Source organism: Phocoena phocoena, chromosome 8, assembly GCF_963924675.1.
Source record: "Phocoena phocoena chromosome 8, mPhoPho1.1, whole genome shotgun sequence".
Classification (NCBI taxonomy): domain Eukaryota; kingdom Metazoa; phylum Chordata; class Mammalia; order Artiodactyla; family Phocoenidae; genus Phocoena; species Phocoena phocoena.
In genome coordinates, this window is record NC_089226.1 from 71095890 (window position 1) to 71349153 (window position 253264).

General features: G+C 46.9%; 1 protein-coding gene across 2 annotated transcripts; it reads right to left on the minus strand.

Moving 5' to 3' along the window:
• Positions 1 to 17239: 17239 nt before the first annotated feature.
• On the minus strand, positions 17240 to 227051 carry PLEKHA7 (pleckstrin homology domain containing A7). 2 transcript variants are annotated; one of them, XM_065882149.1, is made up of 27 exons: positions 226969 to 227051; positions 226776 to 226852; positions 226624 to 226681; positions 100726 to 100809; positions 86991 to 87102; positions 86121 to 86222; positions 83441 to 83513; positions 81940 to 82040; positions 77827 to 78002; positions 64386 to 64856; positions 55209 to 55731; positions 54374 to 54460; positions 51689 to 51742; positions 41673 to 41741; positions 41417 to 41497; positions 40322 to 40471; positions 39655 to 39756; positions 34280 to 34388; positions 33888 to 34111; positions 29883 to 30071; positions 29673 to 29790; positions 27726 to 27829; positions 26954 to 27154; positions 23975 to 24133; positions 21641 to 21774; positions 20733 to 20875; positions 17240 to 17262 (listed from the first exon to the last, which is right to left on the minus strand). In XM_065882149.1, the coding sequence occupies exons 1-27, from the start codon at positions 227049 to 227051 to the stop codon at positions 17240 to 17242; spliced, it is 3807 nt and encodes a 1268-aa protein (XP_065738221.1). The 2 variants fall into 2 exon arrangements, with proteins under 2 accessions (XP_065738221.1, XP_065738220.1); XM_065882148.1 differs by having other exon boundaries at positions 29883 to 30074.
• Positions 227052 to 253264: the final 26213 nt, after the last annotated feature.

A 253264-nucleotide genomic window follows, 5' to 3' on the forward strand; every position in this document is an offset into this window, starting at 1 on the left:
ATCTGTTTTCACCAGTTCCATAAGCCCTGTCTAGATTTTTAAGTGATCTGTCAATTCAGTGTCACTGTTGTCAGTATCCCAAATAACCCTCCCCAGTGTCATAACCTTTCTGGAAAATACAGCCCTAGATGTATCCAATTTCCTATGGATTATTTCTGGAGAAAGGCCACCAACTGTACAAATCAATATTATTAAGTGTTAATTAACAACACTGCATGTTATCCTTACTGTTACCTGTCATCGACTCTTTTCCTGTTCTTAACTGTTGAAAACCTCTCCTCAAACTTGTGACCCTGTCTTTTCTCCTTCACTCACAACATGTCCTTGCTTTCTGGCTTACATTAAAGAGATTTTATCAGGCAGAAATTCCCTGAACTTCCACCTAAATTGACACCTGTGGAGAAGTGCTCCAATGCTCTAGGTGACATCCCAGCTCTACTAACTTAGTGATAAACTCAGTGACCTTGGGCATAATTAAATCTGAGTCTCCTATCCTCATCTGTAAAATGAGAATATCAGTAGCAACCACGTTGAATGGTTATTGTGAGAATTAGTTGAAACAGTTAAAAAGTTTAAGCACACATAAAAAAACAGCTCAGTAAATGTCAACTACTGTTAACCCTTTGCATCATCTTGTGAACCTAGTACTTTTGATTATCTTGTTTTAGGAGTCTTCAACCTCTCCCTTAGTCTGTTGATCCTTTTTTTGTCAACATTTCTCCCCAAGTCCCTAGATATTTCACATATTTTAAAAAAGATTTTTCCTAGATACCATACACTTCAGCTATAATCCTATCTCCACATTTTCAATATTCAGTTTTAATAACATTTCTATTACTGTCTGCTTCAGTACCATCCCCTTCCCCCTCAATCCACTCCAGTATAGCTTCTACCCAACTTTTTTTTTATTGTTTCTTTTAGCTGTGTTGGGTCTTCATTGCCGTATGCAGGCTTTCTCTAGTTGTGGTGCGCGGCCTTCTCATTGCGGTGGCTCCTCTTGTTGTGGAGCATGGGCTCTAGGCGCTCGGGCTCAGTAGTTGTGGCTCGTGGGCTCTAGAGCGCAGGCTCAGCAGTTGTGGCACACAGACTTAGCTGCTCCATGGCATGTGGGATCTTCCCGGACCAGGGCTCGAACCCGTGTCCCTTGCATGGCAGGTGGATTCTTAACCACTGTGCCACCAGGGAAGCCCTACCCAACTTTAATACAGCTGTATTGAAAACTACTTTGATCAAATCAACAATTCTTATTTTCCTAAACCATATTTTTTAATTCACTCCTTGCTTGACCTGATAGCATTGCTTGGCATTGTTAGCCAGTAGTCTTCAAATGAATACACACTCCTGGGATACATGAAGGGGTTCAACAGAATCAATTTCCCAAAACTGTACATTCATATGTACTTGTTCTAAATTGATCTCTGAAAACTACTACTCCTTTCACTGTAACCCTTCACCCGTTAGAAAAAAGAAATACCTCTCATCCATCCCAAAACTCACTGTGTTTACCCTAAGGAGTAAAGCCTCCAAACAAAGGGACAATTTGAAACGTTGGTGTTAAGGTCTGAATGACTCCTTTTGCAAGTCAGGTAGTTTCCAGTTACATGCCCTCAATAAAATTGGTAGAGAACTGGATTGTCAGCTGATTCATTAGACATACAATTTGAAGAAAGATCACTATGATATTTGGCCTAAATTCCAAGAGTTCAGAGGATTAAGTGATGTTTCTAAAATCTATTACTGACTTCATGTGAGCAAGGTTTCTCAGTGCTTTCATCTATAAAAATAGAAAATAGAAATTTTCTCCTCTAGAAGCTCCAATTATGTGCATGTTACATCTCCTATCTCCGTGTCATTTTTATTTTTATGTTTTCTCATCGTGATTGAGCACTGTATACTCTATCATTCCAATTTTGTATTCATTTTTATGATTATTATGTAATTTTTTCCCTTGAATTCTGCCAGCTCATGTTTCTTCTGTTTCCTCATATCCTCTTGTATTTCTGATGTCGGCACTTTACCGAGATGTTAAGATATTAAGGTTGTCATGAGATCTTTGATTATAGTTTTCAACTATCTGTTGAGGCAACATTTTTCTGGTGAGTGCTCTTCACCTGCCATGTATTTTTTTTGGATCCTTTTCTATTTTAATATCCTCCTCCAAACCCTGTGCCAGTTCTTTTTTATTGCTTGGTCAACTGCAAACATTTTCTCAGCACCTGCTATGTGCCAGGCACTGTTCTAACCACTGGGAATACAGCAGTAAACAAAACCAGTCCCTCCTTTAATGAAGCTTACACTCTGGTGGAGGGGAGACAAACAATAAACAAATATATATCATTTGTTATAAATATTAAGAAAACAAGGTAAAGGGATGCAATGAATAATAAAGCTAGGGGCAGCAGAGGCTTGTGAGATGAGTTCAAAGAGAGAGCAGGAATAAGATCATTAAAGTTGTGACATGAACTTTGGATTTTATGCTAAGGAGAGTGAGAAGACATTGGAGAGTTTTTATTAGAGTGACATGATCTAACAAAGCTTAGGCAGCTGTAGGGAGTCAACTAGAAAAATGAAGAGCACAATTATGAAATTATTGCAAGATTCTAGGTGAGCACAGGGGCTCGGACTAGGGTAGTCATAGTAGAAGTAATGAGAACTAGATTCTAGATTGGATGTAGTATATGAGAGGAGTCAGAAATGAGCTCTTAGAAGAAAGGAATTTCTGTTTACCTGGATGGGGAAACAGATGACTCTTTAAATGAAGTTCTTCCCAGGTGTTGCAGGGTTTTCATGAAGGGGAAAGGTCAAGCTGGCAGAAAAATTTATCATGGTCCAGAGTTATGTGTGTGAACCATTGTAGCCCTGCCAGTGAAGATCAGATGCCGAATGGCTTTTCACATCGCAGGGGCCTGCTTCCCTGCTGCTCTAACAGACCTGTCTCACAAATAGCCTCACGTTTAAGAAGACACTAGCTAGGTTTCAGATCCTGCAGAGGCAAGCATACCCCCTGTACTCTGCTTTGACATTTACTACTTTTTCAACTCTTTCACCCATTTTAGAGTTAAGAGTTTCAGATGTCTCCTAGTTTCCTTGAAGCTGGAGTCAACTTCCTTTTCTCATTCTCCTTATTGCTTCTGGGTGATTTTCAAGAGAAGAGAGGACTTAACTCTTCTGTCTCCAAACTTGGAAGTACACATTAACTTTCAATACCCAAATTACTATGCCTTGAACCCCTACTCATTTGATTTCTGAACTTCAGCTGCTTACCCCACTCTCAGAAAGCATTCCACAATTACTACAGGCCTGAGAAAAAGCAAAGGAATACCTCCCATATGCTCCCCACAAGATATGCCACCCACAGTTACCCAACAATGCCTTCCCTCTTCTCCCCAACTCCCAAAACCTGCCCTCAAAGCTGGCCTCAAGTAGCCTAACTTGCACTACTGAAAATGGTGCCTCTTGTGCCGTTACCAGTACCGAGATGTTGCCTCCTAAGGCTTTTTCATATGGAGACACTTTACCTGCTGGTCTTTTCAATTTATGTGAAGCCATTTCCTAAAAGACTGTTATATTAGAAATAAGATCAGTCCTGAAAACAGGCTCACAGTTAGTTAATGTAGTAAATACGAAATTTAGCTTTGAGCTTCCAAACAGCCAAAGTCAAAGGTGCACACGCCTATGTCTCTAGTAAACCGGTGATGTGCTTTCTTTCACAAAGCAGGCCATTGGTATTAAGTTTCAAGTGGGTCTTTCTCGTCTGGAGTACCATCCTTTGACCAATGGTTGTCAACCAGGAGGGGTTTTGCCCCACCAGGGAACATTTGGCAATATCGAGATATTTTTGCTTGTCACAACTGGGAGGTGCTACTGATATGTACAGGATAGAGGCCAGGTATGCTGCTAAATATGCTGCCATGCACAGGACAGACCTTCACAACAAAGAATTATTTTGCCCAAAATATCAGTAGTGTTGAGATTGAGAAACCCTGCCTTTAGACCCAGGTAAGATGGGCTCCTGCCTTGGGGCCTGTGTGTTAGAGGGTCCTGCATATCACAAATAGATTTTTATCAAAGAGCATGTGGGTACCTCAGTCACTCAGAATTTGCCACTGAGGACTAGCATAATGCAGCCTATAACCTTAAATATTTAACCTTGTAACCAGGAAAATCCTCCACGCCTTTTGCCCTATGCCCTTGAAGCAAAAGGTGGCCATGTCCCAATTCCATGAAGGTTTGTGGGTTATGTCAGAGACAGACACTGCTGCTTAGTACAGGGAAATTCGAGTGGCAAAAGCATTTCAATAAGAGAAATGCTAGTTGATTTGTCAAATCCTTTTCACATGGATGTAATGGATTCTTGCATAATAAGATATTGTTTCCTAGGAACGGACAAAGAGAGTAAAAAGGGCTAGAATTCATATAATTGGAGTCCCTGAAAGAGAAAAGAGAGAGTATGGAGAAAAGCAATTTTCAAAGAGATAAAGGTTAAGAATCTTCCAAAACTGACAAAAGATACCTACACATTTGAGATCTACAAATGCTAAGCTGGATAAAGACAAAATCACATCTAGGCATACAACAGTGAAAGAGCTGTGACCCAAAGAAAAGAAGAAAACAAGTACAGACAGAAAAAAGGACACAATAACTTTAAGGGTGCAAGAATAAGACATTTAACTTCTCAATGTGAGCCAAAGAAGCCCGAAGACAATGTAATGATATCCTCAAAGCACTGAAAAAAATAATCACCAATTTACAATCCTATCCCAGTGAAAATATCCTTCACGAATAAAGGTGAAGAAATCCGTAGTGGCCAACCCACATAGGGCTTCTAGTCATTGAAAGGGAAGCACACGCAATGAGTCCCACATTCCACCCAGATTTCTCCCTGAGGTCATTTTTCAACCACAGTAAAGCGAACAAGCACAAACAGGTGGCAGACTCGCTGGGTGGAAGAAACAGACAAGCATACAGGGTTGACAAGAGATTGCAATTTGGAGGGAAGAGTACCAGAGGTGAGAGAGCTGTAGAGCCCCCAAATCTACATAAAGATACTCCCCTGGGTCCTTGACTGACTCCTAAGCTGTACACAAACATCGTGAGACTAGGACAGTCTATCAAAAAACAGCTCAGGCTCTCACAGCCAACAGCTTTTGGAATGGACAATTCACTTCAGGAGGAAAAGTGATACCAAATGTTGACCTCATGCTTCCTATTTTTCCTCTGGATCTTGGCTCCATAAATTTTCACAGCTTTAATAGCTCTCCATTGCCTTCAAATATGTATTTTCAAAAATATTTTAGCCTCCTTTTCCATTTGTTCTCAGTAGGAAAGTTGGTTCAAAGCATCCTTGTCTACCATTGCTAGAAGCAGAATTCTTTTCTTTTTTTCTATAAAATATTTTGGAGAGAAATATTTAAAGGTTTAAATAAATGGATTTATCATATTCATAGATTAGGACACTCATATTGTAGAGATGTAATTCTCTCCAAAGTAATCTACATGCAATGTAGTCTCAATAGAAGAAAAAATCCAATGGAGGATGGGGAGTAAAACTTGACATGTTTGTTCTAAAATTTAAGGAAAGGCAAAGAACAAAAATAGCCAGGATAGTTGCGAAAAATAAGAACAAGAGAGACACACTGCTTTTCTGTGTGTCAACACTCACTATAAAGCTCCACTAATTAAAATAGTGTGATATTGGCACAATGACAAACAATGGAACAGAAAAAGAGATTCATACATATACAGATACTCGATTATGACAAAATGGCACTGTACAGCAGTGGGAAGGAAATGATAGATTCTTCAATAAGTTGCGCATCTATGTGGAAAACTGAAACCTGATGCCCACTTCACACCTTACTTAAAAACCAGTTCCAGGTAGATTGTAGATCTGTGAAAGGCAAAGCAAGAAAGCTCCTAGAAAATACCAGAGGAGACGATTTTTATGACTTAAGTACAGGAAGACTTTTTGAACAAGTTGCAAATAACCACAAACTACAAAGGAAAAGACTTAAACACTTCCTTACCTTAAAATTAGTAATATCTATTCATTGAAAGTCACTGTGAAAAGGCAAGCCCAGATGGGAAAAGACATTTACAAGGCATATCATCTGTAAGAGGCTATGTGTCAGATATTCCTTGTGCTCCACTGCACATCCTCTTGGCACCTATTTTATTCTAGATATTACTGCAGTAGGATCTCATTTTAGCCACACCTCTCACGTGATGCCCCAGGGCTTCTTAGCTGCCCCAGTGTGGGCTTCCTATGGGAATCAGTCACACATGTGGGATCTGGAGATGTGAAGGATTTAACACCTCATGGGGAGCCCTTGGTCAAGGGGGGGCCCTAAGCTAGAAGATAAATGCTCTTCTCTTTTATAACACAGGTGGATAATTTTGAGGAACATTTTACATGGCTCTCCAGAAGGTCCCAATGAGAATGAGCCCAAGTTTCCCACAACAGTGACCAACTTGAGAAGGCGTGCTTCTATTGGTTTCCCCTCCTTTCCTTTCTACTTCTGTTCCTTGGATCATTTCCCAAATTAACTCTCTGCCTGCAAGCCCTTGCCTCAGGCTCTGCTTTCTAGGGGTAGCCCAGGCTAAGACAGGCTTACATCTAGAACCCCTACAAATCAACAAGGAAAAGATGTATAACCCAACGGAATAATGATAAGAGTCCTGACAGGTACTTCACAAAGAAGGAAATCCAAAGGGTCCACAAACTTGAAATGGTGCTCAATACCAATAATATCAGGAAGATGCTAACAAACCTAATTCATACACATTGAAAATGGCAACAATAAAAAAAAGTCTTGTTGAGTACATTAATTATCTATTGCCATGTAACAAATCACCCCCAAAACTTAACAACTTAAAACAATAAACATTTATCTCGGTTTCCATGAATCAGGAATCTGGGCTCTGCTGGGTGCCTCTGGCTGAAGGTCTCTCACAAGGTTGTAATCAAGGTGTCAGAGAGGGCTACAATCATCTCAGGGGTTAATTGGAGGCTGGGAGGACCCATTTCCAAGCTCATTCACGTGAGTTCTCAGGTCCTCACTGGCTGCTGGTCAGAGACATCTGTTCCTTGCCCTGTGGGCCTCCCCACAGGTTAGCTCACAACATGGCCTTCACAGTAAACAAGTGAGAAAACAGAGGATGCCCAAGACAGAAGCTATAGTCTCTCTGTAACCTCATCTTGAGAGTGACATCCTGAACTTTGCTGTACAGAACACAACATTGTAAAGCAACTAGACTCCAATAAAAAAGAAAAAGAAAGCGACATCCTGTTATGTTCTGTCATCCTATTCATTAGAAGGGAATTGCTAGCTCCAGCCCACGCTTAGGGGGAGGGGCTTACAGAGGGTGTGAATGCAAGGAGGCGGGGATCACTGTCTCAGAGGCTGTCACCACAACGAGGATGTGAAGCAACTCACGTGTTCATGGTAGGAGTATAAATTAGTACTACTTTGGAAAACAGTTTGGCATTTTCTACCTAAGTTGAAGATATGCTTACCTTATAACCTAGCAACTCTACACCTAGGTACACACCAAAAGAAATATGAGTGCACGTGGATCAAGAGATATGTTTAAAAATGTACATAGCAGCATTATTTGTAATAACTTCAAACTGGAAACATCCAAATGTCCTTTAACAGAATGGATAGATACTCCTCGAATATTCCTACAGTGAATACTATACAACAGCAAAATGAATGAAACAGTTACATGGATGAATATCATAAACAATGTTCAGTGAAAAAAAGCCTGTCACAAAGGAATGCATTATTATTCCATTCTATTATTCCATTTGTACACATTTCAGAGAACAAATAAAACTAAGAGTATCTGATGATGCCTGATTAGATAGAAAAACGATAAAGAAAAAGCAAGTAAGGGACTTCCCTGCTGGCGCAGTGGTTAAGAATCCGCCTGCCAATGCACGAGACATGGGTTCGAGCCCTGTCCAGGAAGATCCCACATGCCACGGAGCAACTAAGCCCATGCGCCACAACTGCTGAAGCCCGCGCACCTAGAGCCCACGCTCCGCAACTAGAGAAGCCACCGCAATGAGAAGCCCGTGCACCGCAACGAAGAGTAGCCCCCGCTCGCCGCAACTAGAGAAAACCCAGGCGCAGCAACGAAGACCCAACGCCACCATTAATTAATTAATTAATTAATTATTTTTTAAAACGCAAGTAAGTAGTAACAACAAAAGTCAGAAGGGTGGTTATCCTTCGTGGGAGAGGGAGGGCCTACTGAGCAGGAAGGGGCACCAGCAGGGCTTCCTGCATCCTAGCAAACTTGTATTTCTTGACCAAGGTGGTGACTGCAGAGATGTTTGTTTTCTGGTCATTTACTGAGCTGTGTGCTGTTATTTTATATACCTTCTACATGTATGTTACGTTTTACCATAAAGAAAGCTTTCACAAAACTACACACATACCCACATCCTATTATCCAATTGCACACAAAAGGGGGCCCAGCAGAGGGCCTGGCCTGAGGTAAGCGCTCAGTGTATGTGAGCCAGTATCCACTTCCGGGACCCCTCCGGGTGGGAAATCCTGTCTGCCCCCTCTCTTTGACCATGCCAGGCCCTGGGAGGAAAGAAAGGCAACAGGGCTGTGCCTCCTGGAAGCCCCGCCATTTGCAGCAGGGTTTGGCCTGGAGGGGCCAAGGCCCCTCTACCCGTTAGAGGGCCCAATCTTCTCCCATGTTCCCAGCAGGAGGCAGGAGTGGGGCTGGCTGGGGGGACCTCGGACCAGGGGTCAGGGACCAGGAGCCCTTTAGGAGCAGTCACTGGAGCTCAGCTCTAAGACAACCCGCCTGTCCCACGAGACTTCAGCGAGAAGACGCAAAAACCCTCTCTAACCACCCCCCCGCCGCCCCCAAACACACACACACAGGACTTCAATGAAAAGGTCAAGGGAATTTTCCTCCCCTGTAAGTGGAACGAATCTTTCTTGGGCCCAGAAAGAATTATTTATCAGGTGTTCATGGCATTCCGAGTGCCTTTACAGGGCCTGGCTGTGCTCTGAGGCACAATAGACAACTTTCTTCCTGAAAGCTCGGTTTACAGGCCAGCTTCAAAGCCCATGTCCTCAGGGCAGGGCACGAGGCTCCAGTGTGGGAACTGACATCAAAGGCGCCCGCAGCACAGGTTGATCTGATGTCGGGTGGACAGCCGCAGGGCTGCCAGGGGAGGCCCCAGAGGACTCGCCTGTCCTCAGCCCCTGGAGAATTCAGGGAGGTAGCCTGGTGGTGGCACGGCCCCGCGAGCCCAAACTTCAAAAGCCCTGGGCCATTGCTTTACTTGCTGCAGGCAACTGTCTAAAATGGCAGACGGATGGTGGAGGGCAGAAGACTGGGGTGGGCGATAGCAGCTGGCCCCAAACCCATTTATCCTGCCGAGCTGGGGAGAGGAGACAGGCTTTAAATGTGGAAGGACTGCCTGGAGGCTTGCTGTTCGTAAGGATCATACATGAGGGCAAACCAGCACGGTGACCACTGGCTGGGTGTCCCTGCCAGGGATGGCGCTTAAGGATGATCTCCTTTAGTCCTCACATCACCCATGTAAGGTAGGTGCCGTTATTCCCATCTTTCAGAGAAGGAAACTAAAGCTTAGGGAGGTTCAGTGACTTGCCTAAGGTCAGAGTTAATAAGGGTGGATTTGCATTCCACAACTCCTGCTCTTACCTACTACTCAAGGAACTTAAAAATAGGGTACTAGGGATGCTCTCTGGGGGCTAGAGTATAAAAAGTGCAACAGAGCAGAGAGAGGCAAAACCATCTGAAAAAGAGAGAAGGCTTCCTGGGCAACAGCCCTTGACTTCTTTCATTCTCTCATTCATTCAAGAATTATTTCTCTTAGCAAGCTCATACTCTTGTGAGGGAGACAGGCAATAAACAAGTAAACAAAGAATGAGAATGTGGTATGTGTTAAATAATTATGACTTAAATGTAGGTAAATGAGGACTTATACGCCATATTTTTTCTAGTGCTTCCTATGGGGCCAGGAACCATGCTTAGCATTTTCTTTTTTAAAAAAATAAAAAATTCTTTCTCTTTCTCTTTCTCTTTCTTTCCTTCCTTCCTTCCTCCCTCCCTCCCTCCCTTCTTCTTTCTTTCATTCTTTCTGCTGCGCCAGGTCTCCTTTCTATGGGGTCAATCTCCTAAAAAGGGACTGGCCAGCCATGGTCACAGAGAAAGGGGGCACCTGAGGGTCAGTGCCATCTCATTCTATCCTGAGAGAGGAAGCCCTGGTCTGGAAATGTGGGGCCCAGGTCTGTGGAATGGGGGCATCCTGCAGTGGAGGTGGGACCTCGGGCTGCTCAGGGACACCAGGATTCTTCAAGACTGGTCCCGAGACTGCCAGGCCACCTTCCAAGAAAGACTTGGCCCCTGGAGCAACAGGGGTGGGGGCAGGGCGTATGGCAGTGAACACAGTAGCTTGGCAGTTGGGCTCTCACTCGGTTTCCTCCAGGTGTCTCCTGAGCCCAGTCACTGTGAACGTAGCCCTGAGAGACAGCCCTGCTCTTGGTGGTGACAAATCCAGTTTCTGAGCTGCAAAGCCCAGGGACCAATGGCCGGGTTAAGTGAGCTGAAGTAATGCCCCTTCATGGGATCCCCAGGCTGTCAAATCATGGCCATGGGCGCAGCTTACCTTCGCTGGGCTGGGCACCTCCTGCTCACCAGGCACTGTGTTAGGCGCTTCCCTGTGGGTCTCTCTTCATGCTGTCCATGAGCTCTCTGTCCTCACCACAGGCAATGCTCTTTCAAGTGATCCAGAATCCAGGCCCACAGGACTGTCTTCCCCCACCATCTCCTCTTCCCAGGGTAACAGCAGCCAATGCAGTGGTTAAAGGCTCTCTGGAGTCAGATACAAGCTCCAGCTTCAACTCAGTCTCTGACTAGTCATGGAACCAACATGCCTCAGTTTTCTCACATGTAGTACAGGGATAATGATACCTACAACCTGGGTAGGCTAGATTGTGCAACAGTAGAAAATAAAGCCTAAAGTCCCAGGGGATGAATACATCAAAGTTTATTTCTCACTCATGCAAAGTGAGCCGTGGGCCTCAGGGCCTCTGCTGGGTAGTCCCCTTCCAAGTGAAGATTTAGGACCAGTTGGCTCGCATCCTGTGGTTATTCCGTCCAGAATATGTGGCTCCCAGGTGTCCACTACAGGGGAAGAGAAAGCTGGGGCGACTGCACTGGCTGTTAAATGCTTCAGTGGCTGTAGAATGAGGAAGGAGTCCTGTGGTCGACAGTCTCCAAGACGGCCGCCGTCCATCCCCTCCGTCAGCACGTGCACGCCACTCCACCCATCAAGGGGTAGAATCTATTTCCCTCCCCTTTAAGCGGGCTGGCCTGTGCCTGGCCTTGGTCAAGAGAATGTGGAGGAAGTCACCCTGTGCCAATTCCAGATCTACACTTCAAAAGACCTGGCAGCTTTGCAGCCCTTGGAAGCCAGCTCAGGTAAAAAGTCCAACTACCCTGAGACCTTCACACTGTAAGACGGAGCAGCCACGTGGGGAGGCCGTGTGGAAAGACGGAGATGCCCAGCCAGCTCCCAGCTCCCCAAGCCATCCCAGCTGGGGTGCCAGACATGTGAGTGAGGAAACCACCCTGGACACCCCAGTCCCCCCTCACCACATGGAGCAGAAGACCTGCCCAGCTGAGCCCAGCCCAGGTTGCAGTATCATAAGAAATAACAAATTGTTATTTGGGGTGAGGGAGGAGGAAACATAGAGAACGTGTCTGAGCCCCACAGACAGGGGACCTGAGCAGAAGCTTGAAGAAGTGGCTCTCCCCAGGGCTCTGGGTGAACCAGAGCGCACAAAACCTGCTCTGGGACCCAAGAGACACAGAATTAAGGAGCACAAGTTCTCCTACGCGCATGCGGACTGCGGCCTGGACTTGGCCAGGGAGGACTCGCGGTGGGACACACTCATCAGGCACTTCGAGGGTCTGCAGCGCCGGGAGAGGGCTGTGAGCTGGGCAGGGACGGTCCCCCTGGGGCGCAGGCAGTGGCTTCATGGCTTGACGACATCCGGGAGCTGCAAGTGGAAGAACTGCAGCTTGAGAGGCCAGTGGTGAGCTCACGTAAGATATGCCTGGGGACCCCAGAAATGACTGGGGAGACATGGGCACAGGACCTGGACCCTCATTGTGAGCAGAAGCGGGCAGCGGCCATGAAACCTGAGTTTTTACTGTCAGTGGAACTTCACTGGTGTCCACTGGGTAGTGCGGCCTCAGGAAACACAGATAACAGCAGGAAGGCCCGAAAGTGACAGCCAAAAATACTAATTTCAGAGTGTACGTGAGACACCCTTGTGGGCTCCCACAAGAGGTAGAAGGAATCTGAATGGGGCTGGTGTCCCCAGTTGTGGGCAGAGAAGACTGGGTATCTTCTACCATTTGTTACTGCGATTCTGACCCCGTTTTGACCTTCCCAGGCCAATCTTCTAGGCTGGAGATTTGGCAAGGACACTGAAAGGATTTTGCTGAGATGCCCAAGTCCTGGGTTCTTCCAGCACAGGACCTGGTTTTCCAGCTCCTCCCTGGGATGACTCTGCCTCTGATCTCGAATTCTGGGTCTAGAAAGGAGGTGCTTTCTAGATCCAAGAGGCCTCCGGAGGCAAACAGACCCTTGGAACTCACTCAAAGGCGGCGGCTGTGTGCCTTCAGTGGGCCAGGAGAGGCCCCTTGTGTGGAGGGAAAATGCGACTCCGGATGCTTTCAAGGGCCCAGGCCAGGATGGCAAGAGGGACCACAGCTGTGGCCCACACGATCAGCAGAACGTCCTAAGACATCAAATCAGTCGAGGATTGGGATGCAGCTCAGGGCTCAGCAGGAAAGCACCTGCAATTGTTAAGTGATGTCAAGGGCTGAGGACAGTGGCAGCTTCTTTTCTGACTCTGTGACCTCAGCCAAGGGGCTGTGCCTCTTACTCCTTCTCAGTTCTAAAACACAGTGTAAGAGAAAGCGAGTGGCTGAGTAAGGAGTCCCTCATTCCCAAGGACAAAACCCTCGCCCATCAGAAGGGGCCCCTAGCAAGTACTTCTCAGCTCTCCACATAAAAGCCTTTGAGAGGGCTTCCCTGGTGGCGCAGTGGTTGAGAGTCCGCCTGCCGATGCAGGGGACGTGGGTTCGTGCCCCGGTCCGGGAAGATCCCACATGCCGTGGAGCGGCTGGGCCCGTGAGCCATGGCCGCTGAGCCTGCGCGTCCGGAGCCTGTGCTCCGCAACGGGAGAGGCCACAACAGTGAGAGGCCCACTACCGCAAAAAAAAAAAAAAAAAAAAAAAAAAAGCCTTTGAGAAGCTCAGCTGGGAAACCTCTTCCCTGTCTCCTAAGCTGTCCCCAGTGAGCTCAGAGAGATCCTTTTAGGGGTCTGTGTGTGCTGCTCCGCAGGCTCGGCCTCTCTCCCCAAAGCTTAGCCCTCCCTGGGCTGGCCTGCACCCTCCAACCACGACCCGCACCCTCCGCCGTGTGGGCACGTCCACCCCACGGGTGCCCTCGCTCCGTCCTCATATGCATTTAACATCCCTTGTTGGGCTGTGGCAGAGAATACTCAACAGACTCGTATTAAAAATGCCCTTTAAAATTCAAAAGCTTTGAACTAAAGAAATACCTCGAGAAGTTTTCATGGAAAGTTCAGTTCCGCTGGTTCAATTCACTACACTTAGATGCACCTTTTCAAATAATAGGAAAAAAATGTAACAAGGTCAGACCCAATCAATATGCTTGTTCAAACAGAATTGCGGGGACTGTGATGTGTGCACATTTTGTACTCTGCCTTTGTACCCTGCCACTCGCTCTGAAGAAAGGTTTCTTTGCTCGGAGAGCAATGAAAGTGGTCGCCTTTGGAGTGGAGATGGCAAAGCAATGGCGTTTACCGGGCCGGGAGGGGCTGCCATTTTTCACATCCCCCCCAGCCTCGTCTCTTTGTTCTTTTCGTAACGGCACGCAACCCACATGGGCAAAGCCCCTCGTGTGCCCCGGTGTCTGATGCTGAATCGGAAGCAGAGGGCTCCCAGCATTTGCCTGCCTCATCTCAGAGATGTGATCTGTGGGTTAGACAAAGAATCCGCTGCTTCTTTCCCGCCCTTGGTGCGAACACAAAAGGATTTGCCGTAGAGTTCTGCACCGGAGCTGGGGGAAACTCCCAAAGCCTAAAATGGGCTCGTCCAGCTGAGTCAGGGTCCACATCCACTCCACCCCCCATGCCTTCTATCCCCAAGCTGACCTTGGGCAGACGGAGGTTTCCCTGGCCTTAGGCTGCAACCTACAACAGCCAGGAGAATTCTAGAACCCAGCTTAAGTGAAGGTGGCCAAGGGGTCAGAGGGAGAAGGGACTAGTTGCGGATCCCATCCCCCCAGCCAGACACAAATGTGGGCAGAAAAGTGAATGAAAGGGAGCAAACAAAAGGCCTGCTTTCAACACCCGCATCAGTCTGGGCACATCTGCCTCACGTGCACTCACAAATGTACACATCTCAACTTCAATCATTTAAACAACACCCTGGACATGTTGAGAATCTGGGCAGTTCAGAAGGGTCAAGTGGGCATTAGGAAAAGATTATTCCCAACCCCTGTTAATACTAGATCCTAGAACGTTCTTGTTGGTTCTTGCTAAAATAAGATAGACATACTGGGCTCGAGCGGGACCTGGGTTAGAGTTAAAGTCAGGAATGGATGTCAGCAGGGGTGCAGAAGCATACTCACGGCCCCTCTGCTGACTGCAATCCCAGCGTTTCAAACTCTGCTCAGGCCCCGTGGGTCCCGGTAAAGAAGCAAAGCCGGAATCATTGGGCCACGTGGGGTTTCCCAGCGGCCCCCCCACCTGGAGGGTCCCTGGTCAGCCGGTCCTTCCGCAGATGGCATCTTACCTCAGGTAACGAGTCCTTTCCAGGGGGCGGAGAAGGGGGCCGGGCCACGCGCCTGCTCACACGTGACATAGCCGGAGGGTGCCTTTTCCAGCTCACGCGTGCTCTCCATGAAGTCTGAGGTGAGGGCCTGTCACACTCTCTGTTTGAAATTTGGGCCACGATTCTTACAGAACAGGCTACCCCTCCTCCCGGCAGGAGTCACCCTGTGGGGCTGGGGGGCCTCCTGTACCTTTTTTCTTGCCTTGTACTCAGTTATGGACAAACCCTCCTCCCCACCGCCCCTGCCTCCCTTTCATAGGTCATGGAGATAGCTCCAAGTAATGCTTAAAACCAGAGAGTATTTTTCATTTTAAAATTCAAAAGGAGAGCAGTAGCTAAAAAAGCAGCAGCATTCCCTCTTCGGAATGCCTTGGTATCTATTTTCTCCAGTTTAACTAGTTGGAAAGTCACTCTAAACTGAGGGCGCCCTTCTTGGCAACAGAGAAAAACTGCCATAGCAACAAACTTGGAAGCGCACGCATCCCTAAACTGAACTGGCCTCCTGCCTTCTGTTTTAAGCACATATCACAAGTCAAAACGAATTAAACACAAGTCCAGTTTGCAATGGTCCGTCACTAACCCGCCTCATTGGAACGAGCTGGAGGCGTGTGGGCTGGAAGAGGGCCTGCGGAGTCCCTCCCTTTGTCTGGGATTGCAGACCGCCTGCCAAACCAGCCCCGCACAGGAGTCCACAGCCCGGCGGCCCCTCAGCCGGGCGGGGGCGAGGTGGGGGGCCATCCTGAGCGGCTGCTGAAGCCCAGCCAAAGGCCCAAGTGCGCAGGCCTTCCTCCCTCAGGCCTCCAGAGTCAATCACGTGTCACGGAATTGTCATCAGGAGAGACTTCATAGGTGAACACCGCAGGATCCAGAGCTGACACTGGGGGTTTTCCAATGAAACGGAAAAAAACCTAACACAGGCCACTCAGGAGAATATAGGCAGCAAAAAGCAGGAAGCATATCAGGTTAATAGTTTAATCTGTACATCACATTTTTTTTTTTTTTGCAAACCATTACAGTTTTATTTAAATTAACTTTTTCTTGCAAAATAGTCATTTCATTTTTTCCAACAAAATCTTATAAAGGCAAAAATAAAATCTTATTTTGGCAAATGTCATGAAGTTGATACTGGCAGCATATGGAGTTAGTTAAAAATAGACGGCAACTTCTAAATATATTCAAGATTATTTTTCTGACCATAGTCAAAGACAAATTTTCATTTAAAGTGTGGCTCCACCCAATGGAGTTGTTTTTTGTTTTTTTCCAACTTCATTTTCCGAATGCAGAATATCATGACTTACATAAAGGGCCACAAACACTGCGCCTGGCTTAACGGCGCCCTCCCCGTTTTAGGCTGGAAGCCAAGTCATAGTCCTGTCATCATGGCCCTGCTGGCCATGAGGGAGGGTAGGGGCCCGCTGCCTGCCCACCTGCCACCTGACCCAAGTCCTGGGTAGGCTGACCTGTGTTCTCAGGGGCCAGCCGCAACGAGCCCAGGATACCTATTACAGCCTAGTGCGGACTCGGGGAGTTGCAGGTAGATGCCACCCAGTGTGACGTTTATTGCTTATGATACAAATCAAAGGTGTTTCTTCTCACCTTGTCTGTATTTCAAAGTGTTTTTTTTTTTTTTTAATTACAGCGAACTGTTTTTGTTTTTTTTTGAAGAGCCCTTTGCTGAGAGAACCTCATGGGCAGGTTGGGAACCAATGTTCTTGGACACACCTTTCGGCCTAAGCCAGACCCAAGGCCGAGGCTCCATGTGCCAGCTCGGTGGAGTTTCACCCTACAGAGCTGGTCATCAGGCCAGGTCAGGGTCAGCTGATCACTGCCCTGGACAACACACCAATGAGCCCAACGCTGGAATCCACTGGAAGTACATCTCCAATCCAACCTCACCTGAGTTCAGCAGATGCTGGACTGGCCTCTGCTCACCCTGCCCTTCGGCTCCCACCCATACCCACCACCCAAACGGTACCTGGATCTGTATGTGCAGCTCCAAAATCCTGCATCCTCACCTTCTCAGCCACTCGGCCCTTGAGGTGAACATTATAAAATACAGCCTGATTCTAAAATACAGAGTCAGTATTTTACAGTGTGCATTAAAAGTGCCTTTGTCACATGTAAAAAGGAGTCTGAACTAAAACAAGCGTGGGTGTTAGGCCCTAGCCCTGTGGTGAATGCCCCACAGCTGGTGGTGCTCTGTCCTCCAGCCTGAACCCCGGCCCAGCTGGAAGGGGAAGAAGGATCAATCTTCTCGGAGGAAACTGGTTCCACTGGCCCCTGGCTCCAGACTTCTCTGCACGCTGGATCACGGGTCAGTCACTGCCTGGGCTGGCAAAAAGCACAGGAGACAGTGAGAGGCTGGCAGGACCCCAGCCCACGTCTGGGGAGCAGGCGGTGGGCGTGTCTGTGCACACGTGACAGGGAACGGCAGGCTGACAAGACAGAGAACAGCAGAGCAGGGGGCTGGGGCAATGCGGCCGCTGCTGGGGGACCCTCGGCTTCGAGGACTAACGGGCGTCCCACCTTTCCTCTACCCTCACCACTTCTAGGAAGTTTGCCAGACACATGCTGGCCCCTAGACTGGGTCCCTGCTCTGATAGGGCAGAAGGCCTGAGCAAAGAGGACTCTGGGGTCCAGTTCTGGCCCTGCCCTTCATTTGCTGAGGGACTCTGGGTAACTCTCTCAGCCTTCATGGGCCTCGTTTTCTTAATCTAAAAACAGGGTGACTGTACCAATCTCCTAATGAGGGTGCCGGAAGGGTACAAGGAAATGTGTGTGTGCTCTGAAAAGAGCATTAGAGGCCTATCTCGTGACCACAGGGGCACTAAAAGCAGAGAGCAACAGAGCCTCTCCTCTGCCTCTCTGTGGCCTGGGGTGGTGTCACCACACTCGGATCTCCAGGAGAAAACCATACACCATCCCGTGGCCCCAGAAGACCCTGCAGCCTTTACAAAAGACCTGGCTGGAGCATTCCCTGGGGTTCCTCAGTCACGAGGTCCCTACTTCACACCTCCCGAGAGCCTGGCCCAACGGGCCGACTTCCTCCTGCCACCCTCAGGACAGCGAAGCGCCCAGGCGGGTGGACACTTGCCCAAGACCATACCTCCGTCCCAACCACACACCGCCATCCCTCACTGCACTCCCTTCTCCAAACATCTAGAGCCCCCAGGGGTGGCCCAGGTGGCCCAATGGAGGTGGCCCAGGTGGGCCCAGGGTGGCGATGGAGAACAGAGGCTCTGAACTCGCACAGAAGGGGTTCGAACCCTGGCTCTGACACAGCCGCAACTCCTTGGCCAAGTCCCTCAGGGTCTCTCAGCTGTACTTCCTCATCTGTAAAACGGGGTGAATATCTCCATTGGGTTGTTGTCAAAGGAGACTGTCAGCGCAATGCCTGGCACGGAGTAGGCGCTCAGCAACGTTAACCGTACGTGTGCACGGAGGGATGAGAGGGGAAGCCCTACACAGTCGTACGAAGTGGAACATCAGGGAAAGGGCTGCTGAGACTCCTGATCCGCCCTCCCCGTCCAGGTGAGGCGACAGCCAAGAACTCAGAACAACAGCCTGGACTTGGCCCCAGCCTCCCGACTCCTGGTCCAGCACCCCTCCCTACTCCCACGCTGCCTCCTCTCACCAGTAAATGCCCACATGGGGAGGACTCAGAAGGGGTGGTGCTGGAATGTTCTGCAGGGGTGAGGGCCACCACCCCGGGCAGCCTCTTCCTGAAGCTTCCCTTGTGGCTGGAATGAGCCCCCACCCCTCACAGGGCCCGTGTTCTCATCTGCAAAACTGGTTTTTCTAGGCTTCCAGTTCTTCAATTTCTTTGGTCAAAGCCCTGACGGGGAGAGGCCATGATCTAATTCGTCCTTCCCAGCCACCGCCCCTCCTTCCCAAGCTGGTCCCCTGGGGCACTGGGCCGCCTGCAGGAAGGACAGCGGGGCGGGAAGGGGCGCAGCTCTGCCTCCTGAGATTTCAGGGAGCAAGGGGGCTTGGATCACACAGTCTCTACTGTACCGGAGACGCTGAACATTGAGTTCCTAAAAATCATCAGCCCCCAACCTGCCTACCGGTCCAGGAGGGGTCTCCCCAGCGGCCGCTTTGCCCATGGAAGGAAGCGTCAGCAGGTGGCACTGCAATCATCTCAGCAGCAGAGGGGAGGGGACATGCTCAGCGCCAGGTGAGGGGCCACGCCAGGAGGGGGGCTCTTACTTGGAAGGTGTTAGACAAAGGTGTAGTGGAGTCCGTTGCTTAAGGGGGGGTAAGGTGGCACCGTCCTGGAGGACAGGGGGGCTTTAGGCGGGAGGAGGGCCAGATGCTGCGCTAGACGGGCAGACAGGAATTAAGTGGTGCGTTAGGTTCCTCGTCTGCTCCTGCAGCACCAGACGCCCTGAGCGGCAGGGCCGGGGTGCCATGGGCCCCGCTGCCCACCACTAACGGCCTGGGCTTGCGGGGGCATATCCATGGGGCCTGGCGGGGGTCTGGCCTGCAGTTCCCAGAAATGTCTCTGAACTGGAGAGAGGGAGCAAGAGTGAGCAAAGACTGCAGCAAAGGTGGCCACCGAGCAGGGACATGACTGCGGGTGTCAGGTCTGGGGCACACTCGCCTGCTGGTGGTTAAGGAAGCCGAGGACAGTAGGTCCACATAGGTAGAGCAAGCACAGGCCAGAGAGGAGGGCACTTTATGGCAGGGAAGGTGCCCCTGCTAGAGCCCTGGACATGGGAAGGAATTCAAAATCGCCACGATGGGCTCAGGGAGCCCCAGGATCATTACGAGGAGGGGCCCGGGAACGCCGTCTGCTGTCTCCCCAAGGGAGACCCCCTCTCAGCCCACGCACATGTCCTCAGGGGAGTCAGAACAGCAGGGACTTCAGCGACTCTGTATGGGATCCGAGCTGGGAGACAGAGAACAGGCTGCCCCTTGTCCTCGGTCATACCCATGGTTCTGCTTCCCAGGGCCAGCCATTTCAAGGTCCAGCAGGCCCCACCCGTGGTCACTTCTAGACCCTTTGGCCAGGGCTGGAGGACTGGTGGGGACTGTGACCCCACTTCAGGCTCTATGACCACCCCTCTCACACCTGGCCAAGGGCACCACCTAGACATGCAGTGGCGGCTGCATCTGGGGAGAAACAGCACTAGGTGAACTGTGAGAGCTCACACAGCGGGGGCACATGTGGGTGGGGAGAGGAGCCAGGAGTCTCCTTCCTGGCCCGCGCGCACACGCGCACACACACACACACACACACACACACACACACACACACACACACACCCTCCCATCCCATGGTCCTATTTTTTTCCCCCTGGACAGCAAAGTCCCACTTCCCAAGTCCTGCTTTCTGGCACAGGTCACTCTGATAGGTGAACAGTGACTTTGATTTGGGAACCAAAGCATGGACCCCAGGGATGGTTAGAGGGGCCCCATTCTGCCTTGTCCCGGCAAGAAATCCAAGCACCCAAAGGCTTTCCTGCCCCTTCTTCGTGAGGCCAGAAACCTTAGCCCTAACCCCTTAGCTCAGGAGAACAGGAAAAACCTGTTCTCAACCCACAACCTCAGAGAAAGCGGAACAGCAGTACCACTCCGAAGATTTAAGAATGAGCTACACACCCTCTCCCGGGACACTCCTGAGCCCCAGTCCCCCTCGCAAGCCCTGCAGTGCGCCTGGGACAGGGGAACATACCACTGTCCCTCAACTAGCGAGCCTGACGCCTGCTTTTCCACTGACCCCGACAGGCCATGCCAGGCCCTGAGCCCAAGGAGCAGGGGGTGTGGCCCAGCCTCAGAGGCTGTCCCCAGGGCCTCACCTGCCACCTGCTTGCTGCGCTGGGAGGCCTCTGAGGCCAGGGCGTAGGAGATGTTGATGATGCGCTCCTGCGCCTGCAGCTGCGAGTCCAGGTCGGCCACGCCGTCCCGGTCCTGGCCGGACACCGGCTGCAGGTTGCACATGCTGTGGGAGAGCCAGAAAGCAGGCTGTGGGCCTCGCCACCCCCAGGCACCTGCCTCAGGAGAGCAGGGTCTCCCTGGCCGGAGGATCTCACCCTTCTGGGGGCATCAGATAAAAATGGTGCACCTTCTCTCCAGACAAAGGTGCACATGCTTCTCCCCAAACACCTAGTCACAGCTTTGTTCTTCCTTTGGTGGATCCCAGACCTCAAGATAAGAGTTCCAGCTCTAAGCTCCTATTAAATCCAGACGGGAAAAGGCTAACCGCTCTCTGAAAGGGAGGCCCTCAAATACCCAGTTTACGTTTCTGAGGCTACCATCCTGGCCTCCAGGGATGTGGGCAAGGCCTCTGGCACCTCAGGACAAGGCTCGGCCCCTGGCTGTGGTCTGGGGGTCTGTGTGAGGGAACATGGGCCCTAAGGCTGGGAGGGCCGTCCTTGGGGCCTATCTCCAACTGTGTCCACTTCACCACCACACTTGGCTCCACTCCCCACGCTTGCCAGGGCCATGGGACCCAGATTTGGGGCCAAGGGCCTAGTATGGCCCTCTGAGTGCTTTAGACCTCCCGGATGACCTGGGCAAGCTCCCTCGCTGATCTGCGGGTGACGTGCTAAGAGCCGGCCTGTTCCGTACCATGAGCAGCGCTGGTCTGAGACGGGGGCCTGACAAGACACACTCCCCGGCCAGCCCAGCCCAGGGCCCATTCAGCTGAGACACCCCTGAGGTCGGCCTAGTGGGTCGTCAGGGCTCAGGCAGCAGGAGGGCTGACCTGGACCGGGTAAGAATGTTACGGATCTTCTCGGCCTTGCGGTACCGCGCCTGCAGCTCCTCCAGGCTGGGCGGGTCTTCAGGATCCAGCTCCACGTAACGCTCGGGGATGGAGACCTTCTCTGGTTTGGAGAGCTGAGGAAAGGTGGTGGGAGGCACAGATGTTGGGTTTGGGACCTGCTCCCCCCATCCTGTCCCCCGCCATGAGGCACGCGGAGGAGCCCGCAGACTTCAGTAACTTGCTAAGATCACAGTGGCAGTTCACTGTGCAGTCCCAATCTGAATCTGGGTCTGACTCCAAAGCCCGTGTGCTATCTACCGTACCAGGCAACCTCCTACAGGCCAAGGGAAGGGAAGGGGGAAGGCGAAATAACTAGACCAGTAAGCCCTGAGGATACAAATGATCACCCTAAAAGCTACCCTTGATGTGATCTGACCTCTCCAGCCACACTGACCCACCTCGGCCCCTACCCTTTCCTCTGCCTGGGATTCTCCTTCCTTGGGCTCCATGGCCTCTTTCTCATCCTCCCAACCTCACCTCCAGAAAGCTTCCCTGACCCTCCTTCTCCCATCCACCCACCCCTGCCACTCCCTCCCATTTCCTGTTTGTTTCTCCACTGTCTAGAGCAGGGACTTGGTACTTAGCAGCCCTTCAGCAAACACTCCTTGGATGGGTGTCTGGGTGGCTGGGTGGAGGGATGAAAGAAAGTGATAGTGCTTTCTGCCCCTACAAAAGACCCAGACAGGAGGCAGCCACATTGAATCTACTGCTCTCAAGAGGAAAATGACCCCAGCTCCTCCCCTCACCAGTGTCTCACACAAACCCAACAGCAACCTCAGCTTGGTGAACCTTTACGTGGGCCAAGAGCGCTAAAGGCAACTTTTGCACACACCTCAGGGAATTTTTTTCTTCCTTGAACTACATTAAAATGGGGTTGATTGAAACTTCCAAAAACAAGCTAAATCCAATCCCAGGGCAAATCTGGACTTGAATTTAAGCCCATGCAGACCTTTCATTCTGGTGAAAGATGGCAAGAAATAAGCTCTTTTCTGTTATTTCCCATGAGGGCAGATGCCCAGGAAGGAAGCAGATTACATTGTAGCAGGAGGGATTTAGGTTAGAGATAAGGAAGAACTTTTTCCCCTGGCTGGCAGGCCAATTAGGACACCGCAAAATGCACTTCCATTGCCAAGGCAGTGTGTAGAAGCTTCTTTTGTGGACCTGAGAAAGCACGGACCTTTGGCTGTTTCAGAGGTGCCAAAGGGAAAAGGTCTGAAGGCAGGGGACCAACCTCGTTAAACCCTGGAGCCCCTGCTGATCCCAGAACCCAGCGCCTCCACAGGCGTCAGTTTGCCCCCCATCCTGTCTGATCTATCCTTCATGTGGTGAGAGCATTTCGTCTCATGCAGTTTCAGCCCAGGCCGAGTCCTCATACAAATGTGTTGGGATATCTGTGGGCCACTGTGCACTTCATCCAACAGAGCCATCATTCAGCAAATATTTACAGAGCATCTACTGTGTGCCAGGCCTGGTGCTGGGTGCACAAAGGTGAACCAAACAGCCAAAGACACTGCTCTACAGAGCTTACAAATGGCACAACATAGGCCACAGGAGACCACCCTATGTCTTGAAGACCCTAAGTGTGCCACGCTCTGACTCCCTTTCTCTTCCCTTGGGTAAGAGACGGTCCTGACTGCGGTTACTTGCTTTTCTGGGCCTGCCCGGCCATGATGCGTTTGAGCCACCAGAGGGCGAAAGAACCCAGACCAGACCTATCCAGGTCTCCTAGCCTCTGCCACAGCTGGGTATTTCACCTGTGATTTCTAAACCTGCCCTGCCTTTTCCCCAAGTCTGATTGCCCAAATTGGCCTGACTGGCCAGATGCAAGACCAACCCCTGGTTTTCCAGGGAACATATGCTAACGGTAACAACTACCTCATCACATGCCTACTATGTGCCAGGCCCTGTGCTCACAGCTTTCTGATCATTGCTAATCGTTCGGGCGATGTGCTGAGTCCCCTAACCCTGCCCACAACCCACATTACTGCTGAGGAAACTGAGGCACAGAGAAGTTAAATGACTTGCCACAAATTACAAAGAGAGACAGCTCTGAACCTGCATCAAAATGTCTGGTCGCCTCTTACTACCTCCAGGTGCTGTTCATCCATCCTCCCGGGCCACACTGAAACGGAGCCTGTCCTTATTCAGGGCAACAACCCAACCCCCCACCCCCCCCCACCACCCCCCCGCTCCATGCCCCTGGGAGGGTTGGTCAGGCTGGCGTCTGAAGGCTGGGTCTCCTGGGGGCAGCGTGAAGGAAGCCCCTGCCCTCACCTCTCTGCTGATGTCCACGTCATAGTCTTGTGGTTCCAGGTCCAACTCAGTGACAGGCATAGCCTGCACCTTCAGCCAGCCATTCTCCTCCTTGTCCTTTCTGTCCCCTTGTACGGCCCGTTCCAGCAGCTGCAGGTCAAAGTCCTGCTCGCGCTTCCACTGGTAACAGAACAAGAGGGTGAAATGTAGTCACTTCCTGGCTATCCCTTTTGGGTAGGTCTTGCAGGCACTGGGGTCCTTGGGAAGATGGGCCTGTGACTCATTAGGGAAAAGCTGTGTGACCATGGACCTCAACCTCATCCCTAAAACAAGGCAGCAGCTATCCTGTGACACGGATGGTCTCTGCTGTGTTCTGAAACTCTGTGACACAGAGAACAAGGCCTCTGCCCCTTTGATACAGCCGGACTCCAGACTGCTGATTTCTCTCTGATATGGGCCCCAAAGTGTCCAAACCTCCCGGGCACGGGTCTAAGATCCACGACTTCAGACTCACAAGGGTCCCCAGGGATACAGGAGGCTCCCAGGTCCAAGAAGGTGACCCTAAAACAGAAGCTGGGACAGAGCTCAAGAGAAGGGGTTTGCCGCTTCTGTTGCATGACAGATCACAGAAGCCCTTCTGGTTCGGGAGCCATATGTTGTTCCAGCTCAGAAACAATGGGCGAAACAAACCCTCTGAGGCCCTGGTAAGCAAGTGGAATAGCCAAGAGCCTCTCCAGTGGGCAGTCCCAGTAGGACACAGTTAAGGGTGGGGAATAATGCCCCCACGGTGGGACTGGGGAGGTGCAAGCAGGAGCAGCTTGCGGCCAGGGAGGCTGATAAGCTGCTGCGTATCACGCAGCTATTTGGGGCAGATGTTTTAAGTTAGAAAAACCCAACACATGTAAAATTTAAATGCTAAATCAAATGCAACAATTCCGACTCTGTAACAAGCAGGCTTCACAGAGGGAAACTCTAACCCAGCCACTTTAAGATCCCAGCACAACGGTTTGGCTCCGCCGCGGCCTTCCTAATCACCTGTGGCCTGCATCCCCACAGGCCTCGACGCTGAGCAGGTTGTTGAGAGGAGGGAATGGGCCCAAAGCCTCCCTTTTCTTGAGCAGAAGCCAAGCAGACGCTTCTCCATCCCAGGTTGCCTTCTCCTTCCCACCCCACCCGCCTCACAGAGCCCCAAGTGGTCACTGTTGTCTTTAATGCCCCCTCAAGCCCGCACTCACCCAAGCCCCAAACCCACGGCCGTAGCAGCACATTTCACCCATTCGTGCACAAGCTCTCCATACTGACTCTACGTCAACGTAATCGCTTTTAGGTGATGGTTTCCAATTAAAGTGTAAAAGGATTAGGCAGTTGAAGATTCAGGGATGAAAAATTAATTTCATGATTCACAAAGAAAACACACATTTTCTTACACGCTCACCAGTGCCCCAAAGAGAGACAAGACCTCACATAAACCCAGCCTGATTGTTTCCACAAACAGAAAAAGTTCACTGGACTCTACAATGTAACCTGGGGAAGAACCACGCCAATCCATTATCATTAAGCAACACGTTTATTGGCGCTGAGGCAGAGACTTACACAAGTCTTTTTTCTTAAAAAGAAAAATTACAAGGTATTCAAGTTACGATTTTTAGATCATTTTTCTACATTTGAGACATCAGGTTGTGAAAAGTCAGTTTTACCTCATATGACACTTACTTATAAAGTTTAAAAGTTACTGGCTTTGCAGCTTTTCAGGATATGAGTATCCTGGGTCTTACCCCTTTGGTGTCTGAGCTAACAGCTGCACAGAGGCCCTCTGAATACAGATCATAATGTATCTTGCTACCCGTTCAAGTTATTAAATACTAGAAACACAAAAAGTTTTCCATAAGAAATTGTGCCGATGGGGCCGGAGGAATTAAAACTGAACCACCTCAGACTTGGCAGAATTTATTCCAACATGCAATCTCTGAAGTCTGTGTCTACTGTCCAGATGTGAGGCATGGACTTTGATAAATTCATCATGCCCAGACCTCTGACAATGACCACGGCCCTCAGGCAGTGGGGCTGGCTCAAACTTGTGGGGCAGCTTTTGGGATAAGGGAATTATGAGTCAGTAAGCCTGCATAAAGGGGGCGGCAGAAAGGTGAGTCACACATGGGAGTGCTCACTAGGCTACGGAGAGAAGAGCTGCTATTATAAGCCTGGTAACAAGAGCACAGGCCAGTTAGAGAATGGTTGATGCAAATTAGAAGCGTCTGTAGACACAATCAGGCAGGATTAGAGAGGCAATGAGCGGTAACGCTAAAAGCAAAAGAGCTTGTGCAATGAATTAGGGGAAGAGCAGTCAGGCTAGAGGTCTAGGGAAACATTTGATTTCAAACAACAGGGAAAAGTCAAATGGAATGTTTCCAAAAGGGACCTAAGGCGACTGTGGGAAGGGTGCAGTGCCTGGAAGCACCACCAGGGGGCAGCAGATGCCCCGGCTCTCCTGGGGCATGGGGAGGCCCGTCAGCACCGTGGTGGTGGGAGAGCCCCAGTCCTCAGAGGTGAGGGCCACCACCCTCTGCTCAGCTGCCCCACAGGGCACCCGCTTGGAGGTCTGGGAGGCTGGTTGGCTTGCACTCCTCCTCCTCAAATCATAGCACCACCTTTCTCCTCCACTCCTCGAACCCTGTACTTCCCAAGTCCTTGGTTCAGCTGAGAGACTCCAAATGCTTAAAAAGGCCTCCCTCTAGCTCGACTGCAGAACTGACTGTGGACATTCTCTCTGGCTCCTGGGCTCCTGCAGTGACATCCTCGTTCCTGCTCTAGTTCCAGGGCGCCCTCTGACCAAGTCACGCATGCGTCCCGGCTTGTGGACACACAGCCCGTGGGGGTGTTCTCTGAGCCATCCAGGTCGACAGCCCACTCCCTCGGCGCTGAGAAGTGCTTGTGTCTGGGGGACTCGGGGAAGCTCTGCTCCCTGTCCCAGCCCCGCCTGCCTGGACCCTCCTAACATACTGAGCCGAGGTCTCCAGGGAGCGGTTGGCCGAGATAGCGGGACGAGGGCAGACCCGTCCTCTCTCCTTGGCTCAGCGTCCTCTTGCGCTCCCGGACCAGCGCCTTCTGGTGCCGCTTCATGCGCTCGAGCTGCTCCTCCGCGCTCATCTTGCCCCGCTGGTGGTCCCCTGAGTACAGGCGCTCCAAGGCACTCCTGGGTCTCTGAGGGGCAGGAGGGACAGACAGGGCAGCTGGGCTGGGAACACAGAGGGCAGCCGCCCTGCTGGCTTCATCCCCGTCCTTCTTTCTCTCTGTCTCTGTCTCTCTCCCTCTCACACACACACACACACACACACACACACACACACACACACACTCTCTCTCTCTCCAGTTGGGCTCCTCCTGGCCACTGAGAAGCACCTCCTCTAAGCACATTCGTGGACATGATACCACTGGCCCTCACGGGCTCTCTGGGCAGCACCCAATTCTGCAGATGCAGACACTGAGGCCCAGGCCTGTCCAGTTGAGCAGAAGCACGTCATGGGCCACAACTCAGGGTGTGACTCACTGGGCGAGACTGGGGAGAAAGGTGGGAGCCCCTTGGGAAATGGGGAGGGCAGTGTGATGCCCTTCTTGGTGGGCAGTGGTGAAGCCATCACGAGCACATGGTGACAGGGAATCTGAGCTTGGGAGGGGTCACCTGACAGGATCCCAGTTACCGTCTACCTCGGAGCCCTTCCCTCTGTGCGTGAGGGAGCGGTGAGCCCCTCAGGAACTTCTCAAGGCCACTCACAGGGTAGGTCACCTTGCTGCTTTCGGCATCTAGACCCCTCCGAAGCGTGACGTAGGGAGCAATGGTGGACGACTGCTGGAGCCTTGACGTGGACCCTGAGAGCCCTTAGTGAGGAAAGAGAAATGCAAGTGGATTTGTGGTGAGGAGGGCAGGCCACCAGCCCCTTCTTGATCAACTCTCACTCCCGTGAGGGGACCACGAGGACCCAGCCAACAACCCACACTTCTTCCTCCCCAGGGCCCGGAAGAGCAAGGCCCCAGGTAGGGAATGAGGGGCCAGCCCATGGGTGCCCTCTGTCCCCTAAGGAAGATCTGGGGACTACCCTCGTCTTCCCTCACATGCAGAAGACCTGGGCTGCTTGGCAGGAGGAAAGGATGCAGGGCGAGGAATGCCCTGCATCACTTCCTCCTGATGAACTCCTATGCATCCTGTGTGACCCAACTTGGATGCCTGTCTGTGAGAAGCCTTTTCAAATGCTCCAGGCAGAATCAGTTATTCCCTGTATTCTTCAGTATATTCACTGGTTACTGCACTGACCACAGTGTCAACATGCCTGTCTACAAATTCAACAATGCCTGGTTGAATGAATAAATGACTGAATGAATAAATGAAGAATGGAAAGAAGAAGGCACCAGGCACTTACTGAGTACTTACTATATAACAGGCAGGCATCATGCCAGGTATTTCATATAGATTTTGTCCCGCTGGCCCTACAAAGTAGCATTATGTAACCACTGTGGAGGTACGCAATCTAAAGCCCAGAGAGGTGAAGCAACTTGTCCAAGGTCACACGGAGCCTCAGCCCGTGCTTTCTCCACTAGCAACATTCTTAGCAAGGCTGGTCCCTGACATCTGGAAACGGGCATCACACTGAGGACTCCACCAGCATTTAGCACGTAGGAAAAAGAATGATAAATGTCCTGCAATGCCCAGAGACTCCTGAGCGACAAAGAACTGTCCTGCCCACAGGCCACTAACACTGCCATTGATGAACACCTCTAGGCTGTAATGAAAGAAGGGAAAAGGGTCCCCAGGCACAGTGCCAAGGGCTGCTGTGGCCCAACTCAGCAAAAGCCAGTCCCCTCCAGGGACCAGCTCAGGACACAGCAAGCCTACACAGCATCGTGGGCTGGGAGTCACATAACCCCATAGGAGTCCAAATCATGGCGGTGTGGCCTCCTGTTTCCACATCCTGTCAAGGGGGAAAAGCGCCTGACCTCCCACCAAATGAGGGAGTGTGGTCAACCTGCTCTGGGGTTCCAGATGGCCTCCTTTTAAAAGGACTTCAGAAAGAGGATCTGGCTATGGAGAAAAATAGGACATGGGTGAGCCTAATGGCCTAAATCTGTTCCCACCCCCATCTCAAAGGGATAGGGGAGGAGAGTGAGAAGACCCAACTGAGGAGAAAGGTGTGTTTGTTTAAATAAAGGACTCATTGAGTCTTAGAGTGACACAGAAGAGGAGAAAAGCCTCTGGAAGGCATGAGATGGGATGGCCAAGCTGACGACAATCACCCAACATCCCAGCCTGCAGGGTGGGATTCTGGCTCTATCACTTATTGGTTAATTGGCAAGTTGTTTCATTTCTCTGGGCCTTGGTTTTCTTATCTCTAAAATGGGGATAACAATAGTACTACCCTCACGGGATTATCCTCAATCTTAACTAAGTGAATATAATAAAGTGCTTAAAGCAGCACTGGGCTTTATAGTAACTGCTATTATCATTGTTCCTGGGGGAAGATGTAATAAAAGAGGATGAGAATCAGGATATGAGCCAGAGGCAGAACGGACAGGACCTCCCTACAGCCCAGAGTCGGCTGACAGCTGCTACCCAGGCTGAGGCCCCACGCTGCAGGCAGAAGGGTGTGAGGACCGGGTAGGGCTGGGGAGCAGTGGTGTGGCAGTGGCGGGGAGGCCCAGGAGGACTCCATGGAAAATCTCGCCTTACCTCTGCCTGGCAACGTCTGGTACCTGCTCTCAGAGCCCACGAGTCCCAGGGAGGGAGGGGCCACGTCCCCGCTGAAGGTCGCCAGCTCAGGCTCACTGACGTATGACCGGAGTTCCACCTGTGGGCAGAGTCTGAGGCCGTCACACCTGCCCCGCTGCCGTCCCTCTCCCCACACACAGAGGGGCAACCCCAGGGGTCCCCCCTGCTCACCCTCGAGTCCCCGTTCACACACTGCCCCTGCTCCCGGTCTCGTTTCCTCTCGTCCGACTGCCGCTTGAGGCCCCTCACTGAAGTGTGCCGGATGATGGTGGCCTCCCTCGGTAGAGGTGGCACGGCCGGGGGCTGGTCCTCCGGGCTGTAGAGCTCAGGGAGCGGGGGCCTGGGAGGTGCCTCGTCTTCCTGCTCAGAAACAAAACCAGAACCAGTGCCCGGTGAGAGGATGCTCAGTGGCACCATCATAGTGGTGGCCCAAAGGGAAGGAGCAGGACACCTTGGGTCTGCGGGGAGTGACCACTTCAGCCCAAAGATGCCAACGTTTCCCCTGGTTGAGCTGTGAGGTCGGGAGATGTCTCTGCTCCAACCCCATCCTTCCCTTTGATTCACACATCTTCCATTTTTCAAAGTGTCATCTACACACAATGCAGAACTCAGGACACGGGTCCACGCTCTCATTCCACTGGCTCGGAGTGTACCATCAGGGCAGGCAGGCTGGTAACTCTGTGTTTACCTGTATGTTTATGACAGCACCCCACCACCGCCACCCCATCCCACCATGCTCAGACAGAGCCAGCCCGCGGTCCCTGCACCGTCTCTGGATCCTTCAGCAGGCTGGGGATCTGAGCAAGGACCATCTACATCCTCCTGCCCTTTCTATCAGAAATGCACATGGTTACAAAATATTTCCTCCTTCCTGACTCAGGCACAGAATAGGCAGTCAGGATGGGTGACTCACTGCCTTCTCCACAGCCCACTCCCTGGGCTGGGATGAATGTAACTATTTTCCTTGAACCCCCCCCTGTCCACAATGCTCTCCGAGGGCTGTGGCCTCTCTACAGACCGACAGCCTGGCCCCTGACTGCCGTGGACACCCACTCCTGGCACAAATGACCATCCAGACTCCTTCCTCCTAACCACCCCCTTTCTTAGCCTCATTTTGCTTTGTTTTTCAGAGTTCAGGAAAGGGTGCTGTAAGCTTGTTTTGCAAAAGTTTATCAGCACTCTTCTAAAGCAACACATTTCATTATCGTGTGAAGTTTAAGCTGCCGAGCTAAGATACCCAGAGGCTGAGCATCAGTGGTTTCCAAACCCTGACAAGATCTTGGAATCACCAATTTCTAAAAAAGCCCCCCAGAAAGATAAACGCAAACCATTGATTGCCTTTGATTGAAGGGAATAGAATGTCTGAAGACACAGGGTGGAAGGGAGACGCTTTATTACATATTTTTTTATATCCTTTGATTTTGTACCCTTTCAGAGTATTGTTTAATAAAAAAAAAAGACATTAAATTTAAGAAAAGCCAAATAAAAATGAAAGAACTGGGCTTCCCTGGTGGCACAGTGGTTGAGGGTCCGCCTGCTGATGCAGGGGACACGGGTTCGTGCCCCGGACTGGGAAGATCCCACATGCCGCGGAGAGGCTGGGCCCGTGAGCCATGGCCGCTGAGCCTGCGCGTCCGGAGCCCGTGCTCCAAAATGGGAGAGGCCGCAACAGTAAGAGGTCCGCGTACCACAAAAAAAAAAAAAACAACAAAAAAAACAACTATAGCTACATGCAACAATATGGGTGAATCTCACAAACATACTGTTGAAAGGATGCAAGATATGAAAGAATAAACACAGTATTATATATGGGCAAAATAGAAGTGTTTTGGATGCAAATATAGGTAGTGAAACAAAACAAAACAAAAAAGCAAGGAAATTATCAAAAAAGTCAAGATAGTGGTTACCTCTGGGAGAAAGAGAAAGGGCCTACACTGGGAAGGGACCCACAGGCCCAAGGGCTTCTGATTGCTGGCAAAGTCCTATTTCTTAGAGTCACAGACGTAGAGAATAAATGTAAGGATACCATGGGGGAAAGGGGTGGGGTGGGAGGAATTGGGAGACTGGGACCGACACATATACGTTATTGATACTATGCATAAAATAGACAACTGATGGGAACATACTGTATAGCACAGGGAACTCTACCTAACGCACTGTGGTAACCTAATGGGAGGGAAGTCCCAAAGGGAGGGGATATCTGTATATGTATGGCTGATTCATTTTGTTGTGCAGTGGAGGATAACAACATTGTAAAACAACCATCCTCTAATAAAAATTAATTTTAAAAAAAGTCCTATTTCTTGGTCTGAGTGTTGGTATGAAATGGGTAGTCTCTTTATTATTATTTACTAAATTATATATCCATGTTTTTTTGTTTGTTTGTTTTTTGCGGTACGCGGGCCTCTCACTGTTGTGGCCTCTCCCGTTGCGGAGCACAGGCTCCGGACGTGCAGGCTCAGCGGCCATGGCTCACGGGCCCAGCCGCTCCGCGGCATGTGGGATCCTCCCAGACCGGGGCACGAACCCGTGTCCCCTGCATTGGCAGGCGGACTCTCAACCACTGTGCCACCAGGGAAGCCCAATCTCCATGTTTTATGTCAATTTCAGGATGGATATCACTGTTTCACAAAAATAAATATAAAACAAGCAACCAACAATAAAAATGGTAAAACTGGTGAACATATATACAACTAGAAGGAGGGGAGAGAAGACCCACCCACCTTGGTGACCCTGATGCTCAACCAAGTTGAAAAGCCCTGCTTCCAAGCCACAGCAACCAAGCTATGAAGAGGAGCCTCTGTTTTCATCTATTTCAAGCTGCTTGTTCTGCACAAGGGGAAACTGAGGATGCCCAGAGAGGGTATGGGCCTTGCCTGAAGACCCAGAGACAGACAAGGGCTGGAATCCAGGCAGTCCTGCTCACAGGCCTTTTTCCCTTTGCTCCTCGTCCCAGGGGGCAGGCATCTTGCATTATATTAGCACCTGTCTGTCCCAGCCATTCCTGCTATTTGTTTTGCTATTTTCTACCTCCTGTTTTGTGGCTGGTGCTCCATGACTCTTATATCTGGGAGTGGGAAGGAAATCTCAAGATAAAGAAGTTCACAATGACCCTGGTTCCCTGCACCATTTCTTCCAGCTCTGGGCTCTAGACCATGGCTGGAAGCAGGTGAACGGTGAAGACCAGGTATAGGAACTCGTGTGAACTGTGCACTGATCTTGTCAGACGTCCTAAGCATACATGGCGCCCAGGCAAAGCTCCTTCAAGCCCTTGTTGGCGAAAACCTAGAGGTCTCCATTCCAAGGTCCCCTCTGCTATAGCTTCCCTGTCACTTGGACCAGCCCCCTCATGTTTTCCAGCCAAGGCTGGCCTGCCCTGAAAACATGAGCTATCACAGTACTTGACCACATCTTTTATTTCCTTAGAGTCTTCTGTGCTCCCAGACTCAGCCAAGGGCTTGGCCCCTCCTCTCTATGCCAGGCAAGCCAAGGTGTTGGCCCAGGCAACCACATGGGCCACATACCTAACCTGAGGACCAGGGCTCAATGTCCAGCTACATGTCAGATGGCACAAAGAATGGTCAGGAGATGTGGATTGGATTCACTAACTAATATGGAGACCTCATGCAAATTTTAACAGCTTGGGTCTCAGTTCTCTTACCTGTGGGATGGAGATGCTGCCCTTCCTGTCTATACTCCAGGAGGTTGCTGTGAAGACCACGTGTATCCTCACCACCCAGCACAGTCCTCAGCTGCAGGTGGAGGTAAGGATGCTCTTTCTGCTAAGACGAGCTCACGGCCCAAACCGCAGGTTTGCACGGAGCCCTGCGTGGGCCAGCCACACACTTCTCTGCACGATGCAGATCACACATTCTACCCTACTCAGTGCAGTCACTGCCTCTTGCCAGGCTTCAGTTTTCCCAGCTGCAAAATGGGAGAGTGGGCTAGATCGCCTTAAGGGCCCTTCCAGTTCTGGGAGACTGAGCACAACGGCAGGAGCCCCTACCTCTCCTTAACCGCTCATGGCTCAGGAACCCCTCAGGACTCTAGCTGGTCCGTCTCCCCAAGCTTCCCTAAAAGCTTCTCTCCCAAGAGAAGCGGACCTGAGGACAGAGAAGGACAATCGTCTGCCAGAGAGGAAACGACAGCGCCCAGCTCCTGGTCATCAATACTCACAACTTTGGGCTTCGTCTTGGTTGGTGACTGAAGGGGAGACATCACCTTCCTCAGCTGGGGCAGGTGAGGTCGGTACGGCACGTAGGTTTGCAGCTGGGGGAAGAGTCGAACCTCCAGAGGGGTCCGCGTGGGGCTGGTGGGCGGGCTGGGCAGCAGGGACGGCTTGATCTCAGAAGAGATTGAAGGCACAGGCGGGTAAGGAAACAAAGGCACTGTTTTCCTCTCTGAGGGGTGTGGAGAGAAGCAAAGGGTGCAATGAAACAAAGACCCTCTTCCTCAGAGGACGAGGGGAGTGACTTAGGCCATGAAGGCCCGACCTCCCCAGGGGCCATCCCCCAGGCTCCAGGCGCTGGCCTCCACCACCCCCACCCCCAGGAAGATGGCCCGCTCACCCGGATTTTTGACCGATTCCACCAGGATTCTGAAGTTCTCTTTATTTGCACTCAGGCCTGCAATGACATCTTCGATCCTCCAGAGATCCTTCTGTATCTGCGATTTCTCCTGAGGAAGAGGAGGCAGTGGGTTCACTTCCTTCTTAGCTCCTCACCAGAAGTTTCTTCTTAGGACTTCTGCTGTCATTCAGACAGAGCCCCTCACCGTGGGGGGCAGTATACCCTTTGGAAACCCCACCAGGTCTACAGCCAAGCCTGCTTCATGGCTTCCTGGGCAAGTGCAGACGTGAAAGACACCCAAGGTCCAGGGGAGAAGTTTCAGAGAAGCTCTCACAGTCTACCTTTCCTGTTTCCACCTCACTTAAAAATCGACTCCCTTAAATACTGTATGATTCCACTTATATGAGGTTATCTAAAGTAGCCAAATTCAGAGACAGAAAAATAGAAGGGTGGTTGCCAGAGGCTGGGACGAGGGGGAACAGGGATTGTTTCGTTAATGGGTACAGAGCTCCACTTTTGGCTGGGGGGAGGGGGGAATGAAGATTGTTGTTTAATGTGTACAGAGTTGCAGTTTTTCAAGATAAAAAACATTTCTGGAGATTGGCTGTACAACAATGTGAATCCACTTAACAGGACCAAACTGTACACTTAAAAATGGTTAGGTAAGTTTTTATGCTACATATATTTTACAATTCAAAAAAAGACTGTCTTAGGCAACCACGGCAGAAGGGAAGAGAAGGCAAGGACTAGAGGTTACACCATCCCTAGAACATAAAGAGCCTCTTTTTGAAGACAGAGCTGAATCTTGGGATGTGGGATTTAGTATAAGGGGCAGTGGATATTATTTGGCAGTAAAAAGGAATGAAGTACTATGTCTGCTACCACATGGATGAACCTTGGAAACGTGATGCTAAGTGAAAGAAGCCGGACACAAAGTGCCACATCCTGTATAATTTCATTCATAGGAACCGTCCAGAATAGATTAAGTCCATAAAGACGGGAAGTAGATTAGTCGTTGGCTAGCGCAGGGGTAGAAAGTTGGGGTTGGGGTGGGGAGTGACTGTAAATGGGTACCGGGTTGCTTTGGGGGCTTGATGGAAATGTTACACAACTGACTGGGGGGATGGTTACCCAACTCTGTGAATGTGCTAAAAAAAAAAAAAAAAAAAAAAATCAGTGAATTACATACTTTAAAATAGTGAATTTTAGGGGCTTCCCTGGTGGCGCAGCGGTTGAGAGTCTGCCTGCCGATGCAGGGGACACGGGTTCGTGCCCCGGTCAGGGAGGATCCCACATGCTTCGGAGTGGCTGGGCCCGTGGGCCACGGCCGCTGGGCCTGCGCGTCCGGAGCCTGTGCTCCGCAACAGGAGAGGCCACAAGAGTGAGAGGCCCGCATACCGAAAAAAAAAAAAAAAAATTATAAAAAAAAAAAAAAAAAAAAAAAAAATAGTGAATTTTATGGTATGTGAATTACATGATAAAGCTGTTATTTTTTTTTTAAAGTACGATGGGAAAAAAGGCAGGCTATACAACCATGTGCAAGCTCTGAGAAGCTACACCCAAACCACCAGGGAAGAGGCCCTAGAAAGAGGTGAGCAAGGTCTGCTGTGATTAAAGGGTCGTGGGCACCTTTTAATCGAGTTGTGTAAACATCAGATATGGTATTCTTTTTAAAAAAATTATCATGGTCCCACCCCATGGACTTGAAAAGGAAGGCTCCACACCCCTATCTCCTTTCCAGGTACATCGCTGGCCTCAATTGGAAGAGTTCTCACGTGTGTGATATTTATGGACCACTGCTCCTGGATACATCCCCACAGGGCTGGGCAGTGAGCAGGTTCTCAATACATGTACGCTGAATAAATAAAGGACCAATCACATAAAATTCCCTGATCAAATACTACCTAACAGGCATAACAACAGACGTCTGAAGCCTCCCTCCTAAGGGGAGCTCACACTCTCATACTCTCTCCACCCTTCCAACGCCAGTGCACATCCTCAGGGCTGATAAGCAAATAACAGGCTTAATGCTCAGCTCCCCACTAAAGAAGGAGTGTCCTAAAACAGACATGTTACTGAGCTAACAGGATTCTCTCTAGAGCTGAGGTCCCCAAGCAGAGTGTTTGGGAACAGGTGAAGAAGGACCATGGGGTTAAGATCATCTCTCCCTCTCTCTCTCTTTCCTCCCCTGGCAGTCTACCTGGCGTACTTCTACCTGTCAGTTCACAATCCTGCCCCCATTTTGCCTGTCACCTCAACGTGTAAGAGAAGAGCAGAGAGAAGCAGAGGCCAGAGAACTTCAATCCAAGGACGATGGAATTTCAGAACTTAACGACAAGGTGAAGGAAGCTTTTGGGGAACACGAGAGTGGGGTTTCATACCTGTATCCTCACATCACACCGAGCAGGAAGGCTCCAATGTACTACATTCAGCGAAGGCTTGAACTCACTGTCCAGATGTAGGGACACCTACACGTAGCCTCACCTCTCACTGACTCTCAGGGTTACCTGGAAGTTCTCTTACCCTCTGGTTTCCCTGCTTGGGTGGCCATGAGGATCTTCATAAATAAAGCTACTCATCTTTACTCAAAAGGCTATGGGTTTTCTCACAGCCAACCCTGGCTAAAGAGGGGTGAGTTTCCAAGCCCCACTGCTGAGAATTTGCATATGGGGCTGCAAGCCTATCTCCAGCGTCAATGATTTATTCAGGACTCTAACAGCTTGCCTGGCCTAGAATTACACCAAAGCAGTTAGCACAGAGCCGGCTCAAAGAAAGGCTTTGTGAGCTTCCCGGGTCATTGTGGCACTCAGGGAAAGCATGAGCAATGCCACTAGGCTAGGTGGAAATCAAGCTGCAGGGACCAGGCTTCAGACTGGCCTACCTCCTAGTGACTTATTGGGCTAAGTTCTCTAGGAAGTCCGTGACAAGACCTATACGTGGCACCCATTTGTTTTTTGGAGGGAAAAAAGGATCCTGGGCCTGCTGTATGTTACATTACCACGAAGTAAGGCACAGTAGAAATACAAATAGCCAATAATCATAAAAAAAGATGTTTAACCTACTAGTAATTAAATGAACGCAAATAAAAACATGATGTCCTTTTTCAGCACGCAGACTGGCAAAAACTAAGAAGACCGATAACATCAAGTGTTGGCAAGGATGTGGGTAAACAGGTTCAGTACTCTCATGCACTATGGGTGGGAGGGCAAATGAGTGCAGCCTTTTAGAGGGTGATTTGGCGGTATCTGCCAACATTTAAGATGTACACTCAAGTCAACCCAACAAGTCCACTCCTAGGAGCCTATCTTAGATAAATGCTCATAAACAAGCTCTAAAGGCAGTTACATAGATGCTCACTGTGATACGATTTATGAAAGCAAAACACTGCAAATAACTTAAATGCCCATCAGAAGAGGAATGGCTAAATAAAGTATGGGATATCCACACACTATGAAATCTGTAGCATCAAGACCAACAATGTCTAATACAATTTCTGAGATCATGTAAATCTTCCATAATCTGTGCTGTCCAATACAGAAAGCCACTAGCCACATGAAATAATTCTGGTGTGGCTAAGGAATATATTTTTAATTTAGTTAATTTTAATTAATTTATGTTTAAATTTAAATAGCTACCATACAGGGCAGCATAAACTTGGCGGTATCTTTCTTGGAAAGATTTCCATTACATACAGTTATGACAAAAAAAGCAAGTTACCAAACAATGTGTAAGTATGATTCCTGTTTAAGTAAGCCCAACTCCCTCCCCCAAATAAATTATATGATACTATGTACGTGCATACGTTTGGAAATGCACAGAAAATGGTCTGGAAGGCAACACTGCAAACCGATGGCACTGATTACATGCTGGGAAGGTGAGGGACTGGGCAGAGAAGGGAAGGAGGGAGGAGGAGCTTGTGTGTCCTGTTTTAGTTTTACTTCTCATTGTTTGGACTTTCCAGGGAGATGCATTTATGTGTTTTCTGTGTAATTAAAGAAACATAAGGAATGAAAAGCTAAAAAAAAAATTATGGCTGAAATTAATGTGGATGGTTGAAGTCCAAGAAGATAAGTCTAATCAGACCGAACAGTTCAAGGAACTAGTAACTAGAAACAATTGTTTAAAGGACTTTGCCAACAATATTCACCTATTTATTTTCAAGCCACTATGCTAAATACTGGGGATACAAAAAGAAGAGGAAAATGTTAGCTCAAATGAAGGGAAATTATGGGAAAAACCCAACAGCCACAGGAGACAGACAAGTTCTGCGTGACCTCACAGGCCAACCCTGAACTACAGGCAAGGGTCTCCTCCACGTGCTCCTAGACCAGGTTCTCTGGGACCAGCTCTAAAGCGCTGAGTGGAGGTGAGTGGAAGCATAGCAGGGCCTGGGAAAAGCCTCCTAGTCCACAAACCTAAACCTCCTCCTGAATTCCTTCAGTTTTCTGGGGCGATGCTGATGTGAAGAGAGTCAACACATTCATTAAGTCACTTGAATGAAGAGGCTTGGCTAGAACTAGTTCATCAATTAGCAAGCCTGGCCCCCAGACTGGTCCAACTGGCTGCCTTGTACACAAGAACCCTCAGTTAATGCTTGCTGAATTCAAATAAATAGAATTTATGTCAGGGTCCTGAAAGAAGAGATACAGATCTGAAGTTAGGTTCAAAAGCAGGCTATTTTCCATTTTCAAAACTTTGAGTGTGGGGGAGAAGCCTGGTTGGGCACCCAATGGGGGAACACTGGCAGCTGGAGGACCCAACCTGGAAGAAGGAAAACCACACAGGGCCTTTCTTCCTCTCAGCTTTGGAGGCAGAGGTAGCTATCAACGGGGCAGCCTGGTTTTAGGGCAGAGAAGGCAGGGCTCTAAGGCTGCCTTTCCTGAGTGAGGCAGGGGCCACAGCAATGGGTATCACCCCACCTGGCCTGAATTCACACTACTGATCAGGTGAAGGCTTGATAACATCTATCCTCAGGAGTCCGGGAGGGAAGGAGGCGGGGCTTCCTGCTGCTAAGTGAGTAGCTAGGAACCCAAGGCAGGGCCAAGAACCAGGAACACGGATCACCCTCAAGTATCTGCAAGGTTAGGTCACTACTGTCTCCCCTTGGGGCTGTTTCCCCAAATGATCAGTAGTAAAACCCTTAGAAAAATGCCCAGGAGCTTGTCTTTGAGAGCAAAGAGGCAGGGGGAGCTGAGGCGAGGCTTCTCACGACAGCCTGGCTGGGGCAAGGGTTCCCCAAGGGAGCTCTTGGGGTGGTGAGCAGGCTGAGTCCAGGTGCAAAAAGAGAAGGCCCCTGAGTAGGGCTAACATCCCCCACAGGTGAAGACTCCAAGAAGAAATCAGAGCTCAGAAGGGATGAAGAACCCTTGGGTCACCTGGAAAAAAAAGGCTCTTCTGTGTTGCTCCTGCAGGGTCTGCTTCAGCTGCTCCACATCTCTCTCTAACTTCAGGTATTCATTCCAGGCATTTTCCATCTCCTGTTGGCCAAGGAAATGCTTCTGATTCTTCGTTATGCCACGCCCACCCCTCAGAAGGCCCCATGAGCACCTGTGCTCCTGACCACTGCTGACCCGACAGGGGAAGAGGGAAGGGGAGCCTGGTGGGTCTCAGGCAGGCCTGGGGAGAGAGACAGGCCACCTGCACCGTCCCCTCTCCCACCCTTGGGAATGCTTTGGTTCCCAGCTCTGGCAGAAAGGGCCTGTACCACATCAGACAGACAAATAAAAGAGTGGAAATTCTGACGTCTCAGAGTTAACTGTGCACAGATCAGGGGAACAGTCTTGCAGGCTGCTCTCAAACATCTGACCCCTTGGGTGTCGCTGTAGCCACCCAGGAGTCACTGGCAGAAAGCACCTTAAGGCACCGGTAGAGACAAGGTAAGCTACTGTTAGGAGGCAGCCTGGAGGCGTTCTCCTATGCCAAGACTCTCGCCCCCGGCCACCAACTCCACTACAGCTTGGGAGGTGAGAAAAGCAGCCCCCTGGCCAGCCCATGCTGGGGAGGGCAGGGGAGCGTCTGCCACCCTCCACACCATCTACGCACAGTGGACTCTCTGGAGAGCTCTGCCCGGATGTGGACAAGGTCCTCCTGCAGCAGCCTCTGCTGGTAGGCAATCTTCTCCAGGTGCTGGGGCTGGTCTCGGTACTGCTCCATCTGTCTGTGCAACACCTCCAGCACGGATTCCAGCTGATCCTGCACCAGACAGACCGGGGCCAAAGAGCAAGAGAATGGCAGAACATTCCCAGGAGGCCGTCCCCTCCAACCCCGCCCCGCCACGCCAGGAACTAAGCAAACCTGCTGGATCTAACCGAGGCTGAAGGGGCCAGGGGCCAGGGGCCAGGGGCCAGCACCCAGCACCCAGCTAGGGGCCTGAGAGTCAAGGCCTCTGATTCCAGCTCTGACTCTGCTGGGTGGCCTCCTGGGACAAATCACCTAACAGCTCTGTGCCTGTTTCCTCATCTATAAACTGGGCATTAGGCCATCCACTCCTTAGGGGATAAACTATGAGGCTAAATCAAAGAACAGATGGAAAACTCTCTAAGCACTTGAATAAAAAGGCCATGTTATTTATACACCTTGAGCGTCACAAATATAATGCCTTGTTAAAATGCGGAAAAGAAAAAATTCACACAAGTGTCTAAGAGACCAAACATCAGTGGCTACCAGCCTATTCCTCCCCTCCCAACCAGACTTGCTTCCCCTATGGCCCAGATCCTTAGAGGAAAGGAGCTTTAGGAAGTGAGAGCCTCTGCCCTGCTATGACTCTGGCCACTTTCTCCAAGGCAGCCCCCGCTTCCCTGGGGTTCAGGAGCCTGGGGTCATCACTGCAAGCCAGTGGAGCCGTCCTCTCCCAGGCTCACCTCACAGGGCTTCCAGGGAGAGGTGGGGGTGGCCCAGAGCAGAATTAAGGTCAGGGAGGTAGTACTTGGAATAAGTAGGCTGAGGTCTCCCTGTAAGGTTTCCTCTGGGTTCAGACAGAAACCCCACAAGAAATACCCTTTAAATTCAAAGACATTGTTCTGGATAAACAGACATCTGTTGTCCAGTACTAACATGAGAGTCCAGTCTATACTGAGGAAACACAGGATGACAAAACCCCTGCCACCCAGCCCAAGACTACGCAAAACCGATACATACTTTGTTCTCCTTAAGGGCTCGTATCTTGTCTTCCAAGTCCTGGAGGATCCTGTCTTGTTCACAGAAGATGCTCAGTTTAACCTGTGAACAAGAACAGGTTGGAGAGGGCCTGGGATGATGAGAAAAGGCCATGGCCTTGGAGCATGATCCAAAAGCCTTTGGCTACAGATCCATCCAAACCCTGCCTGAAGCTGCCCACCCTGGGTCTGGAGGCAGCAGGCAGGTGAGGGGTCAGCCCGTTACTCTGCTCACTCACGTCAATGTCACTCTCGGCAATCTTCACTGGCCTCAGACTTCGGTCCTTGAGAAGATCCCGGCCTGTCATCTGGGAGGTGAACAATTTAAAGGAGGTTTAACCACGGGGTTTGGAATCAGAAGCCAAGAAGGAAAGTTACCCCTACAACGGACAGGTGTGGAAGTCTCGTCAGTGGCAGGTAGGGTCACGGCACGGAAAGGGCAAAAACTTGGGCAATACCTGCTTTATTTTTATGCTTATTTCATTTCAGGGAAAAAAGAAAACCTTTTTGAGATCTTTTAGTAGTACTTGTAAATTTCTCAAATTGAAGAAAACACAGACTTTCAAGTTACAGTATCATCAACTGTAAAGGCTTAAATTTGCCCCAAGTGAGTTCAGTATGAATCGTGGAAGATTCGCCACTGATAAGAGAGTTTTGCTACTAAACCTGGGGTTAAACATAATTAACATAAGTCCACGACCCCGCCCAGTGCAATAGGATGGGTGGACCAAGAAGAACTAGCAAATCCCTTGGGCATCGTTGAGCCTTACTTCAAGGAAGTCTGCACAGCCCACCTCCCCATGACTAAGATCAGCCTTCCTCACTCTTCTGCTATTTGGGAAGAGGATCTGGCCAAGAGAAGAAAACTGGATTGCTCCTGGCTGAGGTTTTCAACTGATCCCTGAATGGCTGTACTTGCAATACAAGTTACGAGCTACCCTGTCCTCTCAAGAAAGGAAACCACAAAGCAGTCGACAAAAATCACCCAAACTTAGAAGCCAGTGGAATTTCACAACATTTGCCATCTTTCCCTAGACCCAGCGTGGGCGACACGTTGCCCATCTCTCACTGACACCTTCACGAAGTTAAACACTTAATGCTTTTAGTCCGTGTTTTCATTTCCTCCAAATCTCCTTCTTCGTCAAAAACTGTGCAGGGGCAGGGGAACCGTTTTCACAGATGTACCCCCATGGCCAAACCATGGTCAGGGATGGCCAGTTCAAACGTGCCCCTTGTAGGGGAGGCCGTCTGGCTGAACTCCATTTTGCAAATCTGCCCAGAGAAATGGAGGATGGAGCTAGCCATAGCAGAGTCACTATGCAAAGGGTTCCAGTATGGAGGGACACACAGCTGCTGGAGAAATGGTCCTCGCTTTCTCCCTACTCCATTTAGTTTGTGAGTGTGAATCAGAAGCAGAGATATATTAGCAAACATTCCCCTCAAAACTCAAGCCGACCATGTGCCCAAATCCAAAGGTCAAGGGAGAAGCCCTCTCCACGCCTTGAGCTGAAGGCTGAGCCTGGTCTGCAGACCTGCCCCCACTCATTCCCCTGCTCCCTTTGGTGGCACAGTAGAGGACAGGGACCACAGTCTTCTTTATCTTGGTAAAGTCAGCCCCGAACAGAAGGCCTGGCACACTGGAATGCACTCGGCAAATTGCTTATTGCCTCACAGGTAGGTGAAAGGGAAATACATGTAGGTCAGTCCTAGAAAAAGTAGAACTCCAGCCAAATTCTGCTCTTCAAACTGGCAAAGTATGTGTACATACAACCATACACACAGTCACAGAACACACTGACCACAGCAACAATCCACAAAAAATGCTGGCTCCTGCAAGGGTAGGGGGCGCAGTGTGGGAAGCGAGGAAGGGGAATTAATCCTGGTGAACCACCAACACCAGGCAGGTGTTGAATTTCCCAGGCAGGACTTGGGACCCTAGCAGGTAGCGGTTGGGGCGTCTCCACTCTGTGTCACAGTCCTTTGCCAAAGTGAGGGGCCGTAAGCTTGTCTACTCTCCAAGGGGCTGACCCTTGCCTCGCTTCCTAGGAAGAAATCATTTTCAAATTGAGATAATTCTCTGGGGACTTCTCCTGTTAGCAAAACTCTTCCCTTTATGTCACTGAAGCTTCTTCCAGGTGATATGTTTTTGATACTGAAATAGCTAGGCAGAGAGTCTAACTGAGCAACGCCTCATTTATCCAGCACCATCAGGCGAGGAATGAGGTATTTCTGCACAAAAAGCGCACTTTCAGAAAGCTGTCCTTTAAACTTTTTGATGGAAAGCTTTCTAAAAGTATGTCCTTTACTACCTTCACAGAACACTGAATATAAATTCAACCTTTTGGGGGATGGATCAGAGTCATTACAAAAATCAGTAATATAGAATTCCTTAGGAGTTCGTGATTAGGACTGTTTGCCTATCTAGCTAAATGCTCCCCAATTTCTGCGCTTTCATTTCCATTTCAGATTGACTTATAATGTTTCTTCTCTCTCTCAGGATATGAGCACTCCCTCTTTCCTAAGAAGTAACTTTGTCTTTGTCCCCTTTTAATGTGCTGCTTTTAAGGTGCTATGAATTAGGAGTTCAAATGACTGAGCCTACGAGGATTAGAAACTCAGCAGAAGGGACACACTTGCTGCTCTTCCCTGTCTCCCTCCCTCCATCTGGGTTTGGTACCCATCAAGGGACATCCTCCCACCCCTTGCGTCTGCCACTATTATGGGCCTTAGTAGATGATCTGTTGTCTCCCCTCACTTGACAATAACCTAATTAGGAGGGACTGTGGGGACTGTGATGTATTTTCTCTGTACCCTCAAAGCCCAGCCCAGGGCCCGGCGTGAGAAGCGTTTGCTTAGTGAGTCTGTGAATGTGACAAAACGAGGTAAGCTGGCTGTGCTCAGGGCCTGAGACCTCTTTCTGTGGAGTAAAGGTCACAGGGTTTAGAGCAGGGGCTTCGTGACAGTGTTTACACAACTCACAGGCCCTTGAAGCTTCTGAATTTAGCTTTGTTCCAGAGAGCTGAGGCTTCTAAGAAACAGCCACAAACAGTATATTACATCTCATTTTCCTTTTAAAATTGCACATTTGTGATAGCAATGTTTAAATCCATTCAAAACATCAACTATGGGTCCCTAGCAGCTCTGTCACCAGAAAAAGTGAAAGTTAGTGGGCACTCATCCATTTGAAAGAGCCTCCACATCGGAAAGCAATTAAAGGCCTCCCAGGCATCTTACTCCCCTCCAGCACACCCCAAGACACCTATATGCAGGGCTCAAGATGACTGGACACAGCTCCTGCTTTCCAACCTGCAGCCTCCCTTGGAATGCTATAAAAGCTGGCCACGTTTCAGGCACTACCTCTGCATCTCTCAAAGGGTGGATGGTGGGGAGGTGGGCGTTTTGTTCTAGTCCAGCTCCAGAATGTTTTCAAACATCAACACCCTGCCCTGAAGAAGAGCCACCCTAATCCCAGGGCCACGGTGGAATCTCAGGACACCCCAGCTCCTCCAAGGTGCCCAGGAACTGCTGCTCCCTCCCAAGGAACCCAGGCTCTAGGGCAGCCCTCACCATGAAGGCAGACGAGCGAGAATGGGGACACAACACAAGCTGGTGGCAAGCTAGGCAAGCCCCACCCACCCCCCCGCCCCCAATGGCAGCACAAAAGATGGAGTCACAAAACACTACGGATGAGAGGCTCAGCCTGGTGCACCAGCCAAAACGCTGAGGGAGCTTCAATAGACAGAAAATAAACCGAAATGACTCGCGGGAAGCCTGGAGGCGGTCAGGAGAGCCCCTGGTGAAGCAAGTGATGGAGTCGGCACTGAGCCAGAAGCAATGGAATGGCCCCGCCTGGAGATACAGATCAGATCATCTTACGCTTCTCCTGGGCCGACAGCCCTGTGCTGACTTCTTCAGCACTTTGTAAAGCACGTTGATCAAAGGTTCATTATTTTTTATCTGTTCCAAACAAAAAGGCAAATACAACAAATCGTAACAGGTAAGACATCAAATGACATTTGAAGGAGCCAGAATTTGGGGAACTGGCAAGGGGAAACCTTAAGGAGGATGTGCGTCGTGCAGTTCAAATGAGTGTGTCTCAGTCTGGTTATGCGGCTTCCCAGCCGGTGGACCTTTCCAGACTTCAGTTCCCTCATCCGTAAATGGCGGACCATAAGAGCTGCCTGAAGGACCTTCGTGCAGGCTAGTTTACGTGAGAGTGCTGATTCCAGTGCCCATGTCCTTCCTGGTTCTGCCACAGAAGGCAAGAGGGGACTGCTTCTTCCCCTCTCCTCCCCCCATCACATACTGTAAGATACTGAATCTGTAGTTTAGAGTGGAGCCATGCATTAGTCTCAGCCCCACCCACCTTTGGTCCCTCAGACCCTCGCCTCCACACCTAAACCACTATGTCTTACCCATGATGCCAAATGCTTCCTGCTCCTTTGAGAAGGAACCGTCCCCACCCACTAAGACACTGGACCTCAACCCTGCCTCCACCACCGAGATCACCCAGGACCTTTAAAAGACTGATGCCTGAGTCCCACTCCAAGAAAACTTGGATGTAATTGGCCTGGGGTGGGGCCTAGGCACTGGGATTCTTTAAAAGCCCTCCTGGGTGAGTCTGATGTGCAGCCAGGAGTGGGAATCACTCCACTGAAAAATGGTTCTCACACTTGAGCATGCTTCAGAATCATCTGGAGGGCTGTGAATATACACACTTGCTGGGCCCCACCTCCAAAGGTTCTCACTGGGCAGCTCTGAGGTGGGAGCCAAGACTGCTCATTTCTAACAGAGCCCCAGGAATTGCTGACACTGTTCATCTAGGATCACACTTCGAGGACCACTGCTTTTAAACCATGTTTCTCAGCCATACCTACACATTAGAACACCTAGGGAGTGTCTTTCTTAAAGAGTAATACCTGGGTATTACCAATTAAATCAAAGTCTCTAAGGGGTAAGACCCAAGCATCCATATTCACTGCTCTAGTTCATGACCAGCGTTAACAATCTCTCTTCAGAATAAAAGACCTCTGCTTACTGTACACAAGAATCACCCCAGAGCTTGATTTTAAAAACACAGAATTCTGGGCATCATTTCCAGTGGTTCTAATTCAACAGAACCCTCCAGATCTGCAATTTCTTTTTTTTTTTTTGCGGTACGCGGGCCTCTAACTGTTGTGGCCTCTCCCGTTGCGGAGCACAGGCTCCGGACACGCAGGCTCAGCGGCCATGGCTCACGGGCCCAGCCTCTCCGCGGCATGTGGGTTCTTCCCGGACCGGGGCACGAACCCGTGTCCCCTGCATCCGCACGCGGACTCTCAACCACTGCGCCACCAGGGAAGCCCCAGATCTGCAATTTGATATCAAGCTCCCAGATCATTCTGAGATAGATGGTGTTCCAGACCATGACTTAAGAACTCTGCTCCAGAATCTAACTGGAAACAGACTCTGAACAGAGAAGCCTAGATCTCAGGCTCTGTCAGGAAAAGTCCAAAGGCCAGGCACCTGGAGCCACTGATGACGTTCCTCACTAGGGACAATCTGCTCCACCTAAAAGGCACCACCTGTGTAGTTGCAGGTGCCCTTCCCCCACCTCACTTTACCAGCTGTGCTTCCCAGATGCATAAAAACAATTCAAGCCGTAAACAACAGCGAAACTTCACACCCCCTTTTCAGACCTGGCTCCGGTGTAGGGTTCTGAAGAGCAGAACATTAATGCCAGAAATACAACTCAGCGAATGCAACTTCAGGGCAGATGAGGTACATGGCACACGGAAGAAAGGAGGCAGGTGTGAAGTTGGTCACAGGGTTCGAATCTCAGCTGCATACCTTTGCAGAAGTTACCTCCCTGATACACGGGTTCCTGATTAGTAAGGTGGGGATAATAATTCTTATTTGCTCAAAGGTGCCGAGAGGATTAAGTGAGATAATGAACAACGGGTGCCCCACAACTGCCAGGCAAGGACAGATGCTCAATCGGCGTGAAACCCTTTCCACCCTGGCACTGCCAAGTAAAATGCCAGGAAAGTAAGCATTTCCAAAGAGGACACCAACACAGAGCATCTTCTAAGAGAGTGGAGTCTGCTTTTATTTGCTCATTCGGCACCCCAGCAGGAATGCTCACTTCAGGAGACCAAGCTCCATAACATGTGGGCAAACACCACCAAGGGGTTCTGGAACCCAAGCATCAGCTGAAGGAGGTGGAGGGGACATGGGCTCTGGATCCTTAAGTCTGCGGCCTTTGGGACAGGGACGCGGGGGACCCTGTGCCAACCTGGTGGGGGCAGGGAGACCATCCTTCTCCAGAGAGGCTTACCTCTCCCCACAAGGACCCAGGAGGGACCTCTCACAAGAAGCTGGTCACAGCGGGGCTGTGCTCGGCGCCATCTCCATGACCAGGCTGGGCTACACTGCCCATTCAGTTGTGTCTTCCGAGGCCCTCGTCTCAGGGACCCCACTGGGCTCGCGGCAGCTCATCTTGTCTAGCACGTCACAGGATCTCAAGAGTCAACGGGCCTGAGGGTTTTCCTGATCCAGTCACATCCCACTCAGTGCTCACCTGGCCTCAGCTGTGCCGCAGTGATGGGGAGGTCACTGTGACCTGTGGTGGCCCTTTTAGATAAGTCTTTCTTCTACTCAGCTAAAACCTGTCTACTTGTAGCTGTGATCCACTTGTTTTAATCGCCCCTCAGAGCCACGGAAGACACATGGTAACGTTTTAAAGCTTTATAGACTGTCTCTATGTCTTGCCTGCATTGCCCCTTCCTCCTTCAACCGACCACACTGTAGCTGTGCTGCCTGCTGCTGTGTTTCTTGTTTCTGCCCAGTCTGCTTTCCATTAGGGAATCCCCCACCCTTCACTCCACAGGGAGGCTCGGCTGGGATGAAGCCAACCTGAGTGTGCAAGTGGCCACGTTTCTTCCCTGGCCGTGTGGAAAGTAGAACAGTTGGTGGCATGGCCTGAGCTCCTGGAACACAAGCCCTGGCTACGTGAACCAGTATATTCCCCTTGTGGCTCAGCAGGCTGATCTGGGTTTCGGATACCTGCCAACAAAAGCATCCCGCCTAATACACTCCTCAGCCACAGTTCTTGCAGCCCCTCATCACCTCTCCTTTGATTCCAGCCCTTCCCTTGTCTGGATCCTGAAGTGAAACGTCCATCTGGGAACTCTACACCCCAGCTGGGTCTGAGTAGAGCAGGCCCACTGCCTCCCTGATTTGGAGGGAAGCCTGTCTCTTGGAGGGAGGCCAAGGTGATGTCAGCCTTTCTGAATGATGACTCACACACAACACAAACCCCAGCATCTTTTCCCACCCATGTTGCTGGTAAGCCAAGTGTCTCTCACCTGCTGGTGCTGTTATTGGGGGACTGGTTCTCTAAGAGGAGCTTAGCAACTGAAGTAGCAGCTATAAGACCAGGGAAATTCTGGTATCAACACAGCTGTTTTTCAAGATAAACAGCGACAACTTCCAATCACTAGTTAATGATTTGGTCACATACGGCTCCTAGTTGGTGAAACACCCCAAGGATGCAACCTTGTCTCTATCACAGCATAAATATTTCCTGGCAGAAAGACCCCAGTTCAGCTCCACAAAAAACTTAATACCTTTGGGTTCACAGTAGTAGAAGCAGCATCGTAAGAGCGGCTGGGAGGCAGGGTGATTAAGAGCACCAGCTTCAGAGTCAGCGCTGCTCCCAAGTACTGGCTCCCCCGTAACTACTAACATGGCTTTGGGAGAGTCATTTACTTCTTTGAGCCTCAGTCAGTGAAAAAAAGATAACACCACCTCCCTTATAGGGCTACTGCCGCGGGTACATAATTTAACAGAAGTAAAACATGGTGACTGACACACATTTTGCCCTCTTTGGTTATTCCGCTTCTGTTGGCGGTCAGGACACAGACTCCTGGCTCTACTCTGCTATCCTATGCCTCAGTTTTTCTCTCTCCCTAAATCCCTTTTATTGAGCTCAAGTTCTATAATCTTTAAATAAAACCAAGCTGAGCTGGATCTTCTCTCCGGGACCACCTGTGAGGTTGGCTCTCTCACACCAACGGGAATCAGAAGACACCTATTTCCTCCTATTTCCTGTCGCTCTGGCTCAGGCACTTTATGAAGTCCCCTCGCACCGTGCACCAAGCACTCTGAAGAGTGTTTTCTGGTACACCTGTGCTGCTGTGAGCCACGCCTCTCCCACAGGCCTAGGTACATCGGGGATGCTCTACAAATACTTCTGTGTCACCTGCATGGCCCTGGGCATGGTGAGGCCAGGGAACAGGGACATGGTGGTACACAGGGCAGGTGGAGGCCGGGGGCTGCTCCAGGTCAGATGGGGGAGGTGGGCATGGTGGAAGGACCTACCCGGTTCAGAGCGCAGGAGGGAGGGCTGGGCTGCATATCTGGCCCACACCACCACGTCTGGGCACTGAGCCCTGACTACCACACTCACTCACTCATGCTCTACGTGACCTGAATACCACGTAAGCTAGAAAACGTCCTGGTTTGGAGAGAACCCTCCTTGTTTTGCTCATGTCTGAAAGCCAAGCCTGACTTTTCTTCACTGCACCTTCCTTCCTAAAGCCTAGAAAGACTCCGGAACCTGGACAATCTGTCCCCACTTTTCCAGCCACACCACCCTCACCCTGGCTCTCCCTGGCTCCCACAGTTCCCTTCCCTTTAACGTCAACCAACCTAAAGCCTTGGCTCTGCAAGGCTCTGGACACACGCCACCTCCTTCCCAGCACTGCAGCCACAGTCATCTTCACTATCTCAGCTCTGAGCACTGGGCCAGACAAATCTTTATACGCTCATTGCAAAAAAGTCTGTGTTATTTCAGGATGCTTTCTTTCCCCGACCCAGAACATCTGGAAGTTTCTCAAGGCCAGAGAGCCTCGATTTTTCTCTTCCATCCCCCCTAGCTTCTCCAGAGCTGGATACAGCACAAGTGCTCATTACCAGATACATTAAGTTAACTGAGGGATTCCTAACCAAAGGTGTTGATCTTGCCTCAGAGGGGGGAGGCCCCTCCTCTGCTGCCTTAGGACCTAATGTTCATACCCCTGCTTCTACAAGGCTGTATGATAATCCCCAAGTTAAAAATATCTCAAGCCAGGTACACTGGGGACCGAGGGAGGCATGTCCCCCGCCGCAGTCACCTGGGTGTCCTCCCGCAGGGCCCTCTGCCCGCCCTCTCACACCCGCAGTTAATTAAAGGTCACGTTCCTTCAGTCTTAAGTCATGGCTCAGGCATAAGAAGTGCTTTTCACAGTGGGAGCTTTCAGAGAGCTGTGGGAACAGAACAGTAGCAGCTCTCTTCCAGGCAGAATGCCTCTCGCTTCTCTAGCAGCTTTCCCAGCTCTGTCTGTGCTGTGGAGGCTGATTTAGAGCCTGAACGTCATCACCTACAGGGTGGGGCCCGACGTTCATCTCCTAAACACGGATGGGAGGGATGGGCGACTCCGGTACCCCTCAGAGCCACGTGATTCCATGTGGCACTTGCTCCCCCCACTACAAAACCAGACAATCCACAAAACTGCTTGTGCCTGAAAACACACATCAGCGGCACCCTGTGAACCAAACCCATCCCAGCCCCACTGGAGGCTCTGAAGAAGCAACTGGTTATCATATGGAGGAACCTTGTGCTTCTAACCAAGGACAGGAAGAAAGCAAGATCTCGTGCCCTCATTCTGCAAGCCAGAGACCTTACAGCAGAATTCACAAGAAACTGAGAAGAGCCCAGAGTCTGAGGCTACAAGAAATAAGACTCTTCTAAAAGGTACAAACTTCCAGTTATAAAATAAATAAATCATGAGGATGGAATGTACAGCATAGTGACTACAGTTAACAATACTGTACTGCATATTTGAATGCTGCTAAGAGTAGATCTTAAAAGTGCTCATCATAAGGAAAAAAAGAATTCGTAACCAAGAATGGTGATGGATGTTAATTAGATTTGTGATCATCTCCCAATAGATACAAATATCATTATGTCGTACACCCGGAACTAATACAATGTTATATGTCAATTAGATTCAATTTAAAAATGAAATTTCCAAAGGCCACAGCAACCAAAGAAAAAAATCAAAAACCCCAAAACAAAAAATCCCCCTTCTGATTCAGACAGGAGACATCTTCATTTGAAACCCAGATTTGTTAAGACCTGCAAGGCCTTTGGCTTTGGGGCTGGTCTCCAATGAGGCTGACACTCTCAGAAAGGTAAGTGTCCCAGGACAGCAAGACCCCTGAGGCCACTCACCTTTAGGTCCAGGTACTCCAGGTCTTTCTTCAGCTGGAGGTAGGTATCGTCAGCCTTCAAATGAAGCAGAGAGAGAAAAAAGCCAGTGATGAACACCAAAGGTGTCCACAACTCGGCTTCACGTGTGACCCATTTACACCTGTGCAGCTTCGGGGACAAGAGACCACAGCAGACCAACACATCCAGGCCACAGAGGAAGCACAAATGTCTCGCTGCAGCTCAGAGCTCTCTCAGCACAGTGGATCTCACAGGTCTACCATGTGGGGAAAGCCAGCTTGTTCCCACCATTGGCTGGGGACAGTTTGATGAGGAGGAGGGAGACAGCACACATCCCACCAGAGGACCAGGCCAGCAGAGCAGCTGAGGCGGAGGCAAGCTCCTGAGACAGAACGAGAGAGGTCTACCTGGAAGAGGACATGCCACGCTCCAAACCTTTGCACTGGGCCACTTCACACGCATGAAGGAAAATGACCCCCTGATGGGTGCGGATGGATGCCTGGAAGAGGCATGGAGATGACCTAGGTGACCCGAGGAGGTTCCCTTCTGACCTTGGGTTCTAGAACGATAAGCACCAGGAGCTGCAGAAAGTTTCCTGGAAGTTTTGGCTCCGTTTGCTGAGCATGGAGCCAAGGTGGCTGGGTCAGGAGCTAGATAAGGAAGGTCCAGGCAGACCTGTCTGCTTGTGTCATCTCTGACAGTCTGTTGAGTTCTTCAGTATAATTACCAGAAACAGTGAGAATAAAGAAAAGACTCTTTGATTTCCTAGAACTTGTGCTTCCTATGTAATGGATCACAGAAGCTAACTGTGAGGGAGAGGGGCTACAAAAGCTTAAGAAGAACAGTCCGGGCACTTTCTCAGCCAACTAAGAGGCCTCTCAGCAAGCCAAAGCAAGCCAGGGCTAGGAAGGTGGTCCGAGTTTAGAGCGCTGATGTAAAACAAACAAAAATAAATAATGCAAAACGTTCAGGCAGTGCTTTTAAGCATGAGAAGGCCTGAAGGAGCACTGCCAGGGACACCAGTGGTTTGCAAGATCTTATTTCTGTCCCTAAACTGTCTCCTTACCCATCCCTACTTCCTCAATCAGCCCAGTCCTGCAGTAAGAGGGACAGAGCAATGTTACTAAAAATCACCCAAATTCACAAATTAGGATTTTTGCATGTGCTCCCTTATATTCATTTTTCCAAATACATTTCCTGTATCTCTCAGGTCCCACTAAAATAGGACAGGTAAGGATAGTGACAATTCCCTCAACCTCCTCATCTGTCCTCTGCCTACTTCTGTGCAGCTCGGGGGACCAGGCTCGTGTGGGCCAGCATCTTCTTTAAGATGCTCGGGATGCCCAGGAGAACGACTGTCTGGCTACTCCTCGAGGAGCTTGCCTGCAACCCCTCATGTCTTGGAAACAGTTTAGAACACTGTGCCAGACAGGACCTGGAATCTGGCTCCAGCCTGCAGGCCACTAGCTGAGGGATCCTGGGCAAGTCACTTTCCCACCTGTCCTCCCTAACCTCTCCCAGGCTACTGTGAAATTCACTGAGACAAGGGGTGTGAAGATGCTCTGACAGTCAGCAGGGCACTATCCAGATGAGAGGGCACCATGCCTTCTCCCTCCAGGCTGACACACACCTCTCAGCATCCCAAGGAGGACCCAAGGTGGCAACAAGGATGACAGCTAGCACAGCCCTTGGACGTGACCACACACCAGCCTGGCAGTCATTACTCACAGGCAGAGAAGCCACAGTTCAGGTCCCTCACACCACATGCAGCCTCCTCCCCAGCAACAGGGGCGTGGGCCCCACGATGGCTGCACAGTGTCTGGCAGTAGCATCCAGTAGCAAACAGGCAGGAACAAGGGAGAGAGCCAGACAGCAGGACAGACTAGAGCACGGGCACGAGGGAGCACAGGCCAGCATGTCACTCCCCTGTCCCCGGGGCGGCCCCCAGCCCTGAGAGAGCCCACCGGCGCTGACCTGGCAGCTGGGAAAGGTCAGCTCGTGCTGCAGTAACTGGCTGATGGCGAAATTTCGCACCCTGGCCAACTTGGCCTGGTGCCGCCGTAACCGGGTGAGAAGCAGTGAGAGCTCCTCCAGCTGCAGGTGTGTAGACACATCATGAGGAAATTAGGCACCGCAGGAGCACGACGCTGTAATTACTCTTCACCCCGGTGCCGGCACAGCATTGATACGACACCATTAGGTAATTATTGCATTAATTCTGTCATTAGGACAAGTAAAGGCACTGGCAGAAAAGGGGCTGCAGGAAGTAGTTTTTATCAGGAAACAGCCACCAGCAGTGCAACCTCACCCAGACTTAAGTTTTGAAGACAGTGAACTAATCAAAGCAAAGACCAGGAAGAAAGGAGAGGAGCTAACCGGAGAAAAAGGCAGGTGGCTGGAAAATGCTGCAGACAAAATGCTGCCCAAAAGAGAATAAACACCACAGTCGCCTCCACTTCCCCCGCCACCCCCACCCCCACCCCCACCCCCTGCTCTTCCGCTGACCTCAGGAGGTCCCAATGCCAGCGGGATGGGCCTGAGCAAGTCATTCGACCTCTGAGTCTCAGTTTCCTCATCTCTAAAATGGGGATTGCATCTGACTGGCTCAGGGGAGAACTCTGATGAGATTAGCCCTTTGAAAGCTGGATAAGATCAGTCGCCTGGAGGGGGAGAGGAGGTGCTGCTTACCGATTTTCCATGTAAACTGGGAGCACTGACAGTGTGGGTCATGTAACCCATGGAGGGCATGGAGCGTCGGTCCAGATGAGAGGAGTTCTGCAGAAGGGGAGACATGGTCACACCGAGAGCAGGGCGTGGAGGGGGGCGGGGGCCAGAGCCTCTGCCACTCACTATCAGGGCAGCCAAGCACATGGCGTGGCACCTCTCTCAGCCTCTTCATCCGTCAAATTGGGATACACATCTTTCTCACCAGGTTATGACAATGACAAACTGTGAGAGCCCCTCTGGATTTAAAACTTAAGTCAGGTTATTATAAATAACTGAACTAGTTAAACACAGACATCTTTCCCTGCCTTCCAAGCTGCAAGGAAGCAGACTTCTAGTTGTGTGACCCTGTGCAAGTAACTTCATCCCTTAATGCCTAAGAGTTCTCACGTGTGAAATGGGCATACGGGTATCCCCTGCTTTACAGAAGTTCGCTTTATGCCACTTTGATTTTACAAAAGACCCACCTTTAGCACCTGATAACCGAAATCCAAAGGGGATTTTCACTTTCACAGAAAATGTAATTGCTTCTTCGCTTTATGCCACTTTGGCTTACTAAAGGTTTCACAGTAACACTCTACCTTCAGATAGCGGGGGAAACCTGAAATAATAGCACCTACCTCATAGGGGTGTTGTAAGAATTAAAGCCTTTAGCGCTACACCCGGCGCTAAAGTACAGTACTACGTAAGTGTTACCTATCATTTTCCTACATTGCTCAAGTTTGTGTTCAAACCATGTGAGGCTCCTAACGCCCTAATGCTGGGCCCCAGCAGCCTGGCAGGGCGTCCGGAGTCTCACCTTGGTGGTGTGGCCCCATGTCTTCCTGGGAGAACCGCTCAGTGAGATGTCCACACTCCTCCTCCGGTCCGGTGGCCTCACAGTGACCCTCTCTGCTGGCGTGTGTGGCCGCCGGGGTGGGAAGGACCTCAGGGTTCCCGGGGGAGGGATGTCCGAGGGAGATGGAGGCACAGAGATGGAGCGGGGCACCTCTAGCATGCTCCTGCTTCGGCCCTGGTCGGTGAACTCTGGGGAACCGGCACAGATGGGCGCCGTGGGGCTGCCGTGCCGGAACTGCTGGCGTTGCTGCCACTCGTAGAGCTGCCACACGGTGCCATCCCGGTGTGCCCGGCGCTCCTCACTCGACATCTTCAGGTGGCTGGCTCGGTCCTGCGCGTACTTGTAGTCACTCGGCAGGTTGCGGGGAGGGGGTGAAGAGCCTCCTGAGGGGTGTCGGCTGCTCCTGGGAAGAGTCTGGTAGTTTTCTGGGAAGGACAGGGATTGGCTGGGACCGTGGCGAGGAAGGGTCTGGTCCAGGGGCAGGCTGAGGAGAAAGGAGAACACAGGTAAGAGGACCAGCAAGGGGTCTGCTGGGCTTCTGGAAACACAGCTAGGCAAAGCCACAAAGCCAGGCACGTGAGAGAGCCCTGTATGAACCCCAAAGAACAATCAACGCAGACACCCAGGACTTCAGTCACTTCTTCCCTTTGCAGAGGATTCCTAAACCACCTTATCCATCAACGTTGGAGGGTCAACCCCCCTACCAGGCCGACTTGGCTGCCCCACTTCAAGTGCAGCGTGATTAAACCTGCCTCTCCCTCTTGCCATCAGTCAGCTTTTCCATCAGGCGTGCATATCTCTAGGAGATGCCTCGTGATTCTCCCGGTCACCAAGATGTTCCCCAGCACCAAGCCCCGGAGGTTCTTAAAGGAAGTGGCTGGCATCAGTTCCTTTCTTTCCCTATTACTTTAATCCAGATCCTGATTAACTACCTCCACCCGGACAACTCTGAGACCTTCCTAACTAGTTTCCATGCTGTACAGAGTCAACTGCTTGGATATAATCACTCCTGTGCTTCAAAACCATCAATGGCTCCCTAATGCTTATGAAATAAAATCTAACCCCTTTCTCCTGATACTCTCAGCTCTCTAGCACCTGACCTCAACCCACCTTCCCTTCCTGCTGTTTTCTCACTGCTCCTCCTACCCGGGCCAGGATCAAACTGGGGCAAGTTGGCCGTCAAGGGTCCAACATTTAAGGAGGCACCCCCCTCTCAGGTGTACCCCTGCACTTGCTGGAGCCTGAGTGTGAGGGCCTCACCCTAATCTTGCCTGGCCTCCTACACACTTGGACAACTTTCTGCAGTAGAAAAAGCAGAGGAAGTCTGACCTAGGGTTGAATCCACTGGCTGTGTGACCTTAGGCAGCTTACCTGACTGCTCTGAGCCTCAGCTTCCTTACCTATAACATGAGGACAGAGCTACCTCCCTCCTAAGGCTGCCCTGAAGAATACATGAGACAGGAAGAGAACACAGGCTCCTTGCCTGACACACAGGCAGTACCTTCACCAGTGGGTGCTCCCTTCCCACTTCTCTCTCCTTACTCTCATAATACTGTTCCTCCTTCCCCTACCTGTATGGGCTCACCTTACCCTATCACCAAATCTCACTCATTCTCCAGGACACTGTCCCATGCCTCTTCCACAGAGGCCTTCTGCAATGCCACAGCCCTCAGGGTTCCTGCCCTGCTCTGACCTAGTTACTGTATAGTCTGTAACTTTTCCAAGGTCCTGTATTGATGTAACCTTTTCCTACCCGTAAGCTGTCTCTTCCCCAGACAAGCTGTAAATCCTTGCTGCACAGCAACTGTGTCTTACACTCTGCGGTGTTGTCCGCGGCCTGAGAAAGTGCTGACACATGACCAGCCCTTCAACAAATACTCCAGCACACAAAAGCCGGATAGGATGGTGAAAACTACTACCGACCAGCCATCTTATTTTCTGAAAGAAAAATTCAGCAAGGGCCAACTACAGTTTTATTAAGCTTTAAAAGTCTAACCTGAGAGGCAGCAGGATGTAAAACGGACAGGTTCTGGAGCCAGGCCTGGGCTGGAATCCTGACTCTGCCTTTACCTATCAACTTTATCTAACAAATCTTTATACAGCGGCGCTCACCAGACCTTGTTCTAAGCTCGAAGTGTAGTCCAGCAGCATCAGCACCACCTGGGAGCTTGTCAGAAATGCAGGTTATCAGGCCCCACCTGAAATCAGGAACCCTGGAGGTGGGGCCCAGCCACCTGTGGTTTAACAAGCCCTCCAGGCGGTTGATGTTTGAGAAGTGCTGTTCTAATTGTTTTTTAACTCATTGTATCACTCTCCTTACTGTAAAATGGGGCTACTAAGAACCATTTAATAGATTGTTGTGAGGGTTAAAAGTAGTTGTCATTCAAAAAATGGGGGCTTTCTTCTCCTTTTTTATCGTTATCTTTGCAATTACGGGAAGTAATTTTAAGATCTCTTCAGCTTGCCCAGCTTGTCTCCTTGCCACCAGGTGGCAGGGTTTGCTATGGATTTCCCAGAGTCAGAGGGGAATGTGTCTCTGAGGAAGGGGCAGTGCCTGAACCCTCAAACAGCAGTGGTGGCACTGGCAGAAACCAGGCTGGGGGCTTCCCCCGGGGAGTTCATGACTTTACTAACCATTGCTCATTCTGCCTGAAGCAAAATGCAAACGAGGCAAAGCACGTCCCCAAAGACCCCAGTGCAATGGTGAGTCCTGGTGCCAGAGGCCAAACCACAGTAACCAACGGATGGTGGAGGGAGGGACACAGGAGGTAGGGTTGTAAGACGAGGTAAAGGTCACCCTGGAGCAGGCAGGAACGCGCAGAGCAGCTCTGTCCTAAGAGCAGATCCATTTGCTGGCCCCCAACCCCAGCTTTATCCAAAAGAAGGCTCGAGGTCTCCTGCCCTCAAATCCCGCTGTGCCACGGGGGGGCTCCCTTTCCAAAAGGCACCTATATATTCTGATGTAGCCCCTATAAAATGGTCATATCGAAACGTGAAATCAAGTTTTATAACCAATTACTTACGCAGCAGGCAGTCCTTACCTGAGCTTCCACATCGGTTGTGCAGGACCTTCCATGTTTTACTCTGTTCCTCGTGGTAATGTTTGCATCCCTGACTCAACACCCACCCCTGCCATTATATTTTACAAGTATGCATTACTTTAAACACCGGGGAAAAAATGGAAGGCTAGAATTTCGAAACAACCTCATAGAATGTGGTAAGATTCTAAGGGTGTATCAGTCTGTCCTTGCAAACCATCATTCTAAAGGAGTTTTAAAAAGTGAAATATAATATACATCTCCAAGCACTAAAAGAACAATTAGAAATAATTCCCTATGTGGTCTAGAGCCGAGAATATGAGATCATATTACAGTTCAAATAACCCTCCTTCCAATTTAGCACAGTCTCAATCATACACGGAGCGGGGATATCCCTCTTCTGTACTATCAACAGGAGGTTCCTTTATTGAACAGCCAGAACTACTTATTACTTGACTGTGAGAAATTACAAACACACCTTTAAGGAAAAAAAAAAGATAACTCTGATATGCAATATGCTACAAGTGAACGATCCGACGTGGAGCACTCGGCTTACGCAGAGGCTGACGGCTTTCTTCTCAAAGGGTCGTCTTCAAGCCCTCACGTTTACTTTTCAGCCCCCTGAGAACTATTTCTATCATTAGACTGAGATTCCTCTTACTGAGTGCTCAGTGACCTCCAAGGCCAACAAACTGTTTTCATTTGGACCTAATGTCTCCCTGCCCCTTAGATAAGAAGGGCTCGAACTCCCCCCTCACATCCTAGGGACAGTCCGACGCCTTCCCCAACCACCTCTTATCTCCTTGCAGTTGACTTCTCATCCTTTAGCTCCCCATGTGCCCCCAGCCCTCATTATGTGTAGCAGAATAACGTAGGTCTGTGGGCTGCCAGAGTTATGTAGAGACATTTCACAACCACAACTTATGACTTACATAACTTACAACTTATACCAGCGGTACGGCTTTGCAAAGTCCTTTCTGCACCCCTGCCACGAAGGGTTTCTCAATGGCCATGCCTTCCTTCTGGTTCCCTTTGGCCTTCCCCTCGCATTACTCTGCCTCCTGACTTAACTTCAAAATTCTAGTTCTATTAAGAAGGTCTACTCATCTAAGCCCATCAAGAAGCTCAGTGGAACCAAAGGCCTCTGCTACTGAGCATGAGACTAGCAGAGAGACCCTGACCTTCCAGATTCTCCTTCCGTGGTACCCAGCCTCCTTAGAAGGCACCACATCCAGGGAGCAGTCTCCTGCTGCCCACTGGACTCCTTCCGAATGAAACTTCCCTCACCACACTCCGGTTTTCCTCCTCCATCTTCTGCTAGACTTCTTTATGCAGACTCTGCTTTTGCCCACCCCCTTGGACTGGAGATCCTCAGGGTTCTGCCTTTGGCCCTCTGCTATTGTTCTAAGCTAGTTATTCTCAACCCTGATTACATGTTAGAATCACCAGGGGTAGGGGGCGGTTTTGAAAACTCCTGATGTCCAGGCTGAAATTCGGATCATCAGAATCAGATTTTCCAGCATGGGACCCAGGCCTCAGTAAATGTCAAACCTCTCTCATATACTGGTATCACCTGGAGAGCTTTTAAAACAGACTGATGCCCTCACCTTGCCCCAGACCAAATAAGGCAAAATCTCTTGAGCAGGGTCTCAAATGACCAAATTGTGCGGCCACGATTAAGAACCACTGCTCTAAGCATTCAACCCTCAGTGATCTTGACTACTGCCAGGGCATCAGTTACCACCTCCAGGGCAATGACTTCCAAATCTCTCCCTAAGCTGAACCCACATTCGCTATAACCTACGGCTTATCTCCACCTGGCCACTCCACAGGTACCACATTCCCCTTCAAGCTCATTTCTTTCTCCCATGCTCACACCTTGTGCACAGCGCTACATGCACCTATTAACCAAGTCAAACTTGAATGTTAACCTCAACTCCACCTGTGGCCCTCCTCACCTTCCAGCCGTGGATGAATCAGTTTCCCAAGCCCTATACCTACCCAATCTCAACGTCTATGTATCCTATCCATCCCCTCCTCACAATCCTCACCATCTTTACCGCTTTTGTTTAGGTCTTCTTCACCTCCTACCCAAAATATGACCGCCTCATACTTGGTCATGTTCTTTCCAGACTCTTCTCCATTTAACCATCTTCTCTATGGTCACCAGAGCAAGCAGTTAACCTAAAACAGTAGTTTTCAGAGATGATGTGGGGTGGGGAAACAGGGACACTTTTGGTGGGGTATAAACTCAAACAGCATTGTTGAAGGTCAATTTTGTAATATCAATCAAAATTAAAATCACATATATCCTTCGACCTAGTTATTCCACTTCAAGTAATTTGTTCTTCAAGTATACCTGCACTTGTTTGCAAAGACAATTAAGCACGGATATTCACTGCAGCATAGTTTGTAATAGCAAATGTTTATAACCAACCTAATTATCCATCAATAGGGAAATGGTATAAAGATCACTGTAGATGCATACAATGCCAATACTCTGCACCATTTCAAACTAATAATATGTCTATATGTGCTGATACAGATAGCCAAGATATCTTAAAATATCTATCGATAAATTTATTGATATGTTAAGTGGAACAAAGCAAGGTGAAGAACATGGATTTTTGTTTTGTTTTTAACATAGTGGTTGGTCTTTGGGGAGTAGATCTAGGTTTCTGAAATAAAATGAGGACACTCATTTTTCAGTATTTACCCATTGGTCTTATTTGGATTTTTTACCTTCTAAGTAGATTACTGATTATTTGAGGGTACTGAACAAAGAGAGATTTACACATTTAGCTATGAATTTGGTGGTGAATTAGTAATGGGTACAGAGAAAACTAAGCAAGCTATAAGCATGAAAATTATCAATACCAGAAAATAAAAAACTGTACCACAAATGAAATTTAATTATTGTATACTACATGGCCCAGCTGTGAATATTTATACTTCACATTATGTAATAATGTAAAAACTGACTAGTGATCTAAACAAAAATTATGCTATAACTATATTATGAAGCTGGGATAAGGGTAAGTGTGTCTTTGGAAAGGAAAGGTAGAGGGGGGGAATAAGAGACTTGAATCTTTATCACCTAGAGTAGAATGTTGATAGCTAACTAAAACTGAAAACTCAAGAAACAGCAGTATAAGTTACCTTATTTGGAAATATAGAGATAAATACATAAAACTACTAAAAGAATTGGAAGTGGTTGCCTCAAAGGTGGTGGAATCAGGAATAGGGATGGATGGGGTCATACTACTTAAATTCTTAAAACTATATACAGGTATTACTTTAATAAAAATAAGTTTTTTAAACAAGGGGTAATTAAAACTGCCATTCTGGGCTTCCCTGGTGGCGCAGTGGTTGAGAGTCCGCCTGCCAATGCAGGGGACGTGGGTTCGTGCCCCGGTCCGGGAAGATCCCACATGCCGTGGAGCGGCTGGGCCCGTGAGCCATGGCCGCTGGGCCTGCGCGTCCAGAGCCTGTGCTCCGCAACGGGAGAGGCCACAACAGTGAGAGGCCCACGTACCGCACACACACACAAAAAACCTGCCGTTCTCATTTTGGGTGGGGTACATCAGAATAGCCTGGGAAATTTATTTCTTCACCATATTCATGGACCTGCTGTGTGAGAACTGAGATGAGGTAAGGAATATCTATCTAGTCTGAAAAATCTCCTGAGGCCTCTTCCCTGCCGACACCCTTCAAACCACCCTCCTAAATATTAGACACTATCATGCCATGCTCCTGTTTTAAGTCCATCAATGGCTTTCATGGGCCTTCAAGATTAAATCCAGACTCTTCAGTAGGAAATACAGGCTTATCAGGGCCAAACCCATGCCCTTTCTATCTGCTTCTATTTCTGGTTTCTCCTGCTTTTACCTGCCCTTGTCAGCCCCATACCGACTTCAGTTCCTAAGAGTTGCTATCAATGCATATAAAAGGAAACAGCTAACTTATCACGAGTAGCTTCTCTCTGACACACTGTCTCCTCTACTGGATCCCCCTTCTGTTGCTAACATCCAAGTTGGGATACCACTTGTGCACTGATTGCTCCCAATCAGCATGTCCAACCAAATGTCAAACCTCCACGCCACAATCCATATCCAAGTGCCTAACCTAACACCTCCCTCACTGGATAGTTAATAGGTTTCTCAAACTTAAAAGTCCCCAAAATGGAAACCCCGATTTGCCCCCAAAACTTGTTCCTAAGCCTTCCCCATCTCAGCAACCACCCGGTTGTTAAGTCAAAATTTAAGGGGTCATCCTTGTTCCTCTTCCCTTTCTCTCATCCTGCACATCCAATTCACTGACAAGCTTTTCTGTTTCAATCTCCAAAATGTACCTCAAATCTATTTCTTTCTATTTCCATTGGCACCATGCTGGACTACTGCAACAGCCTCTTCCCTAGGCTCTTCTTTGTGAATCAGATCACATCATTTACCTGTTTAAAACCTTCCAGTGGCTCTCCTTATTGCTTTTTCAAATAAAATCCAAATTCCTTACCTTGGACTATGAGGACCTGCACGATACCAACCCCTGACAGCTTTCCAATCTCACTCAGCAGTAAGGTCACTTAGAACTACCTCCTAGGAGGTCTACCTAGCCCAGCACCAAGAATAGCAGCTTCCCTCCTCTGTGTCCTTGGGCAGTAGCTATTTTCAATAAAACACAAAATCTGATCAAACAGAACTGACACCTGGTCTGTCCCAGGAGGGAATGGGAAGGTATCTTAGCTACAACACAAAGGGCCTTCCTTCTCCTAGTCTGACCCACAACAATGTCTACCAACTGCTTAGGGAGTTTCCATTAACTCCCAGTGAGTTCTCCACCATCTAACCTCACAACAGCCCACCTGGACCAGATTAAAGAAGTTACACAACCCACACATGCATACAACACCCACATATTCACAACAGCCCCACCCACCTAAAAAGAGGCCTAGCCTATTCCCCTTGGAGCACCACCACCTCCAGACCCCATAGTGGAAAGTGTGGGCCTCACAGCATGGAGAATGGAGAGCAGCACTTTAAAGCATGTGTATCAGGCCTGTGGCAGACTTGGCCTGAGCTCTGACACATTCACTGTGGCCCCTCCAGCCCTTGGCGGGTTTTCTGAATGCACCACGACTTTGCTATCTCGTCTCCAGTCTGGGGTTTGTTTTAGAAGCCTGAGGATGGGGCTTCCCTGGTGGCACAGTGGTTGGGAGTCCGCCTGCCGATGCGGGGGACACAGGTTCATGCCCTGGTCTGGGAGGATCCCACATGCTGCGGAGCGGCTGGGCCCGTGAGCCGTGGCCACTGAGCCTGCGCGTCCGGAGCCTGTGCTCCACAGCGGGAGAGACTACAGCAGGGAGAGAGGCACGCGTACCGCAAAAATAAATAAATAAATAGAAGCCTGAGGATGGCGAGGGGGATTTGCTGTCTTCAAAGTGAAGACAACACACAGTGGCTTCTAAGGACAATGTGGAAGCTGAGTGACCCTGAATTCTTCACATTCATAAATGTGTCCTAATTAATCTAAAATTATAATAAAAAACAGATAGTGTTTTGCAAATAGCAAGAGATGCATTCCCTCTAAATAATTAAAACCACTTCTTGAAGGAATGGGTATAATAAAGCTTAATGTCAACAGTGCCTGAGCACTTCTCTACGTGCCTGGAATTAAAAACGGATCTGTATTTACTCTAGCTGCTATAAATATTTCCCGGATGCAGAGAAGTAGCTAAGTAAGAGGAGAAGATCAGTTACTGTCTACATGCCGACAGTCTCAAGGCATGCTCCCTGGGGAATGGGAAACCCCTACCCCGATATAATCTCGTGTGTACTTGGGAGGCTCACGGACTGAGTCTAAACTCTGCCTTTGCCGCTTATCTGTGTGCCCTGGGCAGGTTCCCATACTTCTCCAAGCCCCAATTTCTTTGTTTATAAATTGAGGCTATCACCCCTCCTTGCAAGGCTGTTGCAGGGATTTATGGAGATAACAGAGGTAGAGTTCAAGGCCGGCATGTACCAGCATGTGCTGGGTAAGTGATAGCTACTCTTATGACATTTTTATGCTCATTAGCGGCAGCGATCCTGAGTCCACTACTGACCTCCTGCCGTCCACCTTCTGGGTCTTTGCCCACTGCTCCACGTGCGCCAGGCTGCTCTTCCTCTGGCTGTGCTTCTCAGCGTTGGTCCTGGAAGGAAAGACCCGCTGGTACCCGCCAGTCCCGTTCTGCTCTCCTGGGCCAGATGTGCCAGGCAGCACACCATTCCTCTCTGCCCTTTGGGGCTGGGCCTGCTGGCCTCTCGGGCCACAGGGTAAATCCACGAACAAGGCTTCCTCTTCGGTGGGTGAGTATGGGGACCTGGCCTTGCTCCTGTCCCGCTTGCCCTCCAGTGGGTCCCTCTGGGAGCGGTACCGGTCTTCCTCCTGCTCCCGCCTCTCGAATCCAAAGGAATCCTCGTGTTTGCGATGAGAACAATCCCTTGCATGTCCGGGTCCCATGCGGCCACATTCTCGACAGGACTCTGTGTGGTTGGCCTGGGGCACCGCCTGCCGCTCCACCTTCTCCATGTCCCTGCAATGACAGCAGCACGTTCAGCCCCATCCAGACTGGAACCCCCAAGCCAAGACTCCCCAAAGGATACACTTTATACTCCAGTTACCTCCAAGCCTTTGCATGGGCTCTTCCCTCTGCCTGGAGCTCCTTTCATACCTATCCCCTTACTCTGCTGGCCTAACTTCTACTCCTCTGGGATCTGGCTTAAATGTCACCTCCTCCAGGAAGCTACCACACACACACACACACACACACACACACACACACACACACACACACTCACTCTAGATCAGGATCTCAGCCGGCCCCACTATCACACTAATCACACTGGACCAAGTAGACTATGAGCTCCTTCAGGCCAGAGGCCCAGCTGCCCATTCACCGTATGCCCAGAACTTCCATGAAATAATGGTACAGAGTAGGAGCTCTATAAATACCCATGAACAAATAAACGGTACATGTGGTATTCTCATGCCTTTCCCTTTTGCTGTTTGTCCACTTGTCTGTCTGGGGCAGGTCAGCTTGGCTAGAAGGCTCCTGAGCCCAGGGTCTCTCCCACTGGCATCCAGCACAGCCCAAAGTACAATTAGCTGCATAATTAACATTCTTCCAAGATGGTGGGTAGAGAATTGGCACAGCAATCTCTTTGTATGACTACTTGTCTATTTTGTCGGGGAACTGCTCAAACAGGAATGCAAGAACACTGACCTGACCACAATTCTCTGAAGTATTATTAGTCAGATTTCAGAGATAAGGAAATGGAGGCACAGAGAAGATAAATGATTTGCCCAAGACCATACTGCTGGGAAAGAGAGACACCAGGGCTTAATCCCAGGCAGACTGCAGAGCCCATGTGCTGTAGCCACTGCTCTCTACTGCCTCTCCAAATGCATGTCCATGATTTGCACACATGCAGACCTGGAAACTGCAAAGGAGAATGGGGTGGGGGTGACAGGGGAGGACGTGAACCGAGGCTAAAGAGCTTCTGGGGCATAGAGAAGGGCAGGTTTCTTTCATTGCCCATCTCGCACTGGAAGCTGCCTTTCTCCCCACCTCCTTGGGTCCTAGTTATGTCTGCCTCCTCATTACTTGATACCAGAGAGACAGCAGCAGCAGCTCCATAAGCTTAGCAGAGTTTAGACTGGGGAGGCAGGGGAACCCACTCCAGCCTAGCTCAGAGGGACCAGAAAAATTACCAGGGAACCTTGAATGGGCAGCTGGTCGACTTGTGCTCCTTGGTAAAAAGGTCCTGGTCTAGACATCCATCACTCCTTGAAATGGCCAAGCCTGAGGGTTCTCCATTTCAACAGGAGAACGAACAATGGAAATGCTGCTGCATTTACATCTTGGTGGCCGGACCTCAGGAGTCCCTGCAACATATCTCAGAACCTCAGCTACCAATAATCAGCACTGATTCAGGGCAGATCAACAGTCAGGGAGCTGGTTAAAACATCAGTGTAAAGTGAAAATACAAACCCTAACACAGGTCTGCTTCTTAGTGTGTGCAGGCTGAACTGTTGGCCTTAACTTAGGCATGGAAACTGAGAAAAGCAATCTCACATCTCATGTCCATGTACTCATGACTTCTCCATGAAAACCCAAAGCTTTGTTGGGGGGGGGAAGAAAAAGCTTGTTTGGACCTCCTTCTATCCATCACTTGGGAACATCTTCCCCCCCATCTCCCACCCCTTCTTCTAACAGTGTTTCAATTTTCATTTGGGGATCACCCTCCCCCACACTCAGTCCTTGTGGTTTAAAAGGTGCTGCTGACTCTACAAGTCCCTGCGGAGCTGAGGCTCCAAAGTCTCAGTGACTGGCTCAGAGGCTGACACATCACCCAATCCAGGCCAATCAGAGTTAGCTCTAGGACTCTGGTTGGAGCTGGTCTTGAGCTGCTACGACTACATGGGAAGCAGGTACTTGAGAGTGAAACCAACACCAGGAAAAGCAGACGGAGAGAAATAGAATCTTAAAGACTTGGCCTGAACTCCTGGATTTAGCCATACCTAAACCAGATATATCCTTGGACTTTTTGGTTGTGCATCAATATATTCTGTTTCTCACTTAAGCTAGTCTGAGTTTGGTCTCTATTACTTATAGCAGAAGGAGTCCTATTACATCATTTTATAATGACGTATTTAGATGGTGATCTCCAAGGACCTAAAGTCCATTCCTAAAGTCCAGTGATTCTATAAGCTCAAGTAGTAGGAACATATGGGAAATATTCAGGGACCTGCACTTTAAGAAAAAGCAATTCTTATCGTAAGTTTTTAAAGGGACAACTCTGTTCCACAATGTACACATTACAGGTTTTAACTTTGCCTTTCTTTTCTTCCTTTAATCCTCCCTCCCATCACCACATCAGTGTAACCCCAGCCTTCAAGTCATCTAAGTTGGCCTTTATCTTCTCTACTGTTTCTCAAATTCAGGAAACCACCCCTTAGTGGTGTGCTTAGGCTGCTGTCTAGAAGATTAAAGCTCTGGCTGCCCTCTGGGTCACACCCCAGCCAAGATACTGAAGCTTTATAACCTGCTTACTCCAGTTGTGAGACCAAAGTAACTGTACCTCCTTGTTATTCCCACCACAAAGATAAACAGCCCCTTCTCGTAAAAGCCATGTAGTAAAACGAATATGCACCTAAATGGATGACATTAGAATTGAAGGGAAAAGAGGGTTTCTTCAATCGACAGATGAATGGATAAAGAAGATGTGGTACATATATACAATGAAATGTTACTTAGCCATTAAAAAGAATGAAATAATGCCATTTGCAGCAACATGGGTGGACCTGGAGGTTAGCATACTAAGTGAAGTAATTCAGAAAAAGAAAGACAAATACCATATAATATCACTGATATGTAGAATCTAAAATATGACACAAATGAACTTATCTATGAAACAGACCCACAGATATAGAGAACAGACTTATGGTTGCAGGGGGTGGGGAGGTGTGGGGATGGATTGGGAGTTTGGGATTAGCAGATGCAAACTATTATATATAGAATGGATAAGCAACAAGGTCCTACTGTATAGCATAGGGAACTATATTCAATATCCTGTGATAAACCAGAATGGAAAAGAATATGAAAATGAATGTATATATAACTGAGTCACTTTGCTGTACAGCAGAAATTAACACAACATTGTAAACCAACTATACTTCAATAAAATAAATTTTAAAATAAAATAAAATAAAATAAGAGGATGTCCTCAACTTCAGAACCCGGGGGTTGTGGGTACTATGTCTTAGCCGAACCAACTGTAACGGGGATTTCTCTTCCTTTACCAATCAACTTCCATGTATTTATTGAGAACCTACATATCCCCACTGGTACAGGCACTAGGGGATATAAGAAAGTAGTAGAGAAAATAGCCTCTGCTGTCAAACCCAGACAATCCTAAAGCCTGATTTAATCATGGTAACCACATTTAATACTGTTCTCATAAGCTGGCCCCAAATCATGGAGTTGGCCAGTCTTTTCTAACCTTGGAATTAACTTATAACTACAAATATTAGTCCCTACTGTGTGTGTACATATGAGTGTACATACTCCGATACATGCCAACACGTCCTGAATATAAAGTTGATTGAGAAAGATAAACCCTTTTCTCAGATTGACACCAGCATTTACTGCAAAACAAACTTTTAGAGGATGGAGAAAAGAATGGCTGTCTGCTTGCTACCTGGCAGCTTTCTAGGCCCTAATACTCGGGGTTATGAACAGCTTCTATTTCCACAGCTGCTGGGACTCACCTCAGATAAGATGCCTTTGTGTCCAAAACGTTCAGGCTCTGGCTGCAGGTAAGAAAGGTGAAGGGAATGTTCCCAACTCCCCCACCTTACCTGACAAACATCTAACTTAGTAAGTTACAGGATTTAAGGCAAAAGTGTTTTTTGGTCTTCTCCCCATCTCCTTGCGTTCCCGCCAGTGTAACACATGACTTCTCAAATCAGGAGATCCATCACAATAGATTTGCAATGCTCAGTTTAGCACAGTGGTGGGAAAGAATGAAGTATTCCTTGGCTTTCAGTGACGGTGTCATTCAGAGAAGTTGGCCATGCAGGGCACAGATGTTCAGCTAAGATGACACAAGCCTTTCTTGTGCAGGTCATTACTATCGTTGTGAGCACCTGCAATCAGTGACTATTCAAAAACACAGGGAATTCCTGACATTTGGTGACCATTTTGGCTACATGTGTCACTTCTCAAGCTTGAGAAACCCAGAGTGCATAGGATTAGAGCCAGTCAGACCTGGATTCAAGAGCTGGCTCCAGCCCATAGAAGCTGGGTGACCTTGGGCAAGTCCCTAACCTCTCTGGTCTGAGGTTCCTCATCTGCAAAATGGGGACAACGCCCACCTCCTTGGGTCGTTTTGAGGATTAAAGGAGACAATGCACAGAAAGAGCACAACACCAGGGCTGGCACATAGCATGTCCTCAAATACAAATGTACTGGCTTCTGATATCTATTCCCTCCTTCTTCCTTGCCCCAGTTTCTTCAAAGTGGCAATGTACCCAACAAAAAACTTACGTTTACTAACCTCCCTTGGAGCTGACGGTGTAACATAAATCTGGCCAATAAGATGTGCACAGAAATTGCTGGATGGGTTTCCAGGAAAGCCTTTAAAAGAAGGAATGCTTAGGTCTCTTAGCTAACCCTTCCCTTCATCCTGCCTGGAATTTAGACTCTATGCTGGATTGCAAGGTGACAAAAATGAGGATGAAAGCCACCTGCCAAAGTCTGGGTAGAAAGTGAGAAAGAGCCTGGGTCCCTGATAGCATCATGGAGCTACTACATTAGCCCAAATTAACTGACTCTAGATCCCTGCTAGTGAGAAAACTAAAACTCAATTTGATTACGCCACCCTAAGTTGGGTTGTTCTATTACTGGCAACCAAATGCAATCCCTAACTGATACAAGGGGCTGAGCCCATCATTAGCAGGGACTGGGCCACCCCATCTTCAGCACATCACAGCAATGCTTTATGTCTGCTTAGAGAAAATCCTTGTTTTCCCCTGCAAGTGGGAAGAGCACCTATCTCAGACTGAGGATACTTCTATCTTTTTCCTGTCCTTCACAAGAACTTGGAAGTAAACAGATCATACCAAGCAGTTGTACACTGAATATTATTTTATTCTGCCTCCAAACCCTTTATCTCACCAGGAAATAAGGCACAATATTTACTTCTATCTTAATGTTAAACACACACACCCCTGAAATCTCATTCAAAGACTTGGGTGAGAAAAGGAACGACAGCCTGTAGGAGCTTGGCTGGACCTTGGTCCTGTTGGCAGACACAGCCTTCCTGTTGCAATCCCACTGGAGGATCCCTCCCTACTCACCATACCTAAATGACCAAACTAATAGCCCAAGAACAAGGGTCAGGCCACTGATAATCCTTAGAGAGTTTGGTCTGAGCCAGGTGAAGGGCAGAAGTTCCTGAGCACTGACCCTAAGGCTCAGGAGGACAGTGGGCTCAAAAGCTAGAACCCACCCTGAGCACAGTCCATAGACTTGTATAAAAGGCTGAAGAGGATGGGCCCAAAGTCTCTAGGAAGCATGAAGGCAGGCTTGCTCAGTTGAATTAGTTCCTAGATTTGAGGAAGGAAATGGCTGGAGAGAAATGGAGACAGGAATCGGTTTCTACTTTTCCCCAGAGTTAAATAGGGCAGTTCCCCTGGGATGCGGGAAGATAACTTGCTGCCTTTCACGCTCTGCTCTAAATAAACAAGAAGAGGGCCTGTCCTCCCCCAGAGAAGAGTGAGACTGAAGGATAAATGAAACACCAGACTCCCACCTGAGGCCATCACTTGCCTCAGCAGAGTGGCTATCGGCAAAGTCCCCTGCGGGGTTTTAAGGACCTGACAAACCAGACGAAGAAGAAAGGAAAGATATATAATGGCTGCCAGGTCTCCTCACTTTGCTCATTCCTGCCCGGAGAATCCTTCCCTCTTCCTTCTAGCTGCGTAAGTAACGCTCAACTGTCACAGCCCAACCTGGGCCAGTCTGGAGTTCTGGCACGCACCATGCTCACTCACTTCCCATCTCTCTACGGCAGTTACAGTCTGGGTCATTCCTTTTCTGTGGCCAATGCTTGGTTATTATATGCTGCGTCCTACTGTGTGCCAGGAACCTGACACAGTCCATCTCTAATCCCTACAACAATCTTGCAAGGTCAGTACTGTCAAGCCCAGAGAGGCTGAGGGCAGTCACGTGAGCACCAGATTACTTACAATACATTGTCTCTACTGAAAGATAGGGACTGTGGTGAGCACATACTAACTGCAAAAGTAAGTTAAGCTATAAGCACTTCAAATATATTACCTCTTCTTATCATTGCACAAAGCTAGAGATATTATTGTTTCATTATAGGTAATGAACGTGAAACTCAGAGAGCTTAAGCAACTTGCTCTGAATCATGCAACCAGTGACAAAATTCCATCTGATCCAACTCCAAAGCCCCGCACCTGGGCTGAAAACATGTCTATAAATTACTTCTGTCAAGGGTCCAAGGGGCTTGTCCAACCTCAGGCGTTGTCCTGCCACACTTTAACCAAAGTGATCAGAGTTTGGAAGGCCAAAGATTCCATGCTCTGAGAAGAGTGCAGATAGCCAGAAACGTGTGGGCCACTTCTGAGCAGGCTGAGTCCCCACAATCAATCCCACAGCAGTGCTCAGACTGCTCTCAGACACCACAAGTCCTTATCTGAACATCTTACAGGTAGAAGTTTTGTTCATCCATCCAACCACCCACGAACCCAGCCAGCCAAACACCTACACACCCATCCATTAACTGAATGCTTACTATGTGCCAGGACTATTCTCATTTTCAAGGAGCGTACAGTCTAGCAGGGTGACAGTGAGAAAGCAGGCCAACATAACTCTAACATGAAAGTTCTATGCATAAGGAACGAAAGAGTGCTATAAGCAGAGGCATCTGACACACTGAGGGTCAAAGAAGGAAGAAATATGCATAGGCTAGGACCTGAAGGCTGTGCTGAATCGTCCTAATAAGGGTGAGGGCCAGGGGAGCAGACGAGCAAGGCCCAGAGGGATCCTGGGCCTCACGGTATGGACCTCCATCTACCTGCCAGAGCTCATCACAGTCTCTTCTCCCCCCAGCTCGCTTTGATTGGCCACAACTCCCTAGCTTTCCGTTCCTTGAATAAACCAAGCTCATTCCTGCCTCAGGGCATTTGTAAGTGCCATACCTTCTGCCCAGAACACTCTTCTTCGAAGTTTTACATATGCAACTTTCTTGCATCAATCAGGCCTCACCTCCACACATTCCCCATATGGAGGCCTCCCCTGACCACCCAAACAAAAGTGGCTGCTCCCTGCCCCTTAGTCCCTCCCCATCTCATCACTCCATTTTACTGCCTTCATGCACAGATCATGATAGAAAATCATCTTGCTGATTTGTTTGCCTGTATACGGTCTCTCTCCCCCTCACCCACCCAAGAATGCACGGGACTTCGCCTCTCTATTGAAGACTGCTGCATTTCTCAGTATACTTAACAGTGTCTGACGCACAATATGCCCTCAATAAATAACTGTAGAGTTAAAGACTAAGTGGACAAAAGTACAGACAAACGCACCCAATTCAATAATTTGAGTATGGTTGGGGCTGAGAGGCTAAGGAATAGCATAACGTGAGCCAAAGGCACCTGCAGGGACCAGACTCAGGCAGGGATCAAAAGCCCTAATAAGGAGATTGGATTTTATGCCAAAGGTGACTAGGCTATAAGTTCCTTCAGTCCCAAGACAGGACTATAGTTACACCACAGACCAGAGAGGTTTGGAAACTGATAAAAAGAGATAAGTTGTCTTCCGATAGGCCCTCCTATCTGAACTGCTTGTCAGTTTTGTGAACTGTAACGACATGCTGACCTCCTTGCTTAGTGCTTTAGCTTACTGGAAAGAACAAGACATCCTTAGACAAGAGAAGAATAACCAGTTCAACAGCGGGGAACTCAGAAGACAAATGTCAAGGAGGCTGTAGAGAATCAAAAACCAGAATCCAAAGTCTGGTAAGTGGAAGAACATGGAAACAGGGGAGAAGAAATTATGGACAGAAAGAGGTAGAGGGCAGGCTCTGGCAGCAGTGCTTGGTGCTCCTTACAGCATAGGGCTGGGGTCTCAAGAATACTTGTCTATCAAGAGACCCTTGAGCCTGTGTAGGAAACAAGAGGACAAAGGGAGGAGGTGCAGCAACGGTGCTCAGCACCCTCTGTGGTTAGAGGACATAGGAAGGGGCTGGAGGAGGAGAGCGGCGAGGGGCAGGCTGAGGGACAGCGCTGTAGGGAGCCTGGATCGCTGAGCCACAACTCACACTGCTAGGGGATGGGCACATCCTGGCAAGGGAGAGAGTATGATTTGCTCACAGGAGATTCATCTTCAATGTAATCCAGAGGATTAACGATGAAACTGGAAGGGTGCAAAGGAAAAAGACCCAATGACATTGTTAAACCAAACCCTATGGAAGCTAGCACATCTGAGATGGAGTATCAACTATGTCTTAGGCAATGTGCGAAGTAAGCACTTTATACACTCATTTAATTTAATCTTTGCAAAAATCCGATAACTTAGAAAAACTGAGGTTGAAAAAGCATACCTAAATTGCACAAGTGACACAGCTAGAAAGTAGTAAAGCTGGGATTTAAACCCCGGTCTACCCAACTTCAGAGACTAAACTCTGGGAGGAGTTAGTACTTAAGGCAAAAGAAATTGATACAGTAGGAAGTGGCCTGGATATTGGTTGCTTACATCTCGTTTACCACATCCCATCAAGTCATTTCTCCTTCCTCTGCCCATAACCCTAGCATTACTTGGGAATCCACCCCTACCTGGCTCTCAGTCCCCATGGTCTAGTTCTCAGAAGTGAAGTATGTATCCCAGGTCTGTGCCAATCAGTACATGCATTCCCTAGCCACAGTATGTGATTTTGGGAATCAATGTGACCTAAGCCTGTCTAATCAGAATAAGACCTCTGGATAAGACTCTGGCTCTTTCCTGCTGAACTTAACTTGGACAACACAAGTCTGGGGCTACTGCAGCTACCTAGCCACCAGGTCCCAGATATGCCAGGGACCTCCACATGGAGTTTAAGAATGAATCCAGCCCAGGCAGGCAGAGCCTGAGAGAATTACTTGAAATGATACTGTCTGAGCCTTGAACCCAACTGTTTCTAAAGCTAGAAGCTATCCTGAACTTTTCATTGACATGAATCAATAAATTCCTCCCCTTTTAAGGTAAATTTGCATTTTCTTCTACCTGCAGTCAGAAGTCCTAATGCACCACATTCATAAAGAAAGCATTTGCCTGTATGAATAAGGATAGAAGCTTTTGGGTGAGAAACAAGGAGGGAGAGAACAAAAAGCTATGGTTGGGGCCACCCACGTAACAGAGATGGAGGTTTTGCAAAGCAGATCACCAAAGTGGAGGAGAGGCAAGATGTAGTCCTGCATGATGAATACTTCTAACTAACCAAATGTCTGACCATCTTATTCTGGTAAAACAGAACATTTAATAAGTCTGAATTTCCTTGGCTGATAATTTCATCTCTCAGAAAATTAAGAGGAAATGTTATTCTGCTTTTCATCTGTGTCAGAAGGTATAACAAGTTTGTTTTTTTTCAAATGGGGAAAAAACCTTGGGCAAAGATGATTATGGGATTTTAAGAGTTTATTAAGAGCATAGTAAGAACACATTTAAAAGTTCAGGAAAAAGCTAGGGACAATACAAATGGCCTGAGATCTGGAAGGCAGCCCAGTGGAGAAGGGAAGGAACCCCTCTAAAACCAAAATCTGATAGTTAATTACAAAATCTTCAGGTAGGAAAAAGTAAAAAAACAACAACAACAAAAAATACTAATCTCAGCTAGCAAGTTCATCCTGAATGGTTCAAGGCAGACATCACTTATCAATCACAGCACTTTTTCCTATTAAGCCTGATCTCATTCTCAAGTTATCGCTGACCAAGTGCCCTCGTCAGGCACGAAGAACCGAGCAAACCTGGGACACAAGAATGAACCCATTTAATGTTGCTGGTAGAAAGAAACCAATGTAAAAACACAGGGAGCTCTCAGGGCTCACGTTATAAAAGGACACAGGAAATGCATCAAGCAGAGATAAAATACAAATCCAGTGGAATGGGCCTACATGCATGACTACAGAAATGGTAAAGTCTAGAAGGACTGAGGTTTGTTTATTTAAAGCAAAGTAAAATAAAACAATATTTTCTAAGAATTAAAATAAAGAAGGGGAGAACTTTACAAAAAATATGAGACATAGGTATCTCTGCTTGGGAAGATGACCACAGCACAAATAAAGTTGAATTCTTCAACTTCTGGATTTAGTTCCTTATCTTCATCAAGATGAATGAACTTCATCATGAATGAGAGAACAACCTTGGTTAAGAGAGACTGAAAGACCAAGGTGGGGAGGAAGATGGAAAAGGCCCAGCTGTTAGCACGCCAGGGCCCTAAGGGCACTCGGAGATGGGCTCAAGAAACCTCTCAGGTGATCTCTGAGGAATCCAAGAGAACAGGGAAAATGCCAGAATATTACAGACTAAATAATAAGACTGGAGAGCCTATAACCAACCTCTGCAATAGGCTAAACTGCATTCCTAACTGGGCAGATATCAGCACATGTAGGAAAGGAAGCACCGAGGAAAAGCAAGCAACTCGGTAGAAAAATGGGCAGAGAATAGGTACCAGCAATTCAGTGCAGAGGAAATACAAGTGGTCAATAAATATAAAAGGTCCCTACCATCATGAAAATACACATTCAAATAACCAGATACCATTTATCTACACAGCAGCTCAGCAAAAATGAAAAAGATTGATAATATCAACTGTTGGCAAAGATGTGGGGAAATGAGCGCTCTCACTAGTGGAATATACAGCTTTCTTTAAAGGGCAGTTTGGTGGTATTGATTAAAATTAAAAATGCATTGTATATTGACCTAGCAATCTGAAAGCCTCACACACGCAGAGGCTTGTAGAAAGTTTTTCATTACACAACTACCTACAACAGTAAAAGAGGACAAAAAATAAACTATCCAAGATATGGCACATGCTTAAATACATTATGGTACCTCTACCTTATGAAGTATCATATAACGGTAGCCCACGTACACTGATACAGAATGATTTTCAAGATCAATATCATTCATGCTATTAAAAAAAAAGCACAAAAACCCCCTCTATATTTATATAAGCACATATATGAATAGAAAATAGTTTAAAAGGATCCCTGTTAACTTGGTAACAGAGGTAACCCTGGGAAGGTGACCAAGGATATTTCTCTTTGCTTTCTGAATTTTTTTTAATTGTTCATTTTTCTTGCCTTTATTGTGCTGATTTTTTTTTTCTTTAGGCTGTGCCACGTGGCATGTGGGATCTTAGTTCCCTGACCAGGGATCAAACCTGCGGCCCCTGCATTGGCAGTGTGGAGTCTTAACCACTGGACCGCCAGGGAATGTCTTCACTTATTGTATGTATGTACGTATGTATGTATAAATAAATAAATTAAAAAAAAAGAATGAACAACAAAAACTAGGAAACAGTGAGCATGTACACTAGGAGTAAGTTGTGTCAAACCTTCCCAGTTTCCTTCTCCTAGGATGAAGGTGGAAATGCCAATGTCACTCTGAACAGAGTACCTGCAGGTTAATGGCACAGGCTTTCATATCATCATTATGGACACAACAGAAAAATTCAGGCTGGATGACAATGCTAAGAAGCAGAGGCAAACCTGACTGAATACCTGTAGTTAAGAGTTACTGATTCAGGGCCCATGGGGAAACCTCCAGGACAGTCTTTTGGTCCTGGTTCTGTTCAACGTATTCATTCATTCTTCCTATCTCTCACTTACTCAACAGACACTTGAGAGCTTACTATATGTCAGGTGTGCAGAATATACAAAGATGATTCCCACCTGAAGCCTAGGATACTGAAAAATAGACAGAAAAAAGAAACAAACCCAGCATGACAAATGCTCGACTGAGTTGCTAGGAAGCTCCAAGAATAGAGCCTGACCCCAACCTGGCCTCTTGAGGGAGGTCACTATCTATATCAAAGGTCTGATCGTCTCAGGAAAGATACCATGAAGCTAGGAAGTACCACTAACACCAAAAATCGCATACACATGAGTTGGAAAAGGTGGACAATATAAAAACATCCATGTGAAACCCATTTGCAGTTACTGAAGAATCTTGTCTTTAGGTTGCTGGAGAACACTAGTCTTGTTTTGAGGCCTCACTAACAGACCTTTGTCAAAGAGGCCTCTAAGCAGAGCAAGGTGTCCAGAGAGTGAAGAACGGGGCTCATGTCAGATGAGGACTGGCTAAAGGCACCCTGACTTTCCAGGACTACCCCACCTTCTCCAAGCCCATGACTCCACTCATGTTTCTCCTCTGCTTTCTCACAGGGAATCACCCACAGTCAACAGACTCAGGAACTTCAAGATCCCTGATGGTACCCTGGTTGGCCCACTCGAGGGAAGAGGCAGCTGGAAGACAGCTCCCAAGTCAGCTCCCAACAACAAGGTGGGCCGTCGGTGGCATGTTTCCAGTTTGCAAGATCTTTCTTGTCTGTCTGCTCCCTCCTCCCCAATCTTAGCTCCAAGGTTTTCCCTTCCACCACACACAAGAGAAGAAAGACTGAGAAACATACAACCAGGTACCAAGGCTGTGTATCCCAGGCAGTCATTTCACCCTCCCAGCCCTTCCTGTTTCTCTGTTTAATGAGGACAGTGGACTAGATAATTCCTAGGGGACCTTCCAGCTCTGCCTGCAGCATGTGCTGGCCCTGTAAACAGTCTCCTCCTGGACGAAGTCACCATTTAAAAGGACTCCAAAGAGAGGGCAACGCTTAATAAGAGTGAGTGAACGGTGGAATTCTGGGCATCCAAGAGTTCTTATTTGGGTTCCCCCACCTGTGTAGGAAGTGCTCTGGCAGGGACCCTCCATGGGGACTGACCTCTTCAGTGACGATCGAGATAGCACCTGTGCAGCCTGGTTCATGGCCCTGACCCAAGCGTTCATGTCCTCCTGGGTGTCGGCACTGAAGTAGTAGGTCCTCATGCCTGACTGCTCGGCCTGAGAGCCCCTGGTGGAGCTATTATAGATGAGTGCTCGCATCCCCATGTGCACGGCCTGGAGGGAGAAGACGGAAACCCAGGTCAGAGAGGTTAGTGCGCGTCTCACTTCCAGAAGCAAAAACCAGAAACGCCCCGGCCAGGTTCTCCCTTCTTCCAGACTAAAAGCTCATGCACCACCCAGCTTATTTCCACACCTGGAAAAAACGTCACAGGCTGGATTCCCTTTCCTTGGTGAAGTCAGGCCTAGGAACAGCTGTGTCCATTCCCTGCAGCAAAAGCCCCGCAGCTGTACCTGTTTCCTACTTATCTTACTCCCACTTAGGGAGGGGCACACAGTCAATTCAAGGTTTATTTGAGAAAGAGATTTTTTAAAAACCCCTCATTCCATAGAAGCAGACTCTCGGGAGTCCCTGTTTTGGTTCTTCTGAAGCACCTGCTGACTGGAATTGATTCAAAAATCAGCTGCTCAACAGCAGGCAGCTCGGTGCAGATATTCACTCTGCTTCCTGCTTGGGCATGAAACATGATGTACGCCCATCAAGGAAGCTGCTCTTTTGTCTCACCAAAGAGGCAACACGAAGTTCAGCTGAGCAGTCTAACACTTGACTGAAGACCCTGGCACACCTACTATACGTCAAGAAGCATCAAGGTGCTTTCACATGTTCCACAGGTACTGGGAAAAGCAACTGCAATGGACTACGAACAAGAGGTTTTCCCTCTTGTGCTCTGATAAGCAACATCCTTTAAATTGGCAAGGAAAAAACTCACCAAATCCACATAGGAAAAGGATGTGGAAATAGGAAGATTTACAGAGTGCCTACTATGTGTCTCTTAGGTACTTCCATGACTTTAATCTCATTTTAATCCTAACAGCCTTATAAGGAAGGAACAGAATCTCTTTTACAGATGTGCTAAGTGAAGCTCTGAGAAGTTAAGTAACTATCCTAGATTTCCACGCTTGATCACAATTCTTCACAGCACCTATTACCTGGTATTCTTTATTTTACATGCTTGTTTATCATCTGTCTCTTCCCTGTAGAATAGAAACTCGATGAGAGCAGGGACTCTATCTTGTTCACTACTATATCCCCAGGAACAGTGCCTGGTACACAGTAGGTGCCCAATAAATAAATAAATATATATTTAAAATACTATATATATATTATATATTATTATATATATTAAATATAAATATATAATAAAAATATATAATAAAATATAGATATATATTATATATTATTATATATATTAATATATTTATTTTTTTTGCAGTACGTGGGCCTCTCACTGCTGTGGCCTCTCCCGTTGCGGAGCACAGGCTCCGGACGCGCAGGCTCAGCAGCCATGGCTCACGGGCCCAGCCGCTCCGCGGCCTGTGGGATCTTCCCGGACCGGGGCACGAACCCGTCTCCCCTGCATCAGCAGGCAGACTCTCAACCACTGCGCCACCAGGGAAGCCCAATAAATATTTTTTGAATGAATGAAAAGTTGGAGGCAGGATTCACACCTAGGAATGTCTGACTCTGAGTCCAAGCTTCTCTGTTCAGTGCTCTCAGGCTCTATCCAGAAATGAGTCTGATACAGATCACTAGTCTGATAATCTGGATCCAGAATGACAGACAGACGCCATGCAAGGACCAGTAAGAGAAAGCAAAATGAGAGAACTAAGCAGAATCTGGAAAATGACATGTTTCTAAAATCACCAATGGTCATGGATAAAACCTCTCAGATGAACTGTCAGCATTCACTTCTCCACTCACATGCCTAACATCCAGGTCCAAAAATGATATTAAACACGGGCCTGCTTGTGACATTCACATATCTGAATCCAGCCAGCCCAGTGCCAAGGGAGTCCAGGCAAACTCGGCCTGCAGCTAAGGGTTCCACAGCGGGTTCTGGGGCAGGCATTTACTTGAGTAAGCTAAGGTGATTCAGTGAACAATCACTGACTTACAGAGGACTAAACATGAAACAGAAGTAAGCCTGAACCGACCTTAACTTGGGAAGTATAAGGAGTGTCATTCACCACAACTCCTACTACAAATGACTGCTCCATGTTATCTGTTTGCAGAATGGGACTAGCCCCATCTACCCTGGCAGAACTAGCTGATGGTTAGTTTTCCTGTAGAAAGCTCTGAATGCGTAATCAACCATTTATAGTGCAGTGATACCAGACCTGTGGATGTTCAGAAGAAAAGTACCTAACCCGAGGACTTAAGGAAGGCTTCCTGGAGGAGGTGGCCCCTGAGCAGACACCTAAAGGACAAGTAAGTAAGAGTTGGGGAACGCTTCAGGGCATTCCAGGCTGTGATTAAAGCTCAAGGGGGTGGGGGTGGGGGGGAACGATGGCTCCTAAAGGCCACCGAGAGCCCTGCTTGGCTCGTCCTGCAGACCTAGCGGAGCCTCAGGGTGCATCTAGCACCCTGGCTCCCTGACAATGCCTAGGAGCTGCCTGGCTGAGGGTACAGTTGGAGAAGACAGACAAGAGAGGACCACATAGCCCTTTAGGCTCTGCCTATGTACCACTACAGATACTCTGAACAATCTCAGGCAAGGTACCCTAGCAACAGTCAGAGAATTTCAGCTCTGCAAACTGAGAAGAATTGACATCAGAGGCAAGCATAAGGCCCAGGACAGAAAATACTGCACACTCCTCAGTGTGCCCAAGAACATGGATCCTGAACTGTCCCAGGGCCCATCCTCAGGTTCCTAAAAGAATGACACTGCAACCCAAAGGGAAGGGAAGCCTTTCACACTCAGGAAACCACAGCCCTGTCTGGAGAACCACCTGAACATCACCCATTCTGTCTGCAATAGCTTTTCTCCCTTCTCAGACCCTGAAGACCCCAATCATCCCCCCAAACATGCATGCCTTCTGTCTCCCAGAAAAAATATTTAGGGAACACTCTTGGTGAAGCCTATTAAAAAAAAAAAGAATGTATGACACGTAAAAGATGTTTTCCTAGAATGTATTTTCACACCTCCCAACAAAGTGTTAAGATGAACTATATATAGTTATTATAATCAGTTACTCTGAGGATATCCCAAATGCTGTCGCCCCCCCCCCCCCACATTCACATGCAACAGCGCTATCCCAATTGTTTGCCCAGTAGCAACACTAAACCCTAGAAAGGAAGGTTTTTCTGAGGAAGGCTTTCAGGCTGCAAAAGACCAGTGTGACACCCATCGAACAAAATGTTTTCAGAGCCAACAATAAGCAAGAGAGGCTCTGAACAATTTAATAGAACAGTATTCCTAAAATGATAACAATAAACATTAACTGAAACCACCTCCCACCTCCTGCAATGTGTATATGGGTGGCCAGAGTAAGACATGGAAGAAAAGCAGAGAAGAAGAGAAAGAAATTGTCCTCCCTCCCTGTAATGCAACTGAAAGGGGACAGAGTTCAGGGTGGAGACCTGCCTCCATCATCTTCCAACTTTGGGACTGTGGGCAAGTTCTTTCAGCTCTCTGATCCTCGTGTTCCTACTCTATAAAATGAAGCTAATGATCCTGACCTCACAGGCTCCCCACAAGCACCAAATGAGGTAACATGGATAAAAGTAGCTCTCAGTCACAAAAGGTTTTACAGAAATAAGGCAATACCATATCACGCAACATGAAGTGAAGGAGGATCCAGAATCTTCAACCCACAGCAACTCTGGAGTCACTGGGGACAGTGACAGTGGTAAGAAAGCATGAGAAGGGCCGTGCTGATACTTGTCACAGAAATAGCGACAGGAAAAGAGGGGTCTAAAAACTTAAGCAAGACTGGGGGACTCAAAAGCTAAGATACAAATGAAAGTACTGTGATGTGACATTATTCTTGTTTAAAGAATTTATAACTTTGTTAACATGAGTCTGAAACGCTCAACCTCTTAACTTCTTCCCCAACCCCCAACAGAAACAACTGCTTTTGTGAAGCCATTTTGGGGAACACAACATTTCTTAGGATGGAACTGCTGCACTGGAGGAGTGGGGGTGGGCAGTACCTTAAAGGAATACTTGCGACTTATGCGATCCTCGGGGGCCACTGTTGAGATGACGTAGCTGGGCAGAGGGATGCTCCCAAGGACCACTTCTTCTCGGCTGTCTTTGAACGGAAATACAAATCAGAATAACCTTCTGTGGCACCTTCCTTGGGCTGGTCCATCCCACTGCCCTAGTTCAAGGCTCCTTATCTCTCCCAGGATGACAGCAATCACGGATCGCCCATTCAGGTGCTCTGGGGACCTTTGTGCTAGTGCTGGAACTACACAGGTGAATCAGACAGGGCCCTCTCCCCGAGGAGGGGGACAGGCATGTAAACACGCTCAGCTCGACCTGCTAACTCCTGAAACACAGAGGCATACCAAGTGCTGCGGGAACACACAGACAGGAGTGGCACACAGCCTGGGGAAGTGGAGAAGGCTTCAGAAGGTGATGTTTAAACTTTTGTAAAGGATGGGGAAGGGAATTCTGGGTGGTACACACCTCATAGGCAATGTTAGAGCAGGTGTGAAATATCCTACCTTTTATGTCTATTCTCTTCCTCCCCCAAACCGTCTTCGTTACCAGGGGTAACTTCCTAATGATAGAATTGGTCCCACTGCTCTCCCACCCAAAGGCACTTGCTGACTGCCCACTGGATACAGAATGAAGCCCAACTTCCTCTGTCTAGTGTCACAGCCCTTTTGCATTTGGGCTCTTACCCACCTCCTGAGCCTGATCTCCTAGTGTGTGCTCCATGCAAGACTCACTCTGGCTTTGCAGGTCTGTCATTCCACTTTCTTCTGCTTCTAGAACTTTAATCAAGTTGTTTCTTCTGCCTAAATGCCCATCTTCCCCCTACACGTGGGCAAAACTCAACCCATCCTAAAAAGCCCAACTCGAGCCCTAATTCTTCTGAGGAGCCTGCCCAAGTTCTCCAAGATGGAATTGGCTTCTTGTTCCTCTTGAACTGCCTAAGCACTTTGGATGTCTTCCAAAACCTAGTCTTGTCTTAAAATTAGGCTATCTCTTCCTCCATATTTTGAGCCTTACTTTCTTCTCACCTTTGCACAGCCCCTAATCCTATGTACTGGGCTCCAGAAATGTTCATATGGCCAATTTAATTCACCAGTTGCCCATCCAGTAACAGGGGATAAATCCAGATAAGAGGTTACAAAATATAATGTTCACCTATACTTCCCATCTCTCCAGACTGAATCAAAGGTGTGCCTGTGCCCCAAGTGGGGCAGAAGCTGGAAAACCTCCAGATCTTGAGACCTTAAGTAGAAGGCAAACCAGATTCTATTATTTTAACTCAACAAATGGCACTTCCAGTGCTGGGACTGGTAAAAATGAAATCACCAACCATGCACATATATAAAAGTGAACACTTTGGCAGGTCAACAGGTGATCGATTAGCTCAGGCCACTGATCCATTCACTGGATTTGAGAAGACCACCATTTGCATGACCTCACCACCCCCTCTGGCACAAAGACCCGTTGGTGGCCTGAGCCTCAGCTCACCTTTATAGTAAAACAAGCAATAATCAGCAAGCACAAACCACCTCCTCTTCCACAGCCTCATCCCAGAACTGTCCTGCAAAGCAAAGGAAACTAATCAGGGCAATATCTGAGCATACTGTTCCCCCTCCCCAGTCATGTACAACCTGATTCTGGAACCGAGACTTGCCCATATTCACTCTTTCTTTCAATAAATTAATACTTTTTTTTTGTTGTTGTTGTTGTTTTGCGGTACGCGGGCCTCTCACTGTTGTGGCCTCTCCCGTTGCGGAACACAGGCTCCGGACGCGCAGGCTCAGCGGCCATGGCTCATGGGCCCAGCCGCTCCACGGCATGTGGGATCTTCCCGGACCGGGGCACGAACCTGTGTCCCCTGCATTGGCAGGTGGACTCTTAACCACTGCGCCACCAGGGAAGCCCGAAATAAATTAATAAGTTTTTACTGCATAGCCATTCTTTGAATAGGACATTAAAATTTAGATCCAATGATGGTTTATCCCCAGAAGTTTTGTTTCCTATAAACAGACTAGTGTATCATAAGCATCCCCCTTTTAGAAAGGAAGATATGAATTCAAAAATACAGTTCTTGGGCTTCCCTGGCAGTCCAGTGGTTAAGATTCCATGCTTCCACTAAAAGGGGCGTGGGTTCGATCCCTGGTTGGGGAACTCCCACATGTCGTGCAGTGTGGCCAAAAAAACCCCAAAATACAGTTCATCCATTAAGAAAAAAATCAGTTTTTAACAAAAGGGAAGTTATTTATTTATTCCTTCCGTCCTTCATTCATTCACTGATTCAGGTGCTAGACTGTAAAATACCTTCACTTATACTGATTAGAAAATTGGTTTACATAGTATGAAACAAAGAGTTTAAGTTAGCTAATTAATCAATGAGGCAAAGTTCTCATTTGACTAAGTTCAGTTATCTACCACAAAGGACTGATTTTGCTGTGTTTTTCCTTCCTTTCAACAGAAAAAGACCTGGATTTTCTTGTGAAAATTTTTAAAAAATATGGCTAGGGTAGGAAAATAGTAGTTTTAGGGTCACTTTTCTCCCAGACCTAGGAAAATTCCAGGGCCATTTTTAGCTGTTAAAATTGTCTTCCTTCTGCAAAAGTTTTTGACAGGCTTAAATTTTTTAAAGTTTTATTCATTCTCCACTTGCTAAAGTTAAAAACTTGCTAAGCTCCTGCATTTCTTGGTTTTATCTCCTGCATTAACCAGATGGTCTGGCATACGATACTTGCTTTGTCTGAAAAGCTCTTCTCCATCCTTCCACATCTGCTTCAAATGTCATCTCCTCTGGAAAGCCTTTCAGGACTCCCCCAAGCATAGCTACATTCTCTCTGCTGTGTGCCCACAGCACTGTACACAGACCTTGGTTACAGCTACAGCCAAGGAGCCGAGGGGCCTGGGCCAGGGGATGTCTGTTGGGGAGAAGGATTATTTACAATACCTCCCCTCTACCTCCACATTTCAAAGGAGCATCCTTTTGTTTAACGGAGACGGGGATGCAAGTGGAAAAAGTCAGAGGGTTAGATTATTCAGGTAAGAAAAGAGAATGAGAACAGAGCTGTGAGGGAAGAGGGAATCATTAAGAGAGGGTGGTGTCAGAGGAGTACCGGCCAGAAGAGGCTGGAGAGCTGTGGGAGATTTCAAGGGGACATTTAGGAATTTATTCTGTGTGGTGTGAAAGGTAATGTCTTCCTCTGTTTTCCCACAAAGCCTTTAGTAAAAATGTACATCATTGCTCTCAGAATTTGTGTTTTTTTGGATAACATGCTATGTGAGAAACTGTGCTGGGTGATGACGTGACACGTGAGAGGCGTTTCTATGTTTCCCCCTGCAGACTATGACAGGAGTCCCTCAAGGGCGGGAACCACATGTTACTCATCTCTCTGTCGTTGCTGCGAGAGCACTTAGAACACGGCAGGCACTTGGTGGGTGGGTGGGTAGATGAATGGATGCATGGCAAGAAGAGAAGGGAGGAGGCAAAAGGAACGTGTTCTCTGACCCTGGGAGCTCACAGCCTATCCAAGGCCAGAGGACCAGAGGCAGAACAACTGCCTCTGGTGAAGTTGTGGTGAAGCTAGAGATGAAGGATGGCCCGTGGGAGAAGGAGCTGGTGATGGTGCTGAAGTTTCTAACCTGGGTGCCTGGGAAAATGGTGGTACCTCCACCAATATCCAGAAGAAAGAGTTCAGGGGAAAAAGACAGGTAAGGGGTGAGGAGACAATGAGCTGAGTTTGGCTGATTTGGAACCTGAGGTGCTAGGATGCCAGGTGTGTGTGTTAGACTGGGGGAAAGGAAAGGATGGGATTTTTCAGGCAAATGATAACAAAGGCTCTTTCACATCAGGAAGGCAAGTGCTGGCAGAGGATTGGCGGTAAGGCTGGATTCATACTGACCCACCCACACTTGGGCCCAAGTCCCAGGACAGCCAAGAGCACTGGGAACCAAAGCGGTTAAGTGTTTGGGGAAGGAAACTGCAGCCACTGAGCAGACTGCCGACTCACAAAAACGAATAGCAAGTCGCTTAGCACAGCGGGCAGAATCTACTGGCCTCAGACAAACTCAGGAACAGAAAGCTTATTAAGAGCCTGTTCCCAGTTCCCGGGGGTCAGGGTAAGGAAGGAATTCAGCAAGAACTACCTCCCTGCCACCCCTCCCTCCTCAGTCTCCTCACCTGCTTGTGCAACCAGCCCCTCACCACCACCGGAACATTGGGGTTCCTCCGAATGGCTTGGTCCCTCTTCCCAAAGCTGTGGACTTTACTGGACTTTATGATCTAGGAAAGAGCAGACTTGAACTCTAGCAGCAAGGGGGATTTGGGGAGGCCCAAGAAGCATCTGCATGATAGGAGGGCTGTAGGCTCCCTGTGCCGTCATCTATGCAGCAGTGCCCTCTGATCAAGAGAACAGCAAGAAGACAGAGAAGGGGCGTGCACACGGCCGCAGCATCCTAGTTAAAAGGTGGGTGCAAGAGCTAGCAAGCTTCCTGTTTGGGTCACAGAGGATAAAAAACGTAAAGGGATTTTTCAATCAACTTTCACCAGCAGCTTCTGGCCCTAATATGTCCTATGGCTTTCTGGAGCAATGCTACACTCTGGTCACAGAATTTGCCAATTTCCAGATATTTACCCCTCCCATCTGGTTTACTCCTCAGCACCCTCCCCTTCTCTGCAATGCTGGTTCTCTTCCCTGCTCCTCAGTCAGTGCTTCCATATCGTGGGCACAGAAGCCTCTGGGCCCTTCTGTTGTGAATCTCACCACGCGGTCTTTGACACAAATGTGAACAGAGGTGTGGCCCTCCAAAGACACGACAGGAAAATGAAGAATGCGGCGAAGGCCGTAGATGTCAGTCCTGGTTCTGTCAGCAATCACCTGTTTTCTTGGACATGTGACATAACCCCAACTGGCCACAATTTCCTATCTGTCATCTGGGGAGAATACTTATTACATGTCTCCCTCACAAAACTATGGTGAAGATCAAACGGGTTTCTGGCTACAAAGGGGCCTGGCAAAATGCAGAAGAGGGGAAATGGCCAGGAGCTCACCTTGGGGCCAGGCTTGGCCTCCACGGTAGAAGTGGTCCCGGCCGTGGATGTTTCACTGACCATGCTGGACGGTCTTTGGTTTCTCTCTTGCTTCGACATATGTGGATTTGGCCTGTGGGGAGACAGAAGGGAATCCAGTGATTAAGTGGCCAGGCCGCAGTGGGAAGTGGAATCTGAGATTTATTTCAGGTTAGAACTGGTTGATGGACCTTAAACAGCCCAGGACAGATCTTCTAGACACCACCTAACTCCAGATTGCTGTTAGAGGGCCACGACACCCAGCCTACCCACGTGCTTCAGGGAATCAAGAGCATGACAGATGGGCAATCTCCACAGCCTGACACTCCACGAAGGGGCCAGGTCACTGCTGCCTGCTGTCTCAAGGTCCCCACCTTTATTTTCTTACTCGGGTGTTTGTGGCAACTGCCCCATCAGATGGGCACACACGGTTTACCCCACTCTTCACGGCAAAAGCAATCCACACTCCTTACACACACACACACACACACACACACACACACACACACCTCCATTTCCCCTGGCTCCCAAAAGAAGCTGTTTCTAATTAGTAACAAGAAACCACTTACGCTCACATCCACACCCCCAGATATACAGAATCGCTTACATAAATGCCAGTGGGGCTTGCCTCCCAAAATAGATTACTCAACAAAGAGTCTTATTCTAGAAACACTCCATTAGCCCCAAAATAGAGCCATTGAAAATATTAACCCCTTGTGCCATGCGTGGAGAGCACGAAGAAATGAAGCACGCCTGCGTTCCCAGTGAAGTTCCCCTTGATGTGTCCCCATCAGCATCCAGCAACATCACGCGTCCCACCAAGAAGGTCCACCTGCCGGGAGGGCCAGCACCCTGGGAACATCATGGTATAGCACTTAAGAGCCATCACAGAGAACCCTTCTTACCTGCCTCCACGGAGCCCCAGCATTTGCCAGAGTCTTTCAAAGCAGCAGCGGCAGCAGAATGACTCCACACAATCCAATCCCTATCCTTAAACAGCTCAACGCTTGATTCCCAGACCCTGCTAACTCTAGGATCCTTAAGCCTTCCTCAAAGTGTAAGTCCCAGCATTCTATGGCTGGGTTGTCTGCTGCTCTGATGGACAACAGGACCCGGGGAGCTGCAGTAAACTGAGGCTTTTGGCTTGAGGAGTGGAGAAAATCCGATTTGGAGGCCTGGGCCAGGGCCCTGAGTAGATGGAGATGGAGGATCCAGGCAAGACACAGCTGAGGAAGACACGCTCTGGATGTCTGTTCGCCAGGCTCACTTTTACACGGGTGCTACAAGGGAAAATCCTAGTTTCCACCCTGGAGACACGCTGCTCCCTTCAAAACCACTGCTGCTCAAAGGATAAGTGATCCTTCCCACACCCCAAGACAGAGACCTGACACCCTGTACCATTAGGGAAGTCCTTCGCGGAAGTAGCTGTGACCCCTGTGCTCTCTGAGCTGTGCCAGCAGCAGGACCACTGCAGCGGGCACCAGCTTTCCAAGCGGCTGGGCCCTGCCGGATGCTTGGCAGCTGGAGGTGCAAGTCCCACCAGGCAGAAAGATCACTGGCTCCTTGTCAGCTCAGGCACTCACTCCAGATTCCCCGCCCCCGGCCTCCATCCCAGCCAGACTTTTGTTACTGCTCCCCACTCAGAGAACGTCACCACACTTAGAGTCCGCTCAGTGTTGGCCGAAGCTGTGTCCAGCACAGGTAATCGCCAACCGGGGGTGGGAAGGGGCTCTGAGAGGCTGCCTTGTCCAGCCCCTGCCTCCAGACAGAACTATGCCCGAAACGTCTTCCTGGAACCTGGGCTTGCCTGACTTCAGATTTACAGAGGTTGAGACAAGGAAGAAGAGTTCTCAGGTTATCTCAGTCACGGCAGCTGTATCTCTAAGCCAAAATTCAGGACACAAAGTCCAACAGTAAGAAAGGTTTGTTTGGGATTTTATCAAGTTTAATTGGCTCCCATTTAAGACACTGAGATGACGGTTATTACAGAATACTTGAGAAATATAAGAAAAAAGCTAAAATGAAAGAAAAAAATCATCATAGTCCTGTTACCCACAGAAAAGTCATTTTTAATACTTGGTATATTTACTTTCATTCTTTTTTATATGCCTGTGTTTTTTTGGGGGGGGATGTGTGCTTTTTTGTTTGTATATAATTGTGATCATACTGTGTTTACGATTTGGCATGTTGAATTTTAAACTTATTGTAATATAAACATCTTCTCCTTTCTTCTTTTCTTTTTTTTTTTTTTGTGGTACGTGGGCCTCTCACTGTCGTGGTCTCTCCCGTTGTGGACCACAGACGTGCAGGCTCAGCGGCCATGGTTCACGGGCCTAGCCGCTCTGCGGCATGTGGGATCTTCCCGGACCGGGGCACGAACCCGTGTCCCCTGCATCAGCAGGTGGACCCTCAACCACTGCACCACCAGGGAAGCCCTTCTTCTTCTTTTTTTAAAAAAATATTTATTTATTTATTTGGCTGCACCAGGTCTTAGTTGCAGCATGTGGGATCTTTGGTTGCAGCACACGGGCCCTTAGGTGCGGCATGGGGGATCTAGTACGCTGACCAGTGATTGAACCGGGGCCCCCTGCATTGGGAGCATACAGTCTTACCCACTGGACCACCAGGGAAGTCCCTCTACTTTCTTTTAAACTCATCCATGTCATTTTAAATGACTGCATCACATTCCATCAACTAGATATGCCATCACTACTCTGTGAGACAAAGAAGAGACTATCTGGATTTGTGATTGCTCAGGAAATCCGGGACAGATGCCCACCACTTTTGCCATTTCTGCATCTTACAATCTTGAGCTCTAACTGTAGTCATTTTCCTGTATTCTAACCCCATGTCCCCTCCCTACACTAGCTTCTGGGATGCTGGCTGGCCGGGGAGCTCCTCCAGCCACAAGTGCAGGAAGAAAGATGACTTCCTTGCAGCCTTGGGTAGGTGAGGAAAGAAGATACGACTACCACCTGGAGAGCCAGGTATGAACAGATTTCAGCTGGAAAAGGACTGTTTGTGACCCCAACACTGAACATTAGTGAGGGATGGGACAGGGGTGGCGGGGTGAGGACAGGGACAAACACATGAAGACAACTTCGTTCTCCATGACTATAGAGACCTCTGCTCAGCAACATCCAGAGACTGAAGTCCAAACTAAATTTGCCCCAGAGAGGGGACCATGTCATCTCTACAAACAGGGAGAGTGTCTTCACCAGGACTCCCCACTCAAGCAAAAGACTCAACCATTACCTAGCAGTCCCTGACCTGACTCTTTGAAAGAACAAGGTGCACACAGCTACCCACCTGGCCAAGTAACAAGATCTGCATTCAGAGGATGTTCCTCTGAATCTCTTCAGCATGGGCCATGGTCTCTTAGGTCCCTCCAAGGGTGACTATCACTTCTGGAAATCACTAGAAATTATCTGGAATTTCAACTGGTTTAAAACAAAAAAAAAAAAACCCAAAAAACGATGGTGGTCACGCTTGGGACACCATTTGGTATTCAAAAACGAGGATATGAAAAATGTCTCAAAAACAGTTTTCTCACTTGGCTGAAAAGGTGGCTCTGATGGAAACTGCTAGAGGTCGTTGACCACATTATTTTGAGCAGTGGGAACATCAGTGGAGCGTGTGTGTAGCCTCCTGAAGAGACAACTCTGAAAGGAGCAACAATCACTTGGATGTGGGCATTCTGGCACATCTGCTCCAGCCAGTTACGTCTTACAGGCGTGTTCCCCACTTAAAAGTCTGACAGGGCAGACACTGATTTGTCCTCAACTCCCCAGACTCCTGACAGGTCTTACTCAAGAACAGCGCCCTCCCCCAGAGAAGAGAAGAAGAGCCTGTGGCCCTGAGCTGAGCAGCTGTGAAGGTGGTTCGGTCCCCGCAGCATGCCCTCAGGCACATGAGTCACACAGATGCCGGCAGAGGCGACAAAAAAACCGCACACACGAGGGGAAGGCAGACTCTTAGTGTCATTCAATAAAATCTATTACCTTAAAAGCCTGTTTGCCAGGTTTCTGTGCTATCCTGAATCCCAAAGTACAGTGGGATGATTTGAACAAAGACTTCTCTTTCCTTGACTTGGGCTACATGAATGCTGATTATTTGCCGGAGGGGTGTGGGCTGAAGTTCAAAACAGTGAGCTAGAGTTTTAACTCAATTGCCTCCCCTCTGAAAAGAACAAAAGAAGTTAGAACCACACAAAAATCAGTCTGGAGAAGCCCAGGAGGAAAGTGACCTTCATTCTACTCTGAACTTCCTCAAGGATGTGTCAGGTGAACCTGCGCAGGAAGTCATTTTCTCTGTCCCTCAATTTACCCATCTACAAAAGGAGCTGCTTCTGCCTCCTACATTTCCAGGAGCAAATGCATATAACACTGTCAGACGTAGTAAGAGAGAGAAGTTACAAATTCAGAAGCCACTCCTTTCTGCTGGGTCTGAATTTAGGTGAGTTTGGTTAATGGGCTCCTCAGTTGCCTCTCAGTCAACATCAGGAACTGGAGCAGACTGAAGCGGCGGCACAGCAAGACCCTATTGCTGTTGCAACAGGTAGGTCGCCAGGCCAAGTATCACCAACCCTTAGGGACGGGTACACAAGGTCCAGCAAGCCCAGGGACCAGGCTGTATTTGTCCAGCACCTGCTGTGTCAGGCACTTTGCCTGCATTATCTCACTTACCCTTGCAAAGCCAGTTTTACCTTCTCCATTTTGTCAAAGAGGAAACTGAGGCTCAGAGAGATTAATGACTTGCCCGAGAGAGAAGCTGGACTCTAAAACCTAGGCTTCGCCACAGAGATACCATCCCACGGCAAGTCCCAAGGTCTGGCGGAAACAGGCTTTTGCTCTTCTCAACCCCAAGAGCAACCCCCAAACCAAGAAGATCCTGGGGTGGTGGAAAGACCACGAGCCCAGAATAACAGGATCTCAACAAAGCTCTGCAGCTTACTGACTCTCCAAGAGTCACGTCACTATTCTGGGCCTCAATTTCCATTTTTGCAAAATGAGGTGAAAAGAACTCTCGTCTCACAAGGTGGTTATGTAGACTGAAATGACGCTTCGAAAACCACGAAGCACTGCACTCAACGAAAAGCACTGTTTGTCCCTGTTACCAGTGGAGACTCCAGAATTTAAATCTCAGGTATACTTTATTTTTATTTCTAAGGCACTTCTCTCCAGAAAGCTGAAGGTACCAGACCATTAACTTCTGAACAGCAATCATTTCCTATAAACAGTCCTATAAACACCTTCGCTGGGGCTTCTTTAACGTGTTAATAACCCTGTGGCTACGGGGTTGGCCTCCCTTTCTTTCTCCAGGAGAAAGATAATGTCAAGAGTCTTCAAGGCTATGATGGGAGGTTAGGAAGCTATGAGAAATCAGGAATCTCTTACGAAGAAGACATCATTAGATGACATCTGTGTCCCATTAATTCCTAGAAAAATAGGCACCCCGGGCTTCCCTGGTGGCACAGTGGTTGAGAATCTGCCTGCCAATGCAGGGGACACGGGTTTGAGCCCTGGTCCAGGAAGATCCCACATGCCGCGGAGCAACTAGGCCCATGAGCCACAACTACTGAGCCTGCGCGTCTGGAGCCTGTGCTCCGCAACAAGAGAGGCCGCGATAGTGAGAGGCCCACGCACCGCGATGAAGAGTGGCCCCCGCTTGCCACAACTAGAGAACGCCCTCGCACAGAAACGAAGACCCAACACAGCCAAAAATAATTAATTAATTTTTTTTTTTAAAAAGCCAAGCATTTGAAGCCCTTTTTGAAAAAAAAAAGAAAGAAAGAAAAATAGGCACCCCAATTCATGCTCTCTCCTCAAGGATTCTACATGGAGAACTCAGCTGAGATTACTGGGTGCATGAGAACAGGCACACTCACAAACCACCAGCACAACCAGCAGTTTTTAAGCCGCTCACACCCCAGGAATAAAACAAAGTTCTTGTCCCAAACAGGCAGACATCTCCACACCCCGTCTTCCCAGAGAAAGAGACACACAGACGGACCACCAGCACTCCCTGTACACACTCCCAACACCCCAGGGAAGGCTGTCTGACAGGGGTTTTCATTCAGCGACTGTGGCCTCATTACTCAGCTAAGGCTTCCTGCATTCCTTCCCCTTCACCCCCAGCTCCTCTCTTGAACACAAGCTCCCATTCCTCCCCCTACTCCACACCACTTCGGGGGCTCGAAACCAGCCCAAAAGGCAGCCCTCACCCGACACAGCAACAACCCAGCGAGCTTCGAGGGCTCCTCTCTCCCACCTTCAAACCCAAGCACTGTCCTGAACTTGGCCTGAGTCCCGCTCTGCCGTATGAGCCTGGTCCAGTCTCTTCTGTTGTCCAGGCTCCATGTCTCTGTCTATGCCGAGGGAGAACCAGACTTTGACCTCTACTGTCCTCTTCACCTTTGTTCTGCTGTTTCAGAGATGCTACAATTCTAACCCCAGCCTTTGGCAAGCCCTTTTCTAAGCAAATCTGCTCCTCCTGGATAACCAGGCAGCCACTTTACACATTAGGAAATAGCCTTTTCTAATGGAGATCTGGGTACTTCCAAGATCGAGAGGAGGTAAAAGAAGAGGACAAGGAGGGCAGTCACAGGAAGACAAAATCACTGTGCGAGCAGCAGCCTCCCTTCCACACACAGCAAAGCCACCACTGCAGCATCTACCTCAGCACAGACAGCCGGAGACGTGGTTGCCGTGCGGCAACGACTGCATCCCCAGTGCCAATGCGCCTCGAAACATCAACATCAAAAGCCAGGCCAACACCCAGGTGTCTGAATGAACTAAGGACACCATCATCACCTCTTCCCTTACCTGTGATTGTCACCAACACCGTCTCTTAGACCAGGAAGGAAAACTGAACAGTCAAGTTTCTGCATCTGCTTGCCAGGTGTTCCCATTTTTCCTCATTTTTCTGCTGCCATGGCAACCAAATGCAACAGGCAAAGCTAGCCCAAGACTGCCAGTCTGGAAAGACAAGGTGCTGGCTGTATCAGCCACAGACAGCAACACATCAGCCTCACAGCCCGGGGCTCGGCAGAGGAGCTACAGGACAGACTCCTTCTCTGAGCTCAGAGTTGTAGCGCACCCCCTCTGCCAACCTGGGCTCTTAATCTCTCACTGCGAGCTTTCACCGACTTGAAACTGCAGGAAGAATGGGAGACAGCCATCTCTAGCAGCAGGAGATACCCCGCCCCCAGGCATAATCAGCATATGCCTTGGAGAGTCTTGCCCTGCAACCTGCAGAGTGAACCCCCAAAGAGGTCAAAGGTCAGGAAGGTAAGTCTAACCTTCAGCAAGATAGTATCTTTTAAAGTCTTATCCTCCAAACACCACTCATGAAATTCTAAGCAATTCCAACTGTGGTTTTTTTCTAAGCAGTCCAATGAGAAAACGAAGGGCTGCTCAGACCTCAATGGAAGGAACAAGCTAAACTTCCTAGGTTGCCCAGAAAGACAGGCCAGGCAAGGGTCCTCTCCCCTAGTTAGGAAACTCCAAGGTGATCTTGGGGGCCTTAGAGCTGGCTTCTGAGCAGAGCAGGCTTCTGAACTTCCAGAGCGCGTACTCTCTCAACCAGGCCCCACCTCGTCATCAAATGTTTAACAGAGCCTGGGGATCAGTGTACACAGCCTGCTGTCAGTCAGCTGCCAGCCTCACGGCTCCGGAATGCTTCTCTCCTCTTCCCCAAGAGCTGCAGAGGCGTCTGTCAGTGGCTTCCTGGGCATCCCAGCACTGAGGAGTAAATGCTCCTGGGCACGGCACCAACCACCAAAACCACAGCCTGGGAGTTCTCTGTGCCAAGGCTTCCGCCGTTATGAGGGCCCCTGGGTGTGGTCCTTTAAGCCACAAGCTCCCAATTCAAGAAAATCACTGAGAATCAGGAAAGAGGCCTTCAGAAGAGACCAAATGACCCAATCACTGTAACTGAAGCCCTGTAAAAAGGCTTGAGGATGTTTTCTGGAGAAGAGACTACCGGGGAAGCTGGCTCCTTTCAAGCAAGCATGAAGTTATTAGATCAAATTTCATTACTGCAAATACAATTACAATTAAAATTTCTAAGTAGCAGTAGCCTACTTAGTCAACACATTAACGCCTAAGTACAGCCAAGGAAGGGGAATGTCTCCTGAAGACACTGAAATGAGAGGCAGTAGGTGTAGTAGTTAGAGGCATAGCATCTGCAGCCAGACTACTTGGTTTCAAATCCTAACTCTGCCACTTATTAGCTGTGTGACTTCTGGCAAGACTCTTAACCTCTCTGTGCCTCAGTAGCCATGATAATAACGTTATCTTCCTCAAAGGACTGTTGTGGAAATTAATATATGGAAAGCACTTAGAAAAAGTACCTGACAATAAATCATAAGGACTCTAAGTATTAGCTATACAAATAATAATAATATCGATATTATTATTAGTGGAAAAAGCCAACTCTTATTCTAAGAAGTAGATTACTTCATTTAATGTTAAAGATGAAATTCTAGATCTTGAAACAAGGGATGACAGAAAATCTCCTTCCTAGAAAATTAGAGACTGAGCTGAAATTTGCCTGCCTTTTACTTTTACTCATTGATCTGATGCCTGCCTTTGGCAGCCACGTGATAAACATACCCCACTTCCACCTGCCAGCCCTTCTTGAAGACTTACAGCACATCCTCCTTCATCTTCTCTCCTAAAGACTAAACATGATCGGCCATAGGACAGGGTTTCCAGACCCCTTTTCATAAGGGGATTCCCCTCCTCAGGGATATCTCAATTGCTCAACATCCCTCTTGAAACTTAGTACCCAGATCAGAGCGTCTGGGGCTTGGCATGTCCCTGGGGCTCCATAAACTCAGAATGAATTAATGAAGTAGTCCACAAACACCATGGTATACCAGAACTATTCTCCCCCTTTCTCTACACATTATATTTTTATTAATGCAGCCTGGGCTTATATCAGCTCTTCCAAGAGGGATTTCCACATGCCCGTTGGCTTGGGTATGCAGGGGTCTCCCCTGGGAGTCAAGGCTGCAGGACCTGTTGACTGATACCCACCTGCCTTGGGGGTTCTAACAAAGAACTCAGTAGCATAACAGAAAAGGTGAAATGAAAAAACAAACGCTAGTCATGCAACAGAAGATGCTCGTCAGCGACAGTCTCAAAAGGTCCTGCTTCCCTTAATAAATCTGCACTGTGGGTTATTAAGTGTAGTCATTAGTGTTGACCAACAAATATTTCTGATTTCCTCCCCAGATGCCTGGTAGAAAAGCACTTCCCTGCCCCCTTGGAGTTAGGAGTGGTCATGTGACTCGCTTTAGCCAATGAGATGTGAGTGAAAGAGCCGGTGCACAATTCACCAAGTTTCCCTTTTCTGGCCTTTGGCAATCATGGAAGCACAGAGATGCAGGTCCTTCAGTAAAGGTGACAGAGCTGAACCCCTCAGGGGACCTATGATGGACACATGGGGCAAAAGTGAGAACCTTAATTGTTCTAAGTCACTGAGATTTTATTTGTCGTTGTTATTACCAGGGCAGACCCTAGACTATCCTGACTGAACCTGTATTACTGAAACAGAAACTAGAACATTCAGAGTTTATGTCCTCTAGATCCACCAGATCACAGCTTTCACATTATTTCTCTTCTCCATGCTTCTAATCAGTAAGATGGGAAACAATCTTTTGATGGGCATGCACCTGGTACACCGAACAGCTCAGGTGAGCCCCACCTGCCAGCAGTGCGGGAGATGGGTTATCTGTTCACATCAGTAACGCTCTAAAGGAAGTCACCATGGAGAATTTTTTTTTTCTCCTCACAGGATAAGGAATCCCAAGATTATCTGACTAAAATCCATCTGAGATTACCACTGCAGCCCAAAGAATGATGGGTTATCTGGAGGAGACTTAAGGATAAATAGAAGAATCTGGGAGTAATTCAGGAGGGCGATGGGAACAGCAGGCTGTGTAAATCAGTGGTTCTCAAACTCTTACCAGAATCAGAATCACCTGAAGGCTTGTTAAAACACGGTTTATGGGGGTCCTACCTCCAGAATCTCTGATTCAGTAGATCTGGGGTGGGGCTTGAGAACTGCATCCCTAACAAGTTCCCAGGGGATGCTGGTTCAGAGACCACACTTTGAGAACCACCGCTCTAGAAGTGGTGAAACCGAGGCAGAGGCTCTGGCGAGAGGAGTCAATGTGACCGTAACAGACTTTTGGAGAAGGAAAAGAAAAGAGCCAGTTTTCCTTTTTCTACCCAACACATTAATCTGAGAGCTGATATAAAGACACGAACGGTCATCTCAGCCTTTTTTTTCTCACCACATAACACACTACACAACAAAATTAAGCTCCTCTAAGGGAACAAAGTGGAAATCATATTCCTTAGCACAGTTTTTAAAAATGGTTTCTGGGAAGGCAAATCATGCCTCACTCACCCTCCGGAGCTCCCCCAGGATTTACCTGGAGGAAAAGCCAAGTCTATTTGGATAGAGGAAGCAATTTGGATAATTGGCTGCAACCTCCCTCTCCAACCTTATCTCTCCTTCACAAACCTCCATTACATGTCAGTCTTCTGGAAGGCTGCCTATCTCCACTTTATTGAGTTGTTTTTCTGGGGTTTTATCTTGCTCCTTCATCTGGTACATAGTCCTCTGCCTTTTCATTTTATCTATCTTTCTGTGAATGTGGTTCTCATTCCCCAGGCTGCAGGATTGTAGTTCTTCTTGCTTCCGCTGTCTGCCCTCTGGTGGATGTATAGGGTAATGCCTTATTTCTGCTAGTGTTGGAGGGTCTCCTGCAGAGGCGGGAGGCAGCTGTGGCTCACCATGGGGACAAGGACACTAGCGGCAGAAGTTCTGGGAAGTGGAATGTCAGTCTTCTTGCCAAGGCTGGTCACACTTCCCTCAGCTGTGAATGACCCTCACACTCGTGCACACTTCTCTTCTCTTATCTAAATCTTACCCCTTCCTCCAGTTTAGGGCCAGACACTTCAAGAAAGTCTTCCCTCTCTTTCGTCCCCATCACAGCCAATCAATCACCAAGTCCTGTCAATTTTACCTCCCAAGTATCTCCAGAATCCACTTTGTGCTCTTCGTTTTCCATTCTAACTCAACTAGTATAGATTCCCCATGCTCTCCCCTCTCCGTCTTTGCACAAGTTGTTCACCTTGACTGGACAGGTCTCAATTTAAACAACATCCTTTCCCAGCATGGAGAGGCCTTCCACAATCCCTGAGCCAGGTTAGAACTCTCTTTTATCAACTCCCATTGAACCCTATGTTCCCTCTATCCTGAACATTTATCACATTTGTGATATCGTGTTTAATTATCTTCCCTACTCAACCGTAAGCTCTTCACAGACAGGACCACATTTGTCTTGTTTGCTGCTGTAACTGCAGAGTCTGGCATAGCCCCTGACACATGTAGGCACTGACTAAGTATTCAATGAATAAGTGCAGCAATTACCACATCAGTTCATAGGAATCATCCCTTCCTCTCAACGCCTAAAGCACATTCTGTCTGCTTCAAGAAATGTCTGGCCATATAATTGTACCCATCATCTGAAATGAGCAAGCACCCCTTATGACATTCAGGAAACGGGATCCAGAGGGAAAAAGTGACCCTTGCAAAGAAGGAATATCTTTTCCTTGGAAACTGGATGGAATTGAGATTAGCTGCAGAGATATCTTGGTAGGATAAAGAGGCTACCTTCTCAGAAGTGGTCAAGGGATAAAGTCTTCTGTTAACAATGAGAAAAAGGATGTGTGTGACAGAGGTGTTTAGTGATGGAAAGTGTGCATTTCTCCAGAAGCTCTTATTAAAGTTGGTAACTTCTCAAGCTAAATGTTCTGATGGATTCTACATCCAGACCTTTAATAATGACAGGCGCCCATGTCTCCTGGATGCTTAAGGAGGGGGGCTGAACTCAATAACCTCCCAAGAGCTTCTAACCTTCAGGATTCTATAAACAAACTCATTCCAACCTGGAATTCGGAGAATCCACATTCTGGCTTTGCCTTTACACAGCAGGTCTTTTTCAATGTAGGAGACAAGACAATCTTTACCTTGCATCCCCTCTTTCTCTAATAGTATTAATGCTTTCAAAGTCAAACACCCCCCAACCCCTCACAAGCCCCACAGTCTGGCTGTCATGTCCTGTGGGCCGCGAGCACCAAAATAACTGAGCAAACAGCTTCTGACTAGGGCAAGGGTTAGACCTGACCAAAAAGAGATCAGGCTGGGATGGCATCCTGGCTTTTCTACTTCTAGCCAGGCAACTTTGAGCAAGTGACGTGACTTCTTTGGGTCTTAGTATCTTCGTCTCTAAGATGGTGATGATGGTCTACCTCTCAGGATTATTGTATTAAATGAGATATGCATATAAAATCCCCAGCACAGAGTAAACATGCAAGGAATGTCAGTATGATCATAATTACAGATTTCTAGTTTTAAAAGTTCTGTTGGATAATGATTCTAAGTTGAAAACATTATTGAGATGAAATAATATGTTCGGAATTTGCTTCAAAATAATCCAGGGGTGAGGGGGAGGGTACAGATAAAATAAAATCAGCCATGTTTTGGAAACTGTTGAAGATGGGTAATGAATATATTGGATTTATTACTGTATCTCTCTACTTTTGTATATGTTTGAAATTTTCCGTGTTAGTTTAAAAGTTTAAGTACTGAGAAAGGGGAATGCTGTAAAAATATAAATACTGATAATTTAAGATTATATTTGAACATATCTAGGTGATTGAACAGAAGAAAAATGATTTGAAGGGAGAAAAAAAAACGCTTGGGAATTCCTTGGCGGTCCAGTGGCTAGGACTCTGCATTTTCACTGCCGAGGGATTGGGTTCAATCCCTGGTCATGGAACTAAGATCCCACAAGCCGTGTATTGCGGCCAAAAAAAAATTATATATATATACACACACACACACACATTATACATATATTATATGTATGTGTGTGTATTTTTTTTAAAGAAAAAAAGAAAAACGCTTAAAGCCAACGTCTCTTAGTTTCTCAGACAGAATTGTTTCCTTCAAACAGAACTATCTCAAATGATCAGAAGGGAACACAGACACTTGCACACATTTCTCTGCCTTCATTTTTGGGAGGACACCTCCCCAAAATGTATGCGTGGGCTGTACATGCATTTTTAAGCAGACAAGCCCTGGGTGGTACAAACTACCTCTGAGCACCCCAGAGGCCCTGGTGAAATGGGACTGAGGGGCAAGACGGTGCCCGTGTTAGGGAAAGCAAGCAGAAAGGATTCAAAATGTTCAGGGACAATGGGTGCCACCAGCCCTCCTCTCTTCTAAGCCCTGGCTTTGGGCTCCTATATGAGGCCTCCTCAGGAGGTTGGTTCAGCTGGACCTGAGGCTGATTTAAGGTACTCTCACAACAGGTGAGTGGGTCCTCTCAGAGCACAGCTAGTGTGTTAGGTGACGCTTGAGGGGAAAGGGATCATTCGGGGAAAGGGAGCTATGAAGAGGCTCTGACAATAACCATCACAGCACATCCCCATATCATCTCCCCACTTCCACATCTACCCGCTGAAAGAAGTCTAGAGACTGACAAACGAAATTCTCGAGTTTCACCTTGAATCAAACAATCCACATCAAGCCCCTACGTCTGAGAGAGAAAACAGTCCAACAAGCTTTGTTTTAAGCAAATGCCTTTAAGCTCCCAAGCTGTGCCTGGAAAAGGAGAATATACAAATGTACTTACTCTTCTTGAAGAATAAATTCGCTATTTTCTGGAGAAAACTGCCCACTCACAGGATGCCTGAAGGCTGTGGTCTGCTGGTTATGGCTAAAGAGAAAGAGAGATAATGAATGAGAAATCCTGTGAATGGAAAGGCTCACAGACACAACAATAGGTCATTAATGTCTGAGGACCCCTGGTCAACACAGACTCCTCCCAGGGTAAGACCACTCCAGAAGCCAGCTGCACTGAAAAACCAAAAACGTCCAGCTCAGGCACCAAAGCTCACCTACGACGTGGGGATTTCAATTCTAGGCAAGTCTTGCCTCCAAGACAGCACTGTATCTTAGAGAGACAGTCCATGAAGGGCTAACTCCAAGAAACTGACTCACTCAGCGAAAGTTACTTTAAGATGGCACGAGCTGAAAACAAGAATGAAGGAAAGCAGATGGCACTTTCAACAGCTTCCAAAACCCATGAACCAGGGAAAGAATCCTAAGAATTAACATCCACCCAGAAAAATCTATCTTCTTAAAATTCTTCTCCCTACTGCAAAATGTCTTCACTTCAGTGATGGGATATAAATGTATGGGCATGTCTCTGCAACATGACCTGTACAATTTCAACACTGTGGAGTTTCTATCACCCTTTTGAAGTGAGAAGGGATCAGCTTCCACGCCGAGTTGACAGACACGACCGAAGTGTGTAGGTGTTTTGTGTATTCATAAAGGCTGCCTGGTTCTTTGAAAGGAAGGAGGAGTTGGCTCTAGAGGCTGCTGCTCTGATCCACACGAATAAACTAACCTAACCTCCTTTTTCTATTCTTTAAAGAATATGATTTATGTTAAAATGTTTTTCTCAGTCGCAAAATCATAGTTGTTTTAGAAATTTTAGAAAATATAGAAAGAAAAAAGGTCACCCATGATCTCACCATCTAGAGATATACCTGGGTTTCTTCTCTTTCCTAGCTTTCTTTTTTTTATCATTTTATTTTAAAAAATATGATTTTACTGTATTTAGAAATCTGTATCCTGCTTTTTTCACATCCAATTAACATAGACAATTTCCTATGTCATTAAGATGTCTTCATTTGAAATAGGTGAATAATAAATAGTTTTATCATATAGATGTAAAATTTTTACTGGCCATCTGTGTGCCAGGTACTGCCTCAGGTGCTAGAGATACAGAGTGAACAAAAAAGTCCTTACCCCCCAGTGCTTACATTCTAGAAAGATTTACATTCTTCTAATGTTGGACATTTTAGGTGCTTCCCCTACCCCACCCCCACTATTATAGTCAATATATCTTTGCATATATGGGCTTTTTCTGCAATTCAAATTATTTCCTTGGGTTAGAGTCCCAGAAGTAACATTACTAAATCAAAGGGCATGGTCATTTTTTAAGGCTCCTTATACAGACGGTTAAAATGCTTTTTCTTGTCAGAGTCAACATATCATCTCAGTTCGATAGTGTTAAGATATCAGCCCCATCCCCAAACTGAGCCCTGACTCACCCCAGAGATTAGTAGGTTTAAATGAGCATAGCATAAAGGTTAAAAAAAAAAAAAAAAAAAAAAACCTCTAAGCCTACAAAGTTTGCCTTACTCTGCCCTGGAGCTGTCAGAGCGTCCTGCGTCTGGTGTCTGGGTAAAGCTGGCACTGAGATCTGAGCAGCCTGAATCCTAATAAGCCCTAAGTGAAATAGGCAGAGCTATCAGGCCAGTCTGCTCCCTGGCCCTGCAACTGCACACCACCCCTAGCACGCCCTCAACCCTCCCAACCACTGCCAGCCTCCGAATTCCCAGCTCCTGGCTCCAGGCAAAGCCCTTGGAATCCTATGACCTCATCTGGCAGGCAGCAGACTGTTCTTCCCAAAACAAATAGAGTTGAGGAATGAGCGTCCGGATAAGGATGAGAAGCAGGCCCCCATAAGACCTATTTCAGAAATCCTTGCATTGTGTTCATGGGTTAGGCTTTATTTGCACCCAGTTTCTTTTAGCCATCTCCATTCACCAGGGAATCTGAAAACATTCTACCTAAGCCTGCCTCATTTCTACCTAGAGGAAAAAAAAAAAAAATGCTCTGCTCATAATGGGAATAACAATAATTCCTAGCCACGATTACCTCTACAAAGGCTTTTCTTATACATCTTAACTATTAACACCGTCGACCCCTGTTTTATGAATGAGGAAATGGCTCAGAGAGGTTAAGAGACTTGCTCAAGATAACTTTGTCAGTAAGTGATAAGACTGGGCCATGAATCCAGGTCTTCAATTTCTAAATTCGATGCTCTTTGCATGCTAACCTGCCGTCCCCTTCCCTTAGGAGTCTGTGGGGCTGGCAGCTTCCTGGTCAAGATCAGAAGTCCCTAAAGTCAAGGCATCTGAAAAACAGCAGCATCTACTGCTACTGCCTCTCCCTCCCCTTATGCCCAGGGCCAAACTTCTGAATGATACCACCTGTGTGGCACTCAGTAGCCCCCAAACAGCCTTTGGTCCTATCCCAAGGTCAACCTGGTGAATCTCTGGTAGATGTGAGCAAAGAGCAAATCTTCTATGTGCTTGGAGCAGCAACCCGCATCCAGCAATGCCTTCATATACACTGTACAACCTGAAGAGCAACTCCTGGGCTCCCCACACCCAACTTGTACCAGCTTAAAGAAGCCCAGGGCCTCGGGTAAATGAATCCTGAGCTGGAAGGTGTAGGCACTGCGATGGTTTTCACATTCTAACATTAGAAGAAAGATAGTTTTTTTAAGTGGACAAAAATATAGCTGTCATTTGAGCAGACCTAGAGGCAGCTCCTCAACCTTCCTACCCTAATATGGACGCTGCCCTTTTTGCTAAAAACAGTTATCAACCACAGCACCATCACCACCATTTCCTGAATTTACATGAAGTTTTAAGTGTGGTCACATTCATTATTGTATTTGACCCTCCCAAGTACCCACTGAGATAGGCAGCACAGATATTTTTATTCCTATATTATGTAAAAATAAATGAAGATGTGGGTCACGGGATGTTATTGGAAGACTAAATTAAAAAAAAAAAAAAAGGACTCAATACATTGAGAAAAGAGATGAATCAAAGCAATGCCTCCTGGGGGACTTCCCTGGTGGTCCAGTGGCTAAGACTTCGAGCTCCCAATGCAGGGGGCCCAGGTTCGATCTATGGTCAGGGAACTAGATCCCACATGCCACAACTAAGAGTTTGCACGCTGCAACTAAAGATCCCACGTGCCGCAACGAAGATCCCACGTGCAGCAATGAAGACCCGATGCAGCCGAATAAATAATAATTAAATAAAATTTTTAAAAAGTAGTAATGCCTCCTGAATACTGAGGTCTTAAAATTCGATGGTTTCTGATCAAACTTGCCCAGCTTGCTAATGGCAGAGCTTCTGGTTCAGCACTTTTTGGCAAAGGAAGAAGAGTTAGGTCCTTGGACTATTTCATTCAATCTGCCTAAACACCCAGCAGGGCAGGCTGTGTTTTGTCACATCAAGCCACAGGTGAGGAAAGGCCCAGAAAGGGGAAATGACATGCCCACAACAGTCAACTCCTGTGTTCCTGCACCCACCACCTTTCTGATCTCTTTCTACCACTCCAGGCTCACCTTCACCAAATGGAGGTTGCCTATTGAACGCTAGATTCCCCCACCCATTGGGAGATTGCAAAGTCCTCTGACTTTTCCTGCTGTCCTTAACCCCTCAGCCCAAAAGCCCCCAGCCTGCCCCATTTCCTGACTTTTGATTTTTTAAAACCCATGAAGAATCTCATGTCCTATGACCCTATCTTAAGATGAAGTTAGCAGGCACAGACAAATCCCCTGAAATACCTGTTCTTAAACCTGAATTGCCACCTTGCTCCCTGACAGTGATGTAGGTGACCCGGCCGGGAGCCAGGTGGCTGGTTTCAATGGAGCACAGAAACTCTCTCTCCTCCATACAACAGCTTCTGTTGCATTTCAGACTACTGAGAAAGTAACTCGGCAAATGAGGTAGAGCAGAACCTAGCCTGTATTTTCAGATCCCACTCTTCCTCCCAGGAGCAGCCCTCCAGGTTGAAGGGCAGCCAGTCTCACCTGTGAGAGGACCAGGGAGCACGGGTGGAAGATGGCAGGGAAGGACAAGCCCCATACAGGCGGGCCATGGGTAACCATCCACGTAAACAAGCACGTCTTCACAAGCCCTGGGCTGGAAGGACTTGGGTTAGGCCCTAAAGAAGTATGACAGCCAACACAGGGACTTGGTAAGAGAACAGAGCGAGGACCAGGGAGAACCGGAGACTGATTTGAGCTCACTAGAAGGAAGAACCCACCTACAGCCACAGACAGGGCTAGTCAAAATGTAAATGAGTCCTACCGTTTCTTGCAACATTTTTGCAAGGTTAATTCTTCCATTCATACAGATTTTGACTATAACGTGAACAGTGACTCTGGTTGGTTAAACATAAAGGTTCCAATTTACTTAGCACAGCCATTGTTTCTGGCATGGCAAGAAGTTCTGGAGTTATGTGAATGGTGCTCAAGAGTGGAGGTCGGAGCAGCCTGATAAATCTGCTTTTCTGACAGTGGTGGTATTGGTATGCTGAGAGTGTGACAGATCTGCTCTGCCAGCACGAGCTCTTATCTGGCCCCTGCTATAAAGAGCAGAAGAGACAACTTAAAATGTAAGGAAAGCATCGGCCTTGAAGCCCACGGCGGGACTCTATCAAGGCTCTTCTCATTGGTATGCTTGGTGGCACCTGCCACTCTGGACCTTCTGGCTCCTCAATACAGCTCTCAGAGTGCTGTAAGAGTCACCCTACAGACATCAAGCCACAGTCAGCACTGCCTCCAGACTTGTTACGGCACTTACTATCTTTGTTCTGAATCCCAGTGTCTCCAGAAAGCCAAGGTTGCAGGTAACCTACTAATACTCCTAGTTAGGTCCCCGAATTAATAACCCAAACTCCAAAAACACAAGAACTTGCCTCCCCGCCTTCAGCTCCCATGTGGGCTGCAGAGTAAAGAGATAGCGGCCAACAGTCGAAATGGCATCTCTACATTCCCCCAACACTTCTTAAGAAACTTTTGTTTTGTTTTACTTAACACTTTTACAAAATTGCTCATTTAGTAAAAAGTGTCGCCGCTATTCGTGTGGCATTTCCTAAGGGGGCTGAGGACGTTACTGAAGCGGTCTTTGGAGCTCGCACTATTTGAACATGTCAAGCAACTCGCTGCACACTGGCATTACTCTGACAGGTCCTTCTTCCAGAAGCATGGGAATCGGGCCTTGGCGAGACAACATGTGGTCCCCGTCCTCTCTCCAAGTGAGTGCCACCAACACAGTATTAACTAGCCTCCTTCAATATCCACCCTCGGCAACAAGTCAGTCCAGAGTCCTGGGGTCAGAAGATCTGGGTTCAAACCAGAACAAGCCACCTCAGGTCTCTGAGCCTCATTTCTTCCATTTGCAAATAGGAAATAATAATATCCTTCCGGTTGTTGTGAGGATATATGAAAGGGCATCACACAACGCCTAGCATACAGAAGGTACTCAATTCATGTTTGTTGAACCTGGCTGTGTCTTTTTTTTTTTTTTTTTTAATTTGTTTTTTGGTTGTGTTTGGTCTTCGTTGCTGCATACGGGCTTTCTCTAGTTGCAGTGAGCGGGGGCTACTCTTCGTTGCAGTACGCGGGCTCTAGGTGCGCAGGCTTCAGTAGTTGTGGCTCGAGGGCTCTAGAGCACAGGCTCAGTAGTTGCGGCACACGGGCTTAGCTGATCCGTGGCATGTAGGATCTTCCCGGACGATCGAACCCGTGTGCCCTACATTGGCAGGCGGATTCTTAACCACTGCGCCACCAGGGAAGTCCCCTGGCTGTGTCTCGACAATGGCAATGACTAACAGGCATCTAAATTTTAACAGGGCAAAAATAGAATGAATCTCCTCCCCTCACTCCCACCAAATCCAATGCTCCTCCTCCAGGTTTCCCTATGTCCATTATCAGCATCGCTATCCAACAACCTAGGAGTCATCCTCCACTCCTTTACCTTAACCGCTACACATCATATGTTCGCAAGTCCTGTTGCCTCCATCTCAAAAACACACTCTGAACTCATACGCTTCTTTTCATGTCTACAGCCAGCACACCAGTCATCACAACAGCCACCTAACTGCTCTCCTGCTTCCACCCCGGCCTCTGTACCACCCACCCTCCTCATCAAAAGCCTGATGGATCTTTTAAAATGTCAGTTAGATCACACACACTCCTCCTTTCAACCCTACAACAGCTCCACATCACACATAGAGTAAAATTCAAGCTCCTCACCTTGGCTTACAAGATCCTAGATGATCTGACCCCTGCCTAGCTCCATCCTCTTCTTGCACCACTCTCCTCCTTCCCCATCCTGCTCTGGCCACATCGGTCTCCTTTCTGCTCCCTGAATACCAAGCTCTCTCTTACTTAACAACCTTTGTACTGGATGCTCTTCCCCGTACTCTCTAACTGGTTCCTTGTCATTCAGACCTCAGCAGAATTATCATCTCAGAGCCCTTCCCAACCACCCACTGAAGTAGGCTCCCAGTCACTTCATATAACATCACCCTATTTTAATTGTTACTGTTATTTTTCTTACTTATGTCTGTGTTTGCTGATCATCAGTAACCCAAACTAACAGTGTATTCCAGGAGAGCAAGGACCTTGCCTGTCTTTTTACTGCTATTATCAGCTTGTAACAGAGTCTGGCTCTGTGATATGTGCTGAATGAATGAATGAGAAATAATGATGAAGGAGACTCCTACTTTAAAGCGAGGCCATGCCTCCAAATAGGCTAGCTAACCCTACTGAAGTCTGGACTTGGATCACAAACAGACAAAAACAAGGGTCATAAGCCATCAAAAGGCAGTGGCTTCTGCTCTTACCACCTGAGGAAGGAAGCCTCAGACACCAACATAGTACGAATGCTTAATCCTTGGCTCTCTCCCAACTGTGTTACAATATAATTTGCAGAAATTAACCCTCCCCTGCAACTCCCCTCCCCCTCACTGCTGCAAAGGAGAGGTAGTACTCTTGGCAGAGAGAATCAAAGAATGGAATGCAAACACCCTAGAGGCAATTACTGAGTGATTAAAAACACACAGGAGGATAATACAAACATCACCTGTATCTCCTTTTTGTGAACTTGGAGAGTATTTGGTGTGAAACCTACAATTTGGTGACTGGCTATATGCTCTCACATTACTCTCTACTGTTTCATGTGTGTTTGCTCTCCTCCCCCTCTCCCCCTACCTCCAGTAAGATCCTAAGTTCCCACAGGGCTGGGGGCAGTCATTCACTGATTTCTCATGTATCTCCTGCAGCACAGAACAGCAATACCATGGAGCAGGCACTTGAAGTCCTTTATCTGAACAGCCTGAGCACAGACACACGCCACCTTCAGGGAGAGGCTGTGCAGAACCGCTCTCATTTTCTGGTTTCAGCAGCCCAAGTATCACACATGCCCCAGAGAGAGTTGGGGAGGCAGGGGCCCCCAGGCCCTGATAAAGGATCCTACACCCAGGCTAGGAGACTCCACCAGCCCTGGGGAGCACGGTGCAGACCAAGGAAGGGCCTTCCCCACTTCCACGCTGTCCACAGTTGACTCACTCACACACCCAACTAGGCAAAGACACTGAAATGCAGCCAAACCTCAGACTCACCACCCAGAGGGGCAGTCAGTACCTGTCCTCCTTGCCCAAAGGTACCAAAAGGGGCTGAGCCTGGCACAGACAGAGCTGGGCTCAAGGGAGTCACAGAATTAACTGAGTTAACTGGAAGCTCTCACATCTTGCAAGAGGGAGGTCTCTCCTTTCCAAACACTGAATTTAACAGACCGAAATCTTCCATCATGATCTGAAAAGATCTATGTTTCACTAGGCTCTCCACTCAGTGGCCAGCTCATTTCATAAATTACCTCTTCTGACCCAGTAACCCACACTGCAAGCCTCTCTTCTCCCCAAGCCCCAACATGGGGCTCCAATACTTAGGATTGATGGTTAATAGGAAGTTTTAATTGTGGCTCCACAGGACTTCAATAACCATGAAAAGACTAAAGCCAAACTCCTGACTGAATGAGGAAATCAAACCCAGATAGCCTCCCCTCCCCTAACTCTTTTTTTAAAGGAAGTTGGCAGAGAAGCAATGTAACAGGAGCCGAGGTACCAGCTCTGTTACTACCAACTAGTTTCACACCCCTGAGCAAATACACAACCTCTCTGGCTCTTAGTTTCCTCATCTGTCCAATGAGGGGCTTAGACTCTCCATCAAGGCCACACGCAGGCTTCAAAGCATGAAGCCCAGGCTATTCAGTCACACAGGCTGCATGCAGTTCAAACCCCAGCTCTGCCGCACGCTGGCGGTACCCGACCTTGAAAGAGTTAATGACCTTTCTGAGTGTTGGTTTCCTTATCTGTAAAAAGAGGAGACAATTCCAACCCTGCAAGATTGTTATAAAGAGTACCGATAATGTGCCTGGCCTATGGCAGACACTCAACCTTCAGTGTCTGTTATATTTTTCTTTTGCTAGCTCTAAAACTCCACTCTAACAGAGCTGTTTTGTCTTTTTCTATGTTGCAAACTCCCATATTATTAGCTGGCTCAAGAACACCTTTTCTTCCCTTTGAGTTAAGGCAAAACACCCAGCCTCTTGTTTAAACTTAGAACTCGCCTGCCAGGCAAAGTAGTTTCAGATCAATAAGCACCTTCCTTCAGCCACACTTCTGTCCCTCACTGGGTCGAGCCCCATGGTTCAGAAAGTGCAGCCCAAGAGAAAACAGCCTTCCCAGTAGGCTGTGCTGAGCCAGGGACACACACTCTACAGAAGTTTTAAAACTTCATGGTAACATTTTCGACCTCAGAGAACACCCAGTTTTATGCTTCTCTTTAATGCTCTTCAATAAGTCAGGTTCCTCAAGTGTAAAATGAGAAGGCTAGACCAGGTGATGTTCTAGGGATCTTCCAGCTGTAACATCTTGAGACACTGAGGTTCATCTCAGACTACTGCTGGAGCCACAGACTGAAATGTAACAACACTGCACATAATTGAGAACACAAAGGAAGGAGGCAGAACAGCTGTCCTCCCCAGTCTCACTTGCCAACAGAATATCCTTTGTAATGACATCGGGGAGGTGTAGTTAATGATACTTTTGTCCTGTTTATTCCCAATTAAATTGGGCTCTTCTTTTTTTTAAACTGCAGACGCTCCCAACCAACCCATCGAAAACTCCCTTTCTTTGTCATTACTTGACTTTCATGAATCAGAATACATCACGGCAAACTGAATCCCAGTAATAGTAACCAGTATAGGACTAACCTGCTCTCCAGCTCTGTTCTCGCTGGGAAAGGCGGCAGACACACTCACTCTCTCCTCGAGCTCCATGCTGTGTCTTCCCAGCCCGGGCCTTATGAAAACCCCAGTTCAGGTCAGACTGGGAGGGAGGGTCCGGCCACCTGCAGAGGTGAAGCAGAGGCCCCTGGCCGGCCTGTTCTCTTTCAATTTCGGTTCTGGAGCCGCTGCCTCCCCAGGTGTTACAAATCCAGCAGCCACTTGCTCCTACTCATTCATTCTCCTTTCTCCTCGCCCACCCCTACGCAAAACCTGGCAACTATGCAGGAACACAGTTCCAGCTGTGAGTCACCGCCACGCTGTGGCCAAGTGGAGCACCGGCTGGAGGTAAACACTGAGGCAGGCACTTTGTGTCTCCAGGCCCCAATTCTTCTGTTCTTTGAGACCATGGGGTTGGCTGCCCCTCTTGTAGCAGAATATAAAAAAAAACACCTCCACTTGTGAGCCCAGGAGTCAGAATGAATTGCTCACACAGTTCTGCTCTGCCACACTGTGGCTGAAATCAGCCCCAAAGTAGAGAGTCTTTGGTGGAGAAATGAAAGCTCCTCTATCACTATCTCTCATGGTCATGGCCAGGAAGAGGCTGAGCGGTTACAAGCCATCATACTCATTCCCAATTCTATGATTCTTTCATCACTGCTTGGGATGGCTACCAAGAAGGGCAGGGGGTTAGAAAGGCAAACTAAGGTATCAAAGCGCCTTTATCTCCACGGCCTCAGAGCAACACTGTGGCTCTTCACTGCACCTATGTAGGTCTACAAGTCATGATGCAGGTGACAAGGACTTCTTTTTTCACAGCTATGTTCCAATGCCTACATATGCCTGGCACATAGTAGGTGCTCAATAAATATTTGCTGAATGAAAAAAAACAAAAAACATAAAACAAAACAACGGGGTTTTGTTCTGAGTCTACTTGGAATGACAGCTTTACTAAAACCTGTATCCATTAACATCATTTTTTCCCTTTTAGAAATTTCCATATCCTTCACAACTCCCACCCCTGCCTGTAGGGAGTATTCTATAAATCTTTAAATGCAGAGATGATTTATTGTGAAACTAAGGAATTTCAAGTATTAGGGCCCCTCACTTTCACAAGCCCCTTCCAAGGCCCTAGAAAGGGGCCTAGCAACGTGTGTACATGCTTTCTACAATTGTATATATTTTTAAAGAAGACCTCCCAAATTTTGTAAACATCAAGCCCCACAAAACAGATCTGCCACTGTAGAATGAAAGAATGAAGGACTCGACAAGCCATCCTGACATATCATCCTAACAAGGGCATTTGAATTGACAAAACTTGTTTCAGGGCTTCCCTGGTGGCGCAGTGGTTGAGAGTCCACCTGCCGATGCAGGGGACACGGGTTCGTGGCCCAGTCCGGGAAGATCCCACATGCCGCAGGGCGGCTGGGCCTGTGAGCCATAGCTGCTGAGCCTGCGCGTCCTGAGCCTGTGCTCCGCAACGGGAGAGGCCACAACAGTGAGAGGCCCGCGTATCGCAAAAAAAAAAAAAAAAACTTGTTTCAACCACAGAGAAGTTAGTCTCTCAACTACAGATACACCCTAGTTGATCAACTGTTTGTAAAGTCAACTGTTTGTAAAGGCTGGAGTAGGTTTAAGAGCACAAACTCCATTCATTCAACATTTATTTAGCGCTGCTATGTGTTCTGCGCTGAGTGTTTTGGGCTAAAACAATGATTAGAACATAATTATTCCCACTGAACTGGAGCTTACAATCCAAAAGAATAGACTGATATGGTCATAAATAGATACAGTAAGTATTTTATAATATTAAACATAAATAATATAAATATATATAACTGCAGATCAGAGGGAGTACCACAGTGTAAAAGTACAGCAAGGCCCACCAACTTGCTATGTGTCAGTCTGCTGGGTACAACGACCCTAGAAGGTTAATCGTTTTATCCCCATTTTGCAAACATGAATATTGAAGCCCAAAGGGGTCAAGTGCCACCCCAAGGTCACATAACCAGTAGGTGACAAAGTCAGACTTCAAGCCCATATCTGCCTGACTGCAAAGTATGGGCCTGTTCTTAGCAGCTACACTTCAGTCAATGGCCAGTTGCTCCACAGAACCTCCAAAATGTCTGGGGAGACACGCTGGCAGCAGAGGTACAGGAAGCACATGGAGCACCAGCAGAGGCTGGCCAACTTCCAAAGCCCACATTCCTGAGAGTGGAGAAACGGGAAGTGCCATGAGCTTATTCACCAGGTATATAGCTATAACCTTTGTTCACCAGGCAACACCCTGGCAGGGATCAGTGACAGCTAGCTGGGAGCCCAAAGAGGCCACATGAGAGGCTCCCACCCTGTAGTCCTGCCTCCAAACTCCCTCGTCCTTACTGCCAGATTGATCATGCTGGAGCACCGCTCTCGTTCCGTTATCTCCTGGCACACACCCTCCGTGGCTCCTCACTGCTAAAGCCTCCCTCTCTCTCACCACTTCCCTAGACCCTCAGCTCCTACCAAATTTAAGCGTTTATCAGTACCCAAATCACCCGGTCTATCCCACCCCTGGGCTTTGTCTCCTGCAGTCTTCTTCCCTAACGAATTCTACCCAATCTTCAAGGCCTCTTCTCTTCCCAGTAGTCCTTCCAGATCACTCCAGACCACTCTGCCTTTGGCATCTGTGGGGGATTGGTTCTAGGACCCTCCCCAACTCCAACATCCACAGATGATCGGGTCCCTTATATCAAATGGCATAGTACAGCGAGCCCTCCTTATCTGTGGGTTCTGCATTTGCGCATACAGAGGGTCAGCTGTATTCCGTGTTACAGACAGGGATAAACTGAAAAGCAGAAGGTCCCTTTTTTGCCTTGAATTCAGTGTCAATCTCAGAGGCAACACCTTTACCAGTTTCTTGTGTATTCTTTGTTTTTCGCCTTTATGAAATTTTTATGCATTTAAAATTTATATACACATCTTTTTAGAAAAAATTTACATAAACAGAATAAAACTGTACACATTATTCTTTAACTTGCTTTTTACTTTACGTATCTTCGATTCCTCCATATCCACATGCAAGGATGAACATAAGCGGCCCCCTCCACACACAGCTCTGCTAGGACCGCCCCCCCCACCAAACCAGACCAACCCACAGAGAGATGACCCAGGAGTCCATCCCATATGCCAATCTGCCCCAACATATATAAGAGGTTTCAAATTGATTACCTGCAAACCAATTTTCCCCCAGAATTCATTTTATTTGAACCACACAGATTTTTTAAATTGAGCCCAAGTTTAACAACAGGAAATTTTCATACAAAGACCCAGCTCATCTTGGAAAACCAAATACTGTGGCAACAGCGGGCCCCCATGAGAGGTGGGATGGCCCTTCTAGCTCACTGCAGTCCCCATTACTCCCTACTGCTTCCTGATGTTGAGGGTGTACGCCTAGTGCCATTTGTCATCACACCTTTATTTCTAATTTCCCTACAGGACAGAAATTTCTTCATACCCATATCTCAACCAGAATTAGGGAAACAAAAGATAAACAGAGAGGACAGAGTATTCCTAAAACAAATTAGACAGCATACACACAGTCTGGTTTTTTGTTATCTGCTAAGCCTCTACAGACATTTGAGTTTGCAACACCTATCTTGTACCAACACCATTGATTCTAGAGAAGCTCCTCCTTTTACGAAGGAGATCTGTTTTAAAGAATAGAGATTTCTTACATAAGAGTAAGAATGGAAAGAAGATGGCAAAAATAGGCCAAAAAATTTCCCTCTCACAAAAAAACTTCGAAGGATCTTCCCAACAATAATGGCAAGTGGACTCGCCTTTAGCCTTCCCTGACTGGTCTCCTGAAAAGGTGAACCCCATGACAGCCAGCAGACTGTTTCTTGCACAGAGTGAAAAATCCAGAGAGGCACTGCTAACAGTCTGACCCTAAAGAATGCAAAAGAAGAGTCGTGTCAGTGGCTGCAGCTCCTTATAGACATCCACAGGGGCCACTGAAGGCAAGCGGGGCCTCCTGCAATAGAACAGCATCTGGCCAGGTTCTGTCTGGAGCAAGATCACAGACCTACCCCAAGCTGAAAAATGCAGTCTCCTGAGGTGTTTAGAGCACAGGCACTGGAGTCCAGCCACACAGCCGCCTATTTCACAGATAAGGAAACTGCTCCAGAAAGCAACTTCGAAACACTGCCACCATCTTTTAAAAATAATTGCTTCTGTGTTGGGGGGAGGAAAGAAATAGGTGAGGGAGATTAAGAAGTACAAATTTCCACTCGCAAAATGAATGAGTCATGGGTATGAAATGTACAGTGTGGGGAATACAGTCAATAACTAAGCAATTCCTTTATATGGTGACATATCGTAATTACATTTATCATGCTGATCATTTTGAAATGTACAGAAAAAAATAACTATGTTGTGTAACAGGAACTAACGTAGCATTGTAGGTCAATTATACTTCAAAAACAAACAAAAGCAAATATACAAACAAACCTACAGAGAAAGAGATCAGATGTGTGGTTACCGGAGGCGGGGGTGGGAGTGGTAACAGCAGGGTGAGTCAGTTGGGGGAGGGGGAATTGGATGAAGGTAGTCAAAAGTTACTATGAACTTCAGTTATAATATAAATAAGTACTAAAGATGTAACAATGTACAACATGATAAATATAACTAGCACCGCTATATGTTATATATGAAACTCGTTAAGAGAGTAAATCCTAAGAGTTCTCATTACAAACAATTTTTTTCTATTTCTCTAATTTGTGTCTAGAAGAGATGATGAATGTTCACTAAACTTACTGTGATAATCATTTCATGATGTATGCAAGTCAAATCACTGTACTGCACACCTTCAAATTATAGTGGTATACGTCAATTGTATCTCGATACAACTGGAATATAAACAAATAAAAATTATTGCTTCTGCTAGGAATACACTCAGGAGGACTCTTAACAGGCCCGCAATTACTAGATGATCAGACCTGAATGATACTGCATTGCTTGCTCCCAATAATGATACATAAGTATATTCGTTCACTCACGCAACAAATATTTAAGAGCCAACTAGATGCCAATCCTGTAGAGTCTCATACTACATGGGTAATCGAGAAGAGGGAGGGGGTGCGTCGCAGCTCAGACTCTGTATCCTGTCAAAGGTGAACAGAAGGACAGTATTTTTCGGATTTTCAGATTCATGAATGATTGTCTTCTTAGTCAAGAGCTGTAAATTCTCAATCAGTTTATTAACGCAACTTGAGCCCTTTTATCACCAAGGGTAACCCCTGCTTTCCAGAAATCACTGTTTTAAGAATTTTAGAGCTGAAAATGACCCAGAGTTCACTCACCTCATCCAATCTCTTTGTTTTACACATGAGGAAATTGAGGTCAGGGAAGGTTAGAGAATTGCTCAAGGTCCTAGCTATTACTAACCATAAATTAACGCTAGGTTCCTGAAAACAAGGATTATGGAAAGAAAAAAAAAAACCCAAAAAACATCATCACCACACTGTTTTTTTTTTTTTTTTTTTTTACGGTACGCGGGCCTCTCACTGTTGTGGCCTCTCTCGTTGCAGAGCACAGGCTCCGGACGGCAGGCTCAGCAGCCATGGCTCACGTGCCCAGCCGCTCCGCGGCATGTGGGATCTTCCCGGACCGGGGCACGTACCCGTGTCCCCTGCATCGGCAGGCGGACTCTCAACGACTGCGCCATCAGGGAAGCCCCCACCACACTGTTTTAAAATTTATTTCCTGCCTTAAAAAAAATCCATCTTCCAGGGACTAATTTCTGCTAACAAACATGAAAAATATATTTTAGAGAGCTGGGAATCCTCGTGTCCAGTCAAAAGACCTTGCACAGAAATCCAGTGCCGTTGGTCTGGATTTAAGTGGCACATAAAACACATGCAGGGAGAGATGGTCATGTGAAGCCAGAGGCCAAGAGTGAAGCGATGCATCTACAAGCCAAGAAATGCCAAGAATTGCCAGCAACCACCAGAAGCAAAGAGAGAGGCATGGAATGGATTCTCCCTCAGAGCCTCCAAAAGGAACCAAGGCTGCAGATGCTGTGATTTCAGACTTCTGGCCTCCAGAACTGTAAGAGGATAACTTTCTGTTGTTTTAAGCCACGAGGTTTATAGTAACTTGTTACGGTAGCTCTGGGAAATAATACAGAACTTGTATTAGTTTAGTGATTTACCACAAACCCAATTAGTATGGAAAAGCTGTCACAAAGCTACTAAGACCTTGGGACTCACTCAATAGTAGTACAGAGACTAAGACAAGGGAGGTAAAAAATGTTCTATTTTTGAGGGCTTCCCTGGTGGCACAGTGGTTGAGAGTCCGCCTGCCGATGCAGGGGACGTGGGTTCGTGCCCCGGTCCGGGAAGATCCCACATGCCACGGAGCGGCTGGGCCCGTGAACCATGGCCACTGAGCCTGCGCGTCCAGAGCCTGTGCTCCGCAACGGGAGAGGCCACAATAGTGAGAGGCCCGCGTACCGCAAAAATAAAAATTCTATTTTTAACAGATCCAAATATTGTGTTCACTTCTGGTAACCACACCTACAGGCCAGAGTGGAAAGCTGGAGCATGTCCAGGAGAGAGAAGCCAGGGCTGTGAAGGGTCAAAGCCACATCACTGAAGGAACTGGAGTTTTATGGCCTGGGAAGACTCAGGGCACATGACCGTTGTCATTGCCTCTGAAAGGCTATCATGAGGAAGAGTAATTTGATTTGTTCCCTGAGGTCCAAGATGGTAGAACTAGGATCAGTGGGTGGAGTCACTGGGAGGCATATTTTTCAAGGAATCAAGTATCAACAATGTCACAGTCAGAGCGGCCTCTGAACATCAGACTGGCTGGTTGTCTCCTGTTGGTGGATGTTTTCGAGCCCAGAGGCCAAAAAACCCATTGGGCAACATGTTGCTAAGGAAAGAACGTAAACCCCAAGCCTGCAATCTGCCAGGAGGGCCTTATGTTCCTCTCGAGCTCTGTGAATCCATTACTTCATGAAACACACCATTTAGCCATTATGTGAGTCAAGAGACTTCTGAAATACACGGGTAGGAGGACGAGATTCTGAGCATGAGGAGATACTTCGGCGGGAAAACAAAGAAACAAGGGCCTGTACGGAGCTGTGGCTGAGAACCTATGCCCACCTCCCAGGAACCTGGCCACAGGAGCAGGTGGTCACAGTCCTATAGTGGAGGCTGGGTTAGGTCCCTTAGCCCCTTCTCACAGGAAGCTTACGCTGAGATGGACAATACCTCTGTCAAGCTTTTTCGTTCAGATCCACAGCTTGCATAGTTCAGTGCAGCCAGTATCCATTAACAAGCCACTGGGGCTACATTCCAAGTAACCATCACCTTTTCCTGAATACCTACCACTGTGAGTAACTGCCTGAGATGCTTGCATGTACTACCTCTAACGGTCATTTCAACACTGCAAGGTATTATCATCTCAGGCTGAGGTTAAGAGGGGTTAAGTCATTTGTCCAAGGCCACACATTTCAGGATTTAGGATTCCCGCTGGAATCCAGGTCCAGAAGCCAAACTCTTTTCCTGCATCATGATGATGTCTTCTCTGCGTCCTACTTCAGGCATTTAATTTGTTCAAGGTAAACAACAATACCACGCAAGGGGGAAGCAAGCAGGTAGCTTTCCCTCTCTGGGCCTCAGGCCTCTCGTCTGTAAATGGAAAACGGTTGGAAATGAGGAGGAGAAGAAGCCCTTCCAGCTTGTACACCTGATGCAGCTCGACTAGATTCCTTTACCCCATGTCCCCCTTCCAGGCTGCGAAAGTGGTGACAGGCAAGGCGGTTAATCTCTGGTACTCACAACAAGGGGGACATGGCTAGCAATGTTGTTTTGCATGCTGCCTGGAGGCCAGGGCAGTGATGGAAGGAGGAAACCAAGAACAGGCCCATCGTCAGCTGTATGAGCTCATGCGCAGGTGTGCACTGAAGAATGGCCCACATAAATCTTGACATTTAGCACTTCATTCCATAAACCAGGGCTGTCCTGTAAAGAGTATCAGCACACAGATCTGAGGGCTACCTGTGCCAGGACCCAGGGGATGTCCATGAGGAATTAAAGCCCAGGGTCTTTGTTTGGAAGTTGTTGGTGCGGGGGTGAGAGGCCACATTCCAGGGGGAGGGGCCTCCTGCAGCTGCTCTGCACAGCACAGCCTCCATGGATGCTGTCCTGAATCAGGTTAGGACGCCCATCCACCCTCCACAGCTGCTTCCTTACATGCCCGCTCGGGACAGCCTAAGGCCACCTATTTCCCAACTGTCCCTCTGGAGTCTTCTAGCAGTGGTATTAACAGAGCCAAGGAACTCCGGACACCTAATCACACAGCGTGACTGGCCAAGCATCCCTCCATGACCCAGGGAGGGGGGACCATACCAACTTCAGTGCTGGAGTGGAGGCCAGGGGGAAGGACTTCAGACATCCGGTCAGGGAGGGGCTCTCTCTGCTTATCTCACTTCTAGAAACCCCCCACCCAAACCCATTTCCTTCTCAATTTCCTAGTGATGCCCATTCAGGAAGGGAGTGGAGCCTCAGGTCGAGGAGCATAGCAGAAAGAAGGCACCTAACCCACAGGACCCCGAGTACTCAGACTTTCCAGTAAGCACACCACGGAGCCCAGACAGAATATCCTGACAGGCCTTTCTGGTTCTATTCTACTGTTTATTTATTGCTTTTCTTTTTTTTTTTCCTTCTTTGGTGGGGGGAGGGGGCAGGGGCAAAGCAGGCCTGAGAGGGGAGAGACATCCAAGTCAGTGGAAGACTGTGGATTTGGAGTCAGAACTGGGTTCCAGTTCCAGTCCCACACTGCCAGTGTAGGTTCTGTGAAAAATTTTCTAAATGGTGTCTGGCATCAGGAGGTGAACAATAGGATAGCTGGTCTTATCGAGGTCCCCTCTCCCTAAAGAAAACCTACTAGCTCTCCACATCCCTAAACAGAGGGCCCACCATGCCGAAGGGCCAGATTTCTGCAGATAGCCAAAAAAGTGTGCGGAGGGGAGGGGGGTGGGAGAGGGTTGTAGATAAAGAACCACATAAGATGAGAGAGATCCGTAACAGTAACTGCAGCAAGTATATCATATATCATATCATCTGTTCCAGGAGCTCTGCACGTATTCTATGTCTCATGCGTTATTACAATCCTAGGAGGCAGGTATTATTATCTGCATTTTATAGATGTGGAAACTGAGGATGAGAAAAATTAAGGGGTTTGTGTAAGATTACACAGTTAGGTAGGGGCAGAGCCAGGATTCAAACCTAGGTCCTCTGACTCCAACTCTGGAGAGGTGGATGATGAGGTGTCCACCCTCTGAAATGGACCCTGGAATGAAAGGACGGACTATTCCCCATGAAGGCAACATGGTAAAACTGGCTCCTTATATTTCCAAGGGAAGAAGAAAACTTTGGTATAGGGTAAGAGCTCACTAGAAGTCAATCTTACTAGAATCTTCCCACTCTGAAAATAAATCACCAGCCCTCCACATCCCGGTCTGAAGTCCCAACCCCCTGGCGTGGGTACTGGCTGAAGGCCTGAAGGTTAGAGCCCAGAACTTGTTATCTTTAACCTGGAATGACTCCTACATTTGAAGGAGGTAATGTAAAGGAGATGGGAGTGCAAAGCCTCTTGGACCCCTTACCATCCAGCTCTCTAAGCACCCCTACTTTGGAGACAGCTGCACATCACTGACTCTGAATCACACATTTAAGTTGTGTTTTTCCAGATTCAGACTCAATTCCCCAATGTCAAACTATGTCAGCAGGCAGGGATGCAGACATCAGAGAAAGAGCTCAGTGAATCATTTTCTCTGCTAGTGATGGTATCTGATGCATGTTAAACGTCTCCCTGCAATTCCTCAAGTGTCTATTAATCAGTGAACCAAGAACACAGAAGGCACCAAGGAAAAATCTGCCATTGCAGGGAAAAAAGCAAATCATGAGAAGCCGCCTTACTAACGCACAAAGACTTCTAAACCCAAGGTGAGGCAGTGATAGTAACAGCCCAGTCATTGAGACGCTTGGACCAACTGGCCACAAAGAAAGACATCAAAGAGCCCTTCAAAGCAAAGGGGCAAAATCCACTTCTCCCCAGCCTCATCTGGACACTAGCTGGGCCAAGGGAGAGAATCTGCCAAAATTGATAAAAAGAGAAACTTGGAAATGTCATTTGCTCTTGCAGAGCTTCAGTTTCCTCTTCCCTGTAGACCCTGGAATACTATCTGTCCTCCCCAGCACACAAGATTAAACAAGATACATGATGGTCCCTAAAGTTCTGCCAACCACCTGCCCCTTCTCATGTTAAGTATCCTCCCTGGAAAGCCCCTTAGCTGCCACGGGTATGACTCCTGAAGCTGTACTTCTAGTGCTGTCCACCCTCTTGTGCCCTGGATCGCTAGATCCAACTGCATACACTTCTACCAACATGTAAATCAAACATAAAATCAACATATTCCACAAAGGAACTCTTCCCACCCTATTTCTCCTCTTTTATTCCCCATGTTGGTGAAACCACCATTTCATGGTTTTTAACCAGGGGCATATGGAAAAATTACAGTGACATTTTTGTTGCCACAACAACTAGGGAGCATTTAGTGGGCAGGGAACCCAGGATGCTGAATGATACTGTCCTGCACAATGAAAATCTGTCCCTCCCAAAATGCCAACAGCAACACCATTTAGAAATGCTGAAAGTCATCCTACAGCTTTCCCTCATTCCCTCTCAGTCAGAAACTTGTCAAGTTCACTTCCTGTTTCACCAATCCAGTCCATCTTCTCCATCCCCATGACCATTCTCACTGGGATGACTGCAGTGGCCTCTAAGGTCATTATCCTATCTCTGTACTCACCCACTTATTCCCAATTAACTTTCAATAATCCTCCACACAGCTACCAGTTATATTTCTAAACCTACAATTGTGTCACTCCTTGTCTTAAGATAATCTGTCAGCTCCCCCCACCTCTGGATAAATACCACCCTTTATCTGTTCCCTGCCTCACCATTCACTGCTCACTAGGCTCCAGTGGTGCCTCCGTGTCTTTGCACATACTGTTCCTTCTTCTTGAAGGCTGTCTCCCTGTCTCTCTGGCTAACTTATACCCATCCTTCAAGACTCAGTGCAAGGGTCACCTCCACCTAGAAGCCTTCCCTGACACCAAGCAGAGTTAAGTGCCTGCTGGTGCACACCGGAATCACACATTTCCATCTTTTTTTTTTTTTGGCCGTGCCGCACAGCTTGCGTGATCTTAGTTCCACAACCAGGGATTGAACTCAGGCCACGCCAGTGAAAGTGCCGAGTCTTAACCACTGGAATGCCAGGGAAGTCCCCTCCATCTTATTCTGATTGTTGTTCTCACCCTGCCTCTCTGTCGACTCTGATTCTCCAGCACAGAGCCTAGTGTACAATGTGAGCTTATTGAATTAGAATTTACAGCTTCTACAGCACCTACAGCTGACAAAGCATCACCTCAAGCAATGCAATGACCGGGAAAGGGAGTTACTGTCGATGCTACAGTTTTCTGGAAGAGGAAACCAAAGTTAAGCTCTTGCCCAGGTTCACAGGGCTAGCTAAGAGGTGGAGCTAAGACTTAAACCGGGTTCTCTGATGGCAAATTCTTTGCTCTTTGTCACAACACCACTCTACGTGACAGGTTATAGAAGAGCTGTCCAGTTGGGGGTGGGAGGTGTCACAAGCCTGTCTTCTTCACACCTGCAGACAGAACTCTGGAAAATCCATCCATATTACCCAACCCCCCAACATCATTCTTCCCAACCTCCTCTTCCTACACCCCAATCACACAGTGCAGAAACCCCAAAGCAAGTAAAAGAGCCTGGTTTTACTGTAAGAAACAGCCACACTCCGCCTGCATGCAGCCTGATGGCTCCAGTGTGCCGGCTAGGTGCAGGGCGGGGAGGACCGGTGGTAAATGGCAGCACTTAAAGTTGCCAGGCATTAAGCACAAGCCTTGTTCAATGGGCTGTCCACGGAGAAGGTGTGTCAGGCAAGACTTCTGAGTGCCTGGAGGGGGGCAGGAGGGCTGGGACAGGGAGGAAGCCTCCCAAGCTGTTCCGCTGTGCCACGTGAAAGGCTGGTAGCTCCTGATTACTTTCTGAGAGTTTTCATGAGCACCTCACATATGCCATTTTGCTTCAGGAGCACAAAGTAGTTAGAAATGGGGTTTCAGACTTTACAACTCTAACCATGGCTACAAGCAGAGCTCATTCCCTCACATGCGCGCATACATGCACGCATGCACACAGCTGGCTCAAATTCAAATTTAAGGCGATTAAGGAACTGTGCAGTTTGGTTCTGCAGGCCTCTCAGGGGGCAGGGAAAATGATAAATGCTCATTTCAGGGCTCTGGATGGCAATCACTACCCACTTTCAGCAATGTCATTCAGACATCACCATGACAACCACCAAAAGGCTTCCTTCCTCTGTGGCAAAGACAGCAGAAATTTTTTTTTTTTTTTGGTGGTACGCGGGCCTCTCACTGTTGTGGCCTCTCACATTGTGGAGCACAGGCTCCAGACGCGCAGGCTCAGCGGCCACGGCTCACGGACCCAGCCGCTCCATGGCATGTGGGATCTTCCCGGACCGGGGCACGAACCCGTGTCCCCTGCATCGGCAGGCGGACTCTCAACCACTGCGCCACCAGGGAAGCCCGACAACAGAAATTTTAATTGAGCCCATTCTTTTTTTTCTTCTGACCAATGGAAAAAAAACATCAACAAAATGTTACCCAGAAATACATGACCAAGAACACCTTCCGAATTCAAAATTCCTTCTGCTTTCCAGAGTCACATGATCTCCATCCCCAAAGCTGCCCTCCTGCCCTCTCAACAACTCACATTTTATAATCTCATAAATTCCAACTTGTCTAGATCTTTTATCAAACATTATAAAACTAGGTAAACATTCCAATTTAATTTTCTGACTATGACTGCAAACGGTATTTGCGTCGCTTTTATTTCAGTCATAAAATTCAAAAGGTCTAGCACATTTTCATGAAGTACGTCCAATAAACTCTGAAACAACCTGAGATTACACAAGCGTTCAGTGGCCTTTCGGCAGGAGCAGATCTAGATGTGAACTAGCTTGGTTCCCCGGGTGACCTTGGGTTAGTTACTTAACTTCTCTGATATTTAGTTTCCTCACTTGGAGAATAGAATAATGCCTACTCTGGAGCTTTGTGAGAAGTCATGAAGACGGTAACAGGCCAGCACTTTGCTTGGTACACAGTGAGTTATCAACAAATGGCAGCAAGTCTTATCCTTCTTCTGCCTTCTTCTGCCCTGAAAGAATTAAGAAGGCCCTGTCCGCTCTTCCTGGACATGTCACGGGCATGTCTTGTCTCCTCCCCCTTCTCACAGTCCTAAATCCAAGCTTTCGTCTTATCTCACCTCTTCACTGACTTCCTTGCTTCTAGACTCTGCTCTCTCTTGGCCTCATGGCCATCCAACCAATATCCTTTGGTCTGTGAATCTCTGATAGGACTTTCATGGAGAAAATATGGGTTTACTGAAAAACATGTTAAAAGGCCTAAGTGAAAGGAGAGCTGGAGAACCCCAATGTCAAAAGGATGTTGCTTCTTCCCTAAATTAATCTATAAATTCAATGTGAAACTAATCAAGATCTCACAGGGTTTTTCATGGATCTTCACAAACCGATCTTAAAATCTAAGTGAAAGAGTAAAAGGACAAGAATAGCCAAGAACATTTCATTATCATAGAAACTTCTACTGGACAGGTTAATCTAGAGTAAACAATTTTTTGTTTCAATGGGTTTTATTTTGGAGACATGTGTTCAATATAGACTAAAATTTAGCACAAAAATAGGTAGGTGGGGGAGAAAATATTTTAATAATACTGACAGGGGCCCTCTGGAGGTGGAGAAAACTGGGTTACTTTCTCTGCCAACCCAGTGTAGGAATCAGGTGAGGGAAAGGGGAAGCAAAGAAGAAAAGTGGATTAGGAAAGAGGTAATGATCTTCACTAAAGGCTTAATGTGTCTCAGGCACTGTGCTATGCATTTTCCATATGACTTTCATTTAATACAGGCATACCTCGTTTTATTTCACTTCCCAAATATTGCATCTCTTTACAAATAGAAGGGTTGTGGCAAACCTGCATTGAACAAGTCTACCAGAACCATTTTTCCAACAGCATTATTTTTAAATTAAGGTATGTACATGGTTTAAGACATAAGGCTATCGCACACCTAACTGACTACAGTACAGTGTAAACATAACTTTTATATGCACTGGGAAGCCAAAAAGCTCGTAAGATTCTCTTTATCACAATATTCGCTTTATTGCAGTGATCTGAAATTGAACCCGCAGTATCTCCAAGGTGTGCCTGCATCTGCCATGAGCATGGAAGGTAGGTAGCATTATATCTATTAACGATTAGGAAAAGCTTAAAAAGGATAAGTGACTTGCCCAAAGGCAAAGAGCTCTTGTAAGTGGTAGAGTGAGGACCCAAACCTTGCTCTCTGGGATTTCTCTTTCTACCATACTTGTGAGCTATTCCAGGCCTGCTCTTAAAGGTCCCAGGTGTCTGCAGGAAAAGAGAGAGCCCGGGTGCCAGGGGTTGTGCCGAAAAGTGCTGGCAGGCTCACTGGGTAAGGTGGGGATCAGGTACCAAGCAGACCTGCTCCCCCTACCCTTACTCCTCACGCCCCTTTTACCTGTAAGGCACCTGGACCTTACTTGCAGACAAACACACGTGCACACAAGTAAACAGGAAGACCTCAGGGCCCAAAGCTTGCCACTTCTAGCCTGAGAAATCCAGGTCATGTTCCAAGTTGCCTACTTAATGTGTAATGGGAAAAGAACTCTCCATTTAAGCCTCTCATGGGTTGTAAATCCTCAGCTTTACTCTGATTGCTTGACAGCAAATTCTGCCCTCAAACATACAGTTGGATCTCAATACGTTTCACTTCAGTGATCCATAAATCCTGTTAAAAAACAAAACAGAACATACGCATGGTCTTGTTAGCTCAGGTAGAAAGGAGGGGGCTACAGTGAATTCCCCTTCTGTGAAGGCCTTGTAACTTTCATGAGGTATTCTACTGGGTTACGAATAGACTATGAAATGCTGGCATCAGCAATGGAACAAATTACCTAAGGGCCCAGACCCCACTACATTTCTTCCTTTTACTCATATTCAATTTGACCATCCATCACCACCCCCCTCCCCCCTCCCCCCCAATCATCTTTCCCTTGTAAGGAAAGTTGTGCACAAAACTGTATACAGCACTGTGATCATTAACAACTTGGTGGTCCCTGCACAGGCACAAAGAGCAAGTGAGAAATGAGAGGGTGAAAGGCAGGAGGCTTTGAGGAGTGACTGGATCCTGATACCAGCTCAATTCAGGGACACACACTTGTGGTACCTCTCACTTTTTTTTTCCCCAAAAATATTTTTTCTAGGACAAAAATAATCAAACTAGTTCAAGTGGCACAACATGTAGAAGTCATGATGTTCTTCTTGCATAACCCAATGGAATACATATTTCATGACATACTTTATTTTGGTTTCCTACTTATAAAAAGTAATACATACAGCCTTACAGACTTCTCTGGTGGCGCAGTGGTTAAGAATCCACCTTCCAATGCAGGGGACACGGGTTTGAGCCCTGGTCTGGGAAGATCCCACATGCCGCGGAGCAACTAAGCCCATGAGTCACAACTACTGAGCCTGCGCTCTAGAGCCTGCGAGCCACAATTACTGAGTCCGCGTGCCACAACTACTGAAGCCCGCGTGCCTAGAGCCCATGCTCCGCAACAAGAGAAGCCACCGCAATGAGAAGCCCGTGCACCGCAACTAAGAGTAGCCTTGCGCACAGCAGTGAAGACACAATACAGCCAAAAATAAATAAATAAATAAATAAATTTAATTTTTTTTAAAAAAGTAATACATACGCCTTAGAGAAAAACTGAAAAACCCAGAAAAGTAGACAGCTGAGAAAAAAACCACCTCTAGGGTCCACCAACCAGACAATCAACTGGGAACTAAATATTTAAGTTTGAGCTAAATTCCACCATTAGCAATTTGTTTCTTTGGGTAAGAACTGTCCTCCCCAGCTTTTCTTCTATTTTTCTTTTTGGTTTGGTAACAACTTAGTGAGACATAATTCACATGTCAAACAATTCACCCATTTAAAGTGTACAATGCAATGGCTTTTAGTATAGTCTCGGTTGTGTAACCATAAGCCCACTCAATTTTAGAATATTTTCATCACTCCAAAAAAAAAACCCCATACCCTTTAGCTGTCATCCCTCCCAGCCCTAGAAAGTAGATTAGGCAACCACTAAACTCCTTTCTACCTCTACAGATTTCCCTATTCTGGACATTTCATATAAATGAAATAATACACTATGTTATCTCTTGTGACTGGTTTCTTTCATTTAGCATAATGTTTTCAAGGTTCATCCTTATAGCATATATCAGTACTTCACTCCTTTTTTTTCCTTCACTGCCAAATAATATTCCATTGCATGGATATACCAGATTTAATTTATCCATTCATTGATTGGTGGACATTTGGGTTATTTCCACTTTGGGGATATTATGAATAATGCTTCTATGATCATTCACATATGAGTCTTTATACAGATATATATGCTTTCATTTCTCTTGGGTATATACCTAGGAGTAGAGTTCATGAGTCATATGTGGCTGTATGTTCAAACTTTTGAGGACCTGCAAAGTGGTTTTCAAAGTGGTTGCACATTCTCACCAGCAGTGTATTGGTGTTCCAATATCTCCACATCTTTACCAGCACTTTTAAAATATCTGTCCTTATACTACAAAGCTACAGTAATCCAGACAGTATGGTACTGGCACAAAAATAGAAATGTAGATCAATGGAACAGGATAGAAAGCCCAGAGATAAACCCACGCACATATGGTCACTTTATCTTTGATAAAGGAGGCAAGAATATACACTGGAGAAAAGACAGCCTCTTCAATAAGTGGTGCTGGGAAAACTGGACAGCTACATGTAAAAGAATGAAATTAGAACACTCCCTAACAACATACACAAAAATAAACTCAAAATGGATTAAAGACCTAAATGTAAGGCCAGACACTATCGAACTCTTAGAGGAAAACATAGGCAGAACACTCTATGACATAACTCACAGCAAGATCCTTTTTGAACCACCTCCTAGAGTAAGGGAAATAAAAACAAAAATAAACAAATTGGACCTAATGAAACTTAAAAGCTTTTGTACAGCAAAGGAAACCATAAACAAGACGAAAAGACAACCCTCAGAATGGGGGAAAATATTTGCAAGCGAAGCAACTGACAAAAGATTAATCTCCAAAATTTACAAGCAGTTCATGCAGCTCAATATCAAAAAAAAAAAACAAAACCAAACAACCCAATCCAAAATGGGGAGAAGACCTAAATAGACATTTCTCTAAAGAACACATACAGATTGCCAACAAACACATGAAAAGATGCTCAACATCACTAATCATTAGAGAAATGCAAATCAAAACCACAATGAGGTGTTGATTAATCATAGCAATATAGTTATGTGTTAGATCCAAAAAAAAAAAAAACACAATGAGGCATCACCTCACACTGGTCAGAATAGCCATCATCAAAATATCTAGAAACATGGGGCTTCCCTGGTGGCGCAGTGGTTGGGAGTCCGCCTGCCGATGCAGGGGACGCAGGTTCGTACCCTGGTCCGGGAGGATCTCACGTGCCGTGGAGCGGCTGGGCCCGCGAGCCATGGTCACTGGGCCTGCGCGTTCGGAGCCTGTGCTCCGCAGAGGGAGGGGCCGCATAGGTGAGAGGCCCGCGTACCGCAAAAAAAAAAAAAAAAAAAATCTAGACACAATAAATGCTGGAGAGGGTGTGGAGAAAAGGGAACCCCCCTGCACCGTTGGTGGAAATGTAAATTGATACAGCCACTATGGAGAACAGTATGGAAGTTCCTTAAAAAACTACAAACAGAAATACCATATGACCCAGCAATCCCACTGCTGAGCATATACCCTGAGAAAAGCATAGTTCAAAAAGATAGGTGTACCGCAATGTTCACTGCAGCACTATTTACAATAGCCAGGACATGGAAGCAACCTAAGTGTCCACTGACAGATGAATGGATAAAGAAGATGTGGCACATATATATACAATGGAATATTACTCAGCCATAAAAAGAAACAAAATTGAGTTATTTGTAGTGAGGTGGATGGACCTAGAGTCTGTCATAGAGAGTGAAGTAAGTCAGAAGGAGAAAAACAAATACCGTATACTAACGCATATATACGGAATCTAAAACAACAGTACTGATGAACCTAGTGGCAGGGCAGGAATAATGATGCAGACATAGAGAATGGATTTGAGGACACAGGGGGAAGGGGAAGCTGGGACGACGTGAGAGAATAGCACTGACAAACGTACACTACCAAGTGTAAAATGGATGGCTAGTGGAAGCTGCTGCGTAGCACAGGGAGGTCAGCTCGGTGCTTTATGATGACCTAGAGGGGTGGGATAGGGAGGGTGGGAGGGAGGCTCAAGAGGGAGGGGATATGGGGATATTTGTATACATATATCTGATGCACTTTGTTGTACAGCAGAAACTAACACAACATTGTAAACCAATTATACTCCAATAAAGATGTGGAAAAAAAAAAAAGAACTACCATATGATCCAGCAATCCCACTTCTGGGTATACACCCAAAGGAAATGAAATCTGGATCTTGCATAGATATGTATACTCCCATGTTCACTGCAGCATTATTCAAAATAGCCAAGATATGGAAATATGGAACAACTTAAGCGTCCATCAACTGATGAATGGATAAAGGAAATGAGGTTTTATATATATGTGAATATTATTCAGCCTTGAAAAAGAAGGCAATTTGGCCTTGAAAAGAAAGCAATCCTGCTATTTGCAACAACATGGATGAACCTGGAGGACATTATATGCTAAGTTAAATAAGCCAGACACAGAAAGACAAGTACTGCATGATTTCACTTATGTGGAATCTACACGAGTCAAACTCATAAAAGAAGAGAGTAGAATGATGGTTGCCAGGGGCAGGGGATGGGGAAAATGAGGAGATGTTAGCCGAAGAGTACAAAGTTTCAATTATACAGTGTGAATAAGATCTGGATATCTAATATACAACATGGTGACTGTAGTTAATAATACTGTATTGTATACTTGAAATTTGCTGAAAGCAGATCTTAAGTATCCTTACCACAAAAAAACAAAAAAGGTAACTATGTTAGGTGATGTGTGGCCATCATTTCACAATGTATACGTATATCAAAACATCATGTTGGGGCTTCCCTGGTGGCGCAAGTGGTTGAGAGTCCGCCTGCCGATGCAGGGGACACGGGTTCGTGCCCTGGTCCGGGAAGATCCCACATGCCGCAGAGCGGCTGGGCCCGTGAGCCATGGCCGCTGAGCCTGTGCATCCGGAGCCTGTGCTCCACAACGGGACAGGCCGCAACGGTGAGAGGCCCGTGTACCGCAAAAACAAAAAAAAAAAAAAAAAAACACATCGTGTTGTATACCTGGAATACATACAATTCTTACTGGTCCATTATACCTCAATAAATCTGGGGGAAAATAAAAAGTCAAGGTCTTTGCTATAAAAAGCACAGCAAATAAACTTAAAAATAAATAAAGGTGTATGATTCAAAATAATGTAAAAAAATATTTGTCTTTTTGAATATAGACATCCTAGTGTGTGTGAAGTAGTATCTCATTATGGTTTTGATTTGCATTTCCTTGCTGTCTAGTGATGTTGAGCAGCTTTTCATGTGCTTGTTGGCCATTTGCATATCTTCTTTGGCCCAGCTTTTGTTTTAAACTGCAAGTATCTCTGGACAGGGATACTGCCTGAATTCAAATGTACTTATTTGCTGAATTATCTTGGGTAAGTCACTTAACTTTTATTAACTTCAGGTTCCTTATCTGTAATGTGGAGATAATACTACTAAGCATGTGATAGAGGATGTGAGAATTGAGAGAAGGCATACAAAGGACTTAGCACACAGCTTGGGCACTGAGTAAAAAGGCAGCAAGTAACAGCTATTATTATTAACAACGGACTCGACCATTAACACTTCACAATCCATTAATCCCAGAAAGGAATAGTCTAAAATCTGGGACAGAGAATTGGGAGCAGGGAGCAAGGGGAGTTCAAAAGAGGGAGAAAAAGGAAAAAGAAAATGTGACTCGTGAACCATTTTCAGAGTCTTGTTTTAGGAGTCACTACCACAGGCCAGCTTAGATCTTGCTCCTCCACCTTCCCAATAATGATGTAAGCACCTAATCCACTGCATTCAATCCATGTCTGTTTCGAATAGCTAGTTTCTCATTACTGCCATTGAACCCTGACTGAAACAGGAAGGAAGTCTTAGTCACAGCTGTGTCACTACGGCCTTGACACTGCATGACGTATGACATTCGGTGATCGATAACTAAAGTGAACCAAATAGAATAAATGAGTGAAGGAATGAACGGAATGACTAAATGGACAAACAGAACATGTATGGGATGTATGCTCAGCCAGGTGAATGAGGACTCCCTTCCCCAGAGGGTCCTAGGAGAGGCTAAGAAACAGCACAATAGGACCCAGCAGCCGAGCTTCTCCCTGCCCATCCACAGCCCATCACCACCACACAGACGTCTACATGAGAATAATTTTCATTTCTTTGTTGCCAACACTTAGGGATTATAGAACCTAAAGAATGCTGCTTTCCTTTATTTATTTCTTGAAGTCGTGAGTGAGAAGGTGGAAAGGCCTCCACTTGTGCTTTCTGGCATATAAATAGCTCACAGTGTAAAGAAAAGGGGAGTCAATTGTTCCAAATTCAAAATAAAGACAGGCTGTGCTGACAAGGTCCAAATTACAGAGCGCTCCAGGCACAAATAGAGACACTTTTTAGAGAAATTCTATTTTCCTATCCAATTCCGAAAGAGAGAGTTAAGCCAGGAAAACCGTTGCAGCCTTCCACAAACTGATTTGCTTTCAGCAGCCACTTGGGCAGCACACAGTCAGACAAAAAACCACCTTTAGGCTTTTGTCCTTCTTGGCATGTTCCCTTCCTTCAGAAACTGGAAAAGTATCAGTGCCACTTGATCCTTCAACATGGCGCAAAGACAGAGCAGCTCTACATTCCGACTGTACAATTTTGCAAATCACTGTCTTCCCCCAATACATTTCATGGCTGAAATTGCAGAACCCTCTCAAAAACCTTGAAGCTATCAGGATATGACAGGTTCGGATTTTGCAGTCCATCCTGAGGTCCCTCTTGACAGGCCTTCACTGCTGTAAAACATTCTTTGTTCTTTCGTGTTATCATTTATTGAAATCATTTACAGAACACTCCTTCACTCATGTCCCCTCATTCACTAAGCACAAGCGACTGCCGTGCTGCGTACCCATCCATTGGATGATGAATTTTTTTTCCCATTTTTTTTTTACTGTGGTTAAGTACACATAATATAAAATTCACCGTCTTACTTTTTTTTTTTTCCTTCCCACTTTTGGCCATGCCATGAGGCTTGTGGGATTTTAGTTCCCCGACCAGGGATCAAACCCAGGTTTTCGGCAGTGAGAGCATGGAGTCCTAAGCACTGGACTGCCAGGGAATTTCCATGCATACCCATCCATTGGGAATAGAATTCCTCTAATCTCTGGACTGATTTTTTCAGGGTTGACACTTCCAGATGTTGTATTTACTTAGTTGTTCATCCTGGCATTATTTTAACAGTGAAAACTGGAAGTTACCTAACTGTCCAATCATAAGGGAATGATTAAATAAAAGTGTTTCTACTTGATAAAATATTCTATGGTTATTAAAAGCAACGTTATGAAGAATCTAAGCTTCATAAACGCTTATGTTAAATGAAAACCAAGTAGGACCCACAACAATATAAAATATAATTTCAACTATGTTTATAAAATGCAAAGACTAAATAGTCAATAAATATTAACAGGTCAAAAGATTAATTCTAAGATTACGGACAATATCTACTCAGCATACTTCTCTGAATATTCCTGCTCATTGTAGAAAATTTAGAAATAAAAGCATAAAAAATAAAAATAAATATATCCAGACAAAACTATAATTCAAAAAGATACACGCACCCCTATGTTCACAGCAGCTCTATTTGCAGTAGCCAAGACATAGAAACAACCTAAATGTCCATTGACAGATGAATGGATAAAGAAGATGTGGTACATATATACAATGGAATATTACTTGGCCATAAAAAGAATGAAATAATGCCATTTTCAGCAACATAGATGGACCTAGAGATTATCATAATAAGTGAAGTCAGAAAGAGAAAGACAAATACCATATGATATCACTTATACGACATAAATGAACTTATCTATGAAACAGAAACAGACTCACAGACATAGAGAACAGACTTGTGGTTGCCAAGGGAGAAGGTGGGTGGGGGAGGGATGGATAAGGAGTTTGGGATTAGCAGACGCAAACTATTATATATAGAATGGATAAATAACAAGGTCCTATTGTATAGCACAGGGAACTATATTCAATATCCTATGATAAGAATAATGGAAAAGAATATGGAAAAGAATGTGCATATATATATATACATATAACTGAATCACTTTGCTGCAGTGCAGAAATTAACACAGCAATGTAAATCAACTATACTTCAATAAAATAAATTAAAAAAAAATTTTTAATAAATAAAAGTCACCTGTGACATGTCACCACTGTTACAATTTGGTATTTTGCTGTCCACTTACATAAGAATAAAAAATTTTAAGTATATTTTTGCACATATTGCTTGCAGAATTTTTAAAATGGGGAAGAATAAGACATTTAGACATGTGAAGATCAAGTAATGTTGACTGAAAGAGTCAAAATCATATGTATGGGGACTCCCCTGGCAGTCTAGTAGTTAAGACTCCGTGCTCCCAACGCAGGGGTCACAGGATCGATCCCTAGTCGAGGAACTAAGATCCCACATGCCACACAGCACACCCCTCCCCTCCCCCCCCCAAAAAAAATCATATGTATGAAATGACTAAAGACATGTTCTATAAAGACTTATTTTTCACTGCTTTGTACCCTGTCAAATGTGTGCCATGTTACGTATACCTATTAAAATAAATGAAAATTATTATTCCTCCACCTCCCCACAAAAATCCAGAAGAAATACATTACGGTGAAATGAATATGAGCGCTCTTTACCCTCTTCTCTATTATCCAATTTTTGAGGTAATATAGTTATACTACCTTCATGATGAAAAAAAAATTTTTTAATTTTCTGCTTTCCTCTAGGTCACCATAATCCAAAGTATCTATTAGCAATTTCCCTTTAAATAACCCAAGTCCGCCCCCCAGGCAGCCCTCTTTGCCCCAGGGAAAAGCAGGGTGGGCCCTGTGGCGAGTATCTGCAGGGGGACCTATAGGAACCCCTAGTCCTCCAACAGTGCCTGTGATCACTTCCTCCAGAGCAGGTAGGGAAGCAGAAACACATCCACACAGGGTGCACTGGCACTGCATGAAGGAGGAAGGCTGGGTGAGAAGGCCTTTAAAACAGCTGGCAAATGGACATCAGCTTGCTTCTTCTTCCCCAAAGTGTCCCTGTATTTCATTCCCTTGAACATTCTCCCCCAGGCTCCCACTCTCCTCTCCTCTGGAATCACGATGGTGATGCACCAGGTGCTGAGAAATCATTAGTCTCACAATCCCACCTAAACCCAGAGTTTATAAACACTTTCAATATGAAGTGTCTAACACTCTCAAAAAAAAAAAAAGGAAATTGTGAGACAGGAATTGCCTCCACTTTATAGCCAAGGGAGATGAGGCTCCAGAAGGTTAAGGGATCCATCCAACCAAAATCCAGGCCTTAGTCTCTAAAGGTTGTGCCTCCCTTGCCAGCTGGCCTCTAGGTTCCTGAGTCAGGGACAGCTCTTCTCATTCAGACTCTTGGCACAGGCTGAGAGGGAATGCTCGGGGCGCAGGTGGAGAGCCACCCAGTCAGGACAGCTCTAGAGGTTCAAACTGACCATCTGAAGCCGGTCCTCGAAGGCCTCGACGCTGGCTAGAGAGGAGGAGTGGGCTGGTGGGGTTCACAGTAACTGCCCCCAAGGGAGTCAGGAACTACAGATCAGGAAGGAGCCTATTCAGGCTTCATCAGTTGGAAGGGTTTGAATCTCAGCCCACTCTCCCACTCTGTGAGCTTGAGTAAGTTCCTTAATCTGTTTCCCATTTATAAACAGAGACAGTTATAGTACCCTCTCAGTAGAGTTTTTGGGTGGATCAACTGAGATGTGCATTGTGGTAAACACTTCATATGCACTGGCATACAGTAGACACTCAATAAACAGCAGCAAGTATTAATAACACTAACAATATCAGCAGTGATGACGATATAGGATCACATCATAGTGGGAGAATATGTATAGCCAAGGGATGGTGTTCGAAGTGGCTGAAGAAACAAGGGGGGCTTCAGTTTCTCAGTCTTCTTCGTCTTCAATATGTTCACAGTGAAACTGGTGCCTCTTCCCCTCAAGATGTCTTGCTGTAAGAATCAGCAGAAATCATGCTGTGTACTGTGTTGAATTCTGGTGAAGTTCCACCCATAAGCTACTGAGCTAAAAGAGATGATTTCACAAGACCTATCAGGCAATATCTGAAGTAAAACAGAGGGCAGCCACAGCGCCCTGGATACGGCGTGGGGCCTGCTCCCCCCACACCGTCCAATCGGCAGCCTGGACACGCGTGACCATGTGCCGAGAGCCTTGGCCGGCACCTGGAAAGCCTGGACCACGATCTTACTCTGCCCCTGTGATACCTCAGACATGTTCCCTCTCTGGAATCAGTTTCCTTGTCTGCAAAATAAAGTGCTGGACTAGCCGAGCTTTGCTGTGCCAACAGCTCAGAGACCTTTAATCTCCAAGTTCATTTGCATGCAACTCTTTACAGACTGATGCTGGCTTCACCACCTGCATTCAGGCCTCAGGTACCAATTACTATGGATTTCCCTGGGTGCTGGCCATGAGGGAAAGGAAGGTGACACTGGTTTTGATTTTCATAAACTATTTGACGGCCCTTCTGAAACCTTACCATAAAAAGAACCCGGCTCTTGCCAGTCACAGGTAATAAACTAACAACCAATCTTGCAGAGACAATGACCCAAAAGAGGTATCGCAACGGCCAGTAAGAAGAAGGAGATTAAATTTAAAGTGAGAGGGGGAAGATTAACTTTATGGGCAGAAACACGACAAGGGTAACATACTTGGCCAAATACAAGTCTAGAATTGATTGCTGTGCTGAGTTCCGCACTCTTGAATTTGAGAAAACCTCAAGTGCTGGTAATTAGACCTGAATCTTATCATCGCCACTTAATATATGAATAATGTTTTATAAACACTTCCACATTCAAGGTGTCACTTAATTCTCATTCAAAACAAACATTTATTTCTATCATAATCAGATGAGGAAAGGGGCTCAAGAAGGCAAGCGACTTTCCCCAACATCCCACAGCTATTAGGACATGCAGGGCTGGCAGGCAAACCACAGACCAGAGTCCAAATTCAGTGGTCCTTCCAAGCTTATTTATGTCTTTCCTCTGCAGGCCAAAACAGAGGAGGAAAGAGCTTATATTCAGCGTGACTTCATTAATGTGTGCAATCCAGCACAGTAGCCAAGTCGGGTAGAAGCCAGCTATGCAAATTTTAAAAGTGAATCCCTAGGTATAAAAATAAATGCTGTAGGATACTTTTAGGGAACATCCCTGACACACAGCTTTTGCAGCTAAAGCTGTGGTTCTCACCTGGGGTGATTTTGCCCCCCAAGGACATTTGGTAATGCCTGGAGACATTTTTGATTATCACAACTGCGGGATGCTACTGGAATCCAGGGGGTAGAAGCAAGAAATGCTGCTAAAAAATCCTACAATGCACAGGACAGCTCCCCACAGCAAAAAGTAATCTGGTTCAAAACAGACGATGGATGACACTTTCCATCTTAGCAAACTAGAGGGGCAGAAAGATGGGCTACGATTTCAAAGAACAAAGGTCTATACAACTATGAGGTGATGTTAACATTCTGGACTTGGCTTAGGTTCTTCCAGCTTGGCTCCAGCCCGAATTCACTGAGTGATCCTGGGCAAGTCACTTAACCACTCTGTGTCATATTTCCCCTGTAAAACAAAGGGGGTGACTTTTTTTTTTTTTTTTTTTTTGGCTGTGTTGGGTCTTCATTTCTGTGCGTGGGCTTTCTCTAGTTGCGGCAAGCGGGGGCCACTCTTCATTGCGGTGCGTGGGCCTCTCACTGTTGCGGCCTCTCTTGTTGCGGAGCACACAAGCTCCAGACGCACAGGCTCAGTAGTTGTGGCTCACAGGCCTAGCTGCTCCGTGGCATGGGAGATCTTCCCAGACCAGGGCTCGAACCCGTGTCCCCTGCATTGGCAGGCAGATTCTCAACCACTGCACCATCAGGGAAGCCCTTTATTTATTTTTTTAAACAAAGTGATTCTCAAACATTCCTGTACCTGATAATGGCCTGGGATTCTAGCTAAAATGCAAATTCCTAGGTTCTAGTCCCAGAGATTCTGCATTTTTAACAGGCACCCCAGGGGAATCTGTTATAGACAGCTAGCAAAACTGCAGTTTGAATAGCATGAGAAAACTAAAAATAAATCAATAAAATGTGTGTAGCTTTTTCTAAGCAGGATTTGTAAGTTTGAGGAACAGTGCCATCAGCACCCCAGGGGTTAATCTAGAGGCCACCTCACCTCTGGTAAAACTACACGGGGCTCTCTTAAGGGAGCTCCAACTTCTCTAAGGCTGAGAGGGCCTGGAAATGGCCAAACCATGAGACAGAAGCCAAGAAGCAGCTGAAACCACAAAAGCAGCCCCTCAATCTGAGAGGATGCTCATGGAACAAAGCCCCAACCACAAACACCCCAAAGAGGGTAAGGGAAGGTATAGGACTTAAGACATCAAGTCAAATGCATTAGTCAACAGGGGCATAACCATCCCCGAATCACGTAAAGGAACCTACAGGCAAACCCAAATACCCTTAGTGAAGGGGCTCATTCACTCATGGCAATAACTCCGTCTCCTGTTATCTCCTCTAGGAAGAGGTATCTACAACATTCAAAAGGAAATTAGCATAAGTGAGGCCTTAGGGATCCCAGCCCGCAATGGGTAACAGAGAGCCATGAAGGGTTGAACGTTCACTGCAGGAACCCACTGCTTTGACCTCTCTGTCCTCTAGCCTGAAACTCAACGCCATCCTCTGCCATTCACTCACGGCCCTGTTCCCCATCCATCCCATTTGCCCCATGTTCCAAACATTTGAGAAGAAGGTGAATCCAGGCCCTGGCTAATGAACCGAATATAAACAGGCTCATTGCCTGTTTGTTCCTTTTTATCGTCCACCTTAACTAAAACATCCTCCTCCTGCCCAGGTCCCCTGCTTAATTACTAGGCAGACTGACAGCCAGAGCACATCTTGGTAACAGAAAGGGATGCTAGGTACATACATAGGGGCTTCCCATCAAGCCAATACCACCCACGAAAGCCTGTCACAATCCTCTCGTTTATCATTTTATCCTTTCTGCTTCCATAAAGGATGTGAGCAGCCTGCTGCTGCAGACATCACAGGCTTCTAACACATCTGTCCATAAAGCAAAACTGCTGACAGGACAGAGCAGGAATGAACATCTTACTCCTTATTCTGGGAAAATTACTGAACACTAGAATCACCTGTGGAATGTTTTCTAAAATGATGGTGCCACAAAAACAGAAATATAGATCAATGCAACAGGATAGAAAGCCCAGAGATAAACCCACACACATATGGTCACCTTATCTTTGATAAAGGAGGCAAGAATATACACTGGAGAAAAGACAGCCTCTTCAATAAGTGGTGCTGGGAAAACTGGACAGCTACATGTAAAAGAATGAAATTAGAACACTCTCTAACACCATACACGAAAATAAACTCAAAATGGATTAAAGACCTAAATGTAAGGCCAGACACTATCAAACTCTTAGAGGAAAACATAGGCAGAACACTCTATGACATAAATCACAGCAAGATCCTTTTTGACCCACCTCCTAGAGAAATGGAAATAAAAACAAAAATAAACAAATGGGACCTAATGAAACTTCAAAGCTTTTGCACAGCAAAGGAAACCATAAACAAGACCAAAAGACAACCCTCAGAATGGGAGAAAGTATTTGCAAATGAAGCAACTGACAAAGGATTAATCTCCAAAATTTACAAGCAGCTCATGCAACTCAATATCAAAAAAACAAACAACCCAATCCAAAAATGGGCAGAAGACCTAAATAGACGTTTCTCCAAAGATATACAGATTACCAACAAACACATGAAGGAATGCTCAACATCATTAATCATTAAAGAAATGCAAATCAAAACTACAATGAGATATCATCTCACATCGGTCAGAACGGCCATCATCAAAAAATCTACAAAGAATAAATGCTGGAGAGGGTGTGGAGAAAAGGGAACCCTCTTGCACTGTTGGTGGGAATGTAAATTGATACAGCCACTATGGAGAACAGTATGGAGGTTCCTTAAAAAACTAAAAATAGAACTATCATACGACCCAGCAATCCCACTACTGGGCATATACCCGAGAAAACCATAATTCAGAAAGAGTCATGTACCAAAATGTTCACTGCAGCTCTATTTACAATAGCCAGGAGATGGAAGCACCCTAAGTGTCCATCAACAGATGAATGGATAAAGAAGATGTGGCACATATATACAATGGAATATTACTCAGCCATAAAAAGAAACGAAATTTTGTTATTTGTAGTGAGGTGGATGGACCTAGAGTCTGTCATACAGAATGAAGTAAGTCAGAAGGAGAAAAACAAATATCGTCCGCTAACACATATATATGGAATTTAAAAAAAAAAAAAAAGGTCACGAAGAACCTAGGGGCAAGACGGGAATAAAGACACAGACCTACTAGAGAATGGACTTGAGGATACGGGGAGGGGGAAGGGTAAGCTGGGACGAAGTGAGAGAGTGGCATGGACATATATACACTACCAAATGTAAAATAGATAGCTAGTGGGAAGCAGCTGCATAGCACAGGGAGATCAGCTCGGTGCTTTGTGACCACCTAGAGGGGTGGGATTGGGAGGGAGGGAGATGCAAGAGGGAAGAGATATGGGGACATATGTATATGTATACATATACATATGTTATACATATACATTTGTTATACAGCAGAAACTAACACACCATTGTAAAGCAATTATACTACAATAAAGACGTTAAAAAAAAAAAAAAAAAAGATGGTGCCAGAGCCCCAGCTGAGACTAAATAAATCAGAATCTCTGGCATTGGGTCCCAGGCATCAGTATTTTTAAAAAGCTCTCCAAGGGATTCTGACAGGCAGCCAGGGATGGCATTCACTGGGCTAAGGCCTCACAGTGGGGACACCGGGCTCCAACTTGTCAAGGTAAAAGTACCAGCAATATTCAGCTCCAAAGTGCACAAGGGATAACAATAAGGTGAGGCGGGGAAAAACGCTCCCCCTCTTCAAAAGGAAGAAAAACCATCTGACATGGGATTTTCAATGGGGGCTGAAGAGCAGAGAACTAGCTTTTTTACTGAGTGCCTAACACCACTGGGTTTTGCCTCATAAATGCTTCTTTCATTTCAATCAAGCAGTAGCATTGTACCAGGCACTGAAGGAAGGAACAGCAAACCGGAAACAAAGCATCTCGTCTTAAGAGTGCAGACCTTCTGAGGAGGTAAAGCTGGAACATCAAGCAGTTCATACTGAGGCAGGATCTCCTGGTGCTGACATGGAAGGGACGGCAAGGAGCTGGAGAAGGTCAGCCAGCCTGGGCCGGGCCCCAGGGACACTTCAGGCTCCAGCCATGCTCAGATACTCCCACAGGTGCTGCAGGACTCAATCCCCAGTCTGTTTCCTGTACGACTTGGTCCACTCTGCTGGCCTATTGCCAGCCAGCTCTAAAAGGCCTAAGCGAGGGACACAAGGGGCCTCTTGCTGCCCATGAAGTTGCAGCTATATTCATTTCCCTTCCAAATTAACATCCTACTGCCCCATAAGAAAGCTGTCAGCTCTCAACAAAGGACTCTGGCTAAGAAAGGTAGCCGAGGCTCTTCAGGTGGAGGGCACAGCAGCTACTTGATGCCAAAGGTGGGAGGCCCAGGGTGGGACCCTTCCCTTTCCACACTGACAGTGGGCTCCCTCATCACCAGAATGCACTCAAATGCCCCTCCCCGCCTAGCTGAACTCCTTCACTGCAGTTACCACTTGGCCAATGCACTTGGGACTGAAACACAATTAATCCCTGCTTTAGCCACATTTTTTTTTTCCCAGAGAATGAATCTGATAGACCCGCAGTGTCAATAGGAGAGCACCACTCTGAATGCTAATTGCCCCCACGAGCTCTGCAGAGGGCACGGGAGAGGCCGGGATGCTGGCCTCCACGCCACGGGCATTCTCAGGTTTGGAAACCCTACCTGGTGTTATCGGCGGCAACTCGATGCAGGGACCGCCCTCCTAGTCGTGACAGCAGTAGCCAGAGACCTTCAAGTTTCCTCCAGGGTAACATAAGGCTGGTGGCCGGAGCCGCGGTGGTCAGGCAGTGGGGAGAGAGGCGAGTGGGCTGCCTGCAGAAGGTGCACAGATCCGCTCCACTTCGCTCCACTCCCACTGAGGGGAGTCAGCAGCAGGTGAGGATTTTAAATGCAGCAGGTGAGATTTAGGTTAGATTCACAGATGAACTTCCTGACAGAGAGGGAAGCACTGGAGAAGCTGACCGATTACTTAAATTTCACTGGGGAGCTACAAGGGGCTGATTGTACTGTCTGCCAGGAAGCGAGTGAGCGGTGAGGAGGCAGCCTCCTGTGCACAATGGTCAGAAGCAGGGACCTCATCCAGCTGGCCCACAGCCGCCTGACACGCCATAACGTTTTTGCTTTAAATATAAGGTAAACAGAACAGTCCGATAATCCCCACCAATAGGCACTTTTTTATTTTGCGGTACGCAGGCCTCTCACTGTTGTGGCCTCTCCCGCTGCGGAGCACAGGCTCAGGACGCTCAGGCTCAGCGGCCATGGCTCACGGGCCCAGCCGCTCCGCGGCATGTGGGATCCTCCCGGACCAGGGCACGAACCCACGTCCCCTGCATCGGCAGGCGGACTCTCAACCACTGCGCCACCAGGGAAGCCCAATAGGCACTTTTAAATGTACTCATTCTTTGGTCTAGGAATTTCCAGTTCTAGGAAACTAAGAAGATAGTTTAAAAAAAAAAAAACCAACCATAGTCAAATATTTTTACATATTTTAGGGGAAAATACGTATTTATGTTATTTCAGTAGTTGCAATCTAAATGCCCAACCTCTGAATGGGGGATGATTAAGAAAATTACAGTACATGTACCCAACAGGCTATTATGCAGCAAATTAAGATGTTTCTAAGGAATATGTAATAATCTGGGAAATGCACATGATATAATGTGAGGTGAATAAAGCATATTCAACTCTGTATCTTGCGAAAAAAGTATATGTTCATTTCAAAAAGAATGGAGGGAAATACACTAAAATGTTAGCAGTAATCATCTCTGGGTGTGGAAGTAAATGTTTTTATTTTTAAAAAATACTTTCCAAATATTCTAAAATAACCACTACCTTAATAACCAGAAGATGCAGACATTCAAAAAAAAAAAAAGGAACAGTCTATTCTTTGAAATACCTCAGCGCCATAAATCTACCTTATCTGCACGGCCATTATTCCCAGAAAGCAAAACAGTGACACTCAATCCTGTACTTGGCAAGATGAACAGTCTCGCTTCCAAAATGGCCCAGCAGACCCACTGCAGCCACCTGAAAACCACCTGTCACCATTTCTCACTGGGAAGCACAGGGTCTTCCCCATCAAAGAGTCATGGGTCTCTCATTCTGTGGCCAGACCTCCGTTCACATCCAATTACAATGTGCCTAAGTGAGTCTGAAAGGCAAGGGAGAAAGGTGGAATTTCTGCAAAGAACTGGAATCTGTTGGATTAACCCTGAGAAGTCTCAAGCTGCCAGCTTTAGAGATGGTCCCTATTTACTGAGTGTCCGCTATAGGCCAGGAACTGGGCAGGATGCTTTCACATGCTTTGCAAAGTAGGAATCATTAGCTCTATTTTACACATGAAGAGACTGAGGCTCCAGAACTCACATCAACTTGCCTCAAATCACTACATGCTGCTCGCCCAACTTCCAAGTCAGGAAAGTTTCCCCCTCAGTCACCTCTAGCGTTGGCATCTTTACAGGGAACACAATGCAGACTATACTTCTTCCTTCCAGACTTACATTCCCACTCTCAGTACCCTGAGACAGGCCACTCCCTGTCTCTTGCCCACTTTCTATCTCTACCACCACCCACAGATGCAAACACTCTAGCCCCATGTGTACACGTCAATGATCCACTGTGGCCAAATTCCCCAACCTGCCTCATTACCCTTAAGGATGACCAGTACTGCAAGATAGGGCTCACTAACAAACAAGGACCTTTCTGGAGGTGTCTGAAACTCTGGGGAGAGGAGAGGAGTTCACAGCAAAAACACATTCCTTCAGCATCTCCTTTAGGCTCACAACATCTCTGAAGCAGGCAGGCCTCTTATCCCCTTTTACAGATGGAAATACTGAGGTTGAAGAGTAGATTGACCTAAATCTAGTAAGAAGCACAGCTAGCACTAGATCTCAGCTCCTCTGATTGCTGACCCAGGGATCTTCCTACCACAGAGGAGAATACTAAGGACGAGGGCTCCAAGGCCTGAAGGCCTGGATTCAAATCTCAGCCCCACTACTTACAAGTTATGTGGTCTTGGGCCCATTACTTAACCTCAATTTTCCTCAGTCACAACATGAAGAAAATAATAGTCCCTACCTCTCACAGTTGTTGCGTGGATTAAATGGGAAAATATATGTGAAAGACCTAGCAGGTGACCAAGATGGTGTTAGGTCTATCATCACACAACACTGAAGGCGTAGCACCAGGACTTTTCCATCTTAGTTCCCACTGTACAAAGCTTTAGTCTGAAAACAGGGCCGTGAGGACCTGCACCGATTTAAACCAGCTTTCTGCCTTGGAAGGCCTGGCCAGTCGCCTCCATCTAGTTTTCAGATCTTATTGAGATGACCATGAATATGCTCTTCTTTCTCCATAAAAGCTCTTCCCGGCCTCCTTCATCCCCTAACTCCATCTCTCCTTCAGTGGCACCTCTGAGGTCAGCTCATCCAAGAAGTTTTTCCCCAGGCTGAATTCCCTTATCTCCCACAGATTCCTGAACTTACAGCCCTAACAGGATACTTATCACTGCTATCAAAATGGGCTCTGTACTTGCCTGTCTCCCCCACTGGACTGAGAACCACTGAAGGCAGGCAAGGACTGTGCTATGTTCATTGTTTGATCTTCAGTACCCATCTGGTATCAGTTTGTATTATATTTGTGGTGTAACAAATTACCACAAATTTAGCAGCTTAGAACAACACACATTGACCATCTTACAGTTGTGAAGGTCAGAAGTCCAAAATCAGTTTCACTGGGCTAAAATCAAAGTGTCACCAGGGCTGCATTCCTTCTGGAGAACCCATTCGTTGCCTTTTTCAGCTTCTACATTCGTTCCTCACAGGCCTGCATCACTCCAACCTCTACTGTAGTCATCACATTTCCTTCTTTTCACTCTGACCCTCCTATAAGGATTCCTCTGATTACACTGGGCTCACCCAGATAATCCAGCATAATCTCCCCATTCCTCACTTAATTACACCTGCAAAATCCCTTTTACCACATAAGGTAACACTGACAGGTTCCGGGGATCAGAACATGGACACCTTTCGGGGAGGGAGACATCTTTCAGCCCACCTCACTATCACAGCTCTTAGTGCATAACAGATGGGCAGTGACTGACTGCCTCCTGCAAGAAACCATGCTCCATGTGGTCCTAAACCACTGAGACGTAGAAGCTTCTCGACAGGTTTAGGAGAGACCCAAAGCCCCTGTTCTAGCCAAAATCTCCCAAAGGAGGCCTTCTCTTCATATGCAACTCTGAGTTTCTTCAGCTAACATGGAAGCAGCCCACACACCTCCACCCTAGGTAAAAATCTACTGGTTGATTCTCTGAACTCTGAAAATATGGATAAATGAATCAGTCTCAAAAATCATTCGGTAATTGCCCTTTAGATAGACTGACAGGCACAGTCTATGTCTTCCTGGAGCTCACAATCCACGCGGTGTCATCATAATGTGTACAGAAGCCAAAAGGCAGCAGGATAAGGATTTTACCGCTTACCAGCATGAGTCAGATTTGATAAATACACATATTATAGATACAGTACATTCTTTGAAATTCTATCAAAATCAAGCTTTAAATTAGCAGGTTACCACAGCAACCTAGCAACCCAATCACATTCATTTCCACTTGAGCCTGGTACCTGAATAAGACAGTGTCAGAACCCTGGACAAGGGCAGGCTGGGTGCAGGACGCACCCACCTTGTGGAATGTGGCAGGTGTCAAGGAGGGGCAAGGGAAGGAGCCCAAGCTGGGATCTGAACTCTCACTCTCCAGTCTACCCTGTGTGACCATGGGCTTGTTAATCAACCTCTCAGAGCTTTCTCAATATACAATATACACACAATGAACACATTCATACTGACCGACAGGTAAAATACCTAGTAGGTAATATGCTTCCACTAGGGTCTGGCCCCCTTCTTCCTGCTCCTCAAAGAATCAAGTTGATAGGGCAAGTAAATCCTCTCAGAGAGTACAACTTGGTGTAACCACGCTGTTTCCCTAATGTCATCCACGCATTGCCCACACACTGCCTCCACGATTCTGCCACCTCGCTGTCGAACCTGTATGTCCACTTTTTCCTTTAAACAGACAGCACAGACTTTAGACATATCCTAAGCAACAGTAGCTGCCAAATGATGAGCTCAATATTCCAGTCATATTTCACACGGAAGTATCATATACTCAGGTATAAAACTATTAAAATTTAAAATACTCACCCCTGTATTATCCCATATCCTGTTACATTCTGGGAAACTCTGGTGAAAAAACCTGAGTTCTGGTCCTGACTGCGCTAACAACTATTAGGTACGCCCACGTCAGGTCCCTTCTCTGAGACTCAGTTTCCCCCAAGTAAGAAAAGAAAGAGAATGATCTAGACAAGCTTTCCATTTCCTCCAGTTCTGAAGTTATGAGATTTATTATCAAGTGGTCCAGATAAGCAAAAGAATCCAAGCAGGGAATCTTCCGAAAAGGTAATGAATACCACTCAAAATCATTAGAATCATTTATCATAAAAGATGACAGAAGAAAAAGATGAGAGAGAATGACAAAGAGATAAACGCCATACCTCTTCCCTCATCTTGAAAGACTCAGACTTTGTGCTTCTCTTTTAAGGGATTTTCAAAAGAGAGGGCCCTTGGTCTTAAAATGGGACAATCTGGATTTGAATGTCAGCTTGGATGGCTGTTAGTTTTATCACCTTAGGCAGGCCATTTAACCTCATAGTTTTTCTACAACTGTAAAATGGGTAACACCTCCTTCACAAGGCTGTCTGGGGATTAAATGTGAATAACTTGTCTAAAGCACCTGGAACAGAGCTGGATACAGTCGCTGTTTGCTATTACTATTACACCTGGACTAATTGGTGGAGTACACTTCTGCCTCTCCCACTTAATGATAAACTCTCTAAGGGCAGGAATGCCTTGTGCACCTTTCTCTCCCCCACCGTGCCTAGCACGGTGTTTCACATAAAATAAAGAACTTGGCCTGAATTTGTAGGGAATCAAAGCTCACAGAAAGAGTGCCTGCTCCAAGACAGGAAACTGGAGATGCCCAGAGATGTATAAATAACAAGCAATTCTTCCCTGACAAAGACAAACGTTCCCTTCTCCCTAAAACAAAAGTCTTTAGAATTCACCAAGATGAACACAATGCTTGGGCCATGATTCCCTGCTTCGATCTTCCTTCATAATATTCTACATTTCCCATCATGTGTCCATAATAGAAAAATTATTAAAATTGTTACAAGGATAAATGAGACTGCTTGCCTCTGACTCAGAAACTCAGAGACCTGGGGTCCAGTCTCCAGCATTACATATCTGGCTATCTGACCTCAGAAAAGTTACTCCATTTTCCAGTAAAATGACAGGAACACTACCCCTCTGATGACATCACCAGGCTGCTGTGGGAACTAAGGCACCCAGGTCCGTGCTGTGAAAAATCTCTGCTAACGAGAACTCTGGAATCTTCTATGCCCGGAGTCCCACCGGTTGCTTTTCACTTTTTATTCCTAACCAGACCTTTATTCCTTTATTTGTGTTATACGCCCATAAATGTTATTCCTGTCATAAAAAGAAAGAATAACCCACGAAGCTGCAGCCTTTTTCTTATCATATAAACGTGCTACAAAAGTAACGAGAATAAATTTGAGGCTGTGATCATAACTCTCTGTTAATGAGCACCACCCGTGTTTGAAACACCACCAGCCATGAGTCCTTATTTTCACAGGGTGTTTGTTTCTTTCTTCCCTTTTTTTTTCCCCTAACACATTTAAAACTTCACACCTGGGTGCTCACTGGCAGCTGGTTTGGAGCAGAGGGAAGGATTCAAAATAGCTAACCAGAACCATTAGAAAGAAAGATGGCACCTTGAAAACTCCAAGCCTAATGGTTGGCTCTAAACCAAACATTTCCTCTGCCTAAAGTCAAATCAAGCTAGCAACCTCTTTATTTCTTTTTTTTTATATATATCCACAAACATTTAGTTTATTTACATGAATTACACTCAAGTCAGAAGGAGATACAACTGATCTTCAGTACCTAAGTGTGGCCCAGCATTAAGGCAAGCTGATGTACAATCCTTTCTATATATCTTGCATTACTATCCTAATATCAACTATCTTTGATCCACTAGCAACCTCGTTCTTAAAAGGTACCACTAAGTGAGTGAGCCCAAGAGGGTTACAGTCCCACACAAACGACACTTAAAAGTAACAGCCAAGAAGGTGCTGTGTCTATAAGCCCCACAGAGCCTATGGATGAAAGGCGGAGGGGACAAGAGAGGGGCACCGAAAAACCAAAATGACCAATAAGGACCTCTTTTACTCATTTTACAAACATATCCAGAGCTAGCTGGAGATGTTAGAATAGGTGGATGGAAGAAAGGCAGTATGCAAATGTACTTGCAGAAACTTCAGTTTATTCTTACTCTGGGAGGCAGAGATCTTCAGCCGCATGATCTCCACAGGGGGTCAACCACGCAACAGTAACAATTCCTAATAGTCAACTTCCTCGTCAATAAAATGCGGGCAATAATTAACTGCACCATAAATTGTTTTGAGAATTAAATGAGATAATATATGAAAGCACTTAGAACAGTGTCTGGTACATAGTAAGCTGCATTACATTACTGCATTACAGTTTTGCATGCACCATTCCATTTAATCATAAGAGGCAGGCTTTATTACTCTCACAGAACACCGGTTCAAAGAGACAAAAGGACTCGTCCAGAGTTACAGAGATAAAAAAGTGCCAGGTGTCGGGTTGTTCTTGGGACTAACAATCCACAATCCACAATCATGGCTGGACCAGAGACGGCTGCATTAGCAAGAGTTTGAGGCTGCTACCTTTCCAGCTCAATTATACTCTGTGCCTGCAGTCAGGGATTCACAGGTCTCCAAGGCCTCTTTGAATAATTTGTGACTGGAAAACAGACTTAATGTGAAGGTCAGAAGAAACTCTTCCAGGACAGTTCTCATATCTGACTCTAGGAACCCAGGTATGGCCTCTGGGGTGGGCACAAAATGACATTTCTGACATTCTCATCTTCTGTAAAATAAAACAACCCTCTCAGCTGCTGCTCCAAGGATCCTCTAGTTACCTTTAATTAAAAAAAAAAAAAAACCTGCCAATTAACAAGCACTGTGTTCAATCCTTTACAAACGTCTTGCATAATCCTCACAATTATCCTACTGGGGGGAGGGGGTGAAGAGAGGTACCCTTATCCCTGTTTAACAGGCAAAGAAACAGACTCGGAGAGGCAGAGAGGCCCACAAACACAAAGCTAGCAAACGGCAGAGACTGAGTTTGAACCCAAGTGGGCAGAGAAAGTGCCACAAACCATACGCCTCAACTAATTCCTCATCATTCTCTCTCCCCTCTCCTGGAGACGCAGGGGACATAGACCTGGAATAACTAGCCTCTTTTTCTCTTCACCAGAGATAGTACAAACCCTAGGGAGGAATTTTGTATTTTACAAATCAAGACTGCAGAGACTGCCAGGGTCTTTATTGTTTCTCCTCTTGATCTTCTGTGATTCAGAGCACTTCAGAGCACCTCTCTCTTAAACTGGGTACTTTCTCCAGCTGCCCGTCCCAGGAAGAGGCTCCCTGCTAGAGCTGGGGCTGAGGAACACAGTAACAGCCACCACTAAACCCAGCATCTCTGTTAAGAGGGAAAGGAGAAGTCTAGGAGCTGCTGTACAGAGAGAAAGACTGACCCTTTTCCCAGGAGGCAGTGGCAGTCAGGTCCCAGAACAGAGGTCTCAGCTGATGCTGGAACCCCTACTGCCCGCTGTGCCCAGCATGGACATTAGGAACAGGACACATGGGGGAATCTCCAAACCAGCCCTGCTCAGACCTCTGACCCTACCACTCACAGTGACTCTGATCTCCTCCCACTCACCCCACAATTCCCACAGCCTTTATAACAGCTGCCTCACTTTCCCCACAACGTCACAATCCCTGATGACCTCCTGTTTGCTTCACAGTGCCCCCAGGGACCCACCTACTCTTTACAGAATCACCTTGAGTAGCTTCCCAGGCAGTGGCCAGGTCATTATCAATGAGTATTCAGCTATGACCAGTAGGCTACAAGTGAGCAAACATTAGATGGCAGACTTCCCATAATCTAAAAAAAAATTGTTCTTAATCAGGACCATCTCCAAATCCTCAACTCGCAGAGTGCCAGCAGATCACCAGCAGCTCAGGGCACTGCTGGAGAAGGTGGCACTCTAAAAGCATGTGAGTTGGGGGAGGGGTGCCACTGAGTGCACATACCACAAACCCAGTGGGAAGACAGGTAGCACAGACTCCCCAGTAACCCAGGGTGTCAGGATCAGAGGCCTCTCTGAAGCCAAGCCCTCCTCCACTCACTTCCTCCCCGGAAGGCTGGGGTGAGATGGGGACTAGGTGTCCCTGGGCAGCCATCAGAACAGTCCAGCCCTGGAGATCAGAGCCAGAAGGAACCCAGTAAGCCAAGCCACTGAGGTAGGGGACAGACAACTGAAGGGAGGGATGTGGGGTACTACAGCAGCCTGTCAGCGAACAGGCTCTGATGCAATTCACAGCCCACAGTTAGAGCTAAAATCCCCCTCCCTGCACTCCTCACCCCTATAAGCCCATCCTCCTCCCCACATTCGTCTCCCCCCCCCATAAGCCCAGCCCCCTCTTGCACCCTCAAAAGTGTCAACTTCCAAGGCAAGCTCATCTTCTCATCACAGATCTGCTAACCCTTCAGTTTACAAGGCTGAGTCCTCTATCTTAAACTGACAAAGAAAAAGCAGTGTCCCGGGTCTCTAAGGCACAATGCTGCCAGGAGGGCTGAGTTTGACAAGTCTCCTCAGGCTCCAGCTGGGGCAAAATCTCAGCCCTCCAGCCAGCCCAATCCACCAAGCCAAGCCTCATCCACAGCCATCCACTGAAACCTGGGCCCTCCCATTCTTATTCAATAGCACACACAGAGCACACCTGGTGAGACTACCAGTTTTAGAATCCACCTTCTCCCAGCCAGCCGGGAGGGAAACTGAAACCAGAGCAAGAACTCCACCCTCAGCTCTTCCCCAACCTTGACCTCCTCCTTCCTCTTGGAGCTGAGGGAACTGGGAGAGGCAGGTCAGGTGACCACCTGACAGACACTTTTGCCTCGGCCCACAGTCCTACAGAGCAGGGGCCTGAAAATATACCCCAGGGCACTTGTTGAGCAGGGCGGAGGTTTTCAGGCACTGAGGCTGGGACACGGCAGCTCTTTTCAGAAGGCTTCAGGCTACCGGCTGAGGGCTCAGGTCTCACACACCTGAGCCTGGAAGCTGCTCTGAGGCAGGGGGCGGGAATGAGGTTGGTTTCAGAAGGCAAAGGAGGAAAGGTATGGGCCGGTTCCAAAGTAGATAAAAAACAAGAGCTGCTCCCTCTGTGCCCTCCGGGGGGAGATGGGGCTGTCCCACAGATGGGGAAATGGGGTCCCTTTCGCGGAGTGCCGGTCACTGGGGGAATGCCAGCATCCTTCTCAGAAAATAGGCTGCAATACCCTGGGCTTAAACCTTGATGGCCAACGCCAAAAAAGGGAAAGAAAAAACTGCAACCCACCAATCTCATTTCCAGATTCCCTCCCTGCAGCCTAGACACATTAATAATTAACTTGCCTACCCGGGAGCTCGCCGGCGTTGCTATAAAAGATGAGTAATGGCACTGGAGTCCCGGCCTGATGCCCACGGGCTTCAGGGCTCGGGGCTGGGACGGGCGCTGGAACAAAGCCTCCGCATTCCTCCGGGAAGGTGTGTCTGAAACTAGACCTGTCAACGGCGAGAAGCTGACCCCTTACCTCCCCCATAGCCGGCTCCCTGCGAGAAGGGGTGGGGGGGAGGGGCCGGCGCCCCGGCGCGCGGGGCGGAACGGGTGGACAGGTCTCCTTTGCCCACTTCCCCTCCCCCGCACCCCGACCGACCGATGCCCCCAAACCACAGCCGATTTCGGGAAGCCGCGCTGTCTGCTGAGAGATAATCCTGTTACCATGAATGCAGTCTGTACTTGGAGACCAATTCTCAAAACAACAAGGCAGCTCCCTCGGCGCCCTTCCCGATGAGTAACCCAAAGCCGGTCGCCGGCTCAATGAATTCTCTCGCTGAAACTCCAGCGGCGAGCTGCGGCTCCCACGCGGATGGCCGGCCGGGGACAAACCGGCTCCCATCACGCCAGTGCCCAGACACAAAAGCACTCCTAAATGCAGCCCGGGCACCCTGAACCCTACCCGCCCAACAGCCCGCAGCCCCCCGAAAGTTACGGCGCGCGGACACACCTGCAGGCCCCCCGAGGCGGCCCCCTCCAGCCCCCCAGGGCGGCGGGGCACGCGTCCCCGGACGGGCAGCGCCGCGGCTCCATGAGTCCTGGAGCCGGGCCCGGCTACCGGTCAGCAGCGCGGGGCGGCGGAGCGCGCTGGGGCCTCAGCGCGCCCGCGGCGCATCTCGCTCCCTCCTCGTCCTCGCCCGGCCTTCCCTAAGAGCCCACACCCACTTGACATCAGCGCGCATCAAAGCACTTGGCGCAGAGCCAGACGGCAGACCCCGGCGGTCCAGAGTGCGACCCGGGTGCCGCCGCTCGGCCAGGACAGCGCGTCCAAGCGCGGCACGTTCCTCTCCTTGCAGAGGATGCTGCAAGCAGGAGTGGGCAGGGAGACGGAGGAGGGGGAGGAAAACCGGCGGAGGGGGCAGGACCCGCCGCCTAACAGCAGCGCTGCTCTGGCGCCCAGCCAGCCACCAGCAGACCTTACAGCCGTTGCCGCAAGCGCCCATGACTGTGAAGACCAGGTCGCAGGTGACCTGGGTTGCTGTCCTCTCCCCGCCAAGGTGAGTCCTGACCTTGAATTCTCTTCCTCAGAATGACTCAAGGAGGCTCCTCTCCAACCATCTCTACGAAACTGCCGGGGCTGATTCTGCCAAGCCAGTAATAAATGCTTGATTGGATGTGGGTGCTGACCCCACCACCCAGGAGGCCGCAATGGGGCACCCAGGGAAGCAGACCATACCCTCTGGCTTGTGGCTATACCAGCAGCCTCAACTGGGTCTCCTTTCTCTCTCTTGTCTCTCAATGCCTTTGGCAATAAGGGACAGCTCTCCTGGTTCTGCAGGCAATCAAAAACAGCACCACGCAGCAGCTCACACACACTTCTAATTCACTCATCCAAATAGTCAAACATTAGAGCATTTATTAAGGCTTAGTATATGCTAGGACCAACAGAAGATAAAACAGCATTCCTACACTCATAGAGCCCTACACTTATAGAGAAGATAGTCTAGTCACCGAGAGAGAGATATTAAAAATAAAGCAAGGTAATCACAATTGTGACAAGGATATTAAAGGTAAGAGGTGCTACAAGAATGCACACAGGGACCCTAAACTATCTTGGCAGTCAGGAAAGGCTTCCCTAAGGAAGTGACAGTTGAGCTGATGAGGAATGAAGAGAAGTTATCCAGGGGAAGGCAAAGTTCAGGCAAAGACCCTGGTTATTAAAGTGTAGGTCTGCTCCCATTCACAGGTGGAGATAATCAAGAAGACCGTGAAATGCCACGGCTGAGACACCTAGGTCTTTGTCCAGGAGGGGCTTGAGGCAGCTCACAGGCCCTGGAAGAGAGCCTGGCCATCTGTCCAAAGAGGCCCTATGTCTGCTTTCTCATCTCCCCCTGAACCAGGCTGGCCCACCTCATCATTGAGCTCTGAACAGGTAGTCGGGCGCCTTTACTCTGGCTCCAACTCCATCATCAATTTGCTGTGTGGCTCTAAAGAAATCCCTTCCAACTCTCTAGTTTCAGTTTCTCTATGTGAAATGAGAGTTTGGATTAGAACAGCGTTTCTACACTTTTTTTTTTAAACCATACTCCCTTTTGGATAAACATAGAACTGTCATTCCTGTTCTGTAGTATCTATGATGACAAGACATCAAATCATTTTCCAAATAAAAAATTATAATATTGAATGTGCTTTTAAAGTTATATATAACCTTTAAGTATTCACCATTAAAAGATCTCTGCTGAAGATAACTTGGAAGCAGGATTAAAGAAATGGTCTCCAAGCTCCCCCTTTTCCTGTTATCTGTCCCCATTCCTCCAGCATGAACCTAGCCACAAGCACTTATCACCTCGTTTCTTTTATTCTTTCCAGGATAAATTGGCCAGGCAACGAACAGAAGCCGTGGGTCATCCAAAAGGCATGCTGTGGAAGGCTCTTTTGAATGATAATTTCCAGTGCTGCTGGTAAACAGACACTTTGAAGGAAGCACATAATGTTCCTGGGGACAAATTAGCTATATGATTTAAAAGCCTTAAAAATGTACTATTCTTTGAACCATCAATTCTCCATCTAAGAATTTATCCTCAAGACATAATTATGGATGAACATAAAAATTTATACACAAGGATTTTTATAACAGAAAATGATTGGTTAATAAACTGTGGTACATCTTTGCAACTGAATATATGCAACTTTAAACCTAATACATAGAATATTTACTGCTGAATAAAACAAAATGAAGGTTGTAAGACAAATGATCCCAATTGTGTGTGCATGTGTCTGTGTATAGGTTTGAGAGGGGTGGTAAGCACCTATGGTGGAATGGTACTGTGTTCATTTTTCTTAGGATGACTCAGAACCTACCCCTTGGACCAAAACGTGACATCACTATGGCTTGTCATCCTCACAAGTAAATCTATTAACCCATATGAAAGTTATAGAAGTTTAATATTAAAACAGAACAGAATAAACCTTACAGACAGGCAAGAACACAGTTAAATTCTCCACCGCCATCCACTTACCATTAGGGATTTGATAGTAATCTTAAAGGTAGAATGGTTTTTCCCCCAGACTTTTCATTTCATATAGATTTTTTTAAGTTGTCCTTTCCTTGAGTCTAGTTCAATAGTTTCCCAACTTCAGAATACATAAAACTTACTATCCATGGTGGTTGTAGGGTAATCTTGACTTTGGGATTCTTTTCCCTTATATTCTGAGTTTAGAACCTCATCACTGTTTGACAGTTCAGAAAAAAAGACTACCAGAAGGATATTTAGCAAAATGTTAACAATATTGGAATTAGAGTTGGTTTTTATTTCCTTCCTTGGGAATTTCTGTGTTTTCCAAGTGGTCTGACAATAAATATATATTACCTTCATAATCAGAAAATAAAATGCTGCTTAAGTGGGTTAAAACCCCTCCAAAAGATAAAAGAAACTATGCCTTTCACATGCCTTCTCTCTGCCAAGTTCTCGTACTGCCCCAGTTGGTGCCCCAATACCCAAGGACAGACAGTACATTGTCGCTAGGATACCATGCAGGAAAAACTGGCAAGAAAATTATTTTTACATTTACCTCCTGGGGTGTGCTTACAATAATGCTTAGAAGCTTAGACTAAAGGGTCCAAAATGAAGCAGCCATGACCATCCGCTAATGGATCTCCTACCCATGAAACTCTCTACCAAATATTCTAGGTTCTTAATAAGCTGAGAACATATAAGTCATATACACCTTTGATCCTAAGGACCAAAAACTATTCAGCTTGCTTTTCCCAGACCTGATGGTGCCACCAAGCACACTGGCAAGGACCAGCAGAAAAAGGACAGGCCATAAATCACACTGGGCTCAGCCAGTAACCGATGAGTGATCTCTGCCTCAGTTTCCCCTCTGTTAAATAGCCTAATAAAGGCTCTACTTTTCTTTTAAGGGGTGGATATAAAAGCATTAGGATAAAGTGAACAGTAGTATCTCAGTGTAGCATGTTATTATTTAATGAAAGTATATGCTAGGACTTTTGGGAGGAGAAGGAGCTGGCTAGTTGTGAGTTCTTTGGCACAAGGGCAGTAAACTGCAATTTGCCTCATATGTCAAGCTTTCTGAGAACCTAGGGTGCTCACAAACCAGATGAAGGACGTGAGCTGGGAAACATAACTGTGCTGACTTTCTCTTGTGGCATAACTCATGAACTCCTGAGTCAAGGACAGAAGGTGGGTTAGATGAAAAATCCAAGCTGGAGGCCCAGGTTTCTCAATACACAATAGCCAAAAACCATCAGGGCAGCATCAAAAGATGAGGAATGCTCATATTATTTGGCCACTTTAATTCAATAATCATTAAATCCCCCACCAGGCTCAGCAACTGCATTCTCTGCTAATAATGAAGCACATGACTTCCAAGCCAGACAGAGATGCCATTAGGTTACATTTTAAATCCATCTAGAGTCTAATAAAGTTAATTTTACTGTTATGGCATCTATTAAAACATGGGGCCTTTGTTTAGACAGTAAACAGAGGGGAGGGAAGCACAGACTTGAAGATCTGGGAATTTTGATTATTCTAGAATTGTTTCTGGAAAGGAGGTAACAAGAACAAACTTGATTTAAAAAAAATTTTTTAATGGGACCAAGTGTATAAGAAGGGCTGCTCTTGTACAACTATCCAGCCCCCCTGAGAACAGACCAGCCTCCCCCACATACATAGCCAGGCAACAGCTCAGGGACAAAAATGAGGCGCCCTGCTTCACCCAAGCAGGAAACATTGAACACACTGACCACGGTAGCCAACTTGGGTCTGGAACTTGGAACCTAAGAGTCATTAAGAATGGGAAAAAAGGGCTCCCCTGGTGGCGCAGTGGTTGGGGGTCTGCCTGCCAATGCAGAAGATGCAGGTTCGTGCCCCGGTCTGGGAGGATCCTACATGCTGCGGAGCGGCTGGGCCCGTGAGCCATGGCCGCTGGGCCTGCGCATCCGGAGCCTGTGCTCCGCAGCGGGAGAGGCCGCAGCAGTGAGAGGCCCGCGTACCGCAAAAAAAAAAAAAAAAAAAAAAAGAATGGGAAAAAAGCCTACTTGCTCCATGGTGAGAGACTAAAAGCCATGCAAATGAGTTTTGATTAAATGAATAATTAATAAGCAAATATACAGCTTTACACATCTTTTAAAAATCAAGAACAAAACCAGAACACCTAAGTAGCTAGAATACATGTCTATGACCAGTGATCTTCATACATCCATTTTAATCAAAATAACCTTGGTTGATTGTAAAAAAGCAGATGCCATGGGTCCACCCCTAGAGAATCTCATGCAACAAGTCTAGGGTGAGCCCAAGAATGTGCATTTTAGCAAACAACCCAGGTGATGTCACTGTTTGTGGTCTAGAGACCACACTTTGAGAAATGTGAAGCTCCAAGGCCGGGAGGGCCTAACGCACCTGGCTCCACTTACCTTCTAGCAGGTGTCACCCTCCTGGACTTGAACCCTCCTGGACTTGAATCAATTCATAATGGAAGCTGAATGAATACAACTGATACATCTTGTGAAACCTCAACAAAATTGCAACAAAACTAGGGCGTGATGAAGAACGCCAGAAAAAAAGAAAATAGGAAGCACTTAGCACATAGGAAGTGCTCTAAAACTGTTACCTTTTAGAAGAATGATAGTGAAATTTTGATACCTGTCTAGTCTCACCTTGTACTCATAAGCCAGGTATAACCCCCCTAAATTCACCAGTGTTATCACCAAAAAACTGCACAGACTCAGCCAGACAGGAGTTAAAAATCTGGGCTCACCCACTTGCCAGCTGGGTGGCCCTGGATAAGTTTTTTCTTCTCTGAGTCACTCTATCTGCTCAACTCTAAAATGGGTTTTAAAAAAAATCTATCCCCTTAATGTTATGAGGAAGAAATAAAGAATTGTGAAAGTGTGTGGGACATAGTAGGTACTAAATAATTGGCAGCTATCATTACTTAGTCAATGGATAAACATTTATTAGGGCCTTCTATAAATCAGGCACTGTCAGCACAGGTGATACAGTAGTGACAAAAGAGACAGAGGGACAAAAATACAGATAACAAATAAATAATTTCAGAGATTGATGTCTGCTATGAAGAAAATAAAACAGTGATGTGACAGAGTGAAATGGTGGTTCACAGTATGTATCAGGAAAGGCCTAAGATGTGGCATTTAAACTAAGATCTCGTGGAGGAGCACTTCCGGCACGAGACCAGGTGGGAACAAACCAAGCGCATTCCTGGGAAGGAAGGACAGTAAAGCTAGAACTCAGTGACCAGTGGGATGGGCGGTAAAAGAGGAAACTAGGGAGTCAGAGAGCGAAGGTTATGGAGGCCGTGTAATACCTAGTGAGAGTTTAGATTCTCTTCCAAATGGCAATAGGAACCATAGAAGAATTTAAAAGAAAAGATCGTGCCATGGAAGAGGCATGAACTGATTTGCCTTTTTAAAAGACTTTTGTAGCTGCTATTTGGAGAATGGCTTGGGAGTTGGGGACAAGCCATTAGAACTGTCCTAAGAATGTTACATGTATGATCTCTTTTAATCCTCATGAAAACTTAAAAAAATTTTTTTTTTAATTTTTGGCTGCATTGGGTCTTCATTGCTGCGCGTGGGCTTTCTCTAGTTGAGGCAAGCGGGGGCTACTCTTCATTGTGGTGCGCAGGCTTCTCATTGCAGTGGCTTCTCTTGTTGCGGAGCATGGGCTCTAGGCACGTGGGCTTCAGTAGTTGCAGCACGTGGGCTCAGAAGTGTGGCTCGTGGGCTCTAGAGCACAGGCTCAGTAGTTGTGGCGCACGGGCTTAGTTGCTCCGTGGCATGTGGGATCTTCCCAGACCAGGGCTTGAACCCGTGTCCCCTGCATTGGCAGGTGGATTCTCAACCACTACGCCACCAGGAAAGTCCCATGAAAACTTTTTATATGAGTACTATTATCATCCCGATTTTACAGATACCAAACCCAGGCATAGAAAGATTAGGTAACTTGCTCATCACAATAAGTGGAGGATCCAGTATGCAAACCCAGATGGTCTGACTGCAATGCCTCTCTACTGCCTTTGAAAAGAAGTAGGGAGAACTAGCAACACTAGGTAAAGAGACTACTGCAGGGGTACAGGCAAGAGAGGGTGGGGGCTGACCAAGAGAGCAACAGAGAAAATGCTGAGGTGGATTCAGCTGTGCAAAATGTCTTGGTAGCAGAGCCAACAGGACTCACTGATGGGATTTATGACAGGGGTACAGCAAACAGACAAGCAAAAAAGACTCCCAAGTTTTTGATCTGAGCAACAGAGTGCATGGCAGTGCAGTTTCCTGAGATGATTAAGACTGGGGAAGAAAAAAAATCAGAGAGGGGAGGCATTAAAATCAACCAAGAACTCAGTTTTGTACTTGTTAGGTTTGAGGTGTCTATTAGACATCTGAGTGGAGAAGTCCTGAAGGCAGTGAGCTGTGTCAGTCTCCACTCAGGGGAAAGGTCAGGGCTGGAATTGTAATCAGAGGTATCTCATCATCACGTGACTCCTTACTTAGTGTATGTGTATTTGTGAGGGTAGGGAGAGGAGGACTCTTCCAGCTACGGACCTCTGGTTTGTTGTAATAAGCCAGGGCAGAGCTGCATCTCAACACAGGACTACAACTTGCTCTGAGGCTGAAAGCACCTCTGTGATCCAGTAACGTCTGCATCCCAGCCCCATCCTCTAAACTAGCTTCCTGGGAGCCTGTGTAGACAGAATTCTTTCAAGATGACCTCCAGCATGCCAGATTCCCGGAAGGCAACAGAGGCTGAGGAGAGGAGAGGTTGGATGAGAGGCTGGAAATAGGAGCCGTGGAAGGAAGTTTATCGGGCATCCTGCCAGCTTGTGAGAAAATGACTTCTGCCACCCTCTTCCGCTTCAACATTCCTTTTTTCGGTCCTCCTATCATCGAAGCCCATTCGGGTGTGAGTCCCTGGAATTGCTCACAAGGGCCAGGGTGTGATAATAATAAAGGGTTTCCAAAATAGCCTCCCACATTCAGGCTTCCCAAATGCCCAGCTGACCTCCAGGCTACACCATTTCCAGAAATATAGCAACCTCGTTTGATAAAATACTTTCAGTACTGACACCACCTTGGCTCAGAGGAAGTGGGTGTGTGCTAGAGGTCAGGTAGAGGTTGGAAGGAGAAGAAAGGCAATTCTTAAAGTTCAGCTGAAATGTCAGGAACACGAAGCTGCCCATGTTTACACAGAGCTTTCCAAAACTGAGAGCAGCTTCCAAGCAGCTTTAAAAAAAATGGCTACACCAACCTTTCCAATGAAGTGGCTTTTAGCTTAACAGAAATAGTACCAGGCTGTTCTCATTCTCCTGTCTCCTTAGGCTTAATCTCCTAGTATAATTTATATTCTTGCTGTTGCTGATTGTTTTCTTTTTCATTCATATTTTATGCCTTTCTCATAAGCTGCTTCGAATCCACTGTGTAACAGGATAAAGCAACAGATGAATAGACAAATAGTGCACAGTTTTCACATTCCTGGATATGAAACTTTCAGATTTATGTAATCAATAAAGGTTGTTTACCATGGATATTAACTGGAGGTTAGGGGGAGGAAATGCCCTAATTAATACGTAAAACCCTTAAAAAAATTGATCTCTTGTTAAAAAAAAAGAGAGAGTGAGAGAGAATCTGGTCATAATTAGCACCTACATTTTTCATATTTTTTGTCCCTAATTGCCTGACCAATAATTTATGGGGCAAGTGTGTGAAATCTTACGTCCTGTATCTGTATGGATGATTTTGTGGCTCTTACCAGTCAAACTAGGAACAACAGGATGCTAGTTCAATAACTGTGCTACTTCATCTTCCAAATAAGACTTGTCAAAGCCACTGAAGGAAATCAGAATAAGACTCAATCTAAATCTAACCACAAACAAAGCTGGAATCTGTCAGTCCTTCTCTGGCATAGAGAGGTAAAGGCATGTCAGTGCCCACTGCTATTCTCTCGTGTCCTTCTAAATGCAGAAACAAGCTTTAGAATATGAAATAGCCAGCAGCCTGGGAACACAACTTTGGAGACACAAGAATTATTAGGTTTTCGAAATCACTGACATGAGCCAAAATCCTTACTGAGACTAGTGGGACAAAGACAGAACCGAAACCCTCGTCACATTTACAAGCATCCCCTTAAATGCCTTCTTCAGGAACATTCTCTAACATAAACCTGAATATAGCAATTATTCAGATCCCCAAGTGCAGGCAGCAAATGTTTTTGAGGAGGCTCATCCTCAAGGGAGCAAAGGAAAAGTGCTATTTTTTTTAATCACCAGAAGTCACTGGAACCAGTAATGTTGGCACTCTAGAGCACACAGTGATGACAGATGCTTATAAGCACGCTGAGGACTTGTAACCTTGTGGAAGAACAGACAGATCAAATTATGCCTTGTTGCAATTTGAAATGTGTTTTACTGCCTTCTAATTTTCTGAAGATTGACACTCCATGCAGTACACGGTAGGTGGCAACACTGAGCTATAAGAATCTCCCATTTCCCAGTCTTGCGGAATAGACAAAGTTCAATATAATAATAAATCCCATTCTAAAAATTAGGTCTCTAGTAAAAGAATGACAACAGGCAACAGGCACAAAGTAATTAAAAATACATGCCTGACAAATTTGGAATAAACGCACCATCAAACGTTATGTCCTGGCATACTGTCACTTCCTGCCTCCACTCTCCCAATCACTGGGCAGATCCGATTATTCCTCAGACAACCGAATTGTGCCTCTCTTCGCCCTGTCTCCCTAGTGACTTTTATGAAAATAATATTCAACTTTAATGCGCCTGCACTTCAGGAGACACTGTGACAAGAGCAATAAACACATTCTCTGTGTGCAAAAGCCAGGACAAATGAGTTCTGAGACTGCCCTGGCCAACACTAGGTGTGGGCTTTCTTTCCCCAACTCAAGAGAGACCGGAATGTAACAGCTGTCAGAAAGCAGCAACGGCCTGTGCCAGAAATACCTTGCTGCGCAGCTCTAATTGCCAAGAGATAAGAACCCATAACTCACACAGACGCTTGTGGCTCAGGCTCAGACACAGCAGGCAGAAAGGAAACAGCATGCACTTGAGTCAGAGAGACCTACACTCTGACTCTTACCAGCTATGCGACCTTGGGCAAGCCCTCCACCTCCCCTGAGCCTCAGTTTCCCTCATCTGGGAGGACAAGCATCAGCGTGTACCAAATGCCTATTACAGGATTGGACTTATAGCGGGTGCACAATGCCCTGGAGTTATTATTATTAACAATCTCTGAAGGGTACAGTGGAGTAAAACGAACTTGGAGATACTGCGATAACTACGGTAGTCAAGCTCTCTGGACAAGAGATAGTTTGTACCTTTGAAAGAACCTTGATTTTCTGTGAGAGCTCTATAAGAATCACATAAAATCCCTGGCTGCTTTTGCCTATTCATTTGTTCAAACAAGTATGTACCGAGGGCTCACAGTGTGCCAGGATTATGCCAAGCACTGAAGACAACATGGCCCTGGCCTCATGGGACTTAAAGCCTAGTGGAGAAGACAAGCTTTCAAAATAATCTGATTAGTAGATGTAAATGTACATCTGGGATAAGTACCACAAAGGAGAGTTCCATGGCCATCTGTAACATGGCCACCTGAAATGAGAAAATTAGCCCAGTCTGAGGAGCTGCAGGATGACGAAGGCTTAATAAGACAAAGAAGAAAGCTAGAGGACACTGTTCTCCATACCCTCAGTGGGCCCGATGTAAGAAATTTAACTTAAAGGAACAAACTAGGAGGCATTTAGCTTCCTCTTAATGACTAGGGTGTTTTTCTTCTCTAACAGTAAAATCCAGAAAACCTACTCTGTTCCCTTTTTTGTTTTGGCTACCAGGAAGCTCCAAGTCAAATGTGAAGCTCAGCAGTAATGCAGACCCTTAATGCATGCATATTTACACTCTCCCCATCCCCCTTGGTTTGTCTTCTTCTTTTTACTTATATTTCCCTAGTCCTGATTTCAAATTCCTATTTCTATTTTATCATTGTATCTATTATTCATGAATCCTTGGTGAAAGGAGACAGGACACAAATAGAGACTTATTAATACTCTTTCTAAGGCTAAGGGGCTGAGCTGGAAAGAATTAACAAGAGTGCCCTTTGTGTCCCTGCCTGGTGTGTTACCCCAGAGGCAGAGAAAGACATGTGGCTTGGTCCACTTTTATATAAGCAGTGCATTCCTTGTGGTTTGAGTGATCTAGCACAATAGTGCTTTTTTCCAGAGACACTTTATCACGTTATATTTCTACCCTAACAAGCAGCTTTCCTTTTGCTCATTTTTCTCTGAAACATTCAATGACCTATATTTACAGTGAACCTACATTCTGGATATTCCAGGATAGGTGCCCCCTCCCTTTTTAAAAAGTTTTTTGTTTTTTTTTTTTGCAATTTTCTGTTTAATAAAGGCAACTCATGAAATATATAACCGGAGTTTTCCTTTTATACCTCTGAAAGGCATGATATATACACATAGATTCTTCATCAGACCATATGTCATGATTTTTGGATCAGAAAATAGTCACTCTCCTCTCAATGACTGAATTAACGTTCACACAGTGAAGGCTGAAAACAGGATAGAGATGAGGAGGAGATGTGGGAGAGGCCGTTACCATTTTTCAGTTTTCAGTTTATCTGCACCTCATTAAAAAAAACAACAACAGGATGTTTTATGTGTAGAAAGTCCATTTTTTGTAGAAAACTATTCCGCTTCCTGGGAAGATGAAATCTTTGTAAATGAAAATTAGGCATAATTCCAAGAACTGCAAATTGTGGCTCTTCTCCTTATTTGGTCCTGGCCCCCTTTACATGATGAAAACTTGAACTGTCTCCCCCAGGAAAAAAAAACATAAACACAATTTTGGCCAGTTTTAGGGGATTTCAAAAAGCTTCTGAAAGTCCATTCATGAACTTCGTAGGCAGAATTTCCCCAAGAATGGAGCAAATACCTGAGGGTACCTGAGATGGCAGTGCGGTAAGAACACTTGAAAAAATATAAATGCTATAAATAATAGTTATACGTAATGTAGCTAAGAACTATGAAGGCTAATAAATATGAATGTAAAATTATTTTTTTATATCACTTATTTGGTTTTTTTTAAGTGAGTCAATTTTATATGGCTATTATAAAAATACAGAGGTGGAACAGGAATGCCTAAAGTTTGAATGCCTGAAGTTCAGGGAACATTGCACAGAGGATTCACAAAATCTAAATTTAAAACACTGCAGATACATTCTGAAATTCATTAAACATTTGTCCAAACCCATAGAATGTGCAGCACCAAGAGCAAACCCTAATGTAAACTATGGACTTCAGGTCATCATGATGTGACAATGCAGGTTCATCAATCATAACAAATGTACCACTCAGGCGGGGGATGTTGATAACGGGGGAGGCTGTGCACATGTGGAGGTGGGGGGGGATATGGGAAATCTCTGTACCTTCTGCTCAGTTATGCTGTGAACCTAAAACTGCTCTAAAAAACAAAGTCTATTTTTTAAAAAAAAAGTCACTCTCATAAAGTATCTCATTCAAGGACACTGGTTTTTCCTTTTCTCTCTCCTCACGTTCTCCCAGACCAGCTGGCTTGGCAACACATACCCCATGTCATTCTTAGCCCTCCTCCCGGCTTTCCTTCTGTTCCCAGCCAGAGGATTCCCATACTACTGCAAGGATTATGAAGAGTTAAAGGCTGCTCTGGCACAGGAGGCGTGTACGGGGTGAAGGGTAGGGATTTCCCTGAGCTGCCTGTACAGAGGTAACTGACCAGGGTGAGGCGACAAAGACCAGCTGCATTTCACTGACACCCGGGATCTGATGAGACCCAGACTTCGCCATAGGAAGTGAGTCAGAAACCGAGGAGCTCAGACAATGTGCCAACAGAAGCCAGGGCCACTGGAGGCTGGGACAAGAAGGGAAGGGAAGAGCCACCATTCAGACAGCCTGCGTGGGTCTGTCTCCGCTTCACAATCACAACCTTAGAACTACTCACTCAATGCCCCTCTCCCCTTCTGGGCTATAACTTCCAGGAGAAAGACCACTTATATCTTTGCTCAGCCCCGTATCTTCAGGCCCTCGCACAGTGCCTGGCACACAGTAGGTACTTTGAAGGAACGGAAGAACAGTGGCTAGCAGGTGCTTTGTACCAGTAGATGCTCAGGAAATGGTTCTGTTAAAGCAAATAAACTGCTTATCAGTAAAAACAGAAAAGAGCAAATGAATCCAGAGAACACAGTTCCTTTGCTGTCTCACTTCCTGTAGGCAAGTCCAAGGTAGCAAAACAAAATGGACGAGTGATTGAAACCAAAATTAAAAGCTGGCTGTGGCTTCCCCAGAGCTGGCCGAGTGGTCCAGACATAGCTGTGCTCCTCCACTAGCCACTTGGCTCTGAAGTCATTTCAATCTACTCCATCCCCAGAAAAGGGAATTTAAGGATAAGTATGGCACTGAGACTCAGGTACCCCCACTCTCTGGATAAACAATGTGGTAAAGGAGTGACATGCCTCTCTCCGACTCAACCCTAGCATCTGTGTCCAAGAAATAACTACACTCAAAAGAAGAAGTATTAGCGGCAATGTCAGGGTGAGTGCCCCTCCTGGCTGGGTGGGGCAGCAAGTCTCTTGAAGTCACAGCTGCCCTTTAGAAACGGGCGCCCCAAGGTGTTGGGATGATCGGGTCCCCCTCGCTAGGGTTTCCTTACCTAGCTGGACCAAATGTTGATGACCAAACAAAGGCTCCATCAACTCAGCTGGAAGCAGTCTTCAAAAACAACGAACCCAGGGCTTCCCTGGTGGCGCAGCGGTTGGGAGTCCGCCTGCCGATGCAGGGGACGCGGGTTCGTGCCCCGGCCTGGGAGGATCCCGCATGCCGCGGAGCTGCTGGGCCCGTGAGCCATGGCTGCTGAGCCTGCGCGTCCGGAGCCTGTGCTCCGCGACGGGAGAGGCCACGGCGGTGAGAGGCCCGCGTACCGCAAAAAAAAAAAAAAAAAGCAAAAAACAACGAACCCAAGGACCATCCCTTTACAACATCCCTGCTGACTGTCTAGCTTGGACAACCCCAATGATGAGGGACTCCTACCTCTTACCTCTCAAGAAAACCTTCTCCATCTTTGGGCACCTCTACTGAAATTCTGGATCTCTATTTTCCTCTGAAAAAGAAAGATTCCAAGGCACTCCTGAACCACCTAGCCCGTGGAGAGGGGCGTCACAGGAGGACATGATTCAGTTTTCCCTTACACCAGCCTGGGGAACTTTCAGTTTTAGAACCACTGACTTCCAGAATCTCCAAAACTAGAAGTGATGGCAAAAATAGCTAACACTTACAGAACATTTACTACGAGTCAAACATGCTAAGAGCTTCACAAGCATTGTCTCATTTGGTATAACACTGAATGCCCACACTCTCCTTTGTGGAAGATATTATAACTTTAAAAAAAAAGATAGTATAACTTTTTTATACATGAGGAAATGAAGCCTTTGAGAGTTAATATAACTTGCCCAAGGTCACACAGTGAAGAGGTAGGTGAGCTAGGAATGAAGATTTTGTATTTGCTTCGTTTTGTTTTGTTTAGCGGTAGAAAACTTTAAAAAAATAGACTCATTGTCAAAACCCAATAAATAGGGCGATTGGGATTGACACGTATACACTGATGCGTATAAAACTGATGACTAGTAAGAACCTGCTGTATAAAAAAGTAAATAAAATAAAATTTAAAAATTAAGAAAAAAAATCTGGCTCAGTTTTGGCTTCTAACAATTAAAGCTGCACAGTAATGAAATCAGTTGTCTCACAAAAAAGTTGTGAGATCATTGTAGAAATATACAGGCAGGTGCTAAAAACTGTGAACTGTAGGACTGTCAGTCTCTTTCAACCCTAAAATAAAATTAAATTAAATTAAAAACCCAATAAATAAAATAAAGCAGCAATGTGCATGCAGGTCCCTAAGGTAGTGACATACTCTGATTATAATTAATAAATATACCTTGAATTCCTCTACTAAAAGTACCTCTCTCAAAGAGAGTTTTACTGCTTTGTTCACTGCTGTGTCTCACGCTTAGAACAGCACCTGGCACATAAAAGGCACTCAAAAAATATTGTTGACTGAATGAATCCAATGTTCATAGAGTATTTACTATCTTCCAGGCACTGTTCTAAGGACCTTCCAGGTATTAGCTCAATTAACCTCACAACAGATCCTATTGTCCCCATTTTATAGATAAGGAAACTGAGGTACAGAGAGGTCAAGTAGCTTTCCCAAGGTCACACAGCTAGCAGGTAGCAGAACTGGTATTCAATCTGGGGTGAGACTTTGTGTCTTTTTAACTATATTGAACTCTTCTATTCCCTTAGTTTATAATAGGAGAAAGATCTGAGGCCACAGAAGGGAGACAGTTTGCCACAGAAACAGTTAATGGCAGGGGACCTTGATCTTCCAGGCTTTTACTATTAACTATTTGTGTACCCTGGACATCCTGCCCCCCCCCTCCTTTTTTTTTTTTTTTTGTGCCATGCTGTGGGGCACGTGGGATCTTAGTTCCCCGACCAGGGATCAAACCCACAACCCCTGCCTTGGAAGCTCAGAGTCTTAACCAAGGACCACCAGGGAAGTCACATGGACATCCTGCCTTTTAATTTCTCCTTTTTACTTCTTATAATCCCACCATGAGGTAGACACAAGAGCTTTTATCATTGTCACTTTGGCGATGAAGAAAATGGTCTGAATTCCCAGGAAGGCTGCCATTTAGGGAGAAATTCAGTGACCAGTGCCCACTCCAACTTGGCCATTGCTTAGGAGCTAAATCTGCTTTTCTTAGTCTCGCTGTATGAATGCCTGGCTGGACCTCACACACTGTAATCACCAAACAATATCAGGGGAAGAGAAAGAGAAAGCGGAGGGCTAGAGAAAGGCCAAAAATGATTAGGAAAAACGGTAAGCAGTGCTTCTCTTGATATTTCATAGCAGTTTCATCCCAAGTCCACAGTTAAAAAATGAACTGCAGTGTCCACTATAAACTGCGGTCTTCTGGCTTTGCAGCTCTGCAATAAAAATCCAATCTGAGCAAAGCAATTACTTGCTTAGGTTTCCTTCTTGCCCCTCCTAGAGATGTTAGAAGACTCTCTTTTAAAATAGTAGATAAGCTACAAATGCCCTTCAGACCAAATTTCATGAAATTCCCACTACAAAAAAAAAAAAAAAAAAAGCACCAGTGATAATAATACTGCAAATATTCAAGGTTGAGTTAAATGATTCAGAATAACTGTTCTGGATGGTCACCTCAAATATAAAACATGGGGCTTTCCTGGCAGTCCAGTGGTTAAGACTCCACGCTTCTACTGCAGGGGGTGTAGGTTCGATCCCTGGTCAGGGAACTACGATCCTGCCTGCCACGCAGCGTGGCCTAAAAGAAAAAAAAAGAAGTAAAACCCAGCTTTTGGATTTGTAGGGTAAAGACCATGAACTTTTTGAACTGGCCCCCAACACTGACTTAAGACCTAAAGCAACAGCGTCTGATGAAATATAATGCGAGCCACATATGCAATTTTATTTTATATTTTTTGGGTTTTGGTTTGTTTTTTTTGCGGTACGCAGGCCTCTCACTGCTGTGGCCTCTCCCGTTGCGGAGCACAGGCTCAGCGGCCGTGGTTCAAGACCCCAGCCGCTCCGCGGCATGTGGGATCTTCCTGGACCGGGGCACGAACCCGTGTCCCCTGCATCGGCAGGCGGACTCTCAATCACTGCGCCACCAGGGAAGCCCCACATATGCAATTTTAAACTTTCTAGCAGCCATATTAAAAAGGATAAAAAGAAACCGGTACCATTAATTTTAATAATATACCTTAACTCAATATATCCAAAATATTATCATTTTCAACATAATTAGTAAAAAAGTTATTATTGATATATTTTACCTTTTTTTAGTATTAAAAATAAATCTGTTATGTATTTCAAATTCACAGTACATCTCAATCCAGACTAGGAGAATTTCAAATCCTAAGCAGCCACATGTGGCTAGTGGCTACCTTTCTAGTATAGCACAGACCTCAAGCTTTCAAGTCCCAATCATAAATGCCTGGCATGACAGACCAAAGCTCAGAATCAGAGGCTTTTTTTTTTTTTTTTTTGTGGTACGCAGGCCTCTCACTGTTGTGGCCTCTCCCACTGTGGAGCACAGGCTCCGGACGCGCAGGCTCAGCAGCCATGGCTCACGGGCCCAGCCGCTCCACAGCATGTGGGATCTTCCTGGACTGGGGCACGAACCTGTGTCCCCTGCATCGGCAGGTGGACTCTCAACCACTGCGCCACCAGGGAAGCCCTCAGAGGCTTTTTAACGGCAAAGAATTTGCTCTTAGACCAAAGCACAGGCCTTTGTTACTTATTTTACAACATTAAATCCTTTCAGAATCAACTTCAGGCTTAAAAGATCTGTTGTATTGCAGTGGTAACTCTGATTCAATCATTAGGGAAGGAGTGGGACTGGGAAAAAGGGATTATTATAATGAATAAATAGGAATGATAATCCCTTACTTTTACTGAGCCCACATAGAAGTGTTCTCACCCACCATCTCATAAGATGCCCATGCCTGATAACCCTGGGACTACCAGAGCCTTAGTGACCAGGAGGTCACCCAAGTAGACAGAGGCAGCACCAGGAAAAACTAAGCCCAGGGCTTAGCCTCAGAGTCCTGATTCTGTCCTGGGTTCCCTAACTGAGCCCCAAAGGAGAATTACCTGGAGGTACTTATTTAAAACACAGACTTGCAGGCTGTGTCCAGATATACTGGAGCAGTTTGGGGTAGGGCAGAAAGGCAGAACCCAAGGATCTGTATTTTAAAGACATTTCCCAGGTGATTCTGATGTTGCCTATCTTTGGGAACAACTGCACCAAATCACCTTAAAATGCCTCTCCTTTAAAAAAAAAAAATCCAGTGTGCAAAATCCATACTTGATAAAACACCGTGTTACCCTTCACCCAGTAGGCTCCTTTCACTGATGAATTGAACTGCTGGAGTTATTCCTTTCACTAATGCTGAGGCGTGTTACAACAGACAGGTTCATAAGACTTGTTGGATTCACGCTGAGCAAATTGTCGGAGATGTTTTTCTGTGCATTTTCAGTGACTTCCCTCCAAGGATCCTGGAGAAATTTTCTTCTCTGACTTTGATAACTGATAACAATTACAAAAGCCAATATTTATTTTTTTTATTTTTTTAAATTAATTTATTTATTTTATATTTATTTTTGGCTGCGTTGGGTCTTTGTTGCTGCGCACGGGCTTTCTCTAGTTGTGGCGAGAGGAGGCTACTCTTCGTTGCAATGCGTGGGCTTCTCATTGTGGTGGCTTCTCTTGTTGCGGAGCACTGGCTCTAGGCACGCGGGCTTCAGTAGTTGCAGCACGTGGGCTCAGTAGTTGTGGCTCGTGGGCTCTAGAGTGCAGGCTCAGTAGTTGTGGAGCATGGGCTTAGTTGCTCCGCGGCACGTGGCATCTTCCCAGACCAGGGCTCGAACCCGTGTCCCCTGCATTGGCAGGTAGATTCTTAACCACTGCGCCACCAGGGAAGTCCCAAAAGCCAATATTTATTGAACAGTTACTATGTTCCACAAATATCCATTATTTCATTTAAACCTAAACAACAATCCTATTAGGTTGGTGCCATTATTATGCCTCACCCAATTTACAGATGAGGAAGTTGAGGCTCAGAAGAGTTCACACTTCTAACCAAGCTTAGTTTGAAGTAGGTCTGTATAATGCAAAAGCTTCATTAACATTATTCTTCCTAATACTAAAAATCACTAGATTTCTTCCCAGCATCTAGCGTGTTCTGACCTTACAAACACTGGATGGCCATTAACAGAGTCAGCTTACCTTTACACAGGTGCTCCTCCTCTGTTATCCCACAGTTCACCAAACTTGCCTCTGTACTTGACCCTTGTCTGCCTTCTCCAACAGCCTGAGAGTTCCTTAAGGATTATACGCCTGTCACACATATCTCTGTACCCTTGAACTTCACAAAGCCCTGTAGTACTTGGTAAGTATAGGATGGATGGATGGATACAAGCCTGATAGGAGAAGAGGGAGATCTAGATCACTGGACTTTATCAGCTGAATAAACGGAAGCTCCATATGGTTTCTAAGAAGGGGACAGGATGAAAACTTTGTTCCAGGAGTATCTGGCACTATCTGGAAGTGAGGGGCTGTGTGGGGACATGTGGCAGTAGGGAGTGGGGTTGGCCCTACAAACAGCATATCTGAAGGGAAGAGGGCTTGCTTCAGCAAAAGTCATATTAAAGGCAATTTCAAAGGAATCAGGGATCTGGGCCTAGGAAAAGGCTGGACCACGGGCCCAGTAGGGACGTGATCAGGAGCAAAAGTCCTACAAAGTCTTGTACTTTCACTCTGGCTCAAAAGACATCCCTACTTTGCTCTCTCATTTAGTTCACAGGTGTATTTGGTTTTATTTTTAAGGGAACATCCTTAAGGGCCATCCCTGTCTGCTTATGACCAAGCCACAGACAAGAACCAGCCTGATTCCTTCCCCGGTGGCTTCCTTGGCCTCCTCATTTACAGGACAGCCAGAGCCTCCACCATCGGGAAGTCACTTGCTTTCCAGAGTCCTCCTCACGGGGGCAGCAGGAACCATCTGTGGCGCCACCCACACTCTCCACCTTGGGGTGCATCAGCTGTTGGCTCCTGCCAGAGACCAGAAGGGAACTGGCACCACCTGAGCCACAGTCCAGTGGGCCCAAAGCTGAGGCTTCCAAGTTTTCTCCCAGGACCTTCTCCCAAACAGTACAGCCGCTGGATAACCAGCCTGAAGAGGACTGGACGCCCACCGGGGCCAAAACCCTGAAAACCAACCCGCCCCCCAACCCCAACCTCTTAAAGTGTGAAACCCTCCTTCCTTACTTCACATCACAAGGCAGGATCAACCTCAAAGTGAGGATGGACAGGAACCTTGAAACTGAACACTGAATATTTTTAAGGGTTAGGAATCACTGGGACTTTTGTTTGTGTTGACGTTTTTGATGTGTTCAAACAATTTCACTTCAAGTGTCTCCCAAGAGGTTCACAGCATTGGGATCCACAGGGGCGCCACAAACCTGCCCCAAGGCCTGACTTCAGTGCCTAATTAGAATGGCAAATCGGGGTATTTGAAGGCAAATCAGTTTGTGAAGTGAAATTTCTGTAGAAAACAGCAAAGAGAACTCATTACTGACAGGCCCCAACTTGCTGTGGGTCTTAATAAGCATTCTGCTAGACTCAGGCTCTGGCAACACACACCCACCATGCAGAGGAGACCCGGGGGAACATTCCCTCAGCTACCTCTCTGCTCTGTGATGAACTTTCCTCTCTGCTGATCAAAGTGGAGAAAGAAGGAGTCATTCTCAAGTTAAAAAAAAAAACCCATCCCAGCTGAGGAATTCGCAGGCCCTTAATCCCTTGGTAAAAGGGCAAAGCTACCGGGTCATCTGCGCTGATGGTTCCAAAATGCAGCTACATCAGCATCAATAAGCTCCCCTGGGAGCTTGTAAAGAATACAGATGCCAGGGCCCCATAGGACCTGAGGAGCTGTAGCATCTATAAGCCCCGGTGGTGACCACTGAAGAGGCAACTGACTGTATTTTCAAGTAGCTGGCTGTAAAAATATATCTGAATGTATCGCACTGCCTCTCCCTCTATTTCCCTCACACCAGGAAGGTGAGAGCAGTCACAGCAATGAGAAGAAAGGAAAACAGTAAGACAGCATCTGCACAAATACCTATATATATATACATATATATACATCACACACACATACACACACATACACACACACACACACGGCTGGGTGAGCTGTCAGGCAGGATGAAGGACACACACACACCCCAGCCTCTAGCAAGTTCACAGGAGCTGGAGAAGATTAAAAAAAAAAGCACAGACACTTGAAACAAGAAGATACACTTTCACATTAAACATGGATCACACCTCTCAGAATGGCCATCATCAGAAAATCTACAAACAATAAATGCTGGAGGGTGTAGAGAAAAGGGAACACTTGCACTGTTGGTAGGAATGTAAATTGATACAGCCACTATGGAGAACAGTATGGAGGTTCCTTAAAAAACTAAAAATAGAACTAACATATGACCCAGCAACACATGTACCACAATGTTCATTACAGCACTATTTACAATAGCCAGAACTTGGAAACAACCTAAATGTCCATCCACAGATGAATGGACAAAGAAGATGTGGTACATAAATATAATGGAATATTACTCAGCCATAAAAACAAATGAAACTGGGCCATTTGTAGAGATGTGGATGGACCTTGAGTCTGTCATACAGAGTGAAGTAAGTCAGAAAGAGAGAAACAAATATCGTATATTAATGCATATATGTGGAATCTAGAAAAATGGTACAGATGAACCTATCTGCAGGGCACGAATAGAAAGGCAGGCGTAGAGAACGGACGTGTGGACATGGGGCGAAGGGGAGGGTGAGATGAATTGGGAGATTAGGTTTGACATAAATACAGTACCACGTGTAAAATAGATAACTAGTGGGAACCTGCTGTATAGCACAGGGAGCTCAGCTCAGTGCTCTGTGAGGACCTAGATGGGTGGGATGGGGGGGGAGGGAGGGAGGTCCAAGAGGGAGGGTATACAGGTATACATATAGCTGATTTACTTCACTGTACAGCAGAAACTAACACAACATTGTAAAGCAATTATACTCCAAATAAATAAATAAAAATAAATAAAACATGGATTGAAGTGTTTTAAGACTTGATCATGAGCTCCAGGTTTCCCACAGCCCTCTCCACGAAGCCCTTTCCCAACGTTCCCCCACTCCACAGTCCCCAGGGATATCCTCAACACAGAGGGAGAAAGGCAGGCCCTGCAGGTGACCGACCGGTCCACACAGATACCCACAGATACCCCATAGGAAGTCACCACTCCTCAGTATGGTGTTCAAGCCCTCATGACCTGCGCCTTTCATGTGCTTCCCTTCATATATTTCCAACCAGCCAACCCAGATCCCTTGTCATTTCCACACTCTGGATTTCTCACCTCCATGCCTTGCTCATGCTGGTTCCTCCTCCCAGAAAGTCCCCAAGCCCCCTTCTCATTACCTTCTCCCCATCTCTACTTAGCAAGCCTTATCTGTCCATCTGGTTCAGAGTAACCCCCTCACCTCCTTTGTGCTCCCCTCCCATTCATCGCTTTCCAAAGCCATGCGTTCTACCCAAGCCTCAACTCCCCCACAGGTGGGAAGGAGTGGACAGGATCATGCTCACCTTCCAGACTTCATCTAGAAGACATTTCATGCTTAGCAGCTGAAATGCATTTAAGATTGGCTCACTGTCCATTAAACCAAGAGTTCTCAAATTTCAATATGAATAAACTCACCTGGGAGGGGGTTAAAAATGCAGGCTGCAGAACCATACTCCCAGTGATTCTGGTTCAGTAAATATGGATAGGGCCCTAAAACCCTGCATTTAAAAAAAATACCTCATTATACACACATGAATCTGATGTAGACGGTCTGTGGAAAACACTTTGAGAAACATGACTATGCATTTAACTTACAACAAATCCCCCAAAAACTGTTTCTTCATTTATTCCAATGTCTGACTGCCCACTGTATGCCTGTCCTTGGCACTTGGCGGGGAGTAAAGAAGAGAATTAAGGATCAGATCTTGCCCTGAGAGTCTGGCACAGGAGTTAAAAGATAAATATAAATCACCAAAGTAAACCAAAGTACAAGAAAGAAAGTAGCAAATGCCATCAAAGTACGGAGATCATAAGCCACAAAAATTCAGGAGAGAAAGCAACCAAACTGGAGATAGACAGTAAAGGAAGGTGACCATTCAGAAAGATCAGCAAAATGAGGTTCTGAGAAAGACAGTCTGGTCACTAAAGTCAAACTCTGGAAAGACTTGGGGGAATTAGGCCTGACAGTAGCCTTTGGACTTGGTGAGTAGGAAGCCAAGCAGATCTCAAAGAGTGGAGGGTGAAAGCCAGACAGCAAATGGTTAGAGTGAGTGAGTGGAAGCAGAGGAGGGCCACAGAGAAGGGAGGGAGGGAGGGAGAGCAGAGAACTAGGAATGATTTTCCAGATGCTGAGAAGGGTTTTTCCTTTTGCTATAGGCCATGCCTTAGCATCTGTGAGGTGAGACAATGGAAAACAAGTGGGCATGGCCCTGACTACCATTACAGGTGAAATCTCAAGGCAGAGTAGCCCTCAAAGGGATGGAGAAGAACTCCCACACCAATGATGCGAAGAGATGCCCACTCTGGAGAAGGTTCCAGGGATCCATTTCTTCCTGTTAAAAAGATTTCCCCTGATGTTCCTAAAGACACAACTCTGTGTGTTTGGGGTAGGGGTGGGTAGGAAGGTGATCCTATCCCCTGTTTTCTGGAATACAGACAGGATGGCTGGAGCTCAAGCAGCCATCTTGAGCTTTGAGATGAAAGCCATGTACTAGGGATGGCAGAGCAGACTAGAGCAAAATTAGAATTCTTCGGGACCAGGAGATTTTTGAGGCCAATCTAACAGACATGAGATGACTATCTCCAGACTTTTGTGTAAAATAGAAATAAATTTCTTTAAGTAAGTCTCTGTTATGTCAGGTTTCCTATTTTTTGCAACTAAACATAACCCTAACTAAAACAAGTAAGAATAATGATTTTTAACTTTAAAAAATTCATAGACCTCCATTGTAACGGTTATACCTTTAGTATTTTTTACTGAAAAATACAAAAGGACAAAGAGCTACTATGAATTTAGTAAGGCATTTTATATTTAAATATTTTAATTTCATTTTTCACAATGGCATCTACATACATCTGAAAAATAATATTTTTGACAAATGACATATTGTTTATTCAGTCTGCAGATGTTTAGTATCCATGTGAATTTGCTGAACCACTGCAATAATTCTGAAGTTCCTTTCTAGGAATCTACAGCCAAGGTTGGGGGATCCACTGCCCTGAACAAGACAGGGAGGTTTGAGCTATGCCTTGAAGGCTAAGGATTAAGTTATCACATGCACAAGAGGGGACAGACAAAGGGCACTCCAGGCAGAGGGAACAGCTTATGTAGAGGCATGGAGATGATACTATTAGATCCCACTGGATTATACAGTCTCATAGACTATTCTTAAACCTTGGTCTTCATCATAGTAATCAGCTAAATGCCTTGTATTGGTTAAATGACTAAATGAACATAAGAATACATGAGTATGAAGAAATCAAAGAGGGACTTCCCTGGTGGCGCAGTGGTTAAGAATCCGCCTGCCAATGCAGGCGACACGGGTTTCATCCCTGGCCCGGGAAGATCCCACATGCCGCGGAGCAACTAAGCCCATGCTCCACAACTACTGAGCCTGCACTCTAGAGCCCATGAGCCACAACTACTGAGCCCATGTGCTGCAACTACTGAAGCCTATGCGCCTAGAGCCCGTGCTCCGCAACAAGAGAAGCCACCGAAATGAGAAGCCCGCGCTCTGCAACAAAGAGTAGCCCTCGCTCTCTGCAACTAGAGAAAGTCCGTGTGCAGCAACGAAGACCCAACACAGCCAATAAATAAATAAAAATTTAAAAGTGAAATCCAAGAAAATTATCAGAAAGGTCTTGTGAGTTCTAGAGTCACTGTAATCTACAGGAAGCCTGACAGTTCAAAACAAAAGAATAAGAACAGGGCTTTCGGGCTTCCCTGGTGGCGCAGTGGTTGAGAGTCCGCCTGCCGATGCAGGGGACACGGGTTCGTGCCCCGGTCCAGGAAGATCCCACATGCCGCAGAGCGGCTAGGCCCGTGAGCCATGACCGCTGAGCCTGCGCGTCCGGAGCCTGTGCTCCGCAACGGGAGAGGCCACAACAGTGAGAGGCCCGCGTACCGCAAAAATAAAAATAAATAAGAGCAATTACGCACACCACCCCAATTTAAAAATTAAATAAGCTAGACCAAATGGTGAGGACCAGGGCTCTTCAGAAGGTAATAAACTAAGACCTTTGGTCACATGATTGAAATATAAGATTTCATTTTATGTTCTAATTTTGCACCAAAATAGAAGAATTTACACTGACAAAGTTTGCATCAGAGCTCTTTACTGGTTAACCTCCAGTGTTTGAATAAATAGTACTGCATTTAAGGGCACAACTTAAGTTACCTCCTAAAGATAAATTTACCTGGTTGATTAGACAATGTTTTCTAATTTGTGTATATTTTATTTTACTTTTTTTGTTCAAATAAATGAAAAGTCTATTACTTACTCTGCAGGAACATGCAAAGCAGATATAGAGGGTGCTTACTTTTCTTTCTCTTCCTCCTCAAGAAACTGGAAAGACGGGAATGTGACAAATCACAAAGGTTTGTAAAAGAATGATTTGGCCTTTATCATGATCAGAAAGTTGACTCACCAAACATAAACTTATATAAAGTTCAGAAAATAACCCCTCAGACCCACAGGAACTGAATGGAGAAGTCAGAAAGGAAGTTCTGGGCTTCAGTAGGTAAGAAGCAAACCTAACACAAAGACGAGGGACCTCCACAAGTTAAGAGGGATTTGTAGGGTTTCTCGCCCTATATATTTTGTTGGACAATAACAAAATACTCATTAAATAAAATAAAAACATCACCATAAATGTTCTTTTATCCAGCACTATCAGAGCACAGAATAAAAAACTAATAATTATAGAATGCCATAGTTACTTGAAAGGTCACAGAAATCCTCCAAATAAATTTCTTGGGAAGAGAACAAAATAAAAACAGCTAACAAGAGAGGTAAATATTATGTACACACCTTATAGTTGTCTCATGCTTTATTTCCATATACACTGTTTCACCTGAAATTCAGTTTCTGCAGATGTCAGAGTAATTTTTACTTCCCTTACCTATCAGATGGATTTTAATTTACTCAAATATTTCCCAAACAACTGTTGTATACAAAGCACTATGCTAGACACCCTAGAGAATATAAAGAAGAAAATCTAAACTAACAAACCATGGTGCCTGAACTGTGGCAGACTAGAAGGAGAGACTTGCTGAACAAATGAATGGAATGAAAGTTTTTTTTCCAGAATACTCTTCCCCTACCCATCCATATGGCAACATCCCACCTATCCTTCGAGGCCCAGTTCAATGTTGCTTCCTATTGAGCCTATCCATGGAATGAACTGCCCTCCCCTCTGTGTTCCTGTTGCATTCTATACAAATCCACAAGAGGACACTTGTCCCATTGCAGTTGTTTATGTATCTGCTCATCCCCACTGGACTGGGGCATCTTGAGGGATCATGATTTACTTATCTTTGATTCCCTAGCATCTAGTATAGTGTCTGGCACACAGCAGAGGTTCAGTTAATGTTTGAATTAATTGAATAAGTCAGTCGTTTACAGACTATTAGAGAAAACAATGTATACACTTAAGCTCAGAATCAATAAAGCTTAAAGAAAGTTACTGATCTACATAGATTCGGAGTTTTTTTTCCTCCAAGCTGTGTCAAACATGAGCCAGCAGTCTATAATGACCATAAAAGACAGTCAAGACTACCTCTAGAAAGCTCTAGAAGGGTGGGCAGGGAGCAGGATGGAACCGTAAGGACTGCTCCCAGTTATATCAAGTGAAGGTAGGCCTAGTGAGCCCACACAAGGGATCTAAAATGACCGAGGCATGGTTAGAGACCGAGTCATCTAGAAAAGGGAAGATTTCAGAGAACATACACAGCCACTTAGAAAGCAGAGTTGGGGGAAAACCATACCCAGTGATCTAGTTTGTAGGATTATATTCTTTTTGGATAATTTCCATAGGGACCAGGCAAATAGGCACATTCTATCATCACAACGGAGTAGCTCAGAGGAATGTGTGTGTGTGTGTGTGTGTATGTGCGTGTGCACATGTGTGTGCCCAAACTTGTTCATGTTGAGGCTCACTCTGCCCCAGGCACTGTATGCTAGGCTTGGAGGGAAGAGTCATCAAGGATGGTCTAGCAAGTGCAATTCTGAAGTGGGGCTAATGCCCAGGGCAAGTCAACACCCACCTAAAGTACAGATAACCTGATTCCTAGAGGGTAGCATGTCTTGCCCAACGTCACACAGCTAATTAATGGCACAGCAAAGCTTAGACCTCACTTCGGTGTTTCCCCCATCAGCTCGTTCTGTGTTGTGCACTCACTCGTTCTCTCTCTCTCTCCCCACAGAGTCAGCCAAGGACCCTTCAATGATCCCATGCTCACAATGCCACAGTAAGAGTCAAAAGTAGCTCACATTTTAATAACACCTAATCCAGGTCTGTGACAGGGATAAAGGAACATCCTGCCAGTCTTGGATTTTGCAGGAGATCTGAAGTCTCTCCATGAAGTCTGCTCCTGGCTAAGCCCTAATCCACAATCTGTCTACACAGAGCATCTCAGAGCCAGGCTTACGCCGGCACTTCTTGCACCTGGATGAGAGACAGGAAACAACAGCTTTTACCTGAGGTCTCTGTAAGCTACAAGTTCCACAAGCACTGGCCAGCCCTGTCAACTAAATCTAAAGCAGCTTAACCAGTCTCTGCAAAAGTTGCCCTTGAAGAACAGAAAGATTCCGCAAAAACAGCCCAGATGATCCCAACGGAAGTGGCAGGTTTAAGTGCTACCTTCTTAAGCGCTACCTTTGTGTAATGTGAGGTATTATCACCTTGCACGGTTTAAAGCAGCATTAGTCACCCTTACCAAAGAATGGCTTTGATGGAAGATATAAAACTGTCAAAAAAAGCAACAGGCAGACCGAAGGTTAGAGGCTAGAGTCTTTCATTCGAGGAGACAGAAAAAAGAGTTTCTTTCATAACCATTTTCAAACTAAATTACACGGGATATTCGAGAATGTGTGTCCTTTCTAATCTGAAATTTTTAAAAAGGTTTAGGCACAAAGATGTTCAACACATTATTACTTGTAGACATTAAAAAAATGGAAACAACCTCAGTGTCCAAAGATAAGGGATTAGATAAGTTATGGTATATCCATATGACAGAATCCCAGCTCCTTGATGATGACACCTTACACTGAAGACCAAGGGCCTGTTCAAACAGATCCATACAAGCATACTATGAGCCAATAAAAATCAAGTCTCGTGTATGATTCCATTTACATGAAATATCCTGAACAGATAAATCTATAGAGACAGAATGCAGATTGGCTGGTTGCCAGAGGCTGGGGGAAATGGGGAGAAACTGCTTAATGGTAAGGAGATTTACTTTAGAGGATAGAAATGTTTTGAAACTGGATAGAGGTGCTGGTTGCACAACACCGTGAGTGTACTAAATACTACTGAGTTGCTCCCTTTAAAATGGTTAATTTTATATTACATAAATTTCACATAAACAAATAATTTTTTTTAAATCATGTCTCAAAGCAAAACTTCATGTCATGACACACATTCATGGGATATTTTTAAGTAAAAAGGGAAAAGAAAGGATGTCTGTATATGCATGACCCCAATTTGTGGTGAGAGATAATGTGTGTATATGCTTGAGAAAAGAAAGACTGGCAGTGTACACATATAGACAGTCACAAAGAGTGGTTCTCTCTGGATGGAAATATAATCAGTGCAATTTTTATTTTTCCTCTCTGTGCTTTTCCTCTGTATTTCCCAAATTTTCTACAATCAAATATGAATTGTTTCTATAATAATAAAAAGAAATAACTATCCTGCAAGTGCAAGATATATAGACTTACGTATGAAGAGTGTAAGACCGCAATAATATTTTTAAATGCCCCCCAAAATCTAGAAGGAACTATGCTAAGATCTTAAATGCCATTATCTTGGGGTGGCAGGATACTGGGTAACATATTTTCTTATTTGCTAATTCCTTAATTACACAGCAGATATAACCAGAGAAAAAATATTGAAAAGAAAAAGAATCATGAAGTCTCTCACCCAGAAGCACAAGCAGTGTCTACTGCAAGAACGGAAGCCTCACGGCTGGGGGGTGGGGGGGATGGGCCTGGGGGCCCAAACCCCTGCCTGAGCCAGGAAGCTCCCTGTCTTTACACTTGGTGACCCACTGCCAGCCATGGCAGCCTTTCTTTCCAACTTTCAGCCTGGCTTCCCTTCCACCATTGTCTGATTCCTTTCCAGTTTGTCTCCATACAGTGAGAACTGATAGAATTATTCATAAATATGACAACTGGAAAGAACTTTTGAAGCCCATCTTGTTTGTGCCAGATTACCTCGGGAAACTGAAGAAAACACGTTTGTAAATGTTTAATAAAATTCAGAGAGCCAAGAAAACGTGCCTACATTCTTGGGTTATCTTTTTCCAGGCTCAGCACCCTACGAGGGTGATACCTGAGAGAGATGCCAGGCCAGTAGTTAAATCGAGTTTGAAAAACTGGACCCAGTAGGGCCATAAGTAATAACATCAGGGCTGAATACCTGGGGTGGTAACAGACCAAAGTAATGAACCTGAATTGGCTCAGTGAAACCATAGCAGTATTGAAAGTACAGTGATTAGAAAGGCTCCTGCAACAAAAGGCCCACTCAGTTGAAATCTAATCTGTGTTAATTAACGCCCCCGAGAATGAAAACACTTTTTTATCAAGGTGCAGTTCCTGGCTCCAGCTTTCCCATAAAACATGGCTTCTGGGTGGAGGGGCCCTTCTGAGCCACACAGGCCTGCACCTCCATATGTGGCTCACCCCAGGCCAAGCCCAGGGGAAGGAGCCCAGGTGACACTGGTGGATTTTTAGGGCTGAAACCTACTGCCCCCAAGGCACCCACTGATGACAAGGAGATGAGTGACGGCCTGGGTTCCGGGTTCCTGTGCACCCCATGCCCCAGGCCTCTACTCTCCAGCCCAGACCAAGCTCATGTACACACCCTCACCCCTCAAATCCATCCCCCGCATGGCTCCACCAACCATAACCCTTGCTGTGAACCGGCTTCTCTGTCCACCTTGGGCCACACGTCCTTTCAGTTTCCTTCACTCCTGGACACTGGCTCCTGTTTCCTTTTGTCCCGTATGCAGCCACTGGCAGCTCCCCAGCCCCACTCCCGCAGCCATCACAGCCTTAAGTCCCACCAGTCCTGGAGAAGCCGGCACAGCCACCAAGTGGCACCCAGAGCAGAAGGCATGGGCACCCAGGGCCTGAGCTGAGCCAGGAAACAGTAACGAGATGAGAAGCCACTGAAGATCTAGATTCCACACACAACCCCCCACACCCCGCCCGTTTACTCAAATGTTTCCTGAGACCTGGGTGCCAGGAGAGTGAGGATCAGGCCAGTCCCTGGTGAGGGGGGAGAAGAACAGAAGGCAGGGAGAGGGGGACATGCACAGCCACACTGCAGAAACAAGTGCTGCAGGAGTCCACAAGAGAAGGGAAGAGCTGCGCTGGGGATTCCGGGAGGGCTGCCTGGCCTCCGTCACTAATCCATGTGAAGCACCTGCTGCAGTCCCAGTAAGCAGTAGGTACTAACTACAAGCAGGTGATTGCAGGGTCCAGCGGAGAAAGGGTTCCCACAGCCCAAGGTGATACTCCACTCACAGGCCCCTGGTCAGCCACAGGAGAGGTGCTTAAATAATAAATAACGACAACAACAACTGTGTAACAGCTACACCCCCGAGGCTGAGGCCTCCCGATGCTCCAAGGGATTTCACCCCCAATGTACAAAAGGGGACACTGAGGCACACAGAGGGCTGGCCCAGGGCAGGGAAGAAGCTCTCACTCCAGTTACCTGCCAACTCCTTGAACCCAAACTTGTCCTGAAACTTTGGCTTCCTTTCATCACTCAGTCCCCTCTGCCCAGCTCTGCAGTCTGTCCTCCCCAGGAATAGACCCAACCAGCAGCTCCCCTCTGCACTCCTGCAGGACCCACTGCCAGTTGTTGCCTTTGGGTTCGGGGTGGGGGGGGGAGCTCAGGCTGAAGAGCCTGATTTTCTGAAACATATTCCTCCTCACTTCCGGGTTACAGCTTTTTCCAAACCCAAAGCACAAAGCCCTCAAGTTTTAGAAAAATCAGGTCATCGAGCAAAGTTTCTTCAGCACGGTCCCCAAACTACCCCCGCCCCAGGCTGGTTTCTCTGACACTCACCAGGATGCCTGAGGCTCCTAAAGAGATGACAGAATCTCAGCAGCTCAGCCAGAAAGGGCTGCAGAAAGGCCGCCAGCTCCTTCAGGTAATCCTGATTCCAGGCTCCGCAGCTCATGGGAGGACAAGTCTCAGAGGCAGAAGAGCACCTGCTTCTCACACCTGTCCTGGCCCCTCAAAAGCACTGACCCTGCCGCGGCTTCCAACCGGCAGCCAAGAGCTCCTTCCAGAGAGTTTACAGTTACGGCTACAGGCAACCTGAGAAGTGGCCCAGAAAAGAGGCCCTTAGCCCTGCACCCACCCCTGGCCGTGCCCAAAGGGGGCGTCCTAGCTGTTACTCTCCCCGGGGTAGGATCTGCAGGACACCTGGGGGAAGCATGAGGACCCTCCTCACCCACCTCTACCCGCAGCATCTCTCCCAGAAAGGGCATGTGTCGTTTCAACCTTGGCCCTCAGACCTACCCTGGCATCATCAAAGCCGGAGATAGGCTTTTGGCAGAGCCAGGAGTATGGAAGGTCACGGCAGCCCCACTGCACCCTCCTGAAAGAGGGTGGAAAGGCCAGAGATTTTTTTAATCAGATGGTCCTGAGATCAAACCGAGGTTCTGCCATTAATTAGCTATTTAACTTGGGCAAGTGGTTCACCTCTCTGAACCTCAGCTTTCTCACCTGTAAATTGGGAGCAGTAATACCTAACTCACCGGCTGTTGGTAGATACTATGAGTGAAGCACCTAACATAGGGCCCGGCACATAGTAGGTGTCTGATAAATATGTCCATGGTAGGCCTGACCAAATGCAAGATGCAGAAAGCAGGAGCCTGCATGCCACAGTCAGGCTGACATCAGCCCCCATCCAGCAGGGGAGCAGGGGAGCAAATAGGGGGAGAGCGGAGCAACTTTTATTCTGTCCTTTTTCCCAAAAAAGGAGGCTGAGGGAGGAGGAGCAAAGCCCTGAGTCCTGAAACTGTGCCCCAGGTGAGGAGGCAGCCCTGTGGCTTTGACAGAAATGACTGACTCACATGTAGCGAGGTGCACAGGCCCTGGAGACAGACTGCATGGGTTCAAATCCATCTTTACCTCTTGCTGCCTGTGTAGCCCTGAGCAGGATACTTAGCCTAAGTTTTATCACTCTAAATGGGCATGATCACAATATCCACCTCATGAGGTGGTCTGCAAAAAGACCCCTGGAGACAGGCCCAAAATGCAGTAAGTACCCAGTACCTTTCACTATTATTATTGTTATTATTGTCTCATGTAACACTCACTTCCTGAAACAACTATAAGTCCTGCAAACTCAAGTTCTATCTGTGGGAACAGGCACCTTGATGTTGCCCTTGTGCATCCTCCCTTGAACCCGTGTTTCTAAGAATCTTTCATGCACCTGGTCTGCCCAAGGCCCAGGACCAACAACAAAAAAAAATCAAGTGCCCAAGATGCGGCAATTGGCTGCTGGAGCCTTGGGAACTAGGGGGCACCAAGGGTGTTTCTGAGTTAAAGGCAGCCCTCCCCAGGAGATCCGAGAGCTAAACAGGCATTCTGAGAGAGGGGGTAATGAGGAGAGGGGGCAGCCACTGTGACCCAGGGACATTTGCCAGTTGCCTCCCCACCCCAGGGACAACTCATCATGAAAGACAAGGCCTTGTACACAGTCCATTCCTCCGGGAGGAGGGTGACGTTGTCTCTGTACAGCTGCAGTACTGGGACAGGGTGACGAAAACAGAAAAGCAGAGAAGCAAGCACTTGAACAAGAAGCCATATTTGGTATTTTCCAGATTTCAGCACCTTTTATTTTTAGAGGTACTTATTCCAATTTGGTTGAAGTATCTTCAGGTTCCATGTACCTTGCTTAATTTAGGACATTTTTTTTCTTTTTTGGTGGTGCGATGGCTGTTAAATACAGCTTCTCTCTGCCACCCCTGGATCCTAAGCCCTAAATTTAACTCCAAAGAAACCTGTCTGCCCTACTTCATGATTCCAGCCCTCAGAGAAAAACCATTACCTGCTTCTGAAAATCCGAGAGCTCTCACAATGGAACACCCAGAAAGGTGTGTCCTCGATCACAGGGTGCTGGGCTGCAGTACCAAAGCTGTCATCAGCTGACTAGGGAGAGGGCAAAGAAGGGGGACAAATGGCCCTACTTCATGGCCTAAATCTTGATGCTCATTCCCCTGGGGGGCCTGGAGAGCTACCTGTACAGCCAGGGCACGGCCACGGGTATCCCATTCTAGCAGCCCTAACGCCAGGCACAGGTGCCTACAGGGAAAGGGACAGTCTGGCATCTGATCGGCAGTGGTAACACATTCAGACGAGGAATTAACTGCCTGTCTCTCCACCCCAGCCCCCAGTCTCCTCTCCTTGCTTATTCTTTTTTTTAAGTTTTTTTTCTTATTTTATTATATGTACAGTGTTGCATAACTGTCACCATTATTTATTTCTAAAACATATTCATTACCCCAAACAGAAACGTTATAATCGTTCATTAGCAATAACTCCCCATTCCTCCCTGCCCCCAGCCCCTGAAAACCTCTCATCCATCTGCTTCTCTGTATTTGTATGTGTCTATCCCCCATGTATGGAACCATACAGTATTTGCCCATTTGTGTCTAGCAGCATGATGTCTTCGAGTTTCATCCATGATGAATGAATATATCAGAATTTCATTTCTTCTTATGGCTGAATTATATTCCATTGTATATATACATTTTATTAACCCATTCATCTGTTTAGATAGACACCTGGGTTATTTCTACCTTTTGGTTACTGTAAATAATGCTTCAATTAACATTGGCGTACAAGTATCTGTTCCTGCCTTCAATTCCTTTGGGTATACACCTCGAAGTAGAACTGCTGAATCATATGGTAATTCTATTTAGATTTTTGAGGAACTGCCACACTGCTTGCCACAGTGGCTGCACCAGTTTACGTTCCCAGCAGCAATGCACAAGAGTTCCAGTTTCTCCACATCCTCACCAACCCTTGGGCTATACCCAAGCCCCCTGAAAACAGCCTTCCCTTGTACCCTAGGATGTCTGAAAGCTACTGGGGACTGAATGAGGGGCTCAGGAATAACAGCAAAGGATTGCAGCCAGTGCAGCATCTAGGAGAGTTTCCCCCTCAGCTCCAGGCAATTTGGTAAGAATTTAAGCAAAAGCCATGAGGGCTAGAAGAGCTGTGCCTGCCTGCTTTGCTTCTGAAAATCAGAGCACCTAAAAATGGAAGGTCTAGGTAGATATGCCCTCTCTCACAGGGCACTGGACTACAGTAGCAGAGCATTTATCAGATAACTGGCGGGACGCAGGCGTCTCTATAGGGGGGCACAATCAACCCTGAGGTGATCAAATGACCCACTTTGGCTCAGGAAGAAAATATTAGAACATCTATTCATGTTTATTTTTATATCATCCGTTTAAGTGTGCATGTATATGTCTTATAGGTACATTATCACAGCAGTTTATGAATATAATTTATGATTATGCATATATTAGGGTACATGCTAATTTAGTAATAGGATATACATGATCAAAAAAGTTTGAAGACGCCAATCCCTCCTTTGTTGCCTTTTTTCCTTCCTGACTTTTATAGTATATTGTACCAACAGCAATAATAATGACAACGGGGGAAATAAACTCACAAAATCCACCACCCCAACCCCTCGGAGCCTGAAACTTTCCTACTGCTAACTCACCCCTGGAGCTCCTACTCCAGGGGTAAGTGAGACAGTGGATCAGAGGGGAGGGGAGAATGGGCAGCATCTTTTCTCCCTGAGGCACTCACTCCACTCCAGCTCAAAGCCCAGAGAAGGGAGGCTTGTAGCCTACAAGTTAAGAACCCAGCTTTTGAATCAGGGATGCCTGTGTGTGAGCAGAAGTATCACCATTAACTTCTGTGGCAAATTAGTTAATCTCTCTTGACCTTGACTTTCTCATCTGTAAAATGGCAACATAATACTAGCATCTACTTCATAGAGTGGCTATGGGGAGTCAATGAGACAGCTGACATAAAGCACTAGTGCAACACCTGCCTGGCATATACTAGGTCTTCTAATAAAACAAGTAGGAGTGAAGACACACAAGAGGCAAAAGAAAGAGGACTCCGGGTGGAGCTGGGAAAGTGAGGACACACAGGGACAGGACCGAAGCGGGTGTGTGTGTGTGTGTGTGTGTGTGTACATGGCACACAGCTGTAAGTAACCACCCCATGCATTCCTCAAACATCCATTGAGCAGCCACTGGTGTCGGGCACCTTGAGGGATATAGGTACGAGGCAGGCAGAGTCCACTCTCTGAGCTCATTTCTGTGTGCCACACTGTGAACCACAAGCCCACCAGGGTACCAGAGAGAGTGAGCAGGGCACAGGGACGCCTGGAGTAACTAGCCAGGGTGTGAACGTGAAATCAGAAGCCTTAACTAGGGAGGGCCTGAGATCCAGGGCCTCTAACAAAAGGTACCAATCTCCTGCAGTAACACACACCACTCGGAATCCAGGAGGAGCCTCCGTTTCAGTTTCCCTAAATTTTCCATTCAGAGATTTTTTTAAAAACCTCTTCTCTTTTCCAAATCAAACTCTGCAGAAGGACTTTGTCATCTCAGATACCGGACTCCCTGCTTTGTTCCTTGCATCAGCCCCACCCCCCTGTTCAGCCATGAGGGTTTTACGTACCCTTGTGTGCCTGAGGCATCTGCCTGCGTCATGATTTGGGTCCCTTTCCTGCTGTAGCCACCTTCACTGGGCTACCCCACCAGGGGAGGAGCTGCCCCAGCTCTGCGGCGTTACAAAGTGGTGAAATGACCTCCTGGTTCATCTGCTAACGGGCAGCGCAGTAGATAACTTTTCAGGGCCAGGGAGCCTGGCATCAGGGCCTCCTGGAAAGGCCACTGACGATAACAGGGGCATGGAAACCCTTCCAGTTAGCACGAAACCACTTATTCCAACAGGAACGTTGAAATCATTCCAGGACACACATGTTCTCAATGTCCTATTTTTTAAATTCCCTACCTTGTTTTTTAAATTGGCTGTTAAACTTCAGCTCAACAACTCACCAGGTACATTATTAACTGCAAACACTGCTATGGCTTTGCTAGTTTAAGTTTAGGAAAGAACATTCCCATTAAAATATAATTTCACCAGCAGTCCCCAAGAATAGCCTAGCGTGCATTTCATTAGGGCAAATCTCAACTAGCACCCCTGCTTCCTCCCACAGGATTTCCCCACACTGGCTTCTGTTCTCCTTATAGCAGAGATAAGAGAAAATCTGGACAATTCAAATTGACCCTTGGCTGGGTGTCTGAGGTCTGGGCAGTGCTGATCAAGGACAAGGGCTAGGGAGACACTCATGTATGTCTCTCTACCCAGCTGTGGAAAGGGAAGGGAGAAACAGCTCTACTTAACGCCAGGCGGCCCTCCACGCCTGGGTCCACCCTTTACAAGCCACAGTGTGAACACAAGTCACCACCTGCCAGGAGAGAACGGCCGCCAGCTATCACTTCTGCTCTGCCTCACTCCACTAGCGCCCCTTCTCCAATGCATAGGTGCTCTCCACACTAGGTTCTTCTGGTGTGACAGGCTAGGAGCCCAGAATGAGACCCAGACAAGCATTTGTCTTGGGCCCTCCAGATACCAGCGTGATTTGGGCATCCGCATTAGACACACAGACTTGCCAGCCTGCTGCCTCAAGCCCCAACCCCTCAGCAGTCAATCACAGCACTGGACTCTAGATCCTTCTTTGGACCAACTGCCCAGGAAGAGGCGCTCATCTAAATACTAGGACAGTGTTCCCTGTCTAACCAAGCCCCAAACTCCCCTGGGGCAGAAAGGGGGCTCAGGGCATACAGGAAAAGGGGAAAGAAGTGATGCAGACAAGGAAGGAGAGAGAGAAAGGGAGTGGGGAGAGAGGGAGGGGCAGAGACGGAGCACAAGCAGAGAGAATCCCATTCAGCCCAAGCCAAAATAAAAAGTCCAAGGGGAATCTGGTGCAGGCAGAGGAAATAGAGAGCGACTGGGCTCTACCCATAGGAAGTCATCTGGATGTCAAAAGACAGGCTGCCAAAGCATTGAGCGGTTTGGCCAACCCACCCCAAGGTGAGGAGGCCTCAGGCACCCCTAATGCCCAGCAGCAGAGAGACCTGCCTCCCGCTTCTCCCCAGCAAGCACGAGGGAGACTGCTCCCAGACTCAGATCACGACACAAAGACACACACAGCACACATGAGGCTCCATCAGACCCCCAGGGCGACATGCGAAAGGCCGCTCTCCAGTCTCGTTCTTGCCCAACTCACAGGCGAGCCAGTGCCTAGATCGGGCCTCCTCCCGCCACTGTCTGTGGTCTCAAGGCCTTCCAGGGCAAGGCTCCTCCCCACCACGCTCTGCTCCCCAGGGCTCCTCCGGATGCTGCTGTCCAACTCTGCTTCTGCCAGGCCACCTGGGGCGGTTCGGCCCGTGCTGCGTCAGATGAGCGTGACACTCCGCCAGAGCTGCTGCACGCCCACCCGCCCTCTCTCAAGGGCTGCTTTGTGTTTCTTGCTAGCAAAGGAAGAAAACTGTTTTTGCAGCTGAACAACACAGTTTGGAGTCTTCAGTAGAAGGATGGAGGCCAAAAGCCACCCGGCACACCCATGCCACGCCCCCAGCTACCAAGACTGCCCACGTGCAGGGGCTGGCACGCTCGACCAGCAAAACCCCCAAAGGGCTCACAGGGACTTCCAGTCCCCTACTAGCCACCCTACAGCACTGCAGACTTCTCAGGAACCTGCTAATGCCTGAAAGCCTCTGGAAATGGACCTACCACGTTCTCTAGAATACCTTCCCTACCCACCCATGGCACGAAGTGAGTAAAGTCTAACCTAGATCCTTCCTACTTCAACTTGAAGTCCATTCGGAGTCTCGGTAGAAAAGCAGACTGCACGATGCCCTTCCTGGTGACCTCTGACACACTATGAACCCAGAAGGCTGACCTCATGGGCCAGGAAAAGGGAACTTTAGAGGTTTGTGGGGACAGGGGAAGGCAGGAGAAGATTCTGGCTATTTTGATGCAGGTGATTACCTGGCGCTCTCTCATTCCCTCATCCCTCCCCCGCCCCTCACCAAATGTCTATCAACTGATTGCAGAGAGCACTGAGCTGGGAGGGAGACCAGTGTGCCTCACGACAGAATTCAGGCTAAAGGATCTCAACAGGCTGATCCTCTGGACCCAATACAGCCGTAGGAAATCTACAGGGATAAGCTGAAAGACCTAACATGAGTCCAAAATCTCCCAGCAGAGGTAGCACAAGAAGGGAGAGACAGGCTGAGCACTAGCCCTTGATGTGATACGGTTACATAGTAAAAGGGAACCCATTTTGATTTTAGGCTACATTAATAAGAAGTATAATGTTGAGAAAAAGAGAGATGATGAACCCACACTCTCTGAGCTGGCCAGACACCAGCTGGCACACAGTTTGAGTCTACATATCACAATACAATGGGTTTGCATTGCTCACACGCACCCCTTCCTTAGGAAAAGCCATATCTCCCCATCCTGTCGTGTTGCAACTGTCAACCAGCATGTGCCACTCCTAGGGGTGGGCCCCTGATCCGAGCAGGGACAATAAGAACCTTCTCTAAGAAGTGATCTATAGATCCTGAGAGAGTGAACATCTCTCTGACAAGGGGGTTAGAAGAACTGAAAGGAGAGAGAACAACTCTGTCAAAATGCCCTTTGAGCACTGGGGGTCCAACAGTGCCAAGACTAGATCAGACGTACCCTTGAAGTTTCCAATTACTGGAGCCAATATATTTCCTTTTCTGTTTAAGCTGGTTTGAGTTGGGTTTCTGTCACTTCCAACCTGAAGAGTTGACTAATACACACACTTCAAGATGATTACTGATAAAGTGGAATATGCCCAGAGTGGCATTAAAGACAGTAAGTTAGTAAAAAACCATGTTTCCTAAAAGAACAAGGACGATTTAATTTGGAAAAGGGAAAGCTTAGAGCCACATGGGAGTCTCTTCAAATACTGAAAGGAAGAAGACTTGTTCTATGACGGGCCAGAGGGCAGACCCAAGACATCAGTGGAAGTCACAGAAAGTGGAGTTTCTAGGAAGTCTGAATAATACAACAAAACTGATGAATCTGAACCCATCTCCTACGCTATTCCCTCAGACTCACTGGATTAAAGCAGTTCCCTTTACCATTCCAAAGTAGTTTCTCAGCTTGAGCAAACTGCAACTTTTATAAACCTCAGCTTCCAATGTGTACCATGGGGATAATAATCCCTCTGGTACCAGCCTCAGGGTGTTATTTTAGGGATCAAAGGAGAAAATGTAAATGAAGGGTGCGTTAGTTATCACAGGCAGGTATCCTAGGACCCATCAATGCCTCTTCTAAGAATTCATCCTGAGGAAATAACCAGATGCTAGTAAAGACAAGGATATTTATAACAGCATTATTCATAATAATGAAAAAAATCAATTAACCTAGTGTCCAATAATTCAGAATCACTCATAAAAACTAGATACTGTACAGCCTCTGGAAATCATGTTGTAGAAGAACAATTACTGACAGGGAGAAGGATCTAAAACAGATTAGTAAAAGAAGCAAGAGTCAAAACCATATGTCCAAGGGACTTCCCTGGAGGTCCAATGGTTAACACTCCACGCTTCCACTGCAGGGGACCTGGGTTTGATCCCACATGCTGCATGGCGCAGCAAAAGACGAACAAAAACACGTATGTACAACATGGTCCCAAGTTTATAACATTTATAATATATCTGCAATGAGAAAAGACAGGAAGGGGACTTCCCTGGTGGTCCAGTGGTTAAGACTCTGCATTCCCAATGCAGGGGGCCTGGGTTTGATCCCTGGTCAGGGAACTAGATCCTACATGCCGCAACTAAGAACCTGCATGCCGCAACTAAGACGGGCGCAGATAGACAGATAGATAGATAAACGGAGGGAGGGCGGGAGGAAGGGATGGGGGAGAGAGAAAAAGAGAGAAAGAAAAGACAGGAAGAAAAAATGTTAACAGTCATTATCCCTGAGGGATTATAAATATTTTTTCCTTCTCTGGGGTTTTCCCTACTTTCCTAATTATATAATAAATATGTATTTTTAAAAAATTCTTTTGCTGTTGTTGAAGTATAGTTGTGTACAGCAAAGTGATTCAGCTATACATACATATGCATATAACTCTATTCTTTTTTTTGATCCTTTTCCATTATAGGTTATTACAAGATACTGAATATAGATCTCTGTGCTATATAGTAAATCCTTGTTGTATATCTAAATAACTATTCCTTTGAAACTCAGAAAAAAAGTTATTTACAAGTGCTTTATTAACTGTAAAGAGCTACAGAAACAAATTAACATGGTTGTCAAACAGGTCTCTGCCTCACTTGTCTTTTTTGCTCTAAACACAGCAACTAGCCCTTGATTATAAAATGTCTTACTCTCTATTTTTTTTTTTAATAACAGAAGCATATGAGGATTGTGAAAAACACACTGGATTCTTATAAAAGACCCACATCCAAAATTCTGTGACCTTTAGGCAAGTCAATTTCCTTACCAAGAAAATGAGGGGGGTGATAGTACTGCTTTGTACGTTTGTGGATTTAAACTTTCATTGAGAACCTCCAGATGCCAACATATTTCATAATTTTCTTTTATCCACTAGGGCACAGGGAACATTTTCCATATCACTGGTGGATATTTTACAGCGCCATTTTATTTATTTATTTATTTAAAAAATAAATTTATTCGTTTGTTTAATTTTTGGCTGCGCTGGGTCTTCGCTGCTGCACGCGGGTTTTCTCTAGTTGCTGAGAGCGGGGGCTACTCATTGCTGTGGTGCACAGGCTTCTCAGGGCGGTGGCTTCTCGTTTCAGAGCACGGGCTCTAGGCACACAGGCTTCAGTAGTTGTGGCTCTCGGGTTCTAGAGCGCAGGCTCAGTAGTTGTGGCGCACGGGCTTAGTTGCTCCACGGCATGTGGGATCTTCCCTGACCAGGGCTCGAACCCGTGTCCCCTGCATTGGCAGGTGGATTCTTAACCACTGTGCCACCAGGGAAGCCCTACAGCACCATTTTAAATAGATGCATAGCAATTCATTGTATGAAGGTACCATGATTAATAAAACCAAGAAGTGGTAAGTTTTCTTCCTTGGTTTGATTTCTGAAATAGAAATAATCTCCTCAGCAACCCTTTGGGCTTAGGTATTCCAAAGTGCCAGAATGTAGTGTGCGCTCAATAAATGTAAGCCATTATTACTACCATAGCCACTATTACTATTACCACTCAGGTTCCAGTCAGTTACCCAAGTTCTGTTGACTATCTTAGGTTTTTAAAAATGTTTCTCTGGAAGCCAGGAAAAAATGCTGTTATAGGTATATTTTAAAATCACTTCCTTGTTTTCCAAACACCTCCAAACATTCTGATGAATGGGTATTAACATATCAGTACACATGTGCTGTCACTCAGCAGCCAGTTCTCATAAATGCCTGAAAAATTAGAAACCTTCTGGCCAGTAATCATACACCTTGCTATAATAAAACAAAGGGTTTCCCAAAGAGGCATAAACCCAAGGTCTCTAGCAAATCCACGGTGGTTTTTTCTGCAAAACCCAGATGGTTTTGCAGAAAAAAAGTAGACTGATAGTCAAAAGAGAGAGGTCCAACTCTGACTCACTCCTTTGAATCAAAGACCCTCTACCCCTCTCAGAGCCTCCGTTTCCCCAACTATAATACAGGAGTAAGACTGTCTGGGCCATCTGCCGTATAGGCTGGATGGGAGGATTGGGTGATCCCATGTCTGAGGCACCCCGTGACCTAAAAGGCACCACGGATATGTGAAGAATATCACAGTCTCCCTCTGATCCCTCCAGACACTTATCAGGCCCCAAATATGCTCCCTTCTAGTCCTCACCAGCCCCTCCCTTCCTCTGGGTGGGCAAGGGCTTTGGCCACATAAACATCGACTGCAATGTTCAAAATTAGCAATCATCTCCACATAAGGTAAAGAGACGTGGGGACTGGAATCCCAGTTAAAGCGTCACCAGCATACAAACATCAGACTGAGCAGGGACCATAGCAGGGAGCCCCCAGGTCAACCACCTTCATACTAGTCTCAAACTCAACCTGATGACAGCATGGAGGTGAAGTGAGATGTTTCTCTTCATGCATCTCCTAAATGCCCTGCACTGTGCTGAGTCCTGGGGTAAAAGAACCAACTTAAGTGTTATGGTCTCACCACATGGTTCTCAACCCTGGCTGTATATTAAAATCACTGGGAGCTTAAAGAAAACACTGCCAGGGACACAGCCTCAGAGATTCTAATTCGTGTGTTTATTTTATGATCAGCTACCACAAGAAAGATACTCCCTTTTAGAAAACAACCCCCCAAAATCTCATCCATTACTAGTTAGGTAAACCACAATACAACTGTCTAAGGACATACTATGCAGCCATTAAAACTGATGAGGTAAATGTTAATTAATGATATGGAATATATATCATTATTAAAAAATACAAAATACTTTAAACTGTATTATCCTAGTCTTCTTAAAACACATACACATAGATACACAACAAAACGTTAACAGTGATTATCTCTGGGTGACAGGATTACAAGAGATCTTTACTCTCTTCCCGTTGCTCGTATACATTGTCTAAATTTACGACAATGAACATGAACAACTTTATAATACAAAAAGTAATTTTTTTAAATGCTTGGAGTAAAGCTCCAGTTTTGCCACCATTAAAAGCTTCTAGCCAAAACTGTGTCCTCCCGCTAGCAAAGTATGTTGGGTGGGTCTCCATTCTAGGACACATTCCATTCACAGGCACAGTACAGCTGCTTGTGGGCTTGCCCGTCCCACCTGGGGCAGGGGCTGCACTGCCAGCTGCCTCCCTGGGCCCCCGGGGCCAGCCCTTGAGGGGGTGGGGCATTGGTACTCAAGAAGGACCTAAGGCTGCAACCACAGCCCCAAGGCTCAAGGGAAAGCCTCTGGAATTTCAGCAAGGTATCTGGCCTTCTGAAGTGAGTGACATCTTGGTCCCCACCACCTAGGCCTTCAGAAATAAGGCCTTCAGTAATGAGTTACCGAACCACAGGCAAGGTGAAGAGCTGAGCCCAGCCGAAGCCTCTCTGAATCCCTGATTTGGGGCTTCACAGAGGAAGTGAGAGTGTTCCTCCAGAGCTTGTCCTGTTTGAAGTATTCTCTTTGTGACATTCTAATATCCATCCTATCCCTTTTTTCTCCTCCAGCTCTTCCTCCGATCCAAGGGCAGAAACCAGCCTGGAAAGCCAGGCTCAGCCAGAGAAGAGCCAGCGTGGTTTGGGCAGGAGTGCTGGGAAGCAAGGATGGACAGAATGTGCTGTATAGCTCTAAGGAATTCCCCCAACGTATGGGAGACCCCACTGTTCAACTCACCTCTAGGAAAAGGGAGCTGCTGTCCAAAACCCCACCCTCTGGGCAAGCTCTGTCCAGGAGCTTCCCCTATAAAATCTCATCTCTGCAGTGAGAAGCAATGTTTTCACTCTGGTGGAACAACCAGGCTATGGAGCACATTGTTTTCTTAGAGCAGCTCAGGGTTTTTTTTCCTGTCATGTTTTTTTTTCCTCACATGACATATACTTTCAAAGCCAGACCCAAGGAGAGGATCAGGTCTGTTTCACTCACTATCATACGCCTAGCTTAAGTGCCATGGTAGACACTCAATAAATAATTGTTGAGTGAACGCACACACGCACACCAACCGTTCCTGAAGCTGAGCACCTGGCAGGATGTGGTCACAACCCTCCCACGCCTAGACCAGTGCACACACAGCTATCTGTCTCCTTCTACTGTCAGAACCATCACACACCCATGTCAAAGCAAACCTGATAGCCCCAGTCAACATCAGCTTGGGCATCTCCACCCCTCCCCATCACTACTCTTACAGATGAGTAAACATTCTAGAGAGGTGAGGCAACTCCTCCTCCCTGCCTCCATCACCCACATTTTACAGGAGGGCCAGGTCCATCACCCTAGAATTGTTTCCCTCCATGTCAACTCCCCGTTCAACAGCCTTCAGTGGCTCCCCATGACCCAGAGAATCAGGCGATGTTCCTCGGTCCAGCATCCAAGGCCTCCCAACCCACCACCCTCCTTGCTTCCCAACCAAGCTCACGCTCACTCCTCACCTCCAAGAAACCCCCCACTTCGGCCCAGACCTGCCAGCTTCACACCATTGCTCACGCCTCCCCCCCTTCTCCCCACCCGCTCAGTCCTGCTGGTTGCTCCTCTTCGGACTTCTTCCACCTCCTGTTTTCTGTGCCCCTATTCATCCCTCACCACCCCTTGCTGTAGCTCTCCGTGTAAGAAAGCGTGACTTCAACCGGATGGTCGACAAGGACAGTGTCATCCTGGCCTCTTCTCTGTGTCCCCTCAGGGTTCAGCATCGTGCTGCACACGCAGGAGATATGAAATACACACCTGACCGGTTAATCTCGCGCTGCTGCAAACTCAGAGCCTTCTACCCTCCGCTCAGCGTCCAAGGCCAAATGTGGTAACGGCGCCTAACTGCCCAGACTGTGGCCCAGTCCCTGCTCTAGGACCACTGGCACCTAAGGCAAAGCACAGGGGCTTGAGGGCAGACAGACCTGTGGTCAAATCCTGGCTCTACCAGTTCCTAGCTGGGCAAACTAAGCAAGTTATTCAACCTCTCTGAGCCTTGGTATCTTTGTCTGCAAACTTTCCTTCCACTTCAGGCTGCTGTGAGGACGAAACAAGATAATATATGGTGCTAGCACCCAGCAGATGTAAGGCAAAGCTTTCCCCTCCCCCTTTGCCACCCCAACAAAAGCACACCGGCTCAGATGTGCATGAAACCTCATCTCCCCTCACCTCTAGCTGGCTCCCTAAGACAGGAAACAAAGCCTGAATTTACTCTCACCCACCCCCTGCCCCCAAAGCAGGGAGGTCTCTGGAAGAGGTCTTTGTTAACACAACCTTAGTTTAAAGGCTTCTTTATGGGCCAGATACACTGTTTCTGTTTGTAAGAGGGAGGGAGAAAAAAGGGGGGTGAGGGAGAATCAGCCTACAGCTTAACATCACTTAATGCTGATAACAGGCCCTTTGTTCACATCCCTCAATTAAATTCTGCAGTAATTAGCGGCCACCTACTCCTGTTGCTTGAGGGAAACAAGGAAGCAAGAACAAGGCATGGTCCTTGTTCACAGAGACCCAGACACAAAACAGTTATCAAGTAACATAAGACAGAAAGTCACACACAGGGAAAAAGAGCAAACCCAACCTTGACCGGCACTGACGAGTCATGGAGAATAATGGCAAAGCGCTAGCAGGCTAAATGCTGCGCACATGTTCTTCTGTTCTTTCAGTTGATATGTGTGTGTACCTTGATGTGTTCAGAAAAAAAGACCCGCGGCATCATTTTGGGGATGCGTGGCTCCATAATTTAGTTATCTGGTACCTAACTGTTGGACAGCTAGGTTGTTTTCAATTTCCCAGTCTTATATACAAGGCTACAAGGAACATCCCTGTACATGAACCTCTGCAATTTTGTCTACTTAACCCTGGAAGGATAGAGCCACTGTGATGGAACTGTTGGGTGTCTGTATTTTTGATTATCTCATTAAACAACAAAACTACCCTATGTGCATACAGAGGGTTTTACCCTTTCCCAGAGCATATAAACATGCACACACACACATACACACACAAATGTGCTTCGTGTCCTCCTCTGTGCCCAGTTCAGGCCCATATCATCTCTCACTTAGATCATCACAGGAGTCCCCTAGCAGGTCTGCCTGCCGTTCGTCAAGTCACGCCCTGACACAGACACCAGAATGAGGTTTGTAAACTACTGACCAGATTCTGCTCTCTGTTGCCTCAAGTCACTCTACCCCAGGACAACACCCTCAGGGTGAAACCCCAAAACACCTAGCCCACCTCCTGCCTGGTCCACAGGGCGGCCTCTTCCCCACATGCCCACAACCCTACCTTCACCCCTTGGCACAGTCCTACAATGCCAAGGTGTGTCTGCCTCTAGCTGGTGCCTCTACCTTATACCCCTACCTTTCTTATCTCTGCCCCACTCAAGTGTCACCAGTTCTGGGAAGCCTCCCCTGACCTCCCAGAGTTGAGTACCAAAATACCTTCTGGGTGCTTCTAGCAAAGCACTTGCCAGACTGCCATGTTCACAATATCCATCCACTCACACATCCCTACACCATCACCGCCATCTCTGGGCTCCACGAGGAAGGAGACTACATTCTCTCCATCTTTACGTGCCTGGCTCTGGGACACAGTAGATCTAACAGAGGTTGGTTGGTTAAATGAATAAATATGAATGCACAAGAGCACATGATCTTTAACTCCTGAAAACAACTCTGGGAGGCAGGCAAAGCTAGATGGTTACTCCCATTTTACAGACATGGAATTTGAGGCCAGCGTGCTAAAGGTCACATAGTCGGTCAATGACAGAACCAGGATAAAGCCCCAGCTCTCCTGACTGTTGAGCCCAATAATCAGAGAACTGAGGTGACACAAACCATACATCACCATAGCTCCCTGAAATTAAATCTTCCATTCTTCTCTCTTTCTAAGGCCTTTCAAGCATTATCATTGTTTTCAACGAGAGGTATTTGCAAAATACTCAAGTCTCTGAGAACTTGGCCCTAATAAACTCAGCAACATGAAAGGAAGACATATTCATTCTCCCCTTCTTGACCAGAGATTGGTTATCTGGATAATCTCAAATCAGAGCAATTTTTTTTTTTGTCTATAAATAATTCCCATTCGGATACCAAGTATCCCATTCATAGGCAGGCAGGTCTATCCGTAAGCAGTTTGTGTACACGGGGTCTCTACATCTTGTGAGGCTACCCTGTGTCTGTTACCCAGCTGCCACCACAAGGAGTGGCTACATCAATGAGCTAAGTCAGTAGCTGAGAAGCAAGGGATCCTGCCAGGGACAGACTGAAGCGAGGCAGGAAGTGCCAGGCAGGACAAGGAACCCCTGGGACCTCCCTATCCACTGTATGTCTTCAATTCCTGTTACCCCCAGAGAAATCGGTCCAGTGCTGAGCCTACAGAGAGAAATACTCCACACAGAAAAATGCTGTATCAGACCTCTGGAAGAGTTGCAATGGCCGAAACAGCTAACACGTGTTGAACACTCACAGTACGTCAGACGTTGTTCTAACGCTTTATGTGGATTAACTTTTCGCAAGAAACAGATGAGGCAGGTGCTATTCTTAGGGCATGTCTAGGACCACACAGTTAGTGGTGGAGCCAGGATTCAACCAGAGTCAGCCTGGGTCCTCAGAGGATGGTGGTTAGGAAATTCCCAAACTCTCCCCTGGTGTGGTCTATTCCCCTGGACCACAGCCACCACCCACAGGGCATTCCTGGCAGAATGTACACAAAGGCATGGAGGATGAAAGCCAATGAGACAGCAGGGAGGAAAACTGTTCTCTGAGGTAGAGTTATGCTTTTCTTTGGCTTGGTTTTGCAGGGTAGGGGAGAAAAGACAGGCAAGATAGAGCCAATTGATGAAGGGTCTTACACAGACTTTGCACTTAATCTAAATGAGTTGAGGTGCACCAAGTGCCCAGGACTTAGCCACAGTAGGCCTTCAATAAACAAAAGTTCCTTTCTCCTTGTGCAGAGAGATCAATGGGGACTCACTTAGGTTTTCTAAGCCAAGGAGTGACAAAATCAAATTTGCATTTTAGAAAGAATGTTGTTCTGTTCATCTTGTAGTCTCAGATGAAGCCTTGAAGGGTGAACGCAATATTGATGATGATCAGAACACAATAGTAAAATGACACAGGGCTTCCCTGGTGGCGCAGTGGTTAAGAATCCGTCTGCCAATTCAGGGGACACGGGTTCGAGCCCTGGTCTGGGAGGATCCCACATGCCGCGGAGCAACTAAGCCCATGCTCCACAACTACTGAGCCTGCACTCTAGAGCCCATGAGCCACAACTACTGAGCCCACGTGCTGCAACTACTGAAGCCCGCGTGCCTAGAGCCCGTGCTCCGCAACAAGAGAAGCCACCGCAATGAACAGCCCACACACCACAGCGAAGACCCTACGCAGCCAAAAATAAATTAATTAATTAATTTAAAAAAATTAAAAATAGGGGCTTCCCTGGTGGCGCAGTGGTTGAGAGTCCGCCTGCCGATGCAGGGGACATGGGTTCGTGCCCCGGTCCAGGAAGATCCCACATGCTGCAGAGCAGCTAGGCCCGTGAGCCATGGCCACTGAGCCTGCGCGTCTGGAGCCTGTGCTCCGCAACAGGAGAGGCCACAACAGTGAGAGGCCCGCGTACCACAAAAAATAAAATAAAATAAATAAATAAAATGACATAATATAATGATAAATGCATTTCTGTGGTATTTACTATGTGCCAGGTATTATCTTTATTATGTTATGTGTGTTAAATTAATTTAATTCTCATAACAATCCTGTGAGTTAGACACTATTCTTATCCCCATTTTGCAAGTGGGGAAACTGAGGCCCAGAATGGGAAGTGTTACCACTGGGATTCCAACCCAGCTGGTCTGACTTTATAGCCAGTCCTCCTAAGGCCCAGGCAGCCCTGTCCAAGGGGAGGAAGAGCTTCTTATATATAGCACCTGTGATGATACTCCAGCCTGGGTTACAGGGATGTCTCCCAGACACCTCCAGCCCCTCACCCCAGCACTCCTCTCTCTCACCATCGCCAAGTTAGCCAAATGCAAACCACATCCCAGGCTGGAAACACCATTTTCCCACAAGAGGCTGGTAATATTAGAAGGGAAAAAAGGAGCTGCAATAAGTTGGCTCTTGAGCCACAAAGAGAAAATGAAGGAATGAAGAGGAGTGGGCCACCAGATCCCCTAGATTTCAGGGTGGAAAGTGTTCAATTAAAATGCATTCTGCCCGAGCTCAGCAGCAGCATCTCAACAGAGCCTCCATTGTTCCTGTCTAAGCTGCTGCTGCCCACAGCCCACACGCGGCAACGGAACAGGCTGTCGTCATGGAACCGGAATGCGGGGTCCTGGCCCTCAGACAGCACCAGAAACACCACTCTGTTTACCCACGTTGCCCCTATTTAAAAACAAAACAAAAAACCCCACTCCACCCTTGGACCTTCAGCATCCAAGACCCCGGGGAAGGACAGACGGTGGTGGGAGGACACTCCTTATGCCGCCTGTGCGCGGCGGGTCTGCCAGAAGATTCCCAGTGAGCCAGCCAGGCTGAGAGAGACAGGCCTCCCCCAGGATGCTCAGAAAGTACCTTTGGGAATATATAAAAATCAGATACAAACAGCCATCTGTGTGGGGCATAAACCTCCCTGGAAGGGTCCCAGGCCCCTTCAAAAAATCTTTATGCCCGAAGAATCTGGAATGTTTGGCCAAGGGCTCGGAGTCCAGGCGCTATTCATGCAGGCTCCCTGCATAAAGAGAAACCCTGCAGGGCAGAGACAGGGCTGTGTGTCCAGCCAACTCTGGGACAGAGGCAAGCTGAGGCCGGCCGCTGGCCATGGTTACAGTGTCCCAGCCTCCACCCCAACCCAGGTAAGGCGCTCCAGAGGCAAGGGCCTCAAGCCAGGCTCACCCAGTGCCCTGAGCTCAGAAACATGAAGTCAAGGGTGACTGGCACATTCAAGGTGCTGACTTGTCCCCGCTCTGCTCTACAGAGGTCCCAAGGACAGGTTTAATTGGTAACTCCAGACAAGAGCAAGAAAGAGAGTTTGAGGTACTCAGAAACCCATTCATCAGTTCTAGGAGAATGTGAAACCTGTGCTACCTGGGCCCCCCAATAAACCCATTTTTAAAACCCATTCTCCTAGGTAGCCCTCTGACTTCAGGTTTGTGACCCTTGGCAGGTCACAGGTGGCCCTTCACGCTCTGGCTCTGGCCTACCTCTCAGGCTTCATCTCCCTTATGATCCCCGCTCCCCCCCCGCCACCCCACCTCACACACACTCCCTATTGCTCCTGTGATACAAACTACCTAGAGTTCCTGGACTCTACATACTATTAGAAGACACTGCCTTACCTCCTGCCTAAAGGCTTTTCTCCCCTTCCTCATCTGGCCAACTCCTCACCCTCAGGACCCCACTCCAACATCATGTACTCTACAAAGCTTTCCTTCACCTTCCCAACTAGCCGATCACTCTGAGTAATAGAGCAAGAACTACAAAGAGCCTCTTGGGACACTAGTAAACTTTTTCCTAATTGGGAGGAAGCGAGGGGTAAGGGATAAAAGGGGTAAGAGAGAATACAACTAACTCCCTGTATTTCAGAACTAAAAGCAATGAGGGAAGTCAGGACATAGAAGATTTCAACTCAACCTAAAAGGGAACTTTCTAACAGTGAGGATGTGACAATTAAAGGAGGGGCTGCTTGGTCAGGTAGCAGGCTCTTCCTGTTATTCAAAGGAATCCATCAGAGGCAATTTAATCAGCACTGCTGCTGAAGGGATCTCTGTATGGGGTGAGTGGATAAACTGCATCAGAGACCACATCAGCGTCCCAAGACCTCTCCATAAAGGCCTGAGATTTTGGAGGTGGAGAGAGGGAGGAGAGATGCTCATGAATGAATGAACGTTCCTACAAGGTAGGTATTCTTACTAGCCGTATTACAGATGTGGAAACAGAAGCTCAAAAAAGTTGACTCACTGGTCCAAGGTCAAACAGTCAGCAAGGGACAAGATGGGATTAAAAACCAGTCCTGTCTCAAGGAAACAACCTAAATGTCCATTGACAGATGAATAGATAAAGAAGATGTGGTATATATATATATACAATGGAATACTACTTGGCCATATAGAATGAAATAATGCCATGTGTAACAACATGGATGGACCTAGACAGTACCATACTAAGTGAAGTAAGTCAGAAAGAGAAAGATAAATACCATATGATATCACTTATATGTGGAATCTAAAATATGACACAAATGAACTTATCTATGAAACAGAAACAGACCCACAGACATAGAGAACAGACTTGTCAAGGGGGAGAAAGGGTTGGGGAGGAATGGATTGGGAGTTTGGGATTAGCAGATGGAAACTATTATATACAGAATGGATAAACAACAAGGTCCTACTGTATAGCACAGGGAACTATATTCAATATCTTGTGATAAGCCGTAATGGAAAAGAATATATATATGTATAAATGAATCACTTTGCTGTATACCAGAAACTAACACATTATAAGTCAACAATACTTAAAAAAAAAAAAAAAAAAAAGGAGGGTCTGACACCCTCCTTAACTCACAGATGCCATCTTCTTTGACCAAAAGAAGTGTCTGGGCATCCTACACCACAAATATTCTGGGTGCCAGCAGACTGCGCACCTCCTCACCCTGTCTATATTTTCCTCCGTCTGGGCTCCTCAAGGCAGATGCCTCTGCCCCATTCACCTAGGAATGCCCAGCACCTGTCCCAGGGCTGGCACACAGCAGGTGCCCACCAGACATCTGTCAATAAATCAACCCACTTCGAGGCCCTTGGTCCGTCCTTATATTTTTATTTCTTTATGCACCGCTTCACATACTGCTCTTCATTTTACTGGATATGAGAAAGGGCAGAAGTACGTAAAAATTGAAATAGAATTGGACCTTGCCTTGAAGAGATCTATAACCAGGTGAAGGAGAGAGATGTCGACACAAAAAGTAATATGAAGCAGGACAGTCACGCGAGCAGCACATACAGTGCCAGAAGTGTGAGGGGGAAGAGTGCGGCAGGCGGTGGCAGGGCTGCACATAAGTAGATATGGGCAGGTTAGAAGGGAGAGGAAAGTGGGAAGCCTGCTCATTCCCTCATTTATTCAACATTAACTTTTAAGGTTTTCTTTGACAGACACCGTGCTGAGTACTAAGAATACAGAGACGAATGAATAAAACATGAGGAGAACTCACAGGTTAATGTGGAGACAGAGAAACATTAGTGTAAACTAAGGTGAGAGGTAGCAGGAGAGGATGCTGGGATATAAGCTCCAGGAGCACACACACCTTTGCTTCGTTCACTGCTGTACTCCCCAGCACTTATAACACTGCAGGCGAATAAAAACTTCTCATGACATACTTGTTGAATAAATGAATGAAAGCACCAAAAAAGGGATGTCACAAAGCCTCAGTGGAGGCAGGTCAGGGAAGGTTTCCTGAGGGAATGTGAGTCTTAAGGATGCATAGGAGTTACCTGGATGGAAAGGGGGCATTGCTGGTGCTGGGAACTGCAAAAGCAAAGTCACAGAAGGAAGAAAGTGCTACAAACACTACGATGCTGTTGGGTTGTGCTCAGGCCAAGGCGAACAGTGTGATCTGACAGGACACACATCACATATATAGAAGCCCCAAGTTAAGAACACCTTGGAAGGCCCTGATCCGGAGGCACGTTAGGATGAGGTCTTTGGGCCCCTGGAGAGAGGACAGGACCAAAGCAGGACAACCATTCAGGACCAACTGCACTAGTCCAAGTTTGAGCTGGTGACGGCAGGGCCCTCAGAAGGCACCAGAGCAAGGCACTGTGCAGGAACCTTCACCAACCACAGGTGCCAGACCCCACTGGGGAGGCAGATGGTCAAAATGAGCCACAAAACACCGTGAGCGTGCGGGAGAAGGGCAGCCCCATCACAGCCCTCATAGGAATGCTGCAAAACTGCCTGGGGGAGACGGGAGCAGAACCATGTCACATCCTGTACACAAACCAAAGCAGGGACCCCTGTGACTGGCTGGGGGCAAGGAGGAAGTCAGGGAGAGAAACTAGAAAAAAAGCCCACAATTTATTTCACTTGCACTTTGAACACACGAGAACTGGGAAGACACCCTGGCCAGAGTGGAGAAACCTGGCTGCAGTCCCAACTATCACGAATGACCTGAGTGACCTTGGACAGGTAACCTCACCCCTGGAGCTCAGCTTCCCCATCTATAAACCGAGCTGCCACCATGGGCCCCAGCCCATCCCACCCCTAACAGCATCCTAGAAAGGCTCTAATAGATAAATACCAGCTCTGTATGGTACTTTATAAAGCACCTACTGTGTGCTCTCTTCCTTGTACCAGAGGGGAGGCAGGAAAAGGACATGCCCAGCCCCTGCCCCCAGGAAAGGTTTTAACAAGGGGCCCAAGCAGGCAGTGCGGGAATCCGGGGAGAGCATTCTCAGGACGTTCTCCGGCCAGTCTGACTGCCCATTCCAGCCCAGGGAGGGGGAGAGGAAGCAGTGAGCTGTTTTACAATCCGTCAAATTAATTGCCCCAAATGGGAAATTTACAGGCCTCCCTACAGCCCCCGGTGTATCCCATAATCTCCCACGGCCCTAATCTCCCAAGAAAGAATGTGTGGGCTGTAATCTTTCCAGCCCACTGTTCTCAGGGGCAATGCCTTGGAAAAACCTCAGTCCCTACCAGTGGTCAGCCCCAACCAAAAGTCCCCCAGCTGGGGGCCGGCCAGGGCCTGACTCCACCCACCAGGAGCCAGCTCAGCTGACCTTGACCTAAGACTCTGGCCTCAGCAAGGAGACCTGCCCAACCAGCCCCTTTGGTAAATACAACTTTGCTTTCTCCTCCTTTACCTTCTTGAGAGGAATAGCCTGCCGGGAGGCAGAACCAGGAAAAATGGCAACTGGGCCGACTCATCCATGGAGTAAGGTGAAAACTTGGAGGAGGTGTCAGGCGTTGGTTCTAACCTCAGCTCACCCTAAACCTGCTAGGAAACCCTCTTCCCATCTGGGCTTTACCTTCATCTGAGAAATGAAAAGAATGTAAAACAGCCTCCCCAAAAGTTCTCACCCTGCCTCTTCCTGCCCCACGTTCCACCAGCAAACTGCAGTAAACCCGGATCCCTTTCAACCACGAGACAGCTTCGTGCTCTATTGCCAGGAAGGGAAGAGTCTTCCAGCTGGCAGGCAACACCCCACCCCAATAAGGAGACTCCCTACCTACCCCAGCATCTGATTCTCTCCCTCCATGTCATTTATACCCCACACACGCCTTTGACTCCTCCAGGCCCTTGCCCCCTTCCCTGCATAATGAAATCTTTGTCTAGGCCCTACTCACATGTCACTTCCTCCATGAAGGCTTTCTGGATCTCTCCTTTCTCAACACCCATCCCAGTCTCTCCTTCTGCCTCCACCCACGGGTCTTGAAGGCAGGGGACTCTCCTGCTTATCGCTAGTGATAGGGAATTCACTTTATCACAAAATATTTCACAGGGCTCCGCACAAACCTGGAGTCAGTTCTCCAAAGCACCTCACCTAACAAGTCCTCGATCACCACTGCGTGAAGTTTCCCAGACACGGAACGGCCAAGCTCCTTGAAGTTGACTACACTCCTGGTGACCAGAGCTGCACCCATTAACAACCAGTGTTTGAACCCTCTCTACTTGACAAAGCATTTTCTCACTCACTACCTGATAAAAGGCCAACAGGTGAGGGCCTGACATGATCCCCTTTACAGAGAGCAAATGCATGTTCAAGGTCACACAGTCATAAGGGGCTGAGCCAAGGTTCAAACCCAGGTCTTCTAATTCTGATTCTAACCCTGTGTTTGCTCCACCACCCCTGGAGGCACATACAACCCTGGAGTCTGCTGAGGAGATCTGGGTTTGGGAGAGATACAATCTAAACCCTTCTCTTCTGTACCCCCTCCAGGACCCATACCCAGAACAGCAGAGACACAGCCACAGTCAAGGGCTCTGGGCAGAGGAATGATAGAGGGCATTTAGTCCATACTCTCCACTGCTTCCATCTGTGCTTGATTACCTCTGGTGACAGTATCTCACTACATCCTGAGATACGTTAGAAGGTTCTGTTATAAACCTGGAGCCAAAACCTTTCTCTGTAGCTTTCCCAGAGAATAAGACTCTTCTACGTGACAGCCCTTCAGATATTTGCAGCCAGCCCCCATTTTCCTGTGGGTTTCCTCTTCCCCACATGAAACACCCCCAGTTCCTGAAGATGTTCTTCAGGAGACAAGGTTTCCAGTGCCCATCACAGCCAGAAGGGCTTAATCTAGTCACATCCCTCTTAAAAGGGTGATCTCAGAAGGGACCCCAATACTCCATCTGTGATCTCCCCCAAGCAGGGCAGCACCACCATCTCCCATGTCATGAGCACTATACTTCCATTAATGCAGGCTAAAACAAAATTAGCATCCTGGCTGGTCACATCATCCCGTAGACTCCTATGGAGTCCTCGGTCAATAAACCCCTTTGCCTAGAGTTGCATCTCCAAGAGGATCCTGGCTGTGCTGGGGCATGGACGAAACTCATTCTCCTCAGCTGGATAGAGCAGAAAGCGCGGGAACTTTGGAATCAGACCTGGGTTGGAATCCTGGTCCTGCCACTTATTCACTAAGTGACCCAGACAAATTACTCACCCCCTCCAAATTTCAATTTCCTCAGCTACAAAATGGAGGAATATTTTTACCTCAGCAGTCCAATTTTAGGAATAAATAAGATAAAGTATGTAAGCACCTAGCCAAGAACAAGATCTTGCCCAAGGTCAAGTAACTGGTTGGGTCAAGCCAAGCCTGCCAACCCAAAGCTTTGTGGCCTTAGTCACCATGCTCCAGCCTCACCCTGTTTTCTTCGTCCCACGGCCTTTCCATGCTGAATATCAACCTTGGTTTGTCTTTCTCCCTGCACTGGACTGTAAATTCCTTGACGACATCTTTGTCTTTGTAGCCCCAGAATCTGGCATGGTGCCACCTGGTGCAGAGTAGGAGCTAATAAATGCTGATAAACAAATGATTACATGAACAAATTAATTGAACTAATATCAAGAAGACAGGCCCTTTCTCTAATCTCACCAGCATGGGCTGGGTAGCAAGAAGCATTTATTTCATAAGGACTTTAAGATACTGAATCATGCCAGCACTTCCCACTCCCCCTAAAACAGGGAAGCCCATTGCACAGTCCCCATTCTTCCCTCAGGCTCCTCCCCTACCCAGGATATAACAAAGTTCTGCCTTCCCAACCACAAAATCTCAAAGACTGGTGAGGTTTGCTCTAAGCTGCTCCCAGAGCCAGGCTGAGCTGCATGTACTCATATGGGCATTGTCTGGGATGGTCCCTGGTGACCCCAGGATGCACAGGTCCTATGTGGGGAGAAGGCTGGTGCCAGGGTTTCTCCAGACCCAGATTGCTGGGGCTTCATTAAAAATATCTTCTCCCGGGCTTCCCTGGTGGCGCAGTGGTTGAGAGTCTGCCTGCTGATGCAGGGGACGTGGGTTCGTGCCCCGGTCCAGGAAGATCCCACATGCCGCGAAGCGGCTGGGCCCACGAGCCATGGCCGCTGAGCCTGTGCTCCGCAACGGGAGAGGCCACAACAGTGAGAGGCCCGCGTACCGAAAAAAAAAAAAAAAAAAAAAAAAAAATATCTTCTCCCTATTCTCAGGTAATTAATAATGGGAGAAAAAAATATCTGTTCATATTCAACAGGCTGTCTTAAAATCATCCAAGTCACACCTGATAGAGCATTCCTGTCTCTCCATCTGTGCCACCGCTTAATGCCACACTGCCCCTGTGACTCATATACTAACAGTTTTTTACAGCCTGGTTGTGAGTTCCCCTTTAGAGCCTTTCCTGGTTATTCCTAAGGCTCTGGAGTCAGTGAGAGCCTTGATTACATCACTTCTGAGCCTTAATTTCGCCCATACATCATAGGGGCACTCAATCATCAACCTCGAGGTTGGAACATGGTTAAGAGTGAAATAACCATTGCGATCACGTGCTACAAACAACAGGTGTTCACTGAACCTCGGTTTCTTTCCTTCCAGTCTATTACATCCTGAGCCCTGAATCAGACTGTTTTCCTGGGCATAGCTCAGCTCCAACTCTGCAGGGAGAACGTCGAGAGATGGACACCATCTCCTCTGGCCACCATAAGTATTTGTATGGCTTTGAGAACTCAAAGGGCATGGTTACCTCATGGTTAGTTGGTAAGCCAACTCATTTTAATTCCCCGTGGTCAATGTGGACAGGCATGATAGAAAACGTCTATTTTCAGATGATTCCCCAGAAGGGGTGACTGGAAGCCAGCATGGAGACAAATAAGGACGCCATGTGGTCCCCACACTGGAGAGGAGTCTCTGGGGACATCCGAGACAGAGCACCCAAGGCCTGTGCCTCTCAGGCCATAGCAGGGAGGCACCACTCAATGGCTGACGGGCTTCTCAGGCAGAGTCCCAAGGAAATACTATCAGAGTTCAGTGAACCATTTAATAAATTCATCCAACACTTATTTTCTCTCACCACACACACAAGAAAAAGTAACCATGTGAAGTGATGCATGTGCTAACTACCTCGATTGTCGTGATCATTTCACAATGTGCATGTATATCAAAATACCAAGTAATACATCTTAAATATATACAATTTTTATTTGTCAATCATACCTCATCAAGCTAAAAAAACTATTTTCTGAACACCTACTTGTTCCAACCACTATTCTAGGCACTAGAGGTACAGCCTTGAACAAAACAGGCACTATTCTGTGTCATCATGGACGTTAAATTCTAGTGGGACTACTGGGCATATACCCTGATAAAACCATAATTTAAAGGAGTCATGTACCACAATGCTCATTGCAGCTCTATTTACAATAGCCAGGACATGGAAGCAACCTAAGTGTCCATCAACGGATGAATGGATAAAGAAGATGTGGCACATATGTACAATGGAATATTAGTCAGCCATAAAAAGAAACAAAATTGAGTTATTTGTAGTGAGGTGGGTGGACCCAGAGTCTGTCATACAGAGTGAAGTAAGTCAGAAAGAGAAAAACAAATACCGTATGCTAACACATATATATAGAATCTAAAAAAAAGGTTCTGAAGAACCTAGGGGCAGGACAGGAATAAAGACGCAGATGTGGAGAATGGACTTGAGGACAAGGGGAGGGGGAAGGGTAAGCTGGGACGAAGTGAGAGATTGGCATGGACATATACACACTACCAAATGTAAAACAGAAGCAGCCAATAGCACAGAGAGATCGGCTGGGTGTTTTGTGACTACCTAGAGGGGTGGGATAGGGAGGGCGGGAGGGAGGCGCAAGAGGGAGGAGATATGGGGATACATGTATATGTATAGCTCATTCACTTTGTTATACAGCAGGAACTAACACATCATTATAAAGCAATTATACTCCAATAAAGATGTTAAAAAAAATTCTAGTGGGAGGCAACTAAACAAGTTAAAATTGTAATATGTCTGGGTCGAGTTGAGAATTCTAAAAAAAGAAAAAAAGAAAGTAGGGTTAAGGAAATAGATTGTGCTGGGGGAGAGGAGTCAAGAAAGGCCACCTTGGCACAGTGGTTAAGAATCCACCTGCCAATGCGGAGGACACAGTTTCGATCCCTGGTACGGAAAGATCCCACATGCCGTGGACCAACTAAGCCCGTGTGCCACAACTACTGAGCCTGCGCTCTAGAGCCCGGGAACCGCAACTACTGAGCCTGCGAGCCACAACTACTGAAGCCCGCGCGCCTAGAGCCTGTGCTCCACAACCAGAGAAGCCACCGCTGTAAGAAGCCCACACACCGTAACAAAGAGTAGCCCCCGCTCGACACAACTAGACAAAGCCTGTGCACAGCAACGGAGACCCAATGCAACCAAAAATAAAATAAATTAAAAAAAAAAAAAAAAAAGAAAGGCCACCTTGAAGGGGTGACACCTGAGCAGAGACTTGAAAAAAGTGAGGGAGCAGTAGGCTGTGGGAATATCTGAAGGAAAACATCCCAGACAGAGGGAACAGTGAGTGCAAAGGCCCTACAGCTGGTTGTGCTCACGTGTTTGAGGAACAGCAGGGAGGCCAACGTGGCTGGAGCAGAGTTTCAGGGAGAACAGGAGGAAATGAGGTGATGGGGTTTGGGGGGGAGCAAATGACACAGGGCCTCAAGGGTCACTGTGAGGACCCTGGATTCTCTGTGTGAGATGGGAACCCTTAGGTGGTTTGAGGTGATCCAACTTCCTTGGCTCGCACTCCCTCGTGCCACATTCCCGTCAGGCTCTGAGGACCGGGAGCTCACTCCTACAGGATCAAAGTTCCCAGCAATTTTAAACGTGGCCTCGGGCTCCAATCCACCAGAAACAGCCAGCACCTGTGGGTCATCCGTGGAGGCTTTTGCTCTCCCAATTCTGGAGGTTCTCCCTGCTGGTGGCACGGACCTCCCAGAGCCGTTCAGATGAAGGACCAGTGAGCACACAGTAGGTGCCGAAGAAGTGGTTGTTCTGTGGTTACAGAAACAAGCCTGGGGCACGCTCCTGACTCAGGACTGCAGACCCAAAAAACAACACCAGGGGCCACGGTTAGACGGTTCCACCTCACATGCCTGCAATGTCATTTCCACACAATTTCCATCATACCCACAACCTCAGTTAAAGTTTAAAAGTCCTGCTCAAGGACCTTCAGCAGATCCTGCATATAAATCATCAACCACAGAAATAAGTCCTGAAGGCCTCAGAGAAATCAGGACGGACCAAAGAAAAATGAGGCAGAGGGCCTAAGAGAAAAGTGAAAGCCTTCTCCATTTTCCTCTTTTCTACTATCTCTGGGTGGGATTTAAGGAAGTTGGGAGGGAGAAGGAACAAGGGAGTAAAGGGTGTTACTGTCTGTCAGATAGTTAAGTCTGTGAAGAATTATGATGCACTGTGGGGAACAAAAGCCTAAATATGAAGAGTTTTTCCTCCAAGTCTTCTTCCCTTGGAGTTACATTTAGTTCCATTAACCTGAGTCCACCAACCTATTTTCATCCCCTTACTTCTCTTACTCTCAGCCCCCGTACCCTTTCCCAGAAGCACACGGGCCTGCGAACCGGACTTCCTCTGTCGGTGGGATGGGGCCGAGGCCACCTGGCGACAGGACTTCTGCACACAGCACAGGCTGAGGAGGGACAAGGTAAGGAGGGCAAGGCTGCCCTTGGCAGCTGTCCCTTAGAAGGCCCCGGCGTTTGAGCGAGGGTGAGGGTGGCTCTCGCACTTCCAGGGGGTCAGGTTTTAACTAGGTCACCACTTGGACACTCACACCACCACTCACTCTTTATCTCCATCTCTTTCTATTTTAAGGCAGGAGTACTGCCAGGCAGTGGTGTGGGTTTCCCAGCTTCTCCTCCTCTGGAGGCCAAGCCCTCACCTGCCAGGTGGGATGTCTTGCAGGCTTCAACCTACTTCCTCCAGCCCCACCTCTCTGGACTCCTGAGCCAGAGTTTGGGAGAGTGACCAGCACACCCAGGATATCTCACCTTCCTCCCTCACAACCCCGGGGGCTCCATCACAGCCCTCCTTAAGCCCAGATCCACACCACCCTCACGAGGAAGCCCCAGCTCCTCTAAGCAGCCCTTCCTGCAGCCTCCTTCCTCTCTCAATGTCCTTGAACATGCCATGTTCTCACCTAGCTCTGCCCATGCTGCTTCCTCTCCCTTGAACATCCAAACTCTCTTTCACCACCCAACAAATTCCTGCTTGTTTTCCAAGGTCCAGCTCAGGCTCCTCCCACCCCCCCAGGAAGCCTTCCCTGGCCACCCCTCTATGTGCCCCTCTAATCCCCATGCTTCCCTTATCAAGTCATTTGCACAGTATCCTCTAGGCGTTGACGTCTGTGTCCCCACCAGAGAACAGGCTCCTAAGCTCCTTGAGGACACCAATGGCACTTTGATTCCTTAACTGAATGCCTACCATGTACCAGATACCTCCTGAGAGCCAGCGATATACCAGTGAACACAACAGAGAAAATGCCTGCCCTCATGGAGCTCATATTCTAGTGATAATAATAGTGAACACTCAAGAGTACTTTATTCAAGGGACTTCCCTGCTGGCGCAATGGTTAAGAATCCACCTGCCAACGCAGGGAACACGGGTTAGAGCCCTGGTCCGGGAAGATCCCACATGCCACGGAGCAACTAAGCCCATGCGCCACAACTTCTGAGCTTGCGCTCTAGAGCCCGCAAGCCACAACTACTGAAGCCCTCACGCTTAGAGCCCGTGCTCCGCAACAAGAAGCCACCGCAATGAGAAGTCCACGCACTGCAACAAAGAGTAGCCCCCACTCGCCACAACTAGAGAAGCCCGCGCACAGCAACGAAGACCCAATGCAGCCAAAAATAAATAAATTAATGAAAATAAATTTATAAAAAAGAGTACTTCATTCAAGACTATTCTGAGTACTTAATGTTAATTCATTTAATCTCCACCACAATTATTATTATCCCCATTTCACAGAGGAAGAAACTGAGGCTCCATATTACATAATTTTTAAATAAATTTATTTATTCATTTATTTAATTTTTGGCTACATTGGGTCTTCGCTGCTGCACGCGGGTTTTCTCTAGTTGCTGAGAGCGGGATCCACTCTTCGTTGCGGTGCATGGGCCTCTCATTGCGGTGGCTTCTCCTGTTGCAGAGCACGGGCTCTAGGCGCATGGGCTTCAGTAGCTGTGGCACACAGGCTTCAGTAGTTGTGGCTTGCAGGCTCTAGAGTGCAGGCTCAGTAGTTGTGGCGCATGGGTCCAGTTACTCCGCGGCATGTGGGATCTTCCCAGACCAGGGCTCGAACCCGTGTCCCCTGCACTGGCAGGCGGATTCTTAACCACTGCGCCACCGGGGAAGCCCCACCATATTACATAATTTGCTCAGGATCCACAAGCTAGTAAGTGGTAGGGCTGGGATTCAAACCCAGGCAATCTTGTGCTAGACCATGCTCCCAACCACTGGGCCTTTCTGCCTCCCAAAACTGTTTTCTCTACTCTGCTTTACCCATTTTGGTATCCACAGTGCCCAGGCTGGTGCTTGGCACACACTGAGAGCTCAGTAAAGGTCTGCTAAATGAAGGGACCGCCCCCCCAATAATGAACGCTGGTCCCCCTGCCTGAGGCACCCACTCCTCCTCTCATCCCCACCCAATCCAGCTCACAAGACCCCTCAGTCTTCCCTGACTCATCCAGCTACTGAATTATTTCCTCCTGGACGCTCCTCTCCATGCTGTACCTGTACTACTTACCTGACACTTAATCACACACCACCTGACCATCCTATGGCCTGAAACTCTGTGGACATCTTGTTTTGCCAGCTCCCTGATATCCCCCAGAGTACAACAAGTATGGTGCCAAGCACACAGCAAAAGTGGACACAGAAATACTAAACTGAATCTTGCCTCCCCTCTCCATTTTTCCATTATCACGGGAGCTGTTTTTCCCCTTGCCCTGGGGAAGCAAGCCAGGGTCCGGGTCAGACACAACCTTTGCTGCAACTATATCTGAATTGCCTAAACCCATAAGCTGTAACAGCCACGGTCATAATTAGGGTGCAGCTATGGTTAAAACCAGCAAGTAGAGTGGGCCATTTTTAACCCCTTGGGCAAAATACATCAAGCTGTTCAATGCCCTCTATGAGAAAATGCCCATAACTGAGAATCTGAGCTAGGCAGCACCCACAGGTACCCTCTGTGTACATCACAAGACAAGAGCCCCTGCGGGATGTAAGTCAAGGAATCGCCCAAATACGCTTGGACCAGTGAAGCCACTACAGAAAAAAAGACAAAATACCCACTGTTAATGGAAATACTTGCTAAAATTGATCGAACTCTAAAATGTTCCGGGGATCGAGTACTTTACATGTATTATTCTCATGCAACCAGTGCAAAAAGCCCATGGGGCAGATGCCAGCGCTTGCCCCATTTTATTTAGAGGTTAAATAAAACGACGTGGCCACAAAGTTGGGCTGCCTGTGCGCTCGCCCACAACCCCAGAGCTGCCCTATCTGAAGCCTGGAGTGGAACAGCTGAACTGTATGTGAGCTTGAGTCCAAACGGAAGCAATCAGCACTCAGGGAGGTGGTCCCTCCACCTATCCCACCTGCTAACAACACCGCAGGCAGGTGCAGCCAGGGCTGGGAGGGGAATAGGCCTGAGGCCACATCCAGCTCCAGAAAGGTTCAGAGGGGCAGGGTTGGGTGGAGGAGGGGGTAGGGGGAGGTATCAATCTGCAGTGGGAAGTAGGCCGAGCTACCAGGTCCTTTTCTCACGTCACACAAGCATGGGTCCGTTGTGGATCTGTCAGAACCCAGCGAGATTGCCCTGCCCAGAGGCTCTGCTTGTGAGCCAAGGACATTTCTGCTCCCTCCCCCAGGTGGCCAGTGCTCCCATCACCACCCCCCTTACAATAACCCTGAGGCGACTATGGGGACAGAAAAGCCAGCCACCTTCTCCCTGCTTCAGCCCACAGACTGCCTCCCTCTCCTCCCACTAACAATGTCCGAGGACAGGGGCCTGAGCAATAACCTGGAGGCTGCAGGGAACTACTAGATGTGAGGTTTTCATGCTAACTCTCCTCAAAAGGCCAAACCTTTTCACTATGAAGAGGAGTTGATTTTCAAAATCTTCTTTCCACTTTGGGTGGGACTAGGGGAGGGAGGTGTCCATCCCTAAAAGGAGTCAGGTCCAAAGGAAAGGCTTTTGGTTAAAAGGATCTGTTTCCTCTCCTAGACCCCATGCTCCTGCAAGAGAGGAGAGGAGTGGCTCAGGGAGCAGGGGAACCTAACCAGCCTGTGGCTTTCCTCTATCACTGGCACTCTGGGCAGAGAAAGATGGTGAAGACCTGGGGGCCTGCCTCAGCCAATCTATGAGCTCAGGATATGGTCCTCTGGACAGAGTCTGTACGAGCCATTTCCAGGCACACCCTCTCTGGGAGGGACCACTGCAAAGTCCAGGGGGCTCTCTACAATTGGATGTACCGTGTGTTAGGGCAGGGTGGGGATAATTCCTACCAGACCAGCCAGGGCTCTGTCCAGGAGCTGACGCAACAGAAGGCCTGACACGGTTTGCTCCCAGTTGAGTCCTAGGCCAACAGCTCAGACCACATCGTTGCCTCTCTCTCCCCGGCCACAGTCCCTCAGTGACGTGTGTGAAGCTAGAGCTTTTCCCTGAAACAAAATGGAGCCAGTCTCCACAGCACGGCCCACCATGGAATGTGGTGGAGACAGGCCAAGCAGGGCACAAAGGGACCATGAGGACCCCAAATAAGGACAGTTGGGGTTGATCCCACCCCTGCCACCTAACACCTGTTCCGAGAGTTCCGTAACCTCCCTCATCTATAAAGTGAGGATCATAACAGGACCTGCCTCATGGGGTTGATACAAGGGTTATATGAGGCCACATCTGTTAAGCCCCTAGAACAGCGCACATAGCGTGCACTAGATCAACATTTATAAAGCAAACAAGTAAATGAGGACTCAACAAAAGCAACTGGCTTCTCACCGTGCCAGTCCCCCCGCCCCAGCACTGAGGACTCAACAAAAGCAACTGGCTTCTCACCGTGCCAGTCCCCCCGCCCCAGCACTCAGCTTACTGCACCCGAAAACCACGGAAAATCCAACAAAGGCCTTAAAGAAAAAAAGAATTCTCAAACCCTTCCACGAACTCAAGGAGGCAATCCAGCACCAACCGGGTCCTCCCTGCCCCAAGGAGCAGAGACTCAAAAGGCCCAGCAAGGCCACTGCACAACACGATCATTATATCCTAAATCACTGTGCTCCTCAGACACACGGAGTTTTTGAAATAAAAAGAGTGTGTTTTGGATTCTAATTTAAAGTATCTATCCATTCACAGACTAGGAAGCCAATTATTCTTCCCTCCCCCAAAGAACTAATATCACCCGCCCAGAGTTTTAGAAACCATATGGTGCCAAACACACCAACACATCCATGCATTTTCAGGTGAGGGCCGGGGGAAAGTCGAAGCAGAGGCGGAGCGAGCTCTCTCCAGCTCCCACCTACACACCAGGGCTAAAAAAGAATGTAATTATTTAAAGCCTCGGCAAATGGATGTAATTTCAGGTACCGCCAATGCTGCTTAGAAATACATTAATGGGTACAGGGATTATAGATACTTAGCTTCACAGCATCCATGTGTCTATTTTTTTTAAAATCCCCAGGTCAAAATGTGTTGAGAAATCTTTCCAAACACGTTCATGGGCAGGCAAGGGAATGATCTGCCCTCCCTGGGACCCTGACCACTGACTTTGTGTCCCTCCTCACCCCTTCAGCTTACAGCCCCAATTTACTCCTAACTCCAGTCAAGCCTGTCTCCTTGTGTGCCTGCCAGTGTCAAGAGGGTCATGCCAAACCTCAGATCAACAAACCCACACTGACTTGGTTGAGCAGCGACCCTGTGCCTGACACTGTCCCCAGGGAGTCGGTGAGCCGTTCACGGCACTGAGTCACAATCCTGCCCCCACCCCATCTGCCCCAGGACCAGCTCAGGAAAGACTGCAACACCAGACTCCTCTAAGATTCATCACCGCAACTGTCTGCCAGGATACATTTATTCTTCTCCCACACGGAAGAAGCATTCCCATTTCTCAACTTAATTGCGGCTGCTTGCCTGCTCTGGCTATCAATGTCAATCACTCAGAACAACCCTCCCCTCACCCCAGCCCCTCCTCTGCCCTCAGGAGGATCTCTAAGTGGTCGTGGGGTTCTGAGATGCATAATGGCTAGCCCACCCCTCAGGCAGACACAGTCCCCACTCAATGGTCACCCAAAAGACCAGCCACACTGCCAACTTGGGGGCTGACAGCATCATCTGGGCAGAGGGGAGGAGAGCATATTCCCAGCCTCCACGGAGGAAACCAGAGGTCCCAGGGAGCCTGGCTCTCCAGGATCTAACTGGGGTCACGGGCTGGGCATTACTGATAGCTATACCCACTGACGCTCTCTCAAGGCCTTTCTCGAAGCTCCATCCAATGAATCCTGACAGACGTCCTCTCTAAATGAAAGGGCTCACGAGGCCTAAGCACCTACTATGTGCTAAACAGCATGCTAGGAGCTTCAGATGGGCCATCACATTTAATTCTCACATAACACTTGGGAGGAAAGTAGCGCAGCCATCACCGCACAGATCGGGAAGCTGAAGCTCCAAGACATTTTCATTTTCAGGGTCCATAAGAATCACCCATGGAGCCTGTAATAACGCTGATTCCCAGTCCACCCCCTAGAAGTTATGCCTCAGCACAGAACACAGCTTCTACTTTGTGTCTACCCTCCCTGCTCCCTCATCAAGTGTTTTGAGACAGATACCAGGGTTATTGCTTCCAAAACAAAGAGCTCAGATGCCCGGCCAGGCAGCGCAAACACTAATACTAACACCTGGGAACCCTCTCCCTGGTGGTGGTGGTGGTGGCGGCAGCGGGTGGATGGGAAGGAAATCAAAACAGCCCATTTGGAAAATGTGTCAAACACAAATACAAGAAAAATACTCATTTTCTCTCAGGTTGGACACAGCCAGACAGGGCTTCGAGGAATCGTTTCTTTGACATTTAGCAACAACCATGTAGTGCCCAGCTTCCTTTTAAAGACAAGTCTCAACAAGAAAGCACAATTCTGCCTCCTGTTAGCCTGATCTCAGGAGACTTCCCCCAAGAGAACGAGCTCCTTTGATTGGGCCACATTTCCCCACAGGAGGAGGCTCCCTTTATGGGAGCGGCAATGGTTAATAGTTAAATGCTAGTTATTATACCATGAACGATTTGCCAGGCACTGTTCTGAGTTGGCAGTACAGTCACTGCCCCCATTTTACAGATGAAGACACAGAGAGGTTTAAGTGACCTGCCCAAGCTGGCAGCAGAGCCAAGATTTCACCCCAGGCGCCCGGACTCCAGAATCTGTGTTCTGTAACCCCCACGCAGCACCACCCCTCACACGTAGAATTTGGGGAACCCCTAGGCAAAATCCCCAATTACGTCACTCTTCTAAAGCCCAGCTACTAGTCAAGTGCGGTATCCAGGTCAAGTTCCTACTACTCAACTCGGTGCCAGCCTCTTCAGGACGCAGACAGGCACACACAAACCCTCAGCCCCAGCTCCTTCGCATTTCCTCCACTGGCCTCTCCTGCCTCCGGCTGCCCACCACTCCGCTCCACAGCTGCCTGGCCTTCCTCACACTCACCCTCTGAAGTTCCCTAGGGCGCCCTCCTCAGGCTGCCAGCCCCAGTCACCCACACTGAAACCGCCCAGTATCCCTCTCCTCTCTTGGACTGGGCACTGCTGGAGGGCAGTGACCTCCATTCCTCTCCACATCGCCCAGTGGGGAGACTGGCATATAGTAGATGTTCATCAGAGTCCAGATGAAACCTGGATCAAAAGCCATCCAGCCTGTGGTCAGCCTGTGGTTAAATGCTCCTCCAGCAAGGTGCTATCTGTGGACACACACAGAACCTATCCTCTCCAAACTCGGTTTGGAGAAGACAAGCTTATTGCAGAGGTAACTGCATTAACCTAAAATACTGCTCTGCTTCCACACCTCCCGGGTCGGAGATAGTCTCATCTCTCACTTCACTCAAGGGGAGAGAACACAAGAGGCTGTGCAGCCTGGGCCCAGGCACAGGGCTGGAATGGGATCTCTGCCCCCTTCAACCTCCGAGCACACTGCCCACCTCCCCCCAACCCCTCCCCGTGCTGCGGTGTTCCAAGGAAGCACAGGAGGTAGCCAGCAGCCCCTGGAAGAGAATGCATATGCTAACCTCACGCTGTCAGACCTCAAGAGGGTGAGGGCTCTGCCTTGGCAGGAAAAGCCCCTGAAAAACCCTGAGAACACTGACTGTGATGATGGAAACACTCTCCTGGCAGAACCTTGAAAGAGGCAGCCTGGCTCTAAGCAGGCTTAAGAGGCTCATCAGCCCCTAAGCTGCGGTCAGCTGACATCTGGGGGGAGGTCGGGGGATCTACTCCCCCAGAGCACCAGGGACCCAACCCACTGCCCTGCCTGGGAACCATCTACCCTGCCCATCATTCTTCTATCCTGCGGGGGACTTTCTGAGGGAGGCCCAAGGGGGCGTCTGCCTCAGGGTCATCAGGGAAGGTACAGAGGACCATTTTTGGGGAACAGACTGTAAAGGGAGGATTCAGGACAGAAGGAAAGGCGCAATGGGAACCAGAAGACACCTCGCACCGTGACAGAAACAGTACACAAATTTGTAGCCAAAAGGACCCGGGTTCAAGTCCCAGCTCCTCCACTGATGCTCTGGCCTTGAAAAGATCTTTTAACCCTTCTCCCACCCCCTGCCTCAAATGCTTGCTTGATCTGTAAAATGAGGACAATAATAAAAATACCTGCTTCTAAAAAGAACGTACGTGTTTTTCAACAATCAAGCACCAAGGAGATTATTACTGTTGACATCTGTGGCCCAGGCAGCAACAGACAATGTCTGTCCTTCAGCTGTCAGAGCCGATAACCAGGTGGCCACCCAGATTAAGGATCAGACATCTGTGCAGCCCTCTAAATGCCCAGGAAAGAGACAAACCAGGAGCCGTTTTCACACCTCATTACCCAGGGCTCTTGGTCCCCAGGTCCCGACAGCCTGGACAAGGTACCCATGGCCTTGGAACAGCATAGCTGTTGTTGGACAAGGTTATACAGTGGGTTTTTTTGGGTTTTGTCTTTAATTTATTTATTTATTTTTGGCTGCGTTGGGTCTTCGTTGCTGTGAAAATTGAGAAATAAATGTTTTGACAGCCACTTAAAAACAACAGACAAATAGAACCATATTCCCCCATACTTTTCCCTCTGCCAGTATTTACTTAAGACACCCTGCCAGTCTGCTGAGATGCTGCTGTCTTACACTGAGCAAAAAAGACTCAAACCCATGCTCTTTTCTGAAGACACAGAAAACTAGAGTAAGCACCTCACTAAATCACCAAATAGTTCACATCATGAAGTGCTTTCTTAAGTAAGCCCCTTTTCCCAAAGTCCTCGATTTAGGAAGCCCAAAATTTACTCCCGTAAATATCAAGAGAATGATACCTACACCCACCGTCTTCACATACGCACTGCACTGCAAATCAGGGGTCGCATTCTCACCACCCACCCACTGTCCTTTCTCTGAAAAAAAGAGCCTTAAGAAGCAACTTGCCACCATTCATCTTAAAGAGGTTTTCCCAGATCTTTTCTAGGTTGGTTTTGAGACCGTGGCACAAATCATGGCTCTCAGTCCTCCCTCCGGCTCTCTACACAACACCACTCTTGTTCCTTTCGCACAGAACCTAACATTTCAATCCATGAGCCAGTTTTCACCCTTGATAAAACAAGCAGGAAATGAAATATAAAGTGTGGGATTAGGCCAAGGCTTGCCAAGCTGGGAGAACCTTTTCTTAACCTTCAACAACAAGAGGTTTCAGAATTTCCCTTCTAAATAAATGTAAGCTGCTAGTTTCCCAGAAATTCTTTGTGGAACTGCTGCTTTCTGGTTTGAAATAAAGTTGCTGGGACTGCTGTTCCCAGCAACACCTCAATGAGAAAGATGACAAATACTCGAATTAGCAGGCTGGCACGCTACAAGACAAATTTCACTACCATGAAGTTCAACATTTGTCTGGGGAGGAACATGTGGCAGACAGGACAGATTTCTTCCTGGGGTGCCCTGGAAGACTGTCCCTTGGGTGATGGCTTAATTAAACCTCAAAAGGGCAGCCTCCTGGGCCATCTAGTATTCACAGGCTTCTACACCTGGTGCCTATGGCCAGCTGGGGTCCCCACCTGGACATTCTGTCACCCCTGGTTCAGCCTTCACTCCCTAACTCCTCTTCTCTCCCTTTCAGACTGAACGATGGGTTTTTAGAATAAAAAAACACACACACTCTAGATATTCAGCATTATTCCAGAGGACTAATCCTTCTGAAGGAGGCTTGAAGCCTTGGTTCATGCCTGGTCTCCACTCCCTGCCTCCATAAGATGCGTCCTTAACTGCCCACTCCCAGCGCCCTGGAGCACCAAGCCCTGCCCAGCACTGCTGCTCCTCACTCCTGTCCAGGGGGCCTGAGCACTGGCACTCTCGCCCTGTGGTGTCTCGGAGTGAGACATGATGGTGGTGATTCAGCCTATGAGGTCAATGACCTGACGTCTGCATTTAAAGCTTTGTATTCCACAGTTCAGAGATGAACCATAAGATTTATGCTAATAATTTAAATTTCTAATTTTTTTAAACTTAGGATGACATTAAATAGCAAATAGAAATGCCATAACAAGTTGAGGGAAAGCCAGCAGAAGAAAGGAAAGCGCTTTATACTTTAATATCTTTTTTTTTTAATTTATTTATTTTTGGCTGCATTGGGTCTTCGTTGCTGCGTGCGGGCTTTCTCTAGTTAGGGCAAGCGGGCTTCTCACTGCGGTGGTTTCCCTTGTTGCTGAGCACAGCCTCTAGGCTCGCGGGCTCAGTAGTTGTGGCTCACGGCTTAGTTGCTCCGTGGCATGTGGGATCTTTCCAAACCAGGGCTCGAATCCGTGTCCCCTGCATTGGCAGGCGGACTCTTAACCACTGCGCCACCAGGGAAGCCCTACTTTAATACCTTTAATGGCACTTTTTTTTTTTGAACAAGAGACCCTTTACTTTCATTTTGCACAGGGTCCTGCAAATCAGGTTGCCAGTCCTGCCCCAGGATCTGCTGCGATCCAAAGGGCTGGGGAGGGGAAACTGGCCTTACTCCAAGCCTTACTCCAGCACCCACAAAGAGAATGGCACCTACACAGCATGGCCTGAAAGGCTCCAAAGCTAAAACTGAGAGGGACTTAAAGTTAGAGACCGTGTGCAATCAGCTGTTTCCCACCAGGACCCTGGAGCCAAGTCACAGCAGACACCAAGGCCTGGCAACCAGAGAGGGAGGGAGGCCTGGTCCAAAGGCCAACAGATGTCCCGTTCCCCAGACGCAGAGCATGAGGTTATAAGGTGAAGAAGACAAAGGAGGCCAGGTTCCCACTTTGAGTGCTGTTCTTGACACCAAGCAACTACATCCAAGAAGCCTGAGGGCCAGGCACCAGCCTTGACAGGTGTGGCTCCTGGCCGCTTTGCTTCCTTCACCTTGCCCCGTTTCCCCTATACCCCCGATCTACTTCAATAAATACCAAATGCCTACTCAGTGCCCAGCGCTGGGCTGGGCACCAAAGTCTCAGAGAAGGCAAGACCCCTCCTCTCTGCCATTCATCCTCCTTATTGATTCAAGATCTATTCAAAGCCTGCTGTAGGGAGAACCCAACCCACAGGGTTTCATGAAACCCTGAAACCCAGCCCACTGTAACACTCTAGCTCCCAAGGCCTCTTCTAGAACTTTTCCTTTATGGGTTTCATGTTTGAAAAGGCTGTGTCTGCCAAACTGTTTTTACTAAGTAATAATGGGGAATTCCCTGGAGGTCCAGTGGTTAGGGCTCCATGCTTCCAACTGCAGGGGGCACGGGTTTGATCCCTGGTCAGGAAACTAAGTTCTTGATAGCCATGCGGTGCAAAAAAAAAAAAAAAATTAATGTCTTCCACTTCTTACTAATCAGAGACACGCACCACCACCAGACAGCATAGGACACCAGGGCTGCTGCCCTTCCAAGGCACTTCAATCCCCAGCAAAACAAAGAAGAGGTGCAGCCACATGAGCCCTGGTCAGCTTGACTCGGAGCAGTGGCACATGGCACACAAGGTTCCTTCAAGTATCAACGCTGGCTCTCACCTGTGATCTGGGGTAGGAGCCACCACCACTACCATGGTGACCATGAAGACCTACGGTCTAGTCCCAGCTCTAACACTTCGGCCAAATTACTGAACCCTCGTGAACCTGAGTTTCATCATCTGAAAAATGGGTAATCCCCGATCTGCTGCTTCTAGGGACTGTTAGAGGATCAGATAAGAAAAGGTACTGGAGAAAGCCAACTGCCCTTTGCTGCCTGAATGCCCAGGATTATACAAGATTCCACATCAGTAAAATGGGACTAGTAACAGTTCCTACCTCATCAAGTTGTTGTGAGAATTAGTCAGATAATAGCTATAAAACAGTTCCTGGCATTCCCCAAGGACTCAGAAAGATGAAGCTATTACATAATCGCTACTACTATTATTGCTGTTGCTGTTAATGACACTATTATCACAATTTTTTTTTTTTTTGTGGTACGCGGGCCTCTCACTGTTGTGGCCTCTCCCGCTGTGGAACACAGGCTCTGGAGGCACAGGCCCAGCAGCCATGGCTCACAGGCCCAGCCACTCCGTGGCACGTGGGATCCTCTCGGACCGGGGCACGAACCCATGTCCCCTGCATCGGCAGGCGGACTCCCATCCACTGCGCCACCAGGGAAGCCCCACAATTATTATCATAACTTGTTACCTGGCTAAGAGACTCATGGGAAAGTAAAGAAGTTTTAAAGTACAGGAAGTCTTCTTAGGAGATATCAGCATCACCTAGTCTAGAATTGGGGGAACCATGTTTTGTCCCAAGTTAATCCAAAAATGAACCAAAAGTGCAGAAATCAAAACTAAAATCCACCTGCCTTAGCTCAAGGTTTTCTGCTTCAAGAAATTTTTCTCTGGAAAGTATTCAAACACCTGCTAAATATCAGGAGCAACTGATGCATCCTGAAAACCTCACACAGCTCTCTGGTCCGAGGATCCACTGGGGAAAATAAAAGCAGCTGTGCCAATGCTTTGTCCCTCTAACTGAGCCCTATTAGAGGAGGACCAAAAAAAAAAAAAAATTGAACACTCAGAAATGCTCGTAGCAAATCTAAGAAAGCACAGTGAAGCAAAACATTTTTTATGTAGGAAAAAGGAGAACAATTACTCCCAAACCCTTAAGTCTCTCAAGAAATTGTCACGGGAGGTAGGAAATATAATCAGCGGCCACAGGGTCTCAGCTTCCCCACATGGTTCACCTTTGAGCATGGGGACACTGTGTCACATACTGCTTTCCCCTAGGCCTGAGAGGACACAGCCAAGGCCCTGGGGGTGTAGGGAGCCAGAGCTTGCTGGAAGATGATCACCAGGGACTTGACACACAGTTACTATAGAAGAGTCAGCAAAAGACAGGAAGGTTGGGAGGCTGTGACTATGGCCTATAGAGTCCTACACATCCCTCAAGTCCCCCAGCCCAAGACTTTGCCTAGTACCTCATGAAAATGACCGAAACTATCAGACAGGAACACCCACCTCTCCCCTCACCAACCTTATCAGCCTCCTTACATCAGCTCTGGTACTCAGCCCCTTCCTTTCCACAAATGGATGAAATGCCCTGTTCCCATCTGAGACCAGTGAGACTTAAGCCCTGGATGCCTTCCCTCCTACCTTCTCTGAAACACTACTCCAGTAATTGTCCCATCTCTTTCCTGCATCATCTATTTCTCCATCTCTTCTGGATAATTCCCATCCAAACAAAACACGCTCTACAATCTCCCTCTAAAAAAAGACACCCCCCTCCAAATGTACATCCTCTCTAGTTCTCAGCTAGTTCCTCAACTTCACTCTGTAACAAAACCACCTGAAATATTCACCTATACTTACTGACTCCATTTCCTTACCCCATGTGCTCTCTTCCACCTGTTCCACTCAGGATTTGTCCTTCAGGCTTCTGGGAGCCCTCATTCTCCTGGATTTTCTCCTACCTTCTCAGCCCTTCTCTTTTGCCAATCTCCAAATGCTGCTCTGTCCCAAGGCTTAGGTCATCTTTTCTGTCTACACTCTTTTCTTAGGTGATTTCATCTAATCCTGTGGCCTTGAATAACACCTATAATACCCAAATGTATATCTCCAGTCCTCTCTCTTTCCTGGGCTCAGATTCACACATCTGACTAATTGATATATTCACATCTCAATGTAACATAGCACAACAAGATCTCACGCTCTCCCCCACTCCAAACCTGCTCCTCCCGGCCTTCCCATCTCAATATAAGCACCATCCACTCAGGTGCTCAAGCCCCTGGGAGTCATCTCTGACCCTTTTCCTTCTCTCGCAGAGTGCAACCCAGTCACCAAGCCTGAATCTGACCACTTTTCTCCAGCTCCGATGCTACCTACCATCCTCAGGCAGGCCATCAATGATGCTTGCCTGGACTACAGCAACAGCCTCCTACTACTATCCCTACAGTTGCCCACCTACAGCCCACTCTAGAACAGGCAGAGAGACCATTCTGAAAATGTAAATCAGGTAATTCCCTGCCGGTCTAGTGGTTAGGACTCAGAGCTTTCACTGCCGGGACCCAGGTTCGATCCCTGGTCGGGGAACTAAGATCCTGCAAGCCGCCAAAAAAAAAATAAAAAGTAAATCATTTGTGTCACTCCTTACCCTGGCTCACAAAGCTCTGTACCATTCAGCTCTCTCTTGTCTGTAACCTCTTCTCCTGCCACCTTCTCCCTTGTTCACCACATTCCAGACACACCCGCCTTTCTGCTCCTTGAACTCCAAGCTCTTTCGTGCCTTAAAGCCCTTCCACTGGCAGTTTCTCTCTTCTGGAAATGCTCTGCCACCTCATCTACACAAGGATGGCTCTTTCTCGTCATTCAAATTTTACCTTAAATGTCACCTATTCAGAAACACCAACACTAACCTCCCAATCCAACCAAACCACCCAGTTACTTATCACATCATCTTATTTTAATTTTCTGCATAGTAGTTACCACTATCCGACATTATTCCTGTTTGTTTTTTCCCTTATTTTTCTGCTTCCTCCCCTCCCCCGCCCCCCACTCAATTGCAAGCTCCCTGAGCAGCCGACCAGTGTCTGCCTCTTCACTTCTGCAGTCTCAATGCTTACAACAATGTGAGGTACACAGGAGAAATCTAATAACATCAACGGATGCAGTTATGAGCCAGAGAGGCCCACTGACCAAGAGGTTTGAGGTCCCAGCCAGCTCCCCAACTTCTCTCTCAAATACAAATGTGAGGTAGGAGAGCAGAACCACAGTCACAGGGCTAGTGCTCATTTCTATAAATCTCATCCATCAGGATTTCAACCATCTGTCAGAGCCCAAACCGGGAGGGAGGCTCTGGGATGTTCTGGGACCATCGGAGCTTCGAATATGCTGCTCCACTACTGACTAGCAGTGTTTTAGTTGGTGAAGAAAGGAATTCTAACTCAGTCCCCCAAAATACACCAACCTCTATCCTTTGCCTAGTTTATTCATTCAGTGAACAAACATTTACCGAGTGCCTACTCTGTGCCAGGCACTGGGGCAAAGGATCAAAAGCAGTTTCTGACCTCATGGAGCTCACCTGCGAGCAGGCAGAGGGTTGCAGAGAAACGCTGCAACTCAGGTACACGCCCAGAGAGGGAAATTAAAGACTATACTAGTGTTAGCGTCAGGACGGCGCCTTAACTCACTGCCCCTCGATTTCATTTCTACAGACCTAGGTCTAGGGTACCTGACGACTGGGGCAAGGCTCCCGAGCTTCTGAGGAAAAGCCACTGACTAAAAGAGGCAGGAGTGTGATTGACGAGCAGAGGCAGGAGTGATAGTCCCGGTAAAGCGCCAGCTGAAGACACCTAGTGTTCGAGGAATGCTATTGGCTGACCGGTTCCCCTCCCCAGCCCCATCGCTCCCCCGCAGGCCCGCGCTTTGGAGAAGTGGGGCTGCGGTGCCGATTTTCCACCACCATCCCGGACAACGTGGCCGAAGAGGAAGTCCCCCAGACGAGATGCCATTCGTCTCTTTCCCCACCCCCTCCTCCTCCCCAACCCCAGTTGCTGGACCCGAGTCAGAACCCCTACTTCTGCTCTCCCCACCCCGGGCCATCCCGGCCCCGGCACCCGCCAGACTCCGCTTAGCCCGAGACCCCAGCGCGGAGGTGTGTCCGACCGCTCACACCAGCGCCCCAATCCCGCCCAATCGCCGCGTCCCGGGCGCAGTTTGAAGCCCCGGCGCCCGCATGGGGCCGGATACCAGACCCCCGCCCGGGTCCCCCTGCGGAGATGCGGCCCCCGCCTCGCCTCCGCCTGGAGCCCGCCACACAACTCAGGCACAAAATAGCCCACATGAGTGCGGCCGCGGCGCAGTGCGCGCCAACTCGCCGGACCCGCGCGGGAGGAGGGGGGGGCGGCGGCGCGGCGGGAAACGGGTCGGACCCCGAGGCACAGGTGAAGGCGCGGCGCGCCCGTCACTCACTCGATGAAGTAACTGGCGCCCTCCTCCGTGAAGCCCTCCTCCCAGCCGCGGGGCAGGTCTGTGGAAACGCGAGAAAAGTCCGGTCAAACTTGGGCCACCCAGGCGCACGACCCCCTCCCCCGAGCGCCCCACCCCACCGGCCCTGCGCCCACCTGAGCGGATCATGTGGCCAGAGTTGACTGGTTCCCCGGTGCGCGGGTGTAGCCAGGTTGTGCAGCGGAGCTGGTCGCTGCGGAGAGAGAGATGCACCTGTTAGCGCCGCCGCCGCTCTCGGGGCGCTCGCCCGGTCCCGCACCCCCGCCCGGCTCGCGCCCCAGCCCGCGTCCCCGCTTTCCCGCGCCGCACTTGATGAAGAAGACGCGGCCGTCCCGGCACACGCCGTAGGACCAGTGCTCAGGTAAAGTGTCCCGCCCGACCGCCGCCGCCATGTTCGCCGCGCACTGAGTAGCCGTGGCCGCCGCGGGGAGGGAGGGAGGGGGCGGAGGCGGGGGAGGGGGCGGTGCGGGCGGCGTGCAGGCGCGCTCGGCCCGCGCGGGCCCGGATTGCGCCCCCGGGCGCTCCACTGCGGCGCTGGCCCCTCGGGGCGCGGGCGTGCGGCGGCCAGGGCCCAGGCTGAGTCCCGGCACCGCCGCGGGAGTTCGCCGCTGCACCCCCCAGCCCCAGCGCTGTAGCCGCGGCCTTTGTCCCCGCGCCTTCCCCGCCCCCAGCCCGCCGCGCGCCCCTTGGCCCCTGAGGCCACGAGACTCGAGCAGGGCGGGGGCCGCCTTCAGGGCGCGGCGGGCCAACTCCTGAGACAGGGTGCTTCCCGAAGGCGCCGGTAAACCCCACCGGACACCCACGACACAACTCTCTCCAGGAACTGTACTTCTTTCTGAAGCATGTAAACCTCAACAGGTTACTTCCATATTCCCTCCGAGCCTCGGTTTCTTCCTCTGTAAAATAAAGTTAGTAATAGATACTACATGGGATTGTTCTGTAGATTAAATGAAATAACAGTGGTGTAAAGTACTTAACTGGACCCGGGCACGTATAGGTGCTCTGTTAATCCCAGGTCAGCCATGATTTCATTTTCCCAAGTTTGCAGCTGGCTCATGAAGCAGGAGGGTGCAGGTCCTCCCCCGACACACCAACACATAGCCCTTAAGTTGGAAGGAATAACAGGTCCCTGCCTTCAATTCTTGTCAAGTGACAGGTGCTGAGAGCTGTGCTGCAGCTCATACATCTTTAGAAGAACAGACCCTCCAGGCGGGGGTGGGGGTGGGGGTCTGTAATGGGGGCTCTGGAAGCTTCTTTGCATGACTGGAGCCATCTCAGTCCTTGATCTCATCTCAGCTTCTGGGGGATCCCGCTCCTGGGGATCCCGCTCCTGGGGGATCCCTCCCCTGACCTCACTGTCTAAAGGAGACCTTTCCCCTCCTCCACTCACTATTCCTTTACTTCTGTGCACTTAGTTGACATTATTTGTGTTTGTTTATTGCCTTTTTTGTTGTACATTATCACACATACACAAGCACACCAGTAAAATGTCAGCTGGATGAGAGGAGGGGCCTTGTTCTGTCTCACTCACTGCCATATCCCCAGTGCCTGGAACAGTGCCTGACTCATATATATAGTCAATAAATGTGGCTTGAGTGCATGAAGAACACTCCACCCTGACATCCCTGCACACTGAGCATGGACAGAGAGGAAGCTGGGCTCTGGGAGATGTCAGGTCCAGCCTTTGAGGGACATAGGAGGTAGTTGGTGGGATGCAGCTCACATGAAAGTGAGACTGTAGGCTAGATTCAGAAAGGCGCCCCACTAATAAGAACCTACTGTATAGCACTTTACTCAATACTCTGTAATGACCTATATTGGGAAAAGTATCTAAAAAAGAGTGGATATATGTATAAATGATTCACCTTCCTGTACAGCAAAAACTAACACAACATTGTAAATCAACTATAGAGGAAAGAAAGGAAAGGAAGGAAGGAAGGAATATGCCCCAGACACGTGGAATTTGGCTGGACCCTGAAGGACTGGTCAGATTTGACTGGGAAGAACACATCCCAGAGGAGAGGGATGAGAGAGCAAACATGGGATTGTGGAAGGGGTATGGGGTGTTGAGGAGACCATAAAGGTGCCCTTCCTTAGGAACAGACAGTGGTGTTCGGGAAGGAGGCCCATATGAGTTAAAAAGAGGGAGCTGTGATTGTGGAGGACCTTGAACACCTGTCCAAGAAGGCCTCCTCCCTTTGAGGAGATTCTTGAGCAAATTACAAGGGGAGAGTAGTGTCTTTGTTGTTAAACATTAATTTAAAAGAATGCATTAAGTGGGCAAAGGACATGAACACACAGTTCATAGAAAAGTAATACTTTTTTTGTATAAATTTGTTTATTTTTGGCTGCACTGGGTCTTCGTTGCTGCAGGCGGGCTTTCTCTAGTTGTGGCAAGTGGGCTTCTTACTGTGGTGGCTCCTCTTGTTGTGGAGCATGGGCTCTAGGTGCATGGGTTTCAGTAGTTGCAGCATGTAGGTTCAGTAGTTGTGGCACACGAGCTTAGTTGCCCCGTGGCATGTGGGATCTTCCTGGACCAGGGATGGCACCCGTGTCCCCTGCATTGGCAGGCAGATTCTTAACGAATGCACCACCAGGGAAGCCCAGAAAAGTGATACTTTTAAACAAATGAAAGAATAATCAACCCCCTCATAATAGGAGGAACGCAGATTAAAATTAAGGTAAGATTTTTTAGTATCAGACTGGCAAAAATCACTTTGTAGAGAAAGACATTCTTGTTCATTGTTGGTGGGACTATAAAATAGTTGTCTCATTGAAGGCAATTTGTCAACAGCTATTATAATTTAAATGCATATACCTTTTGACCTAGCAATTCTTCTACTAGAAATTTATCCTACATTAATGCTCACACAGGGGCACAAAGACATGTATACAAGAGTATTCACTGCAACATTGTCAATAGTTACAAAAGACCAGAAACAACCTAAGTGTCTATCCCCCCAAAATGGATTTGTATAGTAACAGATGTTAACTAGATTTACTGTGGTGATGTTTTGCAATATATACAAATATTGAATCATTATGTTGTACGCTTGGAACTAATATAATGTTATATGTCAATTACACCTCAATTTTTTAAAATGGGTTAAATTATGTCATACTCCTACAATGGGTTGCTATGCAGCTGTTAAAAAGAATGAGATAGATCTCTATGTACTGGTATGGAATACTCTCTGAGACATTAAGTGAAATGTAAAACGCAGAACTGTGTATGTGGTATGCTGCTATTAATATATAGGTGCATCATGGCTAAATAAGATACCCTTAATTTGTGTCCTGCCTTCAACAACAACAATATGGCATCCATCCATGGACAAGAGTGCGTTTATGAGAGCTGTGGGATCCAGCACCATATGCCAAGGGACCCAGGAGGAGTCTCACCCACACATGTTTCAGGCAATAGACGTACAAACCTTGGTCCCAGCTGTGGATCCTGAGGGGCCCACAAACCAACTGCAGCCCCTCTCAGACACAGTCTAGGGGCCGTGGCAAACACTGTCTTGGAAAATCACCCGCAGACAAGAGGGTCTTTGTGGAAGTCCAGGTTTGGTGTAAAGTTCCAGCACACCACTGAAGCAAAAAAATACAAGTTTGGATGCATTGAAAAGGGCAGTTAGTAAAAACTAGAGGAGGGAGCTGCTCTTTCAAATGCAAAGACAGCAACACAAAACTTCAAGGAACATGAAAAATCAGTGAAACATGACACCACCAAAGGATCACAATAATCTTCCAGTTACCAATCCCAAAGACATGGAGATATGCAATTTACCCAGTAAATAATTCAAGATAGCTCTGTTTTGGGACTTCCCTGGTGGCGCAGTGGTCCAGAATCTGCCTGCAAATGCAGGGGACACGGGTTCAAGCCCTGGTCCGGAAAGATCCCACGTGCTGAGGAGCAACCAAGCCCATGCACCACAACTACTGAGCCCACGTGCCACAACTACTGAAGCCTGCACACCTAGAGCCCGTGCTCTGGAACAAGATAAGCCACCTCAATGAGAAGCCCACACACTGCAACGAAGAGTAGCCCCTGCTCACCACAACTAGAGAAAGCCCGCATGCAGCAATGAAGACCCAACGCAGCCAAAAATAAGTAAATAAATTTATTTTTAAAAATAGCCCTGGGCTTCCCTGGTGGCGCAGTGGTTGAGAGTCTGCCTGCCAATGCAGGGGACACGGGTTTGTGCCCTGCTCTGGAAGGATCCCACATGCCGCGGAGCGGCTGGGCCCATGAGCCATGGCCGCTGAGCCTGTGCGTCTGGAGCCTGTGCTCCGCAACAGGAGAGGCCACAACAGTGAGAGGCCCGCGTACCGCAAAAAAAAAAAAAAAATTAAAATAATTTAAAAATAGCCCTGTTTTAAGGAAACTTATAAGCTACAAATAATAAATGCTGGAGAGGGTGTGGAGAAAAGGGAACCCTCTTACACTGTTGGAATGTAAATTGGTACAGCCACTATGGAAAACAGTATGTACATTCCTCAAAGAACTAAAAATAGAGTTAACATATGATTCAGCAATCCCACTCCTGGGCATATACCCTGATAAAACTATAATTTGAAAAGATACATGCACCCCTATGTTCACAGCAACACTATTTACAATAGCCAAGACTTCGAAACAACCTAAATGTCCATTGACAGATGAATGGATATAGAAGATGTGGTGTTTATATATAATGGAATGTTACTCAGCCATTAAAAAGAATGAAATAATGCCATATGCAGCAACATGGATGGACCTAGAGATTATCATACTAAGCAAAGTAAGTAAGAAAGAGAAAGACAAATACCATATGATATCACTTATATGTAGAATCTAAAATAAGACACAAATGAACCAATCTATGAAACAGAAACAGAATCAGGGACATAGAGAACAGACTGGTGGTTGCCAAGGGGAAGGGGGAGAGGATAGGAATGGGAGTTTGGGATTAGCAGATGCAAACTGATATATATAGAATGGATAAACAAGGTCCTGCTGTATAGCACAGGGAACTATATTCAATATCCTGTGATAAACCATAATGGAAAAGAATATTAAAAAGAATATATATATATATATGTGTATAACTGAGTCACTTTGCTATACAGCAGTAATTAACACATTGTAATTCAACTGTACTTCTATAAAAGATAAATTTAAAAAAGAAAATATTCAAAAAAAAAGTTAAAAATAAAAAAAATTAAATGCATATGGGGACTTCCCTGGTGGTCCAGCAGTAAAGAATCTGCCTTCCAATGCAAGGGACACAGACTCGATCCCTGATTGGGGAATTAAGATCCCACATGCTGCGGGGCAACTAAGCCCACACACCACAACTACTGAGCTCGCACACCTCAATGAGAGAGCCCGCATGCCTCAAACTATAGAGCCCATGCTCTCTGGAGCCCGTGCACCCTGGAGCCTGCACGCCACAACTAGATAGAGAAAACCCACATGCCACAACTAGAGAGAAGCCCAAGTGCTGCAATGAAGAGACTGGGGAGACTGGGCGTGCCGCAACAAAAGATCCTGCATGCTGCAACTAAGACCCGACGCAGCCAAAAAAAAAAATAATACGATAAAATAAAATTCATATGGTACCAAAAAAGACCCTGACTAGCCAAAGTCATCCTGAGAAAGAAGAACAAAGCTAGAGGCATCACACTTTCTGATTTCAAACTATACTACAAAGCTACAGTAATCAAAACAGCATGGTACTGGCATAAAAATAGATATGTAAACCAGTGGAACAGAATAGAGAGCCCAGAAATAAACCCTCACATAAGCTATCAACTGATATTTGACAAGGGAGCCAAGAATACTAAATGGGGAAAGGATGGTCTCTTCAATAAATGGGAAAACTGGATGGTCACACCAGAAAAATGAAATTGGACCCCTATCTTACACCACTCACAAAAATTAACTCAAATGGATTAAAGACTTAAACATAAGACCTGAAAACATAAAACTAGAACATAGGAAAAAAGCTCCTTGGGGCAACTAAGCCCACGCGCCACAACTATAGAAACCTGCGCACCTCAATGAAAGATCCTGCATGCCGCAATGAAGATACCATGTGCCGCAACTAGACCCGGCACAGCCAAAATAAATAAATATTTAAAAAACAAAAAGAAAAGCCCCTAGAGCTCAGTTGGGATTTCAAATCTCAGTAGGAAGGGCCTGCCAGCAAGGCATCTTCATCTCCAAGGTGATTTCTGACTCTGATGTACACTGAGCAGGACTTCAGAAAGGGGACCAAGTCCTAGATGTGAACAATGGGGATTTCCAAGTAAGCAAGCACAGCAAGGCTATTGAGATCCTGAAGACAGCTGGCGAAATCAGCATGCATGTCTGCTTTTTTTCTGTACAATTATCAATATCAAAAAGAGATGACTGTGCATTAGAGCATTGCAGCCCACAGCCCTCCACATGAATCTGCTAGGACAAGCTGGCGAGTCCCCTGCACAGCCACTGGGGAAACTGTACTCTTAGCCCCTCCCTGGCCCAGTAGAGTGGGGAGGATGGGGAGACAGACCACACACTGAGCCAGCCAGCCAACTGCATTACTCAAACTGTGTTGTGCTTTTAATTGCCTAGTTTTCTAGGTGACCTTCATTACCTGAAAGGAGAAAGATGATGGTGTCTAGGTACAGCCTAGCCTGTAGAGAACCCTGCTAGAAAAGGCAACTGACATTTATTGAATACCATGTGCTAGGCAATTACATATGTCATATTTTCATTAGATTACAGAAATCAGTAGAAAAAAGAATCTTGGAGGCCTTCTATCTAATCTGCCTGGCCGTCTCATCCCATACTTATACTACTAGTTTCATACACTTTGGAGACTCCAGTGGGACCCTGCTTTCTTCCCCTTACTCCTCCTATCCTCTCCCCCCAAAAATAAAATGCAATGTTGAGAGGAAAATATATATGTATATTTATGGATAAAATAATACAGTTCCTCAAGAGATCCAATAAGAGATACCATGAAATTATCTCAATAAATGCCAAAAGATGTATTTGAGAAAACCATCACTCATTTTAAAAATTATGTTAGAATCTAAAATGAAAAATAGTGACAATATCAAATGCTGGTGAGTGTGCAGAGAAATTGTCTCTCTCACACATTGCTAGTGGGAATGTGAAATGGTACAGCCATTCTGGAAAATAGTTGGGCAGTTTCTTAAAAAAACTTAACATTCACTTACCATATGTCCCAGCATTCCCACTCCTGGACATTCCAGAGAAATGAAACATGTTCCCATAAAAACTTATACGTGATTGTTCATAGCAGCTTTTTGTAATAGCCCCAAACTGGAAACAAAATGTCCTATAGTAGCTGAATGGTTTTAAAAACTGTGGTACATCTATACCATGGAATACACTTGGTAATAAAAAGGAACAGACTGTTGATATATACAACAACTTGAGTGGATCTCAAGGAATTATGCTGAGTGAAAAAAGCCAATCTGAAAAGGTCACATTATATGATTCCGTAACATTCTCAAATTTTAAAAATTACAGAGATGAAGAACTCATCAGTGGTGGCAAGGGGTGAGGGATGGTGATGGGAAGGGGAAAGATGGATAAAAGAGTGGCATGAAGGAGATCTTTGTAGTGATGAAATAGTTCTGTATCTTGATTGCAATGGTGGTTACACAAATCAGTAAAATGACTACAGAATGATATAGTCTGTATTCTGTAAACTATAGAATGATGTACACATACATTATACCAATGCTAATTTTCTTTTTTCTCTTTTGGCCGTGCCATGTGGGCATGCGGGATCTTAGTTCTCCAACCCACACCCCCTGCAGTGGAAGAGAGGAGTCAACCACCAGACCGCCAGGGAAGTCCCTGTACCAATGCTAATTTTCTAATTTTGATATGATATTGTCCTGTAGTTATGTAAGATGTAACCATTGGTGAAATGGGTGGAGGGTAAATAGGGACCTCTTTACTGTCTTTGCAAACTTCTGTTTGCAATCTATAATTATCTCAAAAGTTTAAGAAATGTATTAGAAAATTAAAAATAACCAGATGTTTCTTTTGAGAGTATATCTCTCAGACATACACATTCTTTAACAATGAAACATTTAAAAATATTCTCATTAAAATAAACATTTTTTAAAAAAAGAACAAGCATATCTATAGTGATGCTATTATTTAAGGTTGTTTTAGAAGTTCTTGCCAATACAATCAGACCTGAAACAGAAATAAAAGACTTAAGTATTGGGAAGGAAATAAAATTATCTTCATTTGCAGACAATAAAAATATGGCATAATGCCTTAAAATATGGAGAACAACCCTAAACTCTTAGAATTAATAAGGAAACTCAGGACCAAGATAATATCACAAAATGAATAGTTTAATAATCAGTTGAACTCTTTCCCCCATAATAGTAGCAGCAAAAATATAAACAATTTAGGAATAACCCTAATGAAAAAATATACAAAACATATGTGTAAAACCTATATGATGAAAACCACAAAGCTTTACTGAAAGTCAATGTTATAACAACTTGGTTTCAAATTTAAACCTGTAAATGTAAAAACAATAATAAAAGCAATGCATGCATTCTAATCATTTTGGTAAGATTTAGAAATTCTTGCAATTACTAGTAACATAATCCAATGAATTACTAGCAAAAATGTTTATATTACCTAGCTCTGCATCACCCCAAACAGCCACTGGCCATGGGAATTATGGCTAGCCTACATTGTCTGTATTGATATGTACTCTAAGTATAAAATATAGAGCAGATTTTGAAGACTTAGTGTAAAAAATGTAAAATACCTCATTCATAACTTTATAATGATTACATGTTGATATAATATTTTGGATACATTAAGTTATGTAAAATATATTATTAAAATAGTGGTTACTACCAAATTCAAAACTACATATATTGGCTCACCTTTGCGGCTCACATATTTCAATTGGACAGCTAGTGCTGTTCGAGCATTTTCCTTTTTTTTTCTTCCAGCTTTATTGAGATATACTTGACATACAGCACTGTATAAGTTTAAGCTGTACAGCATAATGATTTGACTTACATACATCATGAAATGATTACCACAGTAAGTTTAGTGAACATCCGTCATCTCACAAAGACACAAAATAAAAGAAATAGAAAAAAAGTATTTCCCTTTGTGATGAGAACTCTTAGGTTTTACTCCCAACTTTCATATGTAACATACAGCAGTGTTTATTATCTTTATCATGTTGTACAGTACATCCCTAGTACTTATTTATCTTATAACTGGAAGTTTGTACCTTTTTTTTTTTCTGTCCGTGCCACGTGGCTTACAGGATCCTAGTTCCCAGACGAGCGAGCCAACCTGGGCCCTTGGCAGTGAAAGCATGGAGTGCTAACCACTGGAAGTCTGTACCTTTTGATCACCTTCATCCAGTTCCCCTTTGTGCCTCTGGTAAACACAAATCTGATCTCTTTTCTATGAGGCTGTTTCTAAAGTATAATTGACCTACAACACTATGTTAGTTCCTGTTATACAATATAGTGATTCAGTATTTCTATACATTTCAAAATGATCATCACAATAAGTCTAGTTACTGTCTGTCACCATAAAAAGATATTACATAGTTATGGACTATATTCCCCACAATGTACATTTCATACTTGTGACCCATTTATTTTGCAACTGGAAATTTCTACCTATTAATCTCCCTCACTTCTCTCCTCCCTTGCTCCCCTTCCTTCTGGCAGCCACCTGTTTGTGCTCTGTATTTGTAACTGTTTCTGTTTTGTTATATTTGTTCATTTGTTTTTTAGATTCCACTTATAAATGAAATCATATAGGATTTGTCTTTCCCTGTCTGACTTATTTCATTTAACTTAATACCCTATAGGTCCATCCATTTTGACAATAATGGCAAGATTTCATTCCTTTTTATGACTGAGTAGCTTTCCATTCTGTGTGTGTATATATATATGTATGTATCATATATATATATATATATATATATATCACATCTTCTTTACCCATTCATCTATTGATGGGAACGTAGGTTGCTTCTCGGCTATTATAAATAATGCTACAATGAACATAGGGGTGCATATATCTTTTCTAATTAGTGTTTTCATTGGATAAATACCCAGGAGTGGTATGTACTTATTGCCATTTTGTTAATTTGGGGGTTGTTTTTGTAGTTCTTTTTTGTTCCTTTTTTCTTCTTTTGCTCCCTTCCCTTGTGATTTGATGACTATCTTTAGTGTTATGTTTGGATTCCTTTCTCTTGTGTTTGTGCATATATCTGGTTTTTGGTTTGTGGTTACCATGAGGTTTATATATAGCAATCTTTATATATACATGATTATTTTAAGTTGCTGATCTCTTAAGTTTTAATGCATTTTTACAACTCTGCATTTTTACTCCATCCCCCCTCCATGTTTACCGTTTCTGACATCACATTTTACATCTTTTTGTTTTGTGGATCCCTTAACCACTTATTGCAGACATAGATTAGTCTACTACTTTTGTCTTTTAACCTTCCTCTAGCTTTATACATGGTTGATTACTATCTTTACTGTATATTTGCCTTTACCAATGAGATTTTTCCTTTCATACATTTCATATTTTTAGTTGTGGCCTTTTCTTTTCTGCTTAGAGAGGTCCCTTTAACATTTCTTATAGAGCTGGTTTCATGGTGCTACATTCTTAGCTTTTGCTTGTCTGTCAAACTTTGTGTGATTTTGTGTGCACCCTTTAATAGTGGAGTCTCTTTCCAAAGACAGCCTCTTCAATAAGTGGTGCTGGGAAAACTGGACAGCTACATGTAAAAGAATGAAATTAGAACACTCCCTAACACCATATACAAAAATAAACTCAAAATGGATTAAAGGCCTAAATGTAAGACCAGACACTCTAAAACTCTTAGAGGAAAACATAGGCAGAACACTCCATGACATAAATCACAGCAAGATCCTTTTATTGACCCACCTCCTAGAGTAATGGAAATAAAAACAAAAATTAAAAAATGGGACCTAATGAAACTTCAAAGCTTTTGCACAGCAAAGGAAACCATAAACAAGACCAAAAGACAACCCTCAGAATGGGAGAAAATATTTGCAGATGAAGCAACTGACAATGGATTAATCTCCAAAATTTACAAGCAGCTCATGCAACTCAATATCAAAAAAACAAACAACCCAATCCAAACATGGACAGAAGACCTAAATAGACATTTCTCCAAAGAAGATATACAGATTGCCAACAAACACATGAAAGAATGCTCAACATCATTAATCATTAGAGAAATGCAAATCAAACCCACAATGAGGCATCACCTCACACTGGTCAGAATGGCCATCATCAAAATATCTAGAAACAATAAATGCTGGAGAAGGTGTGGAGAAAAGGCAGCACCCCTGCACCGTTGGTGGAAATGTAAATTGGTACAGCCACCATGGAGAACAGTATGGAGGTTCCTTAAAAAACTAAAAATAGAACTACCATACGACCCAGAAATCCACTACTGGGCATATACCCTGAGAAAACCATAATTCAAAAAGAGTCATGTACCACAATGTTCATTGCAGCTCTATTTACAAAAGCCAGGACATGGAAGCACCCTAAGTGTCCATGAACAGATGAATGGATAAAGAAGATGTGGCACATATATACAATGGAATATTACTCTGCCATAAAAAGAAACGAAATTGAGTTATTTGTAGTGAGGTGGATGGACCTAGAGTCTGTCATACAGAGTGAAGTAAGTCAGAAAGAGAAAAATAAATACCGTATGCTAACACATATAATATGGAATCTAAAAAAAAAAAAGAGTTCTGAATAACCTAGAGGCAGGACAGGAATAAAGACACAGATGTAGAGAATGGACTTGAGGACACAGGAGGAATAGTAAGCTGGGACGAAGTGAGAGAGTGGCATGGACATATATACACTACCAAATGTAAAACAGATAGCTAGTGGGAAGCAGCCGCATAGCACAGGGAGTTCAGCTCGGTGCTTTGTGACCACCTAGAGGGGTGGGATAGGGAGGGTGGGAGGGAGATGCAAGAGGAAGGAGATATGGGGATGTATGTATATGTATAGCTGATTCACTTTGTTATAAAACAGAAACTAACACACCATTGTAAAGCAATTATACTCCAATAAAGATGTTAAAAAAAAAAAAAGAGTGGAGTCTCTTTCCTACAGCCCTCTGGCTCTTCTGAAAGCAAGCCCTGCTGGCTTTCAAAGCCAAATGTTCTGGTGTCTTGTCTTCCTGGTGCAAGACCCCCAGTCTGGGGATCCTCATGAGGGGCTCAGACCCCTCACTCCTTAAGGAGAACATGTGCAATTGTAATTATCCTCCTGTTTGGGGGTCACCCACCTGGGGGTCTTGACTGTACTGTGTCGCCACCCCTCCTACCCATCTTGTTATGGTTCCTTCTTTATATCTTTGGTTGTAGAAGATCTTTTCTGCTAGACTTCGGGCCTTTCTCATCAATAGTTGCTCTGTAAACAGCTGTAATCTTGCTGTGCACGAGGAAGGAGGTGAGCTCAGGGTCTTCCTACGCTGCCATCTTGGCCACTCCCCCATTTTAGCTTTTCCGTGTCATGCTTTCATGTACCTACAGACCTTACTACCCATTAGAATTACTTGGGAGCTTTAACAAAATGCCTGTGCCCTATCCCAAGTAATACAATTGGTGTTGGTGGCATTGGTATGACCTTAAATCTCCCCAGGTGATTCTAATATACACCCAAGATAAATAAGCACCACTACTGACCCCAAGCTATCAGGCCCTAGAGAATTCTTTTTCACATTTTTCAATTTATATAATTAAGAAAAGGCACTCTGCAGGCTAAGAAGTAACATTTGAATGTGAGTGCAAATATGTGGTGCCAGTTCCATTCTGGATCGATACCTCCTGTGACTGATCAAGACAAGATGTGAATTTTTCCCGGACGATCATTGCCTAGTCACGGCAAATGTTTCAGTTTATAAAAACAAAGTAATGAATTTTTTTTAAGTTCTACATGATCCTTGGCTGAGTACAATTACAAGTATTTGTGTTGGATGGAATTTAAGACACAGAAGGTTTGTGTGCTTTCTCCCCCTTTCTGATCATAGCATCTCTAGGAGGTGGGCAGAGCAAGAGTTTTTATCCCCATTTCTAAAGGAGGACACAGAGGCCCACAGAGGGCAAGTGGGTCTCCTTAGGTTGTGTGGCTAGTAATGTAACATAGCCTAGGCTCCAACACACCTCTCTATATCTGTCCAAGGCCCTTTCCAACCTAATTATCAGGACAAATCACCACCACCTGTGACAAAAGGAGATTTGTCCAGAGGATCTTCCCCTTGATTGGCCCTGGGGAAGGACTTTAGTTTATACCAGACAGTCCTGCTGAAGTACATGACACTAAGCCATCAACTTAAATGCAAAATAGTTCATGTTCAAAGATGAGTCAAAATATGATTAACTCAACGAAACATGTGTGCAAGAATTTTCAGCTTCCAAGAAACCAATAATGCATTATTCTCCAGTAAAAAGTCTGCTTTACTATCAAGGAGACAGTACGTAGGAGCATGAACTTTGGGGTCTAACAGATCTGCATTTGCCTCCAGGTGCTGCCCCTCACTAAGCTGTGTCAACCTGGGCATCCCACTTCTCTTATTATTGAATGTAATAACTGTCTATCGGCAGTAGACACTGCAAAGTCCTTGAGCTTCTATAGAACATACATCATGGTCCCTCCCCTCAAGAATTCTCAGTATTTTGGAGAAGAGGGTCTTTAAATACCAGAAAACCAGAGCTGCTCTGAAGCTGCTGGGAGAGCACTGCAGAAGCCTGAAGATCCTGGTGCAGGAAAAAATTATATAGATTTATAGAGAAAGATAAAGCAAATGTGGCAAAAGTTTAACAACTGGTGAATCTAGGTATATGGGTATTCATTGTATATTTTGCAGCTTTTCTATAGGTTGGAAAATTTTCCAGATAAAAAGTTGGCGGTGTAAGAGTTAAAAAAAATTAAATATTAAAATATTTAGTAATAAGCTAGTGAGAAATATGAAAGTTTATTATGAAGAAAACTCCTAAATATTACTGAGATTTATAAAACATGACTTGAATAAATAGGAGAGACACGCCTTGGGTAGGAAGACTCTAAATTGGGGGTGGGGACAAGCATAAAAAGTATTATGGACTGAATTGTGTCTCTGTGCCCCAAAATTCATATATAGGAGCCCTAATCCCCAATGTGACTGTATTTGGAGATAGGGCCTTTAAAGAAGTAATTAAGGTTAAATGAGGTCATAAGGGTGGGGCCCTAATCCGTTAGGACTGGTGTCCTTATGAGAAGAGGGAGACCAGAGCTCATTCTCTTTACACCCACAGAGAGACATGAAGACTCATCAAGAAGACAGCCGTCTGCAAGTAAGAAAGAGAGGCCTCACCAAAAACTAACCCTGTTTGCACTTGGATCTGGGACTTACAGCCTCCAGACTTTAGGAAATAAATTTCTGTTGTTTAAGCCACCCAAGCTTGTGGCACTTTGTTAAGGCAGCCCAAGCCCACTAAGACAAGAAGTAAAGTGCTTCACCCAGGGCCAAGGTCCCACAGTGAGGAAATACTGGAGCCTAGATTTGTACCCAGAGCTATCTGGGCCCTCTCTCCATGAAGTGATTGGGTGAGTCAGGTCAGTGCTTCTCAAATGTTAGTGGGTATCAAAATTGCCTGGGGTGGAAAATAAGGGATTTTTCCTTACCCTGATTCTAGGGGGTCTATGTGAAGCCCGAAATTCTGCATTTTAATAAGCGATGTCCCCACCAGGTGATTCTGTTGAAGGTGGTCCCAGACCACATTTTGAGAAATGATCTTCTAATCTGAGCCTGGAGGTTCAGAAAGATGCAGGAGGGAGCAGATGACCCTCAAGGGACATGCATGTAATATTTCTACAAAGATATGCAGAAAATATTGTTAGCCTCTGAGAAGAAGGCTTATGGGTCTGATATGAGAGTGAGACTTACTTTAAAATACTTGTTTTGTTTCATATTTTTTAACCTTAAGCATGTGTTCTTTTTCAGTCAAAAAACTAACTTGAGGAACTTCCCTGGTGGCACAGTGGTTGAGAAACCACCTGCCAATGCAGGGGACATGGGTTCGATCCCTGGTCTGGGAAGATCCCACATGCTGCAGAGCAACTAAGCCCGTGTGCCACAACTACTGAGCCTGCGCTCTAGAGCCCGCAAGCCACAACTACTGAGCCCACATGCCACAACTACTGAAGCCCACGCTCCTAGAGCCCAGGCTCTGCAACAAGAGAAGCCACCACAATGAGAAGCCTGTACACCGCCAACAAAGAGTAGCCGCCCCTGCTTGCTGCAACTAGAGAAAGCCTGCGTGCAGTATAGAAGACCCATCACAGCTAAAAATAAAAAAATAAAAAAACAATGGGCTTCCCTGGTGGCGCAGTGGTTGAGAAACCGCCTGCCAATGCAGCGGACATGGGTTCAAGCCCTGGTCCGGGAAGATCCCACGTGCCGCAGAGTGACTAAGCCCGTGCGCCACAAACTACTGAGCCTGTGCTCTAGAGCCCGCGAGCAACAACTACAGAGCCCGTGCGCCACACCTACTGAAGCCCACGCACCTGGAGACCGTGCTCCGCAACAAGAGAAGCCACCGCGATAAGCCCACGCACCGCAACAAGGAGTGGCCCCCGCTCACCGCAACTAGAGAAAGCTCGCGCACAGCAACGAAGACCCAACGCAGCCAAAAATAAATAAATAAAATAATTTTTAAAAACCCCAAAAAACTAACTTGAAAAAGGAGATCATGAATTTAAAGAGCTTATTATTAGGGTATTGCCCAACATATAGTAGGTGCTCAATAAGTAAAAATTCCTTTTTTTGTCTTCCACTCAAAACATTTGCCGTTCCTTCACTTCCCTCCCTTGTCCCTTCCCACAGTATCTCCATTTGTGCATTTGATCAATATATATTAATTTAATGCATATTATATGCCAGACATGGGTCTAAGAGTATAGGTGGTTGCATAAACAGACACAGTCCCTCCCTGCCTGAAAGGAGTGTCTACTCCCCATCCTCACCTCTGACAATCTTTTTTTTTTTTTTTTTTTTGCGGTACGTGGGCCTCTCACTGTTGTGGCCTCTCCCGTTGCGGAACACAGGCTACAGACGCGCAGGCTCAGCGGCCATGGCTCACGGGCCCAGCTGCTCCGCGGCATGTGGGATCTTCCCGGACCGGGGCATGAACCCGTGTCCCCTGCATCGGCAGGCGGACTCTCAACCACTGCGCCACCAGGGAAGCCCACCTCTGGCAATTTTGACTTCTTAACTCCTGCCTACCTAGCTCTATACAGGCCATCCCTCCACACAAGCCTAAAGTAGCTTTCCCACTCTCTTCCTTCAGAATCTGACCTAAATTCTTCTCCATGGAGCCTCTGGACCCCCAGTGACATTCTCAGCAGAGGGACTCACTAGAGCCTAGGGCCAGCTTCCTGCTGCCCTCTGGTGGGGCTCCCTGGGGCTCACAGTCACTCTAAATTTCTAGGACCCAGGGCTGGTTTCCACAGCACCCATGCATGGCCTCTGCGTGTGGCCTCTGCTCTCTCACAGCTTGGAGGCTTCCTACCCCGGGCATGAGTGATCCAGGTAACAAGGCCTTTTCTGCCCTAGCTTCAAAAGTCCTAAAGTCACTTTTTTTGAATTCTAATATTGATAAGCAAGTCACAGGCCTGGCAGATTGATAGGGAGGATGATTAGACCCCACCTCTTGAGTGGAGAACAAAAAGAGTTTGATATAGACAATCTCCCACACCCAGGGTGGATCCAGGCACCCCACTTACTGCCCAGCACAGGACAGTGGGCCTGAGCGGAGCCCAGCTAGAAATGGGGTGGAGGTAAGATGGGAGAGAAGGTGGACTCATCTCTCCTCAGACAATTTCACTTGACCATGGCTTCAGGTTCTACTCCTCCCTGAAGATGCTACATCTCCTGCCTAGAGCTTTTTTCTGAGCTTCAGACCAGTATGTCCAACTGCCTGTCTGCTTTCCCTTTCTTTGCCTTGGTGTCTTTCGGAAAATGGAGGTGCTGATGCTCTCTACTCATAGAGTGACTATCAGAATTAAATGAGATAATACTGATAATGCCCTTAGTGTAATGTCTCACACGTGTAAGTGCTCAGTGTTACTATTATTTGACCTAATTGGATATCTTATAGACAGTTCAAACTCAACATCTCCAAAACTGAACTCATAATGTACAGCCCACACCTGCCCTGCTCCACCCAGTGTTCCGTCTTCATGAATGACTGCCACCCCTGCTTCTGCCCGTGCCAGAGACTGGCAGTCTTCTTTCATACCTCTTTCACTCCCCACATCCAACCCAATGCCAAGTCTTAACAGGTTTATGGTCTAGATTTTTCTCTAACTTCTCCACTCTTCTCCACCTCTACCCTGACACCTTAGTCCGAGCTGCAGTCATTTCTCCTTTGGACTCTGGCCTCTCTGGTCTCCCAAATTCACTAGGTCCAGTTCATCTTCCACCCACCCTCATCCATTCTTCACCCAGTGGGCAGCCAGAATATTTTAAAAATGTAAAGCTGATCATGTCACTCGCCTTAATTAAAACCCTATTGCTCTAAAGAAAAGACCGTCCCTTTCAAAGGACTACAAAGTTCTGTGGGTCTGGCCCCTGCCTCCCTCCCCCACTCACTGGGCTCCCTCTGCCATAAGGCCTTTGTATGGGCCATTTCCTGTGCCTGGAATGCCCACTGCATTTCCCCACTTCACTCCCCCTTACGTCAGACAACAGCTCAAGAGTCACATCCTCAGGGAAGCCTTCTCTACCCACCTTGGTGAGATTTCCCCCACCAGACCACCAGACCACCCATTGGCTCTTGTAGCACCAGACCCATCTCCTCTGTAGAACTGGTTACCATTGGCATCTGCATTTGTATGGTGATCGTTTAATTAGCATCTCTCCTCTCCAAAACCCTGTAGGCTCCATGAGAGCAGGGACCGTGTCGTTTTGCTCACTATTGTATCTCAAAGCCTAAAAGAGCAGCTGACACACAGTTCAATAAACATTTGTTGATTGGATGGGTGGATGGATGAGAGAGGAGAGGAGAGGGGCCAGGGCCGTTGTAATAAGCACCTAGAGAATGTTGCTGAATGAAGAAATAAATGGGCAGGTTGGGCAGAGCCCAGGAAATGACTTACAGCCGATTTTCCATCCTTCAGGCACGCCAGAAAGGAATGTTATGATGTAAGAAGAAGTGATTTAGTCAGGACTGGAAACACATCCTCCCTGCCCCAGGGCCTCTCTTCTGGAGGTGCTGGAGACTTGAATAGTTTCACCTGCTTCCAGAACTTAGCATGGCATTGCCCGGGCGGGGTGGGGGGCGGGGGGGTGGGGGGGAGGTGGCTTCCAGTCTATCTGGTCCAATCTCCTTCTTTTCTAGTAAGGATCAGCCAGGCAGTGAGACTTGCCAAAGTTCACACAGCACCTCTGGGGGCCAGTGCAGGGATGGAGAAAACAGGGCTCAGGCACCAACAGCCTGGGTTCCATTCTGGCTGTGCTATTCACAGACGCCCTGTCCCAGGCTCTTTGCCCAGTGGTAGGAGGGGACCTAAGTCTTAACACCCGAATGGCTAACTGACCACACCCCCAAATCCCAGTTCAGCTTCCTCGGTGACCCCACTGCCATGCATTCTGGGTGGCATCCCACACCCCCCAAATGACTACTTGACTTTCCTTTCCAGCCCTACCCAATCTTTATCTTGCTTTCAAACGTCAGAGACCTATCCTGGTCAGACAGTAATCCTTCCACAACGTAGAGTGTGTCACACCCCAAGCTGCTTTGAAAAAATAGGAAGAAATAAGCCTTTGTTTCTAAAATCTAGTGTCCAGTCTCTGTGGCCTCATATTGGTCATGTGACCTTGGGCAAGGGATTTTACTTCCAGTTTACAAGAGGAAGCTGAGGCAAAGAGAAGTTTAATAATTTCTGTGGTACAGGGTTGCTGTAAAGGTCCAGTGAGATTACTGCGGCAAAACTGTTTGTGATCCATAAGTTCCTGATCCTGAGTTAGAGGTGGTTAGAGCTCGGGGTGACTTGCATGAATAATAGCACTTTAGTGTAGGGCTTTACAGTTACAAAAGGCAATCAGGCCCTTCGAATCTTTGTGAATTTGTTAATAGATAACTGTTCGAGTAGGTTCTCAAGTAATGTGCCAGACCCTCTAGGAAATGTTATGTGTCCAATGATGAGATTTCAGACACTGCAGTAAGTTAGTTGGAGAGATTTAGGGCAAGTGGGGGTTGGGGGGGGTCTGTCTAATGACCCTCAGAGGGTAGGGTACCAAATCAGTCTTCCATGAAGACCAGTCGGGCCCCAATCTTTGAGCCAAAAGCCATGCTGGTGAGGTGTGAGGGCCAGTGCTGATGGCCCATGCTGAGAGACTCCCAGATCAGTCAAAAGCCCTTTCCCTGGACTAGAAGAGTGGATGGTGGCAGGGCAGGACCCCCAGTGACACAGGACCATCCCATACCTCCAGCACTAGATTGTCTCTGTCCCAAGTCCCCGTTACATTCCAGGCCCAGTACCATGGCACCCCCACAGAGGCACCACAAAGGCAACCCAGTACCTCCAACCTCCAGCCTGTTGGTCAGTGCCTGAGTGGAGAAGAGCACAGCCTCAAAGCAGCCCTTCCCCCCTTGGATCCCCCAGCCTGGCTCATCCTCACGCACACTGACTGCCAGAAGCAGAGACAGTGCCCTCACAGAGATAGCATGCTTTGTGCTTTTCCAAGTTCTTCCTCCTCTTCCATCTCCTCCCCCCTCACCACGGCCCTGTGAAGTAGAGCTCCATGTGAGACCCAGCAAGACACATGGGAAACTGCTACCCAGCAGTAAAAACCATACTCCTTTTGAGTGATGAGCTTCCCATCCCTGGAGAAGTTCAAGCAGAAACTGAACTGCCACCTGTAATGATCCCAACCCAAAGGAAACAGTAGGTCCTGTGGACTCTACTGTTGTGATCTCCCACCTGCTCCTGTCTCTCCAGGTCCTGTCTGTGACCACCCAAGCTCTATGAGCAACTGCCACTCTCCTGCCCTCCTGGCCTTACAGCAAATAGCTCTATGTCTCCTACAGAATAGTCTAGCAGCTTGGCCTGGACCTGGGCCCTCTGAGAGTTGATCTAACTTCTTTCCTAGGCTTTTCAGTCCCTACCACTGAGTTCATCAGCCAAACTAGAATACTCACTGGACCCTCACACTGCACACGCTCCTACCTCATACTCTGCGCATGCTGTTCCCTCTGCAGAGGAGGTCCTTTTCCTGGAGTGCATCCCTCCCCTTTCCCAGAATGCCCTTCAAAATGCAGCTCATCTGCCATCTCCTCTGTGAAGCCCTCCCAAATTCTCTGTGATTTTTCCTTACCACTTTATCTGCACCTCTCTTCTGAAGTTAACTTCAACCTTGTGAGATTAATGACTAATGTGCCCTACCTCACACTAGTCTAAAACTCTTTTTTAAGGTGCAGGATCAGGTGTGAGTCATCTTATTAACATCTGGCATAGCACATGCATGTTGAATGAATTAGTGATGAATCTAGACCCTAAATTGCTGTTCACTGCTGTCTAGAATGCTTGTCACAAAAGTGCTCAATAAATATTTGTGGAGTGAATGAATTGCGTTTGTAACTCTAGACCCTGTAGAGACTTTTAAAATGAATTATGTTGGGCATACAAAAAGACAGAATATAACAAAACCCCTTGTACCTATCACCTAGCTTGTGAAATAAAACCTGACAGACACAGTTGAAACTCTCCGTGTAGCCCTGCCCAATCTTGCCCACCTCCTTCCCCCTGGAGGAATCACTATCTTGATTTGGAGATTTATCATTCCCAAGCTGCTGCTACATGTCACAGCAACAGGTAACAGTGTATGAAGCAGTTTGACTGCCTGCAGGTGAGACTGGGAGCCGGGAACAGCACTAGCTTAGACCTGAAAGACAACTCTTATCCTTAGCTTAAGAGAACTCTAATTTCTATTCATAGGTAAGAAAACGAGAGGGAGAGAATTCCCTGGCGGTCAGTGACTACGACTCTGTGCTTTCACTGCAGAGGTTGTGGGTTCACTCCCCGGTCAGGGAATTAAGATCCCGCAAGCCTTGTGGCACGGCCAAAAAAAAAAGAAAATAAGAGAGAAATAATAGTAAAAACTGCTTATACTGAGACTTCTGAAGATTTAAAATTTTGATTTCTCTAATGGATATATTGTCATATATTAGGCATTAGCTAAAATATTACTCAATTTTTTAATTGGTTTGTCTAGAACACGGGTCTTTATTATTTGCACTTCTCTTAAAAAAAAAAAAAAAAAAGAACAAAACCTGAGAAAATGGATAAGAGGCATCAGTTATAGTGACAGGAACACCAGGCATCTGAATGGCCTTAGTTTGAGTTACCTTTTCTGAGCCTCAATTTCCCCATCTTTAAAATGGGGGTAATTTTCTCACATAAATGAATTTATGCCAAACCTCCTTCCAAAAAAATCTAGAATCAACTTTTTGGAAAGTTGTGAAAATCAAAGAAATAACAAATGTGAGAGCACTTTTAAATTATAAGAAGCTGCTGGTATAGGGTACTGTTAGCTTCAAAACACACACACACACACACACACACACACACACACACACACACACACACACACACACACACACACACACACACACACACACACACACACACACACACACCACGCCCCCTAGTGGTAGAAAGAGTAATTGCATCTGGATACAATTGCATCTGGATACAATTCCATATTGTCTATATACTATACTGTATAGCGAGCATCCCAATTCAGATCCTTACAAGGATTACTGGACATTTGAGGAAAGCCTTTAACATAAAAGACAAACAAACAAAAAAGGATCTCAAAGAAAATATACAATGTAGAGGCAGAAAAAGTTTATCTGTGAAACAAGAGGTTTCTATGAAAAGCAAGTTCAGGGAACAAAGATGAGCTCTGAGTAGTGATGAGCTGGATCTGGCTCATAAGGGCTAACAATACCCAACTGTTACTTTCTGAGGAATTCTGAAAGCTAGTTAAGCACAGGGCATTACTCAAAATTAAATTATATAAACTCAAAGGTAAATAAATTATTTTTAAAACAATTTAAGAAATAAAGCTCATCACTTCCTAATTATTTTACATCATTTTATCATCTATAGTCTTGAAGTCATTTATGTTTACTGTTTCTGTATAGGCAAAATACTATGTAGTTGGTCTACTGCCAAGTATCTCTTCCCAGCTCCATCCCACTGGTAGCTTGAAATTGGCCATCATGGGATTTTTTACATCACAGAATAGGTAAACACTACAAATCAGTGCCCAACCCCCCCCAGAGATTTAAACATTCACCTACATATATGTAAATATTATATATATATATATATATATACACATATACACACGCCATCCAGCATACATATAACATTTACCAATATACCACTGGCTCTGGGAAATTAAAAACATAAAGGTAGAAATGGAAAAACTTAGTAAGACTGGAAGATAAAGTGGAAACCTCTCAGAAGGAAAAGCAATGGACAATAGTTGGTAAAAGATGAAAAAAAATAGAGGATCAGTCCAGAAATCTAATGTGCAAATAATGAGTTCCAGAAAAAGAACACAGAAAATAGTGTGGAAGAAATATTAAACGAGTAATTCCAGAAAATTTCCCAGAACTGCAAGACAATTTTGAAACTGAAATAGCTCACTGAGTACCTTGCAGAACAAATGAAAAAAGATAAAACCAAGGCATTATTGCAAATCTCAGAACACTAAGCAACAGAGACAATCCTAAAAGCATCAGGTCAAGAAAAGAAAAAAAAACCCAAAAGAAAAAAAAAGGTTATAAACAAAGGAGTGGGATACAGAATGACATCTGACTTCTCAACAACAGTTTTTGTTCGTTTTTAGTTTAAAACAGTAAGCAGTGCTAAAACTCTTTAGGAAAAATTATTTCCAATCTAGAGTCTACTCCCAGTCAAATTCTATCACTCAACAATGAGAGTTGTAAAGACTTTTTCCAAGATCTCAAGTTTTTTCATCTCTGGTGTGCATTCATTTAACCAATATTTGAGAACCTACTATGTGCCAGACACTATTCTAAATTCTAGGGATATAGCAGTGAACAAACAGGTCCTTGCTCTATGGGGCTTTCTTATAATCTGAAAATATCAACATAGCATGTCAGGTAGTAATCAGTACTCTGAAGAACAGCAGGGCTAGGGGGATGGAGAGCTGGGTGGGAGGGAGCTCTTTCAGACAGGGCCTCTGCTTGAGGCTACAGTTGAACAGAGACCTCAATGAAGGAGCAAGCCATGCAGATGTCTGGGGGAAGAACTTTCCAGGCAGAGGAATGAACAAGGGCAATGGCCCAGGGAGGAGTGTTTGTGAAACCAGGCTGGTGTGACTGGGAAGGGTGGCAGGAGACGAACGCAGAGGCCACACCACAGGGGCCCTTTGAGTTGGATACTTCCCTTTTGTCCCCCCACACCCACTTGCCACCCTGTTCTGCTGCCTGGGAAGCTGATGTTTATGGCCCATGTCAACAAGCTCCCTTGACCTCTGGCTTCCTATGAGATTTGGCCAATGGGAGGCACCTGCAAGAAATCAGAGGGCAGGAGTCGTCTTTACCCAGATGACCTTCAGCAGCTTGGAGTACCCCTGTGCACTTCAGGTTGGGGGTGGGTGTCCCTAATGCCTCTCCAGGGTTGCCAGCTCCAGGAAACCAGATTGCATGCCTTGTGGCTTCCCTAAACCCCACTGGCACCTCTGTAAAGAGTTCCTTTAGTACACACTCTCCCAATTCCTCAATTTGAGTGTGACATCCACCTGTTTTCCTGCCAGGATCCTAATACTCCTTTGTAAGGCAAGATAAGGATTTTATTCTTAAGGAGATGGAAACCACTGGAGGTTTTTAAGCATGTGGGACACCGTGTGACTTAGATTTTAAAAGACCACTCTAGATGGATGCAGTAAACTTTGGTGGGGAGTAACAGGTGGTAAAGAATAGTTAGGAGGAGGCTTTTACAATAGTAAGGGTAAGAGAAGGTGACTCAGACTAGGGTGTTTGTAGTAGAGGTGGTAAGTGATCTAATGTGGGGATACATTGTTAAGATCAAGCCAAGAGGATGTGGTGACCAAGTGGATATATGGGTGTAAGAGAAAAAAAGGCAAGGCTGATTCAGGTTTTTGGTCCAAGGATGAAATCAAGTTGCCATTTATTAAGACGTAAATGTCTTCGGAGAGAGCAGGTTTGGGCTGCAAAAGTCGAGTTCAGTTTGGGAATAAATAAAGTCCACATACGTATTAGAGATCCAAGTGGGGATGTTGAATTGGTGGTTGCATATCCAAGACTGCAGTTCAGAGAAGGTCTGCGCTGGAGATAGGAATTTTAGTGTACTTAACATCAAAGAGAGCATTTAAAGCCAGAAACTCGATGAAATTACCTCGGAGTTGGTATAAACAGGGAAGAAATGAGGTTCAAGGATTGAGCTCTTTCTTCAGGAGCTACCAGAGGATGTTTCACCAAAAGGAAGGCGTAAACCAAGAAAGAGGAAGATATATGATATGGAAATCGGGACTCTGACACTGGTGGCAGAAAGAATCCCATATTGATGGCAAAAGGAGACCCCAGAACTATAGGTCTGAAGAGTAATTTACCTGAGTTGGAGCTAGCGGGTGAGTGCCCTGGGAGGGATATCACCAAAAAACGAGAACAAAAGTAAACTTGATTGAACATATTGAGATTTAAACTGGTTCAACAATTGGGGATGAATTAGAGATAGGAACACAAAACACTAAGCAGATGGAAGAACAAGTTAATTACTAACAATTTCTGTAAATATATGTATTTATAGGAAATGTTAAGTATAGAATTATACATATTATATATAAACATTATATGAAAATTCCAGATGAAGAGGTATAAACTAAAAATCAAGAAATCATAGTAGGGAGTTCCCTGGTGGCCTAGTGGTTAGGATTCCGGGTTTTCACTACCATGGCCTCGTTCAATCCCTGGTCAGGGAACTGAGATCCCGCAAACCATGCAGCACTGCCACAAAAAAAAAAAAAAATCACAGTATAAGAATGGTGCTTAGAGCAACACATAAACGTTCATAACAGCACTATTCGAAACAGCCAAAAGGTGGAAGCAATCCAAATATCCATCAACTGATGAATGCATAAATTATGGTATATACATACAGTGGGATATTATTCAGCCATAAAAATGAGTAACATAGATAAATGCTACGATGTGAACGAGCTCCCAAAACATCATGCCAAGTGAAAACCAGACATTAAAGGCCAACCATACATAGTGTGATTCCATTTATATGAAATATCCAGAATAGGTAAACCCTTAGGAACAGAAAGCAGATTGGTGGTTGCCAGGGGCTGGGGGGAGGGGACAATGAGGCATAACTGCTTTATGAGTACAGTGTTTTATCTTGGGGTGATGAAAATGTTTTGGAACTAGATAAGGATGGTGGTTGCACAATGTACTAGATGCCACCGAATTGTTCACTTTTAAATGATGAGTTTTATGTAAATTTCACCTCAATTTTTTAAAAAAAATGTTATTTAGAAGGCGGCATATTACATGTCAAAAAAACAGCTGAGTTGCAAGTGGTTGCCCTAGACTTTAGGCTGCAAAACGGAAGGGACTGTTTTTAGTTATAAACCTCATAAAATAATCATGACTTTTAAAAACCAGATATATGCATAACTTCCAGTTAAAAAATAATAAGATGAACACCTGTCACTTGAAGAAAAGATGATTTTTAAATGAAAAGAACAGTTGTTGAAGGAAACCTTCAGATACAACGAGCACACATATGGGTAGATCTGGACAAATTACATGCATATGCTGCTTCCAACTCCATCAAAATAGATGTTACAAAGAAAAAGCATATGGGAACTTTTATTTGGAAAGAAAGAATAGATGTCTAAGTCTGGAAGACAGATGAAGACAGACCATACTATATTTAACAAAAGGGAGAAGCAGAAAAAATTTTTTAAAATTTAAACAGACTAATTCATTTAAAAAAGAAAAAGATGATTAGGGAAAAACAACAGGGACAGTATCAATAAAGTTCTTAAAACTTCTATAGCAAAAATACCATAAACAAGATCAAAAGACAGAATAAACTGGGGAAAATATTTGTAACAAATGATAAAGCATTAATAACAATGTCCCAAAAGAGAAACTGGAACAGAGCATAAATAGGCAATTCACAAAAAGTAAACATAAGATACTCATTAGTAATCAAAGAGGTAAAGCAGAATATCAGTCTCTTTTAACAAAGATTTATAAACAATTTTCAAAGGATGTAAGGAAATGACATTCTCATACACCTTTTGGGTACTTATCAGTACACATTTGAAAGGCAGTTTGGGGACTTCCCTGGCAGTCCAGTGGTTACGACTCCGTGCTCCCAATACAGGAGGCACGGGTTCAATCCTCGGTTGGGGAACTAAGATCCTGCATAAGACTTTAGCAGTCCCAAGCCCTGAAAAAAATGAGTGGAAAACACACT

Excerpts from the sequence above, each read along its gene's own strand:
- PLEKHA7 (XM_065882148.1), bottom strand. The coding sequence starts at position 227,051 with ATGGCGGCGGCGGTCGGGCGGGACACTTTACCTGAGCACTGGTCCTAC. Across the intron at positions 83,514-86,120 it reads GGGGCTGGTTGCACAAGCAG|GACAGTTCTGGGATGAGGCT; the intron begins GTGAGGAGACTG and ends TTTGCTTTGCAG. Across the intron at positions 54,461-55,208 it reads CATGGGGCCACACCACCAAG|AACTCCTCTCATCTGGACCG; the intron begins GTGAGACTCCGG and ends CCCCTTCTGCAG.